The sequence below is a fragment of the Panthera tigris genome, chromosome A1 (genome assembly GCF_018350195.1).
Source record: "Panthera tigris isolate Pti1 chromosome A1, P.tigris_Pti1_mat1.1, whole genome shotgun sequence".
NCBI lineage: Eukaryota > Metazoa > Chordata > Mammalia > Carnivora > Felidae > Panthera > Panthera tigris.
The window spans coordinates 138,732,970-138,940,565 of record NC_056660.1 but is presented as its reverse complement, the minus strand read 5'-3'; the positions used below and the strand labels follow the sequence as shown (position 1 = coordinate 138,940,565).

Genomic DNA, 207,596 nt, shown 5'->3' with positions numbered 1-207,596 from the left:
AGGAATTTAGGACTGATTTAAACATGGAGGATGTAGGTGGAGAAGTGTGAGAAACACAAAGAGGCCTAGTTTCATGCATATTTATTACTGTCCCACCTAATTTACAGAGTGGAAATGAAGAATAATCAAGTAAGTTTAAAAGACAACCAGCAGCCAAGTGTTTTAATATGATCTAAATAGTAGTGGTTTAAATAAGATCTAAATAGTAAGATAATAAGAACGGGAAAGCCATTGCACGTAGAGAAAAGAGCAGTGAATTGGGGAGTTAGAAAGTCCTAGTTCCAGCCATTTATTCAACAAACCTTTAAAGACTGAATACGTGCTAGACACTGAAGATTTCAAAGTGAATACTAAACACTTGCTAGGCAGAAGGGGTTCTCTCTTATCCTGAATCTACCTCTCACTTGGCAGATGGAGTTCACTTGGCTTTGTTTTGAATGATTGAATTAAAAAGTTTCAAGTTATATTGATACAATGTATCAGATATATAAAAATCTAGTATTTCAATCAAAAATTGTAATTGGCTATTTTTGAAAGTTGCTAGGACTACCACTTTTGTAAAAATATCTACTGTTTCTACACAACTTGTATTTCAAGGTAATTAAAGAGTTAATGAGGAAGAAATACAAATACAAACAAAATACGTGGATTAGTGTAGTTGATGATCTATAAGCTAATGGTTTATAGGCTTGTCTTGCCTATCTGAGGACACCTGGGGAGAGGGTGTCACTGGGATTAAGGAAAAAAGGCAGCACCTGGTGGACTGCAAAAACACTCTACGAGGTCAGGTAATATTCTGGCTGCAGAATGTCAGACTGACAGCCCAGGGGCTGCCGGGCGGGGCAGCTGCTGACAGTTCTTTTCGGGTCTGGGTCTCACAAGCATGAAGCGCATTGCGGGTAAGGTGACCTAGGTCTCGCTCCTGCCAACGGCGTTAGGCAGGCTCGGACTTCGGTCTTTACTGTGGCATCGCTGCCTTTCTGGTCCCCACGACCGCAACCGCAGTCCCTCCGCCCAGCTCAAGATGGGTAAAAAAAAAAAAAAAAAAAAAAAAAAGCACAGAAAGCTGATGCAGTGGGAGGCCACGCCCCAGGCGGCCGGGAAATCCAGAGCGGGCGCGCGCTTTGCCAGCCACTTCCGGTCCTCAGAGTCGGGGGCGGGGCCGCACGCGGCTCTGACGTGGGGCGTGCGGCTCCCCCTGTAGGCGGCGTGCAGCGCGACGGCGGAGCTGGAAGGCCTCGCCGAGTACGACGGTTGCTCCCCTCGGTGCGCTCAGCCTTTCTTTCCAGGCCCGCCTCCCGCCTCCAGCCTCGAATTTCCTTTTTTGCTCACAATTTCCCCCGGCCCTCTGAGTGCGCTTTCTTTTTTCGGGAAGCGGGGAGTGGAGAAGGAGGATAAAAAAGGCTCCAGGTGCGAGGCAAAGATGGAGGAAGGCTCCCAGGCCCCGGACTGGGACAGTGATGAGACGGTGATAGACGAGTCGGTGACGGAAAGTGACCTGGAAGAAGAGGAGCTGCCCTGGAGAAGGTGACCACCTGTTAGCTCCAGGCCTGGCGGTGGAGTAGCCTTCGGAGATTTGGGTAGAAATCATTGGCACCCAAATGTGTCATTGCAGGCGGGATTCAAGTCTTGTGAGGCAGCCAGGCCTGAGCTAAGAACTTGTGAATAACCTCACCACGGCGCCCCCCACCCCCCCCCCCCCCCGGCCCAGTTTAGGACAAAATGAGCTTTCTGGTAGATGGCTGATATGATATAATATAATATGATATGATATATATAATATAATATACCTTTTTAGCCTAAGTCCTTTAGTCCTTTCGCACAGGCAAAAAAAGTGTTGGGTGTAAACTTCTGAGATGCAGTTTGTTTTAAGTAACTCGAAGCTCTGAACTAGGAGATGGTTAACATCATTTCTTTCAAGAAAAGAATGTGTGATGGGGGAACTGGTTACTACCAAACTGGAAACGAATAATCTTATAAGCATCAAAGATGGTAGTTCAGTTCATCAAAACCTTCTTGAACATAACTAGTTCTCCGTGCTAGATATAAAACTATGGAAGAGGTGAGGCCACTGCCTTTGAGAAACTGACAGGCCAGGGAAGACACATAAACAGATAAACTGCTTTTTTTCATAAGCAGGTAATTTCAATAAAATGTGGGAAGTCCAGGGATGGAAGCATGCTTTGGCTGGTTTAGGAAACCAGAGGGACTCTCACCTCAACCCAGGTAGTCCTCAGAGATTGCTAGGGTTGACTTCTGAACAGAGGCTTGAAGGTGGGTTAGGAATTAGCCAGATGAAGAGGTATCCTAATTTGGGGAAATTAGGTATCCTAATCTGGGAACTGCTTGGGTAAAGGTGTAGCGGTGGGACATAGCATTGTCATGTTTTGAAATGTACAATAGTTAAGTCTTACTGAAGTGAAGTGTTAAATGGTGGAGTGGGCAGTGGTGGAAGATGAGCCTGGAGAGGAAGGTAGAGTGAGGTGATGTAAGGCCTCATATATCCTTAACGCCTTTGTGAGATGTTAAGTGGAGGGGCAGCATAATCAGATTTTCACTTTCCAGGATGCCCTACATGAGGGCTTTTCAAATTTTAATGCCCTAATAAAATCACTCCAGAATCCTGTTAAAGTGTGATTCCAATTCAGGAGTTCTAGGGTGGGATCTGAAATTCTGCATTTCTAGGAAGCTTGCGGGTTAAAGTTGGTATTATTTAGAGCAGAGATCGCCTTTTGCAAAGCAAGGGTATAGGGGTTAGCTTTGGCATTAAAGTAGTAACAGGCTGGGATGACGAGAACTCAACTAGGAAGAAACAGTGGGAATGGAAGGAAAAGGGCAAATTTAAGAAATCGTGAGAAAGTAATTTGGCAGGAGATGGTGGTTAATTTGATATGGAGGATGAGGGAAGAGCAGCAAGTAAGGGATGATACCCAAGTTTTTGGCTCATTTATTTATACACACAGCAATATTTGCTCTTGGTGTGCATTTCAGCTAATACATGGAGTCTGTTAACAACCGTCACAATCAAGTTCCAGAATAGTTCCATCACTCCAAACAAAACAAAACAAAACAAAACAAAACACCTCTCTTGTGCTGCCCTTCTTAGTCAAGTCCTTTCACTCATTTAAATCACTATTCCTATATGTATAATATCATGGTTTTTTTTTTAATCTATCTGATTTCAGCCCTCTTCCCCTATCTTTGGTTCTTAGCTTTATTACAGTGTGTCTAGGCATGGGTTTTTTTGGTGTTTTTCACTGAGATTGTTGAATATATAAATTTATGTCTTTTACCAAACTTGGGAAGTTTTCTGTCATGATTTCTTTGTATATTTTTTTCTGTACCAGTATCTTTCTCCTCTTCTTCTGGGACTTTAATGGTCTACATGAATGTTAGACCTTTTGATACTGGTTCCCAGATTCCTGAAGCGGAATTAATTTTTTTTCCATTTTTTTCTCTCAGTTCTTCAAACTGTATAATTTTTATTGCTCTATATTCAGAGTTATTTACTCCTTCCTTTGTCATCTCTATTCTGTTGTTGAGCCAATCCAGTGCATTTTTTACTTCAAATATTATCATTTTCTCTTCTAAAATGGATTCTTTTTATAGTTTTTATTTCTCTGCTGAGAACTTCAATGTTTTCATCTATTTGATGAGGGTTTACCTTTTCTCATAGAGAATGATTGGAATAGCTGCTTTAAAGTCTGTCATATCATTCCAACATCTTGGTCATGGGGGTGCAGTTGGCATCTGTTAATTATCTTTTCTCTCAAGAATTAGATTTCCTGTTCTTTGTATATTGAGTAATTGTGATTATATCCTATGTATTTTGAATCTTATGTTCTGGATTCTTGGTCCTGTTAAAACCCTCTTAAGGGTGTTGATTTTTGTTTTGACAGGTAATCAGCCTCATTAGGTTCTGACTGCACATTCTCTTTTGCCTTCCTTGGGTGGTGGTTACCTCAGCCCAATTTTCAGAGTCTTTACTATGCTATTTGACTTTGACTCATGTACCACTCAGGGGTTAATCTGGAACTTGGGCAGTAGTTAATATTGTAGTTGAGTTCTCTAAATCTTTGTTAATGCTTCTTTGAATCTGCTTTCTATGTGGACAGCTCAAGGTTGAGCCTAGGATTTATGTTGAATCGTATACAGAATTAGGTGATTCCCCTTTTGTTTGTTTTTTTTCCCTACAGGAGTCTCATGCACCCTTCCTTCCCCATGCACACATGCTGGTTCCTATGACCAGAAAGCCAGATTTCTGTCAGTGTTAGCCTTCTTGCTTTAGGGCAGTCCTTGAAACTAAGGCAACCTTCATGGTGGAGTGTTAAGAGAAGAAAATAAAGGAGATGCTCTCCATACTCCTTAGCGTTTGCTTCCTCTAGCAAGAGACAGGCTTTCTCTTGGGTTTTAAGTGCCTAAGACGCCATGTTTGGTAACACTATATCTCTGAGGCCAAAGAAAACAAATACAACCCAGGGATTCCCCCCACCTTCTCGCATTCACAGATCCCTTTCCCTAGTCTTCTGATAGAGATAGGGGGTTTCTTCTGGAGTTTTTGCTGTCTGAGCCCACCGTGCAGCTTCAGGATTAGACTTTGGATCAAAGCTGGAGACAAATAAAGGACCAACAAAATGAAACAAACTCTGAAACTCATCAATTACAAGGTTGTTTAGATTTCGACTTCAGCCCCAATATGCCTGCTATTGTTTACTTTTCATATTACTCAGGTAGCTTTTAAGAAATACTCTACCAGAGTTTTTATTTGTAATGAATGGAGAAATAGGCTATAGATGGTTTACTCTATCTTGGCTGGCCAATCATTTTCTTCCCCTCTAAGTCACTTAAAATGCTTCTCTGCAGTACCATACAGACATCATTTTTTCAGACCTCACAGCTCAAGGTTAAAAATTGGTGTTTTTATTGGCATGGCAGTATGGTCAAAGTTTAAGCATTGCTGAAGCTGAATTGCTGGACCATTGTATTTTGTTTTTCTTCATCTTCTTTGCTTGTATATGTTTTGTTTTGGCTATTTTTCATGCACAAGTTCCCAACTTTAACTGGAGTGAGGGATACAGCTCCTAGTAGAGATCCCCAGGAGGCAATACGTATAGTTGTGTTCACTGTCTAAAAAAGCACTCTCTGAGAGCCTGGATTTAGTCCTAGCCTTCCCTCTGGAAACCATGTCTGAAAATGCATACATTCCTTTTTGTGACTTGATAGGTGTCGCTACTAATCTTATGTGAAAATTCAAGTTGCTGACTAATGAGATTTTGTTGGCTTGTGATTTGTTTTCTAAGAGGCAGGATTCATTTTTCTTATATGTACCCTGGGAACTTTTTATCAACCCTTGTATTCTTTTACAGCCTCTGGTAAGGTTAACTGCTCTATAACATGAGGGATATATCTCAAATTAGTCCTGTTGAGTACATTTATAGAACCACCTTAGATAGTTCATTGCTACATGGATTTGTATATGTGTTCAGGTCACATGTCTTCTGAACACTGTAATTGCATACAGTGAAAAGCTAATTCAACATAATTACCCTGGAAGATGAGTGTTAATTTTGTCCCTCAAGACGGACCAACACTGTCTTCATGTGAATTGTGTAGATGGAAAATACTTGTTACAAAGGATATACTTGGGAAAGGGAGGAAAAGAAAGCAAAGTACAAGGAGACAAGGATTTAATAACCACATTAAATTGACTAAAGAAAGCAACATTTTGGTCAGGGTGTATATCAAAATACTGGCAACTCCATTGATTAAACACAGTGGTGCCAAGTGCTATTTTTAGAACTGTGACACTGAAAGGATATTTAATTAGATTTTTTTTATGAATCAAAGCCTTGACATGACATTAGAATTGTGCTATTTTGATAACTTTGATAACATATAAACTTTGAACATATAAAATTGAAACTCTGATTGTCCCAAAAAATGTTACCGTATTTTTAACAAAACAGTGAAAATTATTTGAGAATTTCAGATTTTGCCTGAAAGTTTTTCTTTTAATCCAGCCGTCTATTTTCTCCCTCCCTTTTTTATAGTTAATATTTGCTACTATCTCATTTTACAATATCTTAAAATTATATTTTATTTTTAAAATATGCATCTGTGGGACACCTGGGGGGCTCAGTTCGTTGAGCATCTGACTTTGGCTCAGGTCGTGACCTCGTGGTTCATGGGTTCGAGCTCAGAGCCTGGAGCCTGCTTCAGATTCTGTGTCTCTCTCTCTCTCTGCCCCTCCCCCAGTCGTGATTTGTCTCTCTGTCTCTCTCTCCCAAAAATAAATGTTAAAAAAATTAGAGAAAATATGCATCTGTAATGAAGTGGTCAGTGACTTTTGGTGTATTAGCTATTAATGTAGTCTAGTAGTTTGACTAGAATTCACTTTGAAATTAATGTTCTCTTTTCACTTATTTGTTTTAAATGTTAATTTTGAGAGAGAAAGAGAGAGAATGAGCAGGAGAGTGGCAGAGAGAGAAGGAGACACGTAATCCCAAGCAGGCTCCACATTGTCAGTGCAGAGCCCCATATGAGGCTCAGTCTCACGAACCACCAGGTCATGACCTGAGCCAAAATCAAGAGTTGGACACTTGACTGACTGGGCCACCCTGGTGCCCCTATTTTATTGAGAACATGGATAAGTAATTTTTTGGCCCCCAGTCTTTTGGTTTTCCTTTTTGTATAAAAATATTCCTGACTACTCTCTTATGGAAATAGTTTAAAAAAAAAAAAAAAAAAAGAAGACCAAAGATTTGTGTGTATTAGGAAATTATTTCAGAGTTATTTGCAATAATGAATACTTAAAAACGAATGTTTTAGAATTATATAATGCTTAAATAAATTATACATCCTTGTGAGGGAGTATTATCAATATTTAATGGTTTTAGGAAGAATTTTAATGACATTGCACATGTTTAAATATAATTGTTAAGTGAAAAATGTAGTCTCTAAAACTTTATACAGATCAATCCAAACTTTGTAAAATTAATGGTTCTATAACACATTAGCCTTCATAGAAAGAAAGCTGGAAGGAAATACACCAAAGTCTTAATACAGAGAGAATTATAGGAGAGTTCTGTATTCTTATTTATAATTCCCTTTAGTGCCCACATTTTGTATAGTTTTTTTTGAATAGATAATATATTTACATGGTTCAAAACATTTTAAGTATAAAGGGTAAAAATCTCCTTCTCATACCTATCTCCTTAGCTACTCATTTTTCTTTTCCATAGACAGCCAATATATTTGATATATTTAATCCTCCCTGAGATATTTTCTTTTTTTTTTTTTTGTTTATTTATTTAATTTGAGAGAGAGAGAGAGAAGGCATGCACAAGTGGGAGAGGGGTAGAGAGAGGGGGAGAGAGAGAGAATCCCAAGCAGGTTCCATGCTGTCAGTGTGGAGCCTGATGGGGATCTTGAACTCACAAACCGTGAAATCATGACCTAAGCTAAAATCAAGAGTGGGATGCTTAAACGACTGAGCCACCCAGGGCTCCCTGCCAAGATATTATATAAGTTATATGTTTGAGAGCATATGTAAAATTTTTTTCTAGACATAGAAGAACTATGTCAAAGAGTTTGGGTGTTTATAATCTTAATAATTGATTTATTTGGATTTAGATCATTATTAGAAAGGCTTTCTTTCCTCCACACTTATAAAAGAATACCTCCTTTGTTTCTTTTAATACTTTTTGTTTCATTTTTAAACATTTACATTTTGATTCATGTGGCATTTTTATATGGAGTACAGTGTGAAGTATGGATCCAACTAAATTATTTTCCAGATGTCTCCTTCATTGTCACAGTATTATTTTTTGAAAAATCCTATCTTTTCCTCTGATTTTAGATGCTGCCTTTTTCTTTTTTAATATTTTTTAACGTTTATTCATTTTTGAGAGACAGAGTGTGATTGGGGGTAGGGGGAGCAGAGAGAGAGGGAGACACAGAATCCGAAGCAGACTCCAGGCCCTGAGCTGTCAGCACAGAGCCTAATGCAAGGCTCAAACCCATGAACCATGAGATCATGACCTGAGCCGAAGTCGGAAGCTTAACTGACAGAGCTACCTAGGTTCCCTTCTCCCCCCTTTTTTAAAGAGAGAGTGTCCATGTGCACATGCAAGCTGGGATGGGGGGCCAGAGAGAGAGAGAGAGAGAGAGAGAGAGAGAGAGAATCTCAAGCAGGCTCCATGCTCAGCACAGAGCCCAACGCAGGGCCTAATCTCAGAACCGTAAGATCATGACCTGAGCCAAAATCAGGAGTCAGGCCTTTGACTAAGCTACTCAGATGCCCCAACCACCATTTTAATATACTAAATTTCCTATGTAGGTGAGTTTATTTAGGAGATTTTATTCTGTTTATTGGAGTGTCATTTTATGTGCTGGTTTCATTTTTAAAAAACATTTTCTTTTTTCTTTTAAATTTTTTTTAATGTTTATTTTGGGGAGACAGAGAGACATGCAAGCAGGGGTGGGGCAGAGAGAGAGGAAGAGAGGGATGGGGATAATTATGGATTCAAAGAGAGACTTAGACATAGCAACCAAATGCAATGTTTGCACCTTGTTTGGATCCTCTTTTGAACAAAACAACTAAAAAGAGACAGTTGGAGAAATGTGATTACAATCCATTTAGTTTTCCATTGGTGTATAACAACTTATTCCAAAACCTAACAACTTGAAACAATAAACATTATCTTGTAGTTTCTGTGGGTCAGGAGTCCAGGAGTGTCTTAATTGGGTCATCAGGCTCAGGGACTCACAGGGCTGCATTCGTCTGAAATCTTCGTGAGAAGAATTCACTTCCTGCATAGTGATTCTTAAGATTCACTTCCTCTCTGATGGTTGACTCCCTTAGTTTCTTGCTAAATAGGGTTCTCCACAGAGCATTTCACAACATGACAAGCTGACATCCATGAGAAGGAATAAGCAAGAGAATAAAAGAGGGAGAGCAAGATGAAAGCCAGTGTCTTTTTGTAACCTAATCTCAAAAATAACATCCCAACACATTTGCTATATTGTGTTCATTAGAAGACTTTCTACATCTAGTCTGTACTCACAGCTGGGCACAGGGCATAAATACCAGGAGACATTTCAGAGGCTGCTTACTGAAGACTAAATATAGTAATATTAAGGAATTTTTGGCTTTAGAAAGTAAGGTAATTATGGTTATTTTTTAAAGTTGCGATTATTGTGGTAATGCTTGAAAAGAGTTCATATCTTTTAGGGTTCCATACTGAAATATTTCCAGCTGAAATAGAATAAGAGGTCCAGGGCTTGTTTCAAAATAATCTAGTGACAGACTGGCAGGAATAGAGAGGATGGCAGAAGGATTATAGAAGAAACAAGATTGTCTGTGTACTGATAATTGTTGGACCTAGACGATAAGTGTACTGTTATCTCTTTTATTGCTTTTATTTTTCATTTTCATTTAAAAGGTGAAAAGCAAAATGAAATAAATAAGTGAATGACAAAAGAATGCCTTTAGTACCAAATTATATGTTCATGTCTTGGTACACTGTTACATTTTTAGATTTTGGAAAGATTTTTTTTATTTTATTTTTTATTGTGGGAAAAAATATATATATATCTCATAAAATTTACCATTCTAACCATTTTTAAGCATACATTTCAGTGACATTAAGTATGTTCACATTGTTGTGCAACCATCACTGCCCTCTGACGTCAGAACTTTTTTCATTTTCCCAAACTAACACTCTGTATCCCTTAAACACTAACTCCCCATTCCTACCTGCTCCCAGTCCTTGGCAACCACCATTCTACTTTGTCACTTTGGATCTGACCACTCTAGCTATCTCATATAACTGGAGTCATATAATATTTGTACATTTGTATCTGGCTTATTTCACTTAGTATAATGTTTTTAGGGTCTGTTTCTGTTATAGCACGTGTCAATATTTTCTTTCTTTTTAAGGCTGAATAATATTCCATTTTATGTACATACCACATTTTGTTTATCCACTCATATCTGTTGATGAACACTTGGGTTGCTTTTACCTTTTGGCTGCTGTGACTAATGCTTCTCTGAACACAAGTGTACAGGTATCTTTTTAGATCCCTGCTTTCAGTTGTTTTGTGGACATACCCAGAAATGGAATCACTAGATCAAATTGTGGTTATAGATCTCTTTTTTGAGGAACAACCATACTGTTTTCCACAATGGTTGTACCATTTTCCATTCCCATCAGCAATGCCCAGGATTTCCAATTTCTCTCTATCCTTGCTAACATTTGTTATTTTCTGTTTTGTTTTTGTTGTTTTGTTTTGGTTTGTTTATAACCATCCTAATGGATGTGACGTGGTGTCTCACTGTGGTTTTCATTTGCATTTTCCTAATTAGTAGGGTTGAGGATCTTTTCATGTTCTTATTAGCCATTTGTATATCTTCTTTGGGTAAATTTCTTTTCAAGTCCTTTGCCTATTTTTGAATTCTATAAGGGTGTTTTTAAATAGAAAAGATAAACACTTAAGTCTGCCTACTAGCACACTTGCCATGGTGTATCATTGCTGTTTTTAGTTTTGTATTCATCATTATAAATGAAGCTTCTTGAGGCATGGACTGTTTGTCTTCTCTCTTTGTTACCTTGGTGCTGCCTAGAACATAGTAAGAAGTGAATCCAGGGGCGCCTGGGTGGCGCAGTCGGTTAAGCGTCCGACTTCAGCCAGGTCACGATCTCACGGTCCGTGAGTTCGAGCCCCGCGTCAGGCTCTGGGCTGATGGCTCGGAGCTTGGAGCCTGTTTCCGATTCTGTGTCTCCCTCTCTCTCTGCCCCTCCCCCGTTCATGCTCTGTCTCTCTCTGTCTCAAAAATAAATAAAAAACGTTGAAAAAAAAAATTAAAAAAAAAAAAAAAAAAAAAGAAGTGAATCCAAAAATTAAAGGAATTCTGTCATTTTGTGTTCTGAAAACATACACCCAAATTTAACCCTGGGATTTTAATCTCACAGTTTCTGTGGTATAGAGAAATGTGAAAGAGAAAACCTACCAGCACTGTTCCCTTAAATCATCTAATTTCATCTCATTCAAAAACTACTCCTTTCATTTCTTACTCCCAAGTACTCAGAAATAATGGGGTATTTGTAAAAATAAGCATGACCATATGAATAAGTATTTTCATCTTGTATAAGTTTTTAATTAAAGCATATATTACTAAAAAATACTTTGGTACAGATATTAACAGTGGTGTAACTAAGAATTTTAGCAAGTTTAGGTATAATTAATAATTACAGTTAAATTGTTAGTCTACATTTAGGAAACATAACAATCTGTATCTTCTTTTTTGGTATTTGAAAGGTTGCTCTTTGATGAAGACACATCTCTTAGATCTGAGTTCAGTCTCCATCCTGGTATAAGTGGAAGGTGCAAAGGTGAGAAATAATTTTTTTCACTAAGTGGTCACTTTAATTTCCAAAGTGTTAATATTCTACTAACTTATCCTTTTATAGTTAGTTTTGTTTTTAACTTTACACAGAATTAGTTTCTTATACTCATCTGTAATAGACCCTGAGGTCTATTAAGATCTATTACTATAACAATAGCAAGGGGAATTCTATCTTCAGGAAGATGTTCATGGCTCCTAAAGGGGGCTACAGAGATATGCAAATGATACCCAGATAGCTCTTCTCCTTGCAAAAATTTCCAGTTTAACCATACTACTTGCATATTTGCAGAAGTGAATAGTACTTTTTAATAACCAGTCTGAGGCACTTGGGTGGCTCAGTCGGTTAAGCGTCCAACTTCATCTCAGGTCATGATCTCACATTCGTGGGTTCAAGCCCCACGTTGGGCTCTGTGCTGACAGCCTAGAGCCTGCTTCAGATCCTGTGTCTCCCCCTCTCTCTGTCCCTCCCCCACCCGCACTCTGTGTGTGTGTGTCTCTTTCTCTTTCTGTCTCAAAAATAAAATAAACATTAAAAAAAATTTTTTAAAATAACCAATCTGATTGTTTCAGGCTGAAATTAAGGTCCAAATATCCTTGGTTTATTTATATATATTAAATTTTTAAATTTGAGTACAGTTGACACACATTGTCACATTAGTTTCATGTGTACAACATAGTGATTTAACTTTTGTATAGGTTATGCTAGGCTCACCACAGTGTTAGCTACCATCTGTAACATACATTATTGCAATATCATTGACTGTGTTCCCTATGCTGTGCCTTTTATTCCTGTGATTTATTCATCCCATAACTGGAAATCTATATCTTCCATTCTCTTTTACCATTTTTTTCCATTCCTCCCACCCCTTTCCCTTCTGGCAACCATCAGTTTCTTCTCTGTATTTACAGGTCAGATTCACCTTTTCTGTGTGTATTTATTTGTTTTGTTTTTTAGACTCCACATATGAGTGAAACCATATGGTATTTGTCTTTCCTAGTCTGACTTATTATACACTATTAGCAAAGTAGCAGAAAGAAACTAAGAAAACAATCCTATTTACAACTACAGCAAAAAGAATAAAATACCTAGGAGTAAATTTAACCAAGGAGATGAAAGAATTATACTCTGGAATCACACAAACAAATGGAAAGATACTCCATGCTCATGGATTGGAAGAATTAATATTGTTAAAACACCCGTATGATCCAAAGACATCTACAGATTCAGTGAATCCCTATCAAAATACCAACAACATTTTTTCACAGAACTGGACCAAATAATACTAAAATTTGTATGGAACCACAAAAGAGCTCAAATAGCCAAAGAAGTCTTGAGAAAGAAGAACAAAGCTGGAGGAATCACAATCCCAGATTTCAAGATACACTGCAAAGCTGTAGTAATCAAAACAGGATGGGTACCGGCACAAAAGATTACTGGAACGGAATAGAGAACCCAGAAATAAACCCACGCTTATGAGGCCAATTAAACTATGACAAATTAGGAAGAATATGCAGTGGGAAAAAGATAGTCTTTTCTATGCAATGGGGAAAAGATAGTCTTTTCAATAAATGGTGCTGGGAAAACTAGACAGCTATAAGCAGAACAATGAAATTAGACCAGTTTCTTACACCATATACAGAAATAAATTCAAATGGATTTAAGACATATATGAGACTTGAAACCATAAAAATTCTAGAAGAGAACACAGGTATCAGCCCTAGCAACATTTTTCTAGCTAGTTGTCTCCTAAGGTAATGGAGACAAAAACAAAAATAAACTGTTGGGACTACATCAAAAGAAACCATCAACAAAACAAAAAGGCAACCCATGGAACTGGAAAAAATATTTGCAAATGCTATCTCTGATAAGGCGTTAATTTACAAGATATATAAAGAACTTAAACAACTCAACACCTAAAAGAGCAAATAACCCAAGTAAAAAATGGGCAGAGGACTCAAACTGACATTTTTAAAAAAGAAGACATACAGATGGCCAACAGACGTATGTCTTTTGCTAAGTATCGCTAATCATCAGGGAAATGCAAGTCAGAATCACAATGAGATTTTACCTTAGACCTGTCAGAATAGCTAAAATCAAAACAACAAGAAATAACAAGTGTTGGTGAGGATATAGAGAAAAAGCAACCCTTGTGCACTACTGGTAGGAATGTAAATTGGTACAACCACAATGGAAAACAGTGTGGAGGTTCCTCAAAAAATTAAAAATAGTAATGCCATATGATCCAATAATTCCACTACTGGACATTCACCCAAAGAAAATAAAAGCCCTAATTTTAAAAGACATATGTACCCTTATACTTATTACAGCATTATTTATAGTAGCCAGGATATGAAGTAACCTAAGTGTTCATTGATAGAAAAATGGATCAAGGAGTTGTGGTATATATATACACAGCAGAGCAGTACACAGCTATAAGAAAGAAAGCTCATACCAGTTGCAACATGTGGATGGTCCTAGAGGGGATTATGCAAAGTGAAATAAGTCAGACTGACAAAGACAAATACAATATGGTTTCATTGATACGTAGTACATATATTTTTAAAAAATACCTTTCACCTACCACTTTTCTATACTTCCTGGGTCCACTTCTAGGTTTGTTTGTTTGTTTGTTTGTTTGTTTTAGAGAGAAAGCACACATGTGAGCATGGGAAAGGCAGAGGGAGAGAATCTTAAGCAGGCTCCATGCCCAGAGTGGAGGCCAATGCGGGGCTCAATCTTACAACTGTGAGATGATGACCTGAGCCGAAATCAAGAGTTGGTCGCTTAACCGACTGAGCCACCCAGGCACCTTCTAGGTCAATTTAAATACTTCTAGAAAAATTCGTCACCAATCGTCACTGTTCAAAAAGAGCAATTCTGCAGTAGCTGTTTAAGTGGTAGATTATTTTCTTCTGTGCTTTCTTCTTGTGAACCATTTTTAATTTTTATGGATATCTGAAAATAGGTATGGAAAAGAAGAAAAGTTTCTTTTTTTAAAATGTTATTTAAGAGAGAGAGCGAGAGAGTGCGCATGCAAGCCAGTGGGGGAGGCAGAGAGAGAGAGGGAGAGAGAGAATTCCAAGCAGGCTCCATGCTGTCAGCCCAGAGCCTGATGCAGGGCTCAGTCCCACAAAGCATGAGATCATGACATGAGCTGAGGCCAAGAGTTGGGCACTCAATCTATTGAGCCCTCCAGGCACCCTGCCACTGTTCAAAATACCATTATTGTGGGGGCAGATACATTGTAGGGCATATATATGTCATTGTAGGGCACATATATGTCTTTCCACTTTTTTTGTTTCTTTGATCTCTTTGGCTCTTTTTACTCCTGTGCCATCACTGCATTATTTTATCAACCTTGGTTTTAAGTACATTTCTGTATCTGGTAGGGAAGATACTTTCCCACAGAGAGTAGCTGGCCATAGCGTTCATCCTGAGCTCCTTGGTACAAACAGCAAGCTCAGTGAAGTGTGAGACCCACTGAGAGCTTCCAGTGTACCCTCTTCAATCTTTTTGTTGGATTTGCTCTGACCTGGGTGGTTTTCTGAGATTCTGATGGAAGAAATCCAAATAGTTACTTCTGAAGGAGCCCCTCCTTTTCCTTTGTTGAGTGACATGCTGTTTACCAATGTTTGGTTTCCCTTTTTTAAAAAAATGTTTATTTTAAGAAAGAGATGGGATCCATGCACATGCATGTGAGTACAGAAGTGGGAAAGGGGCAGAGAGGAGAGAGAGAGAATCCCAATCAGGCTCTGCGTTGTCAGCACAGAGCCCAACGTGGGGCTTGATCCCACAAACCACAAGATCATGACCTGAACTCTGGCTCAAGAGTCAGATGCTCAACCAACTGATCATTCAAGCACCTCTGGTTTCCCTTTAATACATTCTCATTTTGATCCTTGGTGGGTATATTTCATTTTTTCTCATTGCTGCTTCAGATTTTAATTAAAAAAAAAAAAACTCCTTTGTTTGGATTCTTTTCAGGAACTAAGAAGAGAAGAAAAGTTAAAATAGGAGCTCAATTTCCCATCTTAAAAACACAAAACTCTGTTTTTGTATTTCATACTAGCATTACAAGTTTTTAAAAATGACCTAAAATGAAATTTAAAAAAAAGAAAATACTCCTTCTAGTGGGGCTTAAGTCTGTATATTGTCTTTACTTATCCTTTGCATTCATTCATCCTGAAACAATAAATATCAAGTGTTGTTTTATTCCAGTGTAGTATATATGTTTCTTTGAAATTAATAACTTAAAAACTTTGATATACAGAAGTGGCAGTTAGGAAATTACAATTCACAAAATAAATTTAAATGACATTTTGTAGTTTCTATAAAATCATAGAGCTGTTGCCAAAGCAGAGCAATGAGACTATTTTCAAAGGATTTATGATTGTTTCATTCTAGGCAAACTTTCTCCTGAGATTCAACTTGGGTTTAAACTGAGAGATAATCCCCAAGAGCAAATGAGTAAAAATAAGATAATGCCTCTTAATGACAAGGCAGTCTTACAGGTAGGTAGCATGTTGATTAAATACATACTTATTAAAAATTGGAAATGCTATTTCAAAGAGTGACAAATTACTAATGATTAATTCTTTTTGTCTGTTATTTTCTTTCTTTCTTCCCTTGCTCAGTTTTTTACCATTTCTTAGCCAGTTATTCTGTTTCTTTGTTGTGACTTTGGTGAAAGCCTTATATATTTATTTATTTATTTATTTATTTATTTATTTTTATTTAAAAAAAAATTTTTTTTAACATTTATTTATTATTGAGAGAGAGAGAGAGCATGAGCAGGGGAGGGGCCGAGAGATGGGGAGACACAGAATCTGAAGCAGGCTCCAGGTTCTGAGCTGTCAGCACAGAGCCCGACGCAGGGCTCAAACTCACAAACCAAGAGATCATGACCTGAGCCGAAGTCGGACGCTCAACTGACGGAGCCAGGCGCCCCAAGCCTTTTTTTTTTAAAGGGGGATGTTGAAAATGTCTCATTTCTTCCTCTCTTTACTTTCCTTATCTATCTCTCTTTCATGTGGAACTTCTGGGTATATACCCAGAGTAAGTGAAAGCAGTGACTCCAAAATATATTTCTACATCCATGTTCACTGAAACATTATTCAAGTAGCCAAAAGGTGATAGTAGCACAAGCATCCGTCAACAGTTGAGTGGATAAACAAAATGTAGTACATACATAAAATGGAATTAAAAAAGAAGGAGATAGTGATCCATGGTACAGCATGGGTGAACCTTGAAGACATTACGATAAGTGAAATAAGTTCAGACACAAAAGGACAAATATTATATGGTTCCTTTTATATTAGGTACTTAGTTTCAGAGCGACAGAAAGTAGAAGGGTAGGTACCAGGGGTTGGGAGAGGGGTGAATGGGGAGTTAGTACTTCATAGGTATCGAGTTTCAGTTGGAAAAGATGAAAAAGTACTCTAGCTGGATGTTGATGATGGTTGTACAACAGTGTGCGCAAAATGCCACAGAACTGTATGTATAAAATGGTTATGATGGTGAATTTTGTGTTATATATATATTTTACCACGACAAAAAATGCTAAGAAACAATAACATAAGATTATTTTAAATGTTAAATTTTTAATTCTTGTATTAGCATTTATCATTTAGAAACAAAATCTTCTCCCCCGCCCCCAGCAACCTCAAGATGAAAGGGAACAAAGTCAAGCTCTATTCCAGTAAGTATATTAATTTCTGGCTTTGTTATATTGTAGATTTTTTTTGTAATTTTACACACTAAAGCAAGTCTTCATTTTCTCAGGAGTTTTAGAATTATTGTATTTTTTTTAAATGGTTGTCCCTTTAAAAAATAAAACAAAATAAAAACAGAGAGGGAGGCTAACCATAAGAGACTCTTAATTATAGAGAACAAACTGAGGCTTGATGGAGGGAGGTGGGTGGGGAGATGGCCTAAATGGGTGATGGGCATTAAGGAGGGCGCTTGTTGGGATGAGCACTGGGTGTTATATGTAAGTGGTGAATCACTTAGATCTACTCCTGAAAGTGTACTCCTGAAAGTGTACTACACTGTACATTAACTAACTTGAATTTAAATAAAATCTTGGAAGGGGCGCCTCGGTGGCTCAGTCGGTTAAGCGGCCGACTTCGGCTCAGGTCACGATCTCGCAGTCTGTGAGTTCGAGCCCCGCGTCGGGCTCTGTGCTGATAGCTCAGAGCCTGGAGCCTGTTTCAGATTCTGTGTCTCCCTCTCTCTGACCCTCCCCCGTTCATGCTCTGTCTCTCTCTGTCTCGAAAATAAATAAACGTTAAAAAAAAAATTTAAAAATAAATAAAATCTTGGAAGAAAAACAAATGCCCCTTTAGCAGCATAAGTGTTATCTACAAATATTCTAGATAAGTTTCATTTCATGAGGATTGGTTCATATTAAGTTGATTCTCTATTAATGTTATTTAAAAAGCAAATTTATAGCATGACATGAAGGAAGAATTTGTAGACCTTATTGAAATTAGACTTTGTAGAATTATTGTATTTTAAAAGGCTTTATCCTTTCAGTTTTTTTTTGAACAATGGTTCGCATGGCACCTGGGTGGCTCAGTCAGTTAAGCATCAGACTGTGGCTCAGGTTATGATCTCACAGTTGGTGAGTTCGAGCCCTGCATCAGGCTCTCTGCTGTCAGCTCGGAGTCCACTCTGTCTCCCTGTCTCTGCCCCTCCTCCACTTGTTGTCTCTCTCCCTCAAAACTAAATAAACATATTAAAAAAAAACAAAAAAAACAAAAAAAAACAAAAAACAGTTCTCAAAGTATGGTCTGCAGACCCCTTCAGAGTCCTTGAGACTTTTTCTAGAGGATCTGTGAGATCAAAACTATTTTCATGGGAACCTGGGTGGCTCAGTTGGTTGAACATCTGACTCTTGATTTCAGCTCAGGTCATGATCTCATGGTTCCTGAGATTGAGCCCTGCATCAGGCTCCGCACTGAAGCTCCGAGCCTGCTTGGGATTCTCTTTTTCTTCACTTCTCTTATCTCCTCCCCTGATTGTGCTCTCTCTCTCTTTCTCTCTCTCAAAAGAAATAAACTTAAAAAAATCTTTTAAAAAGGCATTTTCGTAATAATACTAACACATTATTTACCTCTTTCATAGTATTGACATTTGCACATACAGTGCTAAAGTAAGTGGTGGGTAAAATGCTGGAGCCTTAGTATGAATCAGGGCAGTGGCACCCATTAGTACTAGTAGTCACTGTAATTTTCACTCCCATGAACTACCACTTAAAAAAGAAAAGGAAGAAAACACCCAGCTTCACTTAATGCATTTGATGAAGCAGAAAGGTTATTGTTTTATTGAATTCCTACCCTTGAATATATATCTTCTTGATGTGCTGTGCAATGATGGGGAAGTATGCCTAAGTACTTCTGTGCATACTGAAAGCATGATAGTTGTCTTAAGAACACTTGTGCATTTGTTTGAATTATAAACATTGTAAGAAAATTAGCTCACTTTTTCTTTGAACTTGGAAGAATAATTGACAGACAAAATAACATTCATACTTGGGTATATGGCAGACATGGTCTTGAAAATGAATGAAGTAAGCCAGTCACTTCAAGGAAAAGCTTATGATATTTGTTGCCAATGAAAAAGTTCTAGCTTTCAAGTGAAAATTAGAGGTTAGGAAAACTTGTTTTCACCACCTAAACCTTGATGGCTTCCCAGTACCTAAAATTTTCCAGCGAGATCAGTGGTAATATTTATAAAAGTGATCTTTCTGATTTTTAATAATCTGTCAGTATAAGGAAGATCTGCGTAACTCAGTGAATTAGTATTTTCTAAAAGACAAATGCATACTGTCACAAAATCACATGCAGGTGAAAGATCCATTCAAAGTGCAAATAAACCAATGGGTTATAATGTGACAGAATACAAGAAGTTCATTGGTGTTTCAATTTCTACATTTCCAGTTCACCTGTAAAGTTATTCCTTTTAGAGTTTTGGTGTGATACTAGAGTTATCCAAAAAGACTACTAAAGTACTTCCTTTTCCCACTGCATACCTGTATGAGGCCAGATTTTTGTTATATACTTCAAATAAAACAGTATTTGTATGATGGGGCGCCTGGGTGTCTCAGTTGGTTGAGTGTTTGACGCTTGATTTCGGCTCAGATGATAATTCCAGGGTCATGGCAAGCCCCAGGTCAGGCTCTGTGCTCAGCATGGAGCCTATTTGAGACATTCTCTCTCCCTTCCTCCCTCCCTCCCTCTCTCTCTCTCTCTCTCTCTCTCTCTCTCTCTCCCCCTCCCTCCCTCCCTCCCTCCCTCCCCCTTGCCCCTTTCCTCCCCACCCCCAGATCTCTCTCTCTCTCTCAAAACAAAGAACTAAAAAAACAACGCTTGGCAAAAAAAAAAAAAAAAAAAAAAAAAAAATTGAATGCAGTAGCAGATAATGAGATGACAACTGGCTTATATGAAGCCATAATTTTTTCAAAATGTTAAATAATGCCACATTTTCATTTTGAAAAATATAATAAATTTTCATAAAATTATATTAACGTTACTGGATTATTATTGTTATTTTTATTTATTTTTAATTTTATTTTTTTTATGTTAATTCCAGTATAGTTAACATACAGTGTTATATTAGTTTCAGGTATATGATGTAGTGATTCAGCAATTCTGTATCTTACTCAGTGCTCATCGTGATAAATGTGCTTTCACTGTTATTTTTAAGTTAATGATTATTTTTTAAAATTTCTCTATTTTAAATTATACGTAAATATAAATATATATTTTAAATATATATAATATATAAAATAATTATATAAATATATTTACAAATAAATATAAAATTATAAAAATTATATTAAATAAATATATTGCACATAAATAAAAGCCATTTGAGTTTCTCAGTAATTTTTAAGAGTGTAAAGGAGACCAAAGAACAAAAAGTTTGAGAACCACCCTATTAAAATAACTCTATTATTGAATATATTAGCACTGTAAGTTCATCTACAGAAATGAAGGAAGAAAGAAGACTAGGTAAGGCTAACACAGCATCCATGCCCTAGAAACCCATTGTTAACATTTTGGTACATTTTATTTTAGGCTTTTTTATAGTTTTACTTCTGTTTATATTTTTTTGAAAAATTAGAGTCATTCTATAATTTTTTTGTTTCCTTTTTAAAAATTTTTAGTAAAACTGAGAACAAACTGAGGGTTGATGGGGGTGGGAGGGAGGGGAGGGTGGGTGATGGGTATGGAGGAGGGCACCTTTTGGGACGAGCACTGGGTGTTGTATGGAAACCAATTTGACAATAAATTTCATATATTGGAAAAAAAAAGAAAAAAAATTTTTCACAAAGATAAATGGGATCAAAGGATATCATTTAAAGCTTAATTAGTACCCTAAATAAAGAAAAAAAAGTGGAAAAAAAATAAAAATAAAAAGACTCATATAAAAAATTTTTTTAGTAATTATCAAATTATTTTCTTATGTGATTAATATTATTTAAAAACATGAATTTTGGTGACCTCACAATATTTCACTGTATAACTTGACTGTATACTAATAATGCATTTAATTATTCCTCTGTTAGACATATACATTATTTGCTCTGTTACTTAATATAAATAACTATTTTTTAATAATTTAGTTGAAAGTTTGCTCTATTTTCAGACTTATGTCTTAAATTCTCCTTTGTAATTAAGGAAAAACATTCAGTCGTTGACTCAGACTATGATTTTATTTTGTTTTAAGTCAGCTTGTTCTTCTCAAAGAATCACATTTTAGGGGAAAAAAATCAACATTCATTCCTATTTGCCTCATAGAAATTATTCTGTATGAGCAGCTTCAGTTCCATTTTCAAGGTAGCGTATATTGATCACTTCTGTTTTTAGACAGGACAAAGTGTTCAATTAATTATTCTTGCTTAGGCTTCAAGTAACCATGCCTGATGTGTAAAACTTCTCTCAAAACAGCTGGAACAAGAGGGTTTTGTTCTTTTTTTAAGAGAGATATCTTGATTGCCTTTGTGTAGTAAATTAGATTAAGGAAAAAATAATTGACTGCTTTTCTTCAGTCAACTTTTATTTATTTTATTTTATTTTTTTTAATTTTTTTTTTAACGTTTATTTATTTTTGAGACAGAGAGAGACAGAGCATGAATGGGGGAGGGTCAGAGAGAGGGAGACACAGAATCTGAAACAGGTTCCGGGCTTTGAGCTGTCAGCACAGGGGCCTGATGCGGGGCTCGAACTCACGGACCGCGAGATCGTGACCTGAGCCGAAGTCGGCCGCTCAACCGACTGAGCCACCCAGGCGCCCCTCTTCAGTCAACTTTTAATTATCCCAGGGCAGATGATAAAATTGCAGGGTAGCATGACTCCTATTTTGCTTTCAATCTCTTTCCATCAATATTTCATATGTGTTCTTTGCCTACTGTGAAATACGAGATATTATAAATATCTGAGAATTTTCTCATTAGTGACTTTCACTTACATTTAAAACTATAATGACAAGCTTTCAATGTATTGTAGGATTTCGATAACCGAGATACATAAACCAGGACCAATTTTTCTCGCCCACTATCCCTATTTGGTACTGTCATCCCAAAGTGACTTCTACATCTAAATGTAAGGTTATCATGTTTACACTCCTGAACTTCACCATTAAGTTTTCAGCTTGTTCATTTTTGTAAATACTTGAAGTATAAATGTTAGCAAATTGGTAGTAATTGTAAAAGTAATTAAAATGATGGAGCAAAAAAAAATCATGCAATTTTGAAATTCCTTTAAATGAAAAAAGAAAGTTTAAATTGTATTTGAATGAGAAAGTGTTTTTTTCTTAACGTTTCAATATTTGTATCTATTTATTAATTGATTAATTTTTTAGGCATGGAAAAAGTTTTCCAGTGGTCACTGAGTCATTTCCCCAGGCTGAACTTTCACTGAACCACCGAAGCATTCAAGGTATGTTTTTATGGGTAGAGTCATACAAAGTAAATTTTTCTTTGCCTAAAAATAGAAGGCTTAGTTAGATATGGATTTATTTGCGTTAATGGCTCTCAGAAGGCCAAATGAGTAGGAAGTTAAAAGTGTGGGAAATGTAAGACATTTGGCCTTCTGAAAGCCACGCATGCCATATGATGCTGTTGCTATCTGTGCATTCTTATCACCACCCTCACTGAACTTCTGAGTTGCAAGCCTTTAAAAGTGCCATGGGCCCCAGGATTTTGACTTCGTGGTTTTTCTTGCTGCCATGAAGCTGCTGTGACTAGACGCTCCTTTTCCCTTCTGGCACTTCACTGCAACTCCCTCATCCTTTTATTCCTTTCAGAGTGTTCAGAACAGGAAGCTCATTTTATTATCATCCTAGACTTTAGGTTAAATTACATGTAAGGAAACTATTAAATTGTTAGCTAGTATTGCTAGCTCTGTTCTAATACAATCGTTCAAAAGTAATACTAACCAAACTGTAGAATGATCAAAATAAACAAATTAGTAATTGTTGTAATTGTTTATGAGTTAAAATTTAGCTCCTCTGAGCATTTTCTTCTCATTTGGCACTTTAGAATTCTTTTTTTCTACATTCATGTTACTACTACATTTTGTCTCAAGTGTTAGTAGGAAATGTACAAAATCTTTTAATAATTTATTAAAAGACCAAAACTCCACAAATTTTTTTTTAATTTGTAAAAAATGTTTTAAGTCAATTTTGTAGCTAGAAAATGAGAATTTTCTCTAAATAACATTTATTTTTAATATAGTAGTCACACTAGTATACTATATTTTATTATATCAGCTTGTCAAATTTTAAAAATAGTAAGTATTAGCATAGAAGAATGATCATTTTTGATGATGAGGTGATAAAAACAATATAGAAGGAGGTGGTTTTGAGGATTTGCTTTACAATTTAGAGAAGGCAAAAGTGGATGAAGTCTTTTTCTGTGTTTTTAAACTAATTCCCCAAGGATCAGACAGTTAAAAAAAAAGAGATAATTGAAAATGTATCTATTGTATTACAGTGTTTCTTTCATTTGTGCTAAAATTTTAAACAACTAGAGATAAGATTTTAAATGATAAGATATACACAGTATCATGTATTATCATCATTGCTTGGCACAAAGAATTCTAATGCAAGGATAAGAAGTTATTTATTCATAATAACTTTTGCTCTTCATCCTGTGAGGGTGTGCAATGCCATGATGTTAGCCTTCCTAGTTGATTTTCATAGCTTTGTCATCATCAAATGGCAAAGGTAAAACAAACAAAACAAAAAAACAATAAGATGCAGATTTTTGCACCATGTGATAAGTGTATTTATGCTTATTTTTTCCTGAAAAACCTGTGTTCCTTGTGAGGATGCATGGTAAGGTTACCAGACAATTACTTGGATTACGCTGTAGCTCTAGATACTGCCTAATCAAAAGAAACCAGTGAATGACTCAAGCATATGCCTGAAATTCCAAAGAGCCCTAAATTCCTACCTAAGTATGTCACAGTACCTGGTCCTTGATGGTGAAGGTATGAAGCAAGAGGAATGGAATTTGAGAAATACCTTTTTTCCTGATCCTCCTTCAACTTCACTTGGTATGAATTGCAGAGGGAGCAGAGTGAGGAGGTAAAGGGGAAATCATATTTAGGACAACCTCCTGATTCCTTTTGGCCCCTACATGGGGTGTTCCTTTACATGCCTAACTTGACAGCATAAATTAATTTATATTCTATTACCCATAATGGAGAAGATAATGACCCTGAGAAAGGAGATAAGATTTTGTGCTCTTTGTACTTACCTATTCTTAGAATCACTCAGCCGAAATAGAGAAGCTGGGTTTTAGCTGAACCAATTCTAAATAATTATAATTTTACCTATCTTCATGTAAAGTAGTATATTTTAAAGAAATGGAAAAAATTTTCTTTTGTTAGTTTATTGCCAGTGTAATGATACTTTTACATCAATAAATAGGTATAATATTTATAAAATATTTTATAAATCACATGAATGTCTGAGGGAGTCATTTCAAGTTACATGATTAAGAAATGCTAAGTGAGAGGGTATGTTTTTCGTGCTTTAATAAAACTGGAGTAAAATGTATGGTTATCTTCTAGGGCCTGAGGCTGAAAATCCTGAAATTTTACCACACCCAGAAAAGGTTGGTCTATATAACAGAGATTGGCTATGCAGATCATGTGTTTAGATTTTTAAAACATTATACTGATTAAAGTTTAGCCATTTAGATTCTTTCCCTCTGTGAGAATATGACTAAACCATTTCGGTAAATAGAAATGTATCCTTGTCTAACAACCCCTTCCAGTATTTGTTCTTCCTTTATCTTTAATAGTATTGTCTTGATCTGTGTTTCTTTTTTGTATTTTAATTCCAGTGTCATTAACACAGAGTGTTATATTAGTTTCAAGTGTACAATGTAGTGACTCAAGAACTCTATAAATTACTCAGTGTTAATCAAGATTAAGAATTAAGTGTATTCTTAATCCTCTTCACCTGTTTCACCCCTACCCCCATCTCCCTCCCCCCCGATAAGCATGTTTGTATTTTATAGTTAACTGTCTGTTTTTTGGTTTGTCTCTTTTTGCTTTGTTCATTTGTTTTGTTAAATTCCACATATGAGTGAAATCATATGGTATTTGTCTTTGACGGACTTACTTTGCTTAGCATTATACTCCAGATCCATCCATTTATTGCAAATGGCAAGATTTCATTCCTTTTTATGGCTGAATAATATTCCATTATGTATATACCATTTCTTCTTTATCCATCTATCAATGGACTTGCACTGCTTCTATAATTTGGAATTTCACAATTCGTGAGATCATGACTGGAGTTGATATGAAGAGTCAGTAGACGCTTAACTGACTGAGCCACCCGGGCACTTCTGTATACATTGTTTATATGTTTTAGATACTAATCCTTTATTGGGTATGTCATTTGCAAATATCTTTTCCCATTCAGTCTTTTAGTTTTGTTGATTATTAATTGTTGCCTTTGCTGCATAGCTTTTTATTTGTAGTCCCAAGAGTTTATTTTTGCTTTTGTTTCTCTTGCTTTAGGAACCATATCTAGAAAAATATTGCTATGGCTGATATCAGAGACATTCTTGCCTGGGTTCTCTTCTAGGATTTTTATGATTTTAGGTCTCACATTTAGGTTCTTAATCAGTTTTGATTTTATTTTTTGTGTATGGTATCACTGGTCCAGTTTCATTCTTTTGCATGTAGCTATTCAGTTTTCCCAGCACCATTTGATGAAGACTTTTTCTCATTTCATTTTTTTGCCTCCTTTGTTGAAGATTAATTGACCATATAATCATGGGTTTATTTCTGGGCTTTCTATTCTCTTTCATTGATCTGTGTGTCTGTTTTTGTGCCAATACCATACTCTTTTGATTATGACAGCTCTGTAGTATAACTTGAAATTTGGGATTGTGATACTTCCAGCTTTATTTTTCTTTTTCAAGATTGCTTCGGCTATTCGGGGTCTTTTTTTTTTTAATGTATCAATATGGCTTTTAATGAATTTTTATTGTTTGAAGTCAACACCAGTTAAACATCACATAGCTCACATGTGAACTTTTGAAACAAAGTCACTTAAGGACTACCTATTTTTAAAAACATAATATAAAAAATATGTCCTTCCAAGCACTATTTCTGATAAAAAGTGTGTGTGAACTTGTTTACATTTTAGGACCTATGGAAATTTGCTTATCACTGTTTATACTGGTTAACCTGATTATCTGCCACCAGCCTAGGATGAAAAATGAAATGTGAGAAATCCAAAAGTTATTAACTTTGGAATGAAGATGGCTATTTGGGGTCTTTTGTGGTTCCATACAAATTTTAGGTTTATTTGTTGTAGTTCTGTGGAAAATGCTATTGGTGTTTTGATAGGGATTGCATTAAATATGTATATTGCTTAGGGTAATAAGGGCATTTTAACAATATTTGTTCTTCCTATCCATTAGCATGGAATGTCTTTCCATTTTTTTGTGTTGTTTTCAATTTATTTTATCAGTGCTTTATGGTTTTCAGAGTATAGGTCTTTTACCTCCTTGGCTAGGTTTATTCCTCTTTTTGGTGCAGTTGTAAATAGGATTGTTTTCTTAATTTCTCTTTCTGCTTCTTTATTATTAGTTAATGGAAATGCAATGGATTTCTGTATATTAATGTTTTATCCTGCAACCTTCTGAATTATTAGGTCTGGTAGTTTTTTGGTGAAGTCTTTAGGATTTTCTAAATATAGTATCATGTCATCTACAAATAGTCAAAGTGTTACTTCTTCCTCACAGTTGGGATATCTTATTCTTTCTTGTTATCTGATTGCTGTGGCTAGGACTTCTACTAATAAAAGTGGTGAGAGTGGGGATCCTTGTCTCATTCCTAACCTAGGTGAGTATGACATCAGCTGTGGGTTTTCCTATATGGACTTTATTATGTTGAGGTATGTTCCCTCTAAACCAACTGTGTTGAGGATTTTTATCGTGAATAAGTGTTGTACTCTGTCCAATGTTTTTTCTGCATTGATTGAAATGATCATATGGTTTTTATCCTTTCTCTTATTAATGTGATATATCATGTTGATTGTTTTGTAAATACTGAACCACCCCTTGCATCCTGGGAATAAATCCCACTTGACTGGGGTGAATGATTTTTTAATGTATTGTTAGGTTCACTTTGCTAACATTTTATTGAGGATTTTTGCATTTGTGTTCATCAGAGATACTGGCCTGTCATTTTTTTTTTTGTGATGTCTTTATCTGGTTTGGGTATCAGGTTAATACTGGCCTCTTAGAATTAATTTGATAGCTTTCCTTCCTCTTCATTTTTTGGAATAGTTTGAGAACAATAGATATTAACTATTCTTTTTTTTTTTTTTTGATGTTTATTTATTTTTGAGAGAGAGAAAGAGAGAGAGTGACAGAGTATAAGTGGGGGAGGGGCAGAAAGAGGGAGACACAGAATCTGAAGTAGGCTCCAAGCTGCAAGCTGTAGTCTGCCCCTCACCCACTACTGGGGCTGCATTTAGACTGGTGTATGTTGTGGTTTTTCTTTCTCCCCGGGGCAGGAGTCCCTTTTGAAGTGGTGCTGGCCCCTGTCAGGGCAGCTTGTACACTCGGAGTCTTAATTGCATGTCTTTGTTTTTTTTTTTTTTTTTAATTTATTTTTTTATTTTTTTTAATTTTTTTTATTTTTGGGACAGAGAGAGACAGAGCATGAACGGGGGAGGGGCAGAGAGAGAGGGAGACACAGAATCGGAAACAGGCTCCAGGCTCCGAGCCATCAGCCCAGAGACTGATGCGGGGCTCGAACTCACGGACCGTGAGATCGTGACCTGGCTGAAGTCGGACGCTTAACCGACTGCGCCGCCCAGGCGCCCCAATTGCATCTCTTTGAATGGGCTGTGACTGAGAGCTTTTTGGGGGGGGTGGATCCAAAAAGTGCTTAGGGGTGGGACCACAGTGTTACCAAGATTTGCTCCCAGTCCTGTGCAGGTGGGGACCTAGCCTGGTAGGGTTGGAAGGGAGGATCCATAAAATCCATGGGAGCAGGTGTATTGTTAGAAGTTAGGTAGCAACTGTCTGTATCCCACTGGTCCCCCTATATGGCCAGGTGTTTAGTATGGGGAAGGAAATGGCACCTGCCAGCTACTTTGTTCCTGGAGAAGTCTTCCAACTATCCCTGCACCTCTGGCACACATTCTGAGATGAGTAAACAAATTTCCCACCCCTGTTCCCCAAGTATTTTCCAAACTGCTGCTTCTATGATATATCTCTGTAGGCTATTTTTTTGTGCTGTCTCTTTAAGTGTGGGGACTTAGTTTCCTTTTACCCTCCTGGCTCTCCAAGAGGTGAGCCTATTGATTTTTAAAGTTCTACGTTTTAAGTCCCACTGGTTGTGAAAACCCATGAAATTCAGCCCCTCTGGTTTTCAAAGCCAAATGTTATAGGGATTTATTTTACCTGGGTCCCTTCCCTTCAGTGTGATGGTATGTTTCTCTCTTCTCTCCATCCCCTGGAGTTCTTCCCTCCATCCCCTGGAGTTCTTCCCTCAGGGAAGGTTTCGCAGGTCTGTTTAGCTCCCCACTGCATCTCTGTCCTTCCTATACTCTTCAGTGTGGCCTCTTCTCTATATTTACCTATGGAGTTTGTCCTGCCAGTCTTTGGGTCGTTTTCTGAGTTATTTACTCTGATGTGTTATCTAGTTGTATCTGTGGAATGAAGTGAGCTTAGGGTCTTTCTATTCTGCCATCTTCCTTATACTGTATATTGATCTGTGTTTCTTATCCAGTATTATTAGTCTCTTACCGTTTATCTAGAGGAGAAGTATGTAACTTATTATCAAACTAATTGCTGAGATGGTGTAGCAGAAATGCCTTCTGTTTGTGTGTTACCCCAGTTCCTTCAATATTTCCTGCTAGATACTGTTTTCCTATCTTCCAGTTGCTAATCACTAACCATGTGTTGAGTGCTTGTTTTGGCTTTGTTTTCTGCTGAGTGCCGTGGGGAATCAGAGAACTGTAAGACTGACTCTGCCCACAAAAGACTCAAGTAGTCAAGGACCTCCCCAGGTCCACCCTGCCATACTTGTACCTTATTTTATCTCACCTATATGTTACACATTACCATCTCCATGCTTTTAAGTCAGGAGCCAGAAAGCAAGGGAAAGAACATAACATTTGGAACCAGATAGTGTGTGTTTCAAGGACAAGTGTGTCCATTTACGTGTGTAAAATACCAATAGCAGTATCTGTTTCACAAGATTACTGTGAGGACTGAGAGCAATGATAGTTCGTGGTGTCTGGCACCTAGGTGGTACTTAATATGTGTTTTTCCCTTCTTTAAATCCTTCACAAATTAATTTCTGGTTCAAGTCCTTTCTCCTGTGTGGATCTGTCTCAGATGACTCTGGTAATCTTGACCAAAGTAATGGCTCCCTCTTAAGCATTCGTTATTCACTGACTATGTCAGCATTTTTCAGTCACTTGCATCCTATGACATTAGTAGATGAGATCTTGAGAAAAAGGATATTTGTGAACAAAAAAATTTGGAGAACCTATATCCTAAAGTCTCCTCAGAGATTTTAATGCACATGCTCTGAAAAGTCTTACGGTAAAGAAACCTGCTTAACTTTGTTTAACCAACCATTCTTCAAGCAGTCATGAGAACCCTCTTCTACCTTCTGGTTTTTTCCCCCAGAAAACTTCTTGTAACACTAGGCTCTTTTGTTGATGCCATTCATTTGAATTCATACAGTGTTTTTGACGTCGTTTATACCTTATTTAATGTCTTTGTGTTTATGCCTTCAATCTTCATTTAGAAATTAAGTTCCTTTAGGGCAGAGTCCAACATATGTACTTTATTATATCTATGACTTTGTTTATTTTTTAATTTTTATTATTATTTTTTAATATTTATTTATTTTGGGAGAGCGCAAGCAGGGAAGGGGCAGTGAGAGGGGGACAGAGGATCTGAAGTGGCCTCTGTGCCTACAGGCTGACAGCAGCAAAGACCAATGCTGGGCTCGAACTCACGAAGCTCAAGATCATGACCTGAGCCAAAGTCAGATGTGCAACTGACTGAGCCACCCAGGTGCCCCAATGGCCTTGAATTTAGTAGATATAAGGCCTTCAAATAGGAATGAGACCTTGTACTGTGACTTAAAGAATGGATAGGTTCTGGGTTCTTGAATTTTTTCTAAATTCCTTTTACTTTTGTGAGCAAATTATAGTTTACTAATAAATAAATGTCTTCTTAAACTCTGTATGCTGTTTACTGAGAAGTTAAATGGTGGCAGTTGGAAAGGATGGGAAGAATAAAATGGTTTTCACTTCTCTTATTCAAATCAAATCAGAACATTGGAGGGCTTACAATGCATTCCAATGCATTGGAATTACAATGCATTCTATTAGAGTACTGTGTCATTGGAAGGTGAAATAGCCAAAAGTCATTGAAACTCATTCTGTTACTTAGGGTCAAGCAAATTAACAGTTTTTAATGGTTAGAAAAAAGTGCAGTGTCTTTAAAGTATTGAGACATTTTTTTGAATGGCTTATCAATATTTTTTGAAACCAATTTCAAAAGAGGAAGTCTAATGATATTTTGAACATTGGAAAAACTGTAAGAATAGGTATAACCTATTAAGATGATGTCTTTGAAAAATAATAGTCACTTAAAAATATAACCTTTGTTTTATGTGTTTAAATCAACCACAGTTGATTTATACCTGGGGCTTATATTTACATAGAACCATGTCTTTATTTCTTCTCTGTTTTCCTCTGACCTTTTGTCATTTGGCCTTTTTATTTCACATTTACATATTCATACTGAGGTGGGGAATAAAAAGTAGGTGAAACTACACCAAATTTATTCCTGGTTATTGATCTTTAAAAAATTTAGTAGTGGGGCGCCTGGGTGGCTCAGTTGGTTAAGCGGCCGACTTCGGCCCAGGTCATGATCTCGCGGTCCGTGAGTTCGAGCCCCGCGTCGGGCTCTGTGCTAACAGCTCAGAGCCTGGAGCCTGTTTCCGATTCTGTGTCTCCCTCTCTCTGACCCTCCCCCGTTCATGCTTTGTCTCTCTCTGTCTCAAAAGTAAATAAACGCTAAAAAAAAAAAAAAAAAAAAAAAAAAATTAGTAGTGATTAAGGGGCTCATGATCTGTTAAGCATCTGACTTCAGCTCAGGTCATGATCTTGAGTTTGAGCCCCATGTTGGGCTCTCTGCCATCAGTACAAAGATTGCTTCAGATCCTCTGTTCCCCTCTTTCTCTGCCCCTTCCCTGCTCTTTCTCTCTTAAAAATAAATAAACATTATAAGTAAATAAAATTTCAATGTTATTTTAGACAAAGGAGAATTTTATGGTTATTAACTCCAGTGAATTTTTGAGATCAGTTTCTAACTTAACTATACATGCCATCTCTGCCTCTTAGCACAGATAATTTAAACTTAGCTAAACAAATAATTGGCATCTATAATTATGACCCAGCCATTTTTACTCTTGGTCCAGTGTAGATGCATTCAGAGTCATTAGTGATTTGGCATAGGAAATTAGTAAAGAGTGTTTTTATTTATGCAAGCGGAAGGAAGTTGTTGAAACTTTTTAGTGGTAATTTCCCAAGATGATAAACTAGAAAACTATAAAGTTTTAATTTTAATTTTTTATATATGCTATAATGATGGAATTCCTATTTGGAACACACAGGAACTAAGCACAGAGAGACACTCTCCTGAAATTAGCTTTCTCTCACGTACTGCTCTTAGAGTATCCAATGTGGTGGTTGTAAAGGAGAAATCGTTAATAGAGCCAGAGAAGATCTTAGCAGTACCAAATATGTTTTCTGAGTCTAGAAATGAAGCCATGTCAACTATGAATTCTGAAGAAACCAAAGATGAAGAAAGCTCTCTTAAAACATTTGTGTCTACCTTAGGTTACTCATATCACCAGAAATCACTCAGGAGGAAAGACTATTTGAAATAATGAGTGATTTCGATCCTAAAGAGTTGACCAACCCATTGAGCAAGTCTCCAAGTTCCATATCAGTGTCTTTGACATGTCACAGAGATTTACTAAAAAACACAAAGGATAATGCATCGCCAAATGAATTGTTAGCAGCCTTAAACACATTATCAGAAGCCACTGTGGGACCCATCTGTCACAAAACAGAGGGAGGCAGCAGTCTCACTGCTGGAAATGAATGTTTAGGAGTGGAGCCCAAGATGTCTCAGACCGGTGAAGATTGTATACAAATAACAGAGGTGAACTTGGAGTCTCTTTGTTCTCCTCGGCTTTTTGACCAAGATTCTAAGTTAGCTGAGCTGCAGGACAAGCATCTTTCACTGCAGCATGTAAGTGCAAGTATGAGTCTGTCATTTTGCCTTTTATAATGACCTTTGGCAAGTCTTCATTGCCCATATACTTTATTTTAAATTCATATTTTCTACCCAAATATCAATGCTCAGAAGATGCTTTTGAATTTAAAGTATAAACTGATCTTTCTAGAGATGCCTGGGGTAGACTTTTCAAGGCGTCTAAATGTCAAAATATGTAAGTTTCTCACCAAAAGACCTGAGAAGACGTATCATTATATTGCTTGTATTTATGAAGGAAATAATTATTTACCAGAATTTTTCCCACTAGCTCAGAAAATCACTGTGTCTCCCTGGGTGTGGAGTAGAGATGAGATATTGCACATTAATTTCTGGTTAAGGATAGAACATATGTGGTTGAGCTTCCAAGAGAGGGAAAAGTTACGCCTGGCTTCAGCAGAACTTTGAAGTCTGTGTCTGAGGATCCTGTCAAGTGGTACAATTCCTTGGGTTTAGAATCCCTGCAGTATTATGCCTGGAGGCCCTGCAGTGGGCTACCGCTTGCCAAGTCTCTTTTTTATGTTGACAGGTTTTTTACTTTTTATTTATTTATTTATTTATTTATTTATTTATTTATTTATTTATTTTTTTAACGTTTATTTATTTTTGAGACAGAGACAGAGCATGAACGGGGGAGGGGCAGAGAGAGAGCGAGACACAGAATCGGAAGCAGGCTCCAGGCTCTGAGCCATCAGCCCAGAGCCCGACGTGGGGCTCGAACTCACGGACCGCGAGATCATGACCTGAGCCGAAGTCGGACGCTCAACCGACTGAGCCACCCAGGCGCCCCGGTTTTTTACTTTTTAAAGAAAATTTTTTTCCTGACTGCATTAGTAATGCATCCTGATTATACAGAAAAATCAAATATTACAGCAATACATAATAATAAGAATAATAAGAAGAAAAAGTCCTCCACAATTCCACATTTCAGAAATAATCACTATTAACAGTTTGGTATATCTGTCTCCAATTGTTTCTGTGCATTTTTTTTTCTTTTTTTTTTTTAATGTTTATTTTTTGAGAGAGAGAGAGAGAGAGAGACAGAGTGTGAGCAGGGGAGGGGCAGAGAGAGAGAGACACAGAATCCAAAGCAGGCTCCAGGCTCTGAGCTGTCAGCACAGAGCCCGATGTGGCGCTTGAACTCACAAGCTGTGAGATCATGACCCGAGCCGAAGTCAGCCACTCAACTGACTGAGCCACCCAGGTGCCCCTGTTTCTGTGCATATTTTATGTAAGTTTACTTTATATAAATTAGACTATATTATACATAATACTTTGCGACTTTTAAAAATATTTTTAATTGAAGTATAGTTGACATTTTGGAACTTGTTTTTTAAATTTAATAATAATACATCTTGGTTATCTGTGTCAGCAAGTGTAGCATACTACTTAAATCTTTTTACATGCTGAATACTATTCTACTATATGGATATTTTGTGTGTGTGTATACATATATTATATAAAATATAATTTATTTAACTAATTCACTAATGATCATTTGGATTGTTTTCTTTCTTTTCTTCTTTTGCTTGTGGCTATTGCCAGGATACTCTAATGAATATACCTGGGACACTTTATATAACATGATACTAGGCTCATGTTGAAGAATACATACCTGGCATAATGCTGCTTGAAATTCTCATAAAAAGCATTCTAATACAGACATAATAAAACTAAAAAAATCTAGAAAAATAAAAACTAATCATGGGGATAGGGCATGAAGGTTAAATTAAATATTGTGGTATTCTAATCTGAAAAGAGGTAATATGAGTAAAATGTAGGAAATTACAGTTGATCGGTATTAATAGAGTGAGCACGAATTAGCAAGTGTTCAAGAAAAAAAGAAATTCTTTAAAAAAGAGATTGATTTAGAACAAATTAAATACCTTTTTACTCAGCTGTAATAAAAATATGGAACTTAAACCCCAAAAAGCTTTGTAAGCTGGATATATAAATAAGCTGAAGAAAGGTTTACATGATATGTATAAAAATACTTATATCTTCATGAAGGTTAAATCTATAATGTATTATTAAGGGTAAGTTAGAGTCATTCATGATATACTGGTAATCTTTTAAAATTAATGTAACAGAAGTTATCTACTGTCTTGTCCCACAAAATATCCTTCCTACTGTCAAACGACAAACACTGGGCTGAATAGAACATTGATCTGGTCTAGTGCGACGTTTCTGTGTTTTTATATGTCTCATCATTTTTTGCTACCCATTTCCTGTGACATTACAGCACCTAGAGTAACCTTAGGTTTGCCCTTGAAATTTAGGGATGAATAGTGATAAAAATAGTTTTTATTTTTCCTCTTCTTCTCCTAGGTTTTTAAATCTGCATTATCCTTTATTATTGTAATATTAAATTTTTCACTATGTGAATTTTTGTACTTTCATCTTATAAGAGGCATTTTTATGTAATCAAAGGACAAGATAATACTTAATTTCTTCTCATTAAAAATTTTTTTCACGTTTATTTATTTTGAGAGAGATAGGAAGAGAGAGAGACACAGTGCACACGAACAGGGAAGGGGCAGAGAGATTGAGAGGAGAGACTCTCAAACAGGTTGCGTGCTGTCAGCGCAGAGTCTGACACACGGCTTGAACTTACGAACTGTGAGATCATGACCTGAGCTAAAATTAATAATCAGAGGTTTAACCAGCTGAGTCACCCAGGTGCCCCTCTTCTCATTCTAGATTTTTTGCATTGCTAGAATTATTTCTTTATGTGTTTACATCTTATTACAGACTCTAGAAGATCCAAATCCATTTGGATTGCAAACTTCAGTTCATCACAATGTCACCACTTGTGATTCACTATTAAATAATAAGGAAAATTCACAATCATTGGAAAATAGGTCTGACCAGGACACTCTGTGCGTGTTGAGGAGATCATCCAGACTGAAAGCAGGAAGAGATGCAAAGCACACAGATGACATGTATAAGATGCCAGAAAAGATTTTACAAAAGATACTTGTCTGTGAGGATCAAACAAATAAGAAGTCCTCAACTAAGAATTTCAGGTATGCTAGCAAATTATTCTTTCTCTCTAGATATGCTATAGACTTTATAGATAAATCTATGATTGGAACATTAGCATTACTGTACAGTTATCCCTAAGTGAAGAACTTTATTTTTTACTGTTGTTGCCTTATTTACTATACAGTTATTTTTTTAACCCAGAAAACTCTTCTACTTTTTTTTTTTAAAGGTAATGGGAGATTTGGTGTATTTCAGCCTAATGCTAATTTTCATTCTTTTTAAAATAAGTTTAGTTAAAATGCATCACTACACAGTTATAAATTTTCTTGTCACGAGAACTTCTAAGAGTTACTCTTTCAACAACTTTCAACTATACAGTACAGAATTGTTAACTACATTTACCATGCTGTACATTTCATTCTCAGGACTTATTTATCTTATAAATGGAAGTTTGTAGTTTTTGATCACCTTCACCCATTTCACCTACTACCCTGCCCCCTGGCCTCTGACAACCATCAGTCTGTTCTCTGTATCTATGAGTTTTTTTTTGTTTTTGTTTTTTTAGATTCCACATATAAGTGAGATCATACAGCGTTTGTTTTTCTCTGACTTATTTCGCTTAGCATAATACCCTTTAGGTCCTTTCACACTGTCACAAATGGCAGGATTTCCTTTTCTATGGCTGAATAATATTCCGTTCTGTGTGTATGTATGTGTGTATGTATTTGTATGTATATGTGTGTATGTATGTATGTGTATGTAGTGTATATATATATATATATATATACACACACACACTAATTTTCTTTTTTAAATTTTTTATTAATGTTCATTTATTTTTGAGGGAGAGCGAGACAGAGTGCAAATAGCAGAGAGACAGAGAGACAGGGAGACAAGACTCTGAAGCAGGCTCCAGGCTCTGAGCTGTCAGCACAGAGCCTGATGTGGGGCTCAAATTCATGAACTGTGAGATCATGACCTCAGGCAAAGTTGAACTCTCAACTGACTGAGTCACTCAGGCACCCCTATATACCAGATTTCTTTATCCTTTCATCCATCGGTGGGTACTTAAGTTGTTTCCATGCCCTGGCTATCGTAAATATTGCTGTGATGGCCTTGGAGGTGCAGATATCTTTTCAGAATAGTAATTTTATTTTCTTTGGATAAATATCCAGAAGTGGTGATGGTAGCCATTGTAAATACACTTGTGAGGTAATATCTCGTTGCGGTTTTCATTTGCATTTTCATGCTATTAGTGATGTGGGTTACCTTTTTATGTACCGGTTAGCCATTTGGATGTCTGTTTTTAAAGTTTATTTATTTTGAGAGAGAGAGAGAGCAAGTGCATGGGAAGAGCAGAAAGAGAGGGAGAGAGAGAGAATCCCAAGCAAGCTCTGAGCTGTCAGCGCAGAGCCCAACATGGGGCTCGAACTTGCATACTGCAAGATCATGACCTGAGCAGAAATCAAGTCAGACACTTAATCAAGTGTCACACAGGCCTGAGCCACACAGGTACCCCTGGATGTTGTCTTTAATAAAATGTCTTTTTAGTTCCTTTTCCATTTTTTAATTGGATTGTTTATTTGCTATTGCATTATATGTGTTCTTTATGTATTTTGAATATTAACCCCTTATGAGATAAATGATTTGCACATATTTTCTCTCATTCAGTAGCTTGCCTTTTTATTTTGTTGATGGTTTCCTGTGCTGTGCAGAAGCTTTTAGTTTGATGTAGCCCTCGTTTATTTTCCCTTTTTTGCCTTGGTTTTTGGTGCCAAATGCGAAAAATCATTGCCCAAACCAATGTCATGGTGCTTAACCCATGTGTTTTTATCTAGGAGTTTTATGATTTCAGGTCTTACAATCTAGTCTTTTATCCATTTTGAGTTGATTTTTTTGTATGGTGTAAGATTGTGGTCCATTCTCACTGTTTTGCATGTGGCTATTCAGTTTCAAAACATCATTTATTAAAAAGATTATCCTTTCCCCATTGTTTATTTGTGGCTTCTTTGTTGTAAATTAATTGACCATATATATGTAGGTTTATTTCCAGGCTCTACTCTGTCCCATTGACTTGTGTGTCTATTTTTATGCCAGTAGTTTGCAGTTTTTGATCACTGCAATCCCATATGGCAAGTTCTTTTTTCTTGCAAAGAACCTGTCTCTTTTTCCCTAGAAGGTGAATAGATAGTAGCATGACAATTTGGGGAGTGAGGGGCAAGAGACTCAAAATACTTACAGATGACTTCTCATAAAGGAGAGAAGCCCATAAGAAATTCAGGTACAAAGAAAAGGCTAGAAATCACACTGACTGACATGCCTGTCACAGAATTATCTGCAATTTATTCAGAAGTCAGCTCCATATTTTAGTCTTTTTTTTTTTAATGTTTGTTTATTTCTGAGAGAGAGAGAGAGACAGAATGTGAGCAGAGGAGGGGGAGAGAGAGGGGGAGACACACAGTCTGAAGCAGGCTCCAGGTTCTGAGTTGTCAGCACAGAGCCCGATGTGTGGCTCAAACCCATGAACCTTGAGATCATGACCTGAACCAAAGTCGGACATTTAACCAACTGAGCTACCTAGATGCCCTGCAATCTCCATATTTAAAACTGCCATGCTGCTTGACAGTAGCTTGGTAAAATACCTTTCAGTTTTCAAAATTTAGTCAACATTTGATATGATTCTCTCTGAATGGTTGTAGAGGACGTGATAGTAATTTTAAAAACATATTTATTTTTCAAGAATGCAGGATCCTGCTTTAATGATTAAAGGTAAAAGGAAGAATATGCATTCAGCCAGACTCAAGAGTGGAAAACAGATCAGAAAAAACAGAAAACTTGCTGGAAAAAATGGTGAGGCATATTTGATTTCTTTATAATTTTTTTAACTAAGTAACTTAGAAAAAAATAGAATTTTGGTACTGAAAAGGATTTAGAGATGATCTAGATTATCTGTCTCAACTTTTCTCATTTTACTGATGAAGAAGTTGAGAAAGGTTAAGTATTTTTCCTGGTAGTGCACAGCTCATTAGTACCATAACTAGGACTTGATCACAAACTTCTGGCTTATAGGCTGGCATTTTTTCTATACTTCTCCTTTGGAGAGAATAGTTACAGAACTCTTTTCAAATTTACATATGTGACCTATTTGTGATGTAACCAACGTAGCATAAGACTTTGAGAAATCATACCAAGAGGAATAAATAGAGGAAAGGAGAAGGCAAAATTATTGTTATTCTAAGATGTTATTTCTTTGTTCCTAAAAGAAACCCAAAGAATATCCTAAGAAACTATCAGAAACAATAAGAATCTAGAAATACTGTTTAAAATATAATAGGGGTACAGTTGGAAAATTAAAATAAGAACTATAGGTTAAATAATAATATATCATTGTTAAATTTCCTGAATTTAATATTAATTTGGTTATTTAAGAGAATATTTTTGTTTTTAGGAAATAAACACTTAGGTATTAGTGACAAAAGGGTCATGGTGTATGTAAGTTATTATTTATGTATATGTCTGTGTACATGCATATGTTTATATAAAAAAGGAGCTAGAGTGACATAAAGTAGTGGCAAAATGCTAACAATGGGTGAATCTTTTGTTTTGTTTTTAACTTTTTTGTAAGCCTGAAATTATTTCCAAATAAAACTTTTAAAAAATTCATTTAACTAAAATAGAACAAAAATAAATGCCTTTCATATATATAAGTTACTCAGAAAATATAGGAGAAGGTCCCATTTGTAATAATTACACAGGAGAGAAAATACCTGCTTATGTAACTAATAAGAAATGTACCTTACCTATAAAGAAGAGACTTTAAAAATTTTGCTAATATAAGAAAAAACTTGAATAAATAGAAGGAAGAACCTTACTCTTGACCATCAGTATTCAGTGTCATAAGAAACTTATTTGTCCCTAAGTCTCTTTATAAATGCATGAGAGTTTTTCTGGGAAGATGGCGGCGAGGACACTGGGCTCACCTCGCCTCCTGCTGATCACTTAGATTCCACCTACACCTGCCTAAATAACCCAGAAAACCGCCAGAGGATTAGCAGAACGGAGTCTCCAGAGCCAAGCGCAGACGAGAGGCCCACGGAAGAGGGTAGGAAGGGCGGAGAGGCGGTGTGCGCTCCACGGACTGGCGGGAGGGAGCCAGGGCGGAGGGGCGGCTTGCCAGCCAAGCAGAGCCCCCGAGTCTGGCTGGCAAAAGCGGAGGGGCCGGCCGGACTGTGTTCTGACAGCAAGCGCGACTTAGCGTCTGGGAGGTCATAAGTTAACAGCTCTGCTCGGAAAGCGGGAAGGCTGAAGGACAAAGGGAGGGAGAGCTGCTGAGCCCCCGGACGGCAGAGCTCAGCTTAGCGGGGAACAAAGGCGCTCGCCAGCGCCATCTCCCCCACCCATCCCCCAGCCAGAATCCCAAAGGGAACCAGTTCCTGCCAGGGAACTTGCTTGCTCCGCGCAAACACCCAACGCGGTGCTTCTGCGGAGCCATCCCTCCGGAAGCGGGTCTGACTCCCTCCCGCTGCCACAGGGCCCCTCCTGAAGTGGATCACCTAGGGAGAAGCAAGCTAAGCCTGCCCCTCCTGCCCCCGTGCACCTTGCCTACCCACCCCAACTAATACGCCAGATTCCCAGCACCACAAGCCTGGCAGTGTGCAAGTAGCCCAGACGGGCCACGCCACCCCACAGTGAATCCCGCCCCTAGGAGAGGGGAAGAGAAAGCACACACCAGTCTGACTGTGGCCCCAGCGGTGGGCTGGGGGAAGACATCGGGTCTGACTGCAGCTCTGCCCACCAACTCCAGTTATATGCCACAGCACAGGGGAAGTGCCCTGCAGGTCCGCACCACTCCAGGGACTATCCAAAATGACCAAACGGAAGAATTCCCCTCAGAAGAATCTCCAGGAAATAACAACAGCTAATGAACTGATCAAAAAGGATTTAACTAATATAACAGAAAGTGAATTTAGAATAATAGTCATAAAATTAATCGCTGGGCTTGTAAACAGTATAGAGGACAGCAGAGAATCTCTTGCTACAGAGATCAAGGGACTAAGGAACAGTCAGGAGGAGCTGAAAAACGCTTTAAACGAAATGCAAAACAAAATGGAAACCACAACGGCTTGGATTGAAGAGGCAGAGGAGAGAATAGGTGAACTAGAAGATAAAGTTATGGAAAAAGAGGAAGCTGAGAAAAAGATAAAAAAATCCAGGAGTCTGAGGGGAAAATTAGAGAACTAAGTGACACACTAAAAAGAAATAATATACGCATAATTGGTATCCCAGAGGAGGAAGAGAGGGAAAGGTGCTGAAGGGGTACTTGAAGAAATAATAGCTGAGAACTTCCCTGAACTGGGGAAGGAAAAAGGCATTGAAATCCAAGAGGCACAGAGAACTCCCTTCAGACGTAACTTGAATCGATCTTCTGCACGACATATCATAGTGAAACTGGCAAAATACAAGGATAAAGAGACAATTCTGAAAGCAGCAAGGGATAAACGTGCCCTCACATATAAAGGGAGACCTATAAGACTCGTGACTGATCTCTCTTTTGAAACTTGGCAGGCCAGAAAGGACTGGCACGATATCTTCAGTGTGCTAAACAGAAAAAATATGCAGCCGAGAATCCTTTATCCAGCAAGTCTCTCATTTAGAATAGAAGGAGAGATAAAGGTCTTCCCAAACAAACAAAAACTAAAGGAATTTGTCACCATAAACCATCCCTACAAGAGAGCCTAAGGGGGATCCTGTGAGACAAAGTTCCAGAGACATCACTACAAGCATAAAACATACAGACATCACAATGACTCTAAACCCATATCTTTCTATAATAACACTGAATGTAAATGGATTAAATGCGCCAACCAAAAGACATAGGGTATCAGAATGGATAAAAAAACAAGACCCATCTATTTGCTGTCTACAAGAGACTCATTTTAGACCTGAGGACACCTTCAGATTGAGAGTGAGGGGATGGAGGACTATTTATCATGCTCCTGGAAGCCAAAAGAAAGCTGGAGTAGCCATACTTATATCAGACAAACTAGACTTTAAATTAAAGGCTGTAACAAGAGATGAAGAAGGGCATTATATAATAATCACAGGGTCTATCCATCAGGAAGAGCTAACAATTATAAATGTCTATGCGCTGAATACCGGAGCCCCCAGATATATAAAACAATTACTCATAAACATAAGCAACCTTATTGATAAGAATGTGGTCATTGCAGGGGACTTTAACACCCCACTTACAGAAATGGATAGATCATCTAGACACACGGTCAATAAAGAAACAAGGGCCCTGAAGGATACATTGGATCAGATGGACTTGACAGATATATTTAGAACTCTGCATCCCAAAGCAACAGAATATACTTTCTTCTCGAGTGCACATGGAACATTCTCCAAGATAGATCATATACTGGGTCACAAAACAGCCCTTCATAAGTTTACAAGAATTGAAATTATACCATGCATACTTTCAGACCACAATGCTATGAAGCTTGAAATCAACCACAGGAAAAAGTCTGGAAAACCTCCAAAAGCATGGAGGTTAAAGAACACCCTACTAAAGAATGAGTGGGTCAACCAGGCAATTAGAGAAGAAATTAAAAGATATATGGAAACAAACGAAAATGAAAATACAACAATCCAAACGCTTTGGGACGCAGCAAAGGCAGTCCTGAGAGGAAAATACATTGCCATCCAGACCTATCTCAAGAAACAAGAAAAATCCCAAATACAAAATCTAACAGCACACCTAAAGGAAATAGAAGCAGAACAGCAAAGGCAGCCTAAACCCAGCAGAAGAAGAGAAATAATAAAGATCACAGCAGAAATAAACAATATAGAATCTAAAAAAACTGTAGAGCAGATCAATGAAACCAAGAGTTGGTTTTTTGAAAAAATAAACAAAATTGACAAACCTCTAGCCAGGCTTCTCAAAAAGAAAAGGGAGATGACCCAAATAGATAAAATCATGAATGAAAATGGAATTAGTACAACCAATCCCTCAGAGATACAAACAATTATCAGGGAATACTATGAAAAATTATATCCCAACAAACTGGACAACCTGGAAGAAATGGACAAATTCCTAAACACCCACACGCTTCCAAAACTCAATCAGGAGGAAATAGAAAGCTTGAACAGACCCATAACCAGCGAAGAAATTGAATTGGTTATCAAAAATCTCCCAACAAATAAGAGTCCAGGACCGGATGGCTTCTCAGGGGAGTTCTACCAGACATTTAAAGCAGAGATAATACCTATCCTTCTCAAGCTATTCCAAGAAATAGAAAGGGAAGGAAAACTTCCAGACTCATTCTTCTATGAAGCCAGTATTACTTTGGTTCCTAAACCAGACAGAGACCCAGTAAAAAAAGAGAACTACAGGCCAATATCCCTGATGAATATCGATGCAGAAATTCTCAATAAGATACTAGCAAATCGAATTCAACAGCATATAAAAAGAATTATTCACCATGATCAAGTGGGATTCATTCCTGGGATGCAGGGCTGGTTCAACATTCGCAAATCAATCAACGTGATACATCACATTAATAAAAAAAAAAGATAACCATATGATCCTGTCAATCAATGCAGAAAAGGCCTTTGACAAAATCCAGCACCCTTTCTTAATAAAAACCCTTGAGAAAGTCGGGATAGAAGGAACATACTTAAAGATCATAAAAGCCATTTATGAAAAGCCCACAGCTAACATCATCCTCAACGGGGAAAAACTGAGAGCTTTTTCCCTGAGATCAGGAACACGACAGGGATGCCCACTCTCACCGCTGTTGTTTAATATAGTGTTGGAAGTTCTAGCATCAGCAATCAGACAACAAAAGGAAATCAAAGGCATCCAAATTGGCAAAGATGAAGTGAAGCTTTCGCTTTTTGCAGATGACATGATATTATACATGGAAAATCCGATGGACTCCACCAAAAGTCTGCTAGAACTGATACATGAATTCAGCAAAGTTGCAGGATACAAAATCAATGTACAGAAATCAGTTGCATTCTTATACACTAACACTGAAGCAACAGAAAGACAAATAAAGAAACTGATCCCATTCACAATTGCACCAAGAAGCATAAAATACCTAGGAATAAATCTAACCAAAGATGTAAAAGATCTGTATGCTGAAAACTACAGAAAGCTTATGAAGGTAATTGAAGAAGATTTAAAGAAATGGAAAGACATTCCCTGCTCATGGATTGGAAGAATAAATATTGTCAAAATGTCAATACTACCCAAAGCTATCTACACATTCAATGCAATCCCAATCAAAATTGCACCAGCATTCTTCTCGAAACTAGAACAAGCAATCCTAAAATTCATATGGAACCACAAAAGGCCCCGAATAGCCAAAGTAATTTTGAAGAAGAAGACCAAAGCTGGAGGCATCACAATCCCAGACTTTAGCCTCTACTACAAAGCTGTCATCATCAAGACAGCATGGTATTGGCACAAAAACAAACACATAGACCAATGGAATAGAATAGAAACCCCAGAACTAGACCCACAAACGTATGGCCAACTCATCTTTGACAAAGCAGGAAAGAACATCCAATGGAAAAAAGACAGTCTCTTTAACAAATGGTGCTGGGAGAACTGGACAGCAACATGCAGAAGGTTGAAACTAGACCACTTTCTCACACCATTCACAAAAATAAACTCAAAATGGATAAAGGACCTGAATGTGAGACAGGAAACCATCAAAACCCTAGAGGAGAAAGCAGGAAAAGACCTCTCTGACCTCAGCCGTAGCAATCTCTTACTCGACATATAAATGCATGAGAGCTCAATCAAAAACATTGTTTATATGTCAATTGTTTTATTTTGTGTTATTTTTTATAAGGCTGGAGATTAGCTATAAGAATGTTATAAAATCATACTAAATATGAAAGACTAGCCTAGAATATTCTGAAAAATAAAAGCACAGGGAGAGTGGAGAGACTGCAACCTGCTGTAATTAATATGAAAGCAATTAGAAAGCCATAGAAATTAAAGTAATTTGGCACAGGAATAGACAGATAAATCAAGGACACAGGAGAATTTAGATGTTAGAAACCAGGTACAGTGTGAATATTGGGGAAGGTATGTGATAAAGCTGGCATCTCAAATTGGTGGCAAAAAGGACTAAGTAATAAATAATGAAAACATTAATAAAATTGGATACCTATAACATTCCGTATGCTAAATTTAATTCCAGTTTGACCAAAGATTAGGTTAAAAATAAAAAGCTCTAGAAGAAAACATAAATGAATCTTTTTATAATCTTCAAAGAAAAGCACCTTTTCAAAGAATGACCAACTCAGAATCCAGGAGGGAAAAGAATGATAAAACTGACTACATACATTTTAAAAAATTGTATGAAAAACACCCTAAAGAAAACCAAACATCAAGCACAAAAGAAATATTAGTAACACATAACAAGGAGTTAATTGCATTAACATGCAGAGAACTGTTAGAAAACAGTAAGGATAAAGAAAAGTTGGTAGTCAACATGAACAAGCACTTCACAGAAAAAAAAAAATGTGTGTGTGTATGTGTATATATATATATATATATATATATACACATACACACACACATATACATATACACACCTATATATGTGTGTATAACTATATACACTATGTACGTATCTGACACTACGAGAAACATAGTAGTGTACCTCTACCCCCAAAAGAAATCCTGTATTTAGAAATCATAATCCAGAGGAGATGCAAAATATGGGCAAAGGCATTTTTAATCAGCAGCAAACATAATTCATGCAGGGATATTTGATCCTAGGACACCCATCTTCTAATAGCTTTTGTTATTGCAAATAGTAGTAAACACATAAATAATGCAATATCAAGTGTCAACCTGATACCATTCACTCTCTGGAAACAGGAGGCTTTGATGGACTCAACTATAAAGTAAGTAACACGGCACCTTGGATTTTACATTACAATTTTGCTCAAAAAAAACAAAACAAAACATAGTTTAGTGTGAGATAGATGTAGATAAATAACTGAAAAGATTAGCATCTTACTTATGATTAAAGAAATGTAAATTAGGAAGTATAGTTTTCACTTAACAGAATGTCAAATGTTTAAACATTTGAAAATTCCCAGTGGAAAGAATGTGGAAAAAGTAAGCGTGCTCATATGTTGTTGGTTTGTTCAGTGTAAGGTTGTTCAGTCTTTTCACAGGGCAGTTTATTTATATTCATTAGACTTTTAAGTCACAATTCTTTTGAATCATTAATTCTACTTAAGGGGATTTATTCTGTAGCTATACTTGCTTACATACGTAAAGATATTTTTTTAAAGATGTTCATTACAGCTTTGTTTATCATAATGACTAGAAGTAGTCTAAACTAGGCGAATAGTTAATAAATTGTAATATAACCATTGAAGTAATAGTCATTTAAGAAGTCAGAAGATAGGGCACCTGGGTGGCTCAGTCAGTTAAGCATCCAACTCTTGATTTCATCTTAGGTCATGATCTCACAAGGTTCGTGAGATGGAGCCCTGTGTTGGCCTTTGTGCTGAGCGTGGAGCCTGCTTGGGATTCTCTCACTCCCTCTCTGCTGCTCGCCCAGTTGCTTGTGCGTGCTCGCTTGCTCTCTCACTCTCTCTCTCTCTCTCTCAAAATAAATAAATAAACTTAAAAAAAAATCAGAAGAATATATATATGTTGTTAAGAAACAAAAATGTGTGTTATGTACGGAAAAATAGAGATAAGGATAACACAATTTCTCGTTGGAAACAATGCAAGCAAGGAGATAGTGGAGTAGCAGTTTTAAAGCATTAAAATAATTTCTATACCTAGAGTTCTATAACTAGAACATAAAATTCTATACCCAGAAAAATATCTTTCAAAAATTAAGGTGAAATGAAGTTTCAGACACATAGAAGCTGAGAGAACTCAACACCAACAGACTCATACTGTATGAAATGCTAAAGGACATTCTCTAGGCGGAAGGATGATACTAAATGGAAATCTGCATCTACACAAAGGAATGAGGACCATTGGAAATGGTAACTGTATGGATAAAAATACAACATTTTTTTCTTTTTTTTAACCAATTTTAAAGGATAGTTGACTGTTTAAACGAAAATAACAACAATGGGTTATGAGGTTTTTAACATACATAAAAATAAGATGCGTGGTAATAATAACAAAGGCTGTGAGGGGAGAAGTAGAAACGTACTATTGTAAAATGTATTTAAGGATATAACATTTGAAGGTAGACTTTGTTGGGTTATAGGTGTATACTATGGAGACTGAATTGGTGGTGAGCAGAGCCTAGGGTGGCTGAGGCCTGTGGTGGGTGAGGACCTTGCCACAGATGGACAGCTGGTTTCTGTACAATGACTACCTACTGGTTTTCCTGCCTTTCTGTGAGAATCCCCCAGTGTGTATTCCTCCTCATAAGAGGGTACACCCCCTAACTGCAACGTTGAGTTGACTCAGTTTCTGCCCTGAATTGTCATAATGAAGAAGCCTCCTGGAGCTTTGTTGGGATTTAATATCTGAAGAGGAAAGATCTCCCAACTAGGCATTTTCATTTCTAAGGTGAGTCCTAACTTCGACGTACATTGAGTAGGACTTCAGGGAAGGGACCAAGTCCTGCCTGTGAATGATATGGATTTCCAAGATACTGAGTACAGCTAGGCTCTTGAGATCCTGAAGACAGCCCACAAAATCAGCAAGAGGAGTATTCCCTACAGAGTTGCAGCCCACAGCCCTCCCCATGTAATCTTCTAGGATAAACTGGTAGGCCTTAGGGAAACTGCTCTCAACCCTACCCTGGCAGGGTGAAGTTGGTGAGATAGCAAAACAGTGAGACCCTCCACTGAGCCAGCTAGCCAACTGTATCACACAAACTGTACTGTGCTTTTAGTTCCCTAGTTTTCTAGATGAGCTTCATTCCCTAAAGGAGAAGGATGATGATGTGTAGGTATGGCATAGCCTGTGGAGAGTAGCACTAGAAAAAGTGACTGGCATTTATTAAATACCATGTGCGAGGCAATTACACATGTCATATCATTTTCATTGGAGTATGGAAATCAGTAGAAAGAAGAATCTTGGGGGCCCTCCGTCTAATTTACCTGGCCATCTTACCTCATCCTTGTACTATCAGTCTTATATACTTTGGAGCCTTTAGTGAGACCTTGTTTCTCCATCCTTTCCCTTCTTCTTCTCCCCACACCTCTGCCCAAAGTAAAATCCAATGCTGAGGCTAAAAAAATAAAATAAAATAAATAATGTATATTATAAACCCTAAAGGAACTCTTATAACAAGATAGAACTAATAAGCCAACAAAGAAGATAAAATGGAATAACAAAAAATAATTCAGTTTTAGTCCAAAAAGAGTAGAAGAAGAGGGAACAGGGAAAAAAGGATAGGAAAAACTAAAAGCAAATAGCAAGATGATTACTCGTACCGAACCATGTCAGCAATCACAGTAAACATAAAAGGTCAAACACTCCCAATTAACAGGCAGAGATCGTCAGATTGGATAAAAAAGCAGTACCCAACTATATGCTGACTTTAAGAAACACACTTGAAATATAAAAACATAAATAGGTTAACGCTAAAAGAATGGGCGGCAGGGGCGGGGGGGGGGGCGGAATACTCAATTGTATTAGTTTCCTGTTATAACAATTTACCACAAATGTAGTAACTTAAAAACAACAGAAATTTATTTCCTTATAGATCTGAGGTCAGAAGTCCAAATGATTATTAAGGAGTTAAAAATCAAGGTGTCAGCAAGGCTGATTCCTTCTGAAGGTTCCAGGGGGGAAATCTGTTTCTTGCCTCTTCCAGCTTCTAGAGACTGTGGCAGTCCTTTGTTCCTGGATGCATCAGTCCAGTCTCTGCTTCTCCTCTTTGATTTTGTTACCCTCTTATGAGGATTCTCATGATTACATTTAAGGCTCATCCAGGCAATTCAAGTACCCTTCCCTTCCCAAGTTCCTCAGTCACACCTGCAGTCACTTTTGATATTAAGGTAACATTCTCAGACTCTAGAGATAAGATGTGAACACCTTTGGAGGACCAGTATTTAGCCTAGTGTACAAATTAAAAGAAAGCTAGAGTCATTATGTGTTAATAATATCAGACAAAATAGATTTCAGAACAAAGAATATTAGCAAGGATAAAGAAAGCTATTTCATAATGATGCAGGGGCCACTTCATGAAGAGTACATAATTCTAAGCAAGTATTCTCTTTTAATAGAGTTCCAAAATATATAAAGTAAAACCTGATAAAATTGCTAGGAGAAGTAGACAAATCTGCAATTAGAGATTTCAGTACCACTCTTTCAGCAATTGTTAAGTCATTATAATAAGCTAAGTAGGGGTGTCTGGGTGGCTCAGTCAGTTAAACATCTGACTCTTGATTTTGGCTCAGGTCATAATCTCACGGTTTGTTGGTTTGAGCCCTGTCTGTGCTGACTGTGCGGGGCCTACTTGGGATTCTGTCTCCTTCTCCCTGCCCCTCCCCTGCTCGCTCTCTCTCTCTCTCTCTCTCTCTCTCAAAAATAAAAAAAAAAAAAAAAAAAAAAAAAAAAGCCAGGGGCACCTGCCTGGCTCAGTCAGTTGAATGTACAACTTCGGCTCAGGTCATGATCTCATGGTTCATGGGTTCAAGCTCTGTGACGGGCTGTGCTGACAGCTCAGAGCCTGAAGCTTGCTTTGGATTCTGTGTCTCCCTCCCTCTCTCTGCCCCTTCTCTACTCACACTCTGTCTCTCTTTCTCAAAAATATATAAACATAAAAAAAATTTATAGGGGTGCCTAGGTGGCTCAGTTGGTTAAGCTTCCGACGACTTCACCTCAGGTCATGATCCCATGGTTTGTGAGTTAGAGCCCCGCGTTGTGCTCTAGAGCCCCCTTCTCTACTCATGCTCTGTCTATCTCTGTCTCAAAAATAAATAAACATTAAAAAAATTTAAATTATTTTTAAAAAAGCCAAATAGAATTATCAGTAGTGATACAGAATATTTAAGCAACATTATCGATCAATTTGACTTAAGGTTTTTAGAACTTTCCAACCATCAGCAGAAGATCACACATTCTTTTCAAATACACACAATATTTTAAGAGTTTTATTCTTGGCCGTAAAACCAGTGTCAATAAATTTAACAGAATTAAATTAAAAGAGTATGTTGTCTTATACCAATTGAATTAAATCAGAAATCAGTAATAGAACGATTTCTGTAAAATCCTGAAATATTTTGAAATTAAATAGCACACTTTTAAGTAACTCATGGGTCAAAAAGGAAGTTGAACGGGAAATCCGAAAGTGTTTTTGACTAAAATAAAATGAAAACACAACATAGCAATATTTTGGGATGTCACAGAAAGTAATTAAGGGGGAAACATAGTACCAAATATGTATATTAGAAATGAAGAACACTGTCAAATTAAGGACATCAGTTTCTGCCTTAAGAACCTAGAAGAATACAAGTGGATGAAATCCAAAGTAAACCAAAGAATGGAAATAATGAAAGAGAAAGAACTGGTAAAGCAGAAATCAGTGAAATAGAAAACAGAAAAATAGTTGAGAAAATCAATTAAGTGAACAGCTGGTGCTTTGAGAAGATCAATAAAATTGATAAACTATAGCCAGGCTGATGAGGAAATAAAAGAAGATACAAATTCCAAATATCAGAAACTAGAGAGGTAACATCATTCATAGTCTACAAATATGAAAAGGATAATAAGGGAATGTTCTGAACAACTTTTTGCCAATGCATTCAGCAACTTAGATGAAATGGACATGTTCCTTGAAAGAAACAAATTATTAGAAATGAGCAACTTGAATAATAATATTATCTGTTAAATAAGTTGCAGTTGTAGTTAAAAACTTTGCCACCAAAAAATCAACAAACAAACAAAAAACTTGTAGGCTCAATGCTTTATAGATAAGTCTGCTAGGGTTATCATAACCAAACCACAAACTGGATGGCTTAAATGACACATTCTCACCATTCTGGAAGCTAGATGTCTAAGATCAAAGTAATAAAGAATTTGATTTCTGACAAGACCTCTTTACCTGGCTTGCAGACAGCCATCTTCTTGAAGTGTCCTTCCTTCATGTGTGGAGAGGTCTGGTGTTTCTACCTTTTTTTATAAAGACACCAGTCCTATTTTATTATGGCTTCAACATATGAATTTTGAGGGGATGCAGTTCAGTTCATAATACCTTCACTGGTGAATTCTACTAGACATTTAAGGAATAAATAGTACCTGTTTTCCACAAACTCTTCCAAAAAGTTGAAGATAAGGAAATATTTCCCAATTCATTCTATGAAACCACCAATGAACTGAAACCAAAATCAAAGACATCACTGGAACAGAAAACTACAGATGAATGTCTCATAAACATAGATGCAAAAATCTAAATGGAATTTTAGCAAATCAAATTCATCATAACAGAGTGGGGTGTATCTGAGGAATGCAGGATTAGTTTTGATTTAAAAATTAATTACTGTAATTCACTAACAAGCTAAAAAAGAAAAACCATATCAACATCTCATTGGATGCAGAGAAAACATTTGACAACACCTAACATCCATCACACGTGAGAACTCTCAGCAAAGTAAGAATAAAGGGGAATTTTGTTAACCTGACAGAGGGCATCTACAAAAATATTTACAGGTATTATACTTAAAGACTGAATACTTTTCCCCTAAGATCAAATATAAGGCAGGGGATGTCTGCTGTCACTACTTCTGTTGAACATTGTACCAGAGGGTTTAGCCAGTGCAATCAGGAAAAAATAAATAAATAAAAAGCATTCATTTGGGGAAAGAAGTAAAACTGTGTTTAGTCACAAATGACATAATCATATATGTAGAAAATCTAATGGAATCTATATTAAAGCAAGTATAAGTAAATTTTGCACAATTAAAGGATACGAGATGAAAATACAAATATTGTATTTCTATATTCTAGTGACAAACATTTAGATAGTGAAAATTGATACCATAGTATCAAAAAATATGAACTACATAGGGATAAATTTGACAAACTATTGTAAAAGACAGATACACTGAAACTTACAAAACATTATTCAGAGAAACCAAAGAAAATCTGATGGAGACAAATGGAGGTCTATTGCTTTGTTCATCAGTCAGAAGACTCAATATTGTTAAGATGCTCTTTCTCCCTAGATACTATTTATGGATTCTATACAATCCCAGTCAAAGTTCCTGTATGGTTTCTTGTAGAAATTTACACGCTGGTTCTAAAATTCAAATAGAGTGCAGAGGACCTAGACTGGTAAAACAGTTCTGAAAAATAACAAAGTTAGAGGGCTTAACACTCTGCCTGATTTTAAGAATTATATAGTTATTGTAACCACAACAGCATGACTTTTGCGTCAAAATAGGGAAAGCAATGTAACAAGAGTTCAGGAGTAAAACCTGAATTTTGACAAAGGCACAAGGCTTTTGTAGAGGAGAACAATGGGACATCCACTTGCAACAAAATGTTATTGAATGTCTCCATATATTTTAAGAATGTTGCATTTTGTTTTGGCCCACAGTGACTTGAAGAAAAAATTGATCCTTTCAGCACTTTTTAAAAACCCTTGTTAGTTAGGCATGTTTGGTGTAGGCTTTATCCTGGAGCTAGTTAAACTCCTCCTACTGAGACATGACTTGTCAACGGTTTGTCTTCACTAATGCCCCGGTTGTTCAAAAAGGTCTCTCTCCTCAGGCTGTCAGGAATGTAAATGTCACCCAGGCCTGTGTGACCTGTCACGATTATTATTTTATAGTTCTTGGATAGTTGTTCTTGCCCAGCCTCATGAAGACTCCTCCTCCATATGAGCCATTTAGTATTCAGATAATGGCCCAAGGAGTCCCTTCTTTAGATTTCTGGTACCTATTCTTTACTCCCTCATCCCTGGTATCCTGCCCTGCAAAATCTAATCACCTCAGCCTCCTTAAACTTTAATCTCTATCTCCTCAGTTCAGCAGGATCACCTTGCTATGCTTGTACTATGTTCTGGAAAGTGCGTCCAGACAAGAAACTGGAGTGCTCTTAGGGCTCACTTTGTTTCCCTCCTCTCAGATGAGTTGTAGATGTGAACTGCCTGTTTTCCAGTGTCTGAATATTAGGGTTTTGTTTTGTTTTGTTTTACCCCATATATATTTTGTCTAGTCATGATTAGAAGTGAATGTCTTCCCCAACTTAGTTTTCATTGAAAAATTTGGCATTCTTTTTAATTTGTTACCTTAATAAATTACATAACTAGAATAGCAAGTATAACTGGCAAAGACAGATCTTAGAGTAAAGACTACTGGGTTTTGGTAAGCATACAGTTTTCTCGTAGGAGCAGAATGCTTTGTAGTCCAGAATGGGGGGAAGCAGGTTAAATGGCCAGAAGTTGGTTTCTTTTACAGTGGAACTGAATGGAGGGAGTCTAATAAAGGCAAAGCAGATAAATTATAGTCCATTAAAAAATGGGCTGCTGTACTCATTTACCTTTGTGAGAATTTAGGAGGGGTAGGTTAGCTAGATTCAAATTGGAAAAGCTATAATCAAAGCTATTCTCAAATTCGGGAAAACCACATGAAGTATTATCCATAAAAATTGACAGGACTTGGAGTATCTTAATGAGGAATGGCAGTATTTTCGGAGACACCGTGGAGAAATGATATGCATAACCTGGGAAGCTATTTTAATTGTATATTTTCTGGCTTAGGAGTTCAAAACTATTGTACAGATCAAGATCATATTTCTTTGTTTAATTTTATGACAGCTCTTTTTAACAAAGAAAGAAAATTTAGCCTTCTCTTTTCTGGACTCACTGGGGTTAGTTTTTATATCTTCCTTATGTACTTCTGAGATTTTCTCATCATGGTGGTATAAGACATTTTATTACAATAGTATTTTGCGGGGTTTAATAACATCTAATTCTAAATTTAAATAATCCTTTTCACCAGAGCTCTTAAAATAATTGGGTTTTTAAAAAAAGAATCTGTTAGTTTTCTAAAGTATGTACTTTTCATGGGGTTTCAATAAATATAAACTTCTTACATGATTTATAATGTATTGCAGGTGTTTTCAAACTAATGACATTTTTTCTTTCACCTTTTTGCCTGTAGATAACGTTATATAATGTTGGGTAAACGGATGCAATACTTTTTCATAATATAATTCCAGAATGGTGACTAGATTCACTCTATTACATGTATTCCTTCTGATTTTCAAATAAGGATTCCTATTTTTTTGTTTTCTTTTGTTTATTCCCTCATTTCAGGAAAAATGAAGATGAATGAAATACCTCTTTCTAACATTAACCGTAGAAACATTTTTGGAGAGAACTTACTGTATCAGGCTGCTCTGCACAATGACCCTGACCTTGTTCATCATTTTATAGTAAAAGGGGGAAATGTTAATCAACAAAGTTATGCTGGTAAGTTGGAGTTACCACCCACATTATTTTGAAGGTGGTTCGTAGTTTCTGCAGAGTCACTTCTGTGCAAGTATGGCAAAGTGGACCTGAGGCAAGTCTCACACAGAGTTTCCAGGTCATTTTCCTGCTTAAGTAGCTGATCATCATCATCTCCTTGGGAAATGGTAACGAGGGGAAAGAGGAGCATAATCTTTGAATTTAACCTTCAAAGATTATGCCTGCTGAGGGCCCACCAGGTGGGTCACGTGCAGTTGGCTTGCACAGAAGAATGCCGTTCTTGGGGCTGACTTGCTGGCTTTGCATGGGCGTTGTTACCGTGACACTCAGCTTTGAATGGAAGAGAAGTGAGGTCAAAAGCTGAAAGAAGCTGATGGTACACTTGAGATGTGACGGAAATTGAGATAACATTGCAGGTGTATAACAGGGGCAATGGCCAGGGAAATGGAGAGAAGGGTGTATGAGATAGAGAGGGTGGGACAGGGAGCTCAGAACTTTCTTTCTACAAGGCTGGATCTCTGGTAGTCTTTTTTTGCAGAAAGAACCTTATATTCTCCTGGACAAGAATGATTCCTTAAAGACACTTAAGTACTTAAGGCACTGAGCAGCACTGGGCCAGCCTGGGTAGTGCTTTTATATATCCATACTTTTTCTACCATTTCTAGACTTTATGAAACAGTGCACAAAAAATGTCTGGTAGTTTTTGTTAATCTCTATCTACTCCTTAAATTCAGGAGTAGCTCTACATGCAGCTAACTTTACTTTATGGATTTCCCAAAAATCTCTTAACGTGTTTCTTTTCATTAGCCCTTGTCTGCGCCATTAACATCCTTGCTGTCTCTTCCCTCCTTGTCTTTGGCCATTTATTGTGCACTTTCTCCTCACTGCCCCAGGTACTTCTGTGACCTTCATGAATTCTTTATCCTTAACATACTTTTCTGACTTTTTGAAGTCTCTCTTGTTCTCTACTTTTCCTTCTCACTCTTCATCTTAGCTCTTACCTTTATTTCTGGCTATTACATCCCATAAAATTGCAGAGGACAGTGTTGGTTTTTTTCTTAATGTTTATTTATTTTAGAGCACGAGCAGGAGAGGGGCAGAGAGAGAGGGAGACCCAGAATCAAAAGCAGGTTCCAGGCTCTAAGCTGTCAGCACAGAGTCGGATGTAGGGCTCGAACTCAGGAACCATGCATGAGATGACGACCTGAGCTGAAGTTGGAAGTTCAACCAACTGAGCCACCCAGGCGCCCCTAGAGGGCAGCATTTTTAAAGACTTTGTAACTATTTGTTTCATCAGAGTCACCTGCAGTGTTTGTTTAAAATGTAGCCTTTATTTCACCCCCCCAAACACACATATTCACACCCAGTCTCACAGTCAAAATATGTAGGTTAAAACCTTGAAATCTGTATTTTAGCATGTTCCCCCAATGATTTTTATTCTCATTAAAGTTCAAGAACTACTGGCAACTACTGGCAAGAGGTGTACACCTCTGTGTAATAAACCAGTTCATTGTAGTGAACTTTTATAGTATGTCTCCTATGTGCCACATGCTGTGAAAACAGAAAGACATATTTACTAGAAAAATTTAAATATATTCTGTGATACAATCCAAAAAAAAGCTAAGTGCCTTTTGAGAAATTAATAAAATGTTACAATAACAGACCAATAGTCTTGTCATAGGTTAACATTTGCATTTTAAATCCTTGTTTACATTTTATGTTTTCTTTTTCTTTGATTTAAAAAACCAATTGCAGTAATTCTTCATTTATCAAAAACAAAGGTGACAACCAGGAAATAGGCTGAAGTCTGAATACCCAAAACAGATTTCATAAAGCTTCTTCGCTAAAACTATCTCAGACGAATGCTCTTAGCATTATTTTACACAGAATTCTATCTTGATTCCTAAGTGTATGGCACAGTAGAAATGAAAGCAAAGATTGGCACAGACCAGGATGTTGATAATAGCAAGAAGTTTAACAACAAGGCAAGAGACAAAAAAATTAAAAATGAGAGGACACATTGTTGAAGACTATATAATGTAGTAAAGCATGCACTTAGACCTCCGTGGGTGTTAACAATTGCTACATTAGAGCATATAACTAATATTATGATTATTAGGATCTTGAATCTTTATTAAAAATGTGTTAGGTTATATTTTCTTTCTGGGAAATTTATAATCCTATAAAGCTTTAAAGATATTTCCTTCAAGATGATTAAATTTTTAAAAAGAAAAAAAAATGTTTAGGGATCTTCCAACCTGTAGGGGTGCTTGGATGGCTCATTCAGTTAAGCATCTTGATTTTGTCTCAGGTCATGATCTTAACGTTTATGATTTCAGGCATTGCATCAGGCTCTGTGCTGACAGTGTGGAGCCTGCTTGGAATTCTCTCTCCCTCTCTCTCTCTGCCCCTCCCCCACTCATGCTTTCTCTCTCTCTCTCTCTCTCTCGCGCTCTCAAAAATAAATAAATAAACTTAAAAAGAAAAGGATCTTCCACTGGTAGATCTGGGAGATAAAAGATCTGTTGTAAAGTGTGATCCATCTTTATTTTGAAGGAGTGGTTTTGTAACACAGAAGGAGTAATCCCTAAGGGCAGGGAAATTCTTTGTACATTTGATTTCTTTCCTTTTAATTTTTAATGTTTATTTTTGAGAGAGAGACAGAGTGTGAGTGCAGGAGGGGTAGAGAGCGAGGGAGACATAGAATGTGAAGCAGGCTCCAGGCTCTGAGCTGTCAGCACAGAGCCCAACGCGGGGCTCGAACCAATGAACTGCGAGATCATGACCTGAGCTGAAGTCGGACACTTAACGGACAGAACCACCCAGGCACCCCCGTTTGATTTTTTTCTGTCAGATGTGTAGCCATATCTGGTCTACCATGGCTCTCTCTGCAGAATAAAGGTCCATCTGGCTTTGTGGATGCTGGGAATTTCTTTCATCCTTAAGACTGGTACTGTTCATCACTGGTTCATTCTTGTTTAGGTCTCCAGAGTAGCATTCGTTTTTCACTCCTTCCTTGAGGCCCCACCGTTAACTCTGAGTTACTGACATGCAGTAATTCTCTGCTTTGGGAATTTTCTGCAGTAAATTTAAAACAGGAGACTAGCTTTTCACTGTACATTTACCTTATGTTTTTCATCATTCTGGCTCAGGGAAAACAAACTCATCTTTTGTTATGGGTTTCTCATTCCTAAAGCAGTCATTTTTGCCCCTTTAGGAAACTAACTTTTATTGTATTTTAATCAAAACCTAAATAAGGATAGGAAGTTTTCTAGAAGAAAAATTATCATCTTCTTTAATAACTTTTGGATTTCTCACATTTCATTTTTCATCCTAGACTGGTGGCAGATAACCAGGTTAATCACTGTATGCGTTGATAAGCAAATTTCCACAGGTCCCGAAATCTAAACAAGTTCACACTTTTTATCAGAAATAGTGCTTGGAGGGACATAATTTTTATGTTACGTTTTTAAAAATAGGTAGTCCTTAAGTGCTTATGTTTCAAAAGTTCACAAGTGAGCTATTTATTTGAAATTTTTATGACATTATGAAAAATTGCAAACATACAGAAAAGTTAAAAATCTACAGTAAGCATCTGTATACCTAATACCCACGTTCTACATATTTATTTTCATCACATACTTACTATAAAGGAAGAACACTTGTGTGTGTCTCTTCTACTTTTATTCCTAACACTTGTGATATTGCATGTGTGGGTTTTGGACGCATCAAGCAATTCTCCAACACCAGCTGAGTGTCCTGCAATTTAATTCATTTTTGACACTAACCCATATTAGCACAGACCCCACAGGTTAAGGGCTCAGTCAGAAACCCCCACTTCAGATGCCAGTCACAAGTAGTAGGTCCCCAGGTTGCCCACAATTTCTGTTCAGCTTGGCTACAAATTGGAGGTTCCCACAGTCCCCTCCTCAGATTCGATCATTTCCTAAAGTAGCTCACATAACTCAGGGAAACACTTACTTATGTTTACCATGTAAGTTTACTTATTATTATGATAAAGGATATGACAAAGGTTACAGATACAGACAAACAGCCAGATGAAGATACATAGAGTGAGGTCTAGAAGAGTCCTGAGCACAGGAGCTTCTGTCCGTGTGGAATTGGAGTGTGTTACCTTCCTAGCACCTAGTTGTGTTCACCAGTGTGGAAAAGTTCTCTGAACCCCGGAGTTTTGGGGTTTTCATGGATTCTTCATCATGAAGGCAGGGTGGGGGTTGGGAGGGCATGAAACTGAAAGTTCCAAGTTTCTGATCATGGTTTAGTCTTTCTTATGAGCAGCCCCAACCTGGGAGCCCACCAAAAGTTGCCTCACTAGAACAAAAGATATTTTTATCACCCAGGGAATAAGGGACTTAGGAGCTTTGTGTCAGACATTTTTATCACTTGGGAAATTGTAAAGGTCTTGGGGATTCTGTATGAGTAACTGGGGTGAGAGACCAAATATTAGAACAAAAGATTCTCCTAGCACCCGTGTTTAAAAGGGTTTAGACATTCTGTGCCAGGAACCAGGGGGCAGAGCCCCTGCCTATCCATCATACCTTTACATCTATAAATCTCTGTCCATCAATCCATCTTTATGTAGACACAGTTCAAAGAAAGTTAGTACATTTTACCACTAAACACCTGAGAAATAATATCTCTAACTAGAGTTCAATTTTTTTTAGAGGTAAAATTTTCATATGGTGACATGCAGATCTTAAATGTGCTATTTGATGAATTTTGACATATATATTCACCTATGTAACCCAAACCTCTGTCAAGAGGTTGCTGCAGCCAAGGTAAAAGAGGTTGTTGCCTTTTTTCTCCTCTAGGATTTTGATGGTTTCCTGTCTTACATTTAAGTCTTTCATCCTTTTTGAGTTTATTTTTGTGTATGGGGTAAGAAAGTGGCCCAGGTTCATTCTTCTGCATGTCACTGTACAGTTTTCCCAACACCTTTTGCTGAAGAGACTTTTCCATTGGATACTCTTTTCTGCTTTGTCAAAGATTAGCTGGCCATACATTTGTGGGCCTGTTTTTGGGTTCTGTATTCTGTTCCATTGGTCTGTGTGTCTGGTTTTGTGCCAAGAAGTCGTTAAATTTTTAAGTATTTGAAGAATGTCCAGGTATCTTTCTGATATTGGTTTCTAATTTAATTACTTTTGGTCAAAGGATATACTTTCTGTGAATTTTATCCTCTTACAATTATTGAGAATCGGTCAATTTCCTAGTATATAGTCTTTCTTGGTTAACATCCCTTGTGTATTTGAATGTTTATTCCTCAGTTTCATGTAATGTTCTCTAACTGTTGCTTAGATGCAGATGATTAATAATGGTCAGATCATGTCTGTCTTTATGGATTTTTTTGTCTAGTTTATCATTTCATGAGAAGAATATTGAAATATTAACAGCTATGATTGTGGAGTTGTCTCTTTCTCCCTTTCATTCTGTCCATTTTTGCTTCCTGTATTTTGAAGCTTTGTTATCAGGTACATACGCAGTTGTAAATTGTCATGTCTTCTGATAAATTGACCTTTTAATTATTTTGAAATATTTCTCTTTAGTAATACATTTTGTCTTGAAGGTACTCTCTATGATATTAATATAGACATTCTAGCTGTATCTTATGTTTCTTGTCTATTTGCTCTTTTTCCATCCTTTTATTTTCAACCTCTTTATATTTAAAATTTATTTCTTATAGATAGCATACATACATATTTCTTATAGATAGCTTTTAGATAAAAAGAAATAGATAAATTCTGACTATCTCTGCCTTTTAATTGGGGCAATTAGTCAATTTTAATTTAATATAAAAGGTAGGATTGAGTGAGGATTGTGATTTTACTAATTGTTCCTTGTGTATGTTATCCTTTTTTTCCTTTCTATGTCTTTGCCTTTTTTTTTTTTTTTGTAGTGATTACCCTGGGGATTGCAATGTACATCTTTAATGTTTCATTCTTTTCAGAGTTAGTATATTAATATTTCTATAAAATGTCAGAACGTTGAACACATCTCCCTTATCTTTTATGCCATATAACAGCTATATAAATTAATAACACTAAAATATAATGTTATGATTTTCAATTTAAATGGTCACATGCATTTTAAAGAAATTTATAGGAAAAAACTCCTCTATTAACTATATATTTACCTTTTTTGTTTCTCTTCATTTCTTCCTCAAAGCTTTCTATTTAATACTATAGGAGAAACTCTTTCTATAACATCTTATGACAATAGATCTTAACTGGGGTGATACTGGCTTTTAGGGCACATTGGCAGTTTGTGGAAACATTTTTGGTTGTTACAACTGGAATGGGGGAGTGCTGCTACTGGTATCTAATAGAATGCTCAGAACAACAAAGAATTATCCCCCCCCCCCAATACACTTTTAACATGCACCTTTTAGGTTTTCTTACATCAATCATATGATTTATTGGAATTGAATAAATATAATGTACCATTGTCTCTGGCTAATGAGGATACATAAGTCATACAGATACTTATTTGTATGCCTGGTTTTATTACAATAGTTTGTGTTAGAACTACTGTAAATAGCTTTTTACAAATGAGTAAAGAAATACATATTTTTGAAGTGACCTCTGTGCATTCCTGACAGCTGGATTGCTTTAATGGAAGTACCTTGAGCTACAAATAAAGTTTTTTCTCCCTCTTTGCAAAAAAGTAGCCTATAATTAACATTTCTTTAAGCTAACAATGACTCCCTTACAGCGTTTTTATTTGAGCTGGACAAGAATAGTTTCAAATATTTTATTTTTTTCATATTTTTCATATTTTTCACAATTGAGTTGGGGGTAGGAATTTTATTTGGCCTTCAGATTTATTGAATCCACCTAATAACAGTTTATTTTCATGGTGGGATTATGTCTCATCTAATGAAAATATTTTTAAAGAAACAACTTAGAGTTTGTATAGTTTATAAGGGCAAGCACAAAACATTAAGATGCCAAACATAAACAAATACCATTTCCTTTTTGTAAAATAGGTTGGACAGCACTTCATGAAGCTAGTGTAGGAGGATTTTATCAGACAGCAAGTGAACTATTAAAAGGTGGAGCCGATGTAAATATCAAAGGAATGTACCAGATCACTCCCCTACACGATGCTGTCATAAATGGACGTTATCAGGTACTGTGATGCTTTTGTTTGCAAATCAAATAGTACATTCTACAGATACTAAAAATCTCAGGAAGCTAGCAATAGGGATTCAGTTATAGTTTATTCTTCTAATGGGTACTCAGAATGTGGAATAAAGTTTTACTTTGTGATAGACTTATTGTGTCTAATATGGTAGATACTATTTTATGTGTTACTTTTAATAACTACAGGTAGTGTTTTGGTTACACATAGTATTTTTTTTTAATGTTTCTTTATGTTTGAGAGAGAACACAAGTGGGGGAGGGTCAGAGAGAGGGGGTAACAGAGGATCTGAAGTGAGCTCTGCACTGACAGCAGCAAGCCCAATATGGGGCTCAAACTCAAACCATGAGATCACAACCTGAGCTGAAGTCAGACTCTAAGCCAGCTGAGCCGGCTAGACGCCCCATGGGTACACATAGTATTTTTTATTTTTATTTTTTAAGTTTATTTATTTTTGAGAGAGTGGGGAAGGGACAGAGAAGAGAAGAGAGAATCCCAAGCAGATTCCATACTGTCAGTATGGAGCCTGATGAGGGACTCAAACTCACGAACTGCAAGATCGTGACCTGAGTAAAATCAGGAGTCCAGTGTTTAACCAACTGAGCCACCCAGGTGCCCTCACATAGTATTTTTTAAACTTATATACTTCTTTAGACTATTTCAGTATGGTGCTCTATAGGTTTTAGCAGAACGTTTTCTGCTTACAGAGTGTTAAACGGTGATGTCCAGTCCTGATAGGAGGCATACACCTTTTTGGACACTAGCGTCACTTTCAGAGTCCATATAAGACATGAATCTCTTAGGTTTAATGATTAACCAGTACATACTAGCATAAATGTACTACTGTTTAAAATATCAAAATACTATAGTTCCATACAAATTGGTAGCTACTATAATGATAATATTAATTAAGATGATCAGTTTCAGCACTTGCAGTTTATTTCAGAAATAAACTTACATTCTGAGCTTGCCAGACATTTTCTGGTTCAGGCACCACATTACCGGATTGAGATACTTGCTGAAAATATTAATGTTTTTTTATCTCATGTATTGGAAGTTGCCTCTGGGTTCAAACTCCTAGGGTAGAAAAGGGAGCTAATCAGCTGAGCTTGGGAAGTTATAATACACTTGCTTCCAAGAAGAAATGCCTAACAAATAGATCTGGGGAAGGCTTCTGGGAGCCATGGGCATGGACACAGCATAACCCTTCCTAATGTGAAACAGTACTTCAGGAAAGTTTAGGTTCTTTTGCCTTCTTTTGATAATATATCACTTATTAGTTGGTGGTCACCCTCCACATTGTAGAGAAAGCTGGGTGGGGAGGGGAATTCTGCCTGGGACCTAATTGAATGGCCAAAAGAATGCAGGCTTGGACAGGTGTTGGTGTGAGCCCTCTCTGTCCTTTACTCCCTCTTCAAAGCTGGCCTCCAGCAGAGAAACCTCATGCCAAAGCAGTTCTTCCCTCTCCTTTTGGCCCATCTGCTTTCCCAACTATTCAGGGCTGACTTAACCCTAGTCAAAAGTTTTTTCCCCCTTTGGGCAAGGTGAGCCCTGACCACTTCACTTTTTCCTCCTTTCTTTCTCAGTTCTTCCTTTGTCCCATCTGGTAACTCGGCTTTAGTCAGTTTCTGCCTCACAGGCTAGAACTGGCTATCTTCTGTCTCGCCTTTGCAGATATGTAGCCTTCTCTTACTCCCTCAGTGAAGTAAAAGGGACCAAGGACACACACCTTTGACTCCAGAATCTAGTTACCTCGCTCCTATCTCACTCCCTCATGCCAACCTTTGTGTTCCTGTAACTGATGTGCTTTTGGAACCGTGGCGTATCCTGACTGATGGCGGGAGAAAAGAGAATGGCAAGATGGAAGTTGAAGTCCAGAGAACAGTCATAAGAATTAAAAGCTGAAACCTGGTGGGGTGGGATGAAGTCACGGTCTTCTTTGTTCCTTCCCATTCTGTTTAGCTGGGGGGAGCCAGAAAGTTACTTCACCCAATCCAAGAGAGATTTCCAAAATTCCAGGTCAGTTCTGGACTGACTTAAGAACCAAAGCCTTAAAAATCAAAGTAGGGTAGGACGTTGTTTTGGAGGATGGAGTAGGGATAGCTTGAGCATCAGATGAGGATCTAGGCTAACCTTGGGGAATCGCATATGTCAGGCAAAGATGATCAGAGAAATGGTCTAGACTCTGGGTATTGCTCCCATGCATTACTTGTTACAGGACTAAAAATGTCAAACGAAGGAAGTCCTGGGAACCTGATACTGGATCAGGCACCTGGAGAGTGTGAGTTTCTTAAATATTCCAGAGTTGAAGGAACTTGAATGTATTATCTTACAGGAATTAACTTTTATACTAAAAGGTGGGAGATCCTAAAAGATAATAACTTATTTTTTTAAAGCTAAAAAGCCATTAAAAATACCTTGTATGATTCCATTTGTTTGAAATATTTGCAGTAGTCCAAACTTTTAGAGACAGAAAAGATTAGGAATGGAAGGTGGGGACTTGCCTGGGTGGCTCAGTCGGTTAAGTGTCCGACTTCAGTTCAGGTCATGATCTCATGGTTTGTGGGTTCAAGCCCCGTGTTGGGCTCTGTGATGACAGCTCAGACCCTGAAGCCTGCTTTGGATTCTCTGTCTCCCTCTCTCTCTGCCCCTCCCCAACTTGTGCTTGCTTTCTCTCTTCTCTCTCTCTCAAAAATAAATAAAAACAAAAAAAAATAAAGGAAGGTGGGGAATGGGGTGTTAACAGTTCATTGTTAAAGGGTTTCTTTTAGGAGAAATTAAAATATTCTAAAATTAGATGGTGTTTATAGTTATACAACTGTCTTAATATACTAAAAACCATTGAATTGTATTTTTTAAATGGGTGAATTGTGTGGCATGTAAATTATATGTCAATATAATTACATTTTCCAATATGGTAAAGGTGAGATTTGAGAATTACAAATGATTGGTTCATTGTGATTCCTTAGAAAAATCTGGAACAAATTATTAGACACGTAGGAGACATTTAGATAAGAATGCAGTGATCTTTGAGAATCTGTAGGCATCACTAAGAACAAGTCATGTCAGGCTAACCTTGACTTCTCTTTTATTAGGTTTACTTTGTTAATAGGTGAAGGAAATGGCATGACAAGTTGATGTAAGCTATCATGATTTTAACAAAGCTTTTATTTGATGAAGTGTTGTATAGTGTATGAGTATATGAGATGTTGACTTGGAGGTTGGCTGACAGTGTTACTTAGGTTCACATGTATTGAGAAAAACATCCCTTAAACATGGTGATTATTCATTCCACATGTATCTGTAGTGAAATCTCTTCTAAAGTTTGATTATATATTCTGTTACACTATAAAGAGCCAAACTCCCTCAACAGGCTGGAACATGACTTGTATGTTGTTGATACTGGAAATATTTTAAAAGAAATCACAGGCATTATGCCATTATACTCATAAATACTTGAGCCTGCATTTCTGACAGATAAGAACTTTTCTTACACCCACAACATCATCCTACCTAATATAGTTTCTTTTATTATTTAATATCCAGTCCATATTAAAATTTCCCAGGTTATCTAAAAAATGTGTTTTTTTAGTAAGTTTTTGTTTGAATCAGGATCCATCAAGGTCCATATATTACATATGCTTGTTGTGTGTCTTAAGTGTGTTTTAACCTATAACAGTTCTTCCTCTATTTTGTGTTTTCTTAGGGGTTCTAGAATCTTGGCTTTTGTCTTAAAGAATTTCCTAAATTCTGGATTTGGCTAATTTTATTTTTATGGTGTTGTATAGCTTGTTTCTTCTTATATTGTCTGTAAGTGGATAGTATTTAGAAATCACAATCTGGGTGCTAGGTGTGCCCGTTTAGTGTTTGTAGTGATACTTAAAGCCTACTTCCGACATCCTCCCTGATTATATTCTTCTTTTTTTTATTTTTTTATTTTTTTTAATGTTTATTTATTTTTGACAGAGAAAGACAGAGACAGAGCATGAGGTGGGAGGGGCAGAGAGAGAGGGAGACACAGAATCCGAAGCAGGCTCCAGGCTCTGAGCTGTCAGCACAGAGCCCGACATGGGGCTCGAACTCGCAGACCGCAAGATCATGACCTGAGCCGAAGTCAGATGCTCAACCGACTGAGCCACCCAGGCGCCCCTATATTCTTCCTGTATTAAACAGTACTTAGTGAATATTTACTGTTTGTCAGACACTGAGATAGGCACTGGGAATATAAAGATGATTAAGACATATACCTGTAGTAAAAACTTGGAAGCAACTTAAACATCTGTCAATAGAGTACTTAAATAAAATACAGGGACGCCTGGGTGGCTCAGTCGGTTGGGCAACTGACTTCGGCTCAGGGCATGATCTCGCGGTCCGTGGGTTCGAGCCCCGCATCGGGTTCTGTGCTGACAGCTCGGAGCCTGGAGCCTGCTTCGGATTCTGCGTCTTCCTCTCTCTGTTCCTCCCCTGCTCGTTCTCTATCTCTGTCTCTCAAAAATAAACATTAAAAAAAATTAAAAAATAAATAAAATACAGTACATTCATATAGTACATTCAATAGTAGACTATTACTCAGCTGCTAAAAAGAATGAGAAAGTTCATCTTATACTGACATGGTACAATTTCTAAGCTCTTTTGTTGGGGGAGGGGCGGCAAGATATTGAGGAATGTATATATTCTATGGCCACTTGTGTAAGAAGAAAATCTGTACATATTTGTATGTATACATACATATATACATGTTGGACTAGATTAACTCAAAAAATTCAGAAGAAACTATAGTACTTAAAAAAATTAGATGACTGAAATTCAGGGATAGAGGAGGAAACTTATTTTTCATTGTATACTTTTCTGAGTCTTCTATATTTTGAACTATAGTCATTAATTTCCTATCCATATGTAATAAATTAATTTTAAAAGAAAGACATAGTCCCACCCTCAACAACCTTAGAGTGCCCAAGAGACAGATTAATAAGAAATAAGTGTAATATATATTGGGCACTATGATAAAATATGTACCCAAAAAAAGGCAGCAGCAGTGGATGAGGAGGTCAGGGAGAGCATCATGAGGAGGTAACTTGAGGAGTAGGAACAATTAAGGATTGACTGGTTTCTTTCTCCCTGACACTGGGGAGGAGCAACGGCAACACAGCTACAGATGGAAGATGACATAACCATCTCCTGGAACATGTCAAACTTGTATTTACTACTACAGAACCGATGCCTAATTCTCGGTGTACCTCTAGATCCATTTCACCAGCACCTGAACTATCTATATTTCTGATCTTTCCTTCCTCCCTCAGTCTTTCCCTCCTTCCCCCTCCCTCTCTGCCCCCTCCCTTTCCCCCTTTTTCTCTATTTTTGTAAGATAAAGGATATGTGTATCAACAAATTATGATTCAGTAAGTTGCATTAATTTTTTTTATTGGGCAAAGATGTTACAGATAAACCCAAGCTCTCTTGTTGAAAGAAATATCCGATGTTGCTTAGAGTTGTAAGCCAGCACACATTTGCAATAATACACCTTTTGTTTGGGCACGCTCACATGAACGGTCTTCCTGTAGGTGGCAGCGTTACTTCTTTTGAATGGAGCTGATCCCTTACTTAGAAGTGACAATGGAAAGTGTGCTTTGGATGAGGCCAAAGATTCACGTATGAAGCGTCTCCTTGAGAAATATATTCCTAAACACCAAAAACATCTTACATCAGGTAAGATTAAACTGGCCTGTTATATCTGTTCATCATGTTGGTAGAGAGTTACAGGAATTGAATTTAGAATTACAGAAATTAAATTTCCTTTCTTCCTTAGTTGTGAGAACGTCTATCCAGTGGTGTCCTTGCTCCATTCCTTTAGTAAAGCACACTGACTTGTTTGCAAATGCACATAATGTAAGGACTCCAAAAGAACAAAGAGAAAAAAGGGATAATATCAAAGTACTTTTTCCTAGTTGTGCATTACAAACAGTTAAGAAAACTTTTATAAAGTTCTGGTCCCCCCCCCACTCCCCTGACAGTTTTTTGGCTAAAATGATATGATGTAGTTCGATGAGTATGGTCAGGATTGTTTTTGTTTCCATCCCCTAAGAATCTTCTCCTATGGTTATATTTTTGCCCTGTCATCCATTACACTGTTAAAAATTGAACTACCAAAGAACTTGATTTATAGTTGTCAATAACAAGGTTATAAGAATAATTTACATGCATGACACTTTCTTTATATTCTCCTTAATGCATCTGTTAGATTTTTTGGTAAGATCACAGCATTCCTCTGCTCAAACCCTGCAGTGGCTTTCCATTTAATCTAGAAGAAATGTCAGCATCCTTACAGTGGCATACAGGCCCCTATATGAGCTGGCCACCCAACCAGTTAACTTCTACCATTCTCTACCTCTGTCTCTCCGCTTCAGTCACACTGGCTTCCTTGCTGTTTCTCAAATATGCCTCTTCCACCTCCTTCAAGTCTTAGTTTAAATGTCATCTTCTCAGGGTGACCTCGACCATCCTATTTAATACTGCAACCTACCTCTTTCCCACCCTCACCATATTAGTTACCTATCTCTATGCAAGTTACCCGAAATTTAGCATCTCAGAATACCAAACGTATTATCTCTCACAGTTTCTGAGGAGTAGAAGTCTGGAAGCAGTTTAACCGAGTAACCAGTTCTGGATCAGTGTCTCTTACAGGTTGCAGCCAAGCTCTTAGTGAGGAATGGTCATCACAAGGCTCGGCTAGGGCAGGAAAATCCACTAGAAGCTCACTCACCTGGTTATCGGCAGGCCTCATTGCCTCACAGCTCATTAGCTGGAGGTTTCAATTACTTGCCACAGGAGCTTTCTCCATAGAGCTGCTGACAGCCTTGCAGCTGGCTCAGAGCAAGAGAACGCACCCAAGACAGAGGCCCCAAGCTTTCTAGAAACTAATCTTGGAAGCACTTATGCCATATTCTATTTGTTGTAAGTAAGTCACTAAGTCTACGAAGTTCCACCTTTTGAAAGGAGGAAATACCAAAAATTTTATGAACATATTTTTCAAACTGCCACATTCACTCCAATCCTTCTTACCTTATATTACTCTTCTATTTATCCCTTTTCCATAGCACTTAACACCTTCTAACACATTGGACAATTTGTTTATTTTTTATTTTCAGTCTTCCCCCACCAGAATCTAAGCTCCATGAAGGAAAGGATTTGTGTTTAGTCTGGTGATGAATAATTAAGTGCCTTGTACCCAGTAGGCATTGAGTAAATATTTGTTGAATAAGTAGTGTGTCAGTCCTTTTAAACAAAACAAACAAAATAAAGTCTTTACCTTCAGTAGCTGTATGTGTGCTTCGTTCACTTTTACCAAACTATATTTTAATAACATTTTCCCTAAGAGGTAACTATTTGAATGCTGTTGACAAAGAACTAAGACTTGGATGAAAACACCCTATGTTATTTTATTTATTTATTTTTTTACACTTGATCTTAGCCAAAAGGCCGAGAAGCGATATTTATTTATTTTTTGAGAGAGAGAGAGAGAGAGTACAAGTGGTGGATAGGGGCAGAGAAAGAGAGAGAGAGAGAATCTTAAGCATGGAGCCTGACAGCTGGATCCCAAGACCCTGGAATCATGATCTGAGCCGAAATCAAGAGTTGGACTCTCAGCTGACTGAGCCACCTAGGCACCCCAACACCCTACTTTATAATAATGAGATAACTTCATTGAGAATTAAAGGCCACCAAGAGGAAATTAGTTAATGGTTCTTTAGAACAAAACACTCCTTCCCCTGTAGCCCAGTCTCATCAGAAAGTAAGAGGGACAGACTACACCTTGTTGAGGCCAGGTCTGTAAAAGCACATTGAGATAGATTATTCATGTTTCCATTCATTGAGATAAATTATTGCACTTATATTTACATTTCAAGCTGTGTGGAAAATTGCACATATTCAGTTGGAGGCAAAAGCATGTATGTTTTTAAATTTTTGCTTTGATAATCTGCTTAATTTCTTTACTGCTCTATTTTATGATAGCATGCATTGTTTTGCTTTTCTGAGAGTGCTTTCTCCAACATTATAGCCCTTTCTCCAGCATTATAGCCCTTTCTCCAAATCCAGAATTTCCCATTCACTAATGCCCACTTCTGACCTACACCTACTCAAGGGAATTTCATTCATGGAAAAGGATCCCAAGCCTTTTTTCTTAGGATTTAGCTTCCATTCTTCCTTGGTGAGGGAATTTACGAAGCTGGGCTGTGTTATCATGCTTTAGTAGGTGGTTTGAATATTTCTTGTTTGAAGTTTTGAAGTCTGTCATTAATTATTAGCTGACTTATCAATATAAATGAAAAAACTAGTTGAGAGTTTCTGTTTTTAAATTTGAGTTGAATAGCTTTTAGTTACGGGAATGATGGATAAAAAACCTCCCTCATGCAATAATATTTGGTGGTTTTCTTAGAGTAAAATACATCTTCTTTGGTATAGGACAGGAGTTCATTCTTAGTAACTTTATAGCCTGAGGTATATTAACACTCAGTTTTCTCATCTGTAAATTTGGGCTTCTAATATCTGCTCCTCTACTTAGATACCTGCGGGATTGTTACTGTGAGGATTAGAGTTGATGTATGTAAGATGCTTCAGTACAGTACCTTACATATGACAGAAGCTTGGAATAACAGAGTGAAAAAAATTACAGCTACATCACCAACATTCACCACCTCAGAATTGATACTTGTATAGATTTTTTTTGTTAAGTTGGTTATACTAGAGCATATAGACTCTTGAAACTGAGAGGAGATTAAAGCCCCTTTCTAGCTTCCAGATTCTCTTAGGAACCATGCCCAAAATGGTGGTTCCTGTGAAATATTTTCTTGCTGTCTTATTTAAGAACCACAGTTAGGAAAAGGCACAGAGTCCTTTCTGCTCTTGAAAAAAAAATAATAAAATTAATAATGGAGCACTTTCTATGTGTCAGGACCTCCTCTAAACTCTGTACATGGATTACATGGATTATCGTACTGAATCTTCACAACAATTCTGTAAGATAGGGACGATTACTACCTTCATTTTCTGGAACTGAGGCAGAGATATTAAGAAACTTACCCAGGGTCACCCAGCTGCTAAGCAAATGAGTAAAGATAGAAACTCAGGAGTAGCTTCCAGAGACTGTGCTCCAAGCCTGTTTGCTTCATTGAAGGACATCCTATGAACCTACTGTCTTCTGTATGAGGTGAGTAGGTGAATGCCAGGCCTCATTATGCTCGTTGTAAGTTGATTGCTATCATGAAAATTATTCCCAAGAAATAAAATATTCTTTTTTCCAGTTACATCCCTGTTAAAATACTTTTATATTTCTAGTTCCTAGTGTATTTAAATAATTTTAAATTGTTTACATATCACACCTAAGACGTTCATTCATTATTCCTTCTTCTATTAGATAATGATTGAATACCTCCTACGTACAAGGCACTGTTTCTAGGTTTTTGTCTTTTGAGGCCAAATGTATATATAGGTAACTAATTCCACCTCTAGGATTTAAAAGAGACACTAAAGTACTTTTATTATCAACCTAGGTATATTTTATTAAGCCATCTTTTTTTTTTTCTTACGCATTCTCAAGACTGGCCTTTTCTATGCATATATGTTTCATTTTTATGAGAACAAAGCATTCAGACTAGAACCTTATTAAGCAGACATATTAGGAAATGATAATCCAGTTAATTATGAAATAATTTTTTGCTATATAAAAGTAGTTTGCTGACAGCTCCATATCTGGATATATCTGTGGGAAATATAGAAATAGTTCATTGCCCGTCTTTGTTGTTATTTTGTTGGGGCCATATTGCTTTTCCTACAGAAATATTTTCAGCTTTCTCAAGACAGTATGGGGTTTCTAATAAATATGAAAGTTATTAGTTACAGGAATGTTATATGTGCCAATTTGAATGGAAAATGTTTGCATAATTTCACTTATCCTCTGGTTTTCTCATGGCAAAGGACTTGTGGGTTTTAGAAGTCTAGAGTCTGACTACAGGAGGCTGTTTTCTTTGATTTTCTCTTTTTGTTTACAGCTCAAAAGAACAGCACTGACCTATCAAACATAGAGGATGTACACCAGCACAAGGTATAGCGCTGTTTAGCAGTAAACATTTTTATAGATTGCACACGCTGCCCATTTTATAGATTATCAGAGTGGAAAGAAAGATGGCTAAAGCATTCATCAGGAACAGTGACTTCACCTTGCTTTTAAGAAACTTTGGAATAGTTACGTGAGAATCAGTGTTCTGGGCTGTTAGTTCAGGAAGCAGTTGAGTAAAGGTAGTATATTTTGGCACACTGATGTGTCAATAGCCATTTCCTTTTTCCTCCTCTTCATGGAGCCATGGGGTTTATCATCCATGTCAAATTTCTTCTGGTCTAAGCCAGAGGTGTCAACCCATTCCTTCAAACTTTATACTGTGGGCCATTACTCTTCATCTGGGGCTTGGTTTGTGGTGACTGAGAGGAAGCAGTGTCCCTGTTTTAATCTTAGCAGCCTACAACAGTTTTTTCACGCAGATTGGTTTGGGAGCCTATCTGCCTTCTTGGGTTTTGTTTTGTTTTGTTTGTTTTTTGGGGTTTTTTTGGTTGGTTCGTTGGTTGGTTTTTATTTTTATTTTTTTATTTTGAGAGGGAAGGAGAGAATGCCAGCAAGGGAGATGGGCAGAGGAAGAGAGAATCTTTAGCAGTCTCCACACTCAGCATGGGATCAACATGGGGCTCAGTCCCACAACCCTGGGATCATGACCTCAGCCGAAATCAGGAGTCTAATGCTCAACCAACTGAGCCACCCAGGCTATCTTCTTGTTTTTAAATCCCTTCTTTTCCTGCCCTACCTACAGTCTGTCAGATACTAAATGAAAAAACTGTCAATTCTAGCTCTATCTGTATAACAATTGGGAGAGGAGAGTATTTCTAAAGCATTCTCATTTGGTTATGTTTAAAGCCTATAAAAATTAAGTGGATTAAATTTTGAATTATGCCTAATAAGAGGAACAGTGCTGAATACTGGCAAAAACAAAATGTGAACCAAAAAATATGGATTAGTACACATAATGAGTCTTAATCTACTACATTTCCCTTTTTCTGTTAATCCTTTTTTGAAATACAACGTTGTATATATATGCCATCAGGTGCTGTGTTTAGATCAAATCATAAAATTGAATGGCATAATGATTTCATTTATCAACAATCCTGAGTTAATTGAATATAGCAGTGGAAAATTAAAGCTAACTATATGTTTTCTTTCTTTAGAAACCAAAATTCAGTTCTAAAAATCTCATTGGGTTTGTTTGTGATGAAAATTCCAACAGACAGAAATCAGAAGATGTAAAAGTTGATAAAGGAAGCAAAGAAGGCTTATTTATAAATAAAGATGTATATGAACATTACCGAAGACATTCCAAAGACACAGAATTTGGTAAATCCATGCATAAGCAATCAGCTCTTAACCAAATACACTCTATTAGAGGACTCAGAAAAGACAGTCTCCAGGATATCAAAGGTCCTAGCACAAATGTGTCTAAAGCCAGAGGAAGAAGAAACACATGGCATAAAAGAACTCAAGTGGATGATGCAAAACAAGAAAGCATTCCAAGAAAGACAGTCGCTGTTTCTTCTTCCAGAAGAATAAGTAGATTGGTTACTGGTCAACAAGATATTCTCCAAGGCTTTGCTGACCTTCCAGAAAAGTCACATAAACTTTTTAGCCTAGCTCCATCAAGCCTGAAAAATGAATTAGGTAATAGTATGGAGGCTTGTTCAGTTCTCAAAGAGACACATATCCACAGCCTGGATTTATCAGATAATCAGGAAACAAAATGCTTGGAATCCACTCATGGAGCTGAAGCTGTTTTTTTCTCAGGACTTTCCTTACAGAAAGAAATCAAGTTACCACTTGTTACTACACATCAGCAGCCTGACACTCACCAAGAACAACAGCACATTAGCCTTTCTCATGAAAATAGTAACTTGGGTCAAAAAGGTGAGAGCCTTAATGAGTGGGAAAATTCTTTCGCATCCTTTATAAAGGAAAATCTTAGTGATGATGATGATTGCTATATCTCTGAGAAGACTATAACACCTAAAAAAGTGGTATGTTCTACGGGTTGCAAAAACCACTATAATTGTGAAGAGAATATAACAAATAGAGAAGAAATGGATTTTCAACAGGTTTTCCCTTCTGAAGACCATATTTCACAGGAAAATAAGTTAAAAGCTTGCAGTCTAACCATATTTCCACAACAGGAAGCTGTTGATTTTTCTGAGTCAGATAATACAATAGGTCCTGAACAACATGTTGCAAATTACGGACGATGCACATATGAAACTTCTTTTGATCATTCACATGGCAGTCCAGAGCTTTGTCCAGGAACATTTTCAACACAGGGAACTTCAAAGTTGACTAGTCATGTGGAGCTATTCAAAAGGCCTCAAGATCCTTTAATGGATCAAACAGATACGCATACTGTGGAAAAGGTAAATGAAGGAGAAGACGCTAAAAGGGATTACAACGATGAAAGTCAAAAACCAAGTTCTTCCCAAGGGCCTTTGTCTGCAGTTGTTAATTCTCATGTAATAGAAACAACTACAGTTGAAAAAAGGAAACAAGATATTCCAGAAAACAAAACCATACATAATATAATTTTTTATTCTGCCGACAATATTAATAAGGAATTGACCAATGTCTCACAACTTAGACAAAAAGAAGAGAAAGAAATGTCTCATATACCAGGTATTAATAATATTTCTTGATTAGTACACATTTCCAATAGATTTACTTATTTGATAGAAATTTCTAACTGAATTCCACTCACCTTATGCCCAAACTGACCAGAATCAGGACATGTAGAGTATAATTTAGGGATACTATTAATTAAGTAATATTGTTGACTTGAAAATCAAACTATTATCATCAAAGATTGTTGCTAAATTCATGTTTATAGAAGTTAATAATTTATAGAAGTTTCTATAGCAGGAAATCGTTAGCTCATTTGATTTCAGTGGTTCACTGTATTCCTGTAAGTATTGTATCCAGCACACTTTGTTATATAAAGGTATACTTTTTTAAGAATTTATTTTTAAGTAATCTCTGTCCTCAACCTGGGGCTCAAACTCATAACCCTGAGATCAAGAGTCACATACTCAATTGACTGAGCCAGCCAGGCACCCCTAAAAACATTTTTTAAGACTTTCATTCCCTTAAAACAAACACACACACACACACACACACACACACACCAGTCCAGGTAGGAACAGAAACTTGGAACAGTTATGTGACCAGACTCTTTTCTAATCATGTAGCTAGTAAGGAGAACTGTATGTTGCAAAATGTTTGGTTTTCAGGTGAGAAATTAACTAATATCAATGGAGATGAAAACTCTGTGAGAAACATTGAGAAAAAAGAAAAAACAGATTCTGAAATTCACATGTCTACTGGTATCCAGAAACACAAAAAAGTCCGGAATTTGAGAAAAAGACAAAATTTCTTGAAAGCTACCTGCAGCCAAGGTTTGTATTTCTATACTTGTCTAGGTAAAAGTTGACATGATCAATCCCAGCAATCCACTCTACTTCAGGGAATTGCTAAACTTTCACATTTACGGTTGATTTTTTTTCTCATTCACTAGGTTATAAGATTACTTCAGCTATATTTATCAGATGGTTTTACTATAAAGTGCCACTTGAGAATCCATTAGTCTTCAGATACATTCTTGTCATATTTCTGCCTAAGACTTTTAACTTGAAATGTTAGAGGAGGTAAAATAAACAGACAGCAATGATATTGAGTGGGGGCAGCACATCTGAACTGTGCCAGATCACTTAACAGCTTCCAGAGAGCCTTTTCAACATAAGGGAAATTAAAGAGTAGCCACTGGGGCCAAAATGAACAAATCAGGAGACTATAGATGCTGGAGAGGATGTGGAGAAACGGGAACCGTCTTGCACTGTTGGTGGGAATGCAAATTGGTGCAGCCGCTCTGGAAAGCAGTGTGGAGGTTCCTCAGAAAATTAAAAATAGACCTACCCTATGACCCAGCAATAGCACTGCTAGGAATTTGCCCAAGGGATACAGGAGTACTGATGCATAGGGACACTTGTACCCCAATGTTTATAGCAGCACTCTCAACAATAGCCAAATTATGGAAAGAGCCTAAATGTCCATCAGCTGATGAATGGATAAAGAAATTGTGGTTTATATACACAATGGAATACTACGTGGCAATGAGAAAGAATGAAATATAGCCCTTTGTAGCAACGTGGATGGAACTGGAGAGTGTGATGCTAAGTGAAATAAGCCATACAGAGAAAGACAGATACCATATGGTTTCACTCTTATGTGGATCCTGAGAAACTTAACAGAAACCCATGGGGGAGGGGAAGAAAAAAAAAAAAAAAAGAGGTTAGAGTGGGAGAGAGCCAAAGCATAAGAGACTGTTAAAAACTGAGAACAAACTGAGGGTTGATGGGGGGTGGGAGGGAGGGGAGGGTGGGTGATGGGTATTGAGGAGGGCACCTTTTGGGATGAGCACTGGGTGTTGTATGGAAACCAATTTGACAATAAATTTCATATATTAAAAAACAAAAAGGGCAAAAATCATGGAAATAAAAAAAAAAGTAAAACAACAACAACAACAAAAAAGAGTAGCCACTGGTTTTCATTTTGTCAGATGAATGAACTGTGTGTGCTTGGCAATATAGACAAGCTAACTCTCTTTTGATGGTCCTTGGAGATAAGTCTGTGGTGAACAATAGGCTGGGCCAAGCCACTTCAGGTTAAATATTAAACACTGAAAAGTTCATTTGTCTATTGTTTCTTAAGAGGTAGGAAGGACACTGGATTAGGCATTCTCTGAGAACCTTGTCCCATTGTCCCTCTCTTGTGTAATCTAAAGACCTTCTTATACATCCCTCCTGTAGTGGGTTGAATAGTGGTCCTCCAAAACATGTCCATGTCTTAATCCCTGGAACCTGTGATATTATTTTATATAGAGGTGAATATTATCTTATTTAGAAAAAGAATCTCTGCAGATATAATTAAGGATCTTGAGCTTCCAGAGAGTAAAGAATAGATCACATACAAAGTAACTGAAAGCTGAGTATTTAACAGCATTATACTTTATTAATAAATAATATTATTGGGGTGGCTGGATGACTCAGTTGGTTAAGCCTCCGACTCTTGGTTACAGATCAGGTAACTCTTGATCTCATGGTTCATGGGTTCGAGACCTGTGTCGGGCTCTGCACTGACAGCACGAGCTTGCTTGGGATTTTCTCTCTCCCGTTCTCTTTGGACCCTCCCTTACTCACTCTCAAAAAACCAACTCACAAACTAAAAATAAATCTTAATACCATGTATTCAATATTATATTTTTAATAATTATTAATATTAATTTATTAATAAAGTATAATGCTATTAAAAAGTACTCAGTATTAACAACAGTTGACTTTATGAAGAAGTTTTTTTGCAAGTTTAAATTGAGTCCTCTTTGTTTCCTTTCTAGTTTTTTTTCCCAGATTTTATTTTAAAATTTTAGTTACATGGTGTAGAAATTTATGATGACAATAACTTTGAAGAATTTTAGAGTTTTTGCCCCAAAATGTTTATTATGTGCCTACCTCCTTTGCTATAACACAAAGAACAAGGTGAGAAGGTTTGGACCATTCACAGTAACAATGACTGGGAGAGATTTTTCAATTCAAACTTGAAAACTGCAGGTGTGCCATTTTGGGTATTTCATAATTTTAAAATATGTTCTCTATATGTGTATATAAAATATTGAATATATATAATAGACATAAAATATCTTTATTGTTCCAGTAAAGAATTCCTGAGTGCAAATTTCCTCTTCTTTTTTTTAATGTTTATTTTTGAGAGAGAGAACATGAGCAGGGGAGGGGCAGAGAGAGAGGGAGACACAGAATCTGAAGCAGGCTCCAGGTTCTGAGCTGTCAGCACAGGGTCCGACGCAGGGCTCGGAACCACGAATCTTGAGATCATGACCTGCACCGAAGTCAGACACTTAACTGACTGAGCCACCCAGGCACCCCATTGAGCACAAATTTCTGAAGAGCAATATGATTTTGTCTGGACGTCAGTGGAAGATAGCCATAAGGCTGTTACTATTCCTGTGATTCATATAATCAAAGAATCCTCTTGCTGGCATTTAGGAAATGGAGCAGGGAGAGGGTCTTAAGGTGTAAAGCAATGGTTTGCAAACCTTATCCTGCATCAAAATCACCTGAAAAGCTTATTAAAATACATATTGCTGGACTCTAGCCTCAAAACATCTGATTTATTAGATGTGTTATCTCTTGGTATATAACAAATTCACAAACTTAGTTTAAAACAACACACGTTTTTCAACCTCATAGTTGCTGCAGGTCAGGAATTGGGTATAGCTTAAGCAGGTCTTCTGCTCAGTTTATTTTATAGGCTACAAGCAAGCTGTTGGCCAAGACAGGTCTTATCTGAAGTCTCAACAAGGGAAGGATCCATTTTCAAGCTCATGTGGTGGTTGTCAGAATTCAGTTCCTTGAGGATTGTGGCCAGTTTGTGGTCATCCTCAGTTTCTTCCTTCATGAGTTTTTCCAGCATGTCCACTTGGTTCATCAAAACATGCAAGTTGAAGGTGATAGTGCAAATTTGCTAGCAAGACAGAAAATGTTAGTCTCTTGTAGCCTAATGAAGGGAATGAAATATACTCTTGATATTGAGGTCTTCTATTGGTTAGAAGCAAATTATTCAAGAGGAAGGGATTATCTAAGGCCATAAATACCAGGAGATGGGGATCATTAGAAGTTTTGTGTTTGTTTTGTTTTTAAGTTAATTTATTTTGAAAGAGAGCACAGGCAGGGGAGGGGCAGAGAGGGAGAGAGGGAATCCCAAACAGGCTCAGTGTCTCAACCTTGAGATCACAACCTGAGCAGAAATCGAGAGTCTGACACTCAACTGGCTGAGCCACCCAAGCGCCCCAGGAGTTATCTTAAAGTCTGCCCTCTACAGTAGGCTTTTGGAGTGGGCTGGAGAATTTGCATTTTGAACACATTTCCCAGGTCATACTGATAACTGCTAATCTGGGACTACATTTGAGAACCACTGGTATAATGAATATCCTTTCTGTTTCATCACTCTAAACTTCAACTTTGCCTTATGTCTCACTCTGAAGCTTCTCTGATACAATTTCTACAGAAAATAACCTCCAGTTACCTGGCTTGGGGATGGGGACCTTGGTAAGAGGAATGGTTGCCAGACACTACAGGATTAGGGAAGGGAACTTGGATTCCCAACTTTTCTATATATGGTTTTTTGTTTTTTGTTTTTTGTTTTCAGTCAATCTCTGCACTTCTAGCCCAGTTGCATGCACCCTGCCTTCCATGGTACTTGATGTCCTCAAGTGCTGGGGTTCAGGTGGACTCTCTTTCTCTATAATTCTTTTTGCAGCCATTTGGGTTGAGTCATTTCCCCCAGTCTACCAAGTCAGTTAACTCTTCTCTGTCACTAATTTTCTGATTCCCAAAAAGTTGTTGACGCCTCTGTCCTCCATTGTTTCCTCTTCTTTTGTCCTTATATGGTATTTAAAAAAATCTTTTACCATCATTTTAGCATGGTTTAGGGAAGAAATTAAGAAGGAAATATGGTTCTTTTGTTTTGTTGTTGTTGTTGGTTTGTGTGTTTTCGCTCCAACTTAGGTCTTTCTAACTTGTACAAAGAAAAGACTTTTAAAAATCTTTGGGGACACCTGCGTGAATCAGTCGGTTAAGTGTCTGACTCCTGACTTTGGCTCAGGTCATGATCTCATGGTTCTTGGGGTTAGAGCCCTGCATCAGGCTCTGCTCTGACAGTGCAAAGTCTGCTTGGGATTCTCTCTCCCTCCCTCTCTCTACCCCTCCCCTGCTCATGCACACACACACCCTCTTTCTCTCTCAAAAATAAATAAATATATTTTAAAATCTTTGTATAATATTGTACTACATGCTTTATGGAAGAAAAACCAGTCAATAGGCCATAATTCGGTTTTTGGCATCTTTTGTGATCAGAAACACACTCACTGAGATAGACAATAGAGGAGTTTTGTAAAATCACAATTTGTTTTAAGAAAAATGTTATCCATTTTTACAGGACTACTGAGAATGAGAGGAGTGTAGAACTGTAGTAAGTTTGTTTTAATCTTATGATTGAGTGAGTAACTGTTAGAATGAATGCAAAGTAATGTGCTTAGATGCTCTATAATTTCTCCACAAGTTACATTTTAAAACAGTAATAGCAATGATGATATCGGTGTATGTTTTGTATAGTGTACCCTACTTAGGATATTTTAAGGAAGTTGCTCTGTATTTTCTAAGCTCCTTTGTAATAATCAGCATTTGGCAGAAAAGAAGCCTCAGTTTTGCTTGGCAAATTTTCAGAAATGAAAACAGCTGGAATCAATAAGAGGCATGCCAGAAGGGAAAGCCGGCTTCATTTGGCAGCCACAAGAGGAAATTTGTCTCTGGTGAAGGCTCTAATAGAATCTGGAGCAGATGTGAATGTAAAAGATAATGCAGGTTTGGATTTTTTAGATTTTAATTGTCTTTATCACTTGAACTCACTGAACTACACATTTCATCCTCCCTCCCAATTTTGATCACGGCTGCTAACTTTGAACTTTCTTTTTTATAATATATTATTTAGTTGAATAGTTACATTTATCTTGGTTTTCTCTAGTTGCTAAAATAACCTCCTCTGAAGCAGTTTCTGACATACATATGGGAGCATTCAGAGGGAGTATACGGAATGGGGAGTAAGGGGGACTTTATTTAGGCCTTTTCCTTAGAGGCCTTAATACTATTCTCTCACTTTGGAGAGAATGCCAATTTTTTCCCGTTTCCCTGTCCCTTCTCTTTCTCCTCTCTTTACATAGTTCCTTTTGTCTCTCTTTGTTAATTTTAATTTTAAGCCTCCATTTTTAAATTGATCTTCTAACATTTTGCTTAAGCACAAACATCGTGTGAGGAATTAACAGAGGGAAAAACTCAGAGGTTGACTTCAAGAATCATATATCATTTTAAAGAGATAAGTGACAATGCAGTGATACAAATGAGAAAGTCAGACATGATCGTACTCTATTTTAATATCTGAGGTGAAAAAATTTAGTCCCATTTTATGTTCTCTGAGTCTTTTCTTTGACCCTTGTATCAAGAAATACTTTTTCCCGAGATCAATTTGTTGACAAAAATGAAACACATTTTTTTAAGTTTATTTATTTATTTTGGGAGAGAGAGAGCTGGAGGGGCAGAGAGAGAGGGAGAATGAAAGGGAGAGAGAAGTCCATGCAAGGGCTTGGATGTACGGCTCAAACGAACGTTGAAATCATGACCTGAGCCAAAACAAAGAGTCAGATGCTAAACTGACTGAGCCACCCAAGCACCCCCCAAAATGAAACACATTTTAAGGTCACAGTTTTCAGTATACTTTCTTGTCTAATGCTTAGTGTATACATTTGAATCAATATAGATACTAATTACATTAGTGCAAATAAACTTAAGAATGGAGATATTACATGAATGTTGATTTTTAAGCAGCAGCTTGTTTGGCTTTTTCTTTTTTCCTTTTTTTAGGTTGGACACCACTCCATGAGGCATCTAGTAAGGGATCTAATGATATAATTGTAGAGTTGTTAAAAGCTGGTGCTAATGTTAATTGTGAAAATCTAGGTGGGATTCTGCCCTTACATGATGCTGCCTCCAGCAGTCATTTAAAGGTACAGTGCATATCAGATTGCATTCCTATTACTTTTCCTTAGAAAAGTGAATGAAGAAAATGAAGATATTTTAAACTGAGCACTAATGTGATTCCTTAAATGATTTTTAAAACTACTTAAAATTATAAATGAAAAGATATTGTGTATAGATTGGAAAAATCATATTTCCTAATGAATCATTTTTCCATTGTCTCTGTTCATAGAATTCACATGAGTCAGAATAAAATGAAAGGGCTCAGGGTAAACATAGGTTATAAATTTAATACGTTTCATGTTTAGTTGTCGTAAATGATTGGCTCTTGTGCATAAGAGCCTAATTATAGTGATGATACATGTTGACAGACTTTAACTCAAAATTTCTCAGTGGGTTTGAGGTTTCAAAAAAATGGGTACAAATGAATGTTGCTTGTTCCTGAGGATTTGTTGTGTATTTTTCTCCTTTGTTTCTCTTAATCAGACAGCCATCACAAGAAAAAATTACTAAGGTAAATACTTCAGTAACACTGAATCTCACATCTATACCTTAAAATTCCTAAGATTTTTAGACTCATCTTTGTTTGACAAATCTGAGAAGACTTCTGTTGTTATCAATAGGCAGTACAGGTTTCAGGAAAAATCACTGACTTTGGAAAACAGTTAAGGAAACTACTATGAATAACAGTATTAAAACCAAGGTTCATGTAAAAAATACCTTGAACGTCTCACTAACACCAATTTATCTGTCCCTAGATATTTTTTTATTTTTTTATTTTTTATTTTTTTTAACGTTTTATTTATTTTTGAGACAGGGAGAGACAGAGCATGAACAAGGGAGGGTCAGAGAGAGGGAGACACAGAATCTGAAACCGCCTCCAGGCTCTGAGCTGTCAGCACAGAGCCCGACGCGGGGCTCGAACTCATGGACCGAGAGATCATGACCTGAGCTGAAGTTGGCCGCTTAACTGACTGAGCCACCCAGGCGCCCCTGTTCCTAGATATTTTTAAGAGCCTGCTGATTTTTTTGTTAATTTCATGAAAGCATATTCCCACTTTATTCAGTTTAAAGGTAGTCATGTGAAGGAATACTATGGAATTTATGATTTGCAGAGATAAGAGATATAAACTAATGATTAAGAATAATACCAGATGGGTGGGCTAATGTCCAGAGTGGCTGCTTTTGACCAAAGAAGCCCTTTGGTCTCTAAGATAAAGTCTCAAGGTTATGTAGTCATGAAATGGAAGAAAGGAAACAGGAAGAGTCATTAGATCAGTGAACTTACTGGTTATATGTACAGGAAAAGGCCACTTAAAGTTAAACCACTTAAATAAGGGCCAAAATTTCATAGTAGGAAAATCAGGTTTTTAGACATTATCCTGAAAAATGCAATATAAAACAAAGAAAATAAGGAGGTCCCCGGTACCACCCCTATATTTTAGAATTTATTAGAAGGACTTCTAGAGCTCAGCATTCAGTGGTGCTCATAGCTAAGATTTCTTACAGCATTGTTGTAAGGATATGCAGCAGACTGGACTTAGCTCATGGGCCGTAGTTTGCTATTGCTCGACCTTATGTTAAGGCAGTATAGACAAAGTTTGCATTTAGAGTAACCTTCCACATCAGTACTGCCTTTATTTTAAAGAGAAATGTTCTATTTGAAAGAAGGAGGTGGTATTTTTATTTTTTTATTTTTTATTAAAAAAAAATTTTTTTTTTAACGTTTTATTTATTTTTGAGACAGAGAGAGACAGAGCATGAATGGGGGAGGGTCACAGAGAGAGGGAGACACAGTATCTGAAACAGGCTCCAGGCTCTGAGCTGTCAGCACAGAGCCTGATGCGGGGCTTGAACCCACGGACCATGAGATCGTGACCTGAGCCGAAGTCGGACGCTCAACCAACCAAGCCACCCAGGCGCCCCAAAAGAAGGAGGTGGTATTTTTAAAGATATTTTAATTTCTTTGACTCTGGTATATTGCCAGCATCTTTCCTCACATCTTCCTTCATTTTCCCTCTGTGTGGCAGTTCTTGGATCAGTGGCTCATTTTATTTCTAATTTCCTCCCCTTTGTCCCTATTTCTTTATCTTGAGATAGAATATTGATAAATTAGAAATATTAAAAAGAGAGCAGGGGAGGTAAATATATGGTATTAGAGACCTAAACAGTATCAATTCTATATCCTATAAAGCTAATTCTTATATTTTATTTTTTTATTCTTGCATTACTGCATGAAAAAGTTACTCAACAGCCTATTTTTTCCAAATTTTAAATTCTTTTTAAATCTTCCTTTCTGCTTTAAGTTATTTTCCAAAATGGTCCTGTATTTCACCTTGTAAAATGAAGAGGAAAAGGAGAGTGAGAGAAAAAGATACAAAGTGGGTGAGGATGGACATCCATTTTCGTACCAGAAAAATTAGGAGGGACAAGATATGCCCTCCCCTCTTAACAACTACAAAGTGAAAAAATATATAGAATAGCAGTTTTGAGACATTGTACAACATGCAGCACAGGACATTCTTCTCCTTTAGAGAAGGGAAGCAAATCCTATGGTTGCCCTACCATATGGACTAGGTGTCTCCAGGCAGAAACATAGGAAGAGAGAAACAGCGCTATGGTCTCAAGTTCAGAAGATAGAATTTGGAGTTTAAAAGTCTCCAACAGCTAGAATTTATGGGGCAAAATACCAGAGAGAAAGGATCTGCACAGAGAACTTTCCAGAAATTTGAAGGAAAACCACCTTGATTCTTGGCTGATCTACAAATATGTTTAAGAAAACCATGTAAAGGTTAGGCAAAGAGGTAGCAGGAAGGATTGTCAGAATCATCGCTGGAGCTTACAGGGGGCTGAGTAGTTTATGTTTGCACCAGCCAGAATGGTAGGAACTCATAAAACATGGAAACATCAAATAGGTATTTCTTGCATAGTTGAGTCAAATTAGTTCTTTCTCTGGATTCACCTTAAAATTTAAAAGAAAATATGGGGCACCTGGGTAGCTCGATCAGTTAAGCGTCTGACTTCAGCTCAGGTCGTGATTTCACATTTCATGGGTTTGAGCCCTGGGTCAGGCTCTGCTGACAACTCAGAGCCTGGAGCCTGCCTCAGATTATGTGTCTCGTGCTTTCTCTGCCCCACTCCTGCCCATGCTTGGTCCTTCTCTGTCTTTCAAAAATAAATAAACGTAAATTTTTTCTAATGTTTTAAAGAAAGTATCAAAAAGATCCTACTGATTCCCATAACCTAAATGTATCCCAGAACAAAGCCTAACAACATCTAAGGGAATACAGTAAAATTCAGCATTCAGCAATATAAAAATCACAATGTCTATCAACCAGTTCAAAAAAAATTGTTTAAATAAAAGAATATAAAATATTACCTATAAGCAGGCATAAAAATGATCATGCAAAACAGACCCAGAAATGACAGATAATAAAATTAGCAGAAAAGGATGTTAAACAAATATTATAATTACATACTGTACGTGGCAGGCAGAATTCTAAGATGGTCCTGAAAATTCTCACTCACTGACCTATATACATTGTGTATAATCCCCTCCCTTTGAGTGTGAGTGGGCCCAACCTAATGAGGTAAATCCTTTAAAAGAAGGAAAGCATCAAAGTGAACCATATGGCAAGGATCTGCAGCTAGCTTTTAGAAGCTGAGAGCAGTCCCTAATCCATAGCCAAGAAGAATACAGGAAGCTTAGTCATAAACTTTCAAGGAAGTGAATTATGCCAAAAAAAACTAGTGAGCTTGGAAAAGGACCCTAAACCTTAGGTGACTATCACAGTCTATGCTGACACTTTGATTTCAGCATGGTGAAGAATCTGAGCAGACAACCCAGCCATACCACGCTCAGATTTCTGACCTACAGAACTGTGAGATTATAAATTTGCATTATTGCAAGCTATCAGATTTGTAGTAATTTGTTATGCAGTAATAGGAAACTAATACACTCTGTTATGTTTAAGACGGTGGAGGAAAACAGAAACAGGATGAGAATAGAAATGGAAGGTGTAAATAAGACTCAGACTATGAGAGATGCAAATAAAACATGTGAAATGAAACATTCACCAAATGGCTTGGTTAACAGCATATAAATACTAAAAAGTAAGTGCGTTGGATTTGAGGATAAAACATTAGAAATTATACAGAATAAAGGGAGAAGAAAGACTGAAAAAACAAAGACAAAATAAGAAAACATCAGTGACCTGTAGGGCAATATCAAGTTATATTATACATATCTATATCTATATATATCTATATAGATATATCTATATAGATATAGATATATGTATACCTATATATCTATAGGCATATACTCCCAGATATATGTCTGTCTGTCTGTCTGTCTATCTATCTATCTATCTATATGTAAGCTTAATCCTAAAGGAGGGGGCTGATCAGAAAAAAATATTTGGACAATAAAGACCAAACTATCCAAATGTGATGAAAACAGTAAATCCACAGAACCAAAAATCTTACCAACTTGCCAGTAAAGGAAAAATGAAGAAAACTGTATCAACATATACCATAATAAGATTGCTGAGAACCAGTGAAAAAGGGAGAAACAGAAAGTTTGGGGAAAAAACGTGTATATAGGAACAAATAGAATGGTAGCCAACCTCTCATCAGAAATTTTACAAGCCACTAGATAAAGGAGCAACATCTTTAAAAAGTACTGCAAGGGGCAATGAACTTGTTAACCTAGAATTCTGTACTCAGCAAAAAATCTTTCAAAAGTAAAGGTGATGTTGGCAAAGATGTGGAAAAATTGGACCTCTCATACATTGCGGGTGGTAATGTAAAATGGTGATGCTGCTATAGAAAACAGTCTGGCAGTTCCTTCAAAAAGTTAAACCAAGTTGCCATATAATGTAGCAAATTACTCCCAGGTATATAGCCTAGGAACCTGAAAACATATGTTCACACAGAAATTTGTATATGAATGTCCATAGCACTATTTTCCAAATAACCAAAAAGTAGAAACAACCCAAATGTCCATCAGTGGATGAGTGTATAAACAAAATGTGTTATACATCAATAAGATATTATTAAGCCATAAAAAAGAAGTACTGATACATGCTACCACATGGATGAACCTGAAAACATTATGCTAAATGAAAGAAGATGGATACAAAAGGCCACATACTATTTTATTAATATGAAATGTCCACAACAAGCAAATCCATACAGGCAGAGAGTAGATTAGTGATTCCCAGGGGCTATGAAGAAGAGGAAATGAGGAAAAAAGATACACCATGAAAACAATAATCAAAAGAATGAGTGACTCTGGAAGCTTAAGACAAAGTAGATTTCAGAGCAAGCATATTGTCAGGGATAAAGAGGAACATTGCATAAGTATAAGGGGAATATTTGACCAAGAAGGCATAGCAATTCTGAAAGTGGGTGCACACAGTAATGAGTTTCAAAATAAATGAAGTAAAAGCAGAATTGAAATGGGAAATAGGGGCACCTGGGTGGTTCAGTTGGTTGAGCATCCAACTTCGGCTCAGGTCATGATCTCACAGTTCATGAGTTCGAGTCCTGCATCGGGCTCTGAGCTGACAGCTCAGAGATGGAACCTGCTTCAGATTCTGTGTCTCCTCTCTCAGTCCCTCCCTCTCTCCCTCTCTCTCTCTTTCTCTCTCATATATACATTTTTAAAAAAAGAAATGGGAAATCCACTATCATAGCTGTCAATTGCAATTCTTCTCTTAGGAAATTCTTCTCTTATACAAATACACACCAAGAGACACACTTCTTTTTTGCCTCACCCGAATTGATGAGGTGATCTGCAAGATTGAAGGGCTGGGAGAGGCTGGGGACACAGCAGCAACGGTTTAGAACTCACCAGCTTCTGTGATGCTGCTAACTGCTCCACAGTTGTTCCAACTAACCAGTTTGTGGACTCCAGGAAGCCTACCTATAGGTTGTTGGAGATGCCTCACCTGTAGAACTCCCCAAGTAGCTCCTTGGATCTCCCTAATGCTCTGCACACCTCACCTACGTACCCCTTCTACTACCCTACTCTGTGGCCAGCTCTCTGTGTGCACTCTCGTGGGCAGCAAAAGTAAGCCTTTGCAGACTTGCTAGTAATCCAACACAGAAAGTTCAATTCTGTAGGATTTCAGGGGACATTTTAGAGAACCCCCCCTTGGAAAAACAAACAAAAGCCAATTGGCCTGGCTTCATGGAATCAATAGAAGGCATACAGTTTTAAGAATCCCCCCCCGCCCAAGAGAAAACAAGAAATGTGCAGCAAATACATATATAGAAAAAATCTAAGAAAGCCTCAGAATCCTGAGATGGACTGACTGGTGAAGATGTCTCTTTCAAAGCTGGTTAGGGAAGATTAGAGGATGTGACTGTCTCTTCAGATGTGAAGATGGCAATGCAAGACTTCAAGGAACGTTAACAAATCAGGAAAACATGGCTCCAAGAAGGGAACACAATAATTTTCCAGTAACTGACCCCAAAGAAATGGAAATCTATGAATTGTCTGGCAGAGAACTTAAAATAATGGTTTTAAAGAAGTCCAGCAGTCTACAAGACAACTCCGTAAAATCGGGAAAGTAATACATGAACAAAACTAGAGGTCCAACAGAGAGACAGAAATCTTAAAAAAGAACCTTTTGTTTACATAAAGATATATACTCAAATGTTCACAGTGGCTTTATTCATAATAGCCAGAAACTGGAAAGAACCCAAATGTCTCTCAACTGATAAATAAATAGATGGATACACAGATACATCATTAAAAGGAACAAACTATTTTTTCTTAGAAACATCTTTACTACAAGTGTCCGTTAATACCACATACATTGCAAATGATATGTAATTTCCATTCCCTGAAGTAACACTCTTCTCATCATACCTAGCAAGTAGCATTCTTAGAAACATCGTCATTACAGGCGTTCCTGAACACGTCTGTCTGCGTGGCAGAATAGGTGTAACTTCCATTCATTGTTATAACACTGTTCCCATACCAGCTAGCAAGTAGCCAGATGAAACCATCGATACAGCAATATGGATGAATCTCAGAAACATCATGCTAACTTAAGCCACACACAAAAAAGACTGTATACTGTATGATTCCATTCATCCGAAATACTACAAAAGGCAAAATTTATAGTGATTGAAGCAGATTGCTGAGTGCCAAGGGCCAAAGGGAGGTGGGAAAAGATTGACTGCAGAGAGCCATAATAAATTTTTTTATGATGATGGAATGTTTCTAAGTCATGGTTGTCGTCGTGATTACCCTAGTAAAGCGGATTAAAAAAAAAAAAAAGTTAAGCAAGGGGCCTACTTTCTTGGTCACCTAATTTTTGTCAAGCTCTTTGCTCCTCAGGTCCACCCTATCTTATTGCCTGGAGCTCTCTGTTAGCCATTCCTGTTTAGTGCCTTGTGGCTCTGTAGCTGTTCTCTTAGGCATTACTGAAAAATAGCTGTTCAGGGTCCCATTCCAGTGAGCTCAGTTCTCTGTTTCCTCGGAACTAATATATTAAATGAATCCATGTTAATACATTAAAGGTCAAGGCCTGAGAGGAAGGGCTCATCCTAACACACAGAAGAGTCATTATTTATATGGCATAATTTATAACTCTAGAAAAGCTTCCTTTGTTAAAAAACAAAACAAGCTTCCTCTCTCCCCCATATAGTAGTGGAAAGAGGGTATAAGGAATCTGTATTTTTCAATAATTCCACAGATGACTTTACTGATCACTCAGGCTTAGAAACTACTGGATTGAGGTACTGCTCACCCCTTCTTGTAAAAACAAAACAAAATGCCTTTACTCAGACGGGACTGCTTTCATTAAAGACCCACTAGTATAAGATATTTGACAAGGGCTCACATTTAGTTCTCAAAGGTGATAAAAATGAGGTTCAAATGGTAAATAAACTTCTTCAAGGACAGTTAGTAAGTAGTGGGATTGAGTTCTATATGCTTGACTTGAAAACAAATGTGCTTTCTTTTATGCTATGCTAACCCTGGGCTGATGGAACAAATGAGGGGCTGTCCTTGTCATCTTCACTGGCCCATCTGCTCCTAAGTATCTCTGCTTCTCCATACCTGGACATAAGGAGAAAGAGAAAAGCCACTGACACATAGTATGTCTCTATTTTTAACAAAATCCTGGCCATCTTTTCTTGATCAGGTTTTTCAATGATTTGAATCGCTTTCCTCATGCAGATGGACTCATTGGCTATTGCTCACTAACTGACTTATACTATAAACTAATTAGTAACATCTTTAACTTTGGTCATTCACTAATTTCTAATATGCAACAACTTTGAGTTATTCAACTTTATATTCTAATATAAATGAATTTGTAAGTTTACAAAGTCATTTATATTAGAAATCACCCTCCACCCAATGTCACAAGCTCTTTGACCTCAGTTTCCTCTTCCTTAAAATGATGGGGTTGGAGTAGATTCTAAGTTGCCTTTTACCTTCAACATATAAGTTATTTAGGACGCGTAATAGACGTGCATAGGCATTATTAGGAGGGTTATGGATTCTCATGCTAGCTCATAAAATTTCTTAAACAAGTAACATACCTAAAATATAGTAATGCAGGTTGGAGGAAGACAAAGAGCTCTGTTAAAGAGACAGAGTAAATTTTGCACCTCATTTTACCTATATTTGCTTCTTAACTGCCCTGAAGCCTGCATATCTGGTACTTTCACGTCATCATGTTTGATTGTCCTGTGAGGACAGATCAGGCCAAATCAGTGGATCAGTTTACAGTTGTCATATCAAATTTAATCAAAACTTTTCTTGACCAGAGTTTGCCAACTTTTTTGATAGCTTTTTATACTTTGATAACTTTTAATGGTGGTGTCTTAAAATGAAAGCAGAAAGGTGTCTATAGAGATAACCTTGGGACAATATCTTCTAGGCAGCTGAGATTCTACTACAACATGGAGCAAACCCAAATCAAAAGAATCAAAAGCAAAATACTGCTTTGGATGAAGCAGATGATGAAAAAACGAAAGAGCTGCTGAAATCTTATGATGCTGTTAAGACTGATAATAGAGATGAAAGTAATGCTACAGTCACTGGTATGTGTGGAAGTATTGCCTGCTCTTTTATACAAGTGTATGCCTCTGCTTAGAAAAATAAAACCTGCAGATTTATAGTGTAAATTGTTTCATGCCTGGGGTAGATGTTTTATATGTTTATTAAACTCTTGAAAAGCTTTATTTATTTTTAGAAATTAGCATTTCCACGTTTGGTTTAATTTATATACCATATGATCCTGTTGGTTTGGAATTATGTGTTGAAATGGAGCCCATATTATTCATTAAACCATTATTAATCTCTAACATTGGGTCTGAGATAGAGATGTAATTGAATCCACAGAGATTGGCTTACTCGTAGAGGGGCTGGAAAAGGTTGACATTATACTCAATCTTTGGAAGTAAGATTCCATTACTTCAAAATTTGTAATGGTACATATGAAAGTTGGACTGATGCCAACTTTTCAAGAATCTCATGTTCTGATGCCAGAATATGAATTTGTTAAGGAAATATACATGTATACGTATGTGTATGTGTGAATATAGTGTAAAGAATATTTCAAGGGAATGTACAGCCAGGCAAAATTTTATGAACCATTTTTTAGAAATAGTTTGCATTTAAATAATATAATGAACTATCTACAAGAATTAGGCTTTCAGTGAACACTAATTTAGATACCATACATTTGTTGAGCACCTGCTATGCAAACTATGTACTTGCGCTTGAGGAAGTTCCAGTCTTGTGTGGAGATCAACCAGAAGACAAACAGTTAAACACAATTTATTAAATGTTGAGGAGAATGAATTGTTCTTCCTTTTCTGGCCTGCTTGACTCATACAAGAAACCCAGGAACACATCTACCCTTTCTTCCAGTGAGGCAGAAAGATTGGGAAAAGAACCCCTGTCACTTTTCTCCCAGCCTATACTATCCTTAACAACTGTTGATTTTCAAGAGAGGAGTCATATTACTGTTACGATTGGTCAGAGCCAAGGATAATCATTGTCTCATATTTTACTACTGAGCTAGATCACACGTAGGTCAAGGTCAAGACTGATACAAGGTTTCCTCTTTTCATTACCTGCTACCATATGGTAAATATATAGGGTCAGAGCCTTTCTTAGAGCCCCAGCCATGTATCTCTCCCTCTCCACAGCCGTATTTGGAGTTATTGGGCACTCTGTTATGAAATGCTGTACCAATTCCCACTTGTCTGTTGTTTCTTGTGTGTACATTTCCTTGGTCAGGTACCGTAAAGGGATGAGGGATGTAGGGGAACAATAGTTATATGAAGAAAGGGAATCCAGAATGGGAAAGGATCAGAGACAATGAATCATAGACGTAGTGGTTTAAGAGCATGGACTTTGGAGTCAGATCCGATTTCAATACTAGCTATGTGACATTAAGAAAACTTCCTGAGGGGCGCCTGGGTGGCTCAGTCGGCTGGGCGTCTGACTTCGGCTCAGGTCACGATCTCACTGTCCGTGGGTTCGAGCCCCGCGTCGGGCTCTGTGCTGACGGCTCAGAGCCTGGAGCCTGTTTCAGATTCTGTGTTTCCCTCTCTCTCCCCCATTCATGCTCTGTCTCTCTCTGTCTCAAAAATAAATAAACGTTAAAAAAAAAAAATTAAAAAAAAAAAGAAAACTTCCTGAATCCCTCTAAGCTTCACTCTCCTCTTCTGTAAAATGGATAGAATAAACTACCTGTCTTACATGGTTTGTATGAAGATTAAATAAGATGGCTCAGGAAGAGTTTGACATCTAGTGTGTGATAAGTATTCAGTAAATGTTAGCTGTAATTAAGCAATTGAGAATAAACAATGAGATGCTGACCCAAATTAAGGTATTTTAGTAATTGTAGACTTAATTTATTCTTTCCATTCCTGTCACCATTAAAATTGATAAAATGAAGCTAAATTTTTACACATTCTTATTATATTTTCTAATTTTAATTTTTAAAGTCAAAATTCCTGCTGCCCGACCAAAAAGACATAAACAGTGTTTTAGTGACGACTGCAAAAGTGTTGATCCACCTTTTCTTTCACACAGAGAAAAAACAAGAGAAAGCCATCCTGTGGTGAGTGAAGTTGAAATCCTTTAAATTTTCAGCTTAGAAAATGCCATTCTTTGGGCTAGTCAGTCATTAACTGTTGGCAGTACTCTTTCCATTTTAAGAATGCACAGGTTGAAAATATTTTTTGTCACAAGAAAGTAAGATAGCCAATTGAACAAAATGAGCCAAGAAAATATGTTGTGTAGTTAACTCACTTATCTGCACTGAATACAGAATATGGATTAGCTGCTATTGTTTACACCTAGGTTGGGTTCTTTAGCTACTTCTAGTCCCATGGACCCTGCCACTATCATAGTGTGTCTTCACCCATCCACTCCCAAAAAATGTCTGGGATTCATAGTGGGTAAAAAAGACGCTGGACTCCAGACAGAAAAGAGGAAAGCAACCTGGGTTAGCCAATCTGGATATCGCATGGTTTATAGTGGTAGTGTTTGCTGTATTTGAAACTCCTCATATAAAAATATATTTTTACAAAAATAACATAGTAGTTGCTCAATAAAAAATATGTTAATTGATAAGATTCGTGTAACATGATAAGAACACAAAGGTTACTAGAAACTAATTTCTTAAGTGAAGTAGCATCCTCAATGAAATACTATTTTGAAGAGAAGTTAGACTTCTCTTATATGCTTTCTGTTAGTCATTGTAGAGAAGACAGTATTATTCTTTGAACTTCAACTATTGTTAATCAACTAATTTATAGCATAAATATTTTAAGTTGTATTAAAACTAAATTGCATTTGCCTTAGCACTTTGAAAATGATTTACGTTGGTTCCTGGTATCTGTTAATAATGGACAGAAAGTCACCTGTCAATCTAATTGTCATTCCCTTATAGATAATCTTGTAGCTTTTATGTTCTCCAGTTTCACTAAGTTGTGTCTAAATGTGGAGCATTTTATTAATTAAACTCAGGCCTAGAAATACTCCTTTAATGTGAAGGCACATTTCTCATTTGTATTCCAGAAACTTTCAGTCTTTATACCTTTGAAAATTGCCTCTCCTCCATCTCAGTAATTTTCTTTTTTCTTTTTTTTTTTTTAACTTCTGTTTAGATGTTGGTTAGACTAGTCTTAATATCTTCTAGTATCTTTTTCACATTTTCCATCTCTTTAACTTTCCACACTATATTCTGTGTACTATCCTTTGACCTCTCTCCTGCTTCATTATTTCTCTCCTCAAATATTTCTCCTCTATTTAACCCATATTTCTACTCTCTTTAACTCATATGTTGAAACTTTAACTTAAATGACTCTTTTTTATTTCTAGAAATTCTTTGCTTTTTGAATTTTTGTTTTAAAGAAAGAACAAAATAAAACTAAAAGGAATTTTAAGTCTCTTCCTGAGTCTCACATGATAACATGATTCTTTATGTGGTTTTTAATTTTTTGTTATGATTTCATTTCATTGAGGACTGATTACTATGGGAATTTTGGTGTGCCTAGGCTTCGTGTTTAACATTTGCCTCTTCTGGGGCCCTTAGAAGTTTATCAGCTTCACACAAGTTTTTATGCTCCTTTCTCAGTTTGAGTTCCTGAACCACACAAATTATATAAATTTAGTTCTTACACACATGTGTAGTATAGGCTTGAGTCTCTGATTTTCTTTTTTTTTTTTAATGTTTTTATTTATTTTTGAGACAGAGAAAGACAGAGCATGAGCAGGGGAGGGGCAGAGAGAGAGAGAGAGACACAGAGTCGGAAGCAGACTCCAGGCTCTGAGCTGTCAGCACAGAGCCCCATGCAGGGCTCGAACCCACAGACTCTGAGATCATGACCTGAGCCAAAGTTGGATACTCAACCAACTGAGTCACCCAGGTGCCCCTAAAAAGAAAACCAACTTTAAAAAAGAAAAACTCTGCTGCAAACCTGATCTGTCTTCCCTTGTATGTTAGGGACTTTTTTTACCTTGCTGCTTTCATGATTCTCTCCTTGCCTGAGTATTTTGTGAATTTGACTATGCTATGCCTTGTTGATGGTCAGTTTTTGTTGAATCTAATGTTCAACATCACTCATCATCAGGGAAATACAAATCAAACCACAATGAGATACCACCTCACCTGTCAGAATGGCTAACATTAACAACTCAGGCGACAACAGATGTTGGCGAGGATGCAGATAAAGAGGATCTCTTTTGCACTGTTGGTGGTAATGCAAGCTGGTGCAGCCACTCTGGAAAACAGTATGGAGGTTCCTCAAAAAACTAAAAAGAGAACTACCGTAGGACCCAGCAATTGCACTACTAGGCATTTATCCAAGGGATACAGGTGTGCTGTTTCGAAGGGACACATGCACCCCAATGTTTATAGCAGCACTATCCACAATAGCCAAAGTATGGAAAGGCCCAAATGTCCATCGATGGATGAATGGATAAAGAAGATGTGGTGTATATATACAATGGAGTATTACTCGGCAATCCAAAAGAATGAAATCTTGCTATGTGCAATTACGTGGATGGAACTGGAGGGTATTATGCTAAGTGAAATTAGTCAGAGAAAGACAAAAATCATATGACTTCACTCATATGAGTACTTTAAGAGACAAAACAGATGAACATAAGGGAAGGGAAACAAAAATAATATAAAAACAGGAGGGGGACAAAACAGAAGAGACTCTTAAAGACAGAGAACAAACAGGGTTACTGGACGGGTTGTGGGACAGGGATGGACTAAATGGGTAAAGGGCATTAAGGAATCTACTCCTGAAATCATTGTTGCACTATATGCTAACTAATTTGGATGTAAATTTAAAAAAATAAAAAATAAAATAAAATAAAACTGATAAAACTGAATTTCCCAGTCAAAAAAAAAAAAAAAAAGAAAGAAAAACTCAAAAGAAATATAAGGACTTTAAAGTCATTAAGAATCTTTTGTAAATGTGAACTTTTAAATGTTGGAAACTTCAAATCACATTGGGGATGGGTTGAGCCTATGGCCAGATAGAAAGGAAATGAGATGATTTTAGTTTGGGGCTACCTTGTAACACCGTCCAATCAAAACTTGTAGGCAGCCTCCTCTATACCCGTGTAGATGAAGTACAGAAGTGATAACAATACTAATAGTTGGTATTCACTGAGTACTTATTATATGACAGACTCCCCAAATACATTTCTGTTAAGTAGCAGTACCAGAACTAAAGCAATGCCAGGCAGTCTGGCTACAGAACCTGTGCTTGTAACCACTGTGCCATATTGTACAGAATTGTAAAGGAGGTGTCAGAGACAAAGATGGTCCTAGCACCCTAGCACAGTAAATATAGGAAATTGAAATAAAATTTTCGTGAAGCTTTTAGTAAGCACAATATAAACTATGTAAAGCTGCTTATTCCAAAGACAGATCCTAGGTTGGGTTTTTTGTTGTGCTTTTTTTTTTTTAAGGTAAACAACAAGTAATGAAGGACTAAAGAAGAGGTTCTTGGGGGGAAGATTATGCTGGACCCTCCATGGTGGAAGGTGTAGCTTGTGTGGAGTTAAAGGTTATTGTCCATAGTGGCCAAGACTGAGTGCATCCACAATATGAGCAAAAGAGAAAGGAAAATCACCTCCAAAAAGTGTTTTCTTTATCCTGACCTGTAGGTGGAGGCGTAGCCAGTTCAGACCTTTAGTTTGCTTTTATAGCCATTTGATACAAAAAGAAATAAATCTCATTTGTTTGTTTTGCATATTTATATTTTATGGTTCTGCTTTGATGCATTTCATAAATGACAGCAGTGAGATTGCTTTTCCACATAATTGGATGCGTTTATTATGTGCATTTTTCATGTCCCTTGTAGGCACCAAAGTAGAATTTCAGGGCAGTATACTTCAGAAGGCTTTGAGGACTGACACATTTTTTAAATGAATGTGTATTGAGAATATATTAAAGAATAGATAATATGAGTCAGTCCATCAGTTTTCATTTATTGAGCACCAGCTATATATCCAACAGTTTGGAAATCATTCACAAATATAAAAGCTATGCTCCTGCCTATAGATCTTATTATTTTGAGGGAGAACTATAATATGTAAGATATATATTAATATCTTAGATATTATATGTAAGATAATATATAATATATAATATTATATTATATATAGATATCTTAGATATAGATATCTTAGATATATGTAAGATAATATATAATATGTAAGATATATATTAATGCTAAGTTTTGTAGCACTGCAATTCTTAAGTAATTCTGAGAAAGGAGAAATCAGTATGAATCAGATTTGTCAGAGGTTTCATGTATGAGATGGGTTTTATATAATAAGCAGTATTTATTGAATTCTTAATTTGCAATGGCCCTGTCCTAAGCATTTTACATGTGTTAGTCTGTTCAGGCAAGGAGAGGACAAGTAACTTGCTAGAGCCCCCCAGCTAGGAAGAAGTGAAGCCAGAGCACACCCAGGCAGCCTAGTTCCAGCATCTACTCCATGATTACATCTCTCATAGGAAAGAGGTGGATCTGGGCAAAGTTAATTGAAGGCATTCCAGGCAAGACAGTCACTACTGACAAGGGCGTGGGGAGGGGGCCTTAAATCCCGTTTGTGAGTTTTTGAGAGAGTAGTGTTTTGTATTTTAAGATTATGTGTGAGATTTTTAATAGTGTGCAGTGATAGTCACAGAGCCTTAAAGTAAACTTGTTGCATATATGTGGTCTTTAAATATCATGTGCTCTCAGTTGTTCTTGTTTCACCTACAGCTATGATTGTAACAGAAGTCAGTGAGAAATTGTGATTCTTTATATGGTTGCTACTCTTACAGTCTTTTTGCCAGGAGCAGATCTGCTACCTAAATCAAAACATTTAAGTTTGCTTTTCCCCTCAAGTATGCAGCATTTATACAGGTAAACAAAGCATGAACACATTTTGAACATAAAGCAAAATAAGCATTGTAGCAGCACTTTCTTTAGCACTTTACTGTGCATTTGACAATTGCATATCAGAGAGAAATACCTACCTTCTTGTAATGAAGTTTTTAATATTTTTATCTGATAGCATCATACCATCAGTGCCATTCTACAAGACATAGAAGAAAAACAAGAAAATTTACTAGAATTTGAAATAAGAACCCCTGAAGATGCAGGTAAGTATGCACCCATACTCAAGTTTGATTATTTCGTACATCCAAGGTCATTACTACCTCAACTTCTTACGGTACATGTTTATGTCAAAGCTTACAGTGGCTGAAAGTAGCCTTTTTTTTTGTGATGGTAAAGTGCCAGAAATGAGCATCAGAAGTCATTTATGCAAACCAGTAGTTAGTGTACTTGTTGGTCAAGATACTTCTAAGACTCAAAGTATAGCATAAGTAACATGAGAGACACTTGAAACAATGATCAGAGATAAGCCACTACTGGTGATATGTTTAGATGAAGATGTGAAGAAAAAAAGAAAGCACAATATAGTGACTAGGGAGGAGATGATGTTACTCCCTGCAGCTATGGTAGCTCTTTAAAAACAGATCTGCAGAGGAATATGCAGTTGTGACTCAAGTAGGGCAAATCCTCAGACCTTTCAGATGAGCAGATACACCAGGTAAGTATCTTAGCATAGCTGTCTTCCTGTTTACAAAAGACAAGTGATTCAAAATAGTAAATTTGACTTTGATCCCTGACCTACTAATCGGAATTTCTCAAAAGTTCACTGAATATTTGTAAATCTTTGATAGCTCACAGTTGTGTTTTCATGAGTTAACCATTACAAGGTAAAAATTGGGTCTTGATAGATTTAGATCTGAATGTTTAAGTAGTTAAACGTATCTCCTCAATCTTTAATGTAATAGGATACAGCTATTCATCTCTTATCCTAGTTCATACTGTACAGTCTTTTAAAAAATTATTTCCTTTTAAATTATACCCATTCTTTCATCTTGGCCTAACACATGGTAAACATGTTATGTTTTGAGGAAAATAATACAAAATACTGTAATGTATACTCCCAAACAAATGTGAATAGTTCATATATTTTATTTAGTATTTATAATACCTTATATACCTAAGATGAATTTTCCAATTAAAAAATTTTTTATTAAAAGGCATATAAATACACTTCAAAAAACCAGGAAAAAAATGCTAAAAATACCTACTGTCCCACCACAGTATTTTGTTGTATTTGTTTCCTTTCTTCTAAGAATTTGGTTATGCAGTGACACCTCAATAAAATTATTAAAAACATAGTTTAGATCATGCTTAACTTGCCAACTTTACATTTTCTCTCTAGAGCCATTATTCTTAGTGGTTTACCTAGTATCCTATTTTGTAAATGTTCCAGGGCTTAATTTTTCCGTTTTTCTTGAGCATTTACATTTTTCTACTTCTTTGCTATTTTATAGTATATAGCTTTTTGAATTTAGGACTGTCTTCATAGGAATGATTTGGAACTACTGGCTCAAAAATTTATAAACATTTTAAAATCTATTAATTTGTATTGATAAATTATTTCATAGAGTATTAGATATTAATTTAATTTGAACTTTCACCAACACACATTAGCGTTTGTTTTCCTTTACACTGCTAATAGCAACAGTATTTTCATTTAAATTAATTTTACCAGTTTAATGAGAAAAATGTGCCTCATATTTTCACTTACCTTATTATTAATGGTATTTTTTTCTCTAGTTTTTTTTCCTGCTTTGTGAATTGACTGTTCCTGTTTCTCTGTTAATAAGTTGGAGCCATTTTACACAATCAAGTTATTGACTCTTTTTCTGCCATAACTGCTGCAAATATGTTTTTCAGCCACTTAACTGTCTTTTTATGCTTAAGTACATACATTTTTAAATTCTGTATAATAAAATGCATCAGCCTTTTTCCTTTGCTATTTCTTTTAATGCTTTTAAGATTAGAAACTTTTCTTCCCTCCCCATCCCTAGGCTTTGTAAATTAATTTTATTCTTTTATGACCAATACATTGACTAGTCAGGACCCCTTTATCTTCATCCCACTGCCCCTTTAAGGGAGGAACGGTAAGGCAACGGGACTCTAGAGTTCTTGGCTAGCAGTTGCTAGCCTAAATACTAGGCTAAATACTGACTGCCACTGATTCCATCAGTCTTTGGCGGATGTCTAAAACTTAGTCTCTTCAGAGCAATTTTCTGAGGCTTTTCTGAACTTGTATATGGCTCCTGTGGTGTGGCAGGGCAGTGCACATTTTCCTTTCCTTGGCTCCTCTTTGTCTTCTGTCAGCTGCTGCTGCTGCTGTTTTTTTGTTGGTTTTGTTGTTGTTGTCTTGTTTTTTGGTGGTCCACATACACAGACTCTCTCTCAGGTAGAAGTCTCCATGGTCAGTCTCACAGGGCAGGCTCCATACCAAGTCTTCAGGATCCTGGCACTTTGGACCTGTGGTTAGAAAGGAGGACAGTTAACTTTCAGCACAAGAGCAACTCTCCCTTTCCCCTGGTGTCCACATGTCTTGCCCTGCAGGGCCTCAACCTCTAGATTTCAAGCCAGGTGTGAGTCCATTATCACCTCAAAAGAAAGTTATTACTCTCTTCAACAGTTCTTTGAGAAACTGCCCTCCTTAGGCTTGGAACAGAGAGAAACCTCACCTCTCAGTCTGGCTGTTGAGAATGGAGATTCCCATCCAGTTGAGCAATAGCTCTCTGAAGAAGTGTCTTTACAAATTCACCACTTCCTTATTCTGACACCTTTTATATCTGTGATTTGGCTGAGGAGTCCAGGAATAACAGATCCCATTTTGTACATTTTTCTGTAGGTTTTTCTTTTTTTTTTTAATTTTTTTTTAACATTTATTTATTATTGAGAGACAGAGAGACACAGAGTGTGAGCAGGGGAGGGGTAGAAAGAGGGGGAGACACAGAATCCGAAGTAGGCTCCAGGCTCCAAGCTGTCAGCACAGAGCCCAATGCGGGGCTCATACTCACAAACCATGAGACCATGACCTGAGCCAAAGTCAGACACTTAACCAACTAAGCCACCCAGGTGCCCCTTCTGTAGGTTTTTCTTATCGATGTCTTGTATTCACTTTGATATCAGAAATCTTAGTGCTTCAACCAAACTGACCAAAAAGATGTTTACTTTAAACATTTTGTATATTGTTTTTTTCCTATGCATTTCAACTCTGCTCTTCATTTGAAATCTCTTTTCCACACATGACACAAGATGAGGATAGAATAGAGTCCCCCACCCCCACGTAACTGTTCCATTTCCCTCCTCTTATCTGTTGAATAATTTCTGTCATTCTCATTCTTTATTATCATATATTAAAATCTTACATATATTAGAGCGATTCTAGGTTCTCTCTAAGATACCACTGATTAATGTATCTGATAAATAAGTATATAGTGTCAAGTTACATGTAAAATTCTTCCTATCCTTTTTTATAGAAATACATAGAATTTTCTTGGTTACTATGATAATGTCATTTTTACCTGTGATTTAAAATTCAAGTGCGTGATGGGCAGAAACTTCTCTGGGAACACTGACTCTTTACTGATCAAGTCATTTGTCTGATTTGCAAAGGAAAGTTCTGGAAAAAATTTCAACTCTGAACTTCATGTCATTTCCCACCACTGATTTTCTCTACGTTATCTAGAAAAATATGCATTGGTCTAAAATAATTAGGGAAAAAATGTAAGAAACAAAGCCAAAAGTAAAATCAAATCAAATCAAATAACATAACATAACATAACACAAAATAAAATAAAATAAAGTCATTTAAAAGAAAATGTATTCATCTAAGCCTTTCCATTTACTACTTGGGAATGTGGGCTTGGACATAATTGGCATTTGTGTGTAAATCTTGTGGACTTGTGATGGATGGGGCAGAGCATGATGCTGTTACTTAGGAAGCAGTGGAAGAAAATAGGAAAATTTTAAGTAATTATTATAAAAATAATTTTATATAGATCTTTGTGAACTTAGATATCATATAGCCCTATCTAAATGCTAAGTGTAAAGAACAAGAACTGATGGCATGATTCTTATTATTAGGTAAATATAATAAATAGTTACATATAGTATAAATATATAGAACAGTGCATTAAATAAATACACAATTTAAAAAAAAATTGACACACACAAATAGGTACCCTGCTACCAAAGTATTTTTTTTCAAATCAAGAATAGGTCTTTTCTTTATTCTTTTTTTTTTTAAATATAATTCATTGTCAAATTGGTTTCCATACAACACCCAGTGTTCATCCCAACAAGTGCCCTCCCAAAGTATTAACAGTAGTCTCTTTTGTGGAGTAAAAAAGAGGAGAAACGGGGGGTGAAAGTGGGATACTCTTTTTTACTTTTCTTCTGTGTAAACATTCATATTATTTGAAAATTTTTCTTACAATGTGTTCCTTTTGTGTTTTAAAAGTAAGTAAGTTTAACAAAATATTTATTTCCTACCCTCATTTCACAAATAAGAAAAGTAACCAAAGGGGACATATGTCTTGTTCAGAGTCACAGAACTTAGTGGAGTAGCAGGATTAGAACTCAAGCTGGCCTGCCCTCTTCAGGGTACTTCCATAGGGTGGCATAATTCAATGAGCCTTGGTTTATATATCTGGGCCATTGATACTGGGGAGCAGAGTAGGGAAATAAATTTTTTAAAATTTAACAGTAAGGCTGAGTCCTCTGTGATCAAATGTAACAATTGCTATCTCTCAGTTAACTTTTTATTTTATTACCATGTTTCCAGAACAATACATTGAAAAGATGTTAGAGATAAAAGAGGTTATGGATAATGTGCTTGCCAAACAGAAGGCAGAAAGGGATGATCTGGCTAAAAAATACAGGTGAGTGAAAAAAGTAGAATTGCTTTAGAATTTTCATAATTTACCCCCTTTTAGCTACAATAGTTAGGTCTGGAATTTTTTAAGAATACAGTTGTTGCTTAGGGCCAAAGAATGACCATGAGGTCATCTAATCTATTACCTTCATGGGGAATTGTACTTCCCAGAAAGATATTTTTCTTTTTTATTACTTGAAATATTCAGAAGAGGACATTTTAGTATCTTAAAAAGTTGTCCATAGCCAAGAATTTTATGACAGCCTCTCTGGTCATGAATCCCCAAAATAAATTTCTTTCCATAGTAAACTCAGATTTTTTACACTAAAATTTTTTCTTTTTGCTATCACAAATGTTATCTAAGTGGTGTAACCATGTGTTTTTTTGTGTGGTTTTGTGTATGTCTTAAACTCTCAGGGCTTTTAAGGGGTTTTATCCTGATTATATTATATCCTCTTCTTTTCCCTTTTTTGAGAAAGATATATTGTTTTCTTGTTTGGGCATATTTTTATTAGTTTTTCATACATAGACTTAGCTACCTATGCCTTCTTTTTTTTTTTTTTCTCATGAGAACTTTTAAGGTTTACTCTCTGAGAACTTTCAAATATACAATACAGTATTATTAACTATAGTCACCATGCTATACGTTACACCTCCATGACTGACCTATTTTATTACTGGATGTTTGTACCTTTTGACCTGGGGTCAAAATGGGTGAGCCATTTCACCCACCCTCCACCTTCCACCTCTAGCAACCACCAATCTGTTCTCTGTATATATGAGTTCATTTTTTTGTGTTTTGTAGTTTTTTATTTTTTGTTTTTTTAGATTATACATATGAGTGAGACCATACAGTATTTGTTTTTCTCTGTCTGACTTCTTTCACTTAACATAATGCTCTCAAGGTCTATGCATGTTGTCAAAAATGACAGGATTTCTTTCTTTTTAATGTCTGAATAATATTCCTCTCTGTGTGTGTGTGTGTGTGTGTGTGTGTGTGTGTGTGTGTGTACATTTGTACATTCCACATCTTCTTTATTCAGCCTTTGATGGACACATGGGTTGCTTCCATGTCTTGGCTATTGTTAATAATGCTGCAGTGAATATGGGGTTGCAGTTATCTTTTTGACCTTGTTCCTTATTCACCTGTTATTTTCTAATTTCCTTTATATTCTTTTGTTTAAAGTTTGTTTATTTTTAAGAGAGAGAGTGTGAGTGCTGTGCGTGTGTACCATTGGGGGAGGGGCAGAAAGAGGGAGTGAGAATCCCAAGCAGGCTCCACGCTGATGCAGGGCTCGATCTTACAAACCGTGAGATCATGACCTGAGACAAAATCAAAAGTCGGGTGCTTAAATGACTGAGCCACCTGCACCCCTCTAATTTTCTTTATATTCTTATAATCATTTGACATCTATTGCATGTTCAGTTTTTTTCTGAACTTATTTAAAAATCAGTTTTCTATTTTCATTTACAAATCTTTTATCTTCATTTTGCTTTTTTCTCCCCAGTGAATAAATATTACAGATTATTTCTCTTTTCTGTTTTCCTGTTAGTATAAAGCAAGTGAGCTTATAGGACCTACAGGTAGGTCAATTACCTTTGGAGAAGGTAAACTTTGGAGAAGACTAGCTTCAGTTTTCCTTTATGTTCTATGATTAACAATATACCTGGAGTTTTGGGAAGTTCCCAGGCAGTTGGGTTTGTAGGTGTGTAAGTCCTTATTAATACTATTGTAAGACTTAAAATCTTGTAATCTTAAAACCATTTTTATTTTCTGTCTGAACTCTGTTTTAAATGTGAATTTACTAATTTTTTCTCCTCTGTTCAGCTTCTTGTATTTTATGCTACTAGCTGTTTGCTAATATGCTTACTGCTTCTTCCACCTACGTCTACTATTCACTCTAACATCTGGTCTGCTTGAAGTTCAGTACCAACAACCCTAAACTGTGATACTATTGCTATCCCTTAAAGCAGCTGCTTTAGGGTGATCCCTGAAGGTCATTGAGACCATTTCAAGGGGTGTATGAAGTCACAACTGTTTCTATAATGAAACTTTTTGGCTCTCATTCTCTCATGAGTGTATAATGGAATTTTCTAGAGGCCACATGTGTGGTGCTATCATTATTCTAATAGCCGATGGGATGTATCTTTGTATATTCTTGTGTTTTAAAATTTTCTGTTTTATTTTGTAGAACAGTAGATACTGATAGATAGACCCATATGAAAAAAGGCCCTTTGGGGTCCTCAATAATTTTTAAGAGTATAAAACAGTCATAAAACCAAAAAGTTTGAGAACTACTGGAAACAAAGAGTCCAGTATCCTGAAGGTCACTGTAGTGTAGATGGGTATAACCAAAAGAAGGGTGTGAAGCAGCCATTTTCTCTCGCTCTCAAGCCCATTGTGGTCACACAGGTTAATGCTTGTCCCAGTAGTCCCTCTGGACCCGAAAGTGCCTCAATACAGGTTCAAAGTACAATTACAGTAATTACTTGATGGATTGACATTTCTCAGGTCCAGCTCAGATATAATTATTCAAAACAGTCTCACTCCTCCATAGCTCTAAGGGAACTTGAGTGGAACTTACTCCCAAATTTTATTTCCCGATACACCTTTCCACTATAAACAGGTAAGCAAACTCTGAATTTAAAAATGGTGTTCCTCCTTCCAACTAAACAATCCACATTTGTTTTTTTTCAGGGTTGACTCACAACTGATAAATAATATAAATGTGGATAACCACACCATCACCTCCAGAAAAAGGCAGTCTTACTTACCTTAAGAGTCATTTTCCTTTCAAAGGAAATACTTGTGTACTTTGGGCTGATTAAAATTTAAATTGAGACAAAGTATCTTTAAAATCTACATGATTGCTAAAAAAAGTTTTCTATTGTTTTTGTTTTTTTTGTTTCTCTTTCTGTTTCTTTCTCTAGAGTGTCCATAGAATCATTTAAGCAAGGAGTCCTCAGAGAACAACTGGCTAATTTGGCCACAAGACAGAAGAGCCTTTTAGTTGTGGCAAAAAAACAGAAAAAAATTAGCCAGAAAATTCAAAACTATAAAAACATTACATCTGCGTCTGGTCCTGGTTTGAAGAGGCTGCCATCCAGCTCAGAAATCTCTAGTGAAAAGGACAGCCAAAGGCTTACCAGTCTGGGAAATTCAGTGCAGCCCCATTCAGGTTCATGTTCTCCTGTCAGCCTTATTTGTGGAAGCATACAGGAAACACAGTCATCTCTGGAAACGTGGAATGGCAGCCAAAATACCAACACTTGTGTAAATTTAGAGACAGTGAGAAGGGAAGAATTTTTTGGAAATGAGCTGAATTCTAAACAGAATGTCAATGACTGTACCTTGGATGGGTTATCAAAATCCAGACATTCAGATGGCACTAAGAAGATTAAATTACCATCCCAGCCTGTTGCTTTTCTTGCTCAAGCAGAATATTCACAAAAAGAAAATGATCTTACAGAAACTCCAGCCAAAGGGAATGAATCTTACAGTAGTCCTTCGGCAGTAACTGGCACATTAAATATTTCAGAGACTACAAGCAGACTTGCCGAAAATGATGCCCATCTATCAACTGTTATTTGCGATCAGGCTCCTACCAATTGTGATCCGAAAAGAGGAAACAGGAAAATAGCTTCCCAGCAGCCACATAGGGGGACATTAGAATCCTCGGCACACCCAGGGACTGATGCCTTAGGCAGTACTACTGGGCATCAGATGAAATCATATCTTAAAAAATCAGTTTTTGCTGTTCCCCATGCTCATGATGGTGAGAGCTCCTATTCCTCGGGATCTGGCCGTCAACATATTATAAAAAAGCCTTTAAACAATAGCACAGCTCCCAGAAAGAAATGTATGCAGATAAAAGATCTGATATTACTAGGAAGAATTAATCCAGGAAATAACATTCTGGAATTCAAAACACAGGTATTCTTTTTTTTCTCTAAAATCATGTAATTTTATAAATAAGCAAATAAATGTTTCTTTCATAAAGTGTAGGCATTTAGCTCTGATTATGGATGTAGGGTTTGGCTGGCTTCTTGAATGAAGGGACAAAAACGTTGTATTCTTAGCTAGTGAAATCATGCTTTTGGGTTGCTCTATACATTTTAGTCACTAGCACCTTTGGGCTCTCAGGCCAGAGTTAGTCAATTATATTGGCCCTGGAAGAATTTAAGAACAACATAAAAATAATAAATGGGAGCTATCTTTGGTTCTACAGTTTTAGGAATTACTGTGCACTGCTGAAGCTTATCCAGATAAAGGATAGATATAAATTCATCTTCTATAGAAGTTCAATTTAGAAATAAGAAGTGACTTGGAATTTGGATAAATCTGACTCAATGAAAACAATATCACATATACATAAAAATCGAAGAAGAAAGAGTACCTGGGTGGCTCAGTCGGTTAGGCGTCTGACTTTAGGTCAGGTCATGATCTCACGGCTAGTGAGTTCGAGCGCTGTGTTGGGCTCTGTGCTGACCGCTCAGAGCCTGGAGCCTGCTTCAGATTGTCTCCCTCTCTGTCTGCCCCTCCCCTACTCACACTCTGTGTCTCTCTCCTTCAAAAATAAACATTTAAAAATTTTTTAATAAATAGAAGAGGAAAAAATTGTTCTACTAGAAAATGCCTACAAAACAGGCATCCTTTCCCCTTTCCCTACATTGACTTTGACTTTTTGAAAGAGGAATTCAGAATGGCAGTGATTTTAAGAATCCTGGAATGTTTCGTTGCTAACGGGCCACCAGTTCAATAGAAATTGGTCCAGGCTAACTGGAATTTAATCTGAATGACCACTGTTTCTAGTCCTTCCATTGCTGGTTAATAAGGCTTTTCCTAGTTAAAAAAACTTTACTTAAGTTAGGAGCAAAAAAATTAATTTTAAAATTTCACATTGTAGTTTAAAGACCAAATTAGTGGCTTGATCTCAGGTCTCTTGATGTTCCTGTTTGCTTGCCTGTCAACCAGTTACTGCTAAGTAGTACCTACATCAGATTGGCCAGAGAAACTCAGATTTTAGTTAGTAAATTAGTTACATTAACTCAAATTTTGGCAGTTGTGGCTACTTCTCTGGAGCAGCTATAATAAAATTTTAATATAACTTTTCATATTTCAGCTATTTCTTAACAGCTTTATTGAGATATAATTAACATATGTATTTAAATTACATGTTTTTACATATGTATTTACATAGTAAATACATACTATGTGTATTTAAATTAAGCATTTTGACAGATTTTGATGTATGTATACATCTGTGAAACCATAACCACAAATAGGTAATGAACATATCCATCACCCCCAAAAGTTTCTTTTTGCAATTTTGTATACCTCCTTCATACTTCTTCCTTCCCATGCTGAACTCCAGATAATTACTGGTCTGCATTCTGTCCTTATACTTTTGTTTGCACTTCTAAGAATTCTGTAAAAGTGGAATTACACCATATGTGTTCATTTTTGTCTGGCCTCTTTCTCTGAACATAATTACTTGAGAGTCATCCTCATTAGAGTGTGTATGTATGTACTACAATTTGTCATTTCATCTGTGATAGACATTTAGGTTGTTTCCAGTTGTTGACTATCGCATATAAGCTACTATGGATATTGGTGTACAAATTTCAGTATGACACAGGCTTTTGCTTTTCTTGGGTAAATACCTAGGAGTGGAGTGACTGGATGAAATATGGTAAGTATATATTTAACTTTTAAAAAAACTGCCGAAGTTGTTAGTAACATTTTACATTCCCACCAGCTGTGATGAGTGTTGTGTGTGGTTCCTCCATATTCTTACTTAGCTAAGTGTGTATGTATGTACTACAATTTGTCATTTCATCTGTGATAGACATTTAGGTTATTTCCAGTTGACTATCGCATTTAGTATGATCCGTCTGTTAATTTTAGCTATACTAACATATAATGTAGATGTATGTATATAATATGTACATATGTATAGTAGTTTATTGTGGTTTTATTTTGCATTTCATAATGATTAGTTATGTTGAGCATCTTTTCGTATGCTCTTTGCCATCCATACTTATTCTTCGGTGAAGTTCCTTTTCAAATATTTGCCTGTTTTTTTATTGGCTGCTCATTCTCTTATTTGATACATTTTAGATATAAGTCCTTTATCCAATACATACTTTGCAAAAAGATTTTCTCCTAATATAGTTTTGCCTTTTCATTCTCTCAAAATTGTGTTATAAAGAACAGAAGTTTAAAATTTTGATGTAGTCCAACTTAGCAATTTGCTCTTTGACTAATTACGTTTTTAGTATCATATCTAAGAAGTCTTTGTCTAACCCAAGGTCACAAAGATTTTCTCCCAGAATTTAGGTCTGTGGTCCATTAGTTTCTTTATGTAGTACAGAGCAAGATCCCAATTCCTAGTTTTGAATATGGGTATTCAATTCTTCCAGCTACATGTGTTGAAAAAATTGTTCTCTATTGAATTGTCTTTGCACCTTTGTAGAAAATCATTTGTCCATATATGTGCCTATTTCTGGACTCCCTGCTCTGTTTATCTATTTGTCTATCTTACTATGAATACTGTCTTGATTAGTGCAGCTCTGTAATAAGGGTTAAAACCAGGTAGTGTTAGTCCTCCAGTTTTGTTCTTCCTTTTGTAAAGTGTTTTGGCTATTCTAGGTCTTTTGCAATCCCATATGAATTTTAGAGTGAGTTTGTCAGCTTCTTTTTTTAAAAAAAAGGGGGTGCTGTCATTTATATTGGTATTGAGCTAAATCTGTAGATGAATTTTGGGACAGATGACATCTCAGCAATATTGAGTTGTCCAAATCATGAACATGATATAGCTCTCTGTTAATTTAGACGTTTTCTGATTTTTCCCAGCAGTTGTAGGAGTCAGTATACAGGTCTTTCATATCTTTTACCAGATTTATCCCTAAGTATTTCATGTTTTTGATAGTAATATATATGATATTTTTTAAATGTCAATTTTTGGTTGTTTATTGCTCATAGGTAGAAATTCAATTGATTTTTGTATATTGAGATGTTATTTTATAATCTTGCTAAACTCACTACTTCCTGTAAATTTTTGTAGAAGTCATTGGATTTTCTACATAGATGATCAAGTTGGCTATGAATAAAGACAGTTTTACTTCTTTCTTTCCATTGTGAATGCTTTTCATTTCTTTCTGTGTAGCTGCACTGGCTAACACCAGTGCAGTATTGAAATAAAACAGTGAGATCACACTTCTGTTTTTTCCCTAAGATGAGACCATGTTTCTTAGAAAAAATTTAGGCTTCCACTGTTAAGTACAATGTTAGCTATAGGTTTTTTCTTAGATGCCCTATATTAGGCTCAGCAAGTTCTTTTCCTAGTTTCTTGAGTGTCTTTATCATGAAAGGGTATTGGATTTTGTCAAATGCTCTTTCCACATCGGTTGTGATGATCATAAGGTTTTTGTTTTGTATTCTCTTGATATGGTGTAGAACATTAATTGATCTTTGGATATTAAACCAACCTTGCATTCCTTGAAAAGCAGATAAATCCCACTTTGTTATGGTATATAATTCTTTTTATATGTTGCTGGATTTGGTTTTCTAATATGTTTTTGAGGATTTTTGCATCCATATTTATTAAAGATATTGGTCTTTAGTTTTCTTTTGCTGTCTTTTGTCTGGTTTGGTATTAAGGTTATACTGATCTCACAAAAATGTTTCTCTTTTTCTATTTTTAGAATATTGGTAATCCAAAATATTAGTATTAAATTCTCTTTAAATGCTTGATAGTAATCAGCAATGAAGCCATCTGTACCTGGATTTTTTTTTCTTTATGTACATAGTGTTTGGAGTGTTAATTCAGTCTCTTACAGGTTTTTTCAAATTGTCTATTTCTTCTTGAATCATTTTTGGTAGTTTTATTTTGTTAGAAATTTGTCCATTTTTTGTTATTTATTAGCACAGAATTATTGATAGTTTCTCTTATAATCCCTTTTATTTCAGTGTGGTCAGTAGTAGTGCACTCATTTTCATTGTTGATCTTAGTAATTTGAGTCTTCTCACTTGTTTTCTTGGTCACTGTCGCTAAAGTTTTGTCAATTTTGTTAATATTTTCAAAGAACCACTTTGATTTCATTGATTTTTATCATTCTTCTATTGCCTATTTTATTTATTTCCATTCTAGTATTTATTATTTCCTTTTTTCTGCTTGCTTTGTGTTTAGTTTGCTGTTCTTTTTTCAGTGTCATCATTATAAGTGCAGGTTATTGATTTGAGATTTTTCTTTCTTTTCAATATAGGCATTTACAGCTATAAATTTACTTTTAGCCTACTGCTTTCGCTGCATCCCATCATTTTTGGTATGTTGTTTGTTTATTCATCTCAAAGTATTTGCCTTTTGATTATGTCTTTAATCCTTTACTTATTTAGGAGTGTGTTGTTTGATTTCCTCATAACTGTGAGTGTTCCATTTTTTTCTTTTATTAATTTCTAATTTCATTCTGTTGCATTTAGAGAGTATACCTAGTATTCTTTGAGTCCTTTTAAAATTTCTGAGATTAGGGGCACCTGGGTGGCTCAGTCGGTTAAGCGTCTGACCTCAGCTCAGGTCATGATCTCACAGTCTGGTTCGAGCCCTGCGTCAGGCTCTGGGCTGACAGCTTGGAGCCTGGAGCCTGCTTCGAATTCTGTGTCTCCCTCTCCCCTCCCCACCCCCCCCCCCCCCCGGCTCGTGCTCTGTCTCTCTCTGTCTCAAAAAAATAAACATTTAAAAAAAAATTTTTTTTTTAAGTTTCTGAGATTTACTTTGTGGCTTAACTAGCATGTGGCCCATCCTATGTGCACTTGAGAAGAATAATTATTCTACTGTTGTTAGAAGGTTTTTTATAGATGCCTGTTGGGGGTAGTTTATAATATTGCTCAAGTTTTCTCTTTCCTCATTGATCTTCTGCCTGTTTGTTCTATGTATTATTTAAAGTGGAGTGTTGACAACTATAATATTGTTGAATTGTCTGTTTTGCCCTTTATCTTAATTTTTGCTTCATATATGTTGGTGCTCTTTTATTAGGTGCATGTGTGTTTATAATTGTTATATTTTCCTGATGCATTAACCCTCTTATTATAAAATGTCTCTTGTTATCTCTAATATTACTTTTTGTTGTAAAGTGTATTTTGTGTGATATTAGTATAACTGCTGCAGTTTTTTGAGGTTGCTGTTTGCATGATCTATCTTTCTCCGTCCTTTCAAGTTCAATTTTCTTGTCTCTTTCAATTTAATCTGTCTTTTATATGCAGCATATAGCATACATCTTGTTTTTCTTTTAACTAAGTCTGACAGCCTCTACTTTTTGAATAAGTTTTTTCATCCACTCTCATTTAATTAACATTATTAATATTACTGGACTTATGTCTGCTATTTTACTTTTTGTTTTTAATGTGTCTGATGTCTTTTTTGTTCCTCCGTGTTTCCTTTATTGCTTTCTTTTGCATTAAGTGAATATTTTCCAGTGTAGCATTTTAGTTTCTTTAGTCACTTTAGTTTCTTTAGTGACTTTTCTTTAGTGACTTTAGTGACATATTTTTTGAAGTATTTCCATAATGGTTATGCTATGATATATTCACTTATCAGAATCAGCTTCATATCTATACTAATTAATTCTAGTAAGATAAAGAACTGTAACTCCTATATAGCTCTATCCCTCTCTCCCCCTTTTATATCTCAAATGCAACAATTCTTTATTGTAATTATGACTTCATAAAACTTTGTGATTTGTAAAGAAATAGAAAAGAAAGCAAGTATGTATTTATAGGTTTTGTTTTATTAACCTTCTTATTTGCCCTTTTTGGTTCTCTCCATTTGTTCCTGTGGATTTGAGTTACCATCTGGTATCATTCCCCTAGCCCAGGAAAACCTTGCTCCCACACACTTCCTTTGTGCTATTTCTAAATATATACATTATATACCTATTGTTTTATACAATGATTTTTAAAATCAGTTAAGGAAGGGGAATAAATATTTGTTCATTCTGTGTTCTATAATGTATAATTACCTTTATTGATGCTTTTTGTTTTCTCATGTGGATTCATATTACCATTTGAGGTCACTTGCTTACAACATGAAAAACTTCCTTTGGTATTTCTTCTCAGGTACTCTAGCAACAAATTGTCTCCATTTTTGTTTATCTGGGGAATGTTTTTTTGTTCTTAATAAACAACAGATTTTTTTAAGCTGGTTTGTTTTTCAATATATGAAATTTATTGTCAAATTGGTTTCCATACAACACCCAGTGCTCATCCCAAAAGGTGCCCTCCTCAGTACCCATCACCCACCCTCCCCTCCCTCCCACCCCCCATCAACCCTCAGTTTGTTTTCAGTTTTTAACAGTCTCTTATGCTTTGGCTCTCTCCCACTCTAACCTCTTTTTTTTTTTCTTCCCCTCCCCCATGGGTTTCCGTTAAGTTTCTCAGGATCCACATAAGAGTGAAACCATATGGTATCTGTCTTTCTCTGTATGGCTTATTTCACTTAGCATCACACTCTCCAGTTCCATCCACGTTGCTACAAAGGGCCATATTTCGTTCTTTCTCATTGCCACATAGTACTCCATTGTGTATATAAACCACAATTTCTTTATCCATTCATCATTTGATGGACATTTAGGCTCTTTCCATAATTTGGCTATTGTTGAGAGTGCTGCTATAAACATTGGGGTACAAGTGCCCCTATGCATCAGTACTCCTGTATCCCTTGGGTAAATTCCTAGCAGTGCTATTGCTGGGTCATAGGGTAGGTCTATTTTTAATTTTTTGAGGAACCTCCACACTGTTTTCCAAAGTGGCTGCACCAATTTGCATTCTCACACCAGTGCAAGAGGGTTCCTGTTTCTCCACATCGTCTCCAGTGTCTGTAGTCTCCTGATTTATTCATTTTGGCCACTCTGACTGGTGTGAGGTGATATTGGTTTTTATTTGTATTTCCCTGATGAGGAGCGAGGTTGAGCATCTTTTCATGTGCCTGTTGGCCATCCGGATGTCTTCTTTAGAGAAGTGTCTATTCATGTTTTCTGCCCATTTCTTCACTGCGTTATTTGTTTTTCGGGTGTGGAGTTTGGTGAGCTCTTTATAGATTTTGGATACTAGCCCTTTGTCTGATATGTCATTTGCAAATATCTTTTCCCATTCCGTTGGTTGCCTTTTAGTTTTGTTGGTTGTTTCCTTTGCTGTGCAGAAGCTTTTTATCTTCATAAGGTCCCAGTAATTCATTTTTGCTTTTAATTCCCGTGCCTTTGGGGATATGTCGAGTAAGAAATTGCTACGGCTGAGGTCAGAGAGGTCTTTTCCTGCTTCTCCTCTAGGGTTTTGATGGTTTCCTGTCTCACATTCAGGTCCTTTATCCATTTTGAGTTTATTTTTGTGAATGGTGTGAGAAAGTGGTCTAGTTTCAACCTTCTGCATGTTGCTGTCCAGTTCTCCCAGCACCATTTGTTAAAGAGACTGTCTTTTTTCCATTGGATGTTCTTTCCTGCTTTGTCAAAGATGAGTTGGCCATACGTTTGTGGGTCTAGTTCTGGGGTTTCTATTCTATTCCATTGGTCTATGTGTCTGTTTTGTGCCAATACCATGCTGTCTTGATGATGACAGCTTTGTAGTAGAGGCTAAAGTCTGGGATTGTGATGCCTCCAGCTTTGGTCTTCTTCTTCAAAATTACTTTGGCTATTCGGGGCCTTTTGTGGTTCCATATGGATTTTAGGATTGCTTGTTCTAGTTTCGAGAAGAATGCTGGTGCAATTTTGATTGGGATTGTATTGAATGTGTAGATAGCTTTGGGTAGTATTGACATTTTGACAATATTTATTCTTCCAATCCATGAGCACGGAATGTGTTTCCATTTCTTTATATCTACTTCAATTTCCTTCATAAGCTTTCTATAGTTTTCAGCATACAGATCTTTTACATCTTTGGTTAGATTTATCCCTAGGTATTTTATGCTTCTTGGTGCAATTGTGAATGGGATCAGTTTATTTGTCTTTCTCTTGCTTCATTATTAGTGTGTAAGAATGCAACTGATTTCTGTCATTGATTTTGTATCCTGCAACTTTGCTAAATTCATGTATCAGTTCTAGCAGACTTTTGGTGGAGTCTATCGGGTTTTCCATGTATAATATCATGTCATCTGCAAAAAGCGAAAGGTTGACTTCATCTTTGCCAATTTGGATGCCTTTGATTTCCTTTTGTTGTCTGATTGCTGATGCTAGAACTTCCAACACTAAGTTACACAACAGCGGTGAGAGTGGACATCCCTGTCGTGTTCCTGATCTCAGGGAAAAAACTCTCAGTTTTTCCCCATTGAGGATGATGTTAGCTGTGGGCTTTTCATAAATGGCTTTGATGATGTTTAACTATGTTCCTTCTATCCCGACTTTCTCGAGGGTTTTTATTAAGAAACGTTGCTGAATTTTGTCAAATGCCTTTTCTGCATTGATTGACAGGATCATATGGTTCTTTTCTTTTATTAATGTGATGTATCACGTTGATTGATTTGTGAATGTTGAACCAGCCCTGCATCCCAGGAGTGAATGCCACTTGATCATGGTGAATAATTCTTTTTATAAGCTGTTGAATTCGATTTGCTAGTATCTTATTGAGAATTTTTGCATCCATATTCATCAGGGATATTGGCTTGTAGTTTTCTTTTTTTAATGGGTCTCTGGTTTGGGAATCAAAGTAATACTGGCTTCATAGAATGAGGCTGGAAGTTTTCCTTCCCTTTCTATTTTTTGGAATAGCTTGAGAAGGATAGGTATTATCTCTGCTTTAAATGTCTGGTAGAACTCCCCTGGGAAGCCATCTGGTCCTGGACTCTTATTTGTTGGGAGATTTTTGATGACCGATTCAATTTCTTCGCTGGTTATGGGTCTGTTCAAGCTTTCTATTTCCTCCTGATTGAGTTTTGGAAGCGTGTGGGTGTTTAGGAATTTGTCCATTTCTTCCAGGTTGTCCAGTTTGTTGGGATATAATTTTTCATAGTATTGCCTGATAATTGCTTGTATCTCTGAGGAATTGGTTGTAATAATTCCATTTTCATTCATGATTTTATCTATTTGGGTCATCTCCCTTTTCTTTTTGAGAAGCCTGGCTAGAGGTGTGTCAATTTTGTTTATTTTTTCTTAAAACCAACTCTTGGTTTCGTTGATCTGCTCTACAGTTTTTTTAGATTCTATATTGTTTATTTCTGCTCTGATCTTTATTATTTCTCTCCTTCTGCTGGGTTTAGGCTGCCTTTGCTGTTCTGCTTCTATTTCCTTTAGGTGTGCTGTTAGATTCTGTATTTGGAATTTTTCTTGTTTCTTGTGATAGGCCTGGATTACAATGTATTTTCCTCTCAGGACTGCCTTTGCTGCATCCCAAAGCGTTTGGATTGTTGTATTTTCGTTTTCATTTGATTCCATATATTTTTAAATTTCTTCTCTAATTGCCTGGTTGACCCACTCATTCTTTAGTAGGGTGTTCTTTAACCTCCATGCTTTTGGAGGTTTTCCAGACTTTTTCCTGTGGTTGATTTCAAGCTTCATAGCATTGTGGTCTGAAAGTATGCATGGTATAATTTCAATTCTTGTAAACTTATGAAGGGCTGTTTTGTGACCCAGTATGTGACCTATCTTGGAGAATGTTCCATGTGCACTCGAGAAGAAAGTACATTCTGTTGCTTTGGGATGCAGAGTTCTAAATATATCTGTCAAGTCCATCTGATCCAATGTATCATTCAGGGCCCTTGTTTCTTTATTGACCGTGTGTCTAGAAGATCTATCCATTTCTGTAAGTGGAGTGTTAAAGTCCCCTGCAATTACCACATTCTTATCAATAAGGTTGCTTAGGTTTGTGAGTAATTGTTTTATATATTTGGGGGCTCCGGTATTCGGCGCAGACATTTATAATTGTTAGCTCTTCCTGATGGATAGACCCTGTGATTGTTATATAATGCCCTTGTTCATCTCTTGTTACAGCCTTTAATTTAAAGTCTAGTTTGTCTGATATAAGTATAGCTACTCCAGCTTTCTTTTGACTTCCAGTGGCATGATAAATAGTTCTCCATCCCCTCACTCTCAATCTGAAGGTGTCCTCAGATCTAAAATGAGTCTCTTGTAGACAGCAAATAGATGGGTCTTGTTTTTTTATCCATTCTGATACCCTATGTCTTTTGGCTGGTGCATTTAGTCCATTTACATTCAGTGTTATTATAGAAAGATATGGGTTTAGAGTCATTGTGATGTCCCTAGGTTTCATGCTTGTAGCGATGTCTCTGGTACTTTGTCTCACAGGATCCCCCTTAGGATCTCTTGTAGGGCTGGTTTAGTGGTGATGAATTCCTTCAGTTTTTGTTTGTTTGGGAAGACCTTTATCTCTCCTTCTATTCTAAATGACAGACTTTCTGGATAAAGGATTCTTGGCTGCATATTTTTTTCTGTTCATCACATTGAAGATCTCCTGCCATTCCTTTCTGGCCTGCCACGTTTCAGTAGAGAGATCAGTCACGAGTCTTACAGGTCTCCCTTTATATGTTAGAGCAGGTTTATCCCTAGCTGCTTTCAGAATTTTCTCTTTATCCTTGTATTTTGCCAGTTTCACTATGATATGTCGTGCAGAAGATCAATTCAAGTTACGTTTGAAGGGAGTTCTCTGTGCCTCTTGGATTTCAATGCCTTTTTCCTTCCCCAGATCAGGGAAGTTCTCAGCTATTATTTCTTCAAGTAAACCTTCAGCACCTTTCCCTCTCTCTTCCTCCCCTGGAATACCAATTATGCGTATATTATTTCTCTTTAGTGCATCACTTAGTTCTCTAATTTTCCCCTCATACTCCTGGATTTTTTTGATCTCTCTTTTTCTCAGCTGCTTCTTTTTCCATAATTTTATCTTCTAGTTCACCTATTCTCTCCTCTGCCTCTTCAATCCGAGCCGTGGTCATCTCCATTTTAGTTTGCAGCTCATTAATAGCATTTTTTAGCTCCTCCTGGCTGTTCCTTAGTCCCTTGATCTCTGTAGCAGTAGATTCTCTGCTGTCCTTTATGCTGTTTTCAAGCCCAGCGATTAATTTTATGACTATTATTCTCAATTCACTTTCTGTTATATTGTTTAAATCGTTTTTGATCAGTTTGTTAGCTGTCGTTATTTCCTGGACATTTTTTTGAGGGGAATTCTTCCGTCTTGTCATTTTGGATAGTCCCTGGAGTGGTGTGGAACTGTGGGGCACTTCCCCTGTACTATCTTGAATAACTTGCGTTGGTGGGCGGGGCCTCAGTCAGACCTGATGTCTGCTCCCAGCCCACCACTGGGGCCACAGTCAGACTGGTATGTACTTTCTCTTCCCCTCTCCTAGGGGCAGGATTCACTGTGGGGTGGCGTGGCCCGTCTGGGCTACTTGCACACTGCCAGGCTTGTGGTGCTGTAATAGCTGGCGTATTAGCTGGGGTGGGTCGGCAAGGTGCACAGGGGTGGGAGGGGCAGGTTCAGCTTGCTTTTACTTCGGAGATCCGCTTCGGGAGGGGCCCTGTGGCACCGGGAGGAAGTCAGACCCTCCGGAGGGATTGATCCGCAGAAGCACAGCATTGGGTGTTTGCACGGTGCAAGCAAGTTCCCTGGCAGGAACTGGTTCCCTTTGGGATTTTGGCTGGGGGATGGGCGAGGGAGATGGGGCTGTCTAGCGCCTTTGTTCCCCTCCAAGCTGCGCTCTGTTGTCCGGGGCTCAACAACTCTCCCTCCCGTTGTCCTCCAGCCCTCCCGTTGTCCTCCAGCCCTCCCGTTCTCCGAGCAGAGCTGTTAGCTTATAACCTTCCAGATGTTAAGTCCCGCTTGCTGTCAGAACACACTCCGTCCGGCCCCTCCTCTTTTGCAAGCCAGACTCGAGCTCTCCTTTGCTGGCGGGCTGCCCCTCCGCCCTGGCTCCCTCCCGCCAGTCCGTGTAGCGCACACTGCCTCTCCGCCCTTCCTACCCTCTTCCGTGGACCTCTCATCTATGCTTGGCTCTGGAGAATCTGTTCTGCTAGTCTTCTGGTGGTTTTCTGGGTTATTTAGGCAGGTGTAGGTGGAATCTAAGTGATCAGCAGGACGCGGTGAGCCCAGCGTCCTCCTACACTGCCGTCTTCCTCCAGAATGTTTTTATTTAACTTCATTTTTGAAAGATAGCTTTGCTGGATATAGAATGCTTGGTTGACACTTTTTTTCTTTGTACACTTTGAATATATTATTCCACTGCTTCTGACTTCCCTTGTTTCTGGTAAGAAGCTGGCTGTTAATCTTCTTGGGGTCCCCTTGTAAGTAATGAGTCATTTTTCTCTTTTGTACATTATTTTCTCATTGTCTTTGACTTTCAGCATGTATCTGTTTATGAACTTTTTCATGTTTATCCTACTTAGAAGTCACTGAGCCTCCTTCGAAAAGTACAGATTAATGTTTTTCAATAAATTTGGGAAGTTTTTAGCCATTATTGTTTCCAGTATATTTTCTATTCCTTTCTTTTGTCCTTCTAGTACTAGAAGTCCCTCTAGTAAAGTTTTCATTTTAGTTATTGTACTTTTCAATTCCATACCTACTACTTGGTTCTCTTTTTTAAATTCTCTTTATTGATATTTTCTATTTGATATGACATTATCATCATTCCTTCCTTTACTTGTTTAATTATGGTTTCCTGTAGTTCTTTCAATATTTTTATAGTAGCTGTTTTGAAGTCTTTGTTAAATCCAACATATGGTCACTCTCACAGATGTTTTCTGTTGCTTTATTTTGGTGTATGTGTCTTACTTTCCTGTTTTCCCATATCTGTCATCATTTTTTGTTGGAACTGGACATTTTAGATATTTTTAAATGGGTCATGGATTATAGCAAATCTGCATACTGGCTTCCACCTTCTCTTAGGCTTGTTATTATTATGTGCCTGCTTATTTAGTTACTGGATAGATTGTTTTAGTGAGGTTATTTTTACCTACTGTAGTGTTAAACTTTTGATATTATATCACATGGACTTAGGCCTTGGCAGGTCTCCCTGTGTCTCTTTCCCTGACCATACCTAACCATCAAGCTCCACTTATTGCTGGTTCATTGTTCTATTGTTTACAACAATGACCTGAAGCATAAATTGCTACAGACTAATCCAATCAAATGTGTGCTCCTTTGAAGGGATAGTTTTTGAGGTCAGTGTTGGAGTTTTATTCTGACTTTAAGAAGTCTCTGCCCTACTATCTATTTTCCCAATTTTCTCCTGAAAACTAGCCAGCATACAGCTTAGCCTGTATCTCCAATGAATCCACCAATTTACTTTCAATTGCCTTTTACCACAACCTGTACTGCCTTTAAAGTGCCTTTGAGCTTGAACTTCTATGTTCTGTTGCAAATGAAGTCATTTCCTTTGGAGGAGATTAGGAACCATCTGTTTTAAGGCTTGCTTCTTTTCCCAGGCAAAATCTCTGTACCTTAGCTCGGGAGCTGGGTAGAACACAGCGGCTTTTCTTTGAACGGCACCCCAGCTTTAGTAGTTGAGCATTTAGCTGAGGCAGGCACAGTAGCCTCGTGCCTTTACAGCTTCTCTCTCCTGATGTGAAACCACCACCTTTTAAGCCAGGCAAGGGTGATCAGGGTCCCAGTAGTCATAGTGACACCATGCCAAAGGTGGAGCCCCTACCTCGCCAGTGCAGGCTATACAGAAGGGATCCCCTGCCTCTTTTATTTTTGTTTTTCTTTAAAATTTTTTTTAATGTTTATTTTTGAGAGAGATAGAGTGCAAGTGTGGAAGACGCAGAGAGAGAGTGAGACACAGAATTGGAAGCAGGCTCCAGGCTCTGAGATGTCAGCACAGACCCCGATGCGGGCTTGAACTCACACACCATGAGATCATAACCTGAGCCAAAGTCAGATGCTGAACCAACTGAGCCACCCAGGCATCCAGCCTCTTGGATGCACTTACCTTCAACTTAACCTTAGCAACAAATAGCTGAGGGCAGGATGAGAAATGTTGATATCCTGCCCTTGACAAGAAGGTGGCCCTCTGACTAGGGGCTGTAGGGAGAGGGAGCCCTGTGTTTGTGGCTACACATTCTGGAGTAGAATCTGCACCTCACTGAACTGGGAAGGGAAGAAGGAAACAATCTTGGTTCACATACCACAGACTCCCCCTTTTTTTTTTTAACCTAATTGTCATAGATTTAGCTGAATAGATGTCTGTTTGCTGCATGCCTTTATGACCATTTTCAGAGATTTCAACGATTTTTAAATGCCTTTTCACCTGGGAGTGGATCCTCACATTGTCATGCCAGAAGTTGATTCTAGAATATTTATATTTGGTGAGACTTCTGATATAGTTAGGTTTAAATTTATCACATGACATCTGTTTTCTATTTCTCTCATCTCTTCTTTGTTCACTTTTTCTTTTTTTTTTTTTTTGTGTGTGTGTGTTCTATCTCCTTTGTTAGTTTATTAGCTACAACTCCTTTTACTCAGTTGTGGCTTTAGAGTTTATAGTACCTATTTTTAACTTCCCCCAGTCTGCCTTTAAGTGATATTGTACCACTTTATGTATACTATAAGAACTGCAAAGTAGTATGCTTCCATTTTTCTACTCCTGACCTTTGTGTTATATATTTTACCCAATGTTATAAATTCCATACTACATCATTATTTTTGTTTAAGCAGCTAATTATCTTGAGATTTAAATAAAAAGAAAAATATCTTTCTTATGTAATTACTGTTACTGTTTTTCTTTTCTTTGTGCAGATCCTGATTTCCATTTGCTATCATTTTCTTCTCTTGGAGGACTACCTTTAACATTTCTTGTATTGAAGGTCTTCTACTGATAATGAATCCTTTTGACTTTTGCATGTGTGAAAAAGTTTATTTTACCTTCATTTTTGAAAGATATTTTTGCTAGATACAGATTTCTAGGTTGGAATGGTTTTTTTCTTTGAGTACTTTAAAGATGTTGCTTGACTGTGTTCTTGATTGCATTGTTTTCATCAAGTAATACACTGTTGTCCTTAACTTTGTTCCTCTGTACATAATGTGTCTTTTTGCTCCTTCTGGCTGCTTTTAGTGACTTTCTCTTCATCTCTGGATTTAAACAATTTTGATTATGAGATGCATTAGCATAATTTTTTTCATGTTTCTTATACTTAGGGTTTATTGGATTTCTTGAGTCTCTGGGTTCCAAATTTGAATCTCAGATGTGGAAGAATTTCAGCCAATTTATTTCTTCAAGTGTTTTTTCTTCCCTCCCCTCCTTTTTTAACCTCTTATTACACACAGATTGGTTGAAATCATTCCACAGTTCACTGATTATCTGTTCATTTTTTAAGTTCTCTTTTCTCGGTGTTTCGTTTTTATGCAGTTCCTATTGCTTTATCTTTGAATTTTCCAATCTTTTTGTTTGCAGTGTCTAATCTATTATTGGACATGCTATTCCCATCTAGTACTCTTCATCTCACACATTGTAATTGCATCTCTAGAACTTTGAGTTGAGTCTTTTAAAAAATATTTTCCCTGCCTCCACATAACTTTTGAACATGTAGAATATGATTATAATAACTACTTAATGTCTTTATCTGCTGATTATAACATTCTTATCAGTCTTGGTCATTTTCAGTTGATTGCTTTGTCTCTTCTGTATGGGTTGCATTTTCCTACTTATTTGCAGGCCTGTTAATTTGTTATTGAATCCCACACATTGTGAAATCTACCTTGTTGGATGCTGGATATTTTTGTAGTCTTGTAAACATTTTATATATTTGTTCCAAAATACAGGTAAGTTCCTTGGAAACAATTTGATCCTTTTAAGTCTTGCTGTTAAGATGTGGTAGGCAGGATTGGAGCATGTTTTCAGTCTAGGGCTAATTATTTCTCACTACTTAAGTAAGTTTCTTCTGTGTACCCTACCAGTGCCCTACCAGTTTTGAGGTTTTCTGTTGGGAACAAGCACTATTTTTGCCCTTTCAGAATGCCAGGTGTCATTACCTCTAATCACTACTCAGCTGAATACTTAAAGAGGACCCTCTGAAGATCTACAGAGTTCTCTCTCTCTCTTTGTATTTCTCTCTTCTTCAGTACTCTGCCCTACAGACTCTGGGCACTTTGCCTTCCTATACTCTGCTCTGCCTCTTCACCTCAGGGAGTCCACAGGCTTTGCCTGGATCCCCTCTCCCTGCACCATGACTTGAAAATTCTCTCAAGTCAATGGCTGGGCCACTTGGAAGGCTCACCTCATTAATTTCTCAGTTCTCACGGATCACTGTACTTTGTTGCCTGATGTTGTTTGGTATCTAACAAACTATTGCTTTATATACGTTGTCTATTTTTTGTTCGTGTTAGGACAAATCTGCCTCCTCTTACTTCATCCTGGCCAAAAGCAGACATTCACATATTTCAGGTATTTTTCCTTCTTAATTTTTCTTTTATTTTTCACTTCAGGAGACTACTCACAAAGCCAGTGTTTTATTGAGTGGTAAAATTAAGGTAGAAAATGGTCAGATTTATCAAAATCCAGTCACCTGGCTCAAGGATCTTCTAGGAGACGACAGTTACGTGACTTGGAATTATGCTTGGAGTAAGGTGGGTCATTCTTAATTTATCTGTAACTGCATATTCAAATAGAAATGTACATTTTTTATGATAAAACTATTATTTTTAAGAAATCTGAACTTCTCCAAGCTTTTTTATGTCCTCATATATCCTTAATACAATATGCTACGTGCTTTCCCCTACAACTCTTGTTTAACAGAATTCCCCAGGGGCAGACTTGGACAGCTGACTGAGCCTCTCCATCCTTGTTCCTCACCTAGTCTCAGAAATTCAAATGCCCTGATTCCCCCCTAGGATTCCCCCAGGTGATTTCAGGTCTTTGTGACTCCCTAGAGAAAATTTGGGACCTCTGATGTATTGATAATTAAGTTAATATGTTAGTATTCTGGTGCAGTGAAGGAAAATCTTCCCCAAGACCACAGGAAGGAGCAAGCAGCCTAAGACCCACAGAGGTTATGCTGCACTTTTGTTTGAACTCAGTCTTATCCATCAATTGCTAAACCCCCAAAAAGAAACACTTGTTTTCATTCTGACTTCCCAGACTTAGTAATCTTCCCCTCAGTTCTGTCTTCTGAGTTGTAAGCCCAGTTTAACCACCAGTTGAAGACAATTAATGACTGACACCTTTGATGGCCAAGATCAACCACCTCCAGATATCCATTGTCACACTTCAGGGAAGAGTCTTGGAATGATTCACCCAGGAAAGTGTGAATCATCAGACATCCACCATTACTGTTAAACAGAATTACAGATGCCTTCAGCCTCCACTAGCCATTACAGTAAGCCTCAGTGTACTAGTGATAAAAGGCCCAGTTTCTTCTCTCCTTTTTTGTCCCACTTAGCTCTGCCCACCCTCCCTCCTAGTTTCTCCTCTCCTTCTGCATCCCTAAATTGCTTTTCAGTGTTCTAGACCTTTGTGGCAGGTGCTTCCAAAATTGTGTTGTAGTTCCCTCACTTACATCACTACATCTTGGATTGTTTTCTACTTTATAGTCTTTATGGGTTTTTTCTTAAAGGTTTTTTCTAGTTGTTTATTTCCCACCCCTGGAGTCACCAGGCCACCTGCTTTCAATTTATCCTGCCCAGTCCTTTCCGTGGATTCATAAGTCATATTTGCATGTTAGTAATTAACATTTTACCCTTGGAAATCCCTTTTTATTAAAAAGTTTCTCAAACTTGTGATAGATTTTATCATTTTGTTGAAATAGTCTATGCTTACAGCCTGAATATGGTTCTGATTTCTGTAGTTTAGTTTTTTTGAGCTCGACATGCCTCTGCTACAGTGTGCCCAGTGATGACTCAGTTCTCCCACTCTTTTTCTTTATTGGAACTACTGCATTTTCTGCTTTTGAATAGCTGGCTGTGACATCATTTGGCCCTCACTCTGTACTTAAGCCTCATTTATATATCACATTGCCTATGGTCTTTTCTCATTGGACATGTCAGTTAGTCATATGGTTTAACACCGAGGTGATAGTGAAGTCAAAGGCGAATGTGGGTGCTAAAAATAGAAGAATTATTGGGTATAAGATATTTGTACAGATTATCTAAGTAGGCTTAGATTTTTTTTTAATATTCAAAAAATAGTCTTAAAAATTACCACAGGGTGCTCATGTACTTTTAATAAATACCCCAAGCTGAGAAACACTACCCCAGTAAAAATTTTTGCAGTGTTTAAAACCCTCTTTTAAAACTTAACACAGAAACCTTTGCCTCCTCTTATCTTGAAGTAACTCCTGAATTCACAGTTGCTTCTGAGTGACAGGGTGTTTTGGCTACATTGGTCAATGTGAACATTTCTCCTGACTCATTCTGAGAATGCTGGTGTGGCTATAGGTCCCAGAGTGGTTGCTTGTCAGGCAAGAAATGCCAGAAAACTAGGTTTTATCCTGCCTCAGACAGAATGACAACAGCCACTAGACACAGAGATGACTCATACTTCCTACCCAAGCAGCTGGGCTGCTATACAGGGAATTCTGATGCTTACTCCCACTGGGCATCACTGATCCCTCTCACTCCTGCAGTCTCCTGACTATTAGGTATCATCCTGATATGGCAGAGTGATCTCTGGGAGGGAGACAGGAGACCAGGCTGGTTCCAGGTTCCACTCATGATAAGTTACATGATCTGGGAATGTTTTTTGATCCTGCCTACACTTTGGAATCACTTGAGGAGCTTTTAAAAACTGCTAATGCCTGGAGGACCCCAGCTCCATACCTTCTGATCTAATAGTCTTGACTGAAGACCAGGTGGCAATATTTGAAAAAGCTTTCCAGGTAATTGTAATATGCAGCCTAGAATGAGAATCACTGATCTGGATCAAGTCACTTAACCTTTCTGAACATCATTTTTCTTATGTATGAAATAAGTAGTAGTGCTAAATGGTCTCTAAAGACCTTCCAATGTGGAAATTCTAGGACTTGGATAGTTATGTGTGATTTATAAAGGGTTTTACATGTATTCTTTCACAACAACCCCAAGAGGCAAGAAAATTAACTATTTTCTCTATCTATGGATGTAAAACCAGAGTTATAGGAGATTAAGTGAGTTGATTACCCCCAAGGCCAGTAAGTGCCAGAACTAGGATTAGAATCTGGTCTTTTGGTTCCCTGTATATTATTTTCCACATTTACAACAAGTAAGGACAGAGGGACATTATTTTCTACATTTACAACACAAGGGAGCCCACATTCCTTTCATTGGAAACCAGTTGCCGTGAACTGAAAAGAGCACACAGTGTTACCTAGCTGTCTTTGTGGATTTATGCAAAGTCTCATTCTTGTGCAGCAAAAATTGCTCACTTCTAGCAGAAAAAAATGCCTTTCTGTGATACATTTATGGTAGGAAATTGTAAGAATGGCAGTGACCATTCATTTTGTGAATGCTCAGGACTGGATCTTTGCAGATGAAGAATACACTGCCATTTTGGGCAGTGACTGAAGGAGCAGTGACCGCTCTCTTGGGCAACATACTTTCCATCCAAATGACTCACTCTCTGAGTTTCGACCCTTATAAATTCACTGTTTTGGATCTAGTATTAACTTTTCTCTGTGGTTACCCCTCACCCTACACACTTTCTAAAATAATTCCTCCCACCACCATGATTAGGAATATCAAGGTAGGGAAAGGTTGAGGTAGGAGTATAGAAAGTGATGGGAATTGTTGATCTGGACAGCCAGCCAGCCTCATTGGGTCAATTAATCATTCCCAAAGTGTCTTAATTAACTTAAACTTCTGTGAGTCCTGCTTCTACTCTGGAGATGTGGGCCCTTTCAAAATACAAATATCAAAGAGGTGTGAATCCTGAAGACTGTAAATAATATGAAAGGCCTACTGCCCTTCTCTTGCCTGGAGCTACATAGACTGCCTGGGGGAAGTGGAGAAGGAAGTGGAGAAGGCTCTAGGATGGGGATTGGGAAGAGGGGGGCGGTGTGAAGGTGAACCTCACTTCCATCATATTTCCCCAGGATCTGTCTTCTGTGGCAGTTGTTATACTTTTATCCTCCCTTCTCAAATATTTGAGAATTATTTTAATTTTTTAGCCAAATTATGTCTTGGTGTTACAGTGAACCTAAAAGAAAAACCTACAGTTTTCTTCTGTTTCTTTGCCCTTTTCTGCCCCCTCTCCCATCCTCCAACAAAAACAATTTTCCTTTCCTCTTTCTTCCTTTTGGGATAGTGTAAATTTGTTAAGACTTGCTTCATAAAACTTGAAATGGAAGTAAAACAGTCATTTGATCATCCATGAACAGATTCCCATTAGTCAGTACCAACAAATGGTTTTCCTGAAGACATACGAAAAATGGACTGATACTTTCAAATAAAATAGAGCCCCAGCAGGGAAGTAAATTCTTGGACACCTCTTTAATGTTCAAAGGCAGGTTATGTTTTATATTTTCTCTTGATGCGTTAGAACATAAAGTATAGAGAAACATTTGTGACTGCAGTCAATGACAATTGAGATTGTACTTTATTTCTTCAGAGACCATACCAAAATAAAGTTAATTAATAATTTCACTTGGCTGATTAACTACATTTCCAGAATAGTGGCTAACTGAATCATGCATCTACCTCACACACACACACACACACACACACACACACACACACACACACACAAATGCCCACCATTTCTTTCCCAAGTATAATATTAGGAAATCACAATGAACTAATTTCTGAAGAATAATGGACCTTCTACCTAAGAGCCTCAAGGAAAGCATCAGTGACCTTCGGATGAAGCACTCCTGTAGTTATACATTTTAGAAAAGCAGGACCACCACAACCTGCAGGTAACCCTCACAGCACGCATCTTACCCTAACTCCAGCTTTATTACTGTTCTCCTCTGGGGGGAGGTGGCATCCCATCAGCTGCCCCTCATCACAATGGGTTTTGAGTGGTAAAGTTGTCAAGATTGCTGGCAGCTATGTAGCCCGAGACCCTAAAAACCTCACCAACAGCTCATCCTACATGCCTCTATCAGAGCAGGCATATGAGCTAGATTTGGATTCAAGATTTAGTTTAGGATTCAGAGTTTGATTTATGCAAATATGATGACTGTTGGCTCTTATGCTTTAGACAACTAGAGCGCAGACACTATTATGAAATGGACAGTTTCCAGGAGTGACTAGTGCCTGTTCAGTTTGAGGTCTATATATTATTATCCTCATTCAATAAATTACCCCCACCTTGAAGAAACTAGATCTTTAACTCCGTGAATTTTCTTAAAGCTGTGTTCTATGTCTGAATTACCCCTAGTGCTATGTTTAAGACCTATGCGGACTCATGACTTCTAAGGCTACTAAGGTACAATTTTACCACTTTATATTACCCAGTACTAAGTGATAAAAATCTGCTTTAAATCTGAAGTGCAGGTGAGAATATACTGAGCCTGCATGTTGACAGGCCTGTAAGGTATTTTGGATATTATCAGGGCACAACGTGAACAAAATCTGTTGTTTCTAATTGTTAGTTGTTGGGAGAACTGACAGATGGTATTCAGAGGCCTCATCTCTCCTGTGACAGGTGGGGATGGGTTAGCACAGTGGGTCAGACAGATCTGTTCCATTTCCATTAGTAAGTTTGTTTGGTCATGGGATTGAGCCCAGAGGGTGCCTAAACCTTCCAGATTCCTTATGTCTGCCCCATTCTGTTAAATAACAGCTTTTATTGAGCACTCAGGACATGCTAGACAGTATGCCAAATGCTTTTCATGTATTCTAATCCTCACAACAGCCTGATAAGCTTGGAGGTACTCGTTTTACAAATGCACAAACAGAGGCTCAGAGAATGTAAGAATCTTGCTTAAGAGCTCAGACTGCAGAGGTTTTCCCCCCAGAATTGTCAGGCAGTATGCGAAGTGCTAAGAGTATAAAAATGAATATGACACAGACCTTGTCTTCAAGGAGTTTATGTTAATGGAAGCAGACCTCTTAACACATAATTTCATTTAAATAAGTTCCTTGACAGAAAAATAAGCACAGAAATTATGGGGGTCTAGAGGAAGGTTATTGGCTAAGTTTCTAGAAGTTCTAAGAAAGCATCCTGGAGGAAGGGATGTTCGAGTTGAGACTGGATGGTTTAGCCACAGTGAGCCTAGCTTCTGAGGCATATTATTAGGCCACCCTGGAGCAAAGAGTGGAGAACCCAAGGACCCTGTGGCAAATGTTTGCCAGTGTGCCTCAGCCCAGCCCATTTGTGTGCAGGGATCTCTAAGATCTGACCTTCAAGGCTGATAAACAATAGCTAAGTTCACAAACAAGCCAGAAAAAGCCAAAAAAATTGGATGCATAGCCCTGAAATGATATTAATCTGAACAGTTAAATGTCTTATTTCTTGAAAAGTACTATTTTGTGGTTTAATTTTATTAGTACAACGCTACTTCTTTAACACTATAAAGTGGCCCATGCTGGTTTAATGGTTGTTTACTAAGTGAATGGAAAGAGGTTTAATGATAAAAAGCAGGGGTAACAAATTTCTTCTCTGAAGGGCCAAATAATAAAGATTTCAGGCTTCATGGGCATATGGTCTTTGTCACCAATATTCAATGATGGTGTAGCATAAAAGCATCCATTGATAGTAAGTAAATGAATGGGTATCTTTGTGTTCTAATAAAACTTTACTTACAAACAAAGGGGGCAGGCCAGATTTGTCTATGGACTATGGTTTGCCAGTCTGTGATAGACAACAGTCAGTACTTTAACAAAGTTACAGTTTGCAAGAGAGACGTGTATTTGCTTCTTTTGAAATGTAGAACTTTTGAATTCTGTGCTTACTTGTGTGCAGGTAACATATCTGGGGAAAGAGCTTGTAAAGTATGTTTCTGAGGAAATACCCGTACCCTCAGAGCCAAACATGGCGCCTCAGCAACATCAACCTTGTCTTCCAGGTACGTGCAGACCAACACCCATTTCTTAGTTGTGAGGAAAGTGCCCAAAGCTACTGAGAAAGCACTCCTTGTTTTGTATTTTCATTCATGTAACATTCAAATAACCATTCTACAGTGAACAATTCAGTGGCATTTAGTACACTCACAGTGGTGAGCAACCACCACCTCTGTGTAGTTCCAAAACAACTTTCATTACCCAAAAAGAAACTCCACACCCATTCAACAATTGCTCCCCTTGGTCTACTTTCTGTCTGTATGAATTTGCCTGTTCTGAATGTATCATATAAATGGAATCATATAATATATAACCTTTTGTGTCTGACATCTTTCATTTAGCATAATGCTTTTAAGGATCTTGCCCTGAAGGACATTCAGTTTCCCTTTTTTGGAAGTAGTGCTGCTGTGAGCATGTCTATACATATATTTTAACCTGGTTTTAGTTCTTTTGGTTGTATACCTAGGAGTGGAATTGCTGCATCATATGGTAATTATATGTTGAAGTTTTTGAGGAACAGCCAAACCGTTTTCCACAGCAACTGAGTCATTTACATGTCCACAAGCAACATACAAGGGTTCCAATTTCCCCACATCCTCACCAACACTTATTTTCTGTTGGTTTGTTTATAGCACTCCATTTTTAAGCATAGGTGATTCTAGGAGAATTTTTTAAATGACACCTTTTCTCACAATTCCATTCTCTAAATCTATGTTGTACTTACTTTGGGTAGATTTTTAACTGTCATATAAAAGGAAAAATGGCACTTTTTTCCTTCCTGCAGGCATGATTTGGTTAGTTTTCTAAAATCAAGTACTAAAATAAATCTTTGCTTGTTAGTGTAAACTAATGTGCTTTATCTGGTGGAATCAACTTTAACCCAAGAAAGCTGAAGAGAATGTTGTCTTCATCGTTAAGCAGCAGATTTTGAAATGATCTGGGAAGAGGCTGCACACATTTCTATAAAACGAATATAACTAAGTCTCTGTTACCCTTTGCTTTTTCCCCCAGTGTCCCTGCCTCAGACCAGTTGGGGACAGTATAAGCAGAAATGGAAGTACAATACAGAAGATGATAATTCTGTGATAACCAGAGTCAACAACCAAACAGGGATTACTATCATTAAGCCCCTAACCAGAGTCTCCCCAGGGCCATGCTTCCTAGACAAACCTTAATAATTCCAAGGACTTTCCTTTCCTAACTTTATACCTAATCCACTGTAACCTCCTAGGGTCCTTCTTTGTCTCAAAAACTGGCTTTAGAATAGGATGCATTTTCCCCATTTTTGTGAAGATAGCCTCAAGAGTGCTTTTCATCATTCTGGGAGAATAGATCTGGTAAAACAGAAATTGTGGAGAAGTTAAAGGGTTTAAACTGAAAGAAGTTATTGTCATAATTCGTGGTCTTTGGTTTCTAATTCTGACTGCAGATCTACCTAATCAAATCTTGGAGTGGGGTCCAGGAACCTGAATTTTTTTAAGTGATTCTTATATAGCCTGACTATAGACTTTGAATGACTAGCAGTGTCTGATTTCTTATGCAGATAATAATTTGAAAACTCTTGATAGTCAGCCCTTCACCTCTATCCCAAAGCATACCCATTCTCATGCTTGCTCACATTGCATCTCTGTCTCTCAGTCCCTCTCTCTCTCTCTCTCTCTCTCTCTCTCTCTCTCTCTCTCTCTCACACACACACACACACACACACACACACACACACACACACAGGAAAGTCAAGCAAACCCTTTATCCTCCTGGTTTCTAACCTCAAGAATCAGAGCAGAAATACAGGATCTTCCCTATTTCCTATTTCACAGAAGTTATCTGCTCCTCAGGTTTCCTAGCCCTAGGCAGGCATTTCCAACCCTAGCCATTTCTCTCCTTCCTCAGAGGGCTCATGGTTCCCCTGCTAAGTGAGCATGAAATAAAAAATGGGTTCTGAACTGCTGCTTCTGTTGCCTGCAATATAAACAAATTTCTAAATCGTAAACACTGTTTACAGAAGTACTGAATTTTCTTTCCTTTAGATATTTCATACAGTGTTAACACTAATTTGAGAACTATGGAGTGCCGATATGCCAGCCAACTTCTTGCTGCCTTCATCTGGGCCTAGGATGCTGCAGGTCTCTGCTGGCATTCTGTAGGCTGCTGTTGGAACTTTATTTGAACCTCTTTAATTTAGGACTCTTCTGTACCTGGTTTTGTAGTACCTGACAGAAATCCAACAACCTGGCAGATTAGAAAAATGTAAACTCTATAACCTTATTACAAGCCAACCATTCAAGAGAAAATCTTTTTCCCTCTTTTGCATATCAAAATGTCATGGAAACTGTGGATCTGACATTCTAGGATACACAAAGTTTGAAGGAAAAACAAGGCCTTACAGATTTCATCAGCCTGCTTCATATCATGAACATAATCTGTTCTCTTACACTTTTTAACGGTCACACTCTTCAGAATAGTGCTTTCTGGGAGTAAAGAAATTAGGAAGACCTATTACATTTCCCAAACCTAGGGTGATTATGCATCCCAGCTGGACCAGGGCATTCCTTAATCCAGCAAATTTATTAGTAGCACTCCCTTTGACTTGCAGATGCACCTTGTTTAGATGACCTAGTATAGGAACCAAGCAAATAGGTGTTGGAAAAAATGAAATTTGGACAAGGTAAAAAAAAGAGAAACTCTCCAGTTTCATTTACTTTTTTTAAAGTTTTTACTTAAATTCCAAGTAGTCGACATACAGTGTAGTATTAGTTTCAAGTGTACAACATAGTGATTCAATACTTCCATACAACACTTGGTGCTCATCACAAGTACCCTCCTTAATCCCCGCCACCTTTTAACACATCCCTCCACCCATCTGCCCTCTGGTAACCATCAGTTTGTTCTCTATAAGAACTATATAGATTATTACATACTGTTGTGCAAATAGATGTTCAAATCTTATGCATAACACTCTATATTATAAATTTTTTTTAACGTTTATTCATTATGGAGAGAGAGACAGAGAGACAGAGCATGAGCAGGGGAGGGGCAGAGAGAGAGGGAGACACAGAATCCAAAGCAGGCTCCAGGCCCTGAGCTGTCAGCACAGAGCCTGACGCGGGGCTCGAACTCACAAACCGTGAGATGGTGACCTGAGCCAAAGTCGGACGCCCAACTGACTGAGCCACCCAGGTGCCCCAGCACTCTATATTATAAATAATTGCTGGCTACCTAATCTTAACCCCCTGATGGACTGAGATCTTTGAGTTCAGAGAGACTTTTCTGGGCTTTTGCTCCTTATTATATTCCCCAAAGACTAGCACAATAGCTTGCCAGTAAATGTTCATTGAATAATGTTCATCAAATAATAATGAATTAATGGATGCATGAATATGATCCAAAGGACTGCTAATTTAAAACTGAATTTACTTGTGATTGACTGTCCTAATAAGTAGACATGCCTAGATCTCACAGGCTTAATGGAATTTGTTGTGAAGAATTCAACAGATTGTAAATAGGATTTCGGTTAGGTAATATTATCTCCTTTATCTGAATCTTCAACATCTGACTGTGAGATAGAAGACTAATGGCCCTTCACATTTTTTCAACCAGATACTTAAAAGAGAGCTATATCCTTCTACTTCCCCCTCTTCATGATAAATAATAAATCTGTTTAGCTTTGGTAACATTTCCTAAACCTCTTTAATCAGATGATGTCAGCATTTCATGGGACAAATAGCAAACTCAATAACTAATTTATTTCTTCATATCATTTGGAATCATGGTATCAAGAATTTCCTGGGGACTCCTGGGTGGCTCATTTAATTAAGCATCTGACTCTTGATTTCAGCTCAGGTCATGATTTCGGTCATAAGATCGAGTCCAGTGTCGGGATTCTCTCTCTCCCAGTCTCTCTGTCCCTCTCCCACTCCCACTTGGGCACACGCATACTCAATCCCTCTCTCTTTCTCTCAAAAAAAAAAAAAAAAATCCTGAGTCACGAAGATTAGTGATAAAAGTTTTTAATCTTGCTGTTTTGAGACTTTATCCAATGAATCAGAGATGATGGAAGAGCTTTATTCTTAGTCCCGCACAAAAACTAGTCATGTTGGTAACTCAGGTGAATGTGTTGGTGGACTCCAGAGTGCTAGAATGTGGTACATTAACAGATTTGAAGGTATATGCTATTTGTAATTAAAGATTTTAATCAGGGGCACCTGGGTGGCTCAGTCCGTTGAGCGTCCTACTTCGGCTCAGGTCATGATCTCGCCCTCCGTGAGTTCAAGCCCCGTGTCAGGCTCTGTGCTGACAGCTCAGAGCCTGGAGCCTGCTTCAGATCCTGTGTCTCCCTCTCTCTCTGCCCCTCCCCCACTCTCACTTTGTCTGGCTCTGTCTCTCAAAAATAAATAAATGTAAAAAAAAAATTTTTTTTTAAAGATTTTAATCATACAAACACCATCCTTAAAAAATGAAATTCTGGAAACCCCAGAACTAGAGCCACAAATGTATGGCCAACTCATCTTTGACAAAGCAGGAAAGAACATCCAATGGAAAAAAGACAGTCTCTTTAACAAATGGTGCTGGGAGAACTGGACAGCAACATGCAGAAGATTGAAAGTAGACCACTTTCTCACACCATTCACAAAAACAAACTCAAAATGGATAAAGGACCTGAATGTGAGACAGGAAACCATCAAAACCCTAGAGGAGAAGCAGGAAAAGACCTCTCTGACCTCAGCCGTAGCAATCTCTTATTCGACACATCCCCAAAGGCAAGGGAATTAAAAGCAAAAATGAATTACTGGGACCTTATGAAGATAAAAAGCTTCTGCACAGCAAAGGAAACAACCAACAAAACTAAAAGGCAACCAACGGAATGGGAAAAGATATTTGCAAATGACACATCGGACAAAGGGCTAGTATCCAAAATCTATAAAGAGCTCATCAAACTCCACACCCGAAAAACAAATAACGCAGTGAAGAAATGGGCAGAAAACATGAATAGACACTTCTCTAAAGAAGACATCCGGATGGCCAACAGGCACATGAAAAGATGCTCAACGTCGCTCCTCATCAGGGAAATACAAATCAAAACCACACTCAGATATCACCTCACGCCAGTCAGAGTGGCCAAAATGAACAAATCAGGAGACTATAGATGCTGGAGAGGATGTGGAGAAACGGGAACCGTCTTGCACTGTTGGTGGGAATGCAAACTGGTGCAGCCACTCTGGAAAACAGTGTGGAGGTTCCTCAGAAAATTAAAAATAGACCTACCCTATGACCCAGCAATAGCACTGCTAGGAATTTACCCAAGGGATACAGGAGTACTGAGGCATAGGGGCACTTGTACCCCAATGTTTATAGCAGCACTCTCAACAATAGCCAAATTATGGAAAGAGCCTAAATGTCCATCAACTGATGAATGGATAAAGAAATTGTGGTTTATATACACAATGGAGTACTACGTGGCAATGAGAAAGAATGAAATATGGCCCTTTGTAGCAACGTAGATGGAACTGGAGAGTGTGATGCTAAGTGAAATAAGCCATACAGAGAAAGACAGATACCATATGGTTTCACTCTTATGTGGATCCTGAGAAACTTAACAGAAACCCATGGGGGAGGGGAAGAAAAAAAAAAAAAAAAGAGGTTAGAGTGGGAGAGAGCCAAAGCATAAGAGACTGTTAAAAACTGAGAACAAACTGAGGGTTGATGGGGGGTGGGAGGGAGGGGAGGGTGGGTGATGGGTATTGAGGAGGGCACCTTTTGGGATGAGCACTGGGTGTTGTATGGAAACCAATTTGACAATAAATTTCATATATTGAAAAAAAAATAGTGTGGGAAAAATATGAATATAAATTAACAATGAATTTAATTATCAATGGACAATTAATAAAATAATTATTTCTAAAAAAAATGAAATTCTGTTGGTGAAATCCTGATATATATATATCGCTAAAGTCCTTAGAAGCTATAAAATGGAGTGAATCTATGGTGCATTTTCCCTTGAAATTTCACAACTTCCTCTTAAGCCTCTGCCTGCTTGGCTGTAGTTTCTTGTGTTATTGAGGAAATCTTCACTGATATTTCAGAATAAATTGGAAGGAAAAAATGAACATTCCCAAACTTCTACATAATTTGTGATCACTGTGTACAGACATATCAATCTTTTTTACAGTACTTAAAAAAAATCTGTTAATGTAGATCACAATTCATTATTTACTCAGAAAGCCAATCTTACTTATATGTATCTATGTCCCCTGTCAGCACAGTAGTTAAAACACTCAAAGAAAATTATGTCAAATGTATTCATCTAAGAAAAAAAGAGTATCTCCTGAAGTCTTTCTTTTCCCAAGCCATCATTTAATGCATATTAATTATATCATTTTCTTTCATCATTTCTTCATTTGAAAATAGAACATGCTTTTTCAGAAAAAAAAAAGACTCTTTTTTGATTTTGCTAAAAACTGTCCTTGACCTACTGATAATATGTTGTAAATAAATTACTTTAAAGAAAGTGTTTTGTTCATTCCAGTGCTATTACTGTGCTTCATTGCTCTGTAAAAGTATGTGTAACAGAGAGCACAAACATTCACAGGTGCTTCTGTTTTATGTGGTTAAGAACTTCTTCAAACTTAAACACCTAAGGAAGATGGGTGCCTGATAACAGAGCAGAAGGTGTTTATTTCAGCTCCTGTTGATGATTCTTGATTGTTTTTCATTACTTTAATCATAATTTTTTTCATCCTAGTATCATGATTAACTTTGACCTAATTCTTAAAGTGGAGGATATATATCCACTGATAGGGGAGAAAAGAGAAGAAAACTAATTTATCTGTTGAGCACCTGCCGTGTGCCAGGCCCTCTGCCAGATTGTTTTACAGACCTTAGGCCTTTGATGAGTTTCTTATTAGTAAAACTCCAGACCTGATGTCTGTACAACACAGAAAAAAACATGAACACTTTACATATAAAGTCAACTGTCTCAAACCCAGTTCAGCTTAAGAAACCACGTATAAAATTTATTTTCCCATAAAGAAAGGGCTTAAATAATTTAAACTTCAAAATATAATGTCCAAGTCTGTTTCTTGATTCCAGTATAGTTTTCACAGATGGCTCTTGATCTTATCAATATAAATCTATCTCATACTATTAATTTAGTTTTAAATATCAAATCACCTAATACTCTACCACCATGTTTAGCCTTTAGAATCCTTTTATTTTAAAAAGGCATTGAATTTTGTATTTAAATAGCTGTAATTGAATTTTTTCCCCAGTGTAACTATAGCAGATGTACTTTTACAATCTATTAAAATAATTCCTAATCATTTTCCCTTTGACTGGAATTATACTTCTTGTTCAGAATGAGAATGTGTATGTATATATATACACTTCTGACCAAGAAGTATAATTCCAATCAAAGGGAAAATTATATATATATATATATATATATATATATATATATATATTCATTCCCATTTATAACTAGAGTAAGCAAAGAAGTGAAATTTCTATATCATCTAGTCTTGGACCTATTTTACAGATGATGAAACTGAGAACCAGAGAGGTAACATGGGTTGAATGAAAGGAGTACGTAGGTTAGTGATGTTTGAGGAGTGAACTATCAGTTAAAATAATGAGTCTGATTATTTTTACTTACGATCTATTAAGGGAATTTTTTAAAATGTTACAGGAGAAAGAAAAGTAAAAGTTAAAATTATTTTTAACCTAACTAATTAGCTTGTCATTTTGAAGTGCTAATTTAGGCCACTAGATAACATGAATAGGTGCATGAGCCTGTCCTTTTGCCTAGTGATGAAGCTAGCAATTCAGTTTAAGGAGATTTGTGCAGAATATCTAATATTTGGTGATCTCGCTTGAGGAAAATGGGTTTCTTCCTACTTCTTGCATGAGTAGAATGGTTCATTAGTTAGCTGTGCGGTCTTTTTTGGAGACGAGGAGGAACGAGAAGAGCCAAATGTTCACACTGTGGCTATTTTCCGAGTTGTACTGGGCCGGAGAAGCCATAAAACTTGCATGAGACAACACAAGTTTGTGTGGCCTAGAAAACTGATTATCTGTCTTCCAGCCTAATACTATTTTCAGTAAGAAATAACGATAATAATAGCAGCTTATATTTATTGAATATTTGCTATATGCTACTCAGTAGCCAATCATTTGACACGCATTATCCCATTTAGTCCTCACTACTGTTTCATTCTCAATTTACTGGAAATTATGGCACAGAGGGGTTTATATAACCACCTTCAGAAGCTGCAGTCATCCTTTTCTTGCCTTGCTGTTTTATACTGCAGACAGGCTTCTTTTTCCCAAGATAAGTCAATGCTGATTTATAGCTTTATCTTGGGTATGGAAAATGGAGTGAGTGAATTATGACTTGGTCAGAAATCTCATTTTGTGCTCAGTAGACTTGACTAGGGTCTAAGATTTGTAATAAGCAAATTTAAATATTATTTTTTTAAAAATAGGGTTTAATTTGTTGGTTCTTCTTTAAATAGGAACTTCCAGAGAGTCAATGCAAAGCATCCCACATTATCTACAAATAAAAGAAGTTCTATTAATCAGCGATCAAGAATTTCTCCCATGCCATATAATGGATCAACATTGGAAGTTCTATGTGGAATGCGAAGAGCTAACATTCTAAAACCTTGTTTTCTTAATAATTTAATAGGTATTTGTTCATATTATTAAGCCACATTCATATTTTATCTTATATGGGCGGGAGGGCCTATTTTAATACATGCTTTATGAGTTGCTACTTAAGATGTGTGTTTACTATTGTAAGAAAAAATAGAACTCAAACTATTGTAGTTAGATAAAATACTTTTTTGCCATTGTAATAAAGGCGTTTTTGAATTAAACCACATTGAATCTCTGGCTTTCTTTTTATTAACATAAATGTAAAACTCATCTTTGAGTCAATACTTCTACCTTTGTATAAATAACAGTTAACTAAAGGGAAGTAAGGATTAAAAAAAGATTGATAAATGGTCCTGAAAAGGCCAGGCTAAAGGGTATCTACTTAAAACAAGAACTTAATGTCCTGGTACCTTCCCCCATTTACTTTGGAACTTATCTTGTGACCAAAATATAAAATTATGAAAGAGGTTTATTTTAAATTTCATAAAATTTAGCATAGATAAAACTGTAACTATGGTAAGTCTTAGAACAAAAAATGAATCAAATGTTGATTTGGTGGCTGATTATTTTAAATAGGATATACTTAACCTTTTGCTACATTGTCATGAAGATTTTTATTTTTTTTTTTTTGTAAGAAAGATTTTTATAAGAGAAACTTGGGGAGCACCTGGATGGCACATTGGTTGAACATCTGACTCTTGATTTCTGCTCAGGTCATGATCTCAGGATTCCTTAGATAGAGCCACCATGTCAGTACAGAGCCTACTTGGGATTCTCTCTCTTTCTCTGTCCCCCCCTCCCCTGAATAAATTTAAAAAAGGAAACTTGGCAAGAGTTCTCAAGGGTCTGTCTGTCTTTTTGAGAGAGGATGCATGTGTGCATGAGGGAAGGACAAAGGAGACAGAATGAGAGAGAATCTTAGGCAGGCTCCACACCAGTGCAGAGCTCAACACAGGGCTCAGTCTCCTGACCCTGGGATCATGACCTGAGCCAAAATCAAGAGTCCAACTCAACCAGTAAGCCATCGAGGCACCCCTCAAGGGTCTATCTTAATCCTGTGATTGCCATCTTATTCTTTGCCTATCTGTCATTAACCTAGGCACCCAAAGAAGCTTTTTGACTCCGTGGCTTGGGTCATCTGGGTAGAGGAACCAAACTGTGATAAAAATTACTCTCATAAGTGTTAGACTTTGGGAGATACAATCTTGCTTTTTTGATATTTTCTTATTTTAAATGTATAGAGTCTTAAATATCTTTAGAATACATGGGAAACTGGTTAACAGTTGTCTGTGGGAAGAAAAATCGTGGGGCTAGTGAACTGAGAAGAAAGGGGGACTCTGAACCACATGTGCTCTTTGGCACCTTTTGAAATGCGTACTATGCATGTGTTCTTGTTCAAGTAAAAATTTTAAATATCTGAAAAGGAAGCACCTGGAAAGGTTTGCATATTAATAAAAGTGTAAAGACATCTTGGATCATTTTTCTTCTTGTCCATTGAAAATGTTCAGGTTAGAATACCCCTACATGTCGTAATATTTGAGAACTAACAAGTTTCTTACGCTATTATCATTTCTTCATATTACCATATTTTTCTAATTCTTTTTTTTAACATTATAGAATTTTGTTAATGTTTATTTATTTATTTATTTATTTTAAGAGAGATCATGCAAGCAGGGGAATGGTGGGGAGGGGGGAGGGGCAGTGGAGAGAGAAAATCCCAAGCAGGCTCCACACTCAGCGCTGAGCCCAACACAGGGCTCGATGTCACAAACTGTGAGATCATGACCTGAGCTGAAATCAAGAGCCAGATGCTTAACCGACTGAGCTACCCAGGCCTCCCTATTTTTGTAAATCTTTTTTTTTTTAAGTTTATTCATTTATTTTGAGAGAGAGACAGAGTGAGTGGGGGAGGGACAGAGAAGGAGAGAGAGAATCCCAAACTCAATGTGGGGCTCAAACTAATGAAACCATAAGATCATGACTGGAGCTGAAACCAAGAGACGCTTAATGAACTGAGCCACCCAGGTGCCCCTAAATCTTGAATAATGTACATGAGGTGGCCTATTTGGCTTTTGTTATTTAAGGAAATGTTTAAAACATGACTCATTTGCAAATATATGTACTAACATGAGAAATTATATATATAAATGAAAAAATTCACGTTGATAGGTAGTGGTTAATGCAAGTCCTGATTGTGTTGAATAAAAAATGTGCCTTTGAGTGTGTATATAATTTTTATAGCCAATAAATATGCATGTATTTATATTATGTGTGTGACATATACTTGATGAGTCATGAAATGTGTACTTGTAGATAATGAGCATGGGGGGTGGGGTGCAGGTATGTCGAGTAAATGCTCTGGAATGCCAGAAAGAAAACAATTTGTAGTGTCTGCCCTTAAGAGAGTTGGACTGGGAAGGGTGGAAGGATGCTTTTGCAGTGTAGATTCAACTTAAAAAAAACCAACACATGCTTCTTTTGAAACTTAAAAAAATAGGTTTTAAAGAATAACTTAAGCAGGTATTTTGTTTAGTGATTACAATTTACAAAAGTCATACATTCTAAGTTGATAGTACAAGAACTTAAAATTCTGAGTTTTCATCTTAATGGTCAAATTCTTAAACTTAATTTTCTAAGCCCATTAAGAATGTATCTACCAACTGGTAACTAACATAATCCCCAGTGCCCTTGAGGCATGCTGAGTCTTGTCCAAACTAAACAACAAAAGGGTCTGGAGTTCAGAGAGCTATGGATACCCCAGATCATCCCCGTGAGAAAACAACAGTGTGGAGTGTTTGCTAGATGTTTTGGCTATTTTGAGTTCTAAATGAAACCCTCAAGCTTCTGGCCTTAAGCCATGTATGGGACCTCCAAGAATAGCTAACAATCCAGTCTTCTACCTGATATTTGTATCCTTTCTATAACATTAACTTCTTGACCACCTCTAGGATACTCCATACTCAACCAAGAAGCCTATTCCCTTTCAGACAGGTAGTCCTGTTAGGAAGCTGGAACCACAATGTCCCAGACCTCACAATCCTATTATGATAAAATCATACTTCTTTTTATGAGTTGAATTACTATGGCACAGACCACGGGTCTGATTGCTGGGAATGTCCAAGCATACATCTTGTTCTTTTCTCAATTTCTCTTTCGTTCATTTCCCTCCACCTTACTTCCCTGAGTTCAGTAATTTTATCAGTGCATATCTAGACTATGTGCAACAGCAATCCTACCCCATTTCCCTCACCCAGTTCTTTATAAAACATGCACAGTGTGCCAAATTATTCTTAAAGATCTCTTTTCCTTCCCTGCTGCTGCAAGAGTAAAATCTAGGCCCAACATTCCAGTCCCCCCACTCTCTGGTCCTAACATAACCTTTGAGCTTCATCTGCCAATAATCTCCAGTCCTTGACTCACTCTTAAAAGCAAGTCATTCTTTCTTTGTCCCTATTATAGGCTGGATTGTGTCTCCTCAAAATTCATATGTTGAAGTCCTAACCCCTGAGACCTCAAAATGTGACTATATGTGGAAATAGGGCCTTTAAAGAGGTGATTAAATTAAAATATGGCCAGTAAGGTAGGTCTTCATACAGTCTCTTGTACTTATATGAAGAAATGTGGACACATTGAGGGATAACAGAGATGCACATGTACAAATAAAAGATGATGTGAGGGGCGCCTGGGTGGCTCAGTCAGTTGGGCGCCCAACTTTGGCTCAGGTCATGGTCTTGCTGTGCATGGGTTTGAGCCCCGCATCAGGCTCTGTGCTGACGGCACAGATCCTGGAGCCTGCTTCGGATTCTGTATCTCCCTCTCCCTCTGCCACTCTCCTGCTCATTGTCTCTTTCTCTCTCAAACATTAAAAATAAATTTTTTTTAAAGACTATGTGAGTCACAGCAAGAAGGCAGCCATCTGCAAACCAAGGACAGAGGGCTCAGAATGAAATCAACACTGCTGAATCCTTGATCTTGGATCTCTACACTCCAGAACTATGAGAAGTAACTGTTGTTTAAGCCACCCAGTTTGTGGCATTCTGTAATGGCGCTCTGAGCAAGTTAGTGCAATCCCTAACTCTCCCATACATTTGTTTATACTACCTAGAATATTCCCTCTCTCTTCTGCCCATCTATGTGTTCTTTACTCTTTGAGCCCTCTCCTCATATATGACCTCACATATTGCTTTCTCAGACCACCCTGATCCAAGCACCGAATATTTACAGCCTGGTGTTATTCGTCCTCATGGTTCATCTCCCTGCAAATAGCTGGAAAACTTGTTGAGATCAGGCTTAGAGATTTATACCTTATTTCCATAAAATATCTCAAACATACTAGATGCTCAAGAAATATCAACCAGTTAGAAGGTTTCAGGTACAACAATAGAAAACCCTACTCAAAAATGGCTTAAACAATAAGGAAAATTTATTTCCTATAACGAGTCCAGAGGTAGAAACTTTAGACTTCATTAATTCTTCAACTCAACATTGTCACTGTTGTTTCCATCTTTCTTCCAGCTCCCTTCACAGTGCCAAGATGGCTGGGCTGTTACAGGAGGTGTACATGTAGAAACAGCCTCATTAGACGAAGAACAGAAATAACTTTCTTCCAATGCACATCTTTTCCGAGCACCACGACCACACCGGGACATTGTGTCTCATTGGCTAGAATTATGCCATCTGCCCGTTTGTAAACTAGTCACTGGCCTGGGAAGTAGGATTAACTTGATTGGTTGAGAGGAAAAAGGATTTGCCCATGTGCAGGAGAGTAGTCAGTTGTACGGATTCCAGAATCTGTCAGTAAAACAAACAAACAAACAAAAACACCAAACACATGTGTGAGGGGGAAGAGTTGGGCTAAGAGCAATATTTATTGAACACTTAATATGTACCAGTCATTGTTAACCACTTTCAGTGTAATAACTCATTTAATCCTCACCACACCCTATGAGGCAGAGATATTATTCCCGTTTTACAAATAAGGAAACTGAGGGACAGAATGAAGTAACTTGGCCCAAAGTCACACAGCTACCAAGTGGTAAAGCTGGGATTCAAACCTAATAATCTGGCTTCAGAACTCATGCTGTCAGCTACCATATATTTCCTCTCTCTCAACCAAAAGTATTTGCCTGATTATATATATACAAAATGATTACAAGAGTATTGACATCATTTTGAGTGATGACGACCGTATCGACTCCTTCCTCCTACACACTCTGAGGGAGTCAGTATTTGCTCACTTCAGTGAATGACAGGTAGTCATGGCAGACGGAGACATAAGTGGCAAATGGAATGCAGCAGTCTTACTGGATGAGTTGCAATATGAACACATTGGTATCTGTTCTTGGGCTCTCTCTTTCTCAATCTAGGGAGTTCCGATACAAAGAATGAGTAAAGCTTATTCATCTGAAATATTGCCCAAACTCAATTTTCATGGGAAACTGTCCTGTTGTTTTTAAAGGAATGCATGTGCCCAGAGGACCTGGACTTTTAAGTCCCTTTGGATTCCCAGTTCCATGAGGAGTAACAGCACATACCCACCATGTGTATTTCTTTGGACACCCTCTCCTATTTCTCCTCAGCACATTTATGTTGAAGCCTATTTCACAGAAGGATACCAGGGCTATATCATTCTTAAACTTGTTAAAGCCAAGAAATACAGTAAGCTTCTGCTTAAACTTAATCATAATGTTCTCACATCCATAATTCTTTTATGGACCTAAATAAGAGGAACAGAATTTGAGGCCATGTCAGATCAGCTTGCCTCAGTCTCTGTTTAAGCCCTGAGTACAGGCTGCATGGTTAACCTTAAATTCCTTGGACATATTTGTTACTTCACATTCTTTCATTTAGGCTACTTTGCCAGGGACTTTAAAGTAGGAACGGCAGATGCAAACATTTGAAGCTGTAATGTAAATAGTGGTATTTCTAAAAGTAAAAGCAGTTAACATTTCTGTTTTTAGATTTTCACAAGACACCTTAAAGTTCCATGACGTCTGGCAGGTTGGCTGAGATATGAAGTTGGGTCATGTCCTTCAAAGCCGGAGGCCAGGAAGTGGTGAGACAAGTTACCCAGCTGGTGGGTGAGACTTGCCAATCACCCAACATCTTCACCTCGGCACAGCATTTTTGTTCTCTGCTCATTATGCCTACACATTAACTGTTACGAAATGACTAAACAGAACAAAACAAAAATTAGGTTTCCTCGTGTAAAAAATGTCCCCGAAACAGAAATGCTAGTGGTAGATATGGAGAGGTTTAAGAAAATTTTGATACTTAACCAAAAAAAAAAAAAAAAAGGTATCCAGGATAAATAAATAAGTAGACAGTCAAATGTGAAAGAACCTGGCTCTCTGTCACAAATTATTTTATGTGTTGTAACGCAAGCCCAGAGAGCCCCTCTCTAAAATGGTGGAGGTCCCTTTCCTATAGAAGCCAAGGGGAAAGACTTGAGCCGCTCAGTCAACACACAGGGCAAAGTCCGCCACTGCCCCATTTTTGGTCCCTCTGCTGCTGTTCCTCTACATTCTCTACTGTAGCTGTTTTTCTGTGAAACTCCATCAGCCTACTGGTCAGCTTGGTCCTTGGACACTGCTCTCAGCCACTAATGCTCTCACCACCTCCCATATCCCTCTGCCTCATGCTGATCTCACCCCACCTGGTCCTTTCCCCAAAGCACCACCCACCCCAGCTGTTGTGGAGCAGGGGCTTCCCGGAAGGCTTGTTGATAAAGGGGAAGGAGTTCCAGCACAGTACAGCACAAAACTTAATGACTGGACATGGCCTCTGCCACAGGGAGTTTCTCCTTAAGGACGTCCTCATCAGACCCTGCCTTGGTTGAAGCAGGACAAGACAGTGGATATGAGAGCAGGCTCTGGGCCGACATCCTAGCTCTGCCACTCTCTAATTAGGGAACCTTGTGACCCTCTCTGGGTTTCCAGGGCTGTAAATGGAGCTACCAACGTACCTTCCTCCTCAGATGTATGTGAGGATTCAATGAGGTAAGCTGCATAAAGCAGGCATCAGCCACTGTGGCTGGCACAGAGGGGTTGCTCAATAAATGATAGCTGTCAGGGCGCCTGGGTGGCTCAGTCAGTTGAGCAACGGACTTCAGTTCAGGTCATGATCTCACGTTTGTGGGTTCAAGCCCAGAGTCAGGGTCTGTGCTGACTCTCTCAAAAATAAAAATAAAAATAAAAAACGTTAAAAAAAATAAAAAAATAAATGATAGCTGTTGTTGTTATGAGGGGTAAGTTGCCCGGGCTCCCCTCTCTGAACCTGTGATTAACAACCTTGCTGCATCTCTCTCTCCCTCTCTCTCTCTCTCTCTCTCTCTCTCTCACACACACACACTACATCCCTATACTTAATACAGAAAATCTTTGAGAATGAGTCTGGGATTGGTAATTTCTTAAGCACCTTAGGTGATTTTAATATGCAGCCAGATTGAGAACCACTGTTATAGACTCTTTCCACATCTTCCCCTTTCTCTCTTTCCTGGGCCACCTCTCACCTTTCTGTAGGCCTCCAAGAGAAACTCAGGATTCTCCTATGTTTCCTCCCTTTTTTTTTTTTTTTTATTTATTGAGAGAGAGAGAGAGAGAGAGAGAGAGAGAGAGAAACAGACAGATTGTGAGTGTGGGAGGGGCAGAGAGAGAGAGGGAGACACAGAATCCGAAGCAGGCTCCAGGCTCCGAGCTGTCAGCACAGAGCCCGACACGGGGCTTGAACCCACACACTGTAAGATCATGACCTGAGCCAAAGTCGGACACTTAACTGACTAAGCTATCCAGGTGCCCCTGTTTTCCCCCATTTTATTATAAGCGTAGCATTTTTACTCTCTATGACTCATTCTAACCATCTAGGCTATGCTCAAGGGGCGTTGGCTTTCTCACCTTCAAAATATTGTATGTGTTTTTTTCTCTGGCCATGAAGTACATGAGATTTTATTCAGTTGTTGCTTTAAATAACCTTTTTTGTTAAATTTTTTTAATGTTTGTTTATTTTTAAGACAGAGAGACAGAATGCAAGCGAGGAAGGGGCAGTGAGAGAGGGAGACACAGAATTGGAAGCAGGCTCCAGGCTCTGAGCTGTCAGCACACAGCTCGAACCCACCAACCACGAGCTCATGATCTGAGCCGAAGTCAGACACTTAACCAACTGAGCCACCCAGGCGCCCCAATAACATGTTTTACAATAGCAAAAAGTGACTATAGTTCTCCCCAAATTGGGTTATTGTGTAAGTGTCTGCATGTGTTTCTTCCAAACTAGGAGATCAAGGATTCTAGCTGTGGGAGACAAGAAGCTGGAAGCCACTGGACCACAACCTAGCAATATACATGGAGTACTTATAAAATATTTCTGCAGATCTCAGGGGATTGTCAGTCTTGGATATTTATTAGGAACACCTGATGAATGTTAAAACCCAGACCAAAGCTAGGCCTCATCCCAAGAGATTCTAGTTTCATTGATCTGGAGTAGTGTCTGTGCTGTCGGGATTTTTTTTTTGTAAGTTTATTTATTTATTGAGAGAGAGAGAGAGAGTGAGAGAGAGCAAGCACGTGTACCCATGTGGGGGGGAGGGGCAAAGAGGGGGAGACAGAATCCCAAGCAGGCTCTGTGCTGTCAGCGCAGCTGACTCACTAACCAGGAGTACCTGACCTGAGCTGAAATCAAGAGCAGGCTGCTTAACCAAATGAGCCACCCAGGCACCCACAGGGTTTTTTAAATCTCTCCCAGGTGATTCCAGTGAGCAGCCACTGATCTTTGGAAACTGATCTTGTAACTTCAGTTTTGTTTTTTTTTTTTTCCAACCACCATCAATGCATCAATCACTGCATTAATCCTCTGTTTCTCAAACTTGTCCCATTAAAAGAATCATTTGGGATGCTTCTTAAAAATACAGATTCCTGGGCCCCATTCCAGGCTTACTGAATCAAAACCTTCACAAAAAATTTTTTGATAGTGCCCATATAAGTTTTATCAGTCAAATGTGGGAAACACTACATTAATTTAACTTATCTTGGCCCATTTTCAGTTGATTAATATGTACTTCATTCATTTGTTTGGAAAATTTTAATGAGCACCAAATATGTGCCCAGCATTGTTTTTAGCTGCTAGGAATACACCAAAAAACGAGACAATTCCATGTCCTCTGTCTAGGAGCAGAGTAAACAAGCAAAGAAGTTAATTTCAGATAGTGACAAATGTCATAAAGGCCAGAGAGCAAGATAAAGGGCTAGAAGGTGATATGGAGGTACAGGAAGCCATTGTTGTAAAAACGGTGGCAAGAGAAGTTGCATCTGAACAGACAACTGATTGATGAGAAGCTGCTGAGAATATCATTGCAGCCCCACTTATACCATTTTTAATTTCTACATCTCATCTCTCCTAAATGATATGGGCTTTTCTTCAAGGTCAGGGACTGTCTCTTATATTTTTGTATTCTCTTGTAGCAACCAGTGTAGCACTTTGCACAGGTAAGAACTCAGTGAATCACACTAGATTCAAAAGCATTTCATCCTTAAACATACCATTAAACACAGCCAGCAGAGGATACAGCAAGTTCCCGGATTACTAAGTAAAGGAAAATCCAGGAAAATACACATCAATCATCAGATACTCAGCCCAAGGTTAGACTTTCTGCTTACTTCCAGCTGCTTGCCACAGTTACAGATACTTAGTGGAAAATCTTTCAAACATGCCAAGATCTGGTCATCTGCACACGACTCCACACTGGTGAGATCCAACACGAAATTGTGATTATCAGTTTTTGTCAGCTTACCATTTTGTGATGTAATTTGTTGCCTTTTGTATCCAACATCTCAACTTCTCCAACCTCTATTTTCATGAGGTAATCAGCTGAGCTTCTCAGAAGGCCACTGTATCCTATTATGTTTCTAGAAGGCCAAAGGAGATTCTTTAATACAGCCAAAAATACTCAGAAGGTTTAGTGAAACCAATTCAGATGTCTGGGGGAGGTTTATCACAATTCCAATTTGGAATTCACATGGCTTTAGGAAGGCTTTTCATTTCTTACAGGATTACCCTGTTCTTCAGACGCTTTCCTTGGGCCAAGGACAACACAGCCAGTACTGGAAGGCTCACCCAGGGGAAAACATCATTTGGTAAGGAAATTCCTGAACAAGGACTATTGAGGCCAGTGTGTTTCATACCAATTCTACAACTGATTTGCTGTTTGACCTGAGGAAATTACTTGCCCCCTTGGAGCCCCAGGATCCTTAGATGTAAGATATAATGTCCTTTTCTCTGATGACACTCTGATTGTTATAAAGACCAAATGAGGGGCGTCTGGGTGGCTCAGTCAGTTGGGCATCCAACTTCAGCTCAAGTCATGATCTTGTGTTTCGTGAGTTCAAGCCCAGCATCCAGCTCTGTGCTGGCAGCTCAGAGCTCCCTACAGATCCTTCATCCCTCTCTCTCTCTGCCCCTCTCCCACTTGTGCTCTCTCAAAAATAAATAGAACATTAAAAAAAAAAAGTCCGAATGAAATTAATGAAAGGAAAGAGCACTTTAAAGCATGCTAATTGCAATGGCATTGCAACATACCATTATTGTGGCCAAATAATCTACCATGTTTTTATACTCCATATGGTAGGTGTCCTTTTAGCCTCTCATTTCTGCAGTAAAACTTCAGAAGTAAAATTCTGCCAGGCACGCCTTCCCCACTCACAGCTGTGCTTTTGATAAGCTATCCTTACTTATCTTTGCTTTCCTACAAGGGTGTGCTTAGATTGCCCTCTGCTCGGAGTGATGTGCTTTAGTGGTGTCCTCAGTGACTGTGTCCCCTTGGCTGACTTCCTGAGCATGGCTGTCATTTGGCCCATCATTTGGAGCTTGGCATCTCCTGTCCTGTTGGTTATTGATGTTCTGGGTACAGGGACTATGTCTGTAAGTACAATGTCTTACTTGGAGGAGAGGCCCTGTGATTTATAACTCTTTGCATCCTTAGCTCAAGCAAACATTTTCATTAACAGTGACTTTTAGGGCTGGTACTTGGTGGAATAGTGTCCTCCCAAAATTCATGTCCACCCAGAACCTGTGGACCTGACCTTATTTGGAAATAGGGTCTTTGCAGATGTAATCAAGTTAAGATGAGGTCATACTGGATTAGGGTGGTCATAAATCCAGTGTCTGATAACCCTAAAGAAGACAGAAATTTGGACACAGAGAAGACACACACACACACACAAAAGAAGGCTAACGTAGTAAAGGAAACAAAGTCTGAAGTGATGTTTCTGCAAGCCGAGGAGCGCCAAGGAGTGCCCTTGACCACCGCAAGCGAGGAAGAGACAGAGGAGTATTCTTCCCTAGAGCTTTCAGAGGGAGCATGGCCCTGCCAACCCCTTAATTTCAGGCTTCTGGGTCCAGACTGTGAAAGAATACATTTCTACTGTTTTAAGTCACCTAGTTCGTGGTAATTTGTTACGGCAGCTCTGGGAAACTAACAGGAATACTGAGCGTGCTGCACAGCGTAGCAGAGACCTTCCGTGGCCACCATCCAGCCTTGGACAATCAGCTTTTGGAAGACTTGGGGCACTGTTTTAAGGAAAGGGACTAATTGATGGCAGTGAATAGAGAGGGCAGGGAGAGAATGGGCATGGTCTGAATATAGAACAATTGAAAACAACGTGCCCAAACTTTATGCTAAAGGTGTTTTTTAAGGTCCCATCATAGAAACAGTTTGCTTTATGACTAGTAGGTTGATCTGGGAGTTGGAGACAGGGGAGCAAGTGAGTGAATGGATACCCACTTTTTAAAAAAAAAATTTTAACATTTATTTATTATTGAGAGACAGCATGAGCATGGGAGGGGCAGAAAGAGGGGGAGACACAGAATCTGAAGCAGGATCCAGGTTCTGAGAGGTCAGCACAGAGCCTGATGTGGGGCTCTAACTCACAAACTGCAAGATCATGACCTGAGCAGAAGTTGGACTCTTTACCGACTGAGCCACCCAGATGCCCCTGGATAACCACTTTTGATTGGATATATTCAGAATAAGAAAACTGGTCTCTTTGGGAGGAATTCTGTGAGTGTGGCTTTCGTAACGCCCCTTGCTTGAGATAACCAGAAGCTTCGGTGGTGCGAGTGGGGGCTGGTGTGGGCCGGTGGGCCATTCAAATCCCAGGCTCAGAGGCCTCAGTCTCCTCAGCTATTAACAGCATGGATACTTGGGGCAGCCCATCAGGGTCTGAGTTCTGGCTCTTCCATTTATTGGCAACTTATTTCACTTCACCTGCTTCCCTCTTGTCATCTATAAAATCAGAATAGAAATGGCACCTCTTTCGTAACTTTGTGATGATTAAAGGAGTCTGTATAGATATCTTAGAATAGCGCCCAAGATGGATGATAGAAGCCTTACTTGTTTTTATCATCATCTTCTTCGTGTGCAGACGGGGGAGACAAGCAGAGTGAATTACCTGATCTTTAGTGACTCTTGCAGAAAAAGGAGGTCCCACTGGGGAAAAGGAGATGAGTGTAAAGCTGGCCATTTACTTGAAAGTGTCTGCAAAATGGATCTTGAAGTATTTGCTCCCCTGGCACAGAGAAGTTTTTAAGAGGCAGAGTAGTCTCAGAGTCTCTCCTACTGTGGACAGACTCTAGATCCTGGGAGTAAAGGATACGGAGTCTTATGCAGTGCTCCCTAGTTGGGATTCACTGGGTGTCAGAGTCTGGTCTTATCTGGCTCTCCACCCACCAACCAGGCATACGGCAAGCCCTTAGTCAACACGGACTGACACTGAAGGAAGCAGCAAACCAGCTGTGACTGACTTGCCTCGTGGGCCTCCTGTTCTAAAAGTCAGGCCCTAGGAGCCTCTGGCCCTAAAAGGAACAGGAGTGCTGCAGGAGACTTCTGGAAGTAGACAACTGCCAGCACAGATAAAGCATCTGAGATAGGGAAACGGAAGGGACTCCATTTTTAGAAAGGCTCCATCACTGCTGTTCTTCTGCTAGGCCCCATTTACTCATGTTCTATTTTTTGCGTTTGCATAAACCAGAGGAGCTATGTTCCCACTCCAAGGGGGAAATAAGAAAGTTATTCTCTGAGTTCTGTCCTAAGTTCTCAGACACCTGATAACATCTAAGAAGAGCCAGATCCAAAACTCATTCCAGGACATTAGCTTCGATCAAATCTGGGCTGAGGCTGGCATCAACACCGCGGACCTTCTAAAATAACACCTAATATTCACCTGTCATTGTGCCTTTGGCCCCTCTCCTGGAATCCTCAAGGAACACATACCCTGGACACCTTTCCAATATAAATCCCTAACCCAAAGCAACCACTAGACTCATTCCCCCTTTGGAGTCTCCTAGACACTCCCTCTGCTATTCTCGGTCACTCCCGCTATTCCATAAACTTTCCACATGTGATTTCTATCCTGCCCGAAGCCAAGGATCCTTTTGGCTCGTCCTTTGGGACCCCCCTCCCGTGTCCTCAGACTGGCCTGCCTGCATCACATCCACTTCCAAAAATTAGTATATTTCAAGCTGTAGATATTTCTTAGTTGGTTAAGTGGGTCTGAGCTTGCTTTCATTCAATTATTCCGGGATCAGGACTGGTACCGGATCCCACGCCCTCAAGGCCTGACGCCCTCACCGACCCCCCACCCCCACCCCGCCCCGCTTTCTCGGGTAAAAAGGAAGCCTTCGAGTGTCTATTTGGCATGTAGGCACTGACGGAAAACAACTTTGTACCCTATTTATTGGCCATAAAGCTCCACCTTCCCACGCTGTTCCTAGATATTTCTCCCGGCTGCGTGGGACACTGTCCCAGTCTCACCAATGAGAGCAAGGCAAATCCTGCAGGGCCCGAGCTTCACAGAACACAGCCTTGGGGAAAAGCAAGGAGTCGCAGATGTAAGTTTGCTTTGTCACCGCCCTCTGAGCGACTTTGGGCAAGTCTCTTGGCTCCCCGGACCTCGGATTTCTTGTCTGTTTAACGCGGGGAGGCACCCGAACCTGGATGACGCTCAGGGCAGCGGCGCAGAGCCGCGCGGCTCGGCCGGAGCGGAGCGCGCCGCGCGCGCCTCTCAACTTTGTCCCAAGCTTGGAGCGGGGACCCCGGAGTGCAGGGGCGGGGAGCTCCCGCTGCGGGAGCGCGGCGACGGCGCTCCTCCTTTCTCCTCCACGTCACGGGGGCCGCTCGGCGCTCTCCCACCCCCGGCCGAGGGAAAGCAACTCCCTAGCAGGGCGCGCCGCCGAGTTGGCGAAAGGGGAGGAGGCGGGAGCGAGCCGCCGCCGCCGCCGCAGAGGGGCTGGGAGCCCGGAGCGCAGCTCGCGGCCCCCTCCCGGACGGCCTCTGCAGCCGCGGGGACCCCGCGTTCGGGGCTCCCCTGCTCCCTTTCGTAAGTCGACTTGGCCACGCAGGCCAGCGAGGAACGGCCGGGGCCGGGGTGCAGGGCTCCGATCCCAGCCACGGAGTGGCCAGGACGGCCGGACCCTCTCCTCCTCGAGACTTTGACTTTCCCGCTAGGGAAAACTTGGGCGCCGCGTTGCTCTCGGGGGGGTGGGGGCAGGGACGCCGACCACGGGGTGCCGCAGCGGGATCCCGGGCTGAGCCCCGGCCTGGCTGCGCGCCTAGCGGGTGCCGGGAGGAAGGGCGCGGGCACCCGGCGGGCGGAGATGGGAGTCGGGGGCTATTGCGGGTGACTCCGCCTCGGCACTCGCGGACGCCGCAACTTCGGGAACCCGCGCGGCGTGTCCGCACCAGGGTTTCCCCGGACTCTCCCCGAGCGGTGAGAACGCGGCTCCGGCACGCGCCCTTTCCGAGGCGGGGGGCCCGCAGTTTCCGTCCCGCGGCACAAGGGCCGCTCTGGTGAGGGGCGCCAAGGAGGAGGGGGCGCGACGCCGGCTATTCCCACCTCCACCCCACCCAGCGCTCCAGCCTCACCGCAGCCCCAGCGCCGCTGGCAGCGACGCTGCCCGAGACTCGGGTCCCTGGCGTCCTCGTCCCTGGTAGGCGGGAAGCGCGTGGGCGGGAGAGGGACGAGGCGCTCGGGGATGGGCTGCACCAGTGGCTTGTCCATTAGCACTGGGCGCTCTGGGGCGGAGGGGAGGGGTGGGCTGGGGTGGGGTGAGGTCTTACCAGTTTGGAGATCGCAAGCTGTGGGGCGGACCTACTGGCGGTGCCCTCCGCAGGGACGAGCTTCGTTGCTTTTTAAGGTCAAGTTTTCATGCCGCAGAGCTGACCAGGACGTCCCCCCTGCGAGGTGGCCGCGCCGCTCGGGCAGGCGTGGAGCCTCCGGGGATCCAAGCCAAGAGGTCTGGAGTCTCGAGTCAGTTTACCATCTTTACTTAGACTGACAGCGTGAGTGAGCTGGTATTGCCTGGTAGTTTTAGAACCAAGTTCTCGGTCTTGGGGAGGTTTTCCGGGTTGTTGTCGCACGGGAAGCTTGTGATTTGCCCCCTTACCTGGGCACACGAAGAGGTGGTGTTAGCCCTCAGACCCTTACCCTTCTCTCTTCTCGTCCCTACAGTTGAAGAGGAACAACCCAGAATATTAAGGGAATTAGGGCTAATATTAAGTATCCCGTGAGAGTTGGTAGACATGGAAGTCACCCTTCTTGATCTTATATGCATGAAGCGTGCCCTTATCAAACCACTTATCAGCCTAAGGCATTTTAGAACCTAACTGTCCCTTTTGACAGCCTTCGTTGATAGTGTCTTGAGGAAGTAAAATCTTTAAAAATAAATGAATGATGGCAGGGAACATTTCTGTGCTGCACTTTGCAAGGATCCAATACTGTCTGAGAAATGACCGATTAAGATGCTGTTGAATTACCTCTTTTATTAGCAGAGAAACAATAGCCAAAGAATTTGGTTGTGTGGTCCGGAGTTCAGAAAACTGATAGAAGAATTTGGGGGAGGGGGAGATGAGGAGCAGGGTTCCTTCCTGTTTATTGCTTGTACTCATTCCAGAGTTTACTCATTCCAAAGTAATTTGCTAAATGCCACAGTTATCAGCACGGTGGTAGGTAGGAGTGAATGGCATAATTGGGGAATAAGTCAAAGTCGGCACTTGATAGCACCATGACAAGTAAGTACCCTCAAGATAGGCAGGCAGTAAATAGTTATCAATGTGACTTTGAATGAATGCAGATCATGGCTGCGTGGGGGGTGGGGGGTGGGGGGTGGGGGGTGGAGGTGGGGGGTGAGGAAGTAGGGAATGTACATGACTGTGCCCAGCTTCTGTTTTCTCCCTTGAAAATCACTGAATACTGCAGCTGCTAGTTTCGTTGGTAACCTGGGGCTTATCTTAGGGCCCCTACCAGAAGTAAACTGTGTCTCCTTCAAAGAAAGGATTTCCTTCTTAGTCTGGGAAGTGGAAGAAAGCAGCACGAGAATGGGATTATGTGATGCCGGGTTGAAAAGTCAATTCATCAATCCAAATTTGTTGAGACCTTACTGTGGGTCTGGCCAGTGCCGTGTGCTGGGGGGGGGGGGGGGGGGGAGGGGAGGGGGAGGGGCAGATGTGCTGAGTCTGGGAAAAAGGCAGGTGGCCTTCTGGGGGAGATTTAAGGTGGGCCTCATGGATGAGTGGGAGTGGTGTCCACTAAGTGCACGGAAGAGAAGGGGGAAAGGAGCATTCTCCCCGCCCAGGGAGCAGCGTGCCCTGAGACAGAAGGACTAGCAGAGAGTTTGTGGAATGGAGAGGTCCAGTTTGATGTGAAGGGAGAGTGGCACAGGTGAGGTGAGCAGGTGCCAGGGCTACATGATGCCAGGCCTTGGGGCCCTTTTGTGGAATTAATCCTCTGGACAGTTTCACACCTGAGAGTGTCCTGGTGAGAGTTGCATTCAAAACAAAACAAGACTAGGTTTGCTGTGTAACAATGGATCTGAGGTACCCGGAAGGTAAACAGGGCTGTTCCAAGGGTCTGAGAGGCCTGGGGGTCTGGGCTGGGCTGAGGCCATGGCAGCAAGTGCTTGCATTCAAGGCAGACTCTGGAGCGACTTGGTGACGACTTTTGTGTGGAGAGGGCAGGGCGACTCTCTCCAGGTTGTGGCAGATGTTGCTGCCATTCATAAAAAACGGAACATTAGAGGAGGGGCAGGTTTTGGAGGAAAGATATGTTCGGTTGGTTGAGTCTGAGACCCTGGCTGATGCTCCAGTGGGGTAGGTGTCACCTGTGCTGGGGCACTATTTAACGCTTGGGGTGGCCGGGGCAGGGGTGTGGACCTGGGACAGAGCCCCTGCCTTCATGGGGAGAGGTGAGAGCCAGGGGGGCGCGTCTCACACATGGGAGCGAGCACCTGCCCGGTCCGCGGGGCGCGCTGCGGGCTGAGGACTGGCAGTGGCCTCCACGCTTGCCCCCCTGGAAGCCACTCCTCAGGTGAGAGGAGGGAAAGGGGGATGGCTTTTGTGAGATGACGGAGCTTCACACACAATACGTGAAAGGGATGGAACGAAGATACCTGAGTCCCTTCAGGTGAATACAGTCTGATTGAGCTGGCATTTTGACATCGAACTCCCGTAACTCTCAGCATCTCACAGAAACAGTACTTTGAAGCACATATGACTGTGAGATGTGAACTTTGACTTCGTGAATCATGCAAACTTAATGTTTCATAGTAACACAGCTGGAAATGGGGCAACAGAGCAGCAGCTCCACTGAGTGGCCCCTGGAGCGATACTGCTGAGGCCAGTTCTGGCTGTGCCGCTCCCTCGCTTACCCATGAGAGTTTCCTGGCCTCTGAAATGCCACCACATGGACGGGGCGCACGCTTGATCGTACCTTCTCATGGGCTGTGGTGAGGATTGCACGTGTGCATCCCGCACGCACAACGTGTACACGATGTGTGCATTGTGCTGGCCTGTAAGCCTTAGTGCTGGCGGTTTTAGGATGATGTCACCTCATTACTTCCAGATGTAGGATCTGAGAACCAGAGAATTGGGAGAACTTGTACAAGGCTATAGAACCGAACAGTGGCCAAGTTCAGGCTAGGATCCCATTTGCCTGACTCCCGGACAGGGGCACCTTCCATTTAACAGGCTAACCAGTGTCAGGTGCTAGGTGCCATATAAAATTAACTGTAATAAAAGAATCTGGTCACTGCTCGCCAGACTGTAGAGAAGCAAAGCAGATAATATCAATGTCAAAGCTTACAGACTTTTCCCAAGCAATTTAGAAGTGTATGTTTTGTATTAATTTGCATTGCTTTGCATGTCATTGTATATGCATTCCATATGCTGGTAATTTTCCTACTGGGATCGAAAGGCTAAAGCTTCAAGTATATAAGATCAAATAAAAATTAATCAGGAATTGAATGCAGCTGGTTTGAAATCTAATGGGCCCCTGGGCACAGTGGGTTCGGTGTGGGCTTTTGGGGGGAAAGGACTGGATCAGTATTTACTATTTTAGCAGATGTGGGAAGCCAGATACCATTTGATGAAAGCAGGTCACATTTTAATATGTAATGAGGCTTGACCTGCCGAATATAATACATCAGGACAGGATGCATGGAAGAATACCAGAAGGAGACTGCCCACTACGTAAAATGCAAGAAATGAAGCAGAGAGAGAGACAGAATTTTGCTCTATGAAGCTGAACTAATAAGAAATGCTAAGGGTCAGAAGTAAAGGTGAAACTTCTGTTCAGCAACATAAAATTTTAAAAAGAGCACAATCGTAAAAATAAATGTGTTTTTTTAAATGTTTATTTATTTTTGAGAGAGAAACAGATGGTGAGCAGGGGAGGGGCAGAGAGAGAGGGAGACACAGAATCTGAAGCAGGCTCCAGGCTCTGAGCTGTCAACACAGAGCCCAACATGGGGCTCGAACTCATGAACCTTGAGATCATGACCTGAGCTGAAGTCAGACACTTATCTGACTGAGCCACGCAGGTGCCCCAATATGTGGGGTTTTAAAACCAATAAATTATCCCTAATTTGGACTTGCTGGGGAATGGCCATTGTGTCTTAGTAAAATCTCAGAAATACATACATGTTTTTTTCTGAATTACAATTTTGTTTCTCAGAGTATGGTCCCTGGACCAGCCACGTCAGCCTCCCCTGGGAACTTAGAAATGCAAATTCCGAGACCACCCGGATCTGCTGAATGGGAACCTCTGGGGATGGGGCCCAGCACCCTGTGTTTCAATATTTGGAGCCAGCTTTCATTCTTCTTGAATTTTTGTTTCTTCAGTCTCGACCTTCCGTTTCCCTCTTGTGTTCACGAGCTTCTCACTGTTCTGCTTAACTTCTGCTGGTCAGTGTCCTTGTGGGGGGTTGTACCTAGACACAAACCCATCCCTTCCTCTGCCCCAGGGTCTAACCCCGGGGAAGATGCTTCCTGAGGGCCCTCTAAGCTCTCAGGTTGTGCAGCCCTGTGGTTCTCATGCTTCCCAGAACCACACTGATTTGGGTTTTGGTTTGCATCTGCTGCCTTTAAAAAAAAAATCTTTTGGCAGTCTCATCCCCAACAAACTGTTACTCCCCCCAGACATACAGTCCGCCAAACCCTGAACTGTTCTCTCCAGATGCTCCTGTTAAACCCCATTTCTCCATCTGCTGTGAGTGCAGTTAATTTCTTGGACCTAAGCGCTGGTCTTTGTACTGACGTTAGATTGCATCTTACTGGATTCAAGTCTGTCCAAATCTGTTTGGATCCTCCTTCTGTCCTCTTTCGTATAAACCTTCATGTCCTCTGCTGATCTGGCTGCTGATGTCCTGGCCAGAGGAATTAATAACAATGTGAGTAGCTTTGGTAGAGGCCTTCCTCACGGTTAATGAGGCTTAAAAACTTGGCATCTTTTGCAGTCCTTGTGGGGCTGACATCAGAAGAATTGTCATCAGCCCATCGTTGTTTGGTTTAAATTACAGCTGCTCTGAAGCGTCCCCATGCGGTTGCTCCGAGAGAGGGAGAGGACAAGAGGACCATCTTCTCTGACTCCAGCCTCCATGTCCCCCTACCCCGTACCCCTTATAGTCACTGGCAGCTTATGGTCAGGAGCTCCATGACTGTTATTGTTGTCCTGATTTGTTTATACTGTCAGCTTAGGGGGTTTTCTGTGACACAGAGATAAATTTCAACTTCTTTATAGTCAGATTAGGATGGATTCAGATATTTCAAAATAATAGGAAGCAATAATTGTGCCTTGTCATTTCCCTCTCCTTCACCCCACCCCTCACAACCACCACTAAGCTCTAGACTTTAAGAGGGTTTTGTGCTAAAGCTTACATTTTAGCGAAGAGATTCGGGTTATTTAAAATTTTTTTAATGTAGAATTTTGTCCATATATGGCTTTTAAAGGAATATAATTAGATACTTTAATTGCACAAAGTTTAAGAATGTAAAAAGCAGGTGCCCCCGGGTGGCTCAGTCGGTTGGGCGTCTGACTTCGGCTCAGGTCACGATCTTGCCGTTCATGAGTTTGAGCCCCACGTTGGGCTCTGTGCTGGCAGTTTAGAGCCTGGAGCCTGCTTCAGATTCTGTGTCTCCCTCTCTCCCTGCCCCTCCCCTCCCCTGCTCGCGCTCTCTCTCTCTCTCTCTCTCTCTCTCTCAAAAATAAATAATATAAACATTAAAAAACAATTTAAAAAAAAGAATGTAGAAAGCAGAACAGCTTTATGGCAAGAATGCTTTTAGCCATGGTTGCTAGAGCATGAAAGAGTGCCTGGAATCCAACACGGTGCTATCATTCATGATCCGTATCCAGTCCTACCCAAGCTCTCTCCCACGTACTTTCCCCGGGCACTGAAAGACTAGCTTTAAACCAAACTGCAAAGATGTCCATAAAATTCAAGCCTGCTTTCCCATCCAAGATGCTACCAAACGCCTTTTGATGTGATGTGCTCTCTTGCCATGGCAAGCAAAACAAAAGTGCCTGGTGATAAGGGAGCTCTTTGTAACCTCAAGGTAATCTCTATGAATACTCTGGACTTCTAGCTCTTTGATTGCTTTTCTTCCTTCCCCAGTCCCTTCTGTTGCTTTCCTCATCTAGTTAAGGGGCAAACAGATGAGGTGGTCCCTTTGGAGGAGAGTTTCCTGTCTGTGTTCAGGCTCAGACAGTCAGCCTGTCTGCTCTTGGATAGGTTGGACCTGTTTCTAAAAGTTCTGCAAACCGTGGTATTTCTCCTGGTCGTTTTCCAGATCCAGACAGCCAGTGACAGCAGCTCGTTCAGACTGCAGCAGAGGATGGCCACTTGTGCCCAGGACCAGGAAGAGCAAAGCCTAACATAGCTCCTGTGCCGGCCAGCCTTCCTTCTCTCTTCCTTCTGCTCCTCTGCATCATGGTAGCATATTTGGAATATTTGCATTGTCGTGTCCTTTCTCCACACCCCCATGTAATGCCTGGGTGCAGCAAGGAGGGGCTTTCTCTGCCCAGCCACCTTCTTCCACCAGGTTCTTTCTTCCTGTAGCCATCCCAGCAAGCACCCTGCCATACTCTCGGGCAGACAGAGTTGGATATAGTATCCGAGGGGTCAGGAGACGGAAGTGGAGTGACACTCAAGGCAAACACAAATTAAGTTCCAAAGACTAGATCGTGAAAAAGTACTAATGGAATAACACGGAGATCGTGGAGCTGAAGGAAGGGGATGTGGAACCAGAGAAGAGATCCTTAAAAGGAAGGTCATATAATTAACACTGTGCCAGGAAAATCCCTGAATAAAAATCATTTCTACATACTACCTGGTGATTATAATTCTGAGAGATTATACAATAAAATTCAGAGGTACCGAAGTAACTTGGGATTTCTTGGGACCTCGCTATTTATTTCTCTCTGGATCCCTCCAGGCAGGACAATTTCTATTATCTCTCCAGAATCTAACATAGCGCCTCCCTGGCACATGGTGGGCACACAGTAGACGTTTGCTGGATGGACAGGCAAGCAGTTGAAGGGGGATAGAAGTAGGATATACAAGCATGAAGGTGTGTACAAAAGAGGTGAAAGCAGGGACATGAACAGATATTTGTACACCCGCGTCTGTAGCAGCATTATTCATAACAGTCAAAAGATTGAAGCGATGCAAGCATCCACCAACAAATAGCTAAACAAAGCATGGTGTATACGTACAATAGAATATCATTCAGCCTTCAAAGGAAGGAATTTTAGATGGATGCTGCAGTACAAATGAACTTGGAAGACATGATGATAAGTAAAATAAGGACAGAGGCTGTGATTCCTTTCTTACGAGGTTCCCAGAGGAATCAAATTCATAAAAAGAGAAAGTAGGGGGGTAGCTTCCAGGAACTGCAGAAGTGGGGGGGGTGGGAATCAGGAGTTAGTGTTTAACAGAGTTTCCACTGAGGAAGAGGAAAAAATTCTGTGGATGCAGATGGTGATGGTTATACAACCATGTGAATATATTTGATGCTACAGAACTTAAAAATGGTTAAAATTGTAACCATTGATCCATCCATGTCCCTCTACCTCTCCATCCATCCATCCACCCATCCATCCACCATTTGTCCACACACTCATCCACTCATGATGTCTCCATCATTTATGGAATGGCTTTTCTAGGATAAACTAGGAAGCAGAGACTTCTTAGCACTGATGATTAAAATGGTAAAATTTATATTAAGTATATTTTAACCACAATAATAGAAGAAAGAATATTTTTATGATCATCGACTAGTTCATAAATACGGAACAAGAGAGAAGATATTTTCATAACAAAGTAGTGAACCAGGTCATACTTGGAACACATACTTAAAGAAGGACGACAGCAGTGACCCCAGACTTACTGAGATGTTTAAGACCATGCTACTAAAAATGGGTTGCCTGCATCTCCGTATGAGGCGGAGACTTTGGAAGCCTTGCAGTCCTGCGCACTCCCGTTTACCCCTTTGATTCCCGCTTTAAAAAAAGAAAAAAAATTTTTACTTTGAAAAAAATCTCAAGCCTACAGAAAAGTTGTAGGCCTACGACAGTGGGCACGGCCTCATTTCCCCTGGAGTAGGTGAATGTGGAAGGCTTTGCTATGGCTTCTGCACCATCCTGCCCAATGGAGAGCCCTGGCTGTTGTCCCCTGGAGGTGGTGTCTGGGTGCAGGAGCCGGTGTGACACGTTGAGGATGAGCCCAGTCCCTGCCTGCAGAACGGCCCCTGGACTATGGTACCGGGTGCTCCTCTTGCTTAAATGCTTTTGACCCCTTACTGTCATGCAACCTATGTGCCCGTCTGCTTTTCCTGCCAGAATGTACCCCACGCAGGGAGCTCAGTCAGTCATCACAGTACCCATGGGAGTTAGCACCTTGGCCTCTTTCACAGGTAAGGAGGCAGGGGACTGACAAGAATGGTGACAGCTTCTTAGTGAAGTCAGGACTTAAATTCAGAACCACTGGCTTTAAGTTCCAAACCGGCTATGCTGTAAATAGAGGGGTAGAGCAGGAGGGTATGATGCAGAGGGGTCAAGTGTGGCAGGGAAGAGAGGAATGGGGTCAGGCAGGTCAGGGAGGGAGGGGGCGATCGGAACTACTCAGCATGTTTCACCCTAAGTGGCGCTGTTATCTTCCTTGACAGGTAAGAAGCTTGTTACAGATAAACTCACAAGAAGGCAGCCTGCCCAAATTGACTTTCAGAGATTATGTGGCCTTCCCCTGCTGGTGACCAGAACCATACAAAGTAGAGGTTTGCCGAGAGCTGTGTTGAGTTGTACCTGAAGCATGGTGTGCAGACTGCACGGTTTGTGCCAGTATCAGAGGCAATTTGGTCAATCGTGGAGACTACTTTCCTTCAGATGTTTACCTAAAGCCTCCACCTTCTTCTAGTTTGCTCCCCCTGAGACCTAGAATTTCATGCTTGACCACATACAGATTGTACTGTTGGACAAGTAGTTGTACCTAGTTGTTGTAACCTAGTTTATATATTTTTATTTTTTTAGTATTTACTTACTTATTTTTGATAAGAGAACGGCAGAGAGAGAGAGAGAGAGAGAGAGGGAGAGAAAGAATTCCAAGCAGTCTCCAGGCTCCGTGCCATCAGCGCAGAGCCCTACGCGGGGCTCGAACTCACAAACCGTGAGATCATGACCTGAGCTGAAACCAAGAGTTGGATGCCTAACCAAATGAGCCACCCAGGCGCCCCTATATTGTAACCTCATTTCCATTTAAGCTTGATCTTGCTTGTGTGTGAAGCTTGCTTGATATGCATGAAACATTCCCGTTTTCAAATGCTCATCTTCCAAAGTGCATCTTTGCAAAGTTGCTTAAACATGTGAGGGCTTATTTTTCTCACATGACAAGAATACAGCGTGAATGTTTGCTGCTGCTGGGTCAGGGGTTTGAGGCTTTCAGGGCTGCGGTTGCTGATATTCTCTCAGCCTGCTCTTCATGGTCCCAGCATGGCTACTATAACTCTAGCCATCATGTCGGACTTCCAGGCAGAAAAGTGCATTCTTTGTTTATTTAAAAAAAAACAAAAACAAAAAAAGGACAAAATGGCGTACCTCCCCTGAATCAGGTTCCTTTAGAGAACTTGCCCAGATACCCCACGGTATAATATACTGTTATTGACTGTTCCTCTTCAGTGGAGGCTGAAGAAAAAAGCTTTTAGAGGGGCATATTTCTGCCGCCAACAATGTAGGGGTTCGCTTGGTAAAGAAGGAAGGGAGGATGGATGTTGGAAAGCAACCGGCCATCTCTATCAGAGCCATAGATGAAGTCTTTACGTACCGGGTCTGTTGCTGACTTTCAGCTTACTGATCAGTGTCTGTTCTGGTACCAGCACCCGACTGTTCTGATGATCGTAACATTATAATCCGCGTGAACATCTGAAGAGGCTGGTTCTTAGTTTTGCATTCTGTACCGTTGGCATGTAAGTTTGCTTAGGTGGTTTTTCACCAAAGTCTTTGACTTCTTTATTACATTAATCCAAAATCTAAACCTTCGTATTGAGAGACCTGTTATCTTCATTAAAGCCATTGCTAGAATACATCCTTGTAGCAGATGCCAACTGGAGAGCTTCCTGGAGTAATTTCTAGATTTGACTTTCTGGAGACACTTTCCACGAAATCCTGCTTTGAAAATTCCTATTTGGGCAGAAGTTTTTCGAGCACTGCTGATTGTCTTTGTTCCACCTGTTTATCTTAATTTTAAATTCCTGGGCCTTAACTTTGTGGCATCTATAGGCACACAAGCTCTCAGGGCAATATGTACATTGTAAACCAAGAACACAGATCTTACGGAATGGTAGAGTCAGGCCAGAGTAGCTGGGCTTGAATTTTTTAGTGGAAGTAGAGAAGTGTACTGAAGTCCCCAGCTCAGCCCCCCACCGTGTCGACAAAACCCAGCAAACAAAGGCGCTCTTCTGAAGATGTAAAATTGAGTGTGTCCAATCCATTCGTAGAGAGTGTGGCCTGGCCTTAAGCCATCCCTGCCATCCATATTCTTCATTCACATCTGTTTATCCCCACGCTGCCTCTGTGATGTGGTGACGGACATTAAAGGTTCTACTTCAAGTGCACACATGGAAATCAGGGTAGCTGTATCTCTTCTGCTGCTACCTCTGAGGAATTCATTTTGGCCAGTATAAAATATGAAGTTAGCCGTACAATAGCAAATAAGTGCTTCTAGAAATTTCGGGGTGGGCGGTGAATTATATACCATGCAGACCTTGGGGGAGGAAAGAGTTTTTTTCTCTTTCTAGCACACTAAACATACAGTTAAAAAAAAGACACCGGTGTCTTTCAATTCAGTTCTTCTTCTTTGTAGAAAAAGAAGCCGAGGGGCGCCTGGGTGGCTTGGTCGGTTGAGCGTCCGACTTCGGCTCAGGTCATGATCTCACGGTCTGTGAGTTCCAGCCCCACGTCGGGCTCTGTGCTGACAGCTCAGAGCCTGGAGCCTGTTTCGGATTCTGTGTCTCCCTCTCTCTCTGCCCCTCCCCTGTTCATGCTCTGTCTCTCTCTGTCTCAAAAATAAATAAACGTTAAAAAAAAAAAGAAAAAAAAGAAAAAGAAGCCGAGATATACTCAATCCACATTTTACATCTAGAATATTAAATATATTTTTGTTTTGTATGGTGTCCAGCTAAGTGTGGAAGGCAGAGAAGAGAACGAGAATCTAAGAAAGAATGTAAGATTGGGGTTTATAAAGCTTGAGAGGCAAAGTTCAAGTACATCAATTAACCTCTTTTTTTGTTATCTTTTGTATCTGCAAAGGAGGTAACATTTCATTTAAGCTGTTTCCATCCAAGCTAAAATTTAAGAGCATAGATATTTTTGAAATCCACCTTTCCTTTTTTGTTTTTGTTTTCCTGTAGGAAAAAAGCTCTTAATGTTTTGCAACATAATGAGGGTCACGAACCATTAAAAAATAAACCCTTTATTCAGTAGTATCATTTATGGCCCTTTAGGTTTCCTGCTAAAGACTTAGCCCTGTGGTTTTGCCCAATAAGATACACAAATAGGGGTACATGGGGGGCACTTGGGTGGTTCAGTCAGTTAAGCGTCCAACTTGGGCTCAGTTCGTGAGCTCACGGTTTGGGGGTTTAAGCCCTGCATCAGGCTCTGTCCTGACAGCCTGGAGCCTGCTGCAGCTTCTGCGTCTCCCTCTCTTCTCTCTGCCCCTCCCCTGCTTGTGCTCTCTCTCTCTCTCAAAAATAAATAAACATAAAAAAAAAACCAAAAATGGGTGCCTGGGTGGCTCCTTCAGTTAAGTGTCCAACTCTTGATTACAGCTCAGGTCATGATTTCACGGATTCTTGGTATAGAGCCCAACAGGGCTCTGTGCTGACAGTGTGGAGCCTGCTCAGGATTCTCTCTCTCCCTCTCCCTCTGCCCCTACCCTCCTTTCACTCTCTCTCCCTCAAACAACAACAACAACAACAACAACAGCAAAGCAAAAAAACCCATATACAACCAGCTTTTGATGTTTGTCCTGTGAACCAAAGGCAACGAAGCCAGAGCAAAGTTGGCCACCTCCCAGTTTTTGTGACTATAAAAAACCTGGCTGAATTCGGCCACTTCTTTTGCTCCATTGCCGCAGTCCAGATTTCAGATGACCTTGAGGGACCACCATCCGGTAAGTACATCCTGATGTGGGTTGCTCGTTCTTTCCCCCCGAAACTAAGGAGCTCCGCTTAAGTTACTGGTTGGAAGGATTATCAAGAGGTGGTTGACAAACTGATGTTCACGCCCAGCATTTTCATCCAGACCTTTACTCTCAAAGGTGGTGACCACAGTGTTTGCCCTCACAGGCCAAGCGCTGGGCCTGTGGAGGAAGCTGTCCGTTGTGCCACGTTCTGCCGGCACCTCCACCAAATCCCCTTTGGATGAGGGGCGTCCCGCTTTGCTGCACTGAGACCGTGTTAACCCTCTGAGCCCCTGAGCACTGGTAGAGGCCCTCGTTGAGGCTGTTGTGCGCTCCCACTGCTGTAGAGTCCTCGGTGCTGCTTTGCTTGTGGTGTGGTCCTTAGGGATGGCTTTGCCAAGCAGGGATGCCCGAACGGGTCACTGCAGCTTTGTACTGTCTGGAGAAGCATTGCCCCTGAACATACTGAATGAAGGGGAAAATTGTATAGCGTCTGCCATCCGTAGTTACAGAAGCTGGTTAGCTGAATGTGACTGAGCAGAACTGGCTACATGTGTCTCCCTAGGTATCTTTTTTTTTTTATGAATAATAATTGCATATATTTTTAATGCAGAAATCTAAACTTTTCAGAAGGCATGTAATACAACAATGTTTGAATATTTGCCAAAAATCCTAGTGGAAAAGCACAAAAATGACATAATACCATCTAAAAGATAAGGAATTCTTTGGTTATCAGTCTTTCGAAAGATAATGAGCAGGCGGAGGGGAAAAAAAATAAAAACCTCTAACGATTAACTACAGTAACTATGTTCCTGTCTTTCAAGATCCAAGACAGGTGTATGTCTTTAGGAACAATATATATACCAGACATTGACAAAAAAGACCGTTGTCAGGGAGTGAAAAACAAAAAATAATTAGAATGTCAGAATGAAGGAAGCAATGCATGTGCTGTTTTAGAAAAATAAAACTAGGGGCCCTAGGGTGGCTCAGTCGGTTAAGTGTCCAACTTTGGCTCAGGTCTTGATCTCACGGTCTGTGAATCCAAGCCCCATGTCAGGCTCTGTGCTGACAGCTCTGAGCCTGGAGTCTGCATGGGATTCTGTGTCTCCCTCTCTCCACCCCTCCCCTGCTCATGCTTTCTCTCTCTCTCTCTCTCTCTCTCTCAGAAATAAATAAACGTTAAAAAAAATTTAGAAAAATAAAAGTAAACCACAACATACAGACTCATTCCTGGTTTTCCCAAGAAACCATTCCTCTTGTAGAGGTCCTGGTAACCAACATTTGCATACCAAAGTTGCTTTCTGTAGGCCTTTGACTTGCCTGTGTCATAGGACCTTCATGATCGCATTGCTGCATAGAAAACCATTATTCCATTTAACACATGGAAGTAAAGACTTACCCAAGATTAAATGACTTGCCAGGGTGACTTGAGTTTTTGATGGCACAGCCCAGACTAGAACTTGGGTCTTCTGACTTTGTCCCGCCGAGCAACTATTCTGTGCCAGTTAGGTATGTTCCAGGGGCTGGAGGTAGAGCGGGAACAAGGTCTGTCTGGGAGACAGGCATAAACAATCAAACAAAGTTAACTGCTGCTGTGGTAAGTGCTTGGAAGAAAACAAGGAGTGCAATAGTCAGGAGAAAGACTGGAGAAGGGTGATCGGAGACAACCCAAGGGAAGGACATTTCTATTCTAGCTTGAAGGCCAGAGGTGCCTGAGTGGCTTAGTTGGTTAAGCATTCAACTTTGGCTCAGGTTGTGATCTCGTGGTTTGTGGGTTCAAGCCCTACATCAGGCTCTGTGCTGACAGTTCAGAGCTTGGAGCCTGGAGCCTGCTTTGGATTCTGTGTTTCCCCCTCTCACTCTGCCCTCCCCCTGTTCACTCTCTTTCTCTCTCAAAAATAAATAAATGTTTTTTAAAAATAGCTTGAAGGACAGAAGGGGGCCAGTAACCCCAGGATCCAGAGAAAAATTGTCTGAACATGGGGACAGCAAGTGCAGGGGTCCTGAGACAGGAGACTAGTGTTCTAGAAACTTTTTAAGTTTATTTATTTAGTTTGAGAGAGAGAGTACATGCATGTGGGGGAGGGGCAAAGGGAGAAAGAATCCCAAGCAGGCTCCACACTGTCGGTGCCGAGCTGGAAGCAGGGCTCTGTTTTGCTAACCAAAACTTAGAAGGCAAGTGTTGCTTAGAGTAGAATGAGCAAGAAAAGCAGAATAGGATGAAGTTGGAGAGGAAGGTAGGGACAGGAACTGGCTAGGCCTTGGGGCCATGGAAAGGATTTCTGATTTTATTCTAAGTGCAACAGAAATCCCAGTGAAGGGTTTTAAGTGTAGGGAGTGGGACTAGGGAGCAGGAGTGGTCTGATTTATGTATTTAAATGATCATTTTGGCAACAGTACAGAGGATGGATTAGAGGGACTTTCAAGAGAGGCTAGTGAGGAAGTTATTTCCTTTAGAGGCAAGAGTGGATGGTAACTTGGCCTACGGTGGAGTGGAAAGGTGTGGATGGATTCAAAACACGTTTAGAACCAACAGGGTTCTCCTCCAAGAGATTGGAGAGGCGGCTGGCCTTGTGGTTGACAGTGTAAGCTCGGAAATTGGGCCAGAGTTGAAAGTCCTGGCTCCTCTACATACTAGCTATTTATCCTCTGTGACTCAGTTTCCTAATCTGAAAAATGAGGATATTGACAGGGGGGATAAAGAATGAGTAATAGGGATAATAAACCTCATAGGCTTATTGAAGGGAATAAAGAACACAAATAGTATTAGTGCTCAGTGTAGCCCATTAGGAAATGACAGGTATGTGTCCACCGAATCTGGTAGCATGACAATTTTTGTTGACTTTGACCAACAGACTCAGTCGAGGGGGCAGTGGAGCCAGGCTGGACTGAGTACCACCATGAGGGATCTGGATACTGGGGAACAGAAGTCCCCGCTCTGTCCAGTCCTTTGAGGGAGAGCAGTTGGATGTGTAAACATGTATGTGGGGCGCCTGGGTGGCTCAGTCGGTTGAGCGTCCGACTTCAGCTCAGGTCGTGATCTCACACTCTGTGAGTTCGAGCCCCGCGTCGGGCTCTGTGCTGACAGCTCAGAGCCTGGAGCCTGCTTTGGATTCTGTGTCTTCCTCTCTCTCTGCCCCTCCCCTGCTCATGCTCTGTCTCTCTCTGTCTCAAAAATAAACAAAAACATAAAAAAAAACAAAACATGTATGTAATGGAGGAAACATATTCTTGGCATCCCAAGAGTGAAACTGTTAAGTAACAGCTAGAACTCGGTTTTCTCATCTAGAGAAGGAAGACTTTGGACTCAATTACCATTAAAGTCCTTTGTCAGTTTTAGGATTTTGCTCCTAGGCTTCTTCAGGAATTATGGGATAATTAATTAAGCTTTGGTGAAGAAGGCCCAGAAAAGCAAATTCTATTATTGAATTTTTTTTTTCCCTACAGAAAAGTATGTTGACCTCAGTTAGAAATTGTTTACTTTCGAACAATTTATAGACACAGTTCAGGATAGGACTTAATCACAGTATATTGTGAAATGAAAAAAAACAGATAAGACAGTATCTGTGTAGTGAAACTTCTTGTTAAACAAAAGCAAGTCCACAAAGGTGTCGTTATTGAAAATGGTCTGGAAGGACAGAAGGTCCACAGAATGCTTTTGCTGGGTGATGGGTTACTGGTGAGCCTTAGTTCCCTCCTTACACTTTATGGACTTGTTCATTTTTTTTTTTTAATGGAAGTGTTTACTTTTGTAAACGGAGAAAGGAAAAGCGTTTCTTTTTCCTTTTTGAGATTATAACCTGTTATTAGTGGAGGAATTGTCCTCCGTTTGTATTGTCTTTGTGGACCAATCAGGCCATTCTTATGTTTTGTATGCTCACTGTTTATCTACTCACAGTCAGATCATTATTTGCTTTGCCCTCTTCTAGAACAATGAGAATGTAAGGTCATCTGGGCAAGACACTGGCCTTTCTGCTTTTTTTTTTTAACTTGTTTTATTTTTTATTTTTTTAAATTTACATCCAAATTAGTTAGCATATAGTGCAACAATGATTTCAGGAGTAGATTCCTTAGTGCCCCTTACCCATTTAGCCCATCCCCCCCTCCCACAACCTCTCCAGTAACCCTCAGTTTGTTCTCCATATTTGTGAGTCTCTTCTGTTTTGTCCCCCTCCCTGTTTTTGTATTATTTTTGTTTCCCTTCCCTTATGTTCATCTGTTTTGTCTCTTAAAGTCGTCATATGAGTGAAGTCATATGATGTTTGTCTTTCTCTAATTTCACTTAGCATAATACCCTCCACGTAGTTGCATCCACGTAGTTGCAAATGGCAAGACTGCATTCTTTCTAATTGCCGAGTAATACTCCATTGTATATATATATACCACATTTTCTTTATGCATTCATCCATCGATGGACATTTGGGCTCTTTCCATAGTTTGGCTATTGTAGATAGTGCTGCTATAAACATGGGGGTGCATGTGTCCCTTTGAAACAGCACACCTGTATCCCTTGGATAAATGCCTAGTAGGGCAATTGCTGGGTCATAGGGGAGTTCTATTTTTAGTTTTTTGAGGAACCTCCATACTGTTTTCCAGAGTGGCTGCGCCAGCTTGCATTGCCACCAACAATGCAAAAGAGATCCTCTTTCTCCGCATCCTCACCAACATCTGCTGTTGCCTGAGTTGTTTATTTTAGCCATTCTGACTGGTGTGAGATAGTCTCTCATTGTGGCTTTAATTTGTATTTCTCTGATGATGAGTGATGTTGAGCATTTTTTCATGTGTCGGTTGGCCATCTGGATGTCTTCTTTGGAGAACTGTCTGTTCATGTCTTTTGCCCATTTCTTCCCTGGATTATTTGTTTTTTGGGTGTTGAGTTTGATAAGTTCTTTATAGATTTTGGGTACTAACCCTTTATCTGATATGTCATTTGCAAACATCTTCTCCCATTCTGTCAGTTGCCTTTTCGTTTTGCTGATTGTTTCCTTTGCTGTACAGAAGCTTTTGATTCTGATGAGGTCTCAGTAGTTAATTTTTGCCTTTGTTTCCCTTGCCTCTGGAGACATGTTGAGTAAGAAGTTGTGGCCTTTCTGCTTCTTTAGGAACTCGTAGGGTGCTGTGGGGGTGTTGAGGAAATGCATCCCGGCTGAGTCATCCTCCCACGAATGGTCTTACTTGAAAACTTTCTCTCGGTTTGGTGATGAGCATGTCATCAAAGGGAGAATCAATGACCTTATTGAAATCAAGGAGCTGCGGTAGAAGGACCTTAGCTTATTCAACTACATCAGGACTTTTTTTTTCTTTTTTTAATGAATTCATCTTTATATCAGTGTTCTTAAGTGACGATTCTTCTTTGGAAAACTTTAGGAAGAAACAAAATCCTGATATTTCTAAATCAATAAAGTCTTCAAATCCTATTTTTCATACTAACATGTATGGATATTACGTTTAAGAATTCGAAGGTGGCCCACAGAGAGAATATTCTTCATGTGGAGAGAAAGCTTTTTAAACTAGGTACTAATTCTCAGAGAGCCTGAACTCTCAGTGACTGACTGGTCACTACGAGAACAAGTAAATCAGTAAGTAGTCAGTGACGGGATATGAGACAAGAATAACTGCCGTCAGAGTTCCGTAGGATGAGCTGGCTTTCTTTTCCTTCGATGGATTCCATGGCTGGAAGACTGACTACTCTCATCAGTAGCACCTGGCTTGCCGCTGCCTCTGCCTGTAGGAATAGAATGAGCTCCTCCCCCAGTGTTCTTGTAGGCTGATTCTCCAGGTATATAATCCCTTAAACTGGGCGGAAGGTCTCAGGACTTGGCGATTTTATGTTCATCCCTGTTTCAGTTTTAGGACGGATCGGTAAGACATAGTAATGAGAAATTTCAGTCAAGGACTAAAACCATTGTGGAAACCTTTATGTTGTAAAAGACGGTATTACCTAGAAGGTTAAGAGTACATCTCTGGAGCAAGAGTCTCTGGGTTCAAGTTCCACGTGATGGGGATCCTAGCTCACCTTGGGGGACTTTCTTAATTACTACATGTTTCAGTCTCCTGTCTTGTAAAGAACCATAAAAGTAGTCCCTACCTCACTGACCCAATGAGGGGATTGCGTACATGCAGAGGGCTCAGAACATGGCCCCAGGTAACACCTCTTTGTTCGGTGACTCTTCATTAATAATAATGATGGTATTAAGTTAGTAAGGAGCACTACATGGAGGCATTCAGGCATTAATTCTAAAACATTGCATTTGTGTCAGAACTTTGGGGGGAAATAGAAAATAGATTTGAAAAAATAGGACAGTAAGCCATAGGTCTTGGGCAGGATCTTTAAAGAAGTCAGGAGGAGGAGGGTAGCTTAGGCCAGGTGAAGATATTGATGAAGATGAAGCCACAGCCCACATTGGCCAAGTCACCGTCAGGACTGTGTTAAAGGGCTTTGCATGTGTTACCCCACTTACCTCAAAATCCCACAGGTAGTTGCTAGCATTAACGTACTTCTACTGATGTGGACACAGAGATGTGGAGACGTTGAGCAACTTGTCAAGGGTCCAGGCGGTCGGTAGGCTGTTCCTGAGCTGAAAGAGGGTCTCCTCTGAGCTGAAGTCCTGGCTGTGTGGCCGGAGGGTGAAACGTGTGTCGCAGGACCCTGCGTGGCTTCTGCTTTTTCCAGCTCAGCCCCTGAGCAAGGGCTTAGCTGTCGGCTGCTCCCTTAACGATGTTTCCACCTCCTACTTTGGCCAGAAAAGAGGAGGTCAACACTGTCTGCATTTCCGCGCATTCTGTGTAACGTACTAGAAAACCTAGAAAACTAGGAAAAGGTTTGGAGTCAGGCAAGCTGCGCACCTCTGCAGGGTGACCCTGTTCACATGCCGGGTCTCCTGACCCCTCGCAGCTGCTCCCCGCAATTCAGGAGGGGATTTGTCATTCCCGTTTTGAGATAAGAAAACTGGGCTTCAGAGGTGAATTCATTGGATTCAGTGTCCCTCCAGGGATTCAAGCCCGGGTCTGGGGCATCGTGAAGCCCGCATACTTTTTCTTCTCTCCCAAGTGCCCCGCTCTTGGACAGTCCTGGGTTTTGAAACTGCTGACTTAAGGAGAGTCCGTGGACGAGCTGCTAATGGCTGTGGCCACTTAGCCCTGACTACAGTTCTAACCACTTAGCTGAGTACACTTTGTGTGTGCCTGCTGTTTCTTTTAAGACTGTAATCAGCTCCTGGAAGGACTGGGAATAGAAGATGGTTTGGGGGAAAGGCTTCATTCAGCATCTTTGTTGGGCTTTTATTGAATTATCCAAACAGCTTGTTTCCGCTTCACTATAGCGATATCATGTCCTTTCCAGCCCTGTCTTCATTGCTAGGAACTCGCACCTATGTGGCAGTGAACTTGGCAGCGGGCCGGGCTTCCTTATTTGCCTGGCAGGTGGGTGGGCGCTCATTTGTATTGTAATTGTAAGACCACTTCCTGGCAGCAAAACCCCAGCCTGCTTCCTGCTCAGGGCCTGTAACAGGGAAGGAGCCAGGGTGGGGTGTTTGCAGAAGGTGGCCTTGCTACCCTAGTCTCCTAGGAACCATATGGCCGGTAGAACTGGCAGCCTGGCACCCGCCAGCTCTCGTGAGCCATCAGGAGCTCGTTTCCATCCTCCAAACCTGAGGCTCGTGGGGACTCGCGAGTTTGGGCTGCCGGTGGCAGGGAGGGGAGGAAGTGCCACAACGGGCAGGTGCCTGCCACCCCACCCCTTGCCCGCCTCTGCCCTCCACAGCTCCTGACCGTGGATGTCACACACAGGTTCTGTCCAGGAAACAGCAGAGCCACGGTTGGAAACTGTGGTCTCTAACCTCCTGCAGGCTTTTGTGCCCACAGATGTCCTGCTGACTTCTCACCAAAGCTGGGAAGAGGCCCACAGCCCTTTTCAGGATTTGACAGAAGCTTATTCACTTCCCCCTTTCGGACTTCTCATGTGGGAAAAGGAATGCATGTTTTTTTTCTTCCAAGATTTTATTTAAATTCCAGTTGGTTAACATAGAGTGTGGTATTGGTTTCGGGAGTAGAATTTAGTGATTCATCACTTCCATATAACACCCGGTGCTCATCATAACAAGTGCCCTCCTTAATGCCCATCACCCATTTAGCCCATCCGCCCCACCCAACAGCCCTACAGCAACCCTCGGCTTGTTCTCTGTCCTCAAGAGCCTCTTATGGTTTGCATCCCTCTCTGTTCTTATCTTCTTTTTCCTTCTCTTATGTTCATCTGTTTTGTTTCCTAAATTCCGCATATGAGTGAAATCATGTGGTATTTATCTTTCTCTGACTGATTTCACTTAGCATAATACACTCTAGCGCCATCCACCTTGTTGCAAATGGCAAGATTTCATTCTTTTTGATCGCCGAGCAGTATTCCATCGTATGTATATACCACATCTCCTTTCAGTCAAAGGAATTTCTGGCCATGGTAAGCAAGGGGAGGGGTTTTACTTTGACCTGAGACAAGGTGGTATTGGAGGGCTGCTGAGATCCCTTGACATCTAGGGCTGACCCATAGACGTATGAGCTCTCCTCCTTAAAGATGCCCAGAGGAGGAAAGGAGAATCAGACAGCCAGATGCCTGGGCTGTCCCACTTCCCTCCCCTCGTTCCTTTAAAATTAACTCTCATCCCGGCTGGCGAAGCTCAGACGTGGAACTAGAACCAGTTCCCACAGGACTTCTCACAGCAAGCCTGCCACGTCTCCCTTCCACACATGCCCTGCCACCTGCCCTCTGTGGGCAGGCAGCCACGTCCGCTAGCCCAAATCGAACCGACTAGGCACCAGTCTGGAATCAGGAAGTGTGTGCTCCAGGTGTTCTCAGGAAGGACAGGGGAAGCGTGGGTACAGAGGAGCCCTTGAAAACGGGTGACAGGACAGGGAGCCAGCCTTTGCCTTTTTATGTAAGTGTGAAGATGATAGTTAAATGGTACATCATAAATGCCATGACAACTCTGGAAGACTTTGAAGACTCTTTAGAAATGTAAGGAGATTTTTTCATTTTACCACTATGGTATCAGGGGGAACTATTAACTGATGCTAAGTAGGGATCCTGTGGACCGGAAAAGACAAAGCAAAATTTTACTTTGGGTAAGATTCATTCTAATTCTAGCCATTTATGTACGCTCCTTCCTATGTATGAGTAATTGCCATGAACTAGGACCATGATGAGATAGATTGATTTGGGATTGATGAATCTTCGGAATCAAACTTTATCACAACACCTGCTTCTAAACATGTGCTCCAACTTCTGAAGAAACTTGTTGCCCTGTGCATGGGGAGTCAGTTTTCCCACGCTCTGTAAGAACTGGCAGGAACATTGGCCTTGAGCCGGTGTGGATGGAACCCTACTCGTTTTGCTTCAGAGGAGAAGCCTGAGACCTAACAAAGGGACCCAGAGCCATGAGCCTAACGGGGATTCCGTGACCTGGGGGCTGATTCAGCTAATGAGAATGGAGAAGAAGGGATGGAATTGGGTGTATTTATGAGATGGCTTGTTAATGTGGACGTGAGGGAAAGGAAAGAGTCATATGACCCTCCAGTTTCAAGCCTGGGTCATTGAATGGGTGGTGTCACCATAAACTGACACAGAAAACACAGGCAAGGTGAAGATGTCAGATTCAGTTTTGGACTCAGCTGGGTGCCTGTGGGATATCTAGTGGAGATGTGGATATGACCGTCAAGCAACTGGATGTTCACGTCAGAAGCTTGGGCAGCAGGTGAGGACTAGAGATAAAGGTGTTGGCAATGTGTGTGTGGACATCAGCATCCAGAGGGCTAGGGAGAGTGTGCACGAGAAGAGCAGTGAGCTGAAGTAGGGCGCTGGGGAAACCCGAGGAGAGGCTGCGAGGTGGCTGGGGAGGACCAGGTTCTGCAGGACAGTCTGTTGTCCATAAGGTGTTGTTCTTTAACAAGAGTGATTCAAACAAAGTGAGTGAGGGCATGACCTTCCCAGGAGAGCTAGTTCAATTCATCTGAACTACAAAAATAAATGAGGTTCAGATTGCTTGTTAATTCTAAGACACTTGGGAACAATGATTATGTCCTCATCTAAGATTTATTGAGATGTGTTAGGAAATTGCACTTGGGGCCCTCAGACCTCCCAGTTCTCAGGATTTGAACCTCTTTGAAGCGCTCTGTGAACTCAGCTGGCCCTCCTGTCCTCAAGCCTTGCAATAGCACCCCCCCCTTCCTGCTGCTCCCAAAATAAACTCATCTGTGCCCTCACTTGATTAGCCTGTTTTTATCTGAAAAAAAAAAAAAAAAGTGGTATAATCATTTTTTTTAATTCAAATACAAAAGGATATTCACGGATAAGTACATCTCCCTCCTACCCGGGCCCCTAACCCTCCACCCTCTCCCACCCCACCCTGCAAAGCAGCTCCCATTCCCCATGTCGAGTCTCCATAGTATCCTTCAGGAAATAGCCAGCCAGCTGCCTTTTCATAAATAAAGTTTTATTAGAACACAACCATGCCCTCTCATTGATGTGTTATCTGTGGCTGCTTTCCCACTCCATTGGCAGAGTCGAGTACTTGTGACAGGGAAAGAAAAGTTTGCCAACGTGTGCTCTTTTTCTGTAGATACGGTTTGTATCATCTTTTTTTTGACACACATGTGAGTGCACTAAACACAGTTATGCATTTTGCTTATTTCCATTTCACAGTGTATCCTGGAAATTGTTCCACATGGGCACATGCAGGTTTTGTCTCCAGCTTTTTCACATAGTATGGATGTAATTAATCCATACCTCAGGTGGCAGAGGGGATAAGGGAGGGGGTCTCTTCTTATAAGGGCACTAATCCATTCATGAGGGACCCACCCTCGTGTTCTAATTACCTCCCAAAGCCCCGCCTCCTAATGTCATTACCCTGGGGCTTAGCTTTCAACCTATGAATTTGGGGAGGGACATAAACATTCAGTCTATAGCAGTGGGGTTCACTGGGTTCTTCCCGTCTGACTTCAGATCTATATCTAATAAGGATCTGAAGGTAGAATCAAGATGGATGTTACTTTTAGGCTCAGTGGGCCATTTGCATCTCTGATGACCCCTTGATGACCTCTAACTCTGTAGACCTCCGCCCAAACCAGAGTACTCTCTCCCCAAATACTCTAAGTAGAAATGCAGACAGTGAAAGTTACATAGTACCTATATTTTAGGTGCTTACATTATTTGCCTTTATTTGGTAACCAATGTCTCTCAGAATTTAGGTATAGTTAACACAGCATACCACAAAATACCACCATTCTGTGTGTTCTCACTTCCTGATTTCTGGATCCTCTTATAAGGGTGAGAACCTTGTTTTATTTACCTCTGGGCCCAGCCTTCTGCCTGGCATGTGGAAGGTACCCAGTGAATGTCGATTGAACTGAACTAATGGCCTCTTAGTTGTCTTTCTCTTATTCCACCTGAATTATTCCTTTTCCTTCTTACAGAATGAAGACATTCAAATGCTGTTTTAAATACCCAGCACAGCAGAAAGTTTTCGTCTTATTTTTAACTCTATGGCTGTTCTCCCTGTTGAAGCTTCTAAATGTGAGGAGACTCCTCTTCCCTCAAAGAGGCATTTACTTGGTTGAATACTCCCTGAGTACCTCACCTTTTGTAAGAAACAGGTACACCAATGTTAAGAATGAAATCAGGTACGAAGTTAACTGTTCAGGTGTCTATGAACAGGCACCTTTGGAAATTGGCAAGAGTCTGGAAATAAGAAGGAGAGAAATCATCGACTTGGATGATGAGGATGTCGTGGCAATAACCAGTGATTGTGACATTTATCAGACCCTAAGAAGGTACCATCAAAAGCCTGTTTCAAGGGAGGAGAAAAGCTTCCCGATAGCCTATTCTTTGGTTGTTCATAAAGACGCAATTATGGTTGAAAGACTAATCCATGCTATATACAACCAGCACAATATTTACTGCATCCATTATGACTATAAGTCACCTGATACCTTCAAAGTTGCCATGAACAATTTAGCTAAGTGCTTCTCCAATGTTTTCATTGCCTCCAAAATAGAGACAGTACAATATGCACACATTTCCAGACTCCAAGCTGATTTAAATTGCTTGTCAGACCTCCTGAAGTCTTCGGTTCAGTGGAAATATGTTATCAATCTGTGTGGGCAAGATTTTCCTTTGAAGTCAAACTTCGAATTAGTGTCAGAGCTGAAGAAACTCAATGGGGCAAATATGTTAGAAACGGTAAAACCCCCTAACAGTAAAATGGAAAGATTCACTTACCACCATGAACTAAGACAGGTGCCTTATGAATATGTGAAGCTACCAATAAGGACAAACATCTCCAAGGAAGCCCCCCCTCATAACATTGAGATATTTGTTGGAAGTGCTTATTTTGTTTTAAGTCGAGCGTTTGTTAAATATATTTTCAACAACTCCCTCGTTAAGGACTTTTTTGCCTGGTCTAAAGATACGTACTCACCTGATGAACATTTTTGGGCTACCTTAATTCGGATACCAGGAATACCTGGGGAGATTTCTAGGTCAGCCCAGGATGTGTCTGACTTACAGAGTAAGACCCGCCTTGTCAAATGGAATTATCATGAAGGCCTTTTGTATCCCCGTTGTACTGGCTCCCACCTTCGAAGTGTGTGTATCTACGGAGCAGCGGAATTAAGGTGGCTTATAAATGACGGACATTGGTTTGCTAATAAATTTGATTCTAAGGTGGACCCTGTCTTGATTAAATGCCTGGCAGAAAAGCTTGAAGAACAGCAGAGAGAATGGATTACTTTGTCTTCAAAAAAGTTATTCGTGGCTAAAAGTCCCATAATCACATCATGATACAATCATAACAGAAAGAAGCTATCTGATAAATGGAGCCAATATGGAACTGTGTGCTATACTATGCCCACTACCATGTGAGCTTAACCTTCTCATAGTTGGAGAGGTGTCCAAAATGCCACACATAAGGCAAAATGACCTAGGCTTTGATGACAGTAAGACTGCACTTGGTCGGGTGATTTTTATGTTTGTTTTTCCTTGTAATCTTATGGAGCTACATCAGAGATCGAGTTATATGATGCCCTCAAGGCTTACCCTAACCACACTTAATACTTTAAGTTTTCCACATAGCCATCAGGATTCTACCGAAAAGGTGTTGGCGTGTGCGATAATCACATAACTTTTTAAACCCCCAGTTTCAGAGGACTGTTTAAGTATAGTGACCAACTCTCCTCTTGTCTCTTAATTCAGCTCCCTAGACTTTTTTTAGCCTTTAGTATATTACACGGAGAGGGACACCTGGGTAGCTCAGTTGGTTGAGCGTCTGACTTTGGCTCAGGTCAAGATCTCATGGTTGGTTCATGGGTTCGAACCCCTCTGTCAGTGCAGAGCCTGCTTCGGATTCTCTCTCTCCCTCCCTCTGTCTCCCTGTCTCTCTGCCCCCTGCCCTGCTCATGCTCTCTCTCTCAAAAATGAAAAAATTAAAATTAAAAAAAAAAAAAAGAATATTAGAAGGAGAAACCACTACCTCAGGAAAGCTCAAAGAATGTCTAGTTTCCTGTTTGCCAAAGCATAATTTACCTATTAGTGCCTCACTCTTTCAATTCGGAGTCACAAGACTCTGTCAGTGGGGCATTTATAGTGTATGAATGTTGGGGAGGTTGGGTGGGGGGGAGGGGATTGGGACAGGTGGTGCCTGAAGAGAAACAAGGGGATTTGCAGGATTTTTGCATCATCGTACACAACGATTTCATGAATGGTCTCCTTTTTTTAGTTCAATTATTTCTTTAAAACACATTTATTGATGAAAAATAAGAACTTGGTTAGTAGTTCTAAATGTCACACTCCTGAACGTTAAACCTAAGTCTTCTAGTTCATAGATTATCATTAAAAGTAGGGTTTTTTTTTTTTTTTACAGTGGAATTGTTATAATTTTCTTTTATGGAACCATTAAGCTAAGAGCCACTGAATTTTCTCAAAAAGAGTGTATAAAATATGACAGCTTTCTATATTAACTATTATGGTCATTTAAAATTCTTGCTTACATCTCCAATAACTATCCAAATAGAATTTAGACTTAAATGATAAAACCTCTAAGTTCACTGAAGTCTTCTCAGCTTAGATACAGAGAGAGAAAAAGTTAATTTTCTTAAAGACATAGCAAGAATTTTCACTAATGGTATTTTGTAAAACATACTCCTTAGAAAACTACCACAACGAATCAAATATACATCTATCTCAATGTAGCTATGTTGTGCTTGAGTTGAAATGGGACAGGAGCAGAGTCTTGAGAACAGGCTGTAATATTTTTACGTCTCTTGGAAAATCATGGAGCTCATGTAAAAATTTTTTCCTGATCTTATGTTTCTTTTTTTTTTTTTTTGATCTTATGTTTCAATGTCGGCCGCAGAATCTATGTATTTTAATATTTTCTAAAATGTCTGTGTTCTCCATGTGAAATGCACTTTCCTTGTTTTCAAGTATATGATACTGACTGCCAAGCGGGATCACTATTCTCCCTTTCTTCTTCTCTGGAACTCATTGTTCTTCCTCCCTCCCCCTCCCCCCACTCCAAATTACTTCATTCTTCAGAAAACTGTGACCAAGCCCCTGTTCTTAAAAATAAGTTACCCTTGGACAGAGCTAAGTTCTGCAGAAGATACTTAACCATTTGTTAGCATGTGTGACTGTGACAAGCTAAGTCACTTTCTATGAGCCTCAGGTTTCCTGATCTTTAAAGTGAACACTTGGATGCTTACCCTGGCTTCCTCACACACGTGTGTGTGTGTGTGTGTGTGTGTGTGTGTGTGTGAATCAACTGAAATATGTGAACTGGTTTGAAAATGGAGACAAACTATTGACAATAAATATCAGAGAGTAGTCTTATTACAAGGCAAAACAGAGATCCAACCCCATTGTGAAAGTTAACCCTTTACCTTTTCTGGAAAACCTCTGAAATATAAAAGAAGCCACATTTGCAGGAGCAACTTCTGTAAATGAATCCAGGTACAAAGAAACCCCTGTCACCACATCTGGGGTTCTTTTTAAGCCAATATGATTAGCAGATTGATCCCGTGTCTTGGATGGAGGTTAGGGGTAGAAATGTTTTTCCTACCTTCTAGTCTTAAATACACAAGTTCTCAACAGACAGCTTGGTTTTTATGGCTTTGGTCATCAGAATAAATGTAAAGGCTGAAAACTCGATCTCCTTGTCCCGTGTCTTGCCTCTTGGTGACAAATGATTCTATCCCCTGTTTATTGGGAAATTTTCCAGTTGTTAATCACTTTCACACCATATCCACATGAAACATGCCACCACAAAGAGATGACAGCACCTTGTTTTCCCCAGTGACACATTTCCCATGATTCAGTTCAACATTTCAGGGGGCTTGTCTGGTCATCTCTTTTGCCTTGGGAATCCTACAGTTTCCTTATAGGCCTTCAAACCTCCTTCAGACCTGACTCTCCCCTAAAACCTTTTGGTATGATTTTTCCTGCTCTAGAGAATGTTCTACAGTCTGTGTTTTATAATCATTCTTTGCATAGTATTTATTGAATCTAGATTCTAAGTTGTTTGGCAATGAGACCAGGACTTGAAGTTTGTAAGTTGTATTAGATATTAGAAAGAGCTACCAAAATATATCTACATTATGTGAATAATCTACTCTAACATTATAATATTTAAAGATCAATGTTGCTGCTATTTTTAATGTTTTGGCTATTCTAAGTAAAAAAAAAATATATATATATATATGTATATATATATATATATATATATATATATGTTTAAATTTGCAGAGTTAAATATGAAGATTTCTCTTGCCTTCCAGAATGTGAATGTTATACATACATATATATATATTTTTGACATATTTCCTGAAAACAAAAAGACAGTCTTCTTTGTGAATGTAAAGTGAATGTTCTATGTGTATGTTACAGCTGTTTGTGTTACTGTTTTTTACCATTTTGAAAAGCATATTTCCCATTCTGTGAGTTTTAAATAGATTGGTATTGCATTTTGGTATTGTGCGGCTGGTAGATGTTAATTCTCTGGTATTATAAAATAAAAATGTGCTCCAAAAGCCGAATCCCTGGAATTTATTTTTTTAATGTTTATTTATTTTTGAGAGAGAGAGAGCGGAAGATGGGCAGAGAGAGAAGGAGACAGAGGATCTCAAGCAGCATCTGTGCTGACCACAGAGAGCCCAATGCCGAACTCTAACTCACAAACCACAAGATCGTGACCTGAGCCAAAGTCAGATGCTTAACCGCCTAGCCACCCAGGTGCCCCCAAGTCCCTGGAATTTATATTTCCTTTCTCTGCCTGTGCTGGCTCCTCACAAAGACTCTTTCAGTTTATGACACTTGCCCAGTATTTGAAGAGCAAGTTAATTTCACTCAGAGTAAAAGAATTCAGCGTGTGGATTATACACAAAATACGGGCACACAAACTTGAGTTGTTTTCCAGGATCTCTGTCTTCATTCTCCTTCAGACTGACTTCTCCTCCAAGATTAATGATCTAGACAAGTATTCGTGTTTGCTTGATGACTTTATGGATTTTAGTTCTTTTTTAAATTTTTTTAAATGTTTATTCATTTTTTGAGAGAGAGAGAGAGAGAGAGAGAGACAGAGCATGAGTGGGGGAGGGGCAGAGAGAGAGGGAGACACAGAATCCCAAGCAGGCTCCAGGCTCCGAGCGGTCAGCACAGAGCCCGATGCGGGGCTCAAACCCACAAACCGTGAGATCATGACCTGAGCCGAAGTCGAACGGTTAACCAACTGAGCCACCTAGGAGCTCTTGGAAGTTAGTTTTTAATACAGTAGGTTGAGGTTCTTCATCTCAGGTTCTTCAGTTCCTGGAAAATCAAGACGCTTTTTCTTTCTTTACCAGGACTCCTGCCTTGGTGTGAGTCCCCTTGACTGTGGTTCCACCAGGCCCTCAGGCTTGGTTGGCTGCCTATTCCTGATGAACTGCCCCTCTGTTCTGGATAATGCCATTCCTAACCCTACTAAGCTAAGGACTACTTGTTGTTGCTGATTGCTATGCCTTCCAACCACTCTGAAAATCCCAGTGGCCAGTTTTCCTCTGTCACCCTTTCTAAAGCTGTAACTGTCACCAACCTCCCTAGCTGGCAAGGAGTATAAATGTCATTGTCACAAATTACAATCTAGCTCAAGGAGTAAGGCCATTTGGGGAATTTTCTACATAATAAAAATTAAATCTACTCTTAACCTATGGTTAATTCTTTGTCTTGCCAAGCTGGACAACCATACAAATCCATAGCAATGTCATGGAAGGATTTGGACTTCTTTCAGTAGTGGTTCCATAATTAGTTCCATATTTTTTTATTCCCTTTGGGGTCTACAAATCTACATATAACCTAGGACAACTGGCTTCTCATTTCATGAAACTGATTATGGGGACACCCTGGCAGGAGAGAGAGCAGATGATTGCAAATTTATTCTCACTACTGGAAAAATATTCCTACGAGGATGTGTAATGAACAGCTTGAGCTTTGCTTTGGAGACAGATAATCAGTGTGTCAAATCGTATGGGTGTGTAAAAACCACAGGAAGACTATCTGCCTGGCCTCAGGTGTAGCCTTCACGATAGAGCAGCAGAGCCCTTCCTGGGAACCCCTGGCACTGAATCATGGAGAAGACAGACAGACAGAAGAGAATTTGACGAAAAATTATGGTCAGTGATTGGGTGAATTTATCTTACTTTTTTTGTTGTCATTGCTGCCATTGCTCCTTATAGAATAAAGGAAATTTAAACAGAAACCCTTTGTATTCATAATTCTAACATCCTGACCAAACCATTATAGTTCTCGGAATACCTCTCCTACCTTATCCATATACATATACGCTTTTTGTCTCTCTTCCCACCAATGTATTTGCAACCACTTTCCCATGCTGCTGCATGATCATTATGGCTGTCTAATGGTCATACCATAATTCACTCAGCCCTTCCTTTGTTACGGGACATTTGGATTGTAAATTACTTTTTTTTTCCCTTTGCTGTCATGGATAACAGTGCTGTGCTTTATACATATAGCTTCTCCTTTCCTTGAATTACTTTCTGAAAAAGAATTACAGTTCTGAAGAGAATGGATATTTTTTTTCTGATTGCTTTTCATATGTTATAAATCACCCTGTCAAAGAATTGCATAGGACATTTGGTTGGTATATATCAAACATAGCCTCAACCTATGTGAAATAAACTGTATTTGGGGTGCCTGGGTGGCTCAGTTGGTTGAGCATTCAACTTCGGTTCAGGTCATGATCTCATGGTTCAGGAGTTTGAGACCCGTGTTGGGCTCTGTGCTGACAGCTCAGAACCTGGAGCTTGCTTTGGATTCTGTGTCTCCCTCTCTCTCTGTCCCACCCCTGCTCACACCCTCTCTCTTTCTCTCTCAAGAATAAATAAACATTAAAAAAATTTTTTTTAAAAAGAAGTCAACTGTATTTATTTATTCTGATAAATGACTATTGTGATTTTCAAAGTAGCAAAGACCTTTATCTAAAGCAAGGAGGCAGCCGTTCCTCTAACAGATCAAAGAAGGTGTTTTAATGTATGGTTAGTGAAGTGCTCGTTCAGAATAATATTCTCAAAACTTTGCCTTTGATGATGAACTCTGTTCCAGGACGGCTCTCAAGGGTGCCAGTTCCTTCTAGTACTCGTTCTCCTTGGCTCCTGTGTTTTTTGTGTTTTATTTTTTTTTATTCTGAGCAACAACATAACCGTTATTTCCCATCCCTTTCAACTAGGGATGGCAGATAAGAAAAAGCAAAAGTTATTGGGTGGGGCATCTGAGAATACACTTTAAAGATGCCTTACTTAGTTTGCCTTCCCTCCACCTCCCTTGCTTTTCCTACTGTCTAGAATGTGTTTGTAATAGCTGGAATCTCAGCAGCCATTTTAAAACCATGCGGATGCAAGTTCTATAGCAAGGAGAGAAAAATAATACAACATTTGAACCATCCAAGACCACCTATCTCGTCTTCTTTTATGGGTGATACATACTCTGAACTACTGTGACCTCAGCTCTCCATTCCTAACAGTGGAGCATGATCCCTAACTTACGGTGTTTCCGAGGACAATGGTTTTCAAACTTTAGTCTGTAGCAGAATCATTTAGAGGCTTGTTAAAATACAAATTGCTCCCCCTCTGCCCTCTTCACTCTTTCATGAAGTGGAGTGGTGGATGGAGAGGAGAATTTGCTGATGCTGTTCTAACCCCCACTTTGAGAACCACTTGTAGGATATCTTTCCTGAAATTATTTCTTTACATGAGAAACATTTGGCCAAGTTAGCATATAGAAAGCACCAAATATTACGATAAGCACACGTACCTCAAGATCCTAAAAAGCTGTGATCAGAAGTTCAGAAATAGATTATATGCTCTGCCCTATATGCTGTCTCTACGTTGTTGAAGAGGTGGTTATCTATTTATATTCTATACCTATATCATCTGTATCTATCTACATCTATATCTATCTATTGTTAAAGGGGGGGGAGTGTGTGAGTGGGGAAGGGGAGAGAGAGAGAGAAAGAGAATCCTAAGTAGGATCCAGGCTCCATGCAGAAACCCACTCTACCTATTTTTAATTATGACCAAAGTTGATATATTTCCATAACTACAGGTCCTCCTAAAATTATTTTCAACCACATTGCTGCCTTATTTGTAACTATTTTATAAAATGTAACAAAAAAACAAACGAACTTTGGGGGTGTAGGTAACCTGAAAATTTTGTTAATGTTTATTTATTTTTGAGAGAGAACAAGTCAGGGGGTAGAGGCAGAAATAGAGGGAGAGACAGAGAATCCCAAGCAGGCTACATGCTGTCAGCACAGAGCCTGATGTGGGGCTCAAACCCATGAGCTGCAAGATCATGACCTGAGCTGAAATCAAGAGTCGGACAGACACTTAACCAACCGAGCCACCCGGGAACCCCAACCTGAAATTATTGTGGTGAAGTCTCAAATTCAGAGTTGTGTGTTAACTCTCTTAACAATGTGTGCTGCTGAGGCAGACTACCCAGATGGACTATTTCATGAGCATTTCAATGTAACCGTCTTAAAAAATTTAAAAATATTGAAACAGCCATATTATTCTAACTCTTCACTGTTTCAAGCTACTATAGGAATGCCAAAGCAAAATAGATTCAGAGTTATATGTCATCCTATAAATGTTTCTAAGTTTTTACTTTAGCCATGGGTGGAAACTCAAAAAAAAAAAAAATTGGCCAGAGAAAACTCAGAAAAATGTATCCGTCTAAGGGAAACTAGCTCCTACTTTTATTTAAGAGTATTTCCCACTGGGGCGCCTGGGTGGCTCAGTCGGTTAAGCGGCCGACTTCAGCTCGGGTCATGATCTCGTGGTCCGTGAGTTCGAGCCCCGCGTTGGGCTCTGTGCTGACAGCTCAGAGCCTGGAGCCTGTTTCAGATTCTGTGTCTCCCTCTCTCTGACCCTCCCCCGTTCATGCTCTGTCTCTCTCTGTCTCAAAAATAAATAAACGTTAAAAAAAAAAAAAAAAGAGTATTTCCCACTGTTTTAAACAGCAACGTGGAACAGGTAATTTTCATGGCAGTAAGTGTGGCCCATGATTTCATTTACTCTTACTGGCTATTAATTCTTTTTTATTCAGGGTAATCTTCGATCCAGCTTTATAGGTAGTTTCCCCAATTGTCATTGGGAAGGCCACCTCCACAGGAAACCGGGGATCCCGCGTGGAAAGAAGGGAAGTGGATCCTTGGAGCGATGATGAAGGGCTATCCCAGGATGGGAGCTAGGTGCCAGGAAGGGTGGCATCCCGTTCACGCTGGAGTAGGCCAGAAAGCTTCAGATATTTCTCAGGAAGATGAAGATATAGAGACCTCATAAGTCTGAATGTATTTGTTTAGAGGCAAATTAGACCAAGTGGAGAATGAGGGACTGAATGTCTATGGGAAACATTTATAAGAAGAAAGAAGAAGAACAGAAAGTTGAGTAGCTGTGACTGTGACTCAGTTGGACATACTGTTTACACAATCATGACCAGATAATGTTAATCATGTAATATTTAATGTGTGAATTTTAAATATTGATCTCATCAATAGGGTCTGAGAGAATTTATTATGAATTTGGGGGGATAGAAAGGATGAATATGTGGAGTGGGAAGTGTGGGTGTGTGTGTGAAAGGTTTTATCTCCCATGCTAGGAATCAAGAGATAATGCCTAAAACTGAAAAATCAAGCCTAGCAATACAAAAATGCCATTTAGATAGGTCGAAATAAAACCGAAAGAACCAATGCAGAGAGGTGAAACTAGTTGCCACTGGGGAAGGGAAATGGGGGAAGAAATGGAAACTGCTACGCTTTTTTGCAACAAAGTTTGCAACCACCTGTATAAACTTTCAAGTAAAAACTGGAAAAAAGCCAATTAAGCAACCAGGAAGGAAAAAGACATGATCTGTAAGCAACTTTTCTTATAATCTAATAGCTAGTGCAAATAACCAGAGACCTCATAAGAGTGGCTATCACATCTGTCTGTGCAGCCCTCCTCCCTCCCCGAATCTTCAGAAAACAGTCCTCCTGGCTACTGAACGAGCCGGCACAGCCCCCCGCCCCCCCCCCCCCCACCATAGCCATAGTGATTGTCTACTGCGTGGACCAATTAGGCTAATTGGGGTTCCTGGGACTTTCCAAATTCCTGTCAGGGGATTAGAACCTCTTATACCTGAAAAGAAAGCAGAGAGGCTGACCCATATTTCCAAAAGAAAAAGAGATAGATAGATAGATCGATAGATAGATGATAGACAGACCTCTTGTTTGTCTCTAATCGTAAAAACCCAAGGATATAGGCACATGAGCCATGGGCAGCTCCGAACCCCACCTGGACAAGTTTGTATCAGCCAATGAAGTCAATGTGCCACAAGGAACAGAGAAGAAATAGAGGAGAGAAAGGATCCTCAAAGTATCGAAGGTGCTAAATCCCATCTTTCTTGAGACCAGCTGCAGCCTGCCCTCTGGTCAGTTAGCCCAATTAAAGCCTTCCTTTTGTTTGTTTAAACAAGACCGGTTTGAGTTTCTTTCAGCTGTAGGCGTAAAGAATAAGAATATACAGTTGAATGCCACCAAACAAAACTGTAAAATAATTTTACTATGGGAAATTTCGAACAAACACAAAAGTAGAGAGAATGGCATGATAAATCCTCATTACCCAGCCTCACGTTTACTAACATTGCGACCATCTTGTTCCATCTGCCTATCCCTCCACCCTGTTTTCCCCAGAAATATTTTTAAAAGAAAATCCCAGACATCATAACACTTCCCTTAGCGATATGCAGTCTGCTTGTGCTTTACGCTCTGGTCCTTGTGAGCAGGAAAGTGCCGGACACACTCCTGCTCTGTCCATGTTTGAGGTATTTGCAATTGCTGCTTTTATAGGTCAAAGGCGGGCAAATACTGGCAATGTTTGATGGTCTTACCTGATACTTCCATATGAATCTAAGTGTTAAGGACTCTTTTTTTTTTTTTTTTTTTTTTTTTAACATAACTACCAGGTCATTACCCCACCTAACAAAATTAACAATTCTTTAATATGTAACACTGAGTCCATTTTCAAAATTTACCAGCTACGTCTTTGTAGCCACCATGTTGCAATCCGGATCCAGACAAGGTCTGCACATTAATTTGTTAAAAATAATTCTTTGGAGAGATCTTCAAGATGGGGGCGGTGGCGGCTATTTCCGTGGGCTCTGGACTTAGAAGGCCTGCCAAGGACACTGCATCTTGTAGTGATTCTTGGGGCCACGGGTACCAGGAAACCCCCTGACGTTGTAGCTAGGCCAACCCCTCGGTGGCGAAATCGTCAGTGCCGATTCCGTGCAGGTTTATGAAGGCCTAGACATCACCACCACCAAGGTTTCTTCCCAAGAGCAAAGAATGGGCCGGCACCACAAGATCAGCTTTGTGAATCCTCTTGTGATGAATGACACAGTTGGGGACTTCAGGAACAAGGCAGTTGCTCTGATATCCTTAGGAAAGACAGAAGCTAGGCTTGGTGGGTGCAAGGCAGCCCAAGCTAAGGAGGAAGTTTTCTTTTCAGTGACTGTTTCTTCTAAGCAGGGGCACCCAAGACCTAACAACTAATATGTAGCAGCCATGTCAGAACTATATGGATTGAAAGATACAATGCCCTTGCTACTCAATCTCATCTTTAGATGGAAGCATTAGCATCCCTTAGGTGTTTATTAGAAATGCTGAATTTGGGGGTGCCTGGGTGGCTCAGTTGGTTGAGCATCTGACTTCTGCTCAGGTCATGATCTCACAGCTCATGAGTTCCAACCCCACGTTGGGCTCTGTGCTGACAGCTCAGAGCCCAGTTCAGATCCTCTGTCCCCCTCTCTCTGCGCCTCCCCGGCTTGCACTCTCCCAAAAATAAATAAATAAATATTTTTTTAAAAAAGAAGAAATGCTGAATTTGCGCCTTACCCCAGACTTACTGAATCAGAATCTGCATTTAATGAGAGTCCCAGGTGATTTTATGCATATTAAAATTTGAGAATCTGTTTTGGTGGAGAGGACACTGATTTAAGAACCAGAAAATCTGTGTTCTAGTCCCAGAACTGCCTCTTTGGACCAAGTGAATTTTGTTGGGGGAAGAACTTACCCCACTGAACTTCAGTTTCCCACCCTTAAAATGAGGATACAAAATCAATTTATAAATGTAATGGAGTTACAGTTCGAATTTAATAGGGATTCTTGGGTGAGGGAGGACTGCGAAACACCAAATTTTTTTCACAGAAAAAAAAATAAATACATAAAATAACTTTTTGAGGCACCCGGGTGGCTCAGTCATCGAACTCTTGATTTCAGCTCAGGTCATGATCTCACGGTCGTAGGATCGAGCCCTGCTTTGGACTCAGCACTGAGTGTGGAGCCTGCTTAGGATTCTCTCTCTCCCTCTGCTCCTCTCCCCTGCTAGAGTTCTCTCTCTCTCTCTCTCTCTAAAATAAGGAAGGAAGGAAGGAAGGAAGAAAAGAAAGAGAGAAAGAAAGCAAAGAACTTTTTAAGTGTTGTAATTCTCATTTAGTACTCTCAAAGGAACCTAACAGGTAACATGGAATGGTGAACAATCTTCAGAAAAAAAAGCCAAAAGAATCAGGTCTCAGTGTAAATAATATATCATATGTGTGTGTATATCACTGTGCCAAGCATGATACTCTTTGCTTCCAAACCTTCTGCTTTTACCATTATGAGTGGTTGCCTATTTCATCTTTATTTTGTAGATGACGAAGTACCCCGAGGAGGTCAGCTGACTTGTCCAAGGTCACCAGGTGGTAAATGGTAGAGCTGAGGCTGGAATTGAGGCTTTGTGGCTGCTGAGGCCACGCTCTTAGCCACTTGATAACACCTGCGCTTTATGCACCAGTCCCAGTGAGCAGGAAAGTACCAGACACATGCCTGTGGTTATTTTACTCCACACGGTGCTGAGATCTTGTAGGGAAGGAGGCAACCAGAGCTTATGGATGTAAACAGGAAGCCAGGGTTGAGGGACACATCCGTGGGGCTTGGAGACCCTGGGTCCTGAGGGTCATCGTTGCCTTTCTTGTGTCTAGTCACTCTGGTGGAGGCCACCAGCCCTCTCTGTGGTGCTCCCCTCACCCCCGAGCTGACTTGACCTGTGATCTTCCTGCTCTTACTTCCTTAATCTCAATGTCATTCTCTTGGCCTCATGCCTGACCCTGTTTTTACGCCAAAGTCTCTTATGCCTGCTTCCAACCCCAGCCTCCAAGTTAACCCCAATTCTTCAATTATAACCTATTCAATTAATTGAATTAGAGCGATGTTTCCTCTGGTGAACCCTGAAGTTGATGAACCCCGTATTGGTGTTTCAGACTAAAGGGCCCAAGCCCCTTTCCCTTTGGAGGTTGTAATTCTCTTTATTTCAAATATATTATGCTTGGGGAATGACAGCAGACATGCCGTCTACACTGGCAGCGTCAGACTTTTCCACGGACCATGTGTTCCGTAGGACACCCGGCTCACATAGCACTTCTCAGAGAGCTGTCCTCTTCATAAAGACAGCCATAATTGGGGTTATAGGAGGGTCACCTCCTCAAAGCTCCTCGGACTTGAATGTGCATAGAAATCACCTGTGGATCTTGTTAAAAGGCAGACTCTGACTCGGTAGGTCTGGGGTAGGGCCTGAAACGCTGCCTTTCTGACAAGCTCCCAATTGATGCCGATGGTGCTTGTCCGTGGGCCATACTCAGAAGAGCAAGAATCTAGACCGCTGGTTCTCAACACCAGTTACACATTAGAAGCCACCGAAGTGTTTCTAATTAGGGGAGACCGAGGTGCAGGGTGCTATGAAAGCCCTCCAGGGGATTCTAATGACCAATCAGAGTTGAAAAGTGTTCGGAGGCTGAAGTGGCAGCAGGAATTGGGTGGCCAGTGGGGGGCACACCTGGCTGGATGGAAGAAGGGGGCGGGGGCTACGGGAAGGTGGAGCTCCTGGCTCGTGAGCGTCTTTATTTCCTGTGCTTCCTGCCTCTCCTCACTGACCCTCACCTTTTCCTTCTCTCGTGTTGTCCTCCTACCAACCTCTCCTCTTCCAAACCATTGCAGTTAAAAAAAAAAAAAGAAAGGAAGAAAAGATGAACAAACTGAAAATGAACAACTATTTTTGGATCCCTCAGAGAATGGATTTCCCAGGGCCCACCATCACCCTGAGACTTGGAAAGACAGGCAACTTCCTGACCAGGAGCACAAGCTCACAGCTGGAGCCAGCACCAGAGGGATTACTTCAACTGTAAGTGGCACATTGCTAGGGGTGAGAGTTCAAAGTCCTGAGATAGGGGTGGGGAGGAATTTTAGGGCAACCCTACACTTCTGTTAATGTCCGGGAGCCTTAACAGATTCTCAGGGTGAAACCTGGAGAAAAGTCCCCTCACGCTTCAGCAAGTAAGGGTGGGGGGTGGGGAACGTGGCTTCTAGGAAATAAATCTTTCTGAAAAAGATGTTGGAATTTAAGAACCTTGAAATTGAAAAGCATGCAGTTCAGCACACCATCAGTGATGAGTTACTGCATGGTGAGCACGGTGCTTTGTGCTGGGGATCGGGGTTGAATTAGACCAACTCATTCTCCAGGAGTTCATGGTCTAGTGGAAATGCACATGTGCATACATTTATGCCAGAGATTGATAGTTGGTGCCTCTCATGTCTTATCTCTGCTTCTTCTGTAGTAATAGAACTCTCCTTGCTAGCTCAGTACATGTTTCCCAGGATAAATATTATGCTTCCTGGCCTCCCTTGCAAGGTACGTGTGGTCATACAGTAAAGTACTGGTCAAAGGGATATAGTGAAAGTTTTACAAGCCACTTCCTGACAAGTGTCCTTGAATTGAGCAGATGTCCAAGACCTCTACCCCATAACTGTATATATGACCTTATTTGGAGGGAGGGTTTTTGCAGACATAATGAAGTTAAGGATCTGGAGGTGAGATGATCCGGGATATGAAGGCCAGAAGCTCTCCCTCTCCCCTTTTCTCTTTCTCCTGTCTGGACCAAAGTAGACATCCTAGAGAATAAGGGGGAAATTTCCACCGCGAGCCTGGGTTCCTGATGATTCTGGAGTTGCCATAGCAGCCTACATTTCTATAAACGGAGATAAATAGATTTCTAATTTGGTTAAACCTTTGTTATTTCTGGATTTCTGTCTCTTGCCTTTTTTACTAACAAATAAACCAACTAGCCACAATAAATGTATTTCTTTTTAGGCCTGTCATAAATATTCAAAATAAGAAACAACATATTTTGCAAGTTCTATTTTACTTAAAATACACACTCCATAAAGTGTTCAGAAAAGCCCTGTGTGATTTGACCCCTGTCTACTTCTCCAGTCTACTCTGAGGCATTTTCCTCTAGCGTGACACATGGTATACTTAAGCTTATGTATGCATCCTTTCATTCCACAAAACAAAATTTCCCCAGATGCTGGGCATACAGCAACAAAAACCAGCCCAAACACCTGTCCTTAAAGCCAGTTTTCTCCATTCCACTTTCCAGGCCATTTATTTTCTAGGTCCTAGACTTGGCCCATAGTGTTACCTCAGTCTGGAGCAGTACTGTCCACTAGACCTTTGTCCGGTGATGGGAATGTTCTCTGTCTGCACTGTCAGACTTGGTCATCTCTAGCCACGTGTGGCAAAGGAGTACTTCAGAGGCCGTTAGTTCACGTGTAAATAGCCGCGTGGGGCCTGCAGCTGCCGGCCTGGACAGTACGGATCTTGTTCACTCTGCTCCCTACTAGAAATGGCTGAGTCCTCGAGGCGATTTTAGGGGATGTCACAAATTCTACAATTGAGACGTGGAGCCTGTGTCGCCTCTCCTTGAATCTGGGTGATTGCAGTGTGACTTCCCAGGCCAGGCAAGGAAAGCCTCTGCCCTGGTCTCTTGAAGGTTGTGTTCTTGGGTCCCTTGCTTTCAGGAAGCTCTGTCTCAGAAACTTGCTGCCACACTGTGAGAAGCCAAGGCCACATAAAGAGGCCACCTGTGGCTGCTGCATCCTTGGGTCATCCCAGCCTAGGCACCTGTCCTTGTTTCCTGTGGCCGTCGTAATAACATGACCACAGACTTGGTTTGAAGCAACAGAAAGTCATTGTCTGGCAATTCTGAAATCTGCCACAAGTCTGAAAGCAAGGGGTCAGCTGGTGTTGCCCCCCCATTCTGGGGTCTCGGAGGGAGGATCTGACCCGCTCCTCTCTCCAAGTTTCTGGTGGTAGCCAGCCATCCTTGCCACTCGTGGGCTTGTACATGCCTCCCTGTAGTCTCTGCCTCCTCCTTCATTTTCCCTTCTCCCCTGTGCTCCTGCTATTCTCCACTCTCTTTCTCTGCTGTCTCTTAGGAGGACCCTGGTTATTGGCTTTAGGGCCCACCCCAAAGCCAGAGTGATCTCATCTTGAGATCCCCAACTTGATCACACCTACAAAGATCCATTTTCCAAATCAGGTCCTATTCACAGGTACTGACACTAGAACTTGGGCATCTATGTCTTTGGCACCACCATCCAGCCCAGTGTGGCACCAGCCATGTGCATGAGGCAGCCCAGAGATAATGCTAGTCCCTGGCTATTGGAATTGCTCCCAGGCATTCCCATTTTCCCAGTTAAGACCCTACAAGTTGAGCAGAAATAAGCTGTTACCACCATGGCCTGTTTGAAATCCTAACCTATTTTTGAGCACAAAAGAGTCTTCTGTGCCACTAGGTATGGGGCGGTTTGTCATGCAGGTACAGATACCTGGAAATTCCTATTCATAACTTGTAAGTCCCAGATCAAATAATATCTCTCCAAAGAGTCCTCCTTAGATACCTCAGATACTAAAGAGAGAATCTCCTTAGATACCACAGTCTAAATGATATTCTCCTCTATTTACTTTTCCTGTATGGCAATTATCACAATTTTTAATTACAAGTGTTTTTCTTTTGTATTTTATTCATTCATTTATTTATTCTCAAGTTTGTTAACATACAGTGTAGTCTTCGCTTCAGGAGAAGAACCCAGTGATTCATCACTTAAATACAACACCCAGTGCTCATCCCAAGAGTCCTCCTTAATGCCCATCACCCATTTTCCCCACAACCATCAACCCTCAATTTGTTCTCTGTATTTGAGTCTCTTATGGTTTACCGCCCTCTCTGTTTTCATCCGATTTTTCATTCCCTTCCCCTATGATCATCTGTTAAGTTTCTCAGTTTCCACATATGAGTGAAATCATGTGCTGTCTTTCTTCAGTGTGCAGGTTCCTCAAAAAATTAAAAATAGGGGCGCCTGGGTGGCTCAGTCGGTTAAGCTGCCAACTTCGGCTCAGGTCATGATCTCGCGGTCCGTGAGTTCGAACCCCGCGTCGGGCTCTGTGCTGACAGCTCAGAGCCTGGAGCCTGTTTCAGATTCTGTGTCTCCCTCTCTCTGACCCTCCCCCATTCATGCTCTGTCTCTCTCTGTCTCAAAAATAAATAAACGTTAAAAAAAAATTTTTTTTTAATAATAAAAAAAAAAAAATTAAAAATAGAACTACCCTGTGACCCAGCAATTGCACTACTAGGAATTTATCCAAAGAATATAGGTATGCTTATTTGAAGGGGCACATGCACCCCAATGTTTATAGCAGCACTATCAACAATAGCCAAATTACAGAAAGAGCCCAAATGTCCATCAACTGACGAATGGATAAAAAGGATGTGGGATATATCTACAATGGATACTACTCGGCAATGAAAAAGAATGAAATCTGGCCATTTGCAACTATGTGGATGGATCTGGAGGATGTTATGCCAAGTATTTTTCTTTTTTAAACCTATGTCTTCCCCCACTAGACTTAAGTTCCAAAAGGCCAGGGACCAAGGTGTTTCATTCAGCACTCTCTTCTGTGTGTGTACCAGGTACACAGTAAACACCCAGTAAATAGGTGCTGAATGACTAAAATTCTGAGTTTTCTGTGGCTGAACCTACAATTGCTGTTTGTCATCTGAACTGACGTAACTCTTGGAAAACAGTGCTTATTTTGCCCTTTTGCTCTCAGCAGACTAAATAAACCAGAATGTAGCAACTGGAAAGCAAAATGTTCACTTTCTAAGAGTCAAACGATAATTCTTGCTGTTTCAGTTCTTTGCATTTGAGTAATTGCTGTGGTTTTTAATTGTGGTGAAAACAAATGAACACAAAAAGCAGAGCTGGTCAGATAGCCAAGCTGTAAGAAAACCTCTTCAATTTTTTTAAGAGCATCTGTAAGTTCAGAGAATCAACCTTAAATTGTCCTTGTATGTAAGAATCTCATGAAACACCCTTTCATGAAATGAAATCTTAATGACAAGCCAAAATGCATAGATGCTTCCAGACATCTTAGCCATTAACCAACTTGTTCTAGAAAATCCACTGGTGTAAATTCTGCTATTATTTTTCTTGGAAAAGAAACAAAAATAGGACTTGAATGAAAAGGCAGAACACGCTATCTATAACACCAGGTCAGATAAAACTTAGGACCAGCTGTAACAGCTGAGTTGACCAGTTATGACAGAGACAGCCTGGGAAGTGGAAACTTTGAATATCTAGCCCTTTACAGAGAAAGTTTGTTGATCTTTGATAACTATTAAAGGAGCAGGTGACTCACCAGGCTATTTTCATCGTATATCTTATTTAAGTATTTACAGTATTTCTGAGAACTATATGACTCCCTACACTTTGATTCCCTCTTTATCAAGCCACCTTCTGAATGTAGACTTCTTGAGTTTGTTTCTCTATTAAGGAGAGAATGTGTAGACTTGTTCATGTGAATTTCCAATCAGCCTTCATGATTCTGTTTCTCACTAAATTGGCCCTCTGGTGCAGTCCCTTATAAATTTACACTGGGTGGGGGCACCTGGGTGACTCGATCAGTTAAGTGTCTGACTCTTGGTTTCCCCTCAGATCACTATCCCATGGTTTTGTGGGTTTGAGGCCTGTGTCAGGCTCTGTCCTGACAGTGAGGAACTTGCTTGAGATTTCTCTCTCTCTCTCTCTCTCTCTCTCTCTCTTTCCCTCTCTCTCTCTCTCCCTCTCTCTCTCTCTCTCTCTCTCTCTCTCTCTCTCTCTCTCTCTCCCCCTCTCTTAAATTTTTTTAATTTATTTAAAAAAATAAATTAAAAATAAATTCACAGTGGGAACTCCAGTTGTCCAGGGCTCTAGCTTTCCTGGCCGGATATTAGGGCTGCATCTCCAGACCTGGAAGACCACACTCTGGCCCTGAGCTGACCCCACTCCACTGGGGTGACCTGACCACCTGCCACAGTCACACGTCCTTGGGGGAGCAGCCAAGAAGTTGTGCCAGGAATGGGTCTAGTGTTTGTGTATTTTTGTTTCTAAGCCTCTTACCCTTTTATTATTATTTTTACTTATGAAAGTAATAAATGAAAAGTTTTTAAAAATTAAACAGAAGTACTAGGTTAAAACAAAAACTGACAGTCACTCCCCGAGGCCCTTGGGATCTCCAATACCTACTACGCAGAGCAACCATTTTTATTTTTTATTTATTTTTTTAATATGAAATTTATTGTCAAATTGGTTTCTATACAACACCCAGTGCTCATCCCAACAGGTGCCCTCCTCAGTGCCCATCACCCACCCTCCCCTCCCTCCCATCCCCCATCAACCCTCAGTTTATTCGCAGTGTTTAAGACTCTCTTATGGTTTGGCTCTCTCCCTCTCTAACTTTTTTTTTCCTTCCCCTCCCCCATGGTCTTCTGTTAAGTTTCTCAGGATCCACATAAGAGTGAAAACATATGGTATCTGTCTTTCTCTGTATGACTTATTTCACTCAGCATAACACTCTCTATCTAGTTCCATCCACGTTGTAGAGCAACCATTTTTAAACCTTTGCAGTGTTTTGTATTTGCCTTCGTAATTCTAAATAACACACTAAACAGAAAGTCTTAGCAATACAGTCACATCAAGTCAATAGTCAGGTCCCCTTGTCTGCTTTTCTGCATATGCCCTTGCCATTGTCCTGCTCAGGCCTATGCTATTTGTCCTCTGGGCTGGCTACACAGCTGTAACCCTGGAATTTCCCTCCAGAACTTTCCAGGGGCTTCCCACAATCTCTTGTTGGAAATGCTTCATTTTCTGGACCCTGTATCTTCCCCTGGGTTTTCACTGTGATTGATGGAGTACATCCTTCTGTTCCTTCGTGAGAATGAATGTATAGAAAGTCAAATTTCTGTTGCCTTGCCTGTTTGAAAATATTCTTATTAGGCCCTTAAATTCACTTGATAATTGGTCAGGGTATGAATCTCCGGATGGCCGTCACGTCCTCTTAGAAGTCGTAGACACTAGCCCATTACCCTCTCATCTCTTTATCTCTGTGCCACTCTAATTTCTGACCACTTGTCTGCTTTTGAGAGCATCTCATTTGTTGAGGCATCCTGAGATTTTGTCACATTTACCTGGTAAGGATCCTTTTTCTTTTTTTTAATCCATTGAGCTGGTCAGTCACTGGTTCTTTTAAATCTAGAGGTTCACACTGCTATTTGGGAAATTTTCTGTTCTTTTTTCTGTAATTTCCTGTCCTCCATTTTTTTCTATGGTCTTTTTCTAAAGATCCTTTCAATTGACAATTTGGAATCTCTTGATCAGTCCTGTAATGATTTTGTCTCTTCTCTTGTATTTTCTTTCTCCTTGTCGTTTTGTTCAACTGCCTAAAAAACTTCCTCAGTTGTACCTTTCATACTTTCTGCTGAAATGTTAGCTCCTGCTAGCATATTTTTAATTTCAAAACTTTCTTATTCCCTGAATTAGAAAAAATTTTCACAGCATTCTCTGATTTCAGTGATGTAGTATCTTCCTGGGTCCCTTTTAGGGTTTTAATTATAAATTCTTAAAATACTTTGTTCTTTAGCGTGGCCCAGTCAGTTAAGCATCTGACTTTGGCTCAGGTCATGATCTCACGGGTTTGTAAGTTTTTTTTTTTTTTTTTTTTTTTTTTATTTTTTTTATTTTTTAATATATGAAATTTACTGTCAAATTGGTTTCCATACAACACCCAGTGCTCATCCCAAAAGGTGCCCTCCTCAATACCCATCACCCACCCTGCCCTCCCTCCCACCCCCCATCAACCCTCAGTTTGTTCTCAGTTTTTAACAGTCTCTAATGCTTTGGCTCTCTCCCACTCTAACCTCTTTTTTTTTTACGGGTTTGTAAGTTTGAGTGTCGCGTCGGGCTCTGTGCTGACAGCTGAGAGCCTGGAGCCTGCTTTGGATTCTGTGTCTCCTTCTGTCTCTGCCCCTCCCCCCCCAAAAAAATAAAATAAACATTAAAAAAATACTTTGATCTTGGCATTATCTGTTTTCTTTGGTCCCTCTTCCTCTTTTAGTGTCGGTGTTTCTTACTGAGGACTCCCTCAATCAGGTAATCTGCTGCCAGAAACTGAAATATAAGAGTGGGGCATTTGCTCTCTTTTCTGGTTATTGTGGCTTTCCACACCATGAGCAGCAAAGTCTCCCAAGACACCCTGTGGGAGGTGGTGCTGGGGGTCCTGCGTGGGAACTACTGTGAGCGCTGAATTGTCGGGAGATGGCGGAGCTGCAGGTCAGCCTGAAGAGCTGTGACACTCAGAAGGACGAACACTTCGGGGGCACCATCCGGCTTGGGTCCACTCCCCACCCCAAATTCTCCATACGTATTTTGAGGGGACCAGCAGCATTGTGATGAGGCCAAGGGGGTGGATATTCCCCACATGGACACTGAGGCACTAAAGAAACTCAACAAAAATAAGAAATTGATCAAGAAGCTAGCCAAGAAATATGATGCCTTATTTTTTGCTTCAGCATCTCTCTTGAAGCAGCTCTCATGAACCCTGGGCCCAGGCCTTTAAAAGGCGGGCACGTTCCCTTTCTGACTGACCCACAATGAGAATATGGTGGCCACAGTGGATGAAGTGGAGTCTGTTATCACAGTCCAGATGAAGAAGGTGCTCTGTCTGGTAGTGGCCGTTGACCGTGTAAAGATGACAGATAATGAAGGTGTGTACAGCATCCACTTAGCTGTCCTCTCCTCATGTAATTTCTCAAGAAGAATTGGCAGGATGTCCAGGCTTTATACATGAAGAACACCACGGGCAAGCCCTAGTGTCTGTACTAAGGCACAGCTTAATAAACCCTAGTGCTAAAAGAAAAGAAAAGAAAAGAGAAAAGGAAAGAAAAGAAAAGAAAAAAAAAAGAAAGGAAAGAAAAGAATAGAAAAAGAGCGGGATACTTACTTGTGCTCCTATTGATAAGATAATCCGGAAGTATCTTCCCACCATAAACAGCTAGAAAACTGGAAACCATATAGGAAAAAACAGTTTTCAGACTTGGACAACACGCAGCGCAAAACTGAGAAAAGGAGAAAAATGAGGTGAGCCTTACTATCACCTAGGCTTTCTGCCGGGAAGAAATGCTCAGACCATGGTACAAAAAAAGAAGCCTAACTAGAGAATGGAATTTAGAGAGGGCAAGGTGGCTAAACTTTTCAGGGCAGAGTACTTAAAAGGCAGAAGTTAGACCTCCAGAAATCTGCATATGGTCTCTCTTGAGGTTTAGACTAAATACTAATCTGCTTATGCCCATGGTAGAGTTTCACTAGTGTGGACAACAACGTTTTTCGAGAAAAGAATAACTGACGGGGAGCCATGACATAAATAGATTTTAAATCTCACATAGGTCTGAAAACCACTTAAGTTCCCGCCAGTCAGGGTGGAAAGGTCTCATGGAATACCTGGGCATTCAGTAGAGACCAGAAGGGCCGTGCCTTAAAGGTGGGATTCTATTGGCTTTAGGCTAGTGGGTTCTCTAGACCTCCCTTAAAAGAGCTGCAAAACAAACTTCAAATAGATCGAACTAATCCGCAAGCAACTTAAACTGCCTGCCAGAAAAAGTTTGATACTCTTTTTTTTTTTTAATTTTTTTTTTTTAACGTTTATTTATTTTTGAGACAGAGAGAGACAGAGCATGAACGGGGGAGGGTCAGAGAGAGGGAGACACAGAATCTGAAACAGGCTCCAGGCTCTGAGCTGTCAGCTCAGAGACAACAGAGCCCGACGCGGGGCTTGAACTCACGGACCGCGGGATCATGACCTGAGCCGAAGTCGGCCGCCCAACCAACTGAGCCACCCATGCGCCCCGAAAGTTTGATACTCTTTAAGGGAATATAAACCCAGCATTTGGTAATAACAAATTCACAATGTTTCGCATCCAGTCAAAAACCACTAGCCCTATAAAGAAGCAGGAAAATGGGACCCATAAGAAGGAGAAAACGCAGCCTTTAAAAGCAAACTAAGAAATGATTGAGAAAATGAAATTAGCAGCAAGGACGTTAAACAGCTATTATAAGTGTGCTTCTTATGTTCAAGGATGTAAGAGGAAACATGGATGTGACGAGAAGAAAGATGAATGGTTAACAGAATCAAATGGAGCTTTTTAGAGGTGAAAAATATCTGAAATGAAATAGGTACTGGGTGAGATTAACTATTTAGTGCAGAGGAAAAGATCAATGAACTTAAGGATGTAGCAGTACAAGCCACCTGAACTGAAAGACAAAAGAAACCCCTGAACAGAGCCTCTGTGAAGTTTGGGACAACCTCAAGGTGCATAACATACGTGCAGTGGAGGGAGAGGGAGCAGGAGAAATCTTTGAGCACAGTGTCTCAAAAAGTCCAAAATTTGATTAAACTATAAGCACACTGAGCTAAGAAACTCGAGGAAATCCAAGTAGAAAAACCAGACAGAAAATGACAGTCAAATTGCCAGAAATCCATAATGAGGAGAAAATCTTCAAAACGGCCAGAGGGAAAAGCAAATTACAGGACACAGTTAAAAATTAAAGTAGACTTCTCCTTAGAAACTTCAATCCACAAGACACTAAAGTGACATCTTGAAAGCCCTGAACAAAAACAAAGACACAAAGGCCCATCTAGAATTTTACATCTATCAAAAAAATCTTTTTAAAATGAAGGCAAAATAGAGGCTTTTCAAACGATCAAAAAGCCGGGAGAATTAACTGCCAGCAGACCTGCAGCGCGCACACACACACACACACACATACACACACACACACACACACACACAAAACCTTAAAGGAAAATCTTCAAGCAGAAGCAAATTTACACCACATGGAAATTTGGATTCACATAAAAAATGAAGCAGGCTGGAAATTATAAATATGTAGATAATCATAAAAAACATTGTTCCTTATTTAAACACTAGAAGATAATTGTTTAAGTTTGTAAACATTGAAATGTGTTACAGGGTTTAAAACATCTGTAAAGCAGAATTTATCACAAAAACAGCACAAAGAATGGGTGGTTTTCAGGGAATGGAAGTTCTCTGTTACAAGGTCCTTAAGACATACTTTTATTTGGATGGAGGCTGTGATAAGTTAAAGGTATAGACTGAAACCCTAGGGCAAATATTTAAAAGTGAAAAGCAATAACAAAAAATATAAACTATAGTATGTGGTGGGGGGGAATGAAAAGCAGCAAAGAGGTATATAGCTAATAAATTAATGGTAGAGATCAAGTGGAATCATAAAATACACTAAATTTAAAAAGAGGCAGGCAGGGCGGGGCGCCTGGTGGCTTATTCGGTTAAGTTAAGCACCCAACTTCAGCTCAGGTCATGATCTCTTCGTGGGTTCAAGCCCCTCATTGGTCTCTTTGCTGCCAGCACAGAGCAGGCTTCTAATCCTCTGAGATCCATTCTCTTTGCCCCTCCCCCGCTTGTGAGTGCTCTTTCTCTCTCTCACAAATAAATAAACATTTAAAAATAAATAAATAAAAAGAGGCAGGAAAAGGGAGGAAAGGAACAAAGAGCAATATAGAAGACAAAAGGCAAGGTAATAGGCTTAAGCCTAACCAAAATAATAATCACATTAAATGTAAATTAACCCCTCCAGTTAAAAGTAGACATTATTACACTTGATTTAAAAAACAACTTTTTTTTTTTTTTTTTTTTTTTAACTGCTGTCTTAATCCAATCTTGTCCCTGGCTGGAAGCCAGCGAGTTCCTCTTCTTGAGCACTGATGGAGTCTGCACTCCCACAACTTCCTTTATTAGGGCTGTCACACCCCACACCACTGTGCACCAGCCCTAACTAACCAGGGTCAGGTACCAAACAGCTAGGTACAGCCCCCCTGCCCCTGGAGCCCTTGATATTATTTAAGGGGCCCCACGAAACCTAGCTAACCTTACCCCACTTACCATATCTAAAATGTTGCCTGCAAGGGCGCCTAGTGGCCCAGTCGGTTGAGCGTCTGGCTTCAGCTCAGGTCATGATCTCACGGTTTGTGAGTTCGAGCCCAGCGGCGGGCTCTGTGCTGACAGCTGAATCCTGCTTTGGATTCTGTGTCTTCCTCTCTGCTCCTCCCCTGCTTGTGCCCTCTCTCTCTCTCTCTCTCTCAAAAATAAATAAACATTAAAAAAATTTTTAAAAAAACAAAAACTGTTGCCTGCAGCTCAGTCTTCCTGTCCCCTATGGGCAGAGCCCTGTGTGGCCCTGCCTGACAGCCTGCTCCCCTTTGGAGCTGTAAATAACACAGTTCTGCCTTTCTGTTATCCTAGCATCATTCTGTTGTGACCTCCCATCAAAAGAATCTCACGATCTTATAAAACAACCCATCTATACCCTAACTACAAGAAACTGACTTAAAGTATAAAAGCAAATAGACTAAAAGCAAAATAATTGAAAAAGACATGCTGTGCAATTACTAATCATAAGAAAGCTAGAGAGAGGCTATATTGAATTGTATTCAGATAAAGTATACTTTGGAACAAATAATATTAGCAGGGATAAAAAGAGCTTTTTCATAATGGTAAAGGGGACAATTCATCGAGAAGACGTAATAATTCCAAGTGTGTAGGCACACAATAACATAGCTTTAAAATACTTGAAACAAAAACTTTTAGAATTGAAAGGAGAAATTTCTAGGCAAAGCTAAAGTTATTGTTGAAGATTTAATATTCCTTTCTCAAGAATGAACAGATGAAACAGACCAAAAAATGAATCAGCCTATAGACAGTTTTATAACACTCACAACTGATTTGACCTAATTGACCTTTATAGAACATTTCACCCAACTGAGGACACATTCTTTTCAAATGAACATAGGATGCCCCAGGGTGTCACATATTCTGGGCCATGAAACAAGTCTCAGTGAATTTAAAAGGATCAAAATTCTTCTCTATACAATAGAATTAAACATAATAACAGAAAGATGTCCAGAAAAAAAAAAAAACACCTAAATTCTTGGAAACTAAGGATACGCCTCAATAATTCATAAGCCCAAGAAGAAATCACAAGAGAAATTAAGAAATATTTGGAACACAATCAAAAAGAAAACCCAACGTAACATTTGTGAGACATGGCTACAGCAGTGCTTTAAGGGAAATTTATAGCATTAAATGCTACTTTTAGAAAAAAAAAAAAAAGTCTTCATAAAGCCCATGCTTCGTGTTTCCACTTTAAGAAACTAGAAGAAGAAGGGCAAATTAAACCCAAAATAAGCAAAGGAGAGGAAAGGAAATAAGATGACCAATGAGTGAAGTAGGAAATGGACAAAGAATAGAGAATATCAGTAGAACTAAAAGTTGGTTCTTTGAAAAGATCAGGAATGACACACAAGAAGCTGTTGCCTGTAGGTTACATTAAAGTGGAATTTCTGTGGCTTGGCTGTACATTACAATCACTTGGGGAACGTTGAAAATTCCTGATGCTGGGCTGCACCTCAGAGCAATTTCATCGGCTCTGGAAGTGGAGCCTACCTTGCCCCTCAGGTGATTCCAATGTGCGGCCAAGTTGGAAGCCACCGTTGAGAGATCAGACTCCAGTTTTTGTTGTGAGACACAGGCCCCCACCCCGCCCCACACACATTTGCCAGCCCTGTCTTGGGTCCCCTAGACCACACCCTCTGTGACTCAGTTTCTTCACAGAGTCCATCTCCAGTTTCCTGCCAGGTCAAGGAGAGACCCTCCTGCCTCACTGCGACCAATCTTCCAGTTCTCAGCGTATTCTGCGCCTCTCGCTCTCAGATTCCCAAGGCTTTTCAGGGTTCTTCGGGGGGACATTAACTCCCTTCCTGCTGGCTTCCCCAACTGCAGCCTTAGGTTTCTGTGTCCTTTGGTCTGATAAGTCAGGTGACAGTTATTTCTCTTTCCAACTCCCCACACCTTTTGTTGTTGTTGTTGTTGTTGTTGTTGTTGTTGTTATATCTTAGTTACCTCCATTCCATTTTCTTAGAAATTATGATTTATGGCTATTCCTCCCCCACTTTTTTTCCCTCTCATTTTGGGGGGGGATTTCAGGAGATGGTGGAGATAAAAGCAAGTGTTTAGTCTGCCACATTTAACCAGAGACTTTCCAGAGCCTTTCAGAAACATCAATATATAACTCTGACAATCACTTTTAATTCAGTTAGCTTCCCAGGAACTTACAGTGAGAGCCACATAGGCCTCTTGGAAGTAAGAGTGCTAGCCTGGCATATAATACTGGTTTTTCTGATCAGACCTGACGATGTGTGATTCTTCTTAAGTCTCTAAATAAAATGAACCTGGATTGCAAAGCTCCAGACCCAGTGCCTTCAGAATTGTTTGCCAATGGGCGCCTGGGTGGCTCAGTCGGTTAAGCGTCCAACTTCGGCTCAGGTCATGATCTCGCAGTCCGTGAGTTCGAGCCCCGCATCGGGCTCTGTGCTGACAGCTCACAGCCTGGAGCCTGCTTCCGATTCTGTGTCTCCCTCTCTCTGACCCTCCCCCGTTCATGCTCTGTCTTTCTCTGTCTCAAAAATAAATAAAATTTTTTTTAAAAAAATTTAGTAAACAAAAAAAAAAAGAATTGTTTGCCAAGATGGTTGTATTTTACTAGTAACAGTTAAACCTAAGCCCCAGTACCTCAGAATGTGACATTGAAAATAGAGTCTGTGCAGATGCAGTTAGTTTAGATAAGGTCACACTGGACAAGGGTAGGCCCTTACTTAATCCAGTACGACTGATGTCCTTGTAAGAAAATGTTGAAAACATATGAGGAAGAATGCCATGTGGAATGGAGCAGAGGCCAGAGGTAGGCAGCTGGAAACCAACAGACAGGGTGGGAAAACCAGCACGTCTGTATAGAGAACCAAGGTGAAAAGCATCGTTGGCCATCATTGACTATCTTCTAATGAAAAAATCCTCAAGGCCATGTTCAAGCCTGGTCAAGTTCAGAACATAATTAAGTGATCACCAGTGTGTACATCCTCAAGATAGCCCAGTCCGTGAAATGGAAAATTTCATACTCTTCTAGATGAATCCCTGCTGTCATCCCCTCTGTGTTTAAAAGGTTAGATCTTGCTTCTTGGGCCTTGTTGACAACCTGTCAACAAAATCATTAAGTGTTTATCGAATGCTGTTGACTGTGCTGGGTACTGGGAGTGCAGCGATCAACAGGGGGTGGCAGGTACAGCTTCGCCTCCCTCGTGGAGTTGGCATCCTTATGAGAAGCACCAACAGGAAACCTGCTATTTCAATAATAAATTGAGAAATCACAGGAGTGGAAAAGACCAAAGTCTGGGATGCCATGTCAGCACCTGAGGGAGATCTGATGGTGCTGTGCTGGTAACTCTTACCCCTACTCCACCCCCAAAATACCCTGCTTTGTGTCCTTTGTGTAAATGCTGCCACCGTGACTGATTTCAGGCTGTGCCTGCCACCAAAGGCAGAGTTGGGATGAGATACACGGTAGGAGACCAGTACATTGTACTGCCAGGTGTAGATGGCCTCAGGAGCGTGGATAATAGTACAACATAATAGGGGCGCCTGGGTGGCTCAGTCGGTTAAGCGTCCGACTTCAGCTCAGGTTGTGATCTCACGGTCTGTAAGTTCGAGCCCCGCGTCGGGCTCTGTGCTGACAGCTCAGAGCCTGGAACCTGTTTCGGATTCTGTGTCTCCCTCTCTCTCTGCCCCTCCCCTGTTCACGCTCTGTCTCTGTCTCAAAAATAAATAAACGATTAAAAAAAATTTTTTTAAATAGTACAACATAATAATCAGGATGTAATGTTTCACATGTTTGTTCTTAATATAATGCATTTGACTGTGTTTATATAATTTAATTTCTAATGATCCTGCTTAACATCTAGATGCAAACCTGCACCTCTCACAAGCTGGAACAAGTTTGAGGCTGGGGGTTAAGCAAGATGCCTAGGGCAGTGACACTTAAGGGAGGTGACACTAGGGAGGTGACATCCTTAACCTGAAGGCTGAATTAGAATTAGCTAAATACAGAGGAGGTGAGGAAGACCATTCCTGACAGGAGAAAGTCCTGGGATTAGGGGCACCTGGAGTGCTCACTTGGTTAAGCCTCTGACTTTGGCTCATGATCTCGTGGCTTGTGAGTTTGAGCCCCAATGTTGGGCTCTCTGCTGTCAACACAGAGCCTACTTCGAATTCTATGTCTCCCCCCCATTCCCCTCCCCACTCATGTTCTCTCTCTCTCTGAAAAATAAACATTAAAAAAAATAAATAAGGTCCTGGGATTAAAGAGAGCCTGGCATACCTGAGAAACTGAGGGCAAAGAAGATGATGGGAAATGTGGAACAATGAGACTAAAGAGAAAGACGGGGGTGGGGGGGGAGGGAGGGGAGGGTGGGTGATGGGTATTGAGGAGGGCACCTTTTGGGATGAGCACCGGGTGTTGTATGGAAACCAATTTGACAATAAATTTCATATATTGAAAAACAAAATAAAGAGAAAGACAGGGACCAAATTATATATACAGAGCCTTGTAGTCCATGGGGAGGATTTGGGGCTTTATCCTAAGTGCAATGGAAGACTCTAGAAGGTGTTAAGGAGGGGAGTGATAATCAGATTTAAGTATGTAAAATATCATCCTGCTCTGTGAATGTATTAAATGACTCAAAGGTGGATGTAAGACACCAAAAGTACAAACAATGAAAGGAAAAAATAGATAAATTGGACTTCATCAAAATTTAAAAATTTTGTGCATCAAAGGGCACTACCAAGAGAATGAAAAGACAACCCACAGAATGGAAAAATTCAGAAATCATATATCTGCTAGGGATCTAATATCTAATGTATAAAGAACTCTACCTCAGCAGTTGTACACCAAACAAGCCAATTACCTCTCCAAGGAAGGTACACAAACGCCCAACAAGCACTAATGATGTTCAATGTCATTAGTCATTAGGGAGGTATAAATCAAAACCACAGTGAGATTATCACTTCACGCTTATTAGGATGACTATGAGGAAAACAAAACAGAAAATAACAAGTGTTGCGAAGATGTGGAGAAATTGAAACCCTCCAGTTTCTGGTGGGAACATAATATTTTCCAGCCACTGTTAAAAAATAGGGGCCGTTCCTCAGTAAGTTCGATGTAGTTTATTATATGACCTGGCATTTCCACCTGCAGGTATCCCAAGAAAATGGAAACAGGTACTCAAACAAAAACATACCCAAATGTGCATAGCAACCCGATTCACAATAGCCAAAAGGTAGAAAAAAGCAGACACCGCTCAACTCATGAGTGGATAAACAAAATGTGATACAGCTACATGGTGGGTACTCTGGCCATAAGAGAGAATGAAATACTAATGTATAATGCAACACAGATAAACCTCGAAAACATTACTCAGAGTGAGAGAAGCGAGACACAAAAAGCCACATGTGGTGTGATTTCAATTACATGAACTATCCAGAATAGACAAATTTATAGACACAGAAAGCAAATTAGCGGTTACCAGGAGGCAGGGGTAGGGGAGAATAGGAAGTGCTGCTTACAGGGCATGGGGTTTTCTTAGGGCATGATGATGATATTCCAGAACAAGATAGAAGCGATGTTTGTACAACATTGTCAATGTAGTAAATGCCACCAAATCGATAATTAAAATGGTAAATTGTGTTATGTGTATTTCACCACAATAAGAGAGCACAAGGAGCCTGTTGGGCAATGTTTGGCTGGCAGAATTGTAGGGACTTGGGAGGGAGGGGAGTAGGTCGAGGGTGACTTCCAAGTTTTTGATGATAGTGACAGCATGCCTGGTGATGGCATTTACCAAAACAGGAAAATTCTAAGAGCAGGTACTGGGTTCCCTTTTGGGCATGCTGTGACTGAGATGCCTGAGGAGCATTCTTCCTGGCAGAGAATTTCACAAAGTCACTTGGCTACCTGGTACGTCATCTTCATGCTCATTACCTTTATCTCCAGATGGCTGCTGTACCTCCAGGCTTCCTGCCTCTGTGACAGAAAAGGCTTGGAGGGAGGGGTGCAGGAGAACAGGGGGAGAAGCCGGCCAGAAACTCTTATCTTGTTTCTCATTGGTCAGATGAGTGTCACATGGGTACCCCTTGCTGCAAGGGAATGTGGGAGGGTAGTCTGGGTGGGCACACTGCCACTCCTAAACAAGACCTTGATTCTGTGTATGGGGATGAGACCGGAATGGATATTGGGTAGGCAAATAGCAGTGTCTACCCTATGGTGTCATAAACGTCATGAAGAATTCCAGCAGAATTTGGACAGGAAGGCTGGAAGATAATACCCAGTGGAGATTCAATATCCTCTTAACTTGTCACTGAGGCTGAGTGATTTCAATTCCTTTCATCTTCCTTCAGAGTTCGTTTGTATTTTTCAAAATTCAGTCATTTCGGTAACTTTTCCCCAAGTCCCTTTGACTTTCCAACATCCCTGGTGAGCCAGGATTTGGAGTTACTCTTCCTACAAAGGAAGAATAGTAGAGATCAGCCTTTCTCAGCTGGGCAGTTCTATAAAGTATGTGCGTTGGTGCTGTGGCCCAGAAAAATAAAGTTAACCGCACAGATGAAAGCCGTGTTCCTAACTTTGGTTTGACACATAAGATATTGATAGCATATGGAGCCAGGAAGGTTTTCCATCACCCATAACTTGGCAAAATATTCATTTCCTTATTCTACCTCAGCTAGAATTTTCATTGTTTTGGCCTTGGCTCAAAGATGAGACCGTTTAAGGAATAAAACAAACTTTCAGCCCTTCATGAGTAAGCCTAATCTGAAGCAAATTTAGTGTGAAATTACCAAAAAAGATATGCCATTTAAAAAATGTCAACTAACACAGAACGACTGAATTTTTACACTTCTAACATGTGAACACCCTCGGAAACATCAGGATTGAAA

At 39.4% G+C, this 207,596-nt stretch overlaps 2 protein-coding genes and 1 pseudogene across 8 annotated transcripts; all 3 read left to right on the top strand.

The window, feature by feature from the left end:
• The first annotated feature begins 1,208 nt into the window (after positions 1-1,208).
• Positions 1,209-137,154, top strand: ANKRD31 (ankyrin repeat domain 31). 3 transcript variants are annotated; one of them, XR_006218519.1, is made up of 25 exons: positions 1,209-1,527; positions 11,320-11,393; positions 15,813-15,919; positions 17,066-17,106; positions 22,275-22,351; positions 24,491-24,534; positions 35,011-35,285; positions 37,985-38,094; positions 53,523-53,678; positions 60,679-60,821; positions 66,395-66,539; positions 70,880-70,932; positions 72,102-73,581; positions 74,193-74,357; positions 79,257-79,394; positions 80,448-80,590; positions 89,468-89,630; positions 91,548-91,663; positions 96,634-96,721; positions 101,290-101,386; positions 104,311-105,313; positions 121,793-121,933; positions 126,047-126,192; positions 126,660-126,707; positions 128,187-128,210. XR_006218519.1 is itself a non-coding variant. In XM_042988484.1 (24 exons), the coding sequence occupies exons 1-24, from the start codon at positions 1,424-1,426 to the stop codon at positions 136,935-136,937; spliced, it is 5,112 nt and encodes a 1,703-aa protein (XP_042844418.1). In that variant the 5' UTR covers positions 1,209-1,423; the 3' UTR covers positions 136,938-137,154. The 3 variants fall into 3 exon arrangements, 2 of the variants coding, with proteins under 2 accessions (XP_042844418.1, XP_042844427.1); XM_042988484.1 differs by lacking the exons at positions 126,047-126,192; positions 126,660-126,707 and adding an exon at positions 136,792-137,154 and having other exon boundaries at positions 128,187-128,289; XM_042988493.1 differs by lacking the exon at positions 126,047-126,192 and having other exon boundaries at positions 128,187-128,272.
• A 13,605-nt stretch (positions 137,155-150,759) lies between these two features.
• GCNT4 (glucosaminyl (N-acetyl) transferase 4) lies at positions 150,760-177,262 on the top strand. Of its 5 annotated transcripts, none has more exons than XM_042988456.1 (2): positions 150,760-150,808; positions 175,382-177,262. In XM_042988456.1, the coding sequence occupies exon 2, from the start codon at positions 175,383-175,385 to the stop codon at positions 176,745-176,747; it is 1,365 nt and encodes a 454-aa protein (XP_042844390.1). In that variant the 5' UTR covers positions 150,760-150,808; position 175,382; the 3' UTR covers positions 176,748-177,262. The 5 variants fall into 5 exon arrangements, with proteins under 5 accessions (XP_042844390.1, XP_042844375.1, XP_042844381.1 ...); XM_042988441.1 differs by lacking the exon at positions 150,760-150,808 and adding an exon at positions 151,101-151,296; XM_042988447.1 differs by lacking the exon at positions 150,760-150,808 and adding an exon at positions 152,045-152,258.
• A 19,549-nt stretch (positions 177,263-196,811) lies between these two features.
• On the top strand, positions 196,812-198,088 carry LOC102964424 (annotated as a pseudogene).
• The last annotated feature ends 9,508 nt before the right edge of the window (positions 198,089-207,596 follow it).

Coding starts and splice junctions, on each gene's coding strand:
- GCNT4 (XM_042988456.1), top strand. CDS start 175,383: ATGAAGACATTCAAATGCTGTTTTAAATACCCAGCACAGCAGAAAGTT.
- ANKRD31 (XM_042988484.1), top strand. CDS start 1,424: ATGGAGGAAGGCTCCCAGGCCCCGGACTGGGACAGTGATGAGACGGTG. Junction 53,679..60,678: donor TAATCAACAAAGTTATGCTG/GTAAGTTGGAGT, acceptor TTTGTAAAATAG/GTTGGACAGCACTTCATGAA. Junction 79,395..80,447: donor GAATGTAAAAGATAATGCAG/GTTTGGATTTTT, acceptor TCCTTTTTTTAG/GTTGGACACCACTCCATGAG.